This window comes from Condylostylus longicornis, unplaced genomic scaffold (genome assembly GCF_029603195.1).
Source record: "Condylostylus longicornis isolate FDR11 unplaced genomic scaffold, ASM2960319v2 ptg000074l, whole genome shotgun sequence".
In the NCBI taxonomy this organism is placed as follows: domain Eukaryota; kingdom Metazoa; phylum Arthropoda; class Insecta; order Diptera; family Dolichopodidae; genus Condylostylus; species Condylostylus longicornis.
In genome coordinates this window covers 446,984-735,341 of record NW_026578042.1, presented here as the reverse complement: position 1 = coordinate 735,341, position 288,358 = coordinate 446,984, and the positions used below count along the sequence as shown (strand labels likewise).

General features: G+C 26.4%; 3 protein-coding genes across 6 annotated transcripts; 2 read left to right on the top strand and 1 right to left on the bottom strand.

Annotated features, from left to right (window-relative positions):
- Window positions 1-55,421: 55,421 nt before the first annotated feature.
- Window positions 55,422-286,353, bottom strand: LOC129612544 (glycosyltransferase-like protein gnt13). 2 transcript variants are annotated; one of them, XM_055526204.1, is made up of 7 exons: window positions 285,811-286,353; window positions 216,171-216,206; window positions 160,163-160,923; window positions 149,696-150,383; window positions 149,068-149,250; window positions 148,339-148,969; window positions 55,422-55,547 (listed from the first exon to the last, which is right to left on the bottom strand). In XM_055526204.1, exons 4-7 carry the CDS (start codon window positions 149,771-149,773, stop codon window positions 55,477-55,479), a joined length of 963 nt encoding a protein of 320 aa, XP_055382179.1. In that variant the 5' UTR covers window positions 149,774-150,383; window positions 160,163-160,923; window positions 216,171-216,206; window positions 285,811-286,353; the 3' UTR covers window positions 55,422-55,476. The 2 variants fall into 2 exon arrangements, with proteins under 2 accessions (XP_055382179.1, XP_055382180.1); XM_055526205.1 differs by lacking the exon at window positions 55,422-55,547 and adding an exon at window positions 101,606-101,729.
- Window positions 139,733-147,387, top strand: LOC129612542 (transmembrane protein 165). 3 transcript variants are annotated; one of them, XM_055526201.1, is made up of 6 exons: window positions 139,741-139,966; window positions 142,445-142,700; window positions 142,764-143,231; window positions 144,734-145,168; window positions 146,312-146,497; window positions 146,569-147,386. In XM_055526201.1, the coding sequence occupies exons 2-6, from the start codon at window positions 142,548-142,550 to the stop codon at window positions 146,746-146,748; spliced, it is 1,422 nt and encodes a 473-aa protein (XP_055382176.1). In that variant the 5' UTR covers window positions 139,741-139,966; window positions 142,445-142,547; the 3' UTR covers window positions 146,749-147,386. The 3 variants fall into 3 exon arrangements, with proteins under 3 accessions (XP_055382178.1, XP_055382176.1, XP_055382177.1); XM_055526202.1 differs by lacking the exon at window positions 139,741-139,966 and adding an exon at window positions 140,013-140,240 and having other exon boundaries at window positions 146,569-147,387; XM_055526203.1 differs by lacking the exons at window positions 142,445-142,700; window positions 142,764-143,231; window positions 144,734-145,168; window positions 146,312-146,497; window positions 146,569-147,386 and adding an exon at window positions 140,670-142,356 and having other exon boundaries at window positions 139,733-139,966.
- On the top strand, window positions 151,118-184,994 carry LOC129612525 (uncharacterized). The gene is made up of 7 exons (XM_055526179.1): window positions 151,118-151,485; window positions 151,622-151,781; window positions 151,958-152,416; window positions 157,281-157,417; window positions 158,825-158,929; window positions 184,320-184,590; window positions 184,729-184,994. The coding sequence occupies exons 1-7, from the start codon at window positions 151,300-151,302 to the stop codon at window positions 184,992-184,994; spliced, it is 1,584 nt and encodes a 527-aa protein (XP_055382154.1). The 5' UTR covers window positions 151,118-151,299.
- Window positions 286,354-288,358: the final 2,005 nt, after the last annotated feature.

Sequence of the window (288,358 nt, the reverse complement as noted above, 5' to 3'; positions counted from 1 at the left end):
TTTGTTTTAAATTGATCTTATTGTATTTGGCCCCAATTTTTATAATTTCTTGTTAATTTTAAAAAATTTTGTAATTGGATTTTTAAGGTTGAATTAAAATTTGATGTTAATATTGAGTTCGAATTCGAATAAAGGAAAATTACACATTTATGTTAATTAAGAAATTGAAATTGAATTTTAATAAGCATTTTTTAACCAGAACCAGAATTAGTCAGTGTTTGCCAATTGTATTTGAAAACTAAATATTTCTTAATTCAACGAATTTTTTAATTTATAACACTCTCTTGTGCCTTTCCCTTACGTTTTAGTATAAAGAACAATGTACAATTTACGATTTCGCTATCTCACTAACAATCTTATGCAAAGCTGCTTTATTATACTTATAGCCGAACAAAATTACTTAAATGGTGACTTTCAAAATTTTAACATTTAATATGGAACCATTATTCAAAATTTATATTTAAATTACATCTGCGATTACATTAAAAATTCAACCTGCTTTTGTTTATTTTTCAAAAAAAAAGAAAAAATTTTTTAATCAATCTTTTTGCATTATGCGTTGAAAATCTTTTATTTACAAAAAGCTTTCATAAATGATTTTTTGTTTTTTAATAATAATTTATGACAAATCGTGAGTTGCACAAAATAACAAACTCATTTTAATTTTGCTTTAAAACTAGCCATATATAAAAAATAAAAAAAAAATTTTTGTCTTAAATATGCAAATTTCAATCTAATTCTTTTTCAAATTCTCTGTAAATTTTTTTAATATTTAAATTAGCAAAAATAACAATATTTGAGCTCCTTGAAATTAAACAAAAATATTAGTAACAATATTTTAATGGCTCGTAATATATGCTCGTAATTGTTTGTCACCAATTTAACAGTTTTGTTAAGATTGTTATCGTAATAATGCCAAATCACGAAAAAAAAAATCAACTGAAACAAAATGACGAATTTTTTCTTCAAATTACTTTAAATTGAAATCTTAAGTTAAAAATTAAAAAAAAAAAAAATGGAAAAAATAAAACAGAATTAAATTGAAAATTCATTACGCAAAATAATGGCCTAATAATGGTATATAACAACATGAAGTTTTACTTGAAGTTTATTATGAAAACAAAAAAAAAAACAAAAAATTCTTAAAAACAATAAACATGGTAATTAGACCCACATGAAATAAGGTACAAATTAATATTGTGCTCCATATATCACAGAAATGAATTCAATCCAACATGTAGTAAATTTTTTGTGTAAAACTGGAAAGTTATTCAATTAAAATTTCAGTATGGTTGTTGATCACTTACGCATAGCGAGGACAATAGTTTGTGGATCACTTACGTATTGCTAGGAAAATAGAATACACGCATTTACTGAAACAAAGTTTAATATTACCCATGACTAACTTTTATAATTATCTTATGCACGCTAAAATTGATTATTATTGAAATGTTCAAATTCCCCTAAAAGTATGCAATTTTTTAAAATATATAGGTATTAATAAAATTAAATAAAATTTAAATGTTTTTATATAATTATTAGTTTTTTTTAGTTTATGTTTTTTATGTTGTGAAATTCAATAAATAATACCTTTCGATGCCTTAGTGGTACATAGTGGAAGCCATTTACACCGGATCTTAGCAATTGTGATACAAAAAATGTATATGATGTTCTCAATTAGGATTATTCATCAATATCATATCGCAGTTTTCGGGACATAAACAGACAAAGGGTCTCACTTTTTCCGGAAATGACGTTGTACTAACAGAAAGTGGCAGAACTAGATGAAATACGAAAAACTGGTGTCAAAAAATTAGAATAGATTTCTTAGAAGAACTAAGTGGCTCAGATATGCGAACAACGATTGAACATACAACGATGACTTAATTTTTGTGAGATGAGAGTAACATAAAGCGGCCAAATATGCCCAACTGATCTTGGTTTAGTGGGATAATAGTAGCATAAGGCGTTCCAATAGTACTAATTTGACGTACTAATTAGGTTAACCAACGAATAACAGTAATAGTTTCTGCTATAACTTAAAGCTGGGAACTACTTCACATGATTTAATCTAAATCCACTATACGTGCATAATAAAACATTCTCAAAATAAATATTAGAAAAAAATATGTTAAAATTCGATTTGCATATACCAGTTAAGGTGAAATATATAAAATATTAAAAAAAAATAAAAACAAAAAGAAAAACAACATCATATCAAGATATAAATGAATTTTATAATAAAATGCGAAAATGAAATCAAACAAAATAACAAGAAAAAAACACAATAAAAATCACATACAACACAACCTATAACACAACAACCCAAAACAAATATAAAAAGACAAAATTTTTAACTTTGTGCCTAACTTTATACAAAAACAAAATAAAAACAAAAAATTTTTTATTTTTTTTTCTTGTAAATTTTGCCTAAGAAGTAGCAGACCTGGGAGGTAAGTGTTTAGTTATAATTGCCGTCTGAAAGTCTGCATAAATAAAATTAATCGTAATGGTAGGTAATGTCAACCCCATATACATACAATATATTATTAAAATATACATATGATATAGGTTGTGTTGGTGCTGCTGGAAGGTTTTTCAATCGGTTTTTATTTTCTTAATATACATATAGATATTTACAATATAGTGTGTGGGTCTGCCCATATATTACTGCATATACTATTTTTTTACACAGAAAAAAAAAGAAAACAAAATGTAATTCAATTCTTGTACTCGTCGTATTATAACCAATCTTTTTTTTTAAAGATTGAGATTTTAAAATAATTTTCGTGCGAATACCGAAATGTCACATTGAAATTGAATATAATTTCAGATATGCTATAAAACGTATCTGTAGAGATATGCAACACATATTAGTACTTACACATGGATACAAACATATGTTCACATATATGTAAATTGCTATACTTTAATATATTTGGAAACTTATCTATAAAAATGAATGCAAATTTGACATATTAACATTCAAGTAAATAAAAAAAAACAATAATAATGGCCTAATAGTACAGAATAAATGCAATACGAAAAAAAAAATTAAATAAAGTTATTTGGGTGTAAAATTATATGAAATTTACCTTTGTTCTGCTAACACTTCATTTTGAGTCACGATTTAATTGTCAAAATATATTTTTTGTGAACAGTAAATTTTTATGAATATTTACAGTAATTTTTGGTGCAAAGAATTACCATTTATTCAAAGAATTACGGCAGTTATAGAGACTTAATCAACTTAACCACAGCCACCTCACACAAGATCAAAGAAAACATCGAAAGAGTTTTGAGTTTTAGAAAGACTTTAGAGGCTATTACGTTGATTTAATCATGCCAGTCAAATTTACTATTGAAAACAACACTAAGACCCTTAGCCTTTGTAGAAAATTGTAGAAAATCGATGGCTAAGGATTGATCTTAGTATCGATATACGATCCATTCAGGTAAATGCGAGACATATCAGAGGTATCGATATGTCTGTTGAAAATTACTGTAACCTGAGTTTTGGAGGCATTATTGAGCTGATAGTCACAAACCGTACAAAGATCTTCGTTCATCAACCGAATTCTATTAGACAATTCACCAAAAGTGCTGCCGAGAAAAAGTTGCGTATCATGAACATACATTGAATGTCGAAGGATTGGTTGGTTTAAACATTTAAATGAAATAAAAAATTGACTGGTTTAATCGTTTAACTGAATATAGAGAAAAGAAGAGAGTCCAAATTGGAGCCCTGGGGAAAGGCCAGATATAACCGGATTAATCGAGGAAGGAACAGAGCCCAAGGAAATATATTCTGCAAACGGCTAGTGAAATAACTTAAAATCAGCTTGCGTGTAAAGGTCGAAAAACCAAATTAAATCCCAAGCTTATCACATAGAACTGTTTGGCTAATCGTATTAAAAGTTTTAGAAAAGTCCAGTAAGAAGAGTGACCTCTTTAAATAAATACCTCTTGTGAAGTCCGTTTAAGAATTTCGGTACCCGGCTTTTAAATTCCTCCGATGTAAAGAGACTTTTCTGGACAATAAACGAATAGAACAATTTCAGGCGGGATTCTACTTCCCTCCGCCATCTAAGTCTTATTTACAAAATTAATTTCCGCTATTTGTGATTTAAAATTTACGATCCGAGCTTAACAATATTCTACATTTTTAATATCGAGAATTGTAGAAAATTTTAACTGATCAAATAATTTTATATTACAATTGACAGCTAATTATAAATGATCGTTATTTATTAGTTCGCGTATAGGGTTGAGCAATTTGGATTTTTAATAAATTAAATATGTGAAAATTTTTATTTTTTAGAATTTTTTTTTTAAATATTTTTTTTGTTTCTTGTTTGTTACCACGACTTCTTAATTCTGAACGATTGTTATGATTTGTTAAATGATTTATTTAACAAATTTTTTATTTATTATTATAATCATTTTGAATTATACACAATTTGAAATATTTAATAGCAAGTTAAGATCAAAATATTTTTGTTAAAATATATTGGCTAAAGAAAAATGTATGTACAATTTATAAATCGAAATCGATTATTCTATAAGAATTTTATCTCATAATAATAATTCAATATTTTAAAGAGATTGAATCAAAATTATGGTGATATGTTAGAATATTTTTGAAATTTTGTTATACAGACTGTCTTTTTTTTATTATACTATATGTAGTTTCTCATGATTTAAGTGATTCTATGTAAATACAAGACTTTATAGGATTATTAGTTTTAGTACGTGATCAATGTAATCAAAGGGCACAAATACTTGTATAATATTTATGAATGTTATACGTAAGATTGCGCTGTTGTTGAAAAATTTATTTGGTGGAATATAAAAGTGATGATTAAGACTAATATTGATTATGTCGATTGATTGCAGGCGGTATTTATAAAAAAAACAAACGATATTTGTGAGTATTGAAGCAGTTTACGTGGAACATTTCATACAGTGACCATAAGTAAAATAAAAAATTTTCTCAATCCTGAAACTCCTAATAAATGGAATGTTAAATTTTAGATAAATTAAATTTCAAGAGCGTATTTTTCATTTCGTATTGTTGAATTAAATTGACGATTACAGCTTATATACGTACAATTAAATCTATTTCGGGTAAATTCGTTAAAGGGCGACAGAAATAGGAATTGAAATGATGTTATACAAAGAATTTCGGAATAATAAACAAAATATATGGCTAGCCCTTAATTTATGGTTTAAATTAAAAAAAAAAGAACGAAAGCAAGATGATGTATGGAAGAATATTTACCTTAATCATGCAGTTATGTAAAATCCTTGAAATTCACAAGATTTAAAATGTTCAGGAAATGATTTTGAGATTTCTTTCTTAGAACTTGAGCTTATATTGAATTAAAACTAAAATTTTCTTTTAGAATTTTTATGAATTTTGTATGTACACACTTGAAAATTTAAATTTGTATTAATTTTTACTTAAAAAGAATTTTCATGAAGATTTTATGAAAATTCAATATTATTGCTTACTTTGTTTAGAAAAAAAATTCTATTAAAAAATTGATTTTGAGAATTTTCGTCTAAAGTTTGAGTTTTTTTTAAATGTTTCTTAAGTCCCAAATACTTAACGTTTTACTTTTTCTATTGTTCAAATTCGTAACCTTACAAGAATATTTTAATATTTAAATTCATTTTAGATATTCAAAAAATTATTAATATTTCATAAAGTTGTCACGATTATTACAAAAAAAAAAAAACAAAAACAAAAGTTCACGAGCTTCTAAACTTTTGTTTTTTTCTCAATTTTTTTTCGTTTCCTTTGACAAAAACAAATTTCCTAACACGTGATAAGGGAAATTTAACTCAAAAAAAAAAAAAATATTGAAATGACAAAGCCAAATTATATTAAACATATTAAAATTAAGAAATAAAAGAATTGAAATATCTTAGATGCAGTCAATACAAAAAAAAAATTGTATTTCTAATGTCGAATTTGTCGAAGGCAGTCAATTTATATGAATGTATGTTTAATTTAAATATGACGTATTTGAACTAAGGAATAAGCATAGAAATATGGTTTTGGTACATTTAAATAAGAAAGAATGGAAAAGAGTAATGAAATTTGGAACAACATTTATAATTTAAAAAAAATATTTTTTGTATATACCATGAACTTTGGAAATTTATGAAATCAAAATTAAAAAATCAAGAAACTTTTTGACTTTTATGTATTAAGTTTAGTGGCAAATTGAATGCAAAAATAATTGATTGTTAACAAATTCAAATTTTATTTATGAATTTATTTTATATTATTTTTAGATCATATCAGAAGGAAAATGTCAGGAACGGAATTGCATTTTTAATTCACAAATAAACTTTGTACATATTATAAAATTAGTAGAGGATTGCTCAATACAAGGATTTTGGGTATTGATGAAAATAACGTCAGACAGCCACAAGAAAACATGGCTATCAGTTAATGTAACTAAAATTGTCATCATTTATAAAAGGGTATGTAGTTCCTCGACAATTTGCAGTACTGAATCTACTGTAGCGAGGCTTCAACCGGGGTTACATAGCCTGTTAGGCAGAAACTCAAAATAAGTTTTCTACCGCTTCGTCCTCTTCGAAGAAAGATGGCAAACCTGGCTTCTCGTTCTGCCCGCCCTCTTTAAAATAACCTCCGAAAGGCAGTGCCCTGTGAGTACATTCAGCTACTGCCGGAAATATTGATGAACTAATAACTTTGTTACTAATATCTTGTAAAATACTAGTTATTAACCCATAGTTTAATTTAACTAATATCTAGTAACTAGTTATTAACACTAGTTTAATTTGTTGTGTAGGTTCTTTGTGTAAGAATGCCATGCGGGGGGCGCAATCCAGAAAACTCATATTACAGCAAGTGGAAAAATAAATACTACGTTAACAACAAAACTTTAAGAACGCAGCGATCCCAAGTACAACTTTACAAATTGTTAAAGTTCATAATGGTGATGGATCGCAAAATATTGTAGGCCATGCCTAGCATTTAAAGTCTTTTATACAAATTTTTTTTCAACTTACCATATTATCGTCAATAATCATGAGAAATTTATAATGTGGTCGTGACAATATACATACAATATCATTATTATTGACACATAAACTACTATTATACACGCATTGATAAAAATGTAATAAACCAAGTAAATAAAAGAACCTCAAAACTTGTTGCAATATCGTAAACAATAATTGCTGTAAAAAAAAAAACAGATAATAACAAACTCATTACAGCTAAACCCTACAAATTATGAACTAATTTCCTTCAATTAAAAAAAACTTCAAGACAAACAAAAATCGTTTTACCTTTTTTTTTTCAACTTCGTTGCAATTTGTGATTTCAAAACTTCATTTTTCAGTTATTTATTCCTCTAACATTGTAAGTTTTCATTTTTTTTTGTGTTAATTCCGAAAATGCTTTCGTAAAAAATGTTCCGACATTCTCTATACTTTTTGCAATACTTATAATGTATGTGCTATGTGTTATATTTGAATGTGTGTAAATTTGTCTAAACCATTTTATGATGTGACACACTATAGTTGCTAGACTATAATACTCAAAAGAACAATTAAACATTTCAGCTCCAAAAATTTGAATACGATATTATAAAACTTCTTAAAGCAAAAATATTGAAATTGAAGTTAAACGTAGCCATATTATAGGATACGTACGTGGTGAATCTAGGAAATTTAATTTGTAAAAAAACTCTGACCAATGTAATTCGCGTTTGACTTTCTTACTGCAAGAAATCAACTAGACAGTATATTAAAGCGACAGCAAACAGCATGACAGTATAAGAAAGCAGGAAACTTCAAAACCCAGCTTACACTAAAAATACTTGTTCAGCAGAGCTTAACGATAGCTGCATAACGGATCTGTTAATCCTTACAACTATTCGTAATACAAATAACATGCAATCAAATATTTTGTACTCAATCTATAAACTCGTTTTTGAGGCTAAAGTTTGAGCATATTCTCGCGTTTTAGAAAATCAAATCTTTACTCACAGTAATCGGATACATTAGGTACATGTCAACTATAATTGTACATCACATTAAACGCCGTCTATCTGTAATCAATTTTATCCAGGAAATAAGTAAAGCTGACGTTCGATTCGCATTTTAGTAGGTACCCATTTTCTTCTTCATCTCAGCGTTACAAACGTATACTACAAATATAGTATACCTTCCATAAAATAAATTTTCATTGGTTTTTATACCAAAGAGGAAAATGTTTATAAAAGAAAATAAAAGCAAAAATCATGTCTTCCACAGCATAACGGTTATAAACTTTTAAACATATGCAAATCTTATAAATACTTTTTTACTCCGCCGAAATATTCGCATATTCACATAGATCACAATCATACATATATATACGATTGTAGTAATAGCATAATAATTTAGATACTTTATGTTTATATTCCATGTTTCCATTTGTAAATGTACAAAAAATGTAAGTGTTTTGCAAAATTATTCTTTGTTATTTCGCATGTATTAATAATAATTATTTCGTTTGGTAAAATAAAGTAGCAAAAATGAATTTTAAAAAAATTTTAAAAGGCACATGAGTCTACATAAATAGCTATTTGATGAAATAATTTCAACACCCACTTTACTTCCTGTCTGCGTTAAAAAAATTAAAAAAATGTATCTACATGTATTTTATGTACATTTGTTATTGAGTTTTTATAAGATAAATAAGGTAACTGCAAATATTGAGGCTCAACGACGAAAACATTTTGGCTAGATGACACCAATGAAAAGTGTGTATGCAAGTGGTATCCGCTGTTGGTTCGTAAATATGAAATTTTCTGAATTTTGATGTTTTTGCAATTCAGACTTGAGAGAAAGTATTAAGGACAATATGTAGTGATCATACTAGTAAACAAAAATCAATTTGGTTCCTATTCTTTCTGGACATCCTTTCTGCGACCTCTCTGTAGAATTACAAACCGAAACTTCTGGAGAATATTGAAAAAGAGATTGGGAAGGTGGGTGGGAATATTCTAAAAATTGTTACTTGAGCATAACCAGGTGAAAATTTTCACTAGTCCCTTGAATTGACCTGAAAACTTGACAGACACTGGAAATGGTTGAACTTATCGCGAAAATACTTATCAAATTGTTTTCGAACAAGTTTTAGGCAAGATACCTAGTAACATGGAGTAGATGCTCTAAAATAGTTGCCTGTCTATAATTCTAATCTTATGCCGTGTAAAATTTACACACATATAATGTGGAGACACATTATTCATGCTCTGCTCCAATAGCAATAAAGAAGAATAAAAATAATTTTCAGTTTAAAAATAAATTCAGTTTTCATTTTCCAATTTAGGAAAATCTTGAAATATGTAAATTAAGGTTGTATTCATGGTTTCTGTTATTACTGAAATGGCATTTATAGGAATATTCTTTGAAATGCAGCGAGATTATTAGAAATTTGAACTCTTTTATCTTAATACGAGATAATACAGCAATCACTGATAAGTCATCAAAACTGATCTTTTCAAGTTCCCGGCAATATTCAAATCAATAATTCTCCGTATTTTTCGACAGAATAAATATGAGAAGAACATATTCACACAAAATATTAAAATCAAATTGCTTTAAGTTAATTTTTAAGATTCCCACTGAAATTGAATTAATAGTTGATCTGCAGATGAACCAGATATAGCAGATATTTATATTAAATTCAATTATTGGCACTTACCATGACTATAGCGGTATAATATTACAAAACTAAAATAAAGTTTAAAAGTGCCAATCATAAAAATTATTTCAAAATAATAATACTCTACCAAATTAATTATAAAAAAAAAAATTTAACATAAATGATTACAGCAGTTTTGTTTTTCAAAAAGAAGATATGAAAAACGAAATAATCACCTCCTAAAAAGGTGAATCTCATGTAAAATGTTAACTGCCTTAATAAAATATTTGATACCCACGATTTGTATTAGAAAATAAGCTACTCGAAAATACTACAATTTTATTTAGTTTAAACCTTTTGAAAAAATTTTTGTAATAACCGCAAAAAAAAAACGCAAGAAAATTAAAAAAAAAATTATTTTTTCTCAAAATTTTTCCATTTCCCTTTTATGATCTATTTACATACTAGATTTCGGTTTATAAAAATAAATTCAAAACTCTTAAGAATATGTCAGGCATCTTTTATAGTTTTGAAAAAATTTCTTATAAATGAATCAAGTACAAAATAATTATTTTTCGGCTTAAAGAGCAGGGACCATCTTTGAATATAAGGTTAAGGTAGACTTTTACGACGATCTGTTTCATTGCGTCCACGAATATTAATTAATTACTTCGGTTTTTTCTTCACTTAATTATTATTTTGATGTTGTTGGGAACTACAATAAAAAATTTACCGGGTTTCGATAAACAGAAGCAGTTGGCTTATCGATTACCATCTGAATTGTGGTTACTCTCCTTGTCTATTAACGAAAAATGGTTACTCTCCTTGTCTACCCCTCACTTTTTTGGGTGACAAATTCGGGTGAGCAGCTACCAATAAAATAATTTTCTGAAAAATTTTTTTCTTTGCTTCATAAAAACAACTTCTGCAAAACCTGTTTACAGCATAGTTCGTCCTCCTACCATGTTTAAAGACTAGACATGGAATGTCGCTTGTAAACTCTAATACATTGTAAGTTATTTCTAATATCCATTGTAAGTTCAAGAGGCTTATGAGCTATACTGTTGAATAAGATTATGGCTTCGTTTCGTTTCGGCGTTGCCAAGAAAAACGATGAATATTAAAAAAAAGCAGTCAACATTCTTGAAGTGAGTGCAACTTTATTATTGAGATATTCCATTTACTTCTAGATTATTCTACATTATTTTGGATTTTATCAAAAATTAAATTAATATTGTAATTTAAGTGAGGAATGCTAAGTAGATCCGCGATTACCAATTATCATTATTACTATATAATTATAAATAAATATTATTAAATTTCATAATTTTTCAAATTTTATTCAAAAACTCTCATATAGTGACCATTTTAAGTAATAAGTGTAAATATTTATTAATAAATAAAATAATATTGCCAGAATTGCTTTTATTTTTAAAAAATCCTAATAAAATATAAAAATAACAATAAAAAATTATTTTGGAAAAGGTATACTTTGTTTATTATTAAGAAATAATTAATACGACATTGATTGAGTTGCTTCACCTTTTCTATAATTTGAACAAAAAAAAAAACAACAAATTGTGTTCAAAACGAATTTGAGATAAAAATGAAATGAGTGAAAAATATAAAAAAAAACAAAAAAATTAAAAACAAAATATCATTATCACTGAATATTGTAAAAATAGAAAAACAACAAAAACAACAACAAAAATTATACGTACGGTGGCGCAACAAACTAACATTTTATTAATTTGCCACACCATCACCACCATATTTTTAGGTTCGTTACTTCTGTAATCGCTTCACTTTAATCTGTTATGCTGCCATGATCTTATGATATTGGCGGTAAAAAATTGGTTTGATCATTTATAAAAAGTGAAAAATAAAAAAAACAAAAACAAATAAAATGATGGAAAAAAAAATAAGGTATAAAAAAGAGCGGTACAATATAGAAAGACCTTGAACATTTCAAGCGAGATAACGAAATACATAGACACATACTACAATTTGTGTATAGGGTACAAGCATTTTTTATAGCTTGCACTCGCACAATATGCAATACACACAAGAATGTTACAATAAAATAAATTTTTGAACCTCTTCCGTTTACAAGTAGTTTTGCAATGCAGCGTTTATTTTAAGCGTATTTTTTTTTTTGTTTTTATTATTATTTAGATTTTTAACATAATTATTCAAAGAAGGCGGTTAATTAAGTTTTGCGGTTTTCCATAGATATTTTCTTATTATATGAAAACATCATTAATAAAGGTACTATTCAAGATTTTAAGAAGAAAAAATAAAACACATTTTTTTTAAAAGAATGCAGCTTAGCTATACATATAAAATGTTTGGCCTAAATTATTTTGATTTATGTACATAAAAGGTGGATTGCTTTTTAAAAGTGTATATTATATGGTTTGTGATTCTAAAACGTTTTTTTTGTTTTATCCGAAAAAAACTTAATGAATTTTTATGTAAAAATTTTATAGTATATGCAAATTTTTTTTGTTGTAATATTGATAAAGTTGATTCTAAAAACTATGCTAAACCTATTCAAATTCCTTAGATTTCATTAACATTTTTTTTTAATTTTGTCTTATTCATACACTCGTAAAGTGTCATTGAATTAAATTGGTATTTTGCGTGTATTAAGAGTTCAAATGAATGATTTTATTGGATTTGTTATAATAAAATTTAAACTGCATTTTGTAGCCTGTTAGATGAAGATTATGCTAAATGTTAGCATAATCTACATAATCTATATACATAGTTTGGCAATTTGCTTCTAAGCCTCTAGAATAATAATATATAAAAAATTTGTAAGTTTCTGAAAAACTTCAGTGTTTATAGTAAAGTTATTCAATTTTATTACGGACTGGACGAAATTAGAGTGAAATTTTAAATCTACACACTCTGTCAAGAAATATTTGGAATTTGGTAAGATATTGCAAGTTAATTTAAAGTATGTACGTCTCGATGTTTGCCGGTATTCGTAATTGGGAGAATAAAAGAGAAAATATGTGACCATAGTCTTATATTTTTGCAAAAAAACAAGTTCAAACTGTTGGTTGATTTCCACGGCCATTTTGTCACAGTGATATTTTGGAGTATGAAGTAGACTAAATACCGTTTAGTTTTCGGGATTTTGCAAAAGAATATGCGGTTTGAAAGCTTGTTAAGTACTGAAATTGGTATGCTTAGAACTTTGACGTGCTGTAACTTGTAATTTATTGACGAAGAGAGGTAAGTAAAACTACTTTTAGTAGAGAGGTAAATTTCTCATATTATAAAGATCTCATTTCCGTTCAAAATTACAGTTTTTTATGTTTACATTTTGCAGTCTAATATTCTAGAGGTTTTCAAAACAAGCTCACGTACATTTTAACCGATGAATAAATAAAAGTTTATAAATATTTAAATTTTTTCCAATTTAGCCGGAGATGAACATAACAGCGGGTAGGCGCACGCAATGTTACTGAAGGGCTTATATGTATTCAACCTATTTGTTAACTATATATACCAAAACATAGTATTCAAAACAATACCTTAGATATTAGTCAATAATAATAATAATAATTAACAACGATATTTTGATTAATAATATTATTAATCTTTATTTCTTAAAAAGACAAAACACAAATTTTGTAAAAGGAATTAAGAAACACAATAAAAAAAAACTTGTAATATAAGTCTATAAATGTTACACATTATTGTGTGTATTTAACCACAAAAACAAAAATAATATCTACATAGGTATGGATGAGCTTATGTCTGTAGATACTTGTATATTATATTTTGAGAATGTTATCACTTTATTTTGTAAATTTTAAACAAAAGCGGACGTTGCCAATTGCAGACAAATTAAATTTGTTAATGAGATTCATTTGAAAGAAAAAACCATTTAAAAAATAAAACTATAAAGGAAAATCATAATAAAAATATGAAAAATGAATATGAAAAATTTTATTTTACATATTACACGCATGTACGGAGGTCGTTTACAAGTTTTGAAAGAAATAAGCAGCTACACATATTTGAAATTTTCTCATGTACATTGACGATCTATCAGTAATATATTTAATAGATATAAGCTTGCCAGTAGACTTTCCAAAATTTTTGCTTGATCACGTTAAAATAATTTGATAATAAATAAATAATGAATTGCTATGAATCTATACCTATGATTCTGAAATTATGTAAGGATTACAATTGCAAGCATAATATTATAAAATTATTCTAGCCAATTAATTTGGATAATAATGCATACAGGGCATGCGAACAGCTCTCATTTAATAATGTTATTCTCTTGCCAATAGTGATTTATTGATTTCCAATTTTTGCCACAGCTCCAGTGATGTTAGTTTCAATTTGTTTTTTAGTAGCATTTTGTCCTAAAGAAAGTAGTATTGAGGGCTGCAGAGTAGTAATTTCAGGTGATCACAATAATGGCATTTTCACAAACAAATACAAGTAATGAAATTATTTAGTATAAAGACAAGAAAGTAGTAAAAATGACTTTGCAGTATAGTATAGTAGTATAGAATGCCAAAATGTAGTAAAATACTACAATTTTAGTAAAATTAAAATCACTGCACAGCTCACTTAATAAGAGAATTTTAATAAGAAAAAATAAAATTTCTGTAGAGTTACGAGCTAATGACAGATATTCATCGCACTTTCATAAGTATTATCTCAACAGTAAAACCTACATATAAACTTTTCAGAGAACCTCTGTAAAACCACAGAAAACAAAACAAAAATTAACAAAAATTAGTAAATGAACAATAATAATGGCTCTCATAATAACCGTACTTTAATTTTAATATGATTTAAAAGAAAAAATTTAGATTTTTAAGAGATTTTTGAAATAAGAAGATTTTTTTTTTTTTTTTTTTTGGGCAACGGGTTAAGAAATTAATAAGAAATATGCGTACAGGTATGCTCATAAATAATAATAATAAGAAAAGCACTCAAATATTTTTTTTGTTATTTTGGAGAAATAGAAAAAGAGTGAGAGAGAATAAGAGCAACAAAGTTTTGTTACAAAGCATGAGAAACTCAAAGTTTGATTTTTTATTTCTTGTTTTCTTTTTTATTATTATTTTTCTTTTGTAAATAACAAAGTTACGAAATTGTCTTTGACGTTTTGTGTTTTGTTTTTTATTGTGTTTTTGTGTTTTTTTAAGTTTAACTTGAAAGTTTTCAAGATTTTTGGTTTTTTTTTCGGTTTTTTTTTTGGCAATTTTACCTTGACTCTTTCGATGAACTTTAAATGGAACACAGTTTGTTATGTTTATATTAGAGTCTAAAATAACACCACCAAAAATAACAACAAAATATTGTTAATAACATAAGAAGAAAATGAGCAATTCATTATAGCCAAAAAAAAAAAAAAAATTTGACTTGTTGCGTTATTTTTTTTTTTGTTTTGTTTTTATTTTCTTTTATAAATTTTGATTGCAAATGCAGAAATAATTTTTTTTTTGTGTTTTGTTTTTCTCATTTTTCTATTATTAAATGGGATGGTTGGATGGTTGGTTGACTTATTTGGTAATTGGAAAATTTAATTAATCAAGATATTTTAAATAAAAAGACAAGATTACAGAAGAAAATTTTGAGAAAAGATAAAGAGGTTCAAAAAAAACAATGATAATTTTTAAAGGGCAAAAAAAAAATGGTCGCTTTTTTTTATTTTTTTTTTTTACGTATTAAGTATTTTTGAGGCTCATTGATTTCTAAGACTATAGTAATTATAAATGGAAATTGAACTAAAGCTGAAAATTTTGTTTTTTTACGTTTTTGGTTTTTTCCTAATTTTTTTTTTTGTACAAATTGTTTGAAATATAGTTTCCCTTTTCATAAAATAGAAAAATTGAAAAAAAAAATTTAATAAACCATAAAATTGAAGGTTAAAAATATTACAAGAACTAAACCGGAGAATTAATGATTTGTGAGTACTTTGATAAAATGGTACTCATTTATACCTATGATTTGAATGTATAATGTTATTTCGTTCTTAAAATTTTGGTAATTAAAATCCGGTTTAATTTTTTATGAAAATTTCTGAATTTTCAATAATTTGCCATCATTCGAATAAAAATGTAACAATATTACAAATAAATCCTGGTGAATATTGGACAGTGCAGTAAACCTCTTTTTCTATATTAGGCTCGTCACCTATATAGTAAAATTGTATGGCGCAAGAAACTGGTTCGTAGTTATTTACGATATCATACGCCAGGGCTATGATCCTTCCAGGAGGGAAGTAGTATTAAGAAAAAGCTCTTTTTCATTAAAAATTTGTACATATGGCATTAATTTTTGCATAAATCTTTTAAAAGGTGGAATGAACTTTATATTGTTCGTAATGTCATTTTATGGATGGACATTGTCTCTCCAGTGTTCATCTGAAAAGAATCGGCATTTCGTTGAGAATGATGAGAAACAGCAAAGCATCTACTGTGTGAATATAAGACGGTGACCTGCTTAAGGCTTTGGTGTTTCAGCATTAATTTTTTGGCATAATTCTTTTGGAATAAAAGCTGGAATGGACTTTTAAGTAAATGTAAATTTAATATGAAATTTGTGTCGAAATTTCAACAATTTATATTAATCTGACAACTTCTTTACACTCTTGATACGGAACTCGATGTAATTGTGAAAGTAGAGGATTACTAAACCTTTATCTAAAAAAATTAAAAGTTATTAGGATTTCGAAATTTACTTTCATTACTTTTCGAATATTTCGACTTGAATTGCGTTCATTTTAAATGAGTAAATAAGAAAATTTGATTTTAGGAGAGAATACTTTTTTAGTTCAGAGCCTAATAAGTTAGAATCACTAGTGGTAAATGAAGAGAAGTGCAATCAATAGCGCTATTGAACGAATTTTTTCTGCTATACCTTATTCTGGTATAGAGAACTGGTGAAAAAAAGCATCAAATATAGCCACCCTGCATTTCGTCTGTTCGACGCGAGAATAGATTTGATATTCTCTTTGGATCAGTTCAATCTACTCTATAAAGCTCGTATTCTTCAGCTTTTCAATTTGATTTTATCCTTTGTTGAAGAACCTATTTTAAAATTTTTACAAAAAAAAAATAAAAAGTTCTTATTAATAATGTATAACACTTGTTTTTGAGCATAACTTAATTTTGGATTGCTAACATATTTATAGCACATATAATGAGCTAAAAGCACTTCAGACGGGAGCACTTTTTTTTTGAGATCCTTACTGCGTTCAAATGTGTGGTGTTATTTGGTTTAAAAACAATAGTTTCGGGGGGAAATTTGCAGTGTGTTCCTCTAGTTGCAAGGATTGGACTCAATTTTTCACAACTCACTTTCAGTGATAAAAGAGTGAGCTAATTGTGTACACTTAAGTGTTTTACTTTTAATATGCGTGTCATTCATTTTAACTGCAAAGGCAATAACATACAATCTATTGAAATTTAAGTAACTTATTAATGCTATTTGAAAAAGAAGTTAGTCAAATAATAATTATCGTGCCATTAAAATTACATACGTATTTTTTTACTACTTGGTATCAACTCACAAGTTTTAAGTGCTTATTTAAAAGAAAAATTATTTGCATAAATATTATGTAGGTAATCTTTTTATTTAAATTATTTTATTTCAATTACATTTTGAACAATAAACGTCAAGGCCATTTTTACTTGTGTAAATTGAAAAACTCCCGCAACAAATTTCTTTCTTATCTTATTTAACGGCCACATTAACCAAATCAAACTTCAAAATAAAAATTATGATTTTATTTTTTTTTCTCTCTCTCTTTTTGCAACAATCAAACTCTCAAGTCATTTCAATAAAGAAAAAAAGGAAAAAACTTCGAAATACAAAAAAATTTTAGAGTTGCAACATTTTTACATTTTGAATTTCAAAAAAAAAAAAATTCCTAAAATTGAGAAAAAAAAAGAGTAAGCAATAAAAATGATAAAAAATATTTCCGTTACGTTTAATATTAAAATTGAGAATGAGATGATTAAATAAATTGAAAAATAAAGGTGCAAACAGAATGAAAAATTTAAAATTAGTTGTTTGAATTCCGTAAGCGTTACGTAAAGTAATGACAATATGTAGATATTGTTGATTTTAAACTATTATGGTGTATCTATATGGCGACGAAGACGGCCATTCTAAAATTAGAGAGGAATGGGATGGGAGTGCTCGGAGGCGGAGATCGGAGAACGTCTCACCGGCCAGGCTCCGCTCCTTGCAATTCCGAGGGATGATATGGTTAGAAGATATAGCTTCGAGAAAAACTTCACCTCGTTGCTGAGCGACAAAAGGGTCAGGTCGCATGCCATTGTGTGGCACACGATGGATCAAACTAAACAAGCTCAACTCATTGAGTAGGTGCAATCGGGTCACACTGTGCTGGGTGCCTGGACATGTGGGCGCAGAAAGAAATGAGGCGACGGACGCGTTGGCGAAAATGAGAGCAAGCACACCTCTTCTTGGGCCAGAGCCCTTCTGCGGAATCTTACCACATACAATTCGAGGAGAATCAAGGAAGGAAAAGGAGAGTCGGCGTCCGGAGCGCTGGGGGTGTCTTCCAGAATTTTGACAGGCTAAGGAGCTTTTGGGAAATTATGTCCAGGGGTCTTTAAAAAAAAAAAAAAGGCTCGGCCGGAATCAAGTGAAAATTCTCATCGCGATCTTAACAGGGCATTGTCGCCTTAGGGCTCACATTAGAATGTTTGCAGGTTTTGCGGGCAGGATGAGGAGTTCTCGGCGCTATCACAGTGTAAAATTCAAAACGTCTCATTTAATCACATAAAATACCTCACTTTCACAGATTTGGAAGGATTTCAGGAAAGAAAATAGAGAGTTGGAATGAATATAGAGAGTTCGGAACTATGGAGAAACAGTTCAGTCGGAACTGTTCTGACTAGTTGGAATCGACTATAGAGAAATCTAAGAATGTCGAGCCTGCAGAGTGGAGACATTTGTGGACCCTATGGATAGAAGTGGAAGAGGCCATGGTATACCTTCTGTTGGAATATTTTATATTGATTCATAAACGAGGAGAATTTCGTCTCTTGCAGCATGCAGATTTTCTGTTTCTGATATGTATTTTAAGTGTCACGTATGATACAAAGTCATGCGGGTAAAACAGAGTAAACTAACTTGTCCCCCAAGTGATTAATTACCAAAAATCGTCAATCTCAAACTTCGCTCAGTGGCATATTGAAATATAATTAAGATGGCGCCTGTTAGTTAAATTGGTGAAATGTATTGTCTGATTTTGACTAGTTTGTTTATCATTTTAAAGCTTTTGCGTTTTCGTTTCATTACTAAATTTATTTATTAAATCTGTTTTCTACCTTACGTCTTATGATCTTCAAATATTCACAAAATTTTATTGTTTGCTCTTAAATTGTTATTGTTGTTGTTTTGATATTGTAAAGGTGAACAACATTTTTAAGGACAAACAAAATTTGTTATTCTAATTTTTTTTTTATCTTTTTTTTCTATTAATTGTATTTCTATTTAATTATGTTTAAAAATTATGAAATTTAGCAGAAAAAGCAAACAAAAAAAAATAAACACAAAATTTAAATTTTATGCTATTTAATATTTTGTTTTTTGAAGAATATTCAATAAATTATAAATGAAACAAAAGGTGGAAATTAAGAAAAAAACAAAATATTACAAATATGATAAAAATTTGTTGATGATGCACAAAAATGTTAAATTATGTTATCGTATAACTTGACAATTCGTTTGTCTTGTCTATGTCATTAATATAATCGTAAGATAATAATGATAATAAATTAAATGATAAGTACCATTGATTTAATCATCGATAAAAGTTGATTAAGCGCATTCAAGCAGATCAAGATTTCAATAAAATTTGTAATTTTTTAACTAAATCTTTATGGAAACTAGAAAACTTTAAATTCTGAGATATAAGAACTCATAGTATAAAATTTATAATTACCAAATGTTGCAAGTGCATACCGGTTGCAGTTGACCATGAAAATATAATTACTTGCTACGACTACGTTATAACGAGTTAAAATTTCAAATAAAGAGAGTAGCCACTTGATACCACTTCATAAGGTGATAAAATTAAAGATGTGGTGTCTAAATGTTTTAAATAAAAAATTTGCAATAAAGTGCGGATTTGTTATAGAAGATTCTCGAAAATTTATATGCTTTTTTTGTACAAATAACAAGGTATGTATTCCATATATAAAAAATTATAGTTTTTGTGAAGGTTCGGTTCGTGAAATTTAGTCTCAATTATTTTGAAATATATATTTGCGGTTAATAACACCTTAAATTTTAGAAAGAAAAATTTTAGTTTGTTATTTCATAGTATACTAATTGATAAGAATTTAAAATCAATTGACATTGCACACAAATTGGGAGCACAAAAACAAATGCCATTTTATGGTTTTAGTATTTACTGCACATTGTGCCTCTATGGTTCATCTGAAAAGGATCGACATACAGTAGAAAATGAAAAACTGTATCGTCTCTGTTTTGAAGATGATAAAACAGCAACGCATCTGCTGTATGAGTATGAGACTGTGACCTGCTTTAGACTAAGGTGTTTCAGGAAAGGCTTTTTGACCCCTTTGGAGGTCTTACGGCTCCCAGTAGATAGTATCGCTGAGATTCATCTGGACTGCTCATACAAGAGAATCGCAAATCCAAAAGATCCTATGGATCGAAATGAGAGAAGCCATAGGGCCCGGTCCCCCGCAAAAAAAAAAATCAATGAATTTGGTGTTACATCTGCATTTTAAAAGAGACTTTGTTGATACAGAAATTTATAAATATTTAAATGACAATTAATCGGAGAGAGTGGCAGAATAATTTCTATGACATTACAATTACATAATACTCTCTTTACGGTTATTTCATTTTGCAAATTTTAATTATACTGTTATTTAGCTAAAAAGTCTCAGGCTACTATGATATTCAAAATATGATCTTACTCAATTGATTTCCGCCAATCAAGAGTTCAAATAACCAACTCCCTTACATAAATGAAATGGGAAATTGCCGTTTGACTCATTATGATTTTCTTGAGAAATTTAAAAAAAAAAGAGCGGAGTTATGTAATACGCACACGATAATATTTCAAACTTTATTGACGTATTTTTTTAAGTTTCTTTTTTTTTTTTTGCTTAAACGTCTGAGGTGCCATAAAAAAAAAAAAAAGAAAAACAAAAAAAATATTTGAAGTTTAATAATTATGAGTTTAGGTCAGTAATACAAAAATTTTGTGTGCTGTTGCGTTATGCGGTAAAAAAAATTCAAAAAAAAAAAAAAATGTTATCTTTTTTTTTTTTTGGCGAAAATTACCTGTTTGGTATATGGTTGTTGTGATTTTTTTTTTTTTTTTTTGAATTTTTATTATTATTAGATGCTTTTGAAATATTTTTATGTGTAAAGTTTATCTTAAAAGTTCAACGATCTGTTAAAATGAAAAAGGTTAAATTTTTCAAGATTATAATTTTTCTTTTCTGTTTTTTTTTTTTTTTATAATAGTAGCATTTATTGCCAAATTTATTACATTGATGTTGGTTTTGATTTTCAAAGATTTTGAAGAGTTAGAAATTGAGAAGACATACTTAAAATTTTGAAGAAACAGAAAAAAAATAGAAAAAATGTAGGCAAATTTTGTAATGCATGCGCGCGCATACATACTTCAGCTGAGATGCGGTTGATGGCTATAAGATGATACTGTATGTATAACAATAACAGAGATGAGCATAAATCGGGAGAAAAAAAAAAATTTGTAATAAACCTTGAATGGGTCGTTGAGCTTATAATGTGCGTATAAATAATAATAATAAAAAAAAAATTTTACCTATAACTTATAACAGTTTAAATGTCTGCGCATGGCATGCCTACATGTACATGCACATATATAAAATTTTGTTACATAATATTATTCATAAAAAATTTATTATTGTAGTTTGATGATCATTAATCAAAGATTAATTTTGTTTTTTTTTTTTCTGAAATTTTTATTTTAATAGTTAATTTATTATATAATATATATAAAAATTATGAGATTCACTTAAACTATATAGAAGATAGTTAGCTAGTGATGATCTTTTGGCAGCATAAAATTTGGCAATTTTAAAATTTCATTCATCATCGAAAAAAATTATTAATTTTTTTTTTGTTATACAAAAGTAATTTAAACGCTTCTGTTTATTTTTCAATTTTTAAACACATTTGATTTCGAACACGATGCAATTCATAGGGGTGATTGAACCTTTCCAACGAGAAAACCTTAATGAAGTTATTATAAATTTTTTGGTAACTATTTTTGAATAACTATTTTGCATTTTTTTTTTATAAATAATTAATAAACACCAAAAAATTTTATTGTTTTACTTATTGTGTTTTTTTTTTTTTTTGGAAATTATGTAATGCCATCATCATCTTGAATTCAAAGGTTAATTTTAATGTTTTGTCTTCAAATTAAATTTATATAAAATTTCAGAAGAGAAAAAAAATGCAATCTTTTCAAATTTGTAGTTTGTAAGATCAATTTGTAAGTCAATGCACTTTATTGAAAAAGGTTAATAATCTATTAAATAGATTCAAAAAAAAAAAAAAAACAAAATCTTTTATACACTTTTATAACAAAATTTTTGTTGATTTAAATTATGTTAACAGTTACTTTAAATTTTTATTGTAAATTATAAAAAGTAACGTTTACATGTGCTAGTGCAATATTTTGAATCAAACGTATTAATGATAAAATTTCAAATTGATCTTTGAATTTAAAAATGTAATGAGTTAAAATTTAGGTGCGGACTTAAAACATGTACCTGTGTCAAAAATGGTTTTAATTTAACAAAAAATTGAGATTTTTTAAAAAATAAAGTGTTCAAATAGTGCTGAGAAAATTTTGAAGTTTTAAAATAGAATTGAAACCTATTAAAAATCAGACCCCTCCGCCCGTCTATCAGTATGTTTGTTTGCAAAAGTTCTAATCCGTTTCAGATAGAAAGCCAAAATAGTCGTAATAGAAAGTAAAATGAGTCTTTACTGTGGAAACTTATTTCTGTTTCCATAGTAATAAAGGGGAAGGAAGAGAGTGAGAAGGTAGATAATAAATTTAGCTGCCTCCCCTCTCTTTTAAAGGTAATGAGCAATCAAAATTTTAAAAAACCCATTTTTAACTATTATTACAGCACATATTTTTTTTTAATTCCACGAATGTAGAATGGTAGCGGGAAGTTTCTTCAACAGTGATACCAGGTAGATGACCAAAACATTAAAAAAAAAATAAAATGTCTGTTATTATTAACCGTTAACTCATTTTGCTCAATTCTAAAATCGGTTTTTCCAAATTCTTGATATCGTTTCTGTTCTAGATGGTATGTTGTAGGAGCCTGAAATTTTTCTAGATTTTAAACAATAATAAATATATTATTCTGTTAGATTTTTTTTGCACCTCTATTCCCTTTCAAGTTGTCGCTTTTCGAAATTAGTAAAATTTGCGTTTTCGTTGCCTGATATTTCAGAAATTACGAGGTTTTTCGATTTTGTATAAATTCAGAAAGCTAACGGTTAAAACGCTCATTTAACCCTTAAATTTAAGTCTCATCCTAAATGTATGCAATTTTTTATAATATTTTGGTATATGCGTAAAACAAATTTAAGTACGTTAATGTAATAGCTACCCCAGATTGTTTTTAAAAACAGTATTTTCATTTGTTCAAACGAAAAGCGTTTTAAATCAATATGGTTTGAAATATCTTTGTTATAAGACAAATTTTAATAAATGAACGTAAATTTTAAAGCTACGTATCCGCGTGTACACACAGTAGCCTCTACATGGTATAATAATAACCCATTTATGGTAGGTCTGTAGGGTAAAGTAGCCCTATCATGTAGAAGTGCTTTCTCACCAAAAATTCGACATCCGAAATTTAGTGCCATTACATAACCTCCCTCGTTGTGAAAGCAAAATTTCCTACTTTTATTCTAATAAATAGTAAAATCACATTCAAAACTAAATTAAATTTTTTTTTTAAATCAATGGAAATTTTACATACATACATTACACATACATGTATACGTATGTTATTTGTTTAAAATTATAGTAATTGATTTATTAGATTCTATAAGAACTGAAAATACACTAACAACACTCAGTCACGATAAGTTTCTCTATTTATAATCAACAATAATATGTCAAAAACTCTTATTTATTTTACATAATCTTTAAACTGATTCGAAATTTATAAAATATTGTGACTAACAGTTGTCCAAATTACATATTATTGTATATAATCCAATAAATTTGAATAAAGAATTGTAAAACAACAAGTATATTAAAAGTTGGCACATTATATTTATGTGAACTAGGTGCACAAAAGCAATTATTTAGTCACAACTCAATTAATTCCAATATTACCAATTGTTATAAAAAATTTTTGATGATAAAATTCAAAAACACTTCTAAATAATGCTCTTTATGTGCTATACTTATATACACATGTGTATCAACATGTGTATTGAAAATTGACTGCAAATTGACTTAAGAAATGGAAAATAACAATTCCATGTCTATCTCAATTAAATCACCGTCGTTGAATATGCTGTGTAAGTAGTTTTGTAAAAAAAAAACCATACCCAAAAAATCAAAAAGTCAAATAAATTGAAAAAAAACAAAAAGTGTGTACAGATTCAACGGCCAATGATTATTTTCTACTTTTTTGTTTGTTTTCTTTTTTACAACACGAGTAGTAACAAGAAAAAAACGTGACTACTGGTCCTAATAAAGAATTAATGGGGATATTGTTAACAAGTTATTTATTTAGAATATAAAATTTATAGTAAGTATAAAATTTAATTTAACGTCCTTTTTATATTGATCTGACTGGTGCGTATTTTTATTTGATGTTAAGAATACTACGAGTAGGTGCCTCGTGTGAGCAGATATTTTATATACAAAAATTACATGGCTATGCGTTTTATAATCTCTTACTGGCTTGTTTAATTTTAAATATAATTGTACAAAATGTAATAAATAAAGAACTAAAACTGTACTATAGAATATAATTTATTATATTTTAAGAATAAGTGATATTGAGCGTAATATTTTTATATCTCAACGAACGAATGTTCGAAGGTTATCGTAAATTTATCACGTTGGTAATGCTAAGAAATAAGAAATTGACGTTCGAAATATAGGCACATGTATACGTTTTTCATCAGCGTCGAACTCTGAGTCAATTTAACTGCTCATATTAATATCCGTTCGGTTGACTGCTTCTCTGATATGATATTTGGTTGTGACCAGACTGCTTTTAAAAATATTTTATATTTGTTTTTTCATTTTCCCCGAAGGGTGTGTAAAGCGGTTGCATTGCCTCGACATTCTGTCTCTCGCATCTTTATGTAGTTTCATAACCTTGTAGAGAAAATTTCTTCTGCACAAATTTGAACTATTCTGATGGTGAGTTTAGATCTTTGATGGTTTAAGGCAATTATTAATTAATATTTTTAACATTATGTATTAACTATATTTATTATGTATTAATTATATTTACAGTATTTACAATATTGGATACATTTTTTATGATGACCCAGTCAGGGTTTTGGCGAACAGAAAACTCTATGTACGCTACTAACTAGACAAGACCATTTATTTAACCTAAAAATTTTATACAAAAAATTGATTTTATATTAAAAAACTTACCTGGGAAAAAACAAACATTTTTATACAAACTTGAAGTTGTGGACGCTACCTAAGTTAGTATTTCTGTACAAGTTATTCTTAAAAACCATATACCGTTTATAAGAAATATTAAATAATAAAAAATCATCTTTAAGAGTTGCAAATATTTCTGCGACAATGAGAAGAAAATGACTAAGTGAGACTCAATTATTGTTTCAAGTAAATCAAGCTTGGAAATTAAGAGTTTCTTTTGGAACAGTTCGAGGGGGTTTATAACTAAAATCGCCTGTTTTAAATGTGATCAAATTTGTTGACGAACATTTTTCAAATTTTCATTTACCTATCTTAGAACAGCTTATGAATTGAATTGAATTTTACTGGATTATAAATTTGAATAAGAAAAATTTACGTATTTAAAAAATCTCGACTTTCTACACGGCTTAGGCAGTTTTACTTGACTATTTCAATAATTATTTTAGAAAAAATTGAATGGTAGTTAAAAATTTTTAATTAATTTTTAATAAAATCACAGGATTAATTCTTTTAATAATATCAAATAATTTATATGCTATATTCATATAGCCTACATTTGTGAACTTGTAATACATACACACATACACATTGCTCTTAAAATAAAATTCCAATTATTAAAATATTCTAAATATAGATAATCAACCTTCTTTAATGATTTAACTAAGTGATTTCTTATATATTTTATTCTATATACTTAGTAAAAGTTGTTGTCGTCGGCTAATAAACCACAATTGCTTTGAAGTCAGTCATTTTTATTTTTTATACGTTATACGCAATGTAATTATAATAAACATTTTCATAAGAAATTGAGTGAGCGAACGAACGAAAGGAAATGTTCCATGGCTCTTGTAAAAAGAACAAAAATAATAAAAAAAAAAAAATTACATAAGAAAAAATTGAGAAAATAAATTATAGTGACAAGTTTTAAAAAGTCACTTTTTTGTTTTTTTTTTTCATCACGACATACATGGAGCGTATACCAATATGTTTTCGCGTATACAAAAGGTAAAATGTTGTTGTTATACTGTTATTAGTTTATTGTTAAATAATTTTTGTTGTTGTTGTGGTTTTCTTATCTCAGGTTAATAAGAAGTTGATTGTTATGCATATTAAATTAAATTTCAAAATCACAGCAACAACGTCTTGTCTTTTTTTTTTTCACTGGTATGTTAAAAGCTGAAATTCTTTTGATTATAAAAGAAAAGAATTAGTAAAGTGAGTTTATCCAATGAAATTATTTCTACTTAAAATTTATTAAGAGATTTGAAATTTTCGATTGATTAGAATTTTCAAATTGAAAAAATTTGCAATTAATGTGAAATTTTACTTTCCAAAGTGCAGGTGCTTAGTGTAGTTCTTGTATATTTCTATATTGGTTTAAAATATTTACACTTTCACTCTAGTTGACTCTTACGCTTGTGGCAGTTTTATAAGGTTACAATAGATTGAACCGATAGTGTGATAATTCGAGTTGTTCGATATTGTAGAAGCTAGGAGTTGATAAACTTCAAGCATTGTTATAGATTTTATATTGGATGGGGTTCTGCATTTCGTCAAACAAAACCCCAGATTTTAGTTAATGAAACCAAAAAAAAAGAAATGGCGTAATTCCCAACTAAAGATCATTGTGAATTTGGCATATTTTTTTCAATTTCCTTACAATAATTTCAAGGACCTGGTTTTTAATTTTCCTCTACAATTCACATTTATTTTTTCACAGCTTAATATACTATAATTGATGAAAATTTACCTGAAAAGAAAAAAATTGTAAAATATTAATTTTATATAAATAAAAAAAATATTTTAATTTAAAATATTTAAAAAATTATTAAATTTTAATAATTATATGAGCATGACATCTTTAGTGTGTTAATTGAAATTATATAGGAACTCTGTAATATAGGACAAATCAATAATTTTCGAATGCAATAACACCCTTGAGATCTAATTTTAGGCAATTAAAAATTTTTCTAATTTGCATTTTGTACAGTTTTGATATTATACGAATCGAGATGACATTGTTGCGGTTGCGAAAAAAAATCCCTAACGTTATCGTTGTTTTTAATATTGCTTTGATTTTCGAAGCACAAAATTTTGTTTTATAGAGAAAAACTGTGCAGTCTATTCGTTGATTTTCATCGCTGAAAATCTAGAAATTTTAAAAGCAAGTGTTCCGTAAATCTTATATTCAATAGCCAGATGAAGTCGGCCCTGCAGTATGGTAGTGAAACCTGGTTCGTGCGACAAAACAACATAAAAAAACTGCAAACATTGTTAAATAAGTGCCTGCACGTTTTCTACAACATACACTGATCCAGACGAATAAAAAAACGCAAAACTCTGGGAGATTACAAGTCTAAAACTAGAAGAGTCCACTATCGAGAGAATAAAATGAGCGAGTATTAGACATACAGTCGGAAGGACTCTGAATACAATAGTGCGCGGAATCCACAGGGCAAAATGGATGTGGGAAGACCACGACGAACATGGAGGCGAACAATCGCCAAAGAATTAGTAGCAACTCAAAAAACCTGGACAAAAATAAAAAAAAATACTCTATAAAATAGAGTTCGATGAAGAAGCTTTGTGGAAGCTCAATGCTTCTAAAGTGAAAGAAGTAAAAAAAAAACAAAATAAAAATTTGGTAATTTTTTATTTAACCAAACCTTTAAGTTTTGTTTTTTTTTTTTAAACTGCATATAAAATGTAATTCAGAACTTCTTGAACAATGAATTTTTTTTTTCATTTTGAATATAAAATTTTATTTTTTCTTTATTATCGAATTTTTTCATTTTATTTAATTTAGAGAAAGAGAAAAGGAAAAGAAAAAAAATTTTTTATTATTACCGTTTTACTCCCTTTTCGGTTCTTTGTTTGAAAGAAAAAACTAAATTTCCTTTTTCTTTTGAAATTATGCAAGCGATTGCAAAGTTGTCCCGATAAGTTCCATACATTAACGTACACAATAACTAAAATTTCCCTTTCCTTTCCTTCATTTATTTTTCATTTTCAACTTTTCCTTCTTTGTTTTTCTTGTTGTAGATCTTCCCCATGCGATACCAATTATTAAAGTTTTTATGCATGCATTGCCCTCTATTTTCTATGTAATAAAGTTGTGAAGCGCATAATGTTATTTTATATCCTTTTCTGTGTTCTTTTTCTTTTTTTTTAGTATATTTTTAGTAATATTGTAAGTGGATGAAAAAATAGTTAATTTTTTTTTTTTTGTTATCAGAAATTTAATATAATAATAAGTTTTTACATTCACTTCTATTTTATACATTGTGTTTTATATGTTTGGCTAAATATGTGTGGGAAGGAGGGGGGAGGGGAAGGGATTGCTATGTATAAAAATTTTATATAAAAAACCCCCGAATTTATTTAATATCCGTATAAATAGTTTGGTTATCTTGAAATTTTAAAATAATTTTTTTTTTAAATATGGAGTCGAATACTTTTTAAAATAAAGGACATTAAAAATGAATTGAAAAAAAAAAATTTCCCTTTTTTTTTACAATACTATTTGATTGTAAATTTTTCCTTTCTTTTATAAATTTAGCATGAAATTTCAAATATTTTTCCAATTTAAATTATTTCGGTATATTTTTGAATAAATTTATCGTAAAAATATTTGAGTATAAGAGAACATACGTGAATATAATTAAAGTAATTAATTATCCTTATCTTGTCCTTATTTATTGCCAAAACTATTCGATCTTCAGAATGAAATACCAAAAGAAAAAATTCCATACATTTGCTTTATCTCTTTTTAAAACAAAATTTATGCATGTTACACATTGTTATACAGATTGAAAAAACTTAAGATATAAAAACAGTCCTAGCCTTGTTATATAACAAGAAAAAAGAAGAAAACAAAAAAAAAAGCAGAATTAATGTTTAATATTACTAAAATCCTAGACTAATATTTTTTTTCTCGTAATTTTTTCCTTTTTTACTCTGTTCGTATGTAACGTACAAAAATAAATCCTTGAACTTGAAAATGAAAATTTTTTTAGGCTCAATATGGATTTTTTTTTTTCAACCTTTGTCATTTTTATTTTTTTATTTTTGTTTTTAAGTGTGAAATATATTTATTTTTTTTTGTATACGTACACCATATAAATGAAAGTGAAAATTTATGAAAAAAAACTTAAAAGAAGAAGCTTTAAGAAAAAGCTTTGATTTATAAAACTATTTTTATGATGGCATACTTTTTTATGTATAATTCAGCACGCGTTCAAAAACAAAAAAAAAATAACAAATTGGTGAATTTAATATAGGAGAAATAAAAAGAATATTAAGGAATAATAAAAAATAAAATTTAAAAAAATTTTGATGAAAACTTGTTGAAATGCAATTTAATTTAACAAAAACTGTTATATTAAAAAATATAACAAATATTGTCACTCAAAAGAAGAACGAAGTCCATATTTGAATCGAATTTCAGAAGGATATTTTGAATTGCTTAGATTATTGTTCATTCTTTTCTTAGTCATGTAAGTTAATTTTAGTCAATTAAGATGCTCATCTGTTCAATTAACCATAATAAAGTAATTTAATGAAATTTTTAAAATTTTTAATTTTTCTTGGGCTATATAAAATAATTGGGTATAGGAAATAAATTCAGAAAAGCTACTTTTAATCTAGTTTTTTAAAATACATAAAATGCTAATTTTTAAAAAAATTGCATACTTTCAGGAGTGATTATTTCCGTGGTAATAGCTGTCCATTAGCCTTATTAGAAAGGATGATTGAATTATTTTTAAAATCAAAAGTATATTTTAAACACAGTTCAGTTCACAACAAAGTAGACATGTGGGAAGTTTAGAACTCATTTACGACTTGGAATTTTAAAACCCTCTCCCTGTTCCTAAAAAAAAAATTACATAACTTTCAGTGTAGAACATCTTCAATATGAACAATAACTAACAGTTAACTAGCTATTTGATTTCAAAACTCTTTATACATTATTTTAAAAAAAAATGGCATACAATCAGGCGTATTATCATTACAATACGTATTATTGAACTATTTTTAATAAATAGCTAGGTTTAAATTTAATACTGTTATTTCTGTCTAATATTAATCCTTAATAATTTTAAATGATTACTATTTAGAAATTTGAGATATTTGTCATTAAATACAAAAATAGTATTCATTTACCATAACATTAATTTTATAAAAACAAAACAAAATAAAATTTATTTTTAATAAGTCTGACTATTACATATAATCTTAGAGTCCTTAACAAATAGCAACAATAACAAAATATTAAAATAGCAAAAATAAGAGAATAATAAAAAATTTCTCTACATTCAAAAAACAAACAGAAACGACAAAATATAAAAGAGAAAAAAAAATGAGCAAAAAATATGAGAAAAAAAAAGCTTTAAGTAAAAAAAAAAGCTTTTTCATCATCGTGCAACCTTGATTCAATGACGACGACGGACTTGAGGTTAAAAACCCTACTTTCACTAATGCGACACTAAAATAATAAAAATAAGTATATATACATATAAAAAAAACAATAACAAGAAGAGAAAAGGAAAAATAACAAATTTAATATAAACAAAACTACACACTGATAAACTCCCAGACGTTCTATAATCCTTTTTTGCTTATAAAAACTTTTTTTTTTTTTTTGTTTTCTTCTTTTTGTATTCTAAATATTTGATTATAAACTTACATACATATTGTATAAACAATAATACTCATATACATATACATTAACTATTTATATATGTACGTGTATGAATAAGAAAATTTTTTACATATTATTTTGTATAATTGTGGTAAGGTGGGCTATATGATAAAGCGTGGGAGAATAATATAAGCTTATAAAATGACTACATACACATACAGATATCATATCCAATATACATGTATTATAAGTGTATGTGGAAAAAAATATAAAAGAAAAACTGTTTTTATCGCAAGGATAATATCCTTTCCGACAAAAACAAGAAAATGAAAAAGCAAAAATAAGAAAAAGAAATAAAGTAAAAGTGGCAAATAAAATTTTCATTTCGTTACAAAATAGATTACATATAGTATAAGAGTCATAATAAGTAGCTAAAAAGAGACGAAATAAATTAAAATGGGGGGAGAAAGAGAAAAGAAAAGAAATGAAAATTGAAACTAAAAATCGACAGAATACAAAAAAAAATTGTGATTACATTTTGTAAGAAAAATTTTTGTATAAAAATTTACAAATGGTCTTAAAAAGCAAGGCTTTCCTATATAGCAATATGTGCAAATTCAAAAGAAAGGAAACTTTTAAAATATTGGACACAATTTGATCACTATTCAGTAATTGTGCGTCTTGCACGTCACTTAAATGCTACATGTTTAATTTGAAAATCTGATTGAATTCCCATTGAGTCGATACGGTATAATATCTCGTATGTTGGTCTGCCTCCATTCTAATATTGACTCATATGATTTTAATATTTCATAATATAATCGAAGTTGCATTTACAAATGCGTGAATCATTATTCCAAAATGTTTTAATATAATGTGAATTGTGACGAAACGGGAACAATAAAATGGGCAACAATTTTTGTATAGTGACAAAAACCCATTGTAAAAGGTACGTACAAAACTAAGTATTCAGCTCTTAGTCGAGACAGTATTTCTTCTTCTTCTTCTTGTGGCATTACAGCTCGGGGTGAGCCTTGGCCTTCTTCACTATATTCTTCCACATTTCTCTATCCTGGGCAGTCGATTTCCAGCTCATAATATTAAGTTTTCTACAATCACTTTCGATGTTGTCGGCCCACCTAGTTCTAGGTCTACCTCGTGCTCTGCTGATATAGGGCACAGTGTTGAAGATTTTATATTGTGCCCTGTTTTCACTCATCCTTACCACGTGGCCAGCCCATCGAAGCCTCTGAGCCTTTGAAAAACGTACAATATCCTCACCTCTTAAGTAATCGTTTATCTCAGCATTAGATCTAATAGCATATTCACCATTTTCAAGCCTTTTAGCACCAAGAATTTTGCGAATAACTTTTCTTTCAAAGACTCTTAAAGAATTTTCTTCCGCTGCCGTTAAGGTCCAAGCTTCACAACCATATGTAACTACTGGTCTCACAATTGTTTTGTATATAACTAGTTTCGTTTGTCTTGAAAGTAGTCTGGACCGAAATAGTTTATTGTTTGCGAAAAGGCAACGGTTACCAGCTTGAATTCGCTCTTGAATGCAGTGTTGCATGCTGTTATCATTTTTAATTATTGCACCGAGGTAAGAAAAACTGTCGACACCTTCAAAATTATAATTTCCTATAGTGATGTTCTGCGGGGCTCTCCTTCCTTCATCTCGAGATAGTTTCAGATATTTCGTTTTTTGCTCGTTTACATATAGGCTTACTTTCTTTGCTTCCTTTTCTAAATGAACGAACGCTTGCACCAACTCTCCAAAATTCCTTGCAACTATTGCGATATCGTCTGCATACGCAATTATTTGATATCTTTTGGTGAAAATATTCCCTCCTAGGTCTAGGTTTCCAATCGCTTTTTCCAAAAACAAATTAAATAACAGCGAAGATAGAGCGTCACCTTGCCTAACACCTGTTTTGATATCGAATATTTTTGAAGTTTGATTTTGGATTTGCACTTTTGCTTTTGTATTGTTCAACGTCATCATAGCTAAACGAGCCAATTTAGTTGGTATTCCTAGTTGTATCAATGAATAATGCAGTTGTTTCCTATCGACACTGTCAAATGCTTGTTTGAAGTCTATGAATAGTATGTGCAAGTCTGTGTTATATTCATACGATTTTTCCATGCATTGTTTTACTAAGAACACTTGATCTGTTGTTGACCTCTGCCTCCTAAAGCCGCACTGATATTCACCTACTATCTCTTCAGCTAATGGTTTAAGCCTCTCATATAATATATTGGCTAAAATCTTATAGGCACAATTTAGGAGCATGATTCCTCTGTAGTTGTTACATATCATCTTGTCTCCTTTTTTATGTATGGGACATATTATTCCGAGGTTCCACTTGTCAGGCATTTCTTCTTGCTCCCAGACTCTACATATTAGCTTATGTATTGTTTGGTGCAAATATTCTCCTCCTGCTTTAAACAGCTCAGCTGTTAATTTGTCATCTCCAGGGGCTTCAAAATAGGTTGCTCAGAGGTTTGTTTATTTAGCAGCTCATTGAAGTATTCTCTCCATCTTTCGATAACATCTGCGTCGTTATCTAAAATCTCTCCAGTTTTGCTTTTACAAATGTTCAATCTTGGTTGGAAAGCACTATTCTGAAATTTTATATTTTTGTAAAACTTTCTTATTTCATTTTGGTTATGTTGTTGTTGTATTTGCCTTATTTTATTTTCTAACATTTTCTTCTTCTTCTTTCGACAAAGTTTCGTGGCAGCTATTCTTTTAGATTTGTATGATTCCTGACTCGATCTCGTATTTCTTTGTATCATTTTCATTCTTGCTTCATTTTTTAATCGTATTGCGTATTCGCATTCTTCATCAAACCATTCCGCGTTTCTTGCTATAGGTTTGTTACCTAATACGTCGAGACAGTATTTAAAAATTAAAAAGATTAGGTAATGTACTGAATTATTTTCAAATGTTCGATTTTGATGATTCATACCATAAATTTTTGGGCTTTGCTTGATAAATATAGGCAATTACTTCAGTAATTCAGTAACAAATAGATGAATATTTAAAAATTAATCTTTTCAAATTTATATTATCTTGTTTCTGTTAGGCCGTCCCAAGATCTTTTAAGTAAGCGAATACAGTAGGTATTCATTATTAAGTGTAAATTTCTAATCCGGTAGTATTGGAATTGATACCGAAAGTATTGTTTCCAAGAGGAAATTTCAACAAGAATTTCATTTAAATTCATTCCAAAACTTGAATGTTAAATCGAATATAAAGGATAATGGCAAAATTTTTGTTTTAATGGAACTGGAAATTTTTTGTTTCTGGATTTGCCCATAGTGTAATATTCAATAAAGTAAGGATTATTTTCGTATTGAGTTTCGGAACTACTCTCCACAATATAGTCAAAGAAGAACTTTCTCAAATTTTGATCCTATTTTTAGAATTACATACATATTAGAAATTAATTAAAAAAATATTGCCTTTTCCTTGAAATCAACCTCTTAAAATGAGAACAACCAATTTTAAATTAAAAAGCAATCATATATGAAAGTTAGGTATGTGAACTGCAAATTTATCACCTTCGTTAATTTCGTTATTAACACCCAAAGAATTTTCTTAATGTCACGTAAAAAGGAAACTAATTATTTTATTCTGCGTTTTTTTTTTCTTTCTTTCTTTTCATATTTGTTTTCCATTCGTTTTTTTTTTTTTACTTTCCTACACAGACGGCGTCTAAAATTGAACATACAATTGAAAATATAAGTATAAACATATATGTATGTACATAATATTTGCGAGCGTATGTACACTTCTATATTTATATCAAATGAAAAATCACTAAAAACGAAAATTTCTGTATGTGTAGGTGCGTATACCATTCATATAATATAATAACATATATGTATGTGTTGTTAGGAACAAACAGAAAAAAAAAACTGAAATAATAAAGAAAACAAGAAAACATTTTTATTTTTGGGAAGTCCTTGAAGTGGTTCTTTAAGGTCAAGGATATAAAATGATATAAATTGATAAAAAGCGTTCAAATTTTACATTTTTTAAACTTTTTTTCGTATATTTACGTGTTTATTTTGTGTTATACGTTGTATGTTTTTGTATTACATATGTGCGTATGTGTGTATTTAAATATTTTTCATATACGCAGAATAAATATACAATAATACTCAAATATTATGGGTATATGTATGTACAAAAGAAATGAGTGAAAGCGGCTTAAGAATAAGTAAAAATAACAACGATGACAAAATGAATTAACGAAGGAGTACGAAAAAAAAGAAACAGTTAAGAAAATTTAAGGAGTCTATTATGACAAAAAAAGGATATAACATGATGTGATTTTTCATGACAGCATACTTAGACATGAAGTCAATATTCAAAACAAAAAATTCACGAAAATAAAAATTTTTCATTTAAATGTAAAAAAAATTAAAAAAAAAAATATTTTTTTTTTCTTGGAAAAACATGATTTTTTCTTTCACTACTTTTTTTTTTTTATTTATTTTAATATCCTGGAAATTTTTTTTTTGAATAAAATTTACTTACAAAATTTATACAAAGAAAATGAAAATATAATGTTATTAAAAGTAGAAAGAGAAAATCAAATATTTGAAACGTGAAACAACAACAAGAAGAGCAAAAAAATAAAGTTAGGTAAGCACTCAAATTGAAGGTATTTTTGCTCTCCAAATTTTTCTTTTCATCTTCTATACCCTATATTTTTTTCATTTTCCTTCGTTCTCTCCTCCTCTCTACTCTCCTTAAACTTTATATTTTACCATTTCTCTTTCTATACTCTTCGCTCTAAATAAAATATTTCAAATTTATAAATGCGGTTTGATGGAATGGTGTAGTTGGAAGTAAACGTCGAATTTACTTACTTGGTTCGTATGTGTGTGTACTTGCATGCATATTTAATAATATTCTAACTGAATTTTAAATATAATACCTTTAAGTTATAACATTATTATTATAGTTTTCTTTTTGTTTTTATGATATTTTTATTATTCGTTCTTGTTTAAAATTATTCAATTTACATTTAACCCTATACGACAGTAAATAATTTATTTTGACTAGAACCATATTCTATGTACATATGTATATATATGTATTTGATATAAAATGTTCGAATATCTGTTTACATTTTGATGTAAGAACTTAAGATAAGAAGGAAAAAAAATATAAGAATTTCAAAAACTTTAAATAATAAGAGGGTTAGTAAGCAGTCTTTGAGTGGTTTCAAATTTCCATGTACGTGTACAAATAAGTAATATATTTTCTTATATGCTACATACATATAAAATGGAAAAATAAAAGTAAAAAAAAAAAAACGAAAATAATAAATTTTAACATTAAAAGAAAATATGTACGATATTGAGTTCAAGGGAGTATAAAAAAAGGATTATACCTGTACTCATAAAGTATGCAAAAATTTTGTTAGTAAAATAGATGTTTGTAACTACATGAGAAGAGAAAATAAGATTAGGAAAAAAGAATCTTTGCTTTATAATATGAAAGATTAGAATTATTAGAGAAAATAAAATGGAAATTAGTTTTTTTTTCTTTTGGACATGGGAAAGGCAAAATTTCGGACGGAATTATCTTAAACAGAATTATAAGATGACATAGTTCGAATTTTGATGCTACTTCTGATTTCGAAACCGCAGTGGAAACGCAGAAATTCGAAAAGCTAGAAAACGATTTAATTTGATTAAGTTCTGAAGAATAATTATTCAATGTTCCTTAATTAGTTTGGGTAAGGTTTCACTAATTGTTTGTTAAAACGTTTTCGTAATATTCTTAAGATCTTACTTAATTTTTTTGTTTTGACGGGGACTCACGAATTTTTGTTATTCCTCCTAAATTTACTGTTAATAAATTGTATGTAACTTAGCCGTTCATCTGAAATTTTAAGCTGACTAACTAAATAAAGCTAAATAGGAGAGGAGATAATAGACAAAATTTTCATATTTCATGCGTTTTTACGTAATCTTATGGTTATGTGCAAGTTAGGCTCTACCTCATTAATATGTCATTAAATTACCTAATTTTCCACTTTAATATTATGTTAATTGTGTTAACTATTCATGAATTTCTAGTACATAATGAATTTCTATTAAAAATTTATGAGCTCTTCCAAAAATTCATTATCTCTAGACATTCTTATGCACTCACTTTTATGAAGTAAAAATAAAAATGTCGTCGTAAAAAATCAAACTTTGTCTATTATTTTGAGCAGATGCAGATAAAAACCAACAAATATTTAACTTCAGGTAATTATTTTGATATATTACCGTTATTAATTATGCTATAAATACATATATGTATCTGCCTATTTAAACTGTTATGTATACACACGCTAAGAAGTTTCTACAGAAAAATTCTATGTCAGGCTATTGAAATCAAGAATTAAAGCATGAAATTTATCGATTTGACCGACTAATTCGATGTTGAATAAAACTTAAAAACAAGGCACAACTTGTTCAATTGTTCCGTTACTACCATCACAATGTCACTTACTTGTAGAAGAAGGCATCTTGAATAGGATCACAGTGGTTAGGGTAGCATTTAAAAGGTTCACTGCACTACTGTTTCTATTTTTTACCACAATATCTTATATTATCACTTTTACATGTATTATTATTATGTTAGACATGTTATTAGAGAAGTGCTTATTTTTTGCTGCAAGTCCCTTATTTTATGAGATATAAGATAAACCTTTCCGGTATAATTGAGCTTCTGAAGAAGTGTCATATGCCAAAGAACGTCTCAGCCTTTTCATTCCGATTAATTTTAGATTGTTAAAATCAGCACGATTGCGAGGAGGGCCTTTAAAAATAAGCAAAACATCTTGGTTGGCGCCTGATGTGGGCAATATTGGATAACGTCTATTTTCTTCATTTAATGCTCTGATTTGCGCTGTTTTTGGAATGCTTGATTTGGACTAATTGTTTTTTGGCGCCTGATATCGGGAAGATGTGTGATTTGCGCCATTTTTGGAATGGTTGATTTGCACCAATTTTCTTTTTTTTTCAGGTATTTCTAAAGCAAAGCCTATAGATCAATGAAACGATCAATGAGACGGAAACTATAACGTTTGCCTAAAATTTAAATATATTAAGACAACTTTTTATGTAATAAAGAGTGCATTCTTCTTGTATTAAAATCCTTGATAAAAAACTTTTTATTTACACAGTCTATTATACATAAAACAAGCATACTACAAATATATATAGTTAATAAAAACTGAAAAAAAAAAAACAATTTTTTTTTGAAAAACAATTGTTGCACACATAAATTCTACATATAAAACTTTTGCCATTAATAACACTGTAGGAGCAAACAATAAAGATTGTTTTTAGTTACCATAAACATTAAATAAATTGTTTACTCTATTCATTCGTTTTTATTGTACAATATAAAAACAAAAATTTCCATACACACACCATCATTTTTCCAAAAATGGACAATGGAAATGGACTAAGGAAACGTTTTCTCTAAGCTAATGGGAATTCAAATATTGAAATTATATTTTAAAGGGCCCCTTTCTCTTCTCGAAAAATTTAATGAATTTATGATTAATGTTAAATTTCACTCTCTAGCCAAATGTATGTATGTATATACAAAGAACTTAGAGCATGTTTGGATAGTTTTTATATTTTTATTATTATTTTATTTCTCTTTTTTTTATGAGGATGTGAACGATGGGAAAACTTTTACTTTCATTAAGTCTAGTCGCAAAAAAAAAAATTATTTTTTTTATTGTTCAAAAATTTATAAAAAAAAAAGAAATGAAAATGGAAAGCATTTTTTTTTCTATAAATGGTTCTCTTTTTTCGAATACACCATTATCTTTTATTTTGTGATAGACAATATTCATGTGTATGCAGCAGTCCAATAAGGATAATGAATCCTTTTAGAAAATTATACATTGTTATAAAAGTTATATTTGAAATTCAAATAAAGACAGATATTTTAAGGATATTTTTTTTTGTGGGACGTTGTTCAAATATAATGAAGTGCAAACTATATGAATAATATGGTTTTGGTTTATCATTTTGTTATAGAATTTTATTGTATCGCATTGTTTCCTATCATACACGTGTATAATATTAAAGACTCTGTTATATTAATGTGTATATAGATAAAATATATTTTATTATATTTGAAATATGTTTTAATATTTTTAGTATATACAATATAATATATAGGGTGTGTTATTTTATTACTGTAGTAAATTAGAAAGGAAGAGACAAAAGAAAAATTTCATGAATAAAGCGAATTACTGTCAAAAATTATAAATTTAAAATTATAATAATATAATTATTTGTTTTTTCCACTTTATGTAAAAATGAAAAACTTGGAAGGTGTCAGAAGAAATTTTACGTAAACAAATGATTTTGAATTTAAAAGAAGTGTTTTTGTAGAAAGAACAAAGACCAAAAGTTAAAAGAACTGTTAACATAAGCCACGGAGTAAAACAACGTTGTCCGCCCTCCCCGGTGCTCTTCAATTCAGTTCTAGATGAAATAATGAAAGCAGTTACGCACACACTCAAGTGCTTGGGATGGTAATTAGGAAGTCGGATGGAAGATATAGTTTTTACGCGGATAGCAGTGCCTTACTCTCCCATACATAATATGAAGATATGCAACAGTAATTCGGTATCTTATACAACAAAGAAATAAGAGATGGATTTTCAAAAGACACACATAAGTCAATCCAAGTTAAGGGATTTTACTATAGGGGTGTAACAAAATTCAATTACCTTGTTATACAATTACCGCAGAGGCAGGTACATAGGAAGCTGCAGAGGAAGACATCTTGAATAGAATAAGGATGGCTAGACTGTAGCATTTAGAAGAATGGAAGTGAGACGCAAATAAGCCAACATTAATAGCGTTCAAATATTCATAAAAGTCCCAGAAAAATATGCGGGATCTTTTGGCTAAGAACAATCTCCAATGTGGAACTGTGGGAGCTGGCACATAAAGCGATCACAGGTTGTAATATCAAACTGACCAATCATTTTCTAAATCATGTTTTTATGTCTGCGTTCCGTGAAGGAAGGCACGGAAGTGATAATTTCCGTACATTAAGCTTAACCGACATGTCTCGTTCATTTCAGTCTTTCTGCCCTAATGCTATTTTCAACAAGTCGAGAAATCTTTGTATTTATATTTCGTTCCTAAGTTCTCAGACTCTAGAGATATCTTTATAAAATTCTATGAATGTTACTACTACGTATAGACCAAAGTTCACCTAAGGCATTATAAGAAAACTTGTACCTTGTATTCTTGTTTGACTTATGAATCAATACCCGGCGAGGTTCTTATTTAGCCACTGTTGAGTAGTTTAGAGTAGAAAGGAAATGATTTTTTGTAAATATGGCGTTTTCAGTTTAATTCTAAAACAAAATTTCCTTTTCTCATATAAACAATTTTTTTATATCATGCAATAAATTTTGAAATCATAAAATTTGAAGCCCACAAAATATATTGTTGCATGAGCAAATGTTATGTATAATATTTTTGAAAATGAGTTCTTGACTGATTTCAAGGATAAATACTTTTTATATTTTAAGATCTTTGTTTTAAGAAATATAAAAATTCCCAAGTTTAGAACACAAAACAAAAAAAAACAATTATTGCTCTGGTGAATTATTTTTGAATAAATTGTTCCACTGATCAATTAAACCCGAAATCCCTCAGGTGTTTCATGAGAATTTTGGGGTTTAAAAGTGAAATTCCTTAGTCATTTTCGAAAAACAAATTTTTTTTTTCTTGTTTTCTGGCTTTTTTCATAAATCTGCGAAAAATTAGCATAATTTTTTTTTTTTATTTTTTCCTTCAAATTGTTTTGTTTGTTTGAATTCATTTGCTTGATACAACCACACATTTTTATTTTATTTAAAATAACACAATTATTTTCTTCCCGTTTAAAAGAAACAAAAAAAAAGACCCAAGCAAATAAAATAAAAATATTTTTTCTATTTTTTAAAATATTTCCTTAAAAATGGGAAGTTCAAAGTCGTTGTTGGAGGCGCAATATAAATGGGAAGAGGATTTACTTTTCAATCGAAGAAAACATAAATTAAAGAAAAACAAGAACAAGGATATTCATAATCGGCCCTTGGGATACTTATGTACACGAAAGCGGAATATATGTAAGGCGTCTAAAGGTAAATCACGAATCGATTAAAATATCAAAAAAATTTTACTTTATCTTTCCTTAATATTTAAAGGCAAATCCTTCATATTTAAAGGAATCGGAACTAAAAGTATTGAGGGGATTGTTTTTTAAATTGACCAAGAATGTGCAATTGAACAAAATTGAAGTATTTTGGACAGAAACCAATATCAATTGGACAGAAAGTTGTGACAGAAGGCTACGTTTATGTTTTTTTGATTTTTCTGCCCTGATGATATTATGGCCGTCTCACATGATACCTGTACGCCACCCTCAAGGTTTCATCCTTTTCTCTATCGTATTTTTTATATCTTTATGTGTGATATTTCCCAAGATCCGATTGGTGCAAATATTGAGCAATACATCCCATTGTTATTGTTTTCTTCATTATTTAGTCATCATGTCAGCATTACAACTAGCTCTAATATTTTGAGACCACGATACTAGACAGACTCACCCTATTTTATCTGCAATGTTATCCAGCATCGTCCCCCAAGACTTGGGTCGATGCAGAAACCGTAAATACGATGGTCCGAGACGATTAATAGTAAGAAATATTTCCAAATGGTAAATTTTCAAGACAATAAAATTCTGCTTCATTCAATTCCTTATTTTCTATTTTAACTTGAATGAAATAAACGGCCTCTTTAAATCATTCAAAATTTCCTTTAATATTTTTTTTTTGTACTTTTGTTTTACTTTTTTGCGTTACTGGAATTTTTTGGTTGAAAATTCACCTTAAGGCTGTTTCTTGTTTTATTTATAAACTTTTTTTTGTTTAAGTCTTTTTTATTGAAAAATCCATGAAAGATTTATTGAAGTTTTAAGATCCGCTCCTATATCCATACTGATATATAACAAATGTTTTCAAGGAAAAAACAGGATAAAGTTCGCATAAAAAAAAATTTAATGAAAATATTTTCAATAGAAAATTACCGAATTCCTTGTTAGAATAATTTTTTTGATAAAAGTTTTTGGGGAAAATTTTTTTTTTTTCTTGTAAGTTCTAGAAGATTATGTTGATTTGTTACTTTTGTTTTTTGTTTTAGATTTTCTCATTGTAAACCATTTTCCAACAATATCAAATTAAAAGGTTAAAAGTGTTAAAAAATTAAGTAATAAAAGTCAATCACATTTAAAATGGTGTCTTTTACACAAAAAATTGCAGTTGCTTTGGGTGAATTCGGCCTTCTGACCGAAAATATGAGTAACTTGTTCTACGATACCTGAAATAAAATTATTCTAAAGATCGTGCTAATGTCAATTTTAATTTAAGAAATTTTGTTATTTGGCAGTCATATTGGGTAATCTGACATTATGGAACAAAACTAGCCTGTGATGCATGATATCGATAGGCGATATTAGAATGGAGTACTCCACTTTTTCCGAGTAGCAAATTTTGTTAAATTTCATTTATTAATTAACGCAATGACATAGGTGATACAAATTGCAATAATTACATAGCTTCCTTTCTCTCACCAAAATGACAAACAATGATTGAAATCTCATTTAAATTAAAACTAAAATATTTTTTAATAAACTTGAATAAATTTTAGTTTTCATTTGTAAATTCATTGTCCTTCATAAAAAGTTAAAGGAATCGTAAAAAATAAATTCAAAATATAAGAGTCAAATATGATGGTTCATTGTAATTGAAAATTCACCTACGGGAAACGAAAATTTTCAACAATTGTAATAATTTTTTTTTTATATTTGTTTTGACTGTTTCTTAAAATGACATTTTGATGACGATAGCGTGGGTCATTTTTATAAATTGTATAATTACTTTCCGTCTAGAAGTATGACAAAACAAAAAAAAAATCAAAAAAGCCATGACAAATAGCGTACAACGAACTTCATTTTTTTTTCACGAATTTTTTATAGTCATTTGTATATATACATATATATATATATGTATATATATATAAGAGTAGTTTACTTGTGTTTGTAAGCAGAAAGAACAATACCTGAACTAACAAATAAATTCAAATTAAAAATAGAACGGAAAAGCAATTTTATTAAAAATTTTGTTTTGTTAACATTGAAAACTCTAATAACGAATTGAAGCATAAACTATATGTATGTATATAAAGTTATGTGGAACTCTAACAAGGAGTGTATAGTATGTCAAAATAGTTACAAGGGATTATTCGGTTCTGGTCATGTTTTTCTATTCAAAATTATTCTAGAAGTGAAGAACAATTTATCGGCAGTTTAGCTCAGTTGGCATTATAGCTTAGTTGACATTGTAGCTCAGTTGGTAGAGCGTCTGCCTAGAAATCGATAGGTCACTGGTTCGAGTACAGTTTGAGGACTGGAAAAATTTTAAACTTTTCTGCCTTTAACTCGTTCCATTGCTTACGTTATCCATCTGTTCTGCAGTTGTATGAAGATATTAACATTATAGTTGTTATTCTTATTTCAAAAACTTCGAATATTTAGTTGAAGACTCCAGGATATTAGAACGCATCTAATATAATTTGAAAATATTTCAACAGACTGACCTTTTATCGATCGTAAAAATTTTTCGATCTAAAAATTTTTTTTTGTGTAAGCTTAAGGCACGATGACATTATTCAATTTTTTCACTTAAACCAGAAAATTTTTCTATCTAAAGAGTGTACCTTTCTATTTCCTCTCCGATATTTATTTAAATACCTTCCGAAATAAATTAATACAGTACTTTATTCATGAACTATCCTTTAACTAGTTATCCTTTAAGTAAACTCATTACATATTTTCAATTAAATTTATTCCAATTACAAAATAAATTGAATTCCCACGATAATTTTGTGTATTTTTTCTATACTTTTTAACTTTAATAAGAAAATTTTACTTTTATAGAAATGCAAACATACATAAAAAGTCACCTTCCTATGTCCTTACACATAGAAAATAAAAAAAAAAACCAGAAAAAACAAAATAGAAGAGAAGGAACAAAATCTCCAATTACTTTTTTACACAAAACAGACAAAATTCCTTCTATTTTCTATACAATATGTGTACATATATATACATGAACATATGTGTATGTGTTTGTATGTGCATATTTGTATTTATTTTCTCTTTTGTATATCTAAATATTTGCACTTCTAAATAACATTTTAAAGGACTCCTTGTTTTTTTTGTATTCTTTCTTTTCTAAAATTTTTTTAAAAAATTTATGCATATTATAAAATGACGTTCTGACTTTCTAGTTATCGCATAAATTCCAACAGGATCTACCGATTTTATATAATATTATAAAATAAAAGTTTATAATATAAGTAGTAAGAAGAACTTATACGAAATATTTTCGCTTTTTCTATTTAACTTAAAATAATAAAATAAAATAAGTAGCGTGCAAAAGCTGATGGTTAATGTTATTGTATTGTTTTTTTCTATAGCTAGTATTAGATTAAATATTCCATTCATGTATTCAAAAATATTACATAGAAATATACAGTGAAATCGAAATTAAAACGATGTTGATAACGAACGATTGAAAAAGTAACCGAGAGCAAGATCAAATGCAGTACTTAACTTAGTTAACTAGAAAAACAACACATATGCAGAAATACTAAAGAAACTCCAACAGTTTCAGAGATGGAATAGTAGGGAATATTGACAGAGATGGAAAACATAAAAGAATCCAGAGTTCTGAATAATGTAGACGATTTGGTACGCCTTTTTATGAACAGATCGAGTTGAAAAATCTAAACAAAATTAATAATGAAAAGTAGCTAGACACGGTAAGAATGAATTCAAACAGATTAATACTTAAAATGACTGATATCAGAATTTTTTGAAAACATTGTAGAATTGGAAAAAAAAAAAAAACAAAAATTGCAAGATGTTAGACATTTTCAAAGATGACATAATAATCCGTACAAAAAAAAAAAAACTTAATCCAGCAACAAAACCAGGCCGGCAAGATTTCTGTTATATATGTGGGTAGAACGGTTGATCATATAGTAAAATTTTAGTAAAAGTAAAAGCAAAAAGTGCTACCAAGGTTGGGCAAAGAGATAATATCTTTGTACTAGAAAGACTATAAGCTATTCCAGAAAGCTCTCGAGTAAATAGTAAGAAAAAAAGAGATTATTAGAATTAAAAAAATTAATAAAGAGTATGATTAGATATGCATGTGACAAATACGTATAACGAAAATAAGAATTGATCACAGGCAAGTAGTATTTGTGAGATAGCCGTTCGTGTGCATGTAAAAGAAATGTTAAATAAAGAGCCAAAATATGTTGAAGAAAATGCTTGGAGCATTGAAGATTAGAGGAAATTATCAGAAATAAGTTGAAGAGATAGATAGAGTTCAATACATCCAGCGAGTACATTTAACATCAGTAACTTTTTAAAAAATATGGAAATGAGATAAACTTAGTATTAATCTATAAGTACAAGGAAAGAGAGCTATAATCCTCGCCGCATAGATAGAACATCTATTTGCGGAACGCAAAGCAGTATTTAAGTTGCTCGAAAGGGTTGTGAGAATTATGGTTACAGGTGATTGTTTCAACTATTTGTAGATTTTACATAAGAACCATTAGAGTGGTTAAACAGAAATATCGGCTTGGTTCGTAACATTTGATTTATTAAATGACATATAAACTCAGTAAGATGAAGTTATACAACAAATGCATCGCAATATGACAAAAGTTTAAGATTTTTAGTACGACCTGATGTTCTATATTACGACATTCGGCTGCCATTTTTTCATAATTTTATTATTATTGCATATTATAGAATATAAACGTAGATGTATATAGAATTACATATAAATATTTCTATTTTTCACTATATACAAATCATTTGCTTATCCATTTTTTGTTTTTTTTTCTTTCTTTCATTTTGATCCTTTTAAAAAGTTTTCGTCAGAGCCATTGGCTGCTTTATAATGTTTTTACTTACTGAATAAATTTTTTTACTTTTTTTTTGTTTTGTATCGTGCAATATCCTTTAGGGAATGAAGTGCAATAAATTCATCTATGTTTTACCATCTTTCTTGGTATTTTATAGTTTAAATTATACAAAATACAAAATAAATAGGAAAAAAGAAGAAAAAGAAGAGTAAAAAAAAAAAATTTGTTCATATAGTAGAAAAACCACAGCGGAAAAGGAAAAAAATTATAAAATTTTTTTTTTTTTTTTGTTGAAATTTTTCTAGTCCTCAAAGGATAAGTTCCTTTTTTTTCGTGTTGCGTTTTTCCATGTTGCATACATAACTGTTATTTCTTTTTCTCTTCAAAATGTTTTTTATGATATTTGATATTAAAAATGCAAACACGAAATGACAAAAGAAAAACAATAAACAAAAATATGAAAGTTAAAAGTATGCAAAAATTAAATTGAAAATGTTATCGCATTGCATGACATTTTTATTATCGAAAACAGGGAGTTGAGCATTATAAAAGAATGGGAAACTGCATTTCTCTGTCGAGAGTTAAGAGTCAGAAAAACAAAATTTATAGTTTTCATATTTATGTTTGTATTTTGTCAACATTTTTTTTTATTTATATTTCGTAATATGGTTATAGTTTAATTAAAATGTTAGTGGACTCCCTCCTCCTCCCCCAACGTCCTTCCCTAAATTAACGAAAAAATTTTGTTGTCAAAGGAAATTTCATTCTACATTTAACTGCTAAAATTCTTAATTATTTTTGTTTTTAATTGTTTTTTTTTTTATGTTATAAAATTATGGCAAATGGCGTCTAATTCACTAAATTTTGCTGTTAAATGTCAAATTCTCCTAATTACAATATTAACTACCACAAAAACTGAATGTATCGTAAAATGAATTAAAGAAAATATTAACGGTATTATGCAATGGTAATTTGCAATCAAATATTAAGAGACCTGGCATTTAACAAATTTCGAGAACCTTGAATACTAGAAGCTACTTATATCCCTTTTTTGTAATATGTAAAACATATAACAAATTGCAGAAAATGAAGATCAAATATTTTGAAAAATTTTGTTATCATACAGGACTTTAACCAATTCTATTCAAAAATTTTGTGTGGGTTTGGCAAATAAATGTGGGAAGTTAAAAATTTTATATTGAAAATTTTAAAAAATTCTGTAATTAGATTTTTTTAAAATTTTCAATTACAAGTACCCCATTTGATTGAAAATTTATTTAACTCTCTTTCTCTTATACATCTACATACATATATATATATATATACATGTATGTAATTGATGCAATAATGCACTCTTTAGAAAGCAATTTATTCCAGTACATTAACGTGAGAAAATTCCATTTTAAATTGTTACAATATTATTATCTTCGTTACAAAAGGCGAATAACACATTGTAAGAGTATAAGTGTTTATATTATGTGTTAACTCAAAATCTATAGGAGTTTATTCGTTTGTGAATCATGTCATATAATATGAACTTTCTATAATATATTTTCTAGTTTTTTCCTTTAGAATTTTATGACTCAGAAGAAAAATATCTTCTATATGTTGGTTTGATGTCATTTCTGCTGGAGGGTAGGGTATTGCTTTTAAGTTGAAGTTTAAAAGAAAATATTAAAATAATAATTTAATAAAATTATGATTTTCTTAAAAAATTGATATATGAAAATTTGAAAAATCAATCCGATTGCCGAATAATTTTACAGAATTTTCAAGTGGTAATTAGAAATCTGTGGATATTTAAAATTGTTAAATATTCAACCTGCTTTTACTGCTATATACGGTAAATCTAATTTAAAAAGAAAGTTTTATAATTTAAGTTAAAATAATATGATTGAATGCCGTCCGCAGTGATTGCCTTTCTTTTGACTAAAATTTATTTCCTCTTTACTTCATTTGCGGTGGGAAAATTGAAAACTTTTATTTGTCTTCTAAAATCTCATTGGAGTTAACTATAGGCAGTGACTAGTCTGCCGAACTTTTTCTTCATACTAAATATAATGAAGTTTATTGATATTTCTTGGTGTACAATACCGAATACATTACAACATTGGTCAGATATATTATTGTATTTGATTGATATATTTATTAGTAATTAGGAGAATTAGAATGTTTACTAGTAAAAACAATCTTGCTTAAGCACGTCTTTAAAAATATTAAAGAATTTCGCCAAAATTTTTAGGGAAGATGAAACATATTTATTTAACTACATTATTAACACTGCTTGAAAAGAAAACAAATGTCGAAAATTTGACATTTTAGAGTCGAGCGGATAACTTTGAATACAATTCTTTGTCCAACTAATCGATTTTTTTTCCATGTTTTCATATACTGCCAACGGTTTCGAAAAATTTGAGCTATTTAATTTGAGAAATTAAGCTGTTTATTCCATTCAGCTCGAAGTGAAGTATTGCGAGCTATAAAAAGCAGTATGGGCTGCTAATCAGAAAACTCTATACTGAAGTTGATGTGGTAGCAATGAAAACTCAAATGCAAATAATACAAATTTAATGTGTGTATGAGTATACATAATAGATTTACAATTTTCTAAGAACAATTCATTCTTTATCCAGATGATTAACCAAAAAGGAAAAGATTTTAATATTATATATAGAAATATTCAAGTAAATGAGCGTGACTTGATTAAAAGGAATAAATGCAATAACATGTATACGTCAATAATTTTTATAAAAAAAAAAAATTTATATTATTGGCATACCATACTTGCTTACATATACTTGCTAATATACCACAAAATGCACATTACATAAAATATTCCAATAAAACAAGAAAAAAAACAAACAAACTGAAAAATTAAAGAAAATTTTCGTCCCGAAAGAAAGTTATCGTCATCATCTTCGTCATCATTATTATTGTTTTAACACAAACAATCATTATCAATATCATCATTTATTTGCACATTTCTTTTAGAAAGTAAGTAGTGAAGCTTTATAAATGTAAAATATTCTTATGTCGTACATATTATATAATTTGTATGTATATATTTAAGTATGCATACATTTAGATAGGGTGGAAGACCCCATTTAGCGGTAACAATATTTTACAGTTAGCCATTTTTTTTTTCTTTTTCTTTTATATGCATTGATCCTTTAATAATGCAAAGCTTTTAAGAAAGAAGAAAAAAAATACGGTAAGCGGAAAATTATAAAAGCTAAAAGCATACAAAAGAAATAGTTTTGTATATTTTATAAAAAAAATATAAAGGACATAAGTATATAGAAGAGAGTAGAAGAAGAAGAAGAAGCAAAACTATAAATAAATAAAAAGTATGCATAAAATAATGCCAAAAGAAATGGTAATAGTTTACATTTATTTACTGTTTTCATTTTGTTATTGTTGTTGTTGCTTTTGTGGTTTGAATTCTTATACTATATAATCATTATTATTATAACTATTATAAATATTATATTTCTGTAAGTATAAAATTAAAATGGAATACAAGAGTCTAAAAATATAATATATAGGTACATAAATTTTAATCATTAGAGTAAAAAAATTATTACGTCGCCCCAATAAAGTCTTATCCTCCCAAAAAAAAATAAAATTATATTCTTCGTATATGGAGTATAATTTGACCAAACTCTGGTATACTCGTATATTTTGCCGGAGAATCTAAATTTTCATTAATTTTCTATCAAATTCCCATAGGAGAAATAAGAATTTTTTAACGACTTCTGTGTCATAACTGTCATCAAAGTTATGTGGGAGTTTTATTTTAAATTTTGTAACCAGATCTATGACAGCTTGTCGGACGGAAATATGTATTTAGATTATGCCGGTTAAAAGTGTTTGATCAAAATTTAAACAGAGAAATGCCTTAGAAAATATTTTACTCTTATTAAAGAATATCTAAATATCGCTATACCTGGAGTAGTTAATTTCAAATTTTTGATATATTGACGAGAATAACATTTACCACTCCGGAATTCAAAATGGAAAAAAAATTAATGATTTGAAGATCAAGAATTTTTTATTATTTTTTAAGAAATTTAATTGACGCGGATGTGTTAAGTGAGTGAATTTCTATATATTATACATAAGTATATCGTACTGGATATTCTGATTGACAAAGTTAAAATATTAATGTTTTCGGTATTATTGGCTTGTTATCACTACCTAATCCTCAATATCTCGCCATAACCGCTCTGACCCGCAGGTGTAATAAAGCATAGTTTTCCTATCTCCCGGTAGCTTCGACACGTCGTATTGAAGTACAATCCTAACTTAGCCGCATGCTCTCTACGGGGCAGTGTCCTATCGAGACATCGTCACAAGCTCATTCGATTTCTATATACATATATTCATTTTCACTGCATTGATGGGAAAAACAGCCCGTTCCGCCCCCCCAGAAATATTCATGGCTGAGCCATATCTAACCAACCCATTCGCCCATTCAATTTCTGTTATATTATGGTGGCCCGTGACCTAAAGAAGTGTGATAACAAGCGCACACCCCTGGCAGCTTGGTACTATATCTTCGAACATTTTTCATTAATAATCATAGACATTAAAATATCTATTAGAATTCTTAAGCTTATATAAATATCTCACTTAATACACTAGTGTGATGTCATCAAAATTAATTCATTCAAATGTCAACCTAGAACACGATAACACACATAAGCCCTTTCACACGTTATTTAAAACTATAATTTTTATAACACTTTAAATTTACAGAAAATTACAATAATTTCTTCATTAGAAATTCTACTCTCGTTTTTGAGTGAAATTTTTCCTCGTTTTACACATGAAAAATTCATTTCAAGAATATTTTATGTTATATAGTGCGAAAAGAATTAAAATTATAATAAAAAAAATCTGATGTGGTCAGCACATAACCGACCGCATTGTGTATTGTCTAGTTAAATGAAAGTGTTACAGAATATTATAAAAATGTCTGTTAAATACTTCTTTCCAATTTTTAGGACATTTGTAAGCTTATAGTTAACATACTTAGAAAAATGTAAATTTGGCTCTTAGTAGAGTTTCGCTTTGTGCTACCCGAATTCCCTGAAATGCTCGCCAGTTAGTTTGGGTAACAACCAGAACTCAAATGTCAAATTTCAAGAAATTCCATCAATTTGTTCTGTGGATATGGTGAAAAATGTAAAATCGGCCCGCAAATCAGTTCTCGAGCCCTGATCTTTCCAAAAAATTTACATGTTCATTGTTTTAATACGGGGAATTTATATATTAAATTTCAATGAAATCGGTTGATTATTTCTCTTTATATACACAAAAATGTATATTTGGCCCGTAGTAAACGCCCAGTTGCTGATGCCTGATTTCTTCCAAAAGTTAGGAATTTTTGCGTATAATCGAGTAAAGCTTATATATAAAATTTCAAGTAAATCGGTTGAATACTTTCTTCAAAATGGTGAAAAATGTAAAATCGGCCCGCAAATCCGTTTTCGAGCCCTGATCTTTCCAAACAATTTATATGTTCATTGTTTTAATACGAGGAGCTCATATATTAAATTTCAATGAAATCGGTTGATTATTTCTCTTTATATACACAAAAATCTATATTTGGCCCGTAGTAAACGTCTAGTTGACGATGGCTGATTTCTTCCAAAACATACGAATTTTTGTGGACGGTCGAGCTGAGCTTATATATAAAATTTCAAGTAAATCGGTTGAATACTTTCTTCAAAATGTTCAAAAATGTAAAACAGGCCCGCTAAAAAGTGCAGTTCCCGAGGCCTGATATATATCAAAAGTTGATCGATCCGTGCCATGGTGGAAACAAACTTACATATAAAATTTCATCAAAATCGGTTCAGCCGAACTTGAGATACACGCGTGCACACACAGACCGACAGACGGACAGACCGACAGACCGACAGACCGACAGACCGACAGACCGACAGACCGACAGACCGACAGACCGACAGGTTGCTAAAAATAGTTTATTTACACTTCCCTACTATGGAGAAGTACGTTCCCACCGAAAACTCGATATGCAAAATTTGTTGCCATCACATAACCTACCTATTGTTTACACAATACGGTCGGTAAACTATTGTTTACACAATACGGTCGGTAAAAAATTATAGGAAAGAATTTAACAATAAATACGATTATCTTCGATAAAATTCTAGAAATTCGTATAATTGTTACGAATTTTCTTGTCGAGAATCAGATAATCTTTTATCACATATTGAATTCAAGAATTCAATATGTAAAGTGGTCGCAGCACTGAATTTAATAAAAATTTATTTGGGTTGGTATTTTTTCGTTATACTCTTATGTAATATAAGAAAGCGTTATAAAATAACCAAAAAAAAAAAACGATTTACAATTGCCGATTCGGTTTTTAGTTAAATATGTATGGGCTGCTTCGTAAATAATCTCTGTAAAAAATATTCTTATGTAAAAAAAGGAGGAAAACAGCTACCTGCCCCCTATTTTCATGTTCGGAGCTAGCGAATTCCAAGCAAATATTTTTTTGATCTAATTTATTTCAGTAGAATACGGACCTAGCAAATGTAAATGCTAAGAAACTTGACCGATTTTTGAGGAATTAATGGTAGTTCGGATGAGGGAGTGAGAAAAAAAAGAAATATCTGGCGGTATTACAGTGGGTCTGGATGCCCTAATTCTGCTTATTAGTCTGGGAGGTTGTATTAACCTAAACGAACATAATAGGATCGCACAAATATTTAAATAATCTTATGAACATCACAACATATTGTGAACATTATCACATAATTTTATTAAGTACAATACATTTAAAATTTTATCAGATGTAAAATATTAGTGTTCAAAATTTTACGCAATACTGCTCCTAAAGTTATGCACTAAAATGAGGTTTTAATATTTTGATCCTTAAGTGAATAAAACTTATATGTGTTGGCCAGGAAAATTCTATTTTTAAAATAAACAGCCTCACATATTTAAGAATCATTTTATTAATATATAAAACTTATGTACGCATCAATTTTTGAAGTTTATTTAATATTATTTAAGACCAAAATAATTTTTTGTCTTGGATTTCTTGAAAATAATTTTAAATTAACGCAAAAAATTCACGTATACATTTCAAATGATAATATCAATTTTTCCTTAATCACTCCAATATATTTGTACGTAAAAATATTTGTCTGACTAAAGAAAATAGAGACGAAAATATCTTAAACAATTCAAGGGCTCATAAACTTTTATACCCTCTTCACAGTATAATATGAAAAATAGAAAATGGAAAATTCATTTTATAGGAACATTTACTTTACTCGTATTTACTCGTACTTTTATACTTATTTTTATGTGTAATCGATAGGAATTCTCATTCCGCAGACAAATTTTTATAACGACTAATGTATGCACATACATGTATGCATAGAAATAGTATACAATATATGTATTATTTTATATAAGTGTTCATCAAAATGTAGTAATAGAGTCTAGAAAATAAAATTCCATTTTATATACAAAAGAATAATAAATGTACAATATTGTTGGTTAATATTATACATATACATACACAAATATGTATATATATGTATGTCTCTCTTCATTTGTTTCATGACATACTCATATACATATATACTCATATTATTTACAAGAAAAGTTCTTCTTTTCTATTTTTGTTTTTCTCATATATAAACAAAATAAATTTTTTAGTCCTGTGACCTTGGGACGTCCTCCAAATCATTGTACTATCCAAAAAATTTTACATTTCGTTGATTATATACATACATACTTATATTCATATGTAATGGTATATGTCTGTATATATATACATTGATATTAATTTAATATTTTGATAGGAGAAAAATTCGTGGAAAATTCATGATGAAACGGAAAATGTCTGTACAAACACAGCCGGAAACTAGTAAATAAACTTATTAAGAATAACAGTAGAATAAAAGTGGAAAAATTTCTTTCTAAAAATAAATAAAAATAATCACTAATTCAATGGGAAATAACATGAAAATATGAAAGATCGATAATAGAATATGTTTAAGAGTCTAATATTCTATTTCAGATTTGAAATATTTGTATAAAGAGTGAATGTAGACCTTAACCATGTATGGGAAGTAGGCACTCAAGTTTGAGTCTTTTTCTTTGAATTGTTTACAAAAATTGCCTTTATTTTTTCCTTTTTCCAAGCAATTGATTTTCATCTTAAAGTTATTTTAGGCTTTTTTGTTATTTTTTTTATTAAAGTTTTAAAAAAAGATTTACTGAAATGAATATAGAAGCAAAGCCAATAATAATAAGGAAATTAATATTTAATTTATTAGATATTAAAATTTCTCGTTTCTGTATACAATTTCATTAGCCCCTTAATGTATGTAACCACCTCACAACAGGCATAATTTATGTTCTTCAGACCATAAAAAATGTTTAAGTTGGCAATGAAAATATCGGGAATTTTATTTAAGAAATCTGATTATGCTATACATTTTTTAAACAAACTGCAAGGGGTTAAGTTGGAAAAGTTACCTTTCGCTTCTTAGTTATCATGTCTCGTAACAAACAATTAAGTTATTCAAAATCAAATCCAAACGTTTGTGTACGCTGCTCTCACTACAATGTACATATAAAACATGAGAAGGATCTAATAAAATTAGAAAAATGCCACAAGGTTTAGAAATTTTGTGTTATTGAAGGAAAATTAGAAATACTGACGTGTGTTATAATTTTGAAAACTATTGAATATGAGAAATGTTTAAGAAATTTATTATTTGAATTTAAAATTTCCAAGAAATTTTACATAAACACAACGTTAAATTATTTGTTCCCTTTCCTCTTTCTGCCAAGATTTTCAAACCAAATAATTAGGATATATTTTTTAGAAATCTCAATAATTTAGGACATAATAACTTTGGAACTAACCGAAATTAGAGGGTACATTTTCCTTTCAAATTTTCGGAGTTGTACTAAAACATAGAATTTCCCATTAAAAATATTCCATTATTTGATCACTTTATAGCTATTTATTCCATATACGTAGCAAAATTATCAAAACACGTTCTTACATACATACATACACAAAATAGATCTTTTAATATTATGTAAAAATAAATTGTTCTGGAATATTTTTCACCTTGAAATAAAACATTGTACTTCTTTTAATTTGATGGTCAATAATTATATAAGTGAATATCCGAATTTTTGTTTAAAGACCTTGAAAAATATTTTCCATAACAATTAACGAATATTCGATTCTATTGAAAATAATAAAAAAAAATTCAAGAGTTTTGTTCATAGCTGCCTAGAATCAAGGAAAAGTTTTTTTACTTTTCAAATTATCGGGAATATTTTTGATCTTTTGTGTAGGTGAGTTTATTTTTTTTATATAATCGTTCATTTAATTTTTTTCTTACCATTACTCCATGCATTATTTGTACTTGATATTATGAATTTAGAATTCTTACCTGGAATGAAATAAAATATATATTTAATTAGTATTTGTGAGAAATTTTTTAATATTAAAAAAAAATGGACTTCCAAATTAAAAATAATACGTGTAGGTTATTTAATTTTGTTTAAATTTTGGAGTCAAATCTCTACTACGGGATATGATTCTCAAAATGGCAAACTAGTCTTGAATTCTAAAAGTGATAATGTTTAAATTTGATAACTGTTTTATTTTAATTAACAAAATTTCTTTGTATGGATGGTAATTTTACCACCCCTTGAAATATGCAAAATTTTAATTTCGTTAAACTTTGATTATTCTCTTGCCTTTATAAAAGTTTAATTGAACTTTTATAAAGTCAAAAAACGTATAACAGTTACCAGTTTCAACCAGTTTTAAGTTCACAATTATACCTTTGTTCTAATTTAATTAATTAAATCTAACTTAATCAAAAAAAAATTTTTTTACTATTCCTCCTAAATGTATGCAATTTTATATATTTTGCTCAATCATATTTTTAATACCAAATATAAGGCAATACAAATGCAGTTTAAAAAAATCTTTATTTCAAAAATAATTTTCATAGAACTTTTAGTTGAAATCATGATTTCTAAAATCAAAAGTCTATTTTATGTGTACACTCGTTTTGCACTATTGTTTTATTATCTTCCTACGCTTTACCCTTTCATAATGAATAATAATAAACGCCAACACCTTAACTTTTAACTAATGTACACATACATATACAGCTATACATAAATATTTTATACTAGACCATTTCTCAATTGAAGAAATTTCTCCCTTTTCGTGGAAAAATTAATGTTATCGCATTTTTTCACAATATTGCGTGTCGTAGAAATAAACATGTTAACTTTAAAAGTGTCGTTTTGTTTTCTCTTTCTTATTTTTTGTTTTTTTCTCTATTTTTTTTTTTATAATTTTTATTGTTTCCTGAAAAAAATGTAATGAAAACTTAATACGTCGCCTGCTCAATTTTTATTCGATTTTTTTTTTCTGTATGAAGCCAACGAACTACTAAGCCACTTTTATTCTTATGTACGCAGTTAAAATGAAAATATAAAAATTTTTTTTTCGTACTTCAGACGCTTTCAGTAAAATGATTTGTCAGTTGTAGTTTTTCCAAAAGTATAAATAAAGAAAAACAAATCCTACGGCAAAAAAAAAATCGAAAGAAAAAAGCATATAAAAGTGAAAGGAAAACTTTACTTTTAAAAAAATTTTTCTTTTCCTTTTCTTTTGACAGGAAAATATTATTTGGTTTTCTTTGTTCAAAAATTTCTCGAAAAGAAAAAATATCCTTTTTACGAAAATATTGTTAAGATTAATGATTGTCCGTAATAGGGTATAGTCAAATTCGGATAGCACGCTCTTTATTAGTCACAATAGATTCTCATGAAGTGGGATTTCTTAAATAATACTGTCGTACTTGAATAGCTCCGCCGCCTAATCAACCGAAAGCTTGAATGAACGTACTAATTGTAATTACTTTTATAATCTCTTTGAATAAACTACTTATTTCAACTTGCGTTGCCAGAATTTCGGAATTCCTAAAGTTAATCTCAAAAATATGAGAATAATAAATCGTACTAAAGATTTATAGCAACTTATTTCAAAATAAACCTATAAATATAGTATATTGGCTGGCATTGCATAATTTTAGGGGAATTATTTTTTTTTCTTTGTAACCCCCTATAGTACAAACCTAATTATGTAGGCCCTATTTTTAGTAAGCAATTTCATATTGTATAACCTAAAAAAAATTTATGTTGGTATTACAAAATTTATTAAAATTCATAACGTCAAAGAAAAATTTTATAAATATAAATACATGTGTAGTTGTTAAGAGTAACGATTATGACATTATTCGAAGAAAAAATCTATTGACATAAAATGAAATATGAGAAAGTTGTTCCTGTCCAGACTTTAATAATAATTTTGACAATATTTTTCAAGAACTTTCAAATATTTTTGTTTTATTATGCGTTGTTATGTTTTACTAGAAAAAAAAAAAGTTAACAGTAAAAGCAAAATGACTCAAAATGAACTATCCAATTAAATCTAATTGAAGGATATATGAGGAAAAGAAAAATATTTATAGATAAAACTATTTGTTTTACTCAATTGCGCAAAATTGTATGTTGTGGCTTCATTGTTTTGGTATCCTACTGAGATATAAATGAATAAAGTGAAGATTATATCATTGAATAATTTAGAATTTTGTGAATAGTGTTTTTTGAAAGAATACACAAATATCTTTTAAGAGTGCAAAGCAAATGTGTATAGTACTAGTAGCAGAACGCCGTCTTACAAAAACGCCTTGAAAACTGGAAAGCCTGCTCTTCCGCATCAGACAGAGTTATTTATAAGGCTGTAAATGCCCGATTGTGGTATTCTCTTATCTAAACTGTGCTCCCTCCTGTTAAGAACCAACAGAGCCGGCGTTTTTGCTTTGTGTCTCAACGGTAATAACAATTTCGCTGCTTCCGTGTCTTTTATTGCCTTCGTCCTAACCAACTTTCACTACCACGCACTATGCCTTGTTCAAGAGCCTATAGGATACTATTAGAGTCTTAATTCGGAAACAGTACAGCACCTTAATAGATGATTCTCGGCCAAAAAAATTAAGACAATATCTGTTTGAGCTCAGAACTATTTATACGATATGAATAGAAATATGTTTATTCCAACAGAAGCCACATCACAATTAATCTCTCGAGTGAAAATTCTAAGATATTAAAGGCAATGAAATTACTACCTCGTTACCGTCATTATCGACTTAATAATTTCGGAGACTGTTTTTAATTGACTTCACCCATTCCATTCATTTTTAAATAGTATACAGAATTTTCTACTTCTTTAAGAGAGCACTGCCATAATGTCGTAATTAGTTGTCGTAGTTAAAGAGAGGCAGGTAGTAGCAACGTAGTAGACCGTCAGCATTCGCAAGTTTTTCTGTGTTTTATTTTTAATAATATTACTACACTTATCAAAATATATATAAGGTTTTCATCAAATTAATAATTTCTACTTCAAATTTCTACTTCAAAACTCTTCCTACAAAATTTTCATCTTCTGTCTGCATCTGTTTTTTTTTTGTTTTTTATATAACTTTCATTTTATTTTTATACTTTCACTTCTGTTTTTACGAAAACGGAATTAACAATTTCCAGGACATGCTTATATTTTTTTTCATTAAAAACATATATGTTAATGTATATGTATATATCCTTATAAAATCCACATTACACATACATTCATATTGGTTATGGTAAGCATTTTATATTACATATAAATTAATAAATAAAGATACAAAATAAAATTCGAAATATTTTTGTTGTTTCAGGGTCTTTATATTTTTTTTTTACCAGGGCACACAAAATATTTTGAAGTACACATCCTATGGATATGAGAAGAAGAAAACCTATAAAGACGACAATAAAACAAAAAAAAAAATTTTCCAATGAAAATAAAAATAAAGTTTTTTTTGTCTTTCTCTTTTCTTCACTCTAATTTGAGTGAAAGAACAATTTCCATAGTGATGGGTGAAGGCATTTTAGAGAGATGACTGTAAAAAATAAAAAAATAAAAAAAAAAAATAACGTTGTTTTTCAATTTTTTTTTTTTGTTCTTTGTTTTGTTTTCTTGTTTTCAATAGAATTGTGAAAGAGAGAAACGAACTTTTTTTTGAATAACCTTGAAAATAAAATACATAACGTAAGCTCTCCTGAGACACCGACACCGTGTGGCAGCACGCATTGACGAGTTAAATGAACTCAACACAAGAATGGAAAAATGCTTTGTAATTGATTAAGGATTATTTGGAGTTTTTGTTTTTGTTATTTTTTATTTTTTATTACTTTGTGGACAAGTTAGAAAAGAGCACACACACGCTATCAACAGTCTTGAAAATTTTATTTACGTTTTAAGTGAAAGTGGTTGAATATTCAACAAAAAATAGCGCAAAAATAAGAAAATTTGATGTTCTTTGGAAGACGGATCACAAAATTAAAAAAAGAAAAACAAAAAATACAAAAAATTTGAAGATGAAAAATACTTTTAAGAAGTTCTTCCAATAATTCAATCGTCTTCAAAATGCAAAAATACAATAACCGGTGTAATTCTTTGATAGGAAAGGTACAAAAAAAAAGAACGAAATTCCGTCGATTTAAATTGTCATGTTAAGGTAAAAATGTGATTACAATATTGTATGTAAGTATTGCATATGCAAGTTTTAAATTGAAAAGGTGTAAAATAGATTAAAAAATAAAGAGTTTTTGAATATTGTATTTTTTTTTCTTAAATAACCAATTATTGTTAATACACTTTTCGACTAGAGAAATTTTTCGTTCACTCACTGTGGTTAGAAAAGTATTTTATCACATCAAATTTATAAAAGGTAAAATACGTAAAATGTCTGAAATCACGTTTTTTATCTAAGAATTTCGATAATAAATAATTATCGATAAATGAATACCGATTATTTGCATGTTTGACACAGGTTTGGTTCAGCCAATTTTGTACGTACTCTACATAAAATATTTTATACTGAAACCGGATCAATTAAAATTGACATCAATTGAATTGATTTGTGAAATAAACTATGTTGAACATAAAATTTTGACCGAAAACCGAAAAATCCGAATCAAATTTTAGTTGAGCTCATACGTAAAAATTAGCCTTTGTATTTCGATTTATTTTATATACTTATTCTTAGTTGTAGAACTTTATTTTTATTATTTATTTAAAACATTTACTATAAATTACGATCACTCTACCTCAGAGGAGCGATTAATAAAAGTATGGCACTAATTTTATTTGACAGGTGTTGACACTAACCAATAAATGAATAAAACACAATATTATTGCTAAAATAGTGTATTAAGCCCATCTATCGGTAAAAATATTTACAAGTCATCATTATTACCAAAACAATTACTAATAATTTTAAGAATTTAAAAGTTTAATCAGGTTTAACTGTACAAGTATTGTGAACAAGATCAATACAAACTATCATTCTAATCGGCTGTTAGTTTTAATGTCAATAATCCAGATATTGACAATATTAATTACCCCATTGTTTGTCCGCTTTCTTATTATATTATAATACCAAAAATGTTTTAATTACAGCATGTACTAATACATATGTATGTGTATACAAGTTGTATGGTTATCATATTGTTCTTGCTACATTAACGTGCCGGCAACGTGTTATTAAAAACTTATCATGTATTTTACTTAATTTTACGTGACAGTCATTATAATGGGTGATGGGTTGTCATTTATTATAATTATGTCAAATTTTCTGTCATTCATTACTCTCTCTTTTCTTCTCTTCTCTCTTCAAATACATTATTTTTCAATCAGTGCATATGATAAACAATTAACCACTTAATTTGTATACATAAAAAAACAAAATACTACGAAAAACTTTTTACTTTCTTCATTAAATAAAATAAAAATTAAAAATAAAAACCAAAAATAATTTTTAATCCCCATTTTTTTGTCTATTAGTCATTATGGAGATTAGAGAATGCAAAAATATATTCTGTTGTGCTGTCAGATAATTTAGGATAAAGTTTTGCATACAAAATTTTCTAGACACGATTAAAAAGATAAAAATTTGCTTTTTTTTTGGGTGCCGAATAAGAAAAACAAAAAGTTTTATAATAAATAAGTGAAACATTCATTTAAATAGTTATGTTGCATATATATATGTGTATTCGTATGTATTTCATACTAACATTATAACATCCATTAAAACTAACCAATAAAAAATGTTATATAGCGATACAAGCAAAACGCTGTTGTCAGAAAAAGGCTCAACTTATGTTTTTTATTTAATAAAAAAAATAAACAAAACTTTCTCGTCTGAATTTCATATTTTTTCTTATTTTGTTCTTGTTTTTAGTTTTCTTTTACAATCAAGGATGAAATTTTAACTAATACAATGTGGCAGAGTTCGTTTTTCGATCGTAATGTTAACGGTTTTAATATTTTATTTCAGAAAAGGTGAAATTGTTATAACTTTTTCTGAAATCGAATCAATTTTGGGCGTATCGAAATTTAATTATCTAATAATTATTACTAAATGACCATAGTTTCTAATAACATGTAAGTTCTAACAAACAAAATATCATAATTTTTGTTAAATTAGCAAATAACTACAATTACCATAATTCGATACGTCGAAAATTCCAATTTTTTAATGTGACGAATTTAAAATTTTAAAAAGAGTGTTGATTTTATCTCTTCTTCCACCCCAGACTTGTCAATATAAGAATTTTTCAACTGTAATCTCACCAGAAAGATATGGCACAATAGAGATTTGGTGACTTAAGCTCTATTTCCATATTATTGACTAAAATAGCCTGATAAAAATATCGAATTATCGGGCTATCGGATTTTGGCGAATTTGGGACAGAATTTAAAATTTTTAATTTTTAGAATTTGTCAAGAAATTGTTAATGCTATTTTTAAGAATTTCAAAAGTTTCCCCCTAACCAAATTAGAAAGCATTTTCAATTCAAAATTAGTATTGCGTGTTTTGCTTATAACAATCCTCAATGATGTCAAGATCAATTGTATTTTTCCGTATTTTGATAAATTGCAAATTATGTAAATTTGCATATGTTTACGTATACCTTTACATATTATATAACTACATTCATAGACACATGTGTAAGTATAAGGACATAAATAATAAAAAATTATGTATTTTGTCTCTTTTTTTTCTGTTTTTGATTTTATAAGGCATGTCTCTTGAGAATCCTTCAGTTTTTTTTTTCACAAAGAAAACATAAAACGCCTGTAGGATAAAAGTCTAAATATGAAACTTTTGTTTTTTTATTTTAGTTTTTTTATTTACTTTGTTTTTCGCTTTTTTTGAAAAATTAAAAAATCAAAAGCTTTTACAGTTATATATGCATAAAATATTTACTTTAATATATAAGATGAAAGTTCATTAATAATTTTCGATTAAAAATTAATTTTAATGACAAGGAAATCTCATCATTTCAAAAAAATGACTGAAATTGAAAATTTTTTAAAAGCGAAAAAAATTTCCTTTGCGATTCCAAAAAACAAAAAATTTTTTTAGTTTAAATTCTTTTTTTTTTTTTTTTGAAAAATAATTTAAAAGGTTTTTCAAAAATATACCCTAATGGCACTGATTATTTGATAATGAATCTTTTGATAAATAAAATATGTTGTGTAATTTTTTTTTTGCAATATTGTTATTCGCCCTTTTTCATATATTTTAATATGAGCCTAGGACATGTTATATAAAGAGTCATAAAAGGATGATGAAAATACCGTAAATGAAGAGCCCGTTTAACAGAAAACTTTAATAACTAAACAGAAAAAAGTTGAGAGCACGTGTCATTGAAATGGGTAGATAATTCAAAAATTTGTAGAAATTCTTCAAAATTTTCTATAAGCAAAATAATAGGCTTGATGTAAAAATAGAATGCACCTTTCTTAAAAAAAAATAATATTATTACAAAATGGGGCCATTTGCTTGCTAAAAAAAAAATATGTAAATTTTCACAGAAAAAGCAATCATTTATTGAGAGAATTTAAATATTATTTAAAGAGAAATTGTATATATAAAAAGAAATGAGTCACTCAAAGACGGCTCCCCTCTTATTAAATTTTTAATTTGTAAAGGTACTCGTAAAAATTTATTATAACAATTTATCGATTATATAAAATAAATATAAATTAAAAATATACGATTTTTTGATTGCATTATAAAATTGAAAACAAAAGAAGAGCAATTTTCTGCTGCGTGATGCCAAAGTTCATATGGAACAAACATATTCGAATGAGACTGCCCAGAATAAAGAAAAATTACCGCCAGAAATTTCACCCTTGGCCCCCTTGTTGGACATTATCTGTCTTCATGTGGTGTGATCTTATATGCAAAATACTGCTAAAATTATTTAGCTGTTTCGCTCTTGTTATGGTTTAACAAACGAAATCGTACGCCGTTATCGTTCACCGTTTTGATTCTGTTATCGCAGTAACATCGTTCTAATGCAAATGGTAATACTTTTGTAAGAAAGTGTTGCCGTATTTGTTTCTGTGAATGAGAAAAAGAGATACGAGTACAAAAAAGGTACGAGATGTTTGAATTTTAGATTTTAGAGATATGGCGGACCCTTAAAATTTTTTTAAACTTAATAATAAACAAAGAATCAGGCCAAATTGTAATTTTTTTTTTTTTTGGAATTATATTGGAAACTAGATGACTTATCATCATCTCCCAGCCTAACTGAATTTATATTCAATAAAAAATTTCATTTTCTAAATAAAAACCAGTATCAAACTTGTTATTTTATCAAAACTTTTCATTTAATTTAACTACAAGCACAATTACATGGTCCCAACAATAAAATAATTCGAAAAATTTTAATTAAAATAAAAATTGAATAAAATGGCATAAATCACTGATTCACCTGTTATTTATTATTATTATACTTTTATTTATTTCTACCTTAAATTTGCGTTTTTCTCTATATAAAATATTTATTTACCAATGGCCATTAATAATATCAATCAAAAAATATAAAATAAAAGTGCATTATAATAGCAATCATGTATAATTTTTAATATTATTTGATTAACCTTCGTCACCTTTCAAACAATTGTTATCAATTAAATCAAAAACCAGTAATAATTTTAGTAAAGAACTAAGCAAACTAACTCTTAAAATATTTGAAAAAAAAACCAGTATTTAAAGTATTAGATATAAAGATTTTCAATCGTTTGTGTAGTACAAGTTGAGTGCATAATTCTAAAAAAAAAAAAATGAGTATTGGAAAATAGTTTGTTTTTTTTTTTCCATTTTCGTGATAAACGATTTTCATTAAATATTCAAGGTATATAAGTGAGTATACGAGTATATATAAAATTTTAAATTTCATTCTTTTTTGATTTAAGTGTTTTGGTTAATTTTGTAAATTGATCTTTATAGAAGACAACAAGAGTAAAAAAAAAAATTTTTTTTTTTTTAAATTAAAAATTACAAGAACAAAGTAAATGAAACGCACGCAAAACTCTCATTGATTAACACTTGTTTTTTTTTTTTGTTTTCAAATTAAAAAGCAAGAAACTGCTGACACAAGGTGTGTTTACAAAACATTCAAAATTACATTTAACCTTTATTCCGTAAGCCAATAATGAATGAACTTGACCACCCTCGACTGGGTTCGATAAGGGTTTGTGTTAGAGTACAAGTGCCAGGTGATTATCCGATATCAGAAAGTTCAAATATTACAGTTCTTTGAAGCGGTTCGCACAAAACGCTATTAAATGTACTTTATTCCAAGTTTCTACTTTATCTAGAAGTATCTGAATTTTCTATACGGCTCTTCAATTGAATCAGACAATAGGCTTATATTTCGATAATGAAATATTTTAGAAATGAAATCATTTTACTGCAACAATTGAATTATCAATACGAATACTGACTTATGTGAGTATAAGGAATGCTCTCATACTAATCATTAAAACTGTAATTGGTTTGTGTCTAGAATAACTTAAAATTAAAAACTTAGGGCTCTTGACTCTAACATTATTGCCAAACTCACTATAAAACTAAGTTGAAAATGATATTTTTCTGCAGTGATTTTTGTTTAATAAATTGAAAATATCAAGTATGGTTCATTTTAAATGGCAGTATACCTGGGAAGTTCCATTAGATCACCCCTTGTTCATAATTTTAAACAAATTTTATTACTATTATTTTTTTTTTCTTTTAAATATTAATCTTTATATTTTAAAAATATGCCTAACCTAAATGCATAATTTATAATAAAAATGAAAATTTAAAGATTATTGTAACTATATTTAAAAAAAAATATTTAATATAGTTAGAATAGAAAAAAAAATTATAATTTTCTAACCACTATTAGTCGTTTTTTTGTTCACAAACTATGATACTTTTTGAAGTTGAATACTTGCAAGACACGATAGAAATATCTTTACCTTTTGGAAGTATTAGAGGCAAAAATGCAACATATATGTGTGTATGTTAGCATTTGACTATTTTAACACTTGTGGTTAGTTAACAAAACTGTGCTTTTCATTGAGATTGATTTTTTTTTTAATAAAATGCGTTTTAGTTGTCTGTCAATCTAGTTATTAATGCTGCCTTTAAATTCATATGAATGACTAGAATATATGAATGACTCCTTATGAAAATGAACCTTCTAACCGGCCTCAGTGTCGTTTTATAATAATTGCAATAAATTGCATTTTCATATCAAATTCTAATGACAGAGCTAATTTTTATCCAAGCTTTGTAATGAGATACTCTAAGTAGTGTATAGATCTATCCGTATTTTCACAGTCCTAGTAGCGGGAAATCAGGCAGGTTAGAGAACTTTGCCGGTTCACTGATATTTGAATATTAAATTGAAGTTGTTTACAGGGGGGCTTTCGCTTTTACTTTTTGAGTCTAGGTTGGTTTGATTGTTAGTTTGAGGTATAATAATAAGTTACTATCGATTGCGTGCAGAGATCTGTTATTGATGTTCAGAGATTGTATCGACTAACGTTGCTATCAATGCCCTGTTTTTGCATTATAAAATTCTATTTAGGAAAAATATTAAAAATTTTCTCATCCGTAAAGTGCTCAAATATATATGATTTTGAGTATCCATAAAATATGGTAGGAATTTATCAGCTTATGACAGCATATGATCTTACGCCGATCGAAATTCCTCGTATTTTCGTATACTAACACTTAAGGTTCAAGTATTAGTAAGGCTTATCTTAAGGCTAGGTACTCCGCCCAGAAATTTAAAACTTATTTTTGTCTCTGAACCCTTCGGTTTTGATGCTTTTTTGCTTAATAGCTATATTACATGTTCAAGAAGTTCTGAAGGCGATTTTATATTATATTAGAGGGCCCTCAATCAAAATGATAAGGCATTATCCGATTCCGAATTTTGAAATTGATTTTTTTTAAATTAATAAAATTTATAGAATATTTATCTATTATTTATCTATTATTAAATTAATCATATCTAATATAAATTTAAAATACTTTTATTTGTCACACATTTTTCGATCTTAAATTACTTATTTAACATTCATTTACAACGTAATTGCTTTTATTTTCCATTCCATAACTAAAACTAGTACAAATCCGGTTGTTTCTATTTCAAACATTTAATTAACATGAAAGAACTACAACATTAAACTTCAAAAAAAAAAAACAAGCTGCAAAACTAATATTTTATATAAAAAAATACCCTACAATAATCAATAAATAATTAAACATCAATGAACATACAAATTAAATATTTCAAGTTAACACTTATGGGGTTAATAACGCATATAAAATCTTATATTTGCAGGTTAACTACAGATTCTTCAACTCATATATTATTTAAAATTGTATGTAGGTACTATACAAAGTTGATTTTTGACGAAAAAAATTATATACAATTTTTTGTAATATAAAATTATATAACTTAGTTCTGAAACTAACAAGAGATTACCATATGATATAATTTGTTATACGCATTCGTATATTAGATTGGCAATTTGAAATTAATAATATTTCATTTTGGCTAGTTTATACTATTTAATTAAATTTAAGCATTAATTAATAGAACATTTTAAAATATAAGAAAAAACCATTATTTAAATAGTTATTATGTAGCTATATAATATAGGTTCATTGAAATATCAGCAAGAATCTTCGATAATCCGCAATGTCAAATAATTTTACTGAATTTATTTAAGAATTGCAATGTATATTATTGGTATTACTATTGATAATTTCCGGTAGCCAGGCTGCTTTGGCGGTACCGAAATCGTCAACTTTTAACTCGAAGCTTGTCTGGAGTTGCTTCAGCAATCTGGAAAAACTAAGTATGAATAACAAAGTCACTCTTATGTGGGCTTCTGTCCATACAGGAATACGTGGAAATCAGGTGGGCCTGGTCCGAGGGTGGGTCATTTTATAAGGTGTTTTGACCAGCTCGTGGCTGCCTGGCTGGAAAGGCGCGCTTCGAATCTATGGCGTTCCTGTGCGGGGCTGTTGCGGTCCAAAGATTTCTTTGGTCTGCGAATCGCCACCATTCCTGACATTGTAAGGCGGAGCCACTCTTCACTAACGGTTCAATCGTAGTTTGTTACTGGGCATGGGCCCTTTAACTCATATTTACAAAAAAATTGGCAGATCAAATACGCAGCGACGTAGATTCTGCCACCGGGCAACGGAGGAGTCCACTCATGTCCTATTTGGGTGTTATGGCTTGGCCCGCTCTAGATACAGATTTCTTGGGGCCTCGGACTTGGATTCTCATGAATCGTTGTGCATGGCATGTGTTGAAATTTATCGGGAGCCTGAATCTTGAGTTCTAATGATCTGGCAGACCTGTATGGCCGAGGTGGTGATTAAATTCGCCCCATACATAAAATAACATATTATTGATAGGTCACTCTCTCTATGGGTTGCATCATCCTCTTTCGTAGGAAACGAAATTGCTCTTCAATTTTATATGAAGAAGTTGTCTTTCTTCACTTTTGTTAAAAGTATAGGAGAGAAAACTACATTTTTACTCTTCTGAAATTTATAGAGAAGTAGAATTTATCTCCGTAGTTTTACATTCAGTAATGTTGTTCTATATAGTATTTTATATAAGTTGGTCCAATATTTATACAGTAGAAAGAGATAACAACATTATTAATTAATAGGATGAGAAATTTACTATACATACCATGAATTATAATTTTTGATGACATTGCCAGACTAACAATTTTCACTAAGTAATATATTAATAAAATTTATACTTTCTATTGTTAAATTATTATTAATAATAGCAATAATAATAACAATTGTACAAATTTATTACAATAAATTAGAAAATTTAGGTAATTTATGTTACGATGCCTATTTTCCCTTTCAACTTTTTCAAAATAAGTAGAAAACTATTAATAATTGAACATTAAGTAAGAACATATTTTATACAATATGTTTATAAGGTATTTATATATTTTATACATACGTACACGTACATACCATCACAATAATGTTTTGGAAGTAAAATTGTACTGCCAAACTCTATTAAAATTGATGCAAAGCTTTAAATCAATTTCTGTCAGCACAACATTTTTAATTTTTTTTTCTTTGTTTTTCTTCTTGTCTTTCTTCATTGATTTTTCTAGTACAAAATATACAATACAACATAATATACATATTTAGAATTTTAATTTATTATATAGAAAAAAAAATTGGTTTTTTTTTTTGCCTCTCTGTGCAGTATTTATATAATATGATAAATGTGTGGAAAAATCAAAGGCCAAAATATTATACATATTAAAAAGAGGAGAAAAAAACACAAAAATTGTATCGAAATTGAATTAAAATAAAATGGTTTAAAAATTAAAAAAAAAAAAACTTGGAGTTCAACATTCATTCCTCAGAATAGCCTTGAAATTTCTATTGAAAACCAAAAAAAAGGAGGAAAATAAACGCTACGCACCCATAGACTGCGTTTTGTTAGATCATTCGTGTGTATATGGGTAATATCAACATTACACATATAATAAATATTTTGCTACTATTAAGAAAATTAAATCAAAATATTAGAACAAAATATTTTATATGTGCTTTCTTGTTATACCATCATAAAAAATATATAGAGCTACGCAGAGTGCAGAGCCGGATGTTTCGGGGGTGCAAGGTTAACCACTTAAATTGTATTGTACTACTTGAATAATATCTGTGGCTTATATGTATTTCATATAAAAAAATTTTTACTCTAGTTTAATGAAAAATCTAAAGGGACTGAAACCAATGGAGGGAGAACTGAAATAGCGCAGTGAGTAGGGAGAGTAAAAAGTTGTTCGATATGATCAAAACTATATTATTGTTTCGTGACCATGTTCCTTGTGTGGCAAATCCCTTGCTTTGTTAATTTCAGCCTGATACCAATACTTACGTCAGTCGCCTCGTCATAAAAGACTGCTTGGTTAAGTATAAGCTTAGTTGTTAATATGTTGTCTTGATACCAGGAGCCCTCCTATTTGAAAAAGCTTTTCCATGGTATACTGAGCTCATGTATGGATGACTGTCGTTTACTACGCTTTTCGTGGGAACAACAATGCCAAAACAAATAATGCTTCAAGAAACTCTTCTTTTATGTGGTAGAAAAAGCTTGAGAATATTCAATGGAGATGGTTAACTTGACTCCTCTGGAATCACTTCTTGAACAAACCCAAAGGGAAATGAAAAAGATAAAAATCAAAGAGAAGAAACATTAATCCTTTGGAACATTCAAGAACTATGTTACAGTATCCACCAGGGGCGTTATGTCCCCAGAAGAAATTCGCGAAAACGAGAAGAGTCTGGAAAAGTTTAAAGCCATGTTACGGCTAAATACCTCCACAACAGGAAGAGATTCCAAATATAGCGTCTTCAAAGAAGAGAACGATAGAGAGTAATAAGGACATAAAGTGACTAGGAACATTTATCAACAATAACCCTGTACACAGCTGTATCTCAAGATGGCAAAGTCCGTCTGTATCACTTACGCGTCAACAAATTAAAAAAAACCGGCAGTTCTACAACAAACAGGTTCCTTAGCAAAATAGAAAAAAAACCCCTATAACCGGAGTAAGTAAATTTCGATTTCTCCGCCTAATAAAGAAACGACCCTGGGTGTAGTATATTTAGTTTATAGAAAATTCGACACTAGATCTATGTCATTATGTCCGTATTTATGGAACATATATTTGTCTACATCTGTGTACGAACAATTCACAACATTTACTAGTAATGTATAAAATATTTTAAAAATACATGCACTATTAATTAATTTTAAAATATTTGACCAATAAATATGACTATATGGCAACAACAACAACATTAATAACATAACAGAAGCAGATTTGTTACAAAATTGACATGATCTAATAAAGTATAAACGTACAAATATTATAATATTTTTATATTTATAAATGAATGCACAAGAATACCCCGCTGAAATCTGCATGTGTTATTATATAACATAAAACATTCTTGGAAAAATAGAACAAATATTCTGTTTTTGTCTTAATTTGGTAATGAATTGAAAAATTATATTCAGAATTTGAAGTCAAAAGCCGTCATATAATTTATAATAAATAAATCTAGATTGTATTTTTTTTTTAATAAGAATAAAAATACTGCTCCTTATTTTCTATAATAAATTATATAAATTGCTTTATTTTAACTTATATTAAATACAATTTTTTTTTTTAATTTAATCTTGACCGAATTTTATAAACTTTAAGGAAAAATTGGTTTTTTTTAATAATAATACAATTTGCTAGTTTATTAAAAATGTGAAATTATATTCAGCTAATTGCACATAATTGTGTTGTATTTTATGAAATGCTAGATGATTTAACATTTTTATAAATGTCTGTGTTAAGTAAAATCGGAAATTTGAAAACTAGATTACATAATTTTTAATTAACTTTGAGTAGAAAGTGGCCTAATTTCCAACTGAGGCTCTTTTGCCTTTCAAACTGCCAAGGAATAGATTAAATACACCTAAACGATCTCCAGTAGATAGTTTTATAACAGATGTTACAGCTTTTGTCCCCTAACAACGTGAAACAGTGTTTTAATTATTATTTAAAAAATAATAAAAATACTCAAATGCTAAAATTTTACTGAACCAAATTTATATTGAATTCGTCTAGCTCTTAATTAGAATTTAAAAATTTTTAATTAATTTGGAATTATCTAATTGTAAAATTGTTATACACTGAACATTGTTATACACTATTATAATTTACATAATTACGTATAGTAAATACATGGAATAATTTAAATATTTTTTCTCTCAGCTAATTTATAAATTTCATTATGGAAGAGTCTTTTGCTTCAGCACTTCTTAATTAGAAATGCCAACACCAGAACTAAAAATATACTAAATTATTCATCGACACATATCATAGGTACAGTATAAATTAATATAAAACAAATTTTTTTCATAAAATGCTTGGAAAAATCAAATACCAATGGGCAGTTCTTTAAATAATTCTTGCATAAGCATTTATTTAAAAATATCAATTGCAAATAAATAAAAATTTATATTTGATATCCTGTGATTAAAATTTTTAATTGAAATTTCAATTTTATTTATATTTTTTTTTCGATTATAAATGCAGATAAAATTACTTAATTTCTGATAACCTTCAAAATAGTTGCGGTTTTTTTTTCTGTTTTTATTTATTTTGTGATATTTGACGTAAAATATTTTGTAAATTTGCAAAACGCATTCAATTAACCTGATTGAAGGAATGTCAACATGCGGATATTTTGTACATTTACGGTGTATGTGAATTTTATTTTGGAAAATGAAAGAAAATAAAGTTTGATCAAAGTAAAGTAGCGCTTTTTCCTTCAGCAAGTGAAAACAGTGGTTTTAAAAACAATCATTCATATACCAAAATATTTCAAAATTGCATACATTTAGGATGAGGCTAAAAATAAAATAAATTTAATGACACGTTAACATAATGCTCGAATTTAAGAATTAATTGTGGCATTAGTCTGTGGCTATCATTCTAGTTGTATACATGTGTTGCGAAACTAATTCTCTCGAATGGGGTATTGGTGCAGAGGTTGGGTTACGTTGCAGTGACAGAGGCAATTAGGACGACGCAATTTGGTAAAGAATGTGGCTGCAAAGAGTGCTTTGAGACTTAATGAGGCTGGCTTTCTGGGCTACACTCACGGTAGATCCTGGTCCCTAGAAATATGGCATTGATGTCGGGAATTTGTGGACTGATTATTAGGTTGCCGATGTTCCTGTGGAGTACGACATATTGATGCCGGAATGAAAGAATTTTAGGAGGATCTCTATCTACACTGATGGTTCTAAGACACCAACTGGAACTAGGGGAGGAGTATTCTGTGATAAGAAGGGACTGGAGTTATCTGTTAGGCTGCCGGACCACAGTTGTGCATTTTAGGCCGAGATGCTTGCGGTGTCCAGGGCTGCTGAGATGCCGGTGGTGCGCAGTTTATCGGCTGGAGGTTTCACAATTTACGTGAATGGCAGGCGGCTGGGTTCCTGTACTGTCAAATCTGGATTGATGAGGCGGTGCAAAACGGCCTTGATGACATTATACGGGCTATGTATTATGTTGTTGAGGGATGCCGATGGGTCAGCCACTGGCTTAGTGTTGGGTGGCAGGGTTCAGGACGCCACTTCAGGATCTCCACTTAAAAATCTTCTACGGAAATTATTTTGAAGTAAAAATATATGTAGATACATAACCTCAATTTTTTATCTTAAATGGTAGACACTCTGACTTAAGCACATTATTACAAAACTGTTTTTTAGCGGAAAAGTGCTAAAAAAAACTTGTGTTTATCTAAAATTTTCTAATTGAACTTTAAAAAATTATTGAAATCGCAAAAAGCAAAACAAATTCGCTATTATTTTAAAATTCAAAATGTAAAAGAACGAAAGAAGTAGAAAATTTTGTTTTTTGTTTTGTTTTAAGCTGCACATCCGCTTAAGATGGTTGTTTGTTGATTTGCGTTTTTCTATAATTTTTACCTTTTTTATTCTATTTTTTTGTGTTTAGTTTATTTTACTTTTTTGATTTTTTATCTTTTAAAATTCAGAGAAAAAATTATTTGCAATTTGAATATTAAATTTTTTTTTTATTTGAATTGACCATTCACTGCAGCAAATTGTTGCACACGATAAATTCATTAACAAAGAAAAGAAGAAAAACCAAAACGACAACATAAGAAAAAAGCATTCAAATATTCGGTTTAGCATGCCCACATTTAACATTATAATGTTAAGCATTCACAATATGTATATATATATATAATTTAATATCATCTAAAGGTTAAAAAGAGATAGAAACTGTTTATTATTATAAAAAGTGCCATTATGCAGTACATTAAATTGATTTAATATATGGTAATGATGATTGCTATATTGTACGCGCATATATTTTAATAAATTACAACAGAAAAATATAATATGTGAGTGAGTGTGAAATTCAAGGATGAGAAATTCATAACTTATTAAATTGCAGTTGTTATAAAAAATGGTATACATTTTTATTTAATTTTATAATATTTTATAATAACGTAGTAAATTACATTGATATTGTGTTAGATTGTATAAATAAACTCCAAAATCATCAAAAATTATTAGACATAAAATGATGTAGACAATGAAGGCATTAAATCTAATTTACAATATATAAAATATTTATTCATATGCGTTTTTATATTCCATATTGTACGTAAAGTATCCTTTGTTAAACTTGAATTTAAAAGTGTTGAAAATAGAATAGTTATGAAAAATTTTATTGCGATCATTGGGCAATCTGCTTAACACTCATATTGCTATATGTATAAAAAATTATTTTATTTCGTTTTATACACCACGTTTGTCGGTAATTATATTCCTATACCTGTCAGGATACTTAGATTACAATAAGAATTTCTACAGCGGTAGCGGCACAAAGTATTTGTTTTTCGAACGATTCGAATCAATTTGGGAAACCGATTTCTAATTTCAAAAATTAAAAACTTAAGGTTAATTAAGAAGTTAATTGCTATCTATTGTAGTAAAGGTAAGGGTATATAAGGGTATAGGTATTTAAGGGTAGGGGTATTGTGTATTTATAACTACATATATATACCCAAATCCAAATAAACGACCTTCCTCCTAAATTGATAAGTAAAATCCCTCCATTAATGTAGAAAGGTCCGGAATTTAAAAATATTTTCTTATAATCTCATCATTAAAATTTCAATTACAAGACGTGTTTCTGACTGTGATACATGTTATTCTGATTGTCACTGTTATACATGTTACTATTTAATTTTTATTATACAGTTCATTATAGTTCATCTTTTTTAAATACAATATTTTCAAAACATATTATTTAAATAAATAATCTATACGCGTATAATTTAATAAAATAAAATACAAACAAACCGTGAATTTAATAATACAAAGCTATTCATGTAAAACACGCTTCTTATGATATATGTACAAAACAAAAAAAAAATTTAATAGTATTCTATGGAATTTTAATATAAAAGAAGATGTCCTTTAAAATAGCATTGATCCTAAAATTTATAATAAAATAAAATCCTTAAAAATTATAATTATATAATATTTATATATACATATATAAATTGAAATTATTATGGCAAAATAGGCGCTTCATATTGTTATATAGTATATAAGAGAAAAAATTGCACTAAAACAGACACTCTAAAGAGAAAAAAAAACAAACCACTAAAATAATAATTCATCCTGCGATAGAATAATAAACGAAAAGAAAGAAATAAATTATGTCTGGGCACCCATCCTGTCAGTTAATGTCTGGTTTACCAGATTGCTGTTTATTTTCAAACCCATGCCCCCCTCCCGCCACTTCAGCTAAAATTTTCTTAATTCAAGACTTACTGTTTATACGATGCAAAAAAGAAATCGCAATAAAAAGAGAAAGAGATGAAAACATAAAGAAAATTAATAACAACAAAAAACACTAATATTTTTTTTTTCGTTTATAACCATAATAATTTCAACTTACGAAATTTTCCTTTCCAAATTATTTAGGGGGATGGGAACCATTACCAAATCATTAAAATAACACCTAACAACGATGAAATCGTTTTTTTCTTCTTTGTTTGTTTTTTAGTCAATATATTCTATCATATTATGTTATAGACATTATATACACATTCCTGCCTATACATGTACATAATATAGGTATATAAATATATATATATATATATGTATTTGACAATATACCGAACAAATGATTTCCTGTCAGGTTTTCCAAATTATATACTTGTGTAGGCAGACTTTTAACATACATCCGCAGAATCGGGTCAATATCTTTTGGCTGTATTTTCAAGGTCAATATAAATATTACGGGAAATTTTCCATTTCCATTTTTTTTTTGTTATAAAATATACCTACAATGTATCTACATAAGTATATTCATAAATACATATGTATATTAATTTTCCACCACCTTTTTTTTCAAATTTTTGTTTTTGTGTATGAAAAAAGATTGGCATAGTTGAGAGTTAAGGATATATTTTGATCCTTTACTAACACATTTAAATATCGTAAAAATAAATTTTTCTTTGTTTTTCTCTTAAAATATTGTTGTCTGTGTGATTCTTTTTTTTTTGTATAGACTTAAGATATAGAACGTTATGTAAAACGAAATATTTTTTTTTAGAAAATGAGAATAAAAAATAATGTAAATTGAGAATAAAATGTAGTATAGGTGGGGGGGGGGGGGGGGGGGGGAATAGGAGGAATGTTGCTTCTTACAAGAGTTATGGAAAGTTTGTACTATGTGCATTCATAAAACTTATATAATTTTAAAATTTTGAATTATGGGAAGGAATTGGCGTACAAATAGTTTCTGGTTGCCCAATATTTCTGTTTTTAGACTTATTTAATTTAAGTGAGTCAACGGCATCACCCTGTTTATCAAATAAATAGAGTTTTTAATTAAATTTTGGGGAAAGTTTTCAATATTTCATACAAAATTTTAAGGCACTCCAGGTACCATAGTTTTTTCGTATATGAAAGTAAGCATCGTTTTGTTGAGTAACCGTAGGAACAATGTGAAAATTCAAATGAAAGTTGTAATAATTTTTCCGAATAAATTTATCAAAAATATTGTCGGAAAAGTTTCGTGGAACACTGAAATGTTAATAAATTTAATATTGTTTGGAAGAATTTACATTGACATAGTAAATTCTTAGTCAAGCAGATATTTTTATCTTACAAGAACGGGTTCCCCTAGCCATAATGAATCTTTTTAATTGAATAAAGATTTGGAATTTTAAATTTCCAATCTCTGATAAATGTTCAACTGCGTTTTCATTTGTCTTAAAAAACACTGTGCCCAGTGAAAGTTTTCAAATGCATGTAAAATTTATTTTCGAAAAATTAAAAATAAACCAATCTGCTAGCTTTATAAATTAGAATATAAAGTTCTTTAATAAATCTTTTTTACGATTATTTCCTTATTACGTCGAGATGTCGTTCAAAATGATGCGCACATTTAAAAGTTATTCTGGATTTTTAATTTATTTTTTTTAATTTTAATATTCCTTTTAGATACTTGTATTAAATTCGATGTCCAAAAAGTTTTTTTACTATTACCTGTTTTTTTTTTTTTTTAATAATGTAGTCTGACAAGCTTTTGATTTTGAATACTCAATAAATTTAATGCGCTATATTTAAATTTGATACAACTTTTTTAAAAAAAAAGAAATAAAGAACTTGTTCGAAAGTCTTTCAGTCTTAACAATAATCAATTAATAAAGTCATTTAATTATTTTTTTTCAAATAAGTATTCACACCATATAATATGCAATATAATAATTAATTTAATATAGCATTCTAAAAAAGAAAAGTTATTTTTAAATTAATAGCCCAATAAAACCATCTTTCCTGACTAAAAGATAAAATATATGTACAGATTTATGGCACAGCTTCTTATATCTCATCCTGTATGGATTTTTATTAAAATATAACCGGTATTATAAATGACAAAAATTTTTACAATTTTTGTTGATACTAGTGATCGAATTCCTTTTTCACTAACTTTTATGATAAGCCGAAATACACTCGCACAAACTGGGAAAATCTGGGAATCATTATTTGTAAATTTTGCCATGATAAAGATGGGATGGATTGAGAATATTCTTTGTTTTTATTTTGGCCAGAAAGCAATTGGTTCACTTGAAGAATATATGGTGGCATTCTCGGATTTACAGACAGGTCACGCTTGAACGAATCTGTAATTATATGAGGATAATAGGCTTAGTAGGGGCTTTATAAACGGTGAGATGTTACAATAAATTTTTATGGCAGCATTGACCTGGTCTAAGAATAACCTCTGCTAATCTAAAAATCGATTAAATCTATAGATCAAGCTTCAGATTGAACTCAAAATTAGATATACTGCCGGAAAATTATCCTGCGTAAGTGGACACTTTTCAAAAATTTTTATTGTTGAAAAACCTGTGAACTGGTGTTAGTGACGATGATCAACAGAAAGTATTCTGCACTCAGTTGGTACAGAAATACGCTGATTTTGGATTAAATCAAAAATGCGGTTTTTTTCTGTGCATATTTTGTTATATTTTGTTTTTTTTTTTTTCTATTATTCATATGAAGAATCCAATAAATTTTCAAATCCGATTTCAACCCTTCTTTCATACTACTATAGAGAATCCTTGTAGTTTCATCCACAGTATAAGTTTCATCCATAGTTTTTGTTCTTTTATTCAAAATAGCTTCTTTAAGACTGTTTTATTTTCTTCTATACATGCTTTCTGCATAATTTCAAAACAACTTTGCCTATTCTGCTTTCACTTTTAATTCAAGTGTTTGGTAACAAAAATTTTTATCGATTTTTAACGAAGTTCTTATCTTTTAATCTTTTACATTCTTTTTCTCATTTCATATTACTACTTCATTTGACTGCATATTACAATTACATTAAGATTTTGGATAATTATTCTTATTATGTCAGTATAATTCAACTAAATCATGTGAAAGATTTCTGCTACAATACTTGCAACAATAAATCATTTTTCATTAGTGAGCTCAGAGTAACATTTCAGCTTCCACATATAAAAGCTTGTTTTAGCTCATAAGCAATGTTTTAACAATGAAAATAAGAAATACCAAATAAATTAGTCTTAATTTTATTAACGTATTTTCTTGAAGACAGAACCAAAAAAAAAAATTTAAAATAATGTCCGAATAATTTAAAATGTAGATTGTACCGACATTAGTCATTAATAATACGAAAAAAAAATATAAGTATATTATAAGATTTATATGTATATACATATATAATCTTATGCATACGTAACAGAATAATATTCAAAAGTTTTGGAAATCTAGTCTCGCCAATCAGTTTTATAATATATGACAGGCACCTTTTGTTTAGTAATGTACATATGTATATATATAGTGTTTTATTATAAATATTTTACAAACTAAAATATTCTAAACATGAAACGAAACCAGACATAAAAAAAAATTTTTTTTTTGTGTTTTCTACTCACTAACTCTTACCTATTTTAGTAAATCAAAATATTTTCATCACTACTACATATTACTAAAATTATTGTATATATATAGTCTTATATAATCTTTATATTTTACAATATTTAGTTAAGAATTTTCATACAAAACAAAAAAATATCCTCCAATTTCCCAATATTGTTCATCTCTCTTCAATTCCCATCTTCCATAATTATTTTATCTATCTCTCTTCAATTCAATAAAATATTTTTAAATATTCTCTTATTTTTTTTTTAATTTCAAACACATTCAAAATAATCCAATATCAATATTATTATGAAATAAGAGAAATTTTTAAAATAAAAATGCCAAAATAATAAACAAAATTTCATAAAATATTATTTTCTCGATCTCTCTCTCTCTCTCTCTCTCTCTCTGGTAATACAATACATAGGCCTATATTGAATTGAGAAGAGAAATGAAAATTTTTTGGGGAATATTAAATGAAATTTGAAAATCCTTTTTGTTCATTGTTGGTTGTTTTTCCTTTTATTATTATAATATAAATTATATACGTACATTCAATACACACACACGTATTTACGATTTTCCGTATATTAACTCACTAATACAAATATAAATATCAAAAATAGAATATTTTGAGAAGCCTATATGGTTATTCTTTTTATGAATGTGTGGGTAAAGAAATGCTGAATATTTTTTCTTTTTTATTTCGTTTATAAAGGAAAATCCTTGAACTTGTACATTGACTTATTTTCATTGTCAAGGGTAAAAAAACCGTAATTTATTTCAAAGAATAAAATAAAAATAACAGAAAAAAAAAAGAAATGGAAAAATAACAAAGTAATAATGAAATAAAAGTTAATTTTGGAGTATGAAAGTGTTGGATTTCTCCTTATATTTTTTTCTTTTTATTATATAGGCATAGATACCAACCAGTTCCTACGTTTCTTTTTTCTTTCATTTTAAATGTTGATACCACTAGAAACAAAAAAAAACAACAAAATAACCAAAAACAGAACAATATAGAAGAAATAAAGAAAAACACAAAAATTACTTTACAATTCTTTCTTCTTTTTGTACATACATATAAACTGACTGTGGAAGGATGTACATCGACCAACTTGATGAAAAAAGGATCTAAATATACACACGTACATTTCTCTATAACATGCTTCGTTTATTTTTTTTTTTTTGTTATTTTTGATTTTCTTTAGGAGTAATTAAGTGTGAGGTAGACATAAATACTTTGTTGTCGATTCTTTTAAGAACAACAACAACAAACCTAAAACGAAAAGCACAGGAAAAAGAGTATAGAGGATGAAATTGAAATAAGATGAAAATAATAGGCAGTTTTGTAATGAGATGATGAAAAAAAAAAATAAAAATATAAGCAGACTTTAAGAATCTATCATTAGTATAACATTGCTGTGTAAGCCTATACCCTATAAATGTAGATATGCACATGTACGAAGGTATGTATGTATGGTATTATACGAGTATAAAGTATATATGTATATAGTTACGTAAAATGAAACGAATGAAAATGTTTTCTCCCGAAAAATCTCGAAAAATAATCGAATGTTGTGTTGTATGTGCCAACTTTGAAAAATGAAAACTAAAAAATTATAAAAATGTTTGGAGATTTTGGTGGAAAATAAGGAAAATTTTAGTTTTTTTTTATGTTTTTATTTTTTTAATTGAAAATTGAAAATAAAAACTTTTTAAAATTGTTTTTTTTGTTTTCTTTTATTTTATCTTTTGTTATTTTGTTCTTTTTGCCGAAATGTTAGGTATACCCATGTGCATATCAATAAAATAAATTTTCCAGACGGTGAATGATTTGCTGTTTATATACTTTATAGGATTTACGTGTATTTACGTGTGTGTGTAGATATTACTAAGGAGTTTTTTTGGACTTTTATCTTATATATAGCAAAAAAATTTAAGAGGCATTAAAAATTGTCCCTTATTTTTAATTATAGATGACAGAAGCAAAATTTGTATACAACTATTGTTAAATGAAAATTAAAGAGTGTGTTAGTGGTATGAGAAGGATAAAGGTAAAAGCCATAAATTAAAAGCTGTAATATAAAATAGTGTAATTTACGGACAATTTTTAAAAAGTAAATTATATAATCAATATTTGTGGATGAAAGCTTAAAATGATAAGAGCATAGTATTACGTAAAGATCGTCTAGATTAATTTTGAGGATTATTTTGGTAGCTAATGTTGTAAACGGAATAAAATTTTTCAAATAATAATTAATTCTATGAGACAATAGAATTCAGTAAAATTTTATGAAAAGTTATTGATATGTATTGTATAACAGCACATTTAACGGTAAAAGTGAGTATGCAGCCAGCGTTTCATCATGCTTGGGGAGGTTCACCGCAAAGCTGTTGGGGATAATGAACACCCGGGCACTGTCCGGTGAGGTATCAACTTGATTCTTTTATACGAATTTTGAAGAAAATCTTCAATCTATTTGAAGTGGATTTAATAGCAGTAGTAGTGGTAGTAAAATGGTTGGCGAATGCTCATTATTAGATCACTAAGAAGCCCCGTCGGAAATCATTTACATTATGTAATGATTTATTATTATTATTATTATGTTTTGAATTATTTATGTATTATTATTATGTTTTGAATCCCAGTAGATTCCCCACAAACATCTCGCACAGCTCCTACAAAACCTCAAATTAGTACCGCCCCAGATGTTTTCACCTTTTTCGTATCAGGTGTAGGTACTCACATATCTGCATGATATATACGCCCTCAACCGCACCACCCTCTTGGAAATTCCGATAAACACCCGATAACCTAACACACAGTCTCTTGGCCAGTGGATGAGTGATTGAGTATTGTATTGCTGCAGTCAATAATCCAAAGAGACTGGTCAGTCTTAGGATGAATTTAGTATTAAAAAATTTAATTTAACGTAAAATTTTCATATAACTGCATTGGGAAAACAACAATTTGTACTTAATTTGTTGTCGTTCTCTTACTAAATAACACCTGTGTTCACCGTAACTACACCCAATTAATTGGCTATATTTATTCCAATCAATTAAAGTTGATGTCACTTCAATTAATATCGGCAATCAAAATTTTTATGTTTTTACCATGTGCAATAATCGTAAAATGTGCCTAAATTAAATTTATTTCTAATTGTACCTACATATTTTTCGGTTTGTTAATCGAAATCAAAAATCAATTTTATTATTTTATATGTAAAACATTTAAATGTAAAATTCAACTACATCAATAAATAATATTTTTTTTCACCTTGTTTTCTGTTTCTAATATTTTCTGTAAAACATAGTAATTATTATAAAATACAATTAAATTACAAATGATATTATTAATTATTTATTTATATATTTTACATTTTTTTTATATTCTTTTTTAAATTTCGAACAAGTTCTACAATATTTTTAACATCCTGTTCTCCTTTTTTCAATGCCAATTTTAATACGAAACCTAAACTGTAACATAAGGTGAATGTATGATTGCTATAGTGCATACATAAAAAAAAAACTAATAATCATAAATTGCGTGATCACACATGGATCTGTAACATGAAGAAAAATATGTACGTAATTATATTTGCCTTGCAGACATTCTCTGAAAAGCTTTTCTTAAAAAACTGTTAAATTTGCAAAATAATTCTAAATTGGTGTTAAATGTATAAGCGTTTTAATAATTTTATTACCAAAAATTTTTGAAATTATTGCAATACAATTATTTGAAAATATTAGATTTTTCCCACCTCCTTTCCACTTCCCTCCATCCTCTTAATTTTACTTCGATACAATTTTTTTGCACACACTTACATAATATGTTTATAATTTTTTTTTTTGTATTTTGCATTAAAACGTTCCGCTTTAATATATTCGCATAGAATATGCGTTCATAACAATAAAATGTCGCCTAAACGCTATTTAGTATCTATAAAAATGAACTAATTGATGTCAAGGTGCACTGCTTGATTTACACACTCGACACTTTGGCATATGTGAACGCACTCCATAATTTGTTTTTATTTTTTATTTTCTTGTTCGGTATATTTTTCTTTTCGATTCAAACAGTTTTAGTTTTTTTTTTTGTCTTTACTTATTATTTAATTCTTAGAATTAATAATGAAATAAAAAAAAAATACTTTAAATTAAAAGTAAACAAGGAAAATTAAAAATTCCGAGGATTAAAGAAAAAAACTATTATAGGATACTAGTGGAAAGAGACCGGTATTAAACGAGGCTTTTAACGGTATTAAACGACGAATAAAAAATTTTATTCTCCTTACAGAGCGAATCGCAAATAAATTACCATGGAAATCGCTTAAAATAAATTTTTGCTCCGCTTGACAACTATGTTTTGTGTCTAAGGCAATATTGGCAAAGGAAATTGTGTTCAAATTTTCTTCAACTATCGGCGGAGATAGGTGGTGTATATCGAGTCAGGGGAGTTCTTTCACTTTATGTATAAATTTCTTTGGCGGAATTTTGGAGATTCTTATGAGCAGTTTACAAATTCCAATTAGTGGGCGAATCCTCTTCATTCATTACATTCTGGTGAGAGTTATCGAATTGGAAATTGCCGTTTAACATTCCTCAGGGCTAATGCTTAAGGATTAAAAAATTATCTAGCATAATAATAGAAAATCAATAAATTAATGTTAGCGCTGTCTAAGAAATCTTTTAAGTTCTTATTGCATTTTCAAACTATCTTCAAGGTATTATAAATAAAATTACAAAATTACTAATGCCAATATAAATCAAAGTTAAACTATTGGCATGCACACATAGAAAATTAAAAGTGCATAATAATTGTGTTTATGAGCTTTAAACTTCAATCAATGAACCTTACCAATAAGAAATAAAATGTGTGCTTTGAAATTTAAAACGTTTCTGTTTTTTTCTATTTATTTCTTGCATTTTATTTTTACTTGGAATCATGACGTTAGATTCGTCAGTGTCAAGCTTTTCTAATGCATAAAATGATATTAAAAATTTTTTTTTTGGTATTTTGTAATATTGCCAGGTTTTTGGTAATTAGGTTTTGTTGGTTATTTAAGATTATGTAGTTTAATTTCCCATTTTAAATATTTTTATTATATTAGAAAGATTTGAGGTATCTATATTTTTGGAGCAAAAACCGAGATTTATTGGACCTCGAGACACATTGTGGTTTTGATGCAATTTTGTTCAATGGTTCAATTTATTACTCACCGGAATGTAATCATAAAGTAAGGAGTTATTATCAAACTTTCAACCGATTTCGGAACAACAGTGAAAATTTATGAAAAAAAATAGCGCAACCAAATTTTTCGAAAACTTCCATTAAAAATGCAGACAGTGTTGATAAATTTATTTTCCTCCTTCCTGTAATTTAAACATGAAATTAGCTCCATGGTGTCGGGGTATTTCGCTGTATCTCCGTCTGTTATAATGTCCTTGCATTTCTTTAACCTCATCTAGAGTTCAAATAAAAAATTTTCGATGTACTATGGCAACACTATAAAATATACACATACATATTGCCTATATAAGTTTTAATATTATAAAAATATTAAGTTTAATTTATCATTTGCGTGAGCGAATAATTCGCAAAAAAAAAATATATATACATATATGTATATACATAAGCATAATTTAATTTTTCTTATTAATTTTATTACTTTGTACTTTTAACTATAATAAATTTGCCTATATAGATAATATCAATTTTATCTTAAATGAATTAAAACTGTGGGAACATAAAAGTAAAAATTTGTTCAAATATTCGAAGTATACATAAAATACAATAATAACGTAATTTTGGTATACATATATAAATTGCATACAAAATACATCTGGTCACAAAATTCATACGTATTTGCATAGAATGTGTACGTACATGATTCCGGCGAAATTAAATGTTCAGCTAAATAAAGTGAACTACTGCTGTTTTAAGTGTTTTGCAATAAATCCGTTATTTGGAAAATATGTGCGAAAATTTCTTATTTTACACAAGTAGTCTGTCTATTTTTCAAATCTATAAATTAAAAGAGTGAAAATGCTTCCGTCGGTCTAAGCTGCACCTTAACAATCCGACTATTTAAAAATTTTGCAAGTATTAGGTTTTATAGTTGCATGGCGGCCATTTCACAAAATTTTCACAGAAAAGTCTGGACAACAATAGAACACATGACTGCCGAATTTTAAAGCAGGTATATTTATTATTTTTTCGGTTATTTAATATCCTTTTTGAATTGTATGATAGCTACCCGAAACTGTTAAGCCTTTGCACAAAAACTTCACGAATCTGTCTGTGTTATAATTGGATACATGCCCGTCAAGTTACATGAGTCTAACATTGTTATTTTTCCGAATATTTAAAATTAGCTTTTGGAGTCGTATGGCAGGTAACCGAACTCGCTGTCCGAACCGGTCTAATTGCAACAGAAACAGTTTGAAATTTTTATATTTAAATTTTTTTTTAAACTTGAAATTTTTTATTTGAAATTTTTGGATCTAGTTTCCTATGGATATTTTATTATTAGTCCATTTATTTCGTGTCGGGACTGTCAAATATTGACAACACACACTAAATTAGACAGTTCAAATTGTTACACTTTTGTTTTTTTTTAATATATTTTTTTAAAATTAAAATCGCTACCAAATTATCACCCACAATTTAACTACGTTTAGCTCACTGACCAAAAAACAAAAAAATAAAAATATTGTATGCAAATAAAATTTTAAAAAAATTTTAAGAATTTTTTTTTTTTTAATTTTTAAATCTCCTTTCTAAACTCTCAATTGAAACTCGTGATTTCAACAAAAATATTTATAATGCATGTACGAAAATATTTTTATTTAATTTGTTCATGAGAAAATTTTTAATTATAAAAAATAATTTATAGTGTTGTGAAACTCGAAATTTGGGAGGCGCAGTAGGTATATTGGAAAACATTATTTTAATAAAATAATAAAACAAAAATTATATCACAAATATTAGTACGAAAACAAAGCATAATATTCGTAGCATATGTTTCTTTTGACCCCATTTTATATTTGGGCCCAAAAACCATAAATTATTAACATAATTTTTTTTAATAATAAGTAAATAAGTTCAAATGTTTGTATATTTGATTAAATATTCTTAACTTTATGCAGAAAATTTTAAAGATTTGCAAATATTTTAAATGAAAAACTAGAATCTCTGTATTTGAAATTGCTATATGCGTTGACGCTTTTTCTCCATTTTCTTAAATTACTTAATATTCTTCTTTGTTAATCACATACCATGAATGTAAAATTAATATTATACAATCGTAACAGACATTCAACATTCTTAACACACTTTCATTTTTTTTTATTGTTCTTTCGATACAAAGTATACATATTACGTATATGTATTGTAATTATCCTTTCAGAAAACAAAAATTAAAACAACAAATTCAAAAATATGCCAACATCACACTTCTCTCAAAATTGTGTAATCAGATGCAAATAGAAAAAATATAATAATGAAATCAAGTAACAATTTTTTTTTTATGCCTTCTGACTTTTATGGCTATAGGATAAAATTAAAAAATAGAATAGAAAATAATTCACTACATAATATAGTTTCCCATTCCTGTTATTCGTCATCGTATAGTCGTCGTAGTCGTAATCGTAGTTGTCGTCGTCGTCGTCGTAAGCGTAACATTGATTTATATTTATATATAAAAGGTTTATGCCCTCAAAGTTTTTCCAATTTTTCTTATAATTTTTTTTCCCTCTTTTTTCTATTATATTGTTCTGATTTTTGCTACAATTATTGTCTAGACGCGTTTGTCCTTTTTTAGTATTTGAGTTTTAGACAAATATACCAAAATCGCAGCACTGAAAGAATATACAAAAAAAAAAGCATATTTTTGATTTTAGAGAATGAGAGGCCTACATTTTTATTCTGTACGCATTGCTTTAAAACCAAAAAAGATTTTCCAAAAAAAAAAAAAAAGAAAACGTTCACCTCAAAAGAAGAAGAAGCATAAAAAAAAAAAATGTAGCAAATGAGAAAAAATGAAAATTAAGGGAATGTTTTATTATATTGTATTCATTTTGAAGAGGTGCGTCTAATACTCACTTATAAAGAAAATGAAAAAAAAAGAGAAAATTAATGCAAGATAAATAATGATAAAAATTTTCCCAATTCCAGTAATGCCAGATTTCTCAAAATTTTCAAGTTGAAATATCTTTTTAAACTGTTATATTAAATTAATGTTATAATAGCATTAGTATTTTACGTTTTACTTTTAGTAGCTACTAAAACCCCATTCAAAGGTTTGTCATTTTGAAATAAAGATCATTTAGCTGCTTCATTGAATTTTCTTATTCTGTTGAGTTATAAGTTTAGCTCTGTAGAAAATCATATCCCCATCACTATCATATTTAATTATCTCTGCCTCTCCCTCGACTGAGTACTGGTATACAAAAGCTTTACTTTTTCTCTATCCACCGGCAATTGTGACAAAAAAGAATAAAGGACAACACTTACCCAGACCAATAAGGTTCTTCACAAGACCAATAGTTATCTCATGTATACTGGGGCCAAACCGGATATGTCCTTCTGATGTCTCCTTTCTAAGAAGTTTCTGCAATAGCTCGCCAACGCGCTAATTTCCCTAAATTATACCATTATTCTGAACCGAGGCAAATGTGAAATTTTAACAAGTATATAATCTAATTATAGACATAATTATAAGTCTTGTATTTTCGTTATTAGAAGTATATCAGAACTTATAAATAAATTTGATAATATAATTTCATAACTAAAAATAATAATATAAAAAATGAGACGAAAAGAAAAAGAATATAATGTGTATTATAAAATTTAGCCTGAAGAGAAATAAATTTTCAGAATACTACCAGAAGTGTCCTTCATATTGCCAATAACCTCCTTTTGTATAAAACAATACATACGTGTGTAAATGTAGCCATCTACGTAATATAGGAATAATATAAAAGTTATAGTTATTTTATTTTAATGTACACAAACACAAAACACAAAAAAATCATAACAGAAAATAACAATTTTTTGATAACGCACTTTTCTCTTTTTATTTTTGATTAAAAAATGACAAAAAATGAGAAAAAAAAATAATAAAAATGGAGACGGACCCTAATAATTTCAAATGCAGAACGAAGAAAATATTTTTCATTTTCTTTTTCTTTTTTTTCACCACATCCCTTTTTTTCGGTTTTTGTGAGTTTTGTTTAAAAATATTTTCATTGGGAATTTTCTTTAACATTCATTTTCGTTCCAGATTTTTAGCTTTTATTCTCAAAACTATATATGAAAGGATCTTTATGTATGTACAAGTACGTCTTCCTTACCCATATTCAAAATGGAAGTAAAAGAAAAAAACAAAATTTGTGATATTCAAGAAGCAAAACAGCATCACAACCCGAAACGAACAAAAAAAAAAAAGAGAAAATTCGAGTGTCTGAGCTTAATGATTTGTACTAAAAATAATAGGCTTTGAAAGATGAAAAGGAGCAAGAAAACAAAAATAAATGAAAATTGTTTTTAACCTTTTTCAAGGACTTTTCATTAGGTTAAAAATACATAAAATGAATAATTACTGTTTGTTTATATTTTAACAGTTACTATTTTTTGTTTTATTTTTTTTTTTTTTTGAAAATATTTTACGTATACATACATAAGATTATTACAACAGAGAGATAACCACAAAGTGATTAGTGTGTGTTCATGACATTTTAGAAAATTATTAAACTAGTGTGTTCGATAAATTTTTGGACAATAACTATGCAACTCTGAAATCAAAGGGACCTTTAGTGTATTATGAAGAGTGAGCTGCAGGATCACCAAATTGCTCAAACCCCTACAAAATAGTGGTTATAAGAAAAAATTCTCTGTCGTACGAAAATTTGGTCAATAATAATATAAATTCGTCCGAAATTCTGCAAAAAATTACGTGGCCTCTCAATTGAAACAGCTGAATATTTTTTTTAAAAACGATAAAAAATTTAAAACCGGCCTGTAGTAAAATTTCAATTCCTGAGATCTGACATATCTCAAATGATGATCAAATACTCCTAACGTCGAAATAAGTCAGTTCAGCCGAACTTGAGATACTGATCTGTAGACACAGGCAGGCAGACATCTTAAAAATAGTTTTTTTTGCGCTGCTGTATCACAGGGAATTGTATTTTACCAACTAAAACTCAACATGCTCAATTTTGCGCCATCTCATAACACCCCTTATTGTATGCAATGCGTTCGGTAAAAAGTGTTGAGAATTTATTGAAATCACTCTATACCAATGAACTTTCTTAATTTATGTGAGAACAGTGTTTTCTATTTAAACTCATCATGGGTGATAAATTAGAAATTTTTCATTATATAAAAAAATTCCCTACATATATTCACTTTATATTAAAAAATTTTAATTATATCATAATATGGTTATAAACATTTAAATTATATCTAGTTCTCTTCTTTGATAGCAGTATCTAGCCGAATATATTAGAAGCTTAATTTGATTATTACAAAATTTTAATTACCACGTCATAACTATTAAAATTATGCAGGAGACATTTTAATGTTCAGTTAAATTGAAATGTTCTTGAATGATAAGACAAAAATAAATTTGGATTAGGTATAAAAATTGAGGGTATTATATATTATATGACTTCTATAAAATTACACTCAAAATAACTGAACAATAAATTAAATTTAACATTTTCAATATCATTTAATTTATTCAAAGTTTATAGAAATCTTAATATTTCAGCTTGCATAGGCGAATTCCCTCAGAGCAATTATTTATTGAACTTGAGGAAGTGATCTACACTCATTATAAAAAGAATGCAGAACGGGCTTCTGTAGCATTATACATATGTACGAAGATGTTGATGTTGCCTACTCTATCAGTAGAGCTTTAAGCAAAATTCGGTGCTGTGAGATTTCGAGAATGCAGATGGTACAGTTACGGTAAAATTTTGAACTTACTGCCATCGCACTTAAAAAATTATAGGAAAGACGATGGTGTTCCAACACTTGAAAGAGTTTTCCATTTCCGGCAAAGGCAAATTGATAAATAAATATGGCCTTAGTTTTATCTGATATATATAATGATGTTTTCTCGGGTGATTTTGGCATACGTTCAGGCTTGTCGTTCAAAATAGTATCTGACAAGCAAACATTCAGACTTTCATATTTCATATCCAAAGTGGAGATAATGTGCAGTACTCCAACGTATTAATATTTTAGAGAAAAAGTGGCTCTTTTTCTTAAATAATATTATTAGAAATTGCCACGAGAAGCCATTTTACAAATTTTCCAGTGATGACGCTTCAAATTAGATAGGGAGTCAAATATTGAACTAAAAACAATCAAATGATTGAAAAAAGCAAAACCAATTTTACGGTTCAACGAAAAGATTTAAAACATTAACAAAGCATAAGAATGACTCAATATGTGAGTCACAAGTGAGTTATTCATGAAATATGAAATTTTTAATTACTAAAGATTAAATTTCCATTGTTATAGTGTTGCTTAGATGTTATTTATTAGTATTTTCACATACATTTTCATAAATTAAAACACATGTGATTCACTCTACAACCTAGCCACAAAAGCTAGGTTAGGCAATCTAACATTAACTTTAAAGAAAAATTTAAATAATTTGAAAGTTTTTAGAGTAATTTTGAAAAGCAGCTACTTCAATTACTATAGTTTTTATATAAATTAAACTTGTACAGGGCTAGAAACTAAGTAAAATATCCGGATATGTTTTAAATGGAAAAAACAGCCAGTGATAAAGGATCCTCAAACGCAATATTTTGCTAATGTTAGTTCCACTTCTACAGAGATTGACTTCCACCAACTCTGCTCCACAAACAGTTGTTTTTGGATTCAAATTTGTAAATTGTTTCATTTGTTATTTATTTTTAAAATATACCTACAATCAAGGATACGCAGATCAATTTTCAAAAATAAAAAATTTCCCTTTCTAATTGTACTAAAGATTTATTGGAAATTTAAGGCAATTATTTGTAATGATTATTTAAATCGTTAAGGTAGTATCAAATTTATTATAAAGCAAAATAAATAATCAGAAAATTTTAATCTCGGTCAATCAAAAATGTAGTACCGTCCTACCTTACGAATACTCTATGCCATAACAATTGCCTATTGTGTCAATAAATTTTTTTAAAATCTTATTAATTTCTTTAACGAGTAATCAGATCTTCGAAATAATTTTAGATTTTCCAAGCACAATTTAATTTAATTGTAATTAATTGTAATATTTTTAGATTTTTTAAATATTTAAGAGTTTATCATCAATTGTAGTCCATTTTATTATTTTCGTGAATGTTTAAGTTCGTGAGGAATCTAAACCTAAATGCAAATCTAAAACATGAGAAAATTTTGAAGTTACTGAAGGCCTAATTAAAGCTGAAAAGTTTTTTATAAAAAGACAATAGCAGCTATTGTTGATTTTTCGAAAGTTGATTTTTCGAAAATACTATTTTGGATCAAAGTATTTAACTGTTCTTGTAAATATAATTGCTTACTTTTACTAAATCAATTCATTAACCCCACATTTTTCTTGTAGCATCATAAACGATTTCTCCTCTCAATAATCACGCAAATTGAAATTCAATTTGTTAAATTTGCATATTAATCTTATTAATTCTTGAATAAATATTTTATTTCCGTAAATACGAGTTTTCAAGATTAAAGAATTTCGGATTAATAAATTATATAAAATAAAAAAAATGGCCCTCCTTGTTCCAATTATTTTACAACATTTTGTTACCTTTTCCCTGCAAAAAAAAATGTATTTTTACTTTTTATAAAAACCAGATTCTTCCTCTCTTTCTCTCTCAGCACTGCTCCCATCTATAACACGTACACATGTATGTATATGAGACAAAGCATACAAAAAAAGGAATACCTGTTCGACAATACTTTTATAACAGAATTTCAACTGCAAACTAAATTTTTTATATACGGCGGTGATTGCAAGTGCAATTTTGACCTTTTTGGCATAATTTTTGAGTCAAAAGTTAATCTTGATCACCTCTTCATCGAATTTTTCTTTTGTTTTTATTCTTCATGTTTTTTTTTTATAAAAATAAAAATTATAAATGCTTTCAATTCAACAACTCGAAATTTAGGGCTCGTTAGCATGTCATCATCCCATAAACAACATTAAATTTTCAAAAATAAAAAAGGAGAAAAGCAAAACGTTGTTTGTGCGGTTCTTTTTTCATACTTCAAAAAAACGATTTTCCGTTAGCAACATATGGTTGACCATTGCAACCGCGTGCATATTTACTTAGTCTTTTACGGAATATAAAAGCGAATTTTCATGTAAAATTTTTTGATTATATTTTTTTTGTGTTGTTGTTTGTTTACTCCAGTATTTTATGCCTTAATAAATATACACAATGTATATAGTTCACATACATATACATGTACATGAACAAAATCTTTAGCTTGTATGTATCAGAAAAAGATTTACTTATTTTTTGACTTTAGAGTTCACATTTAAAAGGAATATCTTCAAAATCTTGAAATGTTATGATTTTACTTTAACGGTGTTGAACGATACAATATACTTGTATATCATGCATATATGTGAATACATTATACTCATACACATAAAAAGAGTCGTCCGTTTTCAAAATTTTTATTTTTAGATTTTTATTTCGTTTTTAAAGACGAGTTAACGTTATAGGAATAAAAAAATATCTGTGTCAAATCTGTATGCAAAAAAGGACGCACCCGGAACATATACATATTTTATAGTTTAATATACATATAGGTACACAATATATTTGTATTACGTTCAAACGGTACTTTGTATTATGCAAATTGCACATTTCTTCTTCTTTGCACTTTCTAGAGCATGTGTTATAACGGATACTCATCCTAGTTGCATCAATTCCTACTCACCAAAGGCCGAAATCAAAAAAAAAAAGAAAAGTCGCACCTTGAATGGGAGGTCTTGAACGCTGGTTGACTGCCAACAAAGATGGCTTTATGGGTACAACCTCAAACTCCGTAACTGAATTTTACATGTATCCATGATCGGCGTTATCCCCGCGTGAGATGCTAGCCGTGTCTAGAAGAAACAAAGAGCCATTAACCAGTCGCATCTTAATTCCGCCCATGTCGGAAATTCGACAAAAAAAACCTTTCCCGAAATGTTTGTTGCAAATACCATAACCCTACAAAACCTACCCGTCAAAAACCCAGATTCTCTGAATATTACATGCAACTCTATTGGAGGTATGTGCAACACAACGTTAAACAAATCAGTCGGATAAGTCCGCATGGAATCCGGTGTCTCAAATTGCAGCCGATCTTTGAAATCTCCAGCGCTAGCTACTATACCGTCACGCCTGAACGAGACGTGGGATGCAACTGCCAGTACTACGGACTTATCAATTAGTCTCTTTGTTTGAAGAAGGGAGTTACAAATTGTCATTTGAAACTTTCACATTTTGTTTATACAAAGTGGTGTCCGAAAAAATTAGACACCCGAAATGTTTTCGCGTCTTCAAACAAAATTTCATATTAGTGCAACTCTACTGTGAAAATTTCTTCAATTACCTAACTAATGTGCAACAAAATCAGCATACATAAATCAAAGTAAAACCGAGAAAATAATAGTTTAGCAACAATGTTTCTCACATTTTCATCATTTAATATTGTTACTTACAAGTTTAAGTCAAAAAAGGTGTGGCACAAAGGTATAAATGACAGAAAAACTTTAAAATTAAAAAAAAAGAAATAAAAGTTTATTAAAAATCAGGAAATTTGTTTTTGTGTTTTCATGTTGGCCCATAAAATTACGGTACAATTACATAACCGAGTCATATGGAATTATATGTTCGGTTTAAATCTGACAATATTAAGACAAGGTGAATTTTATTACAGTAAATACTATATAGGTACTACTAGAGAATAACTATAGCTATAGTAATCTATTTATAGTGTTATACAAGTACATGGTATAACGACAAGTTGAATCACTTTTTCTTTCAAATTCATCATTCACTACATTCGTACAAACACTTGTAACTTATCATGAATTTTATAAAAATAATGGGAACAGAATATTTATTGCTGACACTAAAAAAGTAAATATGAAAGCATGTGTATGAGTCGATTGATGAAATTCCTGGAAAAATCTTCCTTAACAAAATTAAAGATGGAAAAAGAAACAAATCGAAAGTAGTTGCACAAGTTGGTGCATACTCTTTTGGAATGCAAAGTATTGGAATTAATTTTTTGTTTTTCTCCTAATTTATTGTGAACATGCGTGCATTAAAATTAAAATATTTTTTTTTTTTGGTTTTCGGTTTTTGGGTTGTCCTTGATTTTTGTTTTATATTGTGATAAAAATATGTTGGTGATTAATTTGAGGAAAAAACAATTAATAAATGTCACAAAATATTTGAGTGTCAAATATTTGGAATAACAAACAGTTTTCATAGACATTTTTTGAGTTTCTGAATTTTACAAATATTCCAACTGTTAATTAACACTTCATCTGTTATATGGGATAATTACAATTGTGAGTATTTTTTTTAAGAACCTAAAAAAATAGTGAAAATTATTTTTAAAATTTTAAAACTAACAATTTTTATCAGGAAACTAATTAATAAAAGTCAATTATAAAAATATTTATCAGTGAACAAATGAAAGTGCATCTAAATTTATTTTTAATTAGGAAGTGTTTTATGAAGGAAATTATAATTTAAAATACATAATAATATGTACTTTGTTTTTGAGAAAGGATCTAAACTACTGGATATATTACACATCTGCAAGACAATCATACAGACTTTTATTGAATTTCATCTGTATATGCACTTGTGTAGTGTTATAAATAAATAGTTGTTGCTCTTCTAAAATTTGGATAATATTAATAGTACAAGTACAGGGTATTTATTTGCACTATCATTGGAAATGCTTCATTTCACAGCTACATTGCAGAAGTTTTACGATCCGATATTTAGAGAATATGGTCAAATATCGGTGGCGGATGCGCTGGCGAGCTGTGACTCAGCCATGGACTTTTCTGGGGCGGAACGGGTTTTTGTTCCTATCAAAACCGTGAAAAATGAATGTACATAGACAATATTTTATTGTGCACCGATCGCTGGTGATCGGAAAAGAAAAATGTGGTCGAAATAAGACCTTAGGAAATTCAATGGACATTGGTCCTTAGGAGAGCAAGTGAATGGGCTAGAATTGCCCATCAACACAACGTGTCGCAGCTTTCTTTAATTGGACAAGAAGGACACAACTTCTCACTATCTCTGCGAGTATTCACCTCTGGGCGGGGCCAGACTGGTCCCGTGGAGCAGCGCAAATTTGACAAGACTGGACTGGACTGGAATATCGAAGATTGACTTTGGGGATTTAGATAGATTCCTCAAGATGGCTTAGATAGGCCACCTGTAATCAATAATGGCGTGTGATCACGAGGCTATCATAATGTGATAGCCAAACAGCACATGTATGCAAACTAGAGTGCGGTGGACCCGTTGTTTGGTCAACCAACCAAAGCAACCAAACTGTTTATAAAATCACAATTACTATGTTATAGTAGCTATTTTGTAAACAGAATAAATTTTTTACAAGATTTCAAACAATTTAAAAATAAAAAATTCAAATTTCATCCATAGTACTACAAGTGGCGTTACTGTTAAATAATATGTAAAATATCTACCTTTTAACATTACTCGAATAATTATTACATTGGTTTTTTAAAGAACGGGGATTATTTAAGGTTGTAATTAATAAATAACAACCGAAATTGTTTAAACGAAAATGCCTTCCTGCAAGTAAAATATTCTTGACTTAGGGTATTAATTGGGTAAACAACGCAAGGGTTTATTTTATACAAACAAATTAAGACGAAAATCGTGTTTAAGTAAATTTGTACAAAATATTTAAAATGAAATGAATAAAATTCATTGTTCAATTTCGGGTGGAAGTGCATCAAATTCATTTTTATCACTTAATTATCGATACGAGTACATTGTAATTGTTTTTTATTATATAAAAACCAATATAAAATAAATGCAAAGTATAAACTCGTGTTTCGTTCCGTCATTTATAAAGAGAATATTAATGATCATGTCACGAGCCTTAACCATACTATACAGTGATTTCATTAAACATTTTTTCCGTTTCATGGTTTCATTATTATGTAAGAAGTGACGTAAAAAATGTGCTTAACATTGAAAACTAAAATGTCAGGATATTTATGTTAATTTCATTAAAGGCGACTATTATTCTACACGTTTCATTTTTGACAAACAGAATAATTTTTTTTTCTTTGTTTAAACGTTTTAATCTTGTCAAATTTTTTTGTCACGTCTGTCACTCAAATTTGTATGTTTTGTTTATTTTTATTTTTTATGTTCTTTTCTTACATATCTTGTTTTATTAGTTTCAAATAATAAAATAAATTTAAACAAAAATATTTAAATATCAAAGTGATACACGGGAAAATATTTTGTAATAATTTTAATGATAGTCATGCGGGACATATCTGCAAAATGGAATTGTTAAAATCATTAATAATAATAAGTCGAATAAACATTTTTCCCGCTTAATTAAGATTTGAGACGCTTTCATTGCATGGTAAAGAAAACTGTGAGTAAAGTACCGTAAACTTATTTGTAAGCTCATTATTAATACACACGTATTCGATATTAATATTGTACTAAATGTACTTCTTTTATAACTAAGAACTAAATTTTAATAGTTTAATTTTATTTTAAATTTTTTTTAATTACCTAAAAATAGTTTACATTTTTCTCTTATTAATTACAGAATATTAACAATAATATTTAAATTTTATAAGTCCCGATTGCAAGAATATTCTTTTATTTTTCCTTAACTTGTGATTTTAAGTAAGACAATGAAAATTAAAACTCATAATGTTATAATTAAACCTTAAATACAGCAAATAAACAGATCTTAAGAAACTGTAAAATCTTTAAAAACTAATTGTAATTAAAATTTCTTTTATGAGAACATTTAATTTTTAAATTTTTATAATGTTTTGTTAATTTAAGAATAATTTTTATAACTCGTGTTAAAAATAAAACAATTCGGTATTTCCCTAGTGCATTCATCTTTGAGGAAAGTTTCTTTTTAACCAACGAAATTATATTTTGTTATAATTTTAATGGGGTCTATAATAGTAGGTCTATTTTGAAATATTTTCTCTTAAAATGTGCAGTAACAATGTCTGCAACAATTTGGATCCGGAAGTTTATTGAAATAGTTGACTTTTAAAAGAAAAAATACACGGAAAGTTTTCATTGTCGTAAAGTACGCAGACATGACTTGCTGCCTTTAATACTGCAGAAAAGTACTCATATGATATAATAGATTAACCTGATTACGGTATTTGCTAAACAAAATTTACTAGATTTTATCTGAATATGAATTCAGAGATGAATGTGAACGCCCAGGACGGTTGATCAATATTTTTGACAAAATCTAATATCTGTAAACTTATATGAGTATTGCCTTTTATTATTACATTGCAATATTTTGAATTAGTGGTGAATCAAAATTAACTTACATTTAGCGTTTTCACTGCACATTCGGACTACCTGAACGGTTTATACAGAGTGTATAAAATGTGATACTTAAAAATACAGGAGAAATATTTAGAAAATTCAAATTAAACTATTAAAATTGAATAAAACTCCGACATATACCTCGATCTATAGTTAAATCAAGACGTTTTTTTTCCTGGCAAACCCTTTTTTTTATGAAAATTTTCCGTTTGTATTCTTCCTATCCCTTTTTATTTTGGTACATAATACTTTTTACGCAAACAACAAGAAAACAAAAATAAAATCAATATGAAATTCCTTAAGTAACATCAAAACTCAATTAGAAAAATCGTGTCCCATAAAAATAAGGATGCAATCTTATTTTTTTTTTTTGAAAAAGGTTAACAATAAAAGAATATAAAACATAATTTTTTAATACCTTTTAGTTCCTTTATTCCTTAAATTACTGTTATTTTAAATTTTGTCCTTATATAATGTAAACATCTTTTTAATTATTCTTTTAATGTTTTTTTTACTTAAAGACTCATTCACTAAGGATTTGATAATAACAACTAAACGCGGATGTAAAAGTAAAAGTTAATTTTTATAATAGGATGCTTAAAATATAATTTAAGAGAAGATTCGAATTGATGTATTTAAATTTTGTCACAAAACTTTTGAAATTTAATTAAAATAGTGGGACTGATGTAAGGAGAGATAAAGTTCAAATAGAGTTAAAAACATTAAGGCAGGCAGTTAAAAGGAAGCGGTACAAAAATATTTGGAAGAAAGTCATGGATGATCCCTATGAATTTAAACAGCTAAACAACTTACAAAATAAACCTGCATAATATAACTTTACTATTTACGTAAAAAAATCAGAAAATGCACAAAACATAAATAGGGAACTAGGACCTGAGGCGGCCGGCTGATGTTATGACGTAATTGGAAGACAAATGCTGTAACGTCACATGAAAATATGATTCAGGAAACAAAGACTAACTACAGACGCAGTTAGTGTAGTTAGTTTTTTGTTAACTGACGTTGAAGCTTTGCGGCATACAAAGAAAGCATAAATTAGCTTGAGCCAAGTAATGGAAAGAAAAAGAGGTATCGATAAAAACTCACGGATTAAAACTGGTGGTAGATCAAGTCATCTAGCCGAAGTCGAAAAGTGTGAGGTACAGAAAGTCGTAAATTTTATTTCCACTTGGAAGTGGAAAGGAAACAAAATTCTAACTTCAAAATTCTAATAGGAACTTCCTCCTAATTTTAAAGTCAAGCATCAATTTCGCAGGTCATTAAGTTAACTAGGCGCCGATCAACCTGCTGTGGTTTTTTTCTTTATTATAAATATTGAAGGTTATTGACATATTTATTGTTTATTTTTATAGCTATTCAATATCGAATAACAAGTTTGCATCAATATATGAACTGTGATTTTGCCACGAGGGTTCAAACCCGAGGTCCTTCAGTTAGAAGTGCATATAGGAAGCAAATTTAAAGCAATAGTAACAAAGAAAAGTTTTAATACAGGAACGAGGTGGCTAGACTGGGGGGCGGTGGATGACACTGCGGCAATAGACTTGTTGGTGCTTCCGTCCTTAGGGGTTTGAAAACATTATAGATGAAAAAACTAGAAGGGGAAACTAGGTTTGGTATGGCAAGCGAACTTGTGCAATGATAAGGGCCTTATGGCCAGAAAGGAAGGTGCAAGAACGAGAATACTGCTGCAATTAAGCAAAGGGAAAGGATATCGATTCGACGGATTGGAAGAGCTCCCGGAGGTGCCTGTGGGTGATCTGCTGAACTTTTTCAAGGGACTTCAATGGATTTAAGGGGATGGATGTGCTGTGGGGGGACGCCGAGGAGCCTTCTGCTGGCTTAGTGCTGGGCGGCTGCTTAGAGGCGGCTGTTCCCTTCTCTAACTAACTAACAAACTATTGAAGGCACTGTCATGCAGCCGAGTTTAAAGGAAATCCCACAGTATTGAAGTTCGCGGTTCTACTTAAATTTTCATGAAAATTGTAGGTAAAGCCATGAAAGTTGTAGGTAAGTGAACGTGAACAAAAGGAATAAAAAAATATAAAGACATTGAACATATAAAACTTACTTAGAAGTTTGGATTAGAATAATTTCAAAGTACAAAATTCATATTAATTACTTCACATACACTTAAATGGTTTTAGTGAGAACCATCACATAAACTTATTTGACAACGCACGATATTTCTTTATTAAAAACTATTTTCCTCTCAGTTTTAATGTTTGTTTTCTTCTACTATTGAACGGAAAGTAAAATTCGCGATTCCCAAGAAGTTGATAACACGAATATTTAATTATATATTTGTTAGCACAATATTGAATCGCGTCATTTATATAAATACAATCATAATATTTATTTAATGTTAGAAAACAAACATACTTTTTAATAAATTTACTTAATTTACATTTTCTTATTATGCTCAATTTTTCTTATTTAGTATTAAATTAGTTTTTTTTCTAAGACTCTACATTCATAAATGTAAAAATACACTTATAGTACAAAATAGAGATTAAAGGAAACAAGTTCATGTAACTTGTTTTTGTATCCTGTGTGCTTATTATGCATCATTGGTATTGTACACTTTCTAGAAGCGAAAACAATATAAAAGAAAAACAAAAAAATCTTTGAATTTTTTTTTTTTATAACGCCAATAGAATTTTAATTATAAATGTCATTAAGTTCAAGGTGGTGCTCTTCAAGTAAGTTTCATTGCCACGATAACTACGAGGAATATGAAGTACGGTAAAGATTTTATTAGAATTTTTTAAAATAGAAAAAAATTGTCAGGATATAAAATTCTTTTTTGTTATTTTTATTTGCATGAATTCTATTTTGTTTCCTTTAAAAACAAAAAAGCAAAAAGCGGCTTCTATTTAATAGATCTACTGTCACGTTTACATCATTTCTATTTTTATATTTGAATAACAAAATAAATATGGTAATATTGCATAATTATTTAAAAGTGTACTTACATAGAAAATATTTCAATTTATTAAAAGAATTGATATTTCGCGATATTATTAAATTAGCGAGGATACAAAAAAAATCAAAATGACAACAAATTAGTCATAGATTTAATATTCTGCTTTAGTAAAATCCCACATTAAAATTCCAGTAATAGAACTAATTCTTAATAGCCTCTATCAAAGATCTGCTAAATGATTTACTAAATGATTCTGAGGAATTGATTGAAAATCCAATAGCACAAGTTTGTCTTAGGATATTACCCGCTTAAAGAATCCAAAGTCTATAAAATTAAATAAATTTACAAAAGTATGTATGCATTATTTTCGTTTGCTCCGAATGCGGGTAATTTTAAAGCCACATTTCAACAAATTAAAATATTTCTGACTTTCACTAAAAATGATAGAATGAGATTTAATGGGCGTTCGAAATTGGCCATTTTTTTTAACCAATTTGTTATAAAATTCGAAAACATTGTAGAAGTAATATAATTTAAGTAAATGCATGCTATAACTGAGTCAAACATAAAGAGAGTGAAGGGCATTTACATTGTGACAACTACTATTATAATATTTAAATAATATTTTTAAAATAAAATTATAATGAAAAATTTTATAATAAATTTTATTGTATGCATAAATGTATGTACATCTTACCTGTTCAATTAAGTTTCTATTCCAAAAAATAAAACACAATTTTAGTAAATTTCACATTTATTTAATTACAACACATTTCACTTGAATAATAGTACGAATTATTGGATCAAAGTTGGACACACATCAACAAGGACCATCTGTGGAATGTTAGTACTTAAAAATAAACACTTATGATATGAGTGTTTCAGAACAAAATTCGATTCCTTATGGTTATTTAAACTGCAAGCATCCATAATACATACTCGATAACCAGTGAGTAGTTATGAAAAACTAATAAATCTCTGACACTCCCATCGCAGTGAAATTAATATACAACAAAATTGCGGCTAGACATTTGGTAGCTTAATTTGGTATTAAAACAGAGTATTGCTGCAATTTCAATGTTTTTTTTGGACTCAGCACGCTGTTTTTGAACTCGGTTTTTGCGACTAGACATTTGGTAGCTTAATTTGGTATTAAAACAGAGTATTGCTGCAATTTCAATGTTTTTTTTGGACTCAGCACGCTGTTTTTGAACTCGGTTTAAGCAAACGCTTATTAAAAATTTTAATCGAAACTTAATGCAACATGTAACCCTTTTCCTTAAAAACTCTTTCTAATAGCCCTTCCGTTCATGTTTTTTAAATTTCATTATATTACAACATAGAACAAGATCAACACTCAAGATCTCACATACCTTTTCTTCAAAAAATTGTCTTAAAAATTTTTATCGCACTAAAACTCCCAACACTTTCTCTTAACACACTTTTATAACTCAAAAATAATATTTACAAAATCACCACCTTCTCTTTCGATGATCACTAAATCTTTTGAACTTAAACTTTATCTTACCTGTAAAGAAAATAAAAATATTAATTATTAAAGTATTTTTTTTTTAATTTAAATTTAAAAAATATAAAAAATTAAATTTAATTGCATGGTAAATATTTAATTAAATGAAATTTAAAATTTAAGAAAATAACAAAACGATCCAGTGCATAAGTTTTATCACAACTAAAATCGGGAAATTACCCGAGCAGTCATCTCGGGTTTCTATTAACGTTAAAAAAAAATTTAAATTACACGTTTTACTCTCATTAACAAGCTACATTTAAGATTTTCTTTAAGAACTATCTCAGCAAGGTCTAACGCTTAGATCGGAACAAATGCATAATGCTATACAGAGTTGGAAGATACCTTTACATAGGAGGAAACGAGAAGACAGATATGTAGGTGAAGTTGCGGAACAATTCCTGCTTTGTTATGCCTGAGTCCTTTTGAGATACTTTGCAAGATTGGACCAAGTAAAACCCGTCAGTTGCTAAGAATCAAACTGGAGAAGAGGCCGGGGCTATGAAGAGCGTGTTTGAGGCTTCAGCAGGGAAAGAGGCTTTTTTGGAATTACAAACAGAGTTGTTGGTGACGCGACGCTGTAGGCATAAAACACACCTAAGCAAACTGGAATTTTTTACTGCAGTCTCTGTACAGAAGCGAAGGAGACCCCGAGTATTATTGGGAGATCCCCCGCTAGTGGACATGTCATTGTGGGATATTTCCCTCGAATTCATCAGAGATCTGGCCCTGGAGGGTGCTTTAGGCAGTACTAGGGCGCACGTGAGTGTGACGGGGCATATTTATCTTTTAGGTCGCGGTTAACCGTCGCTCTAATGTGATGAAATAAGAAGCTATATACGAGTTCTACGAGCACGTTAGTTGGGAACATATTGAATGTATAAAGAGTTGACCTTAAGTCTTTTCAATTTCTCTTATTATCTCTTCCAAATCTTTAACAAACATAAAACTTTTAAATTTTTTAATATTTTTACTAAATTTAATATTCTTCTTAATTCCTATATTTCTTTCTTAGATTTTTTTATGACACTTTCATATTATGCATGCAACATTTTTTATTTTAATACAAAACAAATTTACGTGAATTTAGTTTTCCAAATACAACATAGATAACTTTTTTAAACAAATGGGCCCCACACCTATATTTAAATTTAATGCATTCATAGGGGAATTTAAATTTCCTGAAAAAAAAGGATAATATCTTCAATAAGACATAATATTCCAATTGAAAATTATTTTAACGTTATTATAACAAATATTATACTAACGTGACTTCATCTAAAGAGCAACTTAAGTTAATTAAAAATTTTTATACGAGGATTATTCGGAAAAATCAAAAGAGATTTTTGTATTTTCTCATAATTTTGCATTTAATAAAATTAAAATGTATACAATTTAATATTTTCTGTTTGTTAAAATGCAGTCTGCAACTTTAAGTCTAGCGTAAAAGATCTACATTCCAATTGTAACAAGCTGCAGTCACGAAATCAAGACTCTGCGTTGAATTATTTAAATTTTCTCAACTGAGAACTGAGATTTGGGATACACTTTTCTGAAATTTTTGAAGGCGTTGCAATTTCTACTCTTAGTAATTATACAACCTTCTCTTTACTTAATGGCGATCAAATATCACAAGTCGTTTGTACCGAATATGTGTTGCTGTATCTTATTATAGCATTATTTCCCTGGAATTTTTATTCCTGCTTCGCTCCTGGGAGAAGCATAGGGCTGGTGCACGATATTGTAGACAACCATGAACACCAGTTTGTTACGTTATTAAGTTTACTAGGTACGTGACAAACCTTCCGTAGTTTTATACGAAATATTTAAGGTTATTGATATTTACTCTTTTTTATTTTGTGGTATTTTTAATATTGGATATTATTGAAATATGGCAATTAGTTAATATGAATAATACTCGTATGTATAATGTAATGTGTATAGAGCTATATAATATTGAATATAATTTTTAAAGTGATCTGACTGGGCTTTGAACCCGCGACCCTTCCCCTTCTGTTAAAGACCAGTGCAATAACCACTGCACTATTGGTCAGGTAATTTCTCTGGAATAATGTTATCAAAAAACGACGCACTATTTCGAGAAAAGGTGGGAGTGCTCTTGTACTTCCCTTGCCTTGGTGTCAGATGATGAACGCTAATACTTTTCAAAAAAATTTATACATTAGCTTGTAAAAAATGCCATAATTTCATGAAATTTTTGTTTGTTCCCTCGTATATTATATATAAAATACATTTATGCAGATCTAAACAAAATAGGAATTCATAACGTATATAATATATTTTTGTTTTCCAGAAAACACATATAAGAATCATAACATTTAATTTAAATCCATCTGCTTAATAATTACCACTCATTAAAAGTTGTAAGACACTTGATATATTCGCCTTCCATCTTCAAAAAAACTCAATCTTACAAAATATTTAGTCCAATTTTCAATTCTATAGTACTCAAAAAAAAAAAATCTTAACATAAAGTGTCTCAAATAACATCAAAAGTCAATTAGAAAATATTGTTGTCTTTTGAAGAAGGACAAAGTTACAAATTTATTTTATTGCATATATAGGACGTACCTAACAAAATAAAATTGAAAACAAGAAACAATTTTCCCTTTTATATAATATTTTTGTAAATATATTTATTTTATTTTATAATATTATGTAAATACTTATAAACACATCTTTAATAATTCTTTTGATGTTTTCACTTAAGGATTCACTGAGGATTTGTTAATGAGTTGAGTATACATGAATACGCGTATACTTGAGTAGTCGTATCATAAAATTCAAACCCATGTATATTCAAAAAAAAATCTTAACCATAATGTAAAATATTATAAAATTGTAAGATTAGATCTTAATGAACTTCGTTTTAATAATAATAATAATAAATAATATGAATATAATGGGTGTGAAACTGTAAAATAATAAAAGAAAATCAATCAGAAAAAATAATTACATAATTTTGACAAAATGGAATGTGAACATTAGAAATTTAACAAAAAAAAAAAAACAAAGAAGGAATGCGGTGGGAAATAGAAAATTTTTTTATTTAACTCAATTAAGATTTGATTTACCTTTTTGAAGTTATTTAGAAGTAGTTGAGAGGTGCAATTTGATTTTTGAGGAAAGTTGTGATAATTGCACCGATTAAAATTGAAAAAGAGTAATGAATCTGTGTCAGAAATTCGATTAAGATGAGAAATCGAGGACTTTTCAAAAAAGCTGAAATTAATGTGTAGGTTAGGTATGCAGTGGCTTTTCGTCACTACATGGCTATGAAATAACTAACAGAAGAGAAGGTACATGTACAATCGAAGAAGTCCGAGCCGACAGAATTTAAAAAATTGCTGAGAAATGCAGAAAACAATACCGACTCTCTCATTGTATGTTGTGATATATAATAATTACAAATTAATCTTCCACGGCAATACAAATCGCAGTCGTGCCGAATATGAAAAAAAATTATGAATTTAATTCAATTATTTACAAGAGGCTCAAGTATGCACTCAAGAATGTGTGATTGAAATGAAAATACCACAAATATCATCGAAAATAATGAGTTTTTAATTAATAGATTTTTTTCAATTCTTTTAGAAGAAGCTAATTCAAAAACAACTTCCTTAAATTAGCGACACTATAATTTGCAAAAATTTCTTTTGTTTTTAAAATTTGCATTTTTATATGACAGAACCGTCCGCTCACTTGTAACATCAATATAATTTTTTTTACTTACATATAAAATTTCTTCAAAGGCACAAAATACACACAAACATACATGAATAAAGAAAATTCTAATTTTATTTTAATTATCAAGTGGTGTGTATGTAGACCAAACATGTGCACATATAAAAGGAAGGAATATATTTCTACTAAGAGTATATAAGTATAATTGTTGTGGTTTAAAAACAAACCACCTTGAAATCTTAACAATTGAAGCATTATAAAATTTACAAGAGCCCTTCCCCTTATGATTTTTTTTTTTTAATATTCTTTAAAGTATCTAAGTATTTATTGTATTATGTACATTTACATTTTTATGACATGTTCTTGTGTAACTAACTATATATGCAGCATATCTTAGGAAAAGGAAATATCGAAAATAAAAAAAAAAACTCGTAATGCTTCAAATGTGAATAGAAATTGGATATTCTTCTTCATCTTGTTGATTCTTTAAGCCTTTTCCTCATATTTGGACCAGAAACACTTTATGATTTACGCATGGTTCCACTTGCAATATGCTTTTTTTTTATACAAATCTTAAGTATTCTTTTTACTTTTTTTTTTTAAAATGATTATTGTGTCCTTATAAGTCCTATGGGATATATACATAAAAAGAAGCATATTAATTCGTTAAGAGTGATAATGTCTGTATGTTTATTCTCTATGAATCTATTCTTAGATTATTAGGCTTATATTCTTCCTTTATACTTTTGAGTTTCTAATTGAACTACGAGCGTAAAAGGAAAGAAATAGTTTTTTTTTTATGTAAACCTTAGAATTTCTATTTCATAAAATATCTTTGACAACTGAGGTGATTTTATACATAAAAATTATATAGTCAACTAAATTTTCAAAGAAATCAACATGTCCTTTCCTAATGGTTTTGGAAAATTACATAGATTAGTTTTAATTTAGTAAATTTAAATAGCTTTGATGTTATTGAAATCATGTTAATTAGGTCAAATGAAAATTTTTTTCTTGAAAGGCAGAGTATAGAAGAAGAGCTTAAACGTGAATTTGTTTGCCTATTGATGTATATATGTAGGTATGGACGCACTACTATTATTACTAAAATTTAATTTTAAATTTTCAATATGTTAAACTAGTAACAAAGGTAGTCATATATGCAATTAATAATAACAAAAGTATTTTTTTCCTTTATTCATTCTTTTAAAAAAAATATAACTTCACACATCGCCTCTCCATCGTAAACAGCGTTATGCCTATTACTCCTGCCAAGAAAATCGCTGTCGGCTTTTGGCTTCTTGGGTTTGTTGTTTTGATTCACTTTTACGACTCTCGCCATATTACTCTTTTCTAAGATGTGCTGTTATATAGTGTTTCAATAATATTAACAATTTTTATTGGGACTTCGTTTCCTCCGAGTGCAACCCATTATGTATTACATCAAATGTTTTTTGGAAGTCTATATATGATATATGATTTGATCTATGTCTATAGTGAGCTAGCTATTCCATTAAAATAATTTTCAGAGTTTTATTCTTAATTTTATATAACTAATACTTTTAACTATAAATATTGCAGCAACGTACATGCAGTTATTGTAATATGACGAAAATATGTCGAACTGTATTAACAAAAATAATTTTACTATCCTATATTCATCCTATGTGTAACACATATATAGATGCACAATCATATGTTATATTATATGTACATATGAGGAAAATGAAAAAATAAAATTCTCAGAACTATTACACAACCGCAAATTTTACAATAAAAACATGTTTTTGAGCATAACTGTAAAAATTGTATTTGACGATTTTCACTAACATTATAAATTAACGAACGTAGCATGAAATACAAACTGCATAAACCCGTACATAAACTTATATTTAAAGATATTAAAAGCGTATTCCGGTTAAGATTTTTTTTTTGTTTTTAGTATAAATAGCAATGTGAACCCGAACGCAATTGCAAAGAGCGAACCGAAACTATAACTGAGTGAGGTCTGAGGGTACACTCCCGTTTCTTTAAAGTAAAAATGATTACTGAATCAGTTTGTGCAAAATTACGTAAGCGTCTTGTAGATCTTCGTTTTTGTAAAAATATAGACGAATTTGAACGCACAAAAAACTACTAGAGCATGTATCTTTGGGATAACAAGGGAAGCAATAACACTGGCATGTACAAATACCATTGACTACCGGCTAGGTTAAATCACTTTACAATATCATAATGCTATAGGGAACGTACTACAATTGCAATGTAAAACACGGATAATTTAATTGCAATCTAAGACTACAACTCTACGGATATTTGCACACTACAACTCTACTTCGTGTTCATGCTACTTCTTTACAAAAAACTTTATTTAAAAATAATTAATCGGGAAAGTTACACAATTCGGTTACTTTTTATTTTATTTTCGTTTTCTTTATTAGTTAATTTATTTCGTTTATTTAATTTACACACCCTTTTTAAGTGTCTCTTACTATAAATATCATCAAATACAACTGCAACAGGCAACAAGTTAAAATAAAAAAAAAAAAAAAAAAACAAGGAAAAAAATTTTTTTTGAAAACAGAAATTAATTTTGCAAATTGCGTTATTAAACGCAACAGGCAAGCAGGAGGCAAGCCCACATACACATTAGTGTACGAATTTGTAATTTCCTTCTTTTGAAAAAAAAAATACAAGTTTGAATTTTACGTCGCTTATTGTGGCTTTTTTTTCACAATATTTTCGTATGCATTTTTTTTTTAAGCTTCCAAATTAACCGAAAAATTCACTTTTAATTTTATTTTTATTTTTGTATTTCGTTGTTAAATTTTCCTTCCTTCAAGGCAATCACTTATCCCACTTACGCACTATTCAATTTTTAGTGCAAGTTTTTCTTTTACGTTTTTGTTTTTTTTGGGTTTATTGATTATAATTGAATGTCGCGCCAAAATGAAAATTGCAACAAAAAATAAAAATGTTATGCAAGCGGTACAATTTTTACGTTTTTTTTTTCTGATTTGTTACATTACATTTTACGTACAATATTCACAATGAAGTACACATGCAAAAATTGAAATATTTGAAGTATTCGCGTCACCGAAAATTTCTGCATGCACACGTACATATACATATTAGCATATAATGGTTTTTATGTACGTATATATAAAGTTATACAAAGTGATGGTGTTATTTTTGTTGCAATTATTATTTTACTCACATATTCTTTCTTCTAGTTTTCTTAAATTATTATGGTTTATATAGACTTTCTTGCTTTTATATGTTATTAAATGAAAAATCATATTATAATATGCAAATACATAAGCTCTATAATGCAATCGTGTATTTATATTAATTATATAAGCATGGCAAATACGCAGTGGAATTCAATTAAGATACTTAATTAAAAACGGCAACACTTGTGAATCGTTTACTAATAAAGGCTATCGTGACGTTTGCGTACAAAATTAACATTTTGTAAAACACAATTTGACAACTGCACAAACTGGTGGAAAAATCGTATTTTTTGTCGGAATGAAATTCGGCATTGTTTCGGCAAATTGTAATAACATGCAGCTAGCTTTGAGGTATAAAAATAATTTTATTTATACAAACAGAATACTCGAGTTGACGTGCGTTTTCAATAATATCGATTCTTTAAATATGTACATAAGTATGTATGCTACACTGTATATATCTACTCTTATTCATACATTCAGTATTATCTATTGATCAATGCTAATATTTTACACTTCAACATTGAACTGTTTTAATATATAAACTGATTATGTAAGTATGTATCAATTTGAATATAAATTTAATTTTTAGTTTTTTTTGGAAAAATCAGTTAAATTGACTGACGCATGCATATGAATAATTTTAATAAATGAACAACGATATTTAAATTTCCATTCGTGATTCATTTGAATCGTATATTATCTAAATCGTATTGGATTTTTCTGTTTTGTATTTATTTAAATAATTTTTCGGTTTGTGCCAGAGCCTTTCTTTTGAATAATTTTCCAGTTCGAAAATTTTAAAATCAATAATATGGAAAATTTAGAAGTTTTAAAATAATGGCCTTAGAGTTGACAAGACATACCGTTTTTGACTAATGAAATAAAGAATTTAATCATTTAACAGGTATTTGTAACCATCTCAGCGGGTTCCCGAAATTATTTCAGTTCTTTTGTGGCATTTTGTAGAGTTTTTATCGTTCAGAGCAATTAATGAGCCAATTTGCTGATAGATAATAATACAATCTCAGATTCGGAGATGCTTACGTTTTGGTCTGCAAGGGGCTTAAATAAAAAGAAATACTATTAGAACGATGCTTATGATGAGCCTTCACTATTTTTGCAGACCAAAAATATGCAGTTCTAACTTTTTTCTGTTACAAGCATTCACTAATCGACGGAAGGCGAACCATTGGAGGGGAGATATACGTACCTTACAAATTACAAAAAAAATTATAAATAATTGGTTGTTTGCTAGTTTCTACCTTTTCATCATAAGACCATGGGCGGAATGAAAAATTTTAACAACGAACAAAAGATTTTCCAATAGATTAAGAACATTTCAATTAAAATTCATTAGAACCGATCAAAACATTTAATTCATGTATTAAAATTTTCAAAAATATTTATTCAAATTTTGAGAACTATTAACTATTTTTTAAATGCTATCACATACAATACCTATATTGCCAAACATTTGAACATAAATGCATGCAAAAGACACACACTGACATAAATGTAAATTTTGATATATTGGAATGTACTTTTCAAAATTATATACACATGTACACATATGGCAGAAACATTCATTTCTTTTTTTCTATTTAGTTCAGATTAATCGATAAGTTTTTTTTTTCTTGCATAATTTATTGCAGAACATTAAACCGAAATATGAGATTTTTGATGAAGGTGTTTTTGATTGTTAATTTTTCTATTTATTTTTATTATTAAATACTTGCATAGAATTTTAATTTCTATAAAGACTTTTTTGTTTTTTAAATTAAATTGATTTGATTTGTTGTTTAAAAAAAAATTTAAATAAAAAATTAAACACACTTTTGTGCGATATACTCTTAGATAATAATTGAATTTTATTAAAATATTAAAGATTATTTGATTTTGTACATATTTATTTTTCAGAGTGTGCAACAAGTTGCCAAATTGAAGAAATTTAGAAAATTCATCAGAATAATGGTGTACAGAACAATACAATGCCAAAGTATGAAGACGATGCACAAGTTTTTTACAAGCAACCTTAAGAAAGAACTGGATTACAGGAAAAATAATTGACTTCCACATAAGAGAGAACTAAGTGAGCAATTCAACATTAACACGGACGTTGAAAAAAGTAGCGAACTCCCGTCAATACTTTTTGAAACCGTTTTAGACGAAATAATGAAAGAAATTACGAATATGCCAATTAATTACTCTTCTTGAAGATCACAAAAATAGCTTTGCTCCGTTTTCCACGCTGAATTTTTGACAAGGTAGGGGATCGTGCAAAATTTTAAAAAATTTTCGATTTTTTGCCAGGTAGGGGGTCGTGCAAAATTTTAAAAAATTTTCAATTTTTTGACAAGGTAGGGGGTCGTGCAATATTTTAAAAAATTTTCGATTTTTTAACAAAGGGGGTCGTGCAAAATTTTAAAAAATTTTCAATTTTTTGACACGGTAGGGGGTCGTGCAACACCTCAGAAAATTTTCGACTTTTTGACAAGGTAGCGGTTTAAGCAAAACTTCAAAAAATTTTCGATTTTTTGACAAGGTAGGTGGTCGTGCAAAATTTTAAAAAATTTTCAATTTTTTTGCCAAGGTAGGGGGTCGTGCAAAATTTTAAATTTTTTGCCAAGGTAGGGGGTCGTGCAAAATTTTAAATTTTTTGCCAAGGTAGGGGGTCGTGCAAAATTTTTTGACAAGGTAGGGGGTCATGCAAAATTTTAAAAATTTTCAATTTTTTGACAAGGTAGGGGGTCGTGCAAAATTTTAAAAAATTTTCAAGTTTTTGCAAAGGTAGGGGGTCGTGCAAAATTTTAAATTTTTTGCCAAGGTAGGGGGTCGTGCAAAATTTTAAAAAATTTTCAATTTTTTGCCAGGGTCATGCAAAATTTTAAAAATTTTCAATTTTTTTGCCAAGGTAGGGGGTCGTGCAAAATTTTAAAAAATTTTCAATTTTTTGCCAAGGTAGGGGGTCGTGCAAAATTTTAAAAAATTTTCAATTTTTTGCCAAGGTAGGGGGTCATGCACAATTTTAAAAATTTTCAAGTTTTTGCAAAGGTAGGGAGGGGGTCGTGCAAAATTTTAAATTTTTTGCCAAGGTAGGGGGTCGTGCAAAATGTTAAAAATTTTCAATTTTTTGCCAAGGTAGGGGGTCGTGCAAAATTTTAAAAATTTTCAATTTTTGGCCAACGTAGGGGGTCGTGCAAAATTTTAAAAAATTTTCAATTTTTTGCCAAGGTAGGGGGTCATGCATAATTTTAAAAATTTTCAATTTTTTGACAAGGTAGGGGGTCGTGCAAAATTTTAAAAAATTTTCAATTTTTTGCCCAGGTAGGGGGTCGTGCAAAATTTTAAAAAATTTTCAATTTTTTGCCAAGGTAGGGGGTCGTGCAAAATTTTTAAAATTTTCAATTTTTTGACAAGGTAGGGGGTCGTGCAAAATTTTAAAAAATTTTCAATTTTTTGCCAAGGTAGGGGGTCGTGCAAAATTTTAAAAAATTTTCAAGTTTTTGCAAAGGTAGGGGGTCGTGCAAAATTTTAAAAAATTTTCAAGTTTTTGCAAAGGTAGGGGGTCGTGCAAAATTTTAAATTTTTTGCCAAGGTAGGGGGTCGTGCAAAATTTTAAATTTTTTGCCAAGGTAGGGGGTCGTGCAAAATTTTTTGACAAGGTAGGGGGTCATGCAAAATTTTAAAAATTTTCAATTTTTTGACAAGGTAGGGGGTCGTGCAAAATTTTAAAAAATTTTCAAGTTTTTGCAAAGGTAGGGGGTCGTGCAAAATTTTAAATTTTTTGCCAAGGTAGGGGGTCGTGCAAAATTTTAAAAAATTTTCAATTTTTTGCCAAGGTAGGGGGTCGTGCAAAATTTTAAAAAATTTTCAATTTTTTGCCAAGGTAGGGGGTCATGCACAATTTTAAAAATTTTCAAGTTTTTGCAAAGGTAGGGGGTCGTGCAAAATTTTAAATTTTTTGCCAAGGTAGGGGGTCGTGCAAAATTTTAAAAATTTTCAATTTTTTGCCAAGGTAGGGGGTCATGCAAAATTTTAAAAAATTTTCAAGTTTTTGCAAAGGTAGGGGGTCGTGCAAAATTTTAAATTTTTTGCCAAGGTAGGGGGTCGTGCAAAATGTTAAAAATTTTCAATTTTTTGCCAAGGTAGGGGGTCGTGCAAAATTTTAAAAATTTTCAATTTTTGGCCAACGTAGGGGGTCGTGCAAAATTTTAAAAAATTTTCAATTTTTTGCCAAGGTAGGGGGTCGTGCAAAATTTTAAAAAATTTTCAATTTTTTGACAAGGTAGGGGGTCGTGCAAAATTTTAAAAAATTTTCAATTTTTTGACAAGGTAGGGGCTCATGCAAAATTTTAAAAATTTTTAATTTTTTGCCAAGGTAGGGGGTCGTGCAAAATTTTAAAAAATTTTCAATTTTTTGACAAGGTAGGGGGTCGTGCAAAATTTTAAAAAATTTTCAATTTTTTGACAAGGTAGGGGGTCGTGCAAAATTTTTAAAATTTTCAATTTTTTGACAAGGTAGGGGGTCGTGCAAAATTTTAAAAAATTTTCAATTTTTTGCCCAGGTAGGGGGTCGTGCAAAATTTTAAAAAATTTTCAATTTTTTGCCAAGGTAGGGGGTCATGCAAAACTTTAAAAAATTTTAGATTTTTTGACAAGGTAGGGGGTCATGCAAAATTTTAAAAATTTTCAATTTTTTGCCAAGGTAGGGGGTCATGCAAAATTTTAAAAATTTTCAATTTTTTGACAAGGTAGGGGGTCGTGCAAAATTTTAAAAAATTTTCAAGTTTTTGCAAAGGTAGGGGGTCGTGCAAAATTTTAAATTTTTTGCCAAGGTAGGGGGTCGTGCAAAATTTTAAATTTTTTGCCAAGGTAGGGGGTCGTGCAAAATTTTAAAAATTTTCAATTTTTTGACAAGGTAGGGGGTCGTGCAAAATTTTAAAAAATTTTCAAGTTTTTGCAAAGGTAGGGGGTCGTGCAAAATTTTAAATTTTTTGCCAAGGTAGGGGGTCGTGCAAAATTTTTTGACAAGGTAGGGGGTCATGCAAAATTTTAAAAATTTTCAATTTTTTGACAAGGTAGGGGGTCGTGCAAAATTTTAAAAAATTTTCAAGTTTTTGCAAAGGTAGGGGGTCGTGCAAAATTTTAAATTTTTTGCCAATGTAGGGGGTCGTGCAAAATTTTAAAAAATTTTCAATTTTTTGCCAGGGTCATGCAAAATTTTAAAAATTTTCAATTTTTTTGCCAAGGTAGGGGGTCGTGCAAAATTTTAAAAAATTTTCAATTTTTTGCCAAGGAAGGGGGTCGTGCAAAATTTTAAAAAATTTTCAATTTTTTGCCAAGGTAGGGGGTCATGCACAATTTTAAAAATTTTCAAGTTTTTGCAAAGGTAGGGGGTCGTGCAAAATTTTAAATTTTTTGCCAAGGTAGGGGGTCGTGCAAAATTTTAAAAATTTTCAATTTTTTGCCAAGGTAGGGGGTCATGCAATATTTTAAAAAATTTTCAAGTTTTTGCAAAGGTAGGGGGTCGTGCAAAATTTTAAATTTTTTGCCAAGGTAGGGGGTCGTGCAAAATGTTAAAAATTTTCAATTTTTTGCCAAGGTAGGGGGTCGTGCAAAATTTTAAAAATTTTCAATTTTTGGCCAACGTAGGGGGTCGTGCAAAATTTTAAAAAATTTTCAATTTTTTGCCAAGGTAGGGGGTCGTGCAAAATTTTAAAAAATTTTCAATTTTTTGACAAGGTAGGGGGTCGTGCAAAATTTTAAAAAATTTTCAATTTTTTGACAAGGTAGGGGCTCATGCAAAATTTTAAAAATTTTTAATTTTTTGCCAAGGTAGGGGGTCGTGCAAAATTTTAAAAAATTTTCAATTTTTTGACAAGGTAGGGGGTCGTGCAAAATTTTAAAAAATTTTCAATTTTTTGACAAGGTAGGGGGTCGTGCAAAATTTTTAAAATTTTCAATTTTTTGACAAGGTAGGGGGTCGTGCAAAATTTTAAAAAATTTTCAATTTTTTGCCCAGGTAGGGGGTCGTGCAAAATTTTAAAAAATTTTCAATTTTTTGCCAAGGTAGGGGGTCATGCAAAATTTTAATAATTTTCAATTTTTTGACAAGGTAGGGGGTCGTGCAAAATTTTAAAAAATTTTCAAGTTTTTGCAAAGGTAGGGGGTCGTGCAAAATTTTAAATTTTTTGCCAAGGTAGGGGGTCGTGCAAAATTTTTTGACAAGGTAGGGGGTCATGCAAAATTTTAAAAATTTTCAATTTTTTGACAAGGTAGGGCGTCGTGCAAAATTTTAAAAAATTTTCAAGTTTTTGCAAAGGTAGGGGGTCGTGCAAAATTTTAAATTTTTTGCCAAGGTAGGGGGTCGTGCAAAATTTTAAAAAATTTTCAATTTTTTGCCAAGGTCATGCAAAATTTTAAAAATTTTCAATTTTTTTGCCAAGGTAGGGGGTCGTGCAAAATTTTAAAAATTTTTAATTTTTTGCCAAGGTAGGAGGTCATGCAAAACTTTAAAAAATTTTAGATTTTTTGACAAGGTAGGGGGTCATGCAAAATTTTAAAAATTTTCAATTTTTTGCCTAGGTAGGGGGTCATGCAAAATTTTAAAAAATTTTAGATTTTTTGACAAGGCAGGGGGTCATGCATAATTTTAAAAATTTTCAATTTTTTGACAAGGTAGGGGGTCGTGCAAAATTTTAAAAAATTTTTAATTTTTTGCCAAGGTAGGGGGTCGTGCAAAATTTTAAAAATTTTCAATTTTTTGACAAGGTAGGGGGTCATGCAAAATTTTAAAAAATTTTCAATTTTTTTGCCAAGGTAGGGGGTCGTGCAAAATTTTAAAAATTTTAAATTTTTTGACAAGGTAGGGGGTCATGCAAAATTTTAAAAATTTTCAATTTTTTGCCAAGGTAGGGGGTCATGCAAAGTTTTAAAAAATTTTCAATTTTTTGACAAGGTAGGGGGTCATGCAAAATTTTAAAAATTTTCAATTTTTTTCCCATGGTGGGGGTCATGCAAAATTTTAAAAAATTTTAGATTTTTTGACAAGGTAGGGGGTCATGCATAATTTTAAAAATTTTCAATTTTTTGACAAGGTAGGGGGTCGTGCAAAATTTTAAAAAATTTTCAATTTTTTGCCCAGGTAGGGGGTCGTGCAAAATTTTAAAAAATTTTCAATTTTTTGCCAAGGTAGGGGGTCGTGCAAAATTTTTAAAATTTTCAATTTTTTGACAAGGTAGGGGGTCGTGCAAAATTTTAAAAAATTTTCAATTTTTTGCCCAGGTAGGGGGTCGTGCAAAATTTTAAAAAATTTTCAATTTTTTGCCAAGGTAGGGGGTCATGCAAAACTTTAAAAAATTTTAGATTTTTTGACAAGGTAGGGGGTCATGCAAAATTTTAAAAATTTTCAATTTTTTGACAAGGTAGGGGGTCGTGCAAAATTTTAAAAAATTTTCAAGTTTTTGCAAAGGTAGGGGGTCGTGCAAAATTTTAAATTTTTTGCCAAGGTAGGGGGTCGTGCAAAATTTTAAAAAATTTTCAATTTTTTGCCAGGGTCATGCAAAATTTTAAAAATTTTCAATTTTTTTGCCAAGGTAGGGGGTCGTGCAAAATTTTAAAAAATTTTCAATTTTTTGCCAAGGTAGGGGGTCGTGCACAATTTTAAAAATTTTCAAGTTTTTGCAAAGGTAGGGGGTCGTGCAAAATTTTAAATTTTTTGCCAAGGTAGGGGGTCGTGCAAAATTTTAAAAATTTTCAATTTTTTGCCAAGGTAGGGGGTCGTGCAAAATTTTAAAAATTTTCAATTTTTGGCCAACGTAGGGGGTCGTGCAAAATTTTAAAAAATTTTCAAGTTTTTGCAAAGGTAGGGGGTCGTGCAAAATTTTAAATTTTTTGCCAAGGTAGGGGGTCGTGCAAAATGTTAAAAATTTTCAATTTTTTGCCAAGGTAGGGGGTCGTGCAAAATTTTAAAAATTTTCAATTTTTGGCCAACGTAGGGTGTCGTGCAAAATTTTAAAAAATTTTCAATTTTTTGCCAAGGTAGGGGGTCGTGCAAAATTTTAAAAAATTTTCAATTTTTTGACAAGGTAGGGGGTCGTGCAAAATTTTAAAAAATTTTCAATTTTTTGACAAGGTAGGGGCTCATGCAAAATTTTAAAAATTTTTAATTTTTTGCCAAGGTAGGGGGTCGTGCAAAATTTTAAAAAATTTTCAATTTTTTGACAAGGTAGGGGGTCGTGCAAAATTTTAAAAAATTTTCAATTTTTTGACAAGGTAGGGGCTCATGCAAAATTTTAAAAATTTTTAATTTTTTGCCAAGGTAGGGGGTCGTGCAAAATTTTAAAAAATTTTCAATTTTTTGACAAGGTAGGGGGTCGTGCAAAATTTTAAAAAATTTTCAATTTTTTGACAAGGTAGGGGCTCATGCATAATTTTAAAAATTTTCAATTTTTTGACAAGGTAGGGGGTCGTGCAAAATTTTAAAAAATTTTCAATTTTTTGCCCAGGTAGGGGGTCGTGCAAAATTTTAAAAAATTTTCAATTTTTTGCCAAGGTAGGGGGTCGTGCAAAATTTTTAAAATTTTCAATTTTTTGACAAGGTAGGGGGTCGTGCAAAATTTTAAAAAATTTTCAATTTTTTGCCCAGGTAGGGGGTCGTGCAAAATTTTAAAAAATTTTCAATTTTTTGCCAAGGTAGGGGGTCATGCAAAACTTTAAAAAATTTTAGATTTTTTGACAAGGTAGGGGGTCATGCAAAATTTTAAAAATTTTCAATTTTTTGCCAAGGTAATGGGTCATGCAAAATTTTAAAAATTTTCAATTTTTTGACAAGGTAGGGGGTCGTGCAAAATTTTAAAAAATTTTCAAGTTTTTGCAAAGGTAGGGGGTCGTGCAAAATTTTAAATTTTTTGCCAAGGTAGGGGGTCGTGCAAAATTTTAAAAAATTTTCAATTTTTTGCCAGGGTCATGCAAAATTTTAAAAATTTTCAATTTTTTTGCCAAGGTAGGGGGTCGTGCAAAATTTTAAAAAATTTTCAATTTTTTGCCAAGGTAGGGGGTCGTGCACAATTTTAAAAATTTTCAAGTTTTTGCAAAGGTAGGGGGTCGTGCAAAATTTTAAATTTTTTGCCAAGGTAGGGGGTCGTGCAAAATTTTAAAAATTTTAAATTTTTTGCCAAGGTAGGGGGTCGTGCAAAATTTTAAAAATTTTCAATTTTTGGCCAACGTAGGGGGTCGTGCAAAATTTTAAAAAATTTTCAAGTTTTTGCAAAGGTAGGGGGTCGTGCAAAATTTTAAATTTTTTGCCAAGGTAGGGGGTCGTGCAAAATGTTAAAAATTTTCAATTTTTTGCCAAGGTAGGGGGTCGTGCAAAATTTTAAAAATTTTCAATTTTTGGCCAACGTAGGGGGTCGTGCAAAATTTTAAAAAATTTTCAATTTTTTGCCAAGGTAGGGGGTCGTGCAAAATTTTAAAAAATTTTCAATTTTTTGACAAGGTAGGGGGTCGTGCAAAATTTTAAAAAATTTTCAATTTTTTGACAAGGTAGGGGCTCATGCAAAATTTTAAAAATTTTTAATTTTTTGCCAAGGTAGGGGGTCGTGCAAAATTTTAAAAAATTTTCAATTTTTTGACAAGGTCGTGCAAAATTTTAAAAAATTTTCAATTTTTTGACAAGGTAGGGGCTCATGCAAAATTTTAAAAATTTTTAATTTTTTGCCAAGGTAGGGGCTCATGCAAAATTTTAAAAATTTTTAATTTTTTGCCAAGGTAGGGGGTCGTGCAAAATTTTAAAAATTTTCAATTTTTTGACAAGGTAGGGGCTCATGCAAAATTTTAAAAATTTTTAATTTTTTGACAAGGTAGGGGGTCGTGCAAAATTTTAAAAAATTTTCAATTTTTTGACAAGGTAGGGGCTCATGCAAAATTTTAAAAATTTTTAATTTTTTGCCAAGGTAGGGGGTCGTGCAAAATTTTAAAAAATTTTCAATTTTTTGACAAGGTAGGGGGTCGTGCAAAATTTTAAAAAATTTTCAATTTTTTGACAAGGTAGGGGCTCATGCAAAATTTTAAAAATTTTTAATTTTTTGCCAAGGTAGGGGGTCGTGCAAAATTTTAAAAAATTTTCAATTTTTTGACAAGGTAGGGGGTCGTGCAAAATTTTAAAAAATTTTCAATTTTTTTGACAAGGTAGGGGCTCATGCAAAATTTTAAAAATTTTTAATTTTTTGCCAAGGTAGGGGGTCGTGCAAAATTTTAAAAAATTTTCAATTTTTTGACAAGGTAGGGGCTCATGCAAAATTTTAAAAATTTTTAATTTTTTGCCAAGGTAGGGGGTCGTGCAAAATTTTAAAAAATTTTCAATTTTTTGACAAGGTAGGGGGTCGTGCAAAATTTTAAAAAATTTTCAATTTTTTGACAAGGTAGGGGCTCATGCAAAATTTTAAAAATTTTTAATTTTTTGCCAAGGTAGGGGGTCGTGCAAAATTTTAAAAATTTTCAATTTTTTGCCAGGGTCATGCAAAATTTTAAAAAATTTTCAATTTTTTTGCCAAGGTAGGGGGTCGTGCAAAATTTTAAAAAATTTTCAATTTTTTGCCAAGGTAGGGGGTCGTGCAAAATTTTAAAAAATTTTCAATTTTTTGACAAGGTAGGGAGTCGTGCAAAATTTTAAAAAATTTTCAATTTTTTGACAAGGTAGGGGCTCATGCAAAATTTTAAAAATTTTTAATTTTTTGCCAAGGTAGGGGGTCGTGCAAAATTTTAAAAAATTTTCAATTTTTTGACAAGGTAGGGGGTCGTGCAAAATTTTAAAAAATTTTCAATTTTTTGACAAGGTAGGGGCTCATGCAAAATTTTAAAAATTTTTAATTTTTTGCCAAGGTAGGGGGTCGTGCAAAATTTTAAAAATTTTCAATTTTTTGCCAGGGTCGTGCAAAATTTTAAAAAATTTTCAAATTTTTGCCAAGGTAGGGGCTCATGCAAAATTTTAAAAAATTTTCAATTTTTTGACAAGGTAGGGGGTCGTGCAAAATTTTAAAAAATTTTCAATTTTTTGACAAGGTAGGGGCTCATGCAAAATTTTAAAAATTTTTAATTTTTTGCCAAGGTAGGGGGTCGTGCAAAATTTTAAAAAATTTTCAATTTTTTGACAAGGTAGGGGGTCGTGCAAAATTTTAAAAAATTTTCAATTTTTTGACAAGGTAGGGGCTCATGCAAAATTTTAAAAATTTTTAATTTTTTGCCAAGGTAGGGGGTCGTGCAAAATTTTAAAAAATTTTCAATTTTATGACAAGGTAGGGGCTCATGCAAAATTTTAAAAATTTTTAATTTTTTGCCAAGGTAGGGGGTCGTGCAAAATTTTAAAAAATTTTCAATTTTTTGACAAGGTAGGGGGTCGTGCAAAATTTTAAAAAATTTTCAATTTTATGACAAGGTAGGGGCTCATGCAAAATTTTAAAAATTTTTAATTTTTTGCCAAGGTAGGGGGTCGTGCAAAATTTTAAAAAATTTTCAATTTTTTGACAAGGTAGGGGCTCATGCAAAATTTTAAAAATTTTTAATTTTTTGCCAAGGTAGGGGGTCGTGCAAAATTTTAAAAAATTTTCAATTTTATGACAAGGTAGGGGCTCATGCAAAATTTTAAAAATTTTTAATTTTTTGACAAGGTAGGGGCTCATGCAAAATTTTAAAAATTTTTAATTTTTTGCCAAGGTAGGGGGTCGTGCAAAATTTTAAAAATTTTCAATTTTTTGACAAGGTAGGGGCTCATGCAAAATTTTAAAAATTTTTAATTTTTTGACAAGGTAGGGGGTCGTGCAAAATTTTAAAAAATTTTCAATTTTTTGACAAGGTAGGGGCTCATGCAAAATTTTAAAAATTTTTAATTTTTTGCCAAGGTAGGGGGTCGTGCAAAATTTTAAAAAATTTTCAATTTTATGACAAGGTAGGGGCTCATGCAAAATTTTAAAAATTTTTAATTTTTTGCCAAGGTAGGGGGTCGTGCAAAATTTTAAAAAATTTTCAATTTTTTGACAAGGTAGGGGGTCGTGCAAAATTTTAAAAAATTTTCAATTTTTTGACAAGGTAGGGGCTCATGCAAAATTTTAAAAATTTTTAATTTTTTGCCAAGGTAGGGGGTCGTGCAAAATTTTAAAAATTTTCAATTTTTTGACAAGGTAGGGGCTCATGCAAAATTTTAAAAATTTTTAATTTTTTGCCAAGGTAGGGGGTCGTGCAAAATTTTAAAAAATTTTCAATTTTTTGACAAGGTAGGGGGTCGTGCAAAATTTTAAAAATTTTCAATTTTTTGACAAGGTAGGGGCTCATGCAAAATTTTAAAAATTTTTAATTTTTTGCCAAGGTAGGGGGTCGTGCAAAATTTTAAAAAATTTTCAATTTTTTGACAAGGTAGGGGGTCGTGCAAAATTTTAAAAAATTTTCAATTTTTTGACAAGGTAGGGGCTCATGCAAAATTTTAAAAATTTTTAATTTTTTGCCAAGGTAGGGGGTCGTGCAAAATTTTAAAAATTTTCAATTTTTTGCCAGGGTCGTGCAAAATTTTAAAAAATTTTCAAATTTTTGCCAAGGTAGGGGGTCGTGCAAAATGTTAAAAATTTTCAATTTTTTGCCAAGGTAGGGGGTCGTGCAAAATTTTAAAAATTTTCAATTTTTGGCCAACGTAGGGGGTCGTGCAAAATTTTAAAAAATTTTCAATTTTTTGCCAAGGTAGGGGGTCGTGCAAAATTTTAAAAAATTTTCAATTTTTTGACAAGGTAGGGGCTCATGCAAAATTTTAAAAATTTTTAATTTTTTGCCAAGGTAGGGGGTCGTGCAAAATTTTAAAAATTTTCAATTTTTTGCCAGGGTCATGCAAAATTTTAAAAAATTTTCAATTTTTTTGCCAAGGTAGGGGGTCGTGCAAAATTTTAAAAAATTTTCAATTTTTTGCCAAGGTAGGGGGTCGTGCACAATTTTAAAAAATTTTCAATTTTTTGCCAAGGTAGGGGTTCGTGCAAAATTTTAAAAAATTTTCAATTTTTTGACAAGGTAGGGGGTCGTGCAAAATTTTAAAAAATTTTCAAATTTTTGCCAACGTAGGGGGTCGTGCAAAATTTTAAAAAATTTTCAATTTTTTGCCAAGGTAGGGGGTCGTGCAAAATTTTAAAAAATTTTCAATTTTTTGCCAAGGTAGGGGGTCGTGCACAATTTTAAAAAATTTTCAATTTTTTGACAAGGTAGGGGGTCGTGCAAAATTTTAAAAAATTTTCAATTTTTTGACAAGGTAGGGGGTCGTGCAAAATTTTAAAAAATTTTCAATTTTTTGCCAAGGTAGGGGGTCGTGCACAATTTTAAAAAATTTTCAATTTTTTGCCAAGGTAGGGGGTCGTGCAAAATTTTAAAAATTTTCAATTTTTTGCCAGGGTCATGCAAAATTTTAAAAAATTTTCAATTTTTTTGCCAAGGTAGGGGGTAGTGCAAAATTTTAAAAAATTTTCAATTTTTTGCCAAGGTAGGGGGTCGTGCACAATTTTAAAAAATTTTCAATTTTTTGCCAAGGTAGGGGTTCGTGCAAAATTTTAAAAAATTTTCAATTTTTTGACAAGGTAGGGGGTCGTGCAAAATTTTAAAAAATTTTTGGTTTTTTGACAAGGTAGGGGGTCGTGCAAAATTTTAAAAATTTTCGACTTTTTGACAAGGTAGGGGTTTGTGCAAAACTTCAAAAAATTTTAGATTTTTTGGCAAGGTAGGGGGTCGTGCAAAATTTTAAAAAATTTTCGATTTTTTGGCAAGGTAAGGGTTTGTGCAAAACTTCAAAAAATTTTAGATTTTTTAACAAGGTAGGGGGTCGTGCAAAATTTTAAAAAATTTTCGATTTTTTGACAAAGTAGGGGGTCGTGCAAAATTTTTGTATCCTGATCAAGTCGGATAAAAACTATAAACAAAATGGTGTCAATACAGGTAGAGAAAGTTATGGAAATGGTCATACATTAGTAGTAATGCGAATTGCTATTGCATACCTAGTATTAGCGAGGAGTCTATAAAAAAAACGTAAAATAGAGAGCCGATAACGACTTAGAGATTGAAGCCTGCCATGATTGTGTGATTGTACATAGCGGTTGTACCTCCGGCCACCACACATCTTCACATATGTGAGGATTGTGTGGTGGCCGGTAATGCAGAAGGCATTTAACCGTATCAAAATAAATAGAATTTTTAACTCAGTGGAAAGGGTTTTAGCTTTATTCACCGACGGCTGCAAGGATGTGAATTTGTTCGGTAGTGTAGTTTTCTTCTTAACACATGAGTTGTCTGAATCGTATCGGATTCCTGATAGGTCCAGCGTCTTTCATGCGACAGTTTTCACTATATTGAAAGCAAGCGATATCTTTTGGGGGCCCGTTTCCCTAAAACAATTTCATTTCTAGTTAATTTTTCAATAATATGTTAACATTCCAAAAAAGCTGAGATTTTTCAACGCTTGCCAAAAACCGATAGTAATTAAACTAATAATTAAATATATGATGCCGTTTTTTTTTTCATAATTGCAACCCGTTTAAACAATTGTAGATCACGAAAATTATTTGTTCACATTTTGTACACCTTTCAATTTTAATAATTGTTACACTTTTAATCACCAATAAATAAAATTGTTAGAATTGCAATCTTTCAAAATTTCATAAGAAGAAACAGTCCTTCGTCAACTATATGTACATATTATGTATGTGCTTCTATAATTAATTTATAATTTCAGAATGAATAAAAATTAAACAATTATTTAATTCATATGCTAAGTAATAATTTTGTATTTGTACAAAAATTTTATATTTTAATGCCTAAGTATAAATAAATGTAATATTTATGGAACATGCGATTTATAGGTACAAATTACGCATACATATGATAATGCCCTAAAGGTTTTGATAACTAAATAAATAAAAATTTCCATACATAGAAAAATTAAATTACAAATTTAAAATTTTTAAAATATAATTAAAAATTTTATAAGAAGTACCAATTAAATCAACAATTTTAATTCGAAGTCAAAATATAAAATCAATCCTATATACTTGTAATATATGGAATACAAATATTTATAAAAATGCTTTAGGGCTAAATGCTCATATTTATACATATGTATCCATCTAAGTGACTATTAAATAATCTCAATTAAAATTTCAATTTAAAAATTATTAATTGATTGATTACGCAACACTGCGAATAAATTTTCACTCTTAAATGTTATCTAATTTTCGCTTTTGGGATGAAAAATTTTTTTTATTTTCTAAAATCGCAGTAACTCAGCAGATATACTGCATATACGAGTAAGAATTGCATAGTAACATTTCAATTTTTCCAATATACTTAAGCATTTAAATGCGTTTAGAAGCAATTAAATATAAAAGAGAAACAAGAAGTAAAATTTTTTTGTTTTCATTTTAAACGCCTTAAAACTTTTTTGTTTTGAAAATTTCAAATTTTTTTAATCATAAATTTTTTCTATTATTGTTTTTCTTTAATTTTTAACTTAAGGTATGAATATGTACGCAAAAATATCACACATCAAACAGATTTTTATCCCAATTTAAATAGCCAAATATAATACACTCGTTTATTGCATTGCATATATATACAGACAGACCTATACATATGCTATATTCTAAAATGAGGTCTCTATTCTATATAATGACAGCGTTATTTGAAAATGAAAGTGTCAGGTATGCATATTGTGTCATGTGCGTATGTAATTGTGTATGCGCATATATTGTAATGTGCATATAACAAAATTACCACAAAACTGTTGTACCTCAAAAAATTTCTTTTTCTAGTTAAATATAAAATTTTTTAACGGATTTTTTTTTCTCTAAATCTTAACCAAAAATTTGCAACGAAAGAGCGGATATCTAATAGTCCCATTTCTTATCTATTGAACTCTTTAGTCACTTTAAGGGGTCCGACAGACATGCAATTTTTATTTTTGCAATTGTTTGATTACCTTCTTGTATTCCATAATATTATATTTAAGCGTACCAATTTGCAAATGTAATTGCATACAACTAAGCAATTAAACAGTTAGTTTTAATTTTTCACACACTGATTGAAATTTTCAGTCAACCCAATCGATTTGAATTGACGAAATAGTTTAGTTGCTTTAGATGTGCGCGCAACGATTTTACAATCAAACAGTATTATCAAAAATAAAAATAGCATGTCTGCCAGAGACTTTTCAAAGGCAGCAAATTCAGCAGGTATTTTAAGGCAGTAAGTTTTGTTAACACTTGGATGTTACATAATAAGAACGTAACTATCATATTCACTGAATTTCTTTTCACGTACTAAGCAAAAACGTAAGATACAAAATGGCGTTATACGTAAGATAACGTTGGAAAAATTAAAGAATTTTGAGTTGTTACAATTTCGTTATAATCAGACGACATAAAACAAGTTTTTTAAACGAAAAAATTTGGTGCATTCATTTCAAATGTACGGAAGTTTTCGAAAAAAAAAAATTTTTTTTGTCTAAAATTTTGTGCTCTTCTTTTTTGTTATACTCGTATTCTAAATTTTTTTTTTGGCTAACATTTTATATAAAAAAAAAATTATTCTTAGATATTTTTATTTTAGTAATTAGTACAAGGTGAACGGAATTTTATTTTAATTTAATAAAGATAATAAAGAAAAAATTAAAGAATTTTTTTTTTGTAGATTAATTGAATATTAAAATATTTTTGAAATGTTTCCTTTATAAAATGGGAAGTTTTTCCCATTTTGTTTGTGTTTGTTATTTAAATTTGCGAAAATAATTTGCTCTCATATCATGTATTCATTAAAAATATTTTATTCGTATAAATATTTATTCTAATATAACAGAAAAATGTATATAGAAAATTGGTAAATATCAGAGGGTGTTCGAATTCTTACAATAATCTATTTTCGTGTCTTGTTTTTAAAAAAAATATTGTACAGGTTTCGAAAATATTATTTTTTGGATTTTGTTAAAAATATTTAACTTTTTAAAATACCTGCTACTAATAACTGAAAATCTTATATTTCTGGACAAATTTAAGTGACATTGCTTTCAGAATGATATTTTGAGCAGTGATATAATTGATACAATTAAACTGCATAAATATTATCACAACTTTTTCCTCACCGAAATAATGAAGAGTTACAATTAAATCATTGTGAATTTTATTAGGTAATTTAATATTTCCTTCTATACTGCCTTTCTATTTGTACAGCATTACTGTAAAAGTGCTGAGAGAGCAGAAAGGCAGCAAAACAAATTGTAAAAAGACTGAATACAGACGTGAAAAAATTATTGGAAGATGATCAAATTTATCTAAATTTTTATCAATAGACGGCTTATTACCCCTTTAAATTACCGCTTTTACCTCTCAATATTGATGTTTACTTAATTTTAGATTTATTTTTAATAGAGACGCTGACGAGTCACAATAAAAAAAATTATCTGTTTCTTTTTCATATTTGTACATAAAAAATTTAAGTAATAAAGATATTCCTAATTGAACCATTTGTCATACTCCAACTTTTTTTTTATAAATAAAATTATGCAAGTAAAAAATGTAACACTTTGAACCCAAGACTTCTATTGATTTTTTAAGAACAATACTATCAAAACTCGTTCATCTATCTCTTATGAAAAAAAAAAACGGGAATTAAGGCAAGTAAAGACTTTCTTTAAGTACACATTCTTACATACCATCAAGAGACATAAAAAAAAATAAATTCCAATTCATAAATTCCAAAATATTAAAATTTTAACAAAATTTTTATTGACTTTCATAACATTTTCGTGTTTTACTGTTTTTTTCTTTATTCTATGAATGTAACTATTAAAAATAACCAACAAGCGATTAAACAATGGTAAGTTTTTTGAATATTTCCACACTTTTCATCTTCTTCTTTCTTCTTTTTATTTCTCTCCACATTATTTTTCAAAAAACAGATTTTTTTTTATATATATGTACATATCTATAAGAGTATCTAAAGAATCTTCCACAACAGAGGCTCTATATAGTATATATACATGGAGCTCCTGTTGCGACTGGTAATGCAGTACTGACAAACAGACTGATAGTGATTTTAACGCTAAAGTCACCAAAAATATTCTCGAACTTGAAGCTGACGAGAGTATTATAGCTCGCTATAGTATCATAAGACCGATGAATCAGGTGGTGCTTACCGCAGGTGGAAAGTCCTGTCTACATGCGTGAAAGCAAGAGAAATGTGGCCAAAAAAAGACTTTAAGAATTCTGGAAAACTGCTAGCGATGCCTCGATAAAACATTACCAGCGTGAAGCCAGTTTCCACAAGACATTAACCGTTGAAGGAGTATATGACTGCCTTTAATATGGCTATCAATATGTGTCACAGCTACCGGTACAAAAAACGGACCCCTTTTCATTATCATTGTCGATCTCCGGCTCTGAGCAAGATATCGTGGTTGGGCAAGGTATCGAAAATCCACGTCAGAGATTTAGAAAGATTTCTTCAAAGGATTGGGTTGCTTAAATAGATCACCTGTAATCGATCGCCCGATGACAACGTGGTGGTCACTGGATGGCGGTAGCACATTTGCGGTATAAGGGGTGCGTTTGAATTGTCACTACGGCCGAGTCATCCCACCAACGAATCACTACTTACAATAATAATAGTAACTTAATAAAATGAAGAACACGATTAGTGTGGAAAAACGTATACAGTAAATAAAATTGCAAGTTTATGTTTTATGTCTATTGTTTAGTTTTTTTTTTTATTAAAAAACAATCTTAACGCTTTATTTATACCTTAAAGTTTACAAAATATAACTAATAAGTCGTCTTGCAATATTTCATAATTTTGAAAACAAAAAAAAAAACAAAAAACACCTTGCCAAATTTTTTTTCTTTACAAAACGAATGTTGTAAAGCATTTTGTTTGCTCCAGATTAAAAGATTAAAAAAATATTTTATTGTTCTTTAAAAACACAAAAACAAATAAATAAAAAAAAACGTGACCTTTGCATTTTCGCATTACATTTCGCCCTCTCTCTATCTTTCTTTCTCTCCATCTATGTATTACCTAACAGCATAAATAAACAGAGCATCAAATATAGCATAATTCTCTGTAAAATTGCGGAATTTTATATTTTACCTATTTTTTTTTATAAACTATTCGTTTTTTATGTGGTAATAACTACAATGCTTGTTGAAGCACCAAAATGTCTAGAAAAAATTACAAAAAACAAAACAGAAAAACCCGAATACATGAAAAGTTTTTAAAATATAGGTTAACGCGGAAAACCTCTTTTATTTTGTTTTTTGTTCTGTTTTTGTTTTTTGTTTTTAGTATATCGATTCATATCATCTCTATGTTTACATAGCATAAAATTATTCCCACACATTTCAACTTTAACTAATTATGAATTAAAAAATAAAATAAAAATATTTTACTATTGCAGCTTTTAACAATAATTTTGTGATATTTCGAGTCGTTTTAGTAATAAGCAACTGACATTACAAGATTTTGATAATTTTAATAGGTTTTAATGAACAAATCCTAATCGTTATTGCATAAATTCATGTTTTATACATTGCAAATGCACAAATTTAATACACTAACATGCGTTAATTAAATTAGCTAAATTGTAGTCGAATATATAATTCAGAAATTTAAAAAATTGTAAGGTGAACAACACATTAGTTAAAACGGCCAGCCCAGATCTAGCATGTACACCGCACCTTAACTGACACAAATTGGCCGTTTCACCACCCCGGGATCACCAGACTATAATTGAGCTTACACTTACACTTCTCAGCTTATTCGCCCGTTCATTTCCCGCAATATCGTGCTGGCCCGAGACACCATGGAAATCAATTGAAGAAATGGAAATTCTAGTAATTTTTGAGAGAGTATAAATCGAAAAATTAAAGGGATGCTCAAGAACTATAGGTAAGAATTTTCACACTTATCTGGTCAGGGCAATGCAGAGTTAGAAGATGCATAAAAGGCTGGTCTTAGGAATTGAAATCACTAGTAAATGAAGGATGGGTTTGTAGTAAGTTTTCATTTAGAAAAACTTCTAAGATGATGTAAGACCCTTACTTAATTTTAAGAGGAAGAAAACAATCGAAAAGTATATACTATCAGTGGAAAGTAACGCCTTTTGAAGTTCACAAATCACTTGAATCAACTCGAATCAATAAAAAAAGTAAACCTTTTACTTACTTTATGTTATTTTAGAAGTCCGCATTAATTATTTTTAATCATAACTTCCTTTGAAAATTGAGTTGAAAAATCTATCATGGTCTGCATACATACACACATTTTTATACCTAGTTTGTGCTTCAATGCCTACACAACATATCCGCTGCATGCCTATATGTACTCGCATATATTTTAAATTAAGAGAAAAAAAAATGATTTCACTAATATGTTCTATATACCTTGAAATATTTCATTGACTTTAAAATTTGTTTTTAATCCTACCTATTTTAATAATAATTATTACAATTAGATATTTTTAACATAAAAACAACAACAACCGCACAACCTTAATAGAAACATAATTTTCATTGAAATCTGTATAGGTAACCTTCATAATTTGATGTGTGTGCTTTTTGTTTTTCTTTAATATTTTCGCGAATAAAACATAATCTGTCAAACAGTTGGACTACCTTACACTCCAATATTACATATTTAAAGAGATCCAAAACTATTTTATATGCGAAATGCATTTTAATAAAAAAAAAACATTAGAGAGCAGTTGCACGCAGTGGTAAATGTTCAATTAAATGTATTAAAATTTTTTTTTGTCCAATATTCGAAAATCAACATTAATAAGATTAGATTAATGAAAAATATTTGCAAAATATTTTATTAAAAAATCTATTTCAGATAAATTCGCTCACGCAATTAAAATATTCAAATGATGTTTTCAGTACACACACGAACACAACATGAGATTGTGCGAATTTTGTTATTCCACAAGAAACTAGACTTTCAGTCTGCTCGTCCTACTATTGAAATTTTATTTTATTGGATGAACATTCTCTACAGATTCTTAAGTGATTACAGATTTCCGAAGCATAATTTATAAGTGCTTAGGTGTAGGTAATCTCACATACTTCATGTGACTTAACTGGAATAATAACCAATTATTATCTAGCCTGATTAAATTAAGTTAGATTTCTTTATTCAAAATTCTTAGTTCAACAATTTAAGATTTCACAGAGTTTATTTCAAAAATAGCAAGAGGTTAAATTAAGGTTTGCCTTTATGACTCGACTTGAATCTACTAACTATGGAACTAAACATTTGTAAAAAGCTTGATTTTATCTAAATTCGCTTAATATTTTAAAATTTAATATTAAAATCAAAATTTTATTATATAAGCTATTTTTATTCATAATTAGCAAAAATTTTCATTTTAATCAAATTTTATAAAACGATAAAATTTTAATTTTATTTTCAAGGTAAGAAATGCAAAAAATTTTTTTTTAATTTTTTATCTTTTAAAATATTTTATTTGAGCATAGGTTTATGTAATAGTTATGCGTTCACACATTCAATGCAAGTATATTGCAACATATTGGAATATAAATGAAAATTCAACATAGAGTAAGATTACCGTACTTATATAAAACAATTAGAAACAATAAAATTTTTAAACGAACGCACACAAGATGTCCCACTAATATTTCTGTAGAATTAAAGATAGGTCCTTTGCTCTTTTGTATATTTGCCTTAACCAAAATTATAGAATATACAGAATAAATACATGTATGTAGGGCATATTTCCTGCGTATTTACATATATGTACATGTGTACAGATTTACGTCATATTTAATTATATTACGAAAATTTGTGCAGTACGTTGGGCCATTTTACTTTAAAACTAATTAAAATTAAAGTAAATGAGTAGCTTATTTAGAGAATTTGCTTTTTCAGAAGAACAAGTAAACATTTTCTTATAAAAAACTATAAAATTTTTCATCAAAGTCACACAATTAAAATTTAAAGGAATTCGACAAAAAGAATCGACAAATTTGACAAAAACAACAATTTTTTACTTCCTTTCCTTCCTTTTGAGCTCAACTGACATAATTTGAGTTTTACTTCCTTTTTTAGTAAAACTCAAATTATGCCAATTAGTACATGAATGCGCACATTTTTTTTACCAAATTTATGTAACGTTTCTGTTACAAATAAAAGACAAAGCTCAATAATTTGCACTTATTGTAACGCATAAACAACACCAAAGGCATAAACAAATCATACAAATACAACACTATTTTGGTTTTCAATTCAAAAACACCCTTTCCATACAATTTTTCTTTTCTTATTTATTAAACATCCTGTACATTGTCGGTTTTGTTCTTACACACCTACATACATACATTATATGCACTTTACTTAAATAATATGAAAACGAAAATAAAATTAAACTTTCAAATGCAACGTTCCTGCATTGGCATTTACTTCTAATTTTTGACATACTTATATCGTATATACATGCGTATGTATATGTTTATGTTGATATGAATATATATACACACAAATTAAAGAAAAAAGCTCAAAACAATAAAAATATTTTTTCTATTTGTATAACAATTCAAAAAAACAAAAAAATATTTTATCAAATTCACCAGCTGTTTTAGAAGTAATAAAGCATTTTTAGGCCTAAAAAAAATAAAAATAAAAAAATTTTTCCTATTTTTTTTTTTTTCTAAATAGAACCTACATAATTTTTATGCACTCGTTATAGAAAACAAAATGCAATTATAAAATATGCCTTTGTGCGTATTTTGTTGTTGTTTTTTGAAAAAAATATTTGTGAACATAAAATGGAAGGCATAGCACACAGCACAGCACATTTATAAAATATTTAGAAAAAAAAATAACATTTAAACATTATTTTTGTTTTTTTTTTTGGGCGCAATGCACTTTAACAAGGGTGTACAACAATTACTGTACACAATAATAATAACAAAAAAAATTTTGTGTACATATAGGAGAGATATGTGATGTTTGCAGTGCGCAATGTGTATGCGTATGTATGTGTTAGGAGATTGTAACACTGAACAATATTTTTTTTTTAAAACTATATGCTCTTTTTGGCAAATGTTATGTACATAATAAATGAAAACAAACAGAATACGAAAAAAATAAGAAGAAAAAATTCGAAAATCAAGAAAAAAAACAAAAAATTCTTTAGAACGTTCTCAGAGTAAATAAGCAATTTTGTACACACTTTATTAAAAAAAACAAGCGCAGTGAACATTCTAAATGTAGAAAAAAAAAAGTGCGACATGCTAACCATGACCTAAACATTTTTTTTTTCTATAAATTCATTTAATTACTAGTTTTTTTTTAAATACTTAAAATGCATAAAAAATCAATAAAAAAAAAATTAAATAAGAAAATAAAAAATAGTAATCAGTTTTTTTTTTTCTCATTCTATTTTGAATTTCTTAATAAGTTTAAATTTAATTTTATAAAAAAAATACTTATGTAATATTAAATTGATTAAAATTTGAAGATTAATGTGGAAAAGAAGGCAAAATAGGAAAATTGTTTTTTTTTTTTGTTTTTGTAGGTAACTTGTTAAGGAAATAATGGTTATTTTTTTTTAAATTTCACGTGAAGAGCTATTAAATTTTTCACAATACACTAGTGGTGACTTGAAAATATTTGATCAAGTCATTTAAAATTTGTAATGCTTAACAAAATTTTATTGACAATTATTAACAACGTTTCTGTCGGACTATTATTCAACAAGGAATTACTGATAATGTACGAAAGGTACATATGTACGAAAAATGGTAATCAATTTCCAAAATATTTTGAACTGACACGCAAATAAGAATATATTTGAAAAATATTTACGGTAACACTAGGTATATATACCGTCGCCGTTGACAGATTGCGGCCCATTAAACTTCAAAATGCGGCCCATCATTTTCTGCTTGCAAGAAAAAAATATTTTTGATTATTCGATTGCGACTATTAAATTTCTTCAAAAAAACTTTAAGAACTCTATATACCTATGTAAAATTTCATACAATATTATTAGTTGTCAAAACAAAAAACAATTAATAAAATCAGTTGAAAATGTCATTTATTCTTGTAATTAGGTAATGTAAGAAATTCGAGTGGGCCATACTCCTACTCGCATAGTACATATTTGCCCATAACCGATAAAAGTTTCAGGACGATTGGTGTATATACATATTAGAGAACATAAAATCGATCCGGTTCATTAAATTTGGAAATATGTACGTATAAATAGTAATAAATTTTTGAAATTGCACAAAACTCCGTAAAATATGCAAAAATACTGAAATCGGTCTTTATTAAACTTTAGGTAAGGGCTTAAGTTTAAAATTAAATTTTTCTATTCATTTTGATTTTTCAAATATTAAGTGACTTATTAATTTTTTTATATTATGATTTTGCATATTCTTAATATGAACTATCTTTATACTAAAACAACTCCTTTTCAAGCAAGTATTCCATGTATATTGCTACGCAATTATCTTAATTGTGAATATGTGGTTTGTATGACTAACTAAATAGAAATATTATTTTAGAAATTGAATTTATTTCAGAATAAAGAAAAAATTTTCAAGGATTTCCAAGAACGTATATATTTTGTAATTAATTCAAGATTATTTGGAAATCGTATGTATTTTATTTGATAAAATCTAAATTTATGTATATATGAACATATTGTATTTTTTTTCTATACACGTAATTCTACAACAATTTCTCATTAAATCCTTGAAATTATATATATATTTCATATATGTAGTATATTGTTTGAAGAATATTTCGAATTATTTTGAGAAACAGTAGTGTTTTTGAGTTTCTTAAACAGGCCTCTTGTTCTTATTATTAGGACACACGCTTTATATATAGGTACGACATTAGGTTCCTTATGCTCTAAATAGTTGTCATGTTTTCCAAGTTCTCTCATTTTTTGTATGTAGCCTTTGTATGTAGCTACTACGTATTATAATATAAACTATGAGACCTGCAATTGTTTTGAGACGGAATTGCTCTTACAATTACGAACAAATTGGAATCGTTATTAATGATTTAATTTAGAATCAATTATATTTTTTTCATTTAAAACTTCAAAATTATCCTATATATTGCATTAGTATGTACATGTATATTAAAAATAAGTTCCGTTCTCATATACAAATGCACATTTTACATATACAAAATTACACGAAATCATTAATATTTAATTAGTTCAATGTTTTTTGATCACTTAATTTTTGCTTGCATTTAATTTTTACCTTATTTTTTTTCTATTTATTAAATAACATGTCACTTAAACATTTTATGCACATATCACACACATTCGTACATACATATATATTTTAAATTAATATTATACATATTTTAATTCCATTAATTAATTGAATGCGTGTATTTTCAACGACAACAACAACAATCGATCCAATCATTTAAAAAAAAAAAAATTGCAATATATTTTTATATGTGATTGACCGATTTGGAGGTTTTTAATTCTAACGCATAATTTCTTAGATATCAAGGCTATTATATTATAAAAAAAAAAAAAAACTAAATTAAATTAATAGAGAATTAATATGAGAGTGTAACAAGTAAGAGCAGTAGTTGAATGTGCGATAGTAGAAAGAAATAATGTTGACAGTAATAATAATTTTATGTATAAAACTATTTATAAACATGCATACATACATTTCATGTGCCTTATATTATGAATTTCTTTGTATATTATTAAGTAATTTAAATAATGAAATTTATTATTTAATATATACTATGTAATATATTCATTAGTATGAATGTACGAGCATATGTGTATGTATATTTGGGATTAATAAAGTTGATAATTTTGCGTTTTTCAAATGATACAATGTTGTAAAGAAAATCAGTGTTTCCAGAAGCACAATAACCGAATATAGGTTAGGTTTAGTCCAAAGGTGACGGCAAAGAAAGCTCAATTAAAACTGTTTTATAAAAACACTTTTTTTTATTGACTTCCTCTCCTCCCTTATGGAGGATCTACAAAACCCCCGCCATCTAACTCTATTGTATGCCAATATCTTTATTTCGAGCCATGTTCTGCAATTCTCTTCCATTTTGTTCTTTACTGATCTGCATCGAGTTTCTTTAAGTCTGCTCACTTTCAAATTAACTTGAGGAATCCTTTCTAAGGACTTCCTTTGAATGTTATTCTATGGATTTCTGAGCGAATTACCGATCCATTTCCATTTTCATGTGGAGTACCACAGGGTTCCGTTTTGGGGCCAATTTTGTTTCTTATATTTATAAACTCATTGCTTGATCAAAATTTTAAGGGGAAAGCTACTGCTTTTGCAGATGACTCTGCTTTCACTTATTGTGAAAAAAATTTGATGGAGGTTACTGCGGCTCTGAATTTTGATCTAAATTTGATAAGAAGTTGGTTTTTTTCTCATAAACTTGTAATGAGCAACAAAACTAAATATATTATATTTAATTTAACACAAGATTTTATTACTGATTGTAATTTGTATTTTCATTCACCTGGCTGTTGTAAATTTCCTATTCTTTCAAATTCTTATTATAATGATAATATTTGTGATAAATCATGTTTTAAAGTTGAAAGTGTTGTTTCATATAAATATTTGGGCATTTATATCGACAAAAGAATGAATTGGTCGGAACATTCACATTATTTGAATAATTATTTTAGGAACGTTATAAGAAATCTTTTTCAATTGAATTGGTATTGTTCTATAAATGTTTCAAAAATGGCCTATTTTGCACTTTTTAATTCGAAGCTTCAATATGGTATTGTTTGTTGGGGTGGATCTTATATTAATAAGATTTATCCTATTTGGATTGCCCAGAAGCATTGCATAAGAATTTTACTAAAAAAAAATAGATTTACACCTAGTTTTCCATTATTTAAGTATTTAAATATTCTTCCTCTTCGCCATTTATATATTTTTAAATCTTTAAAAGTTTTTTTCATGAGGTCTGGCTACTTGGTGCAGAGGTTTTATTCTAATTACAACCTTAGAGTTAATAATATGAATATGACAATTGTTCCAAGAGCTAGACTATCTCATTTTTCACATTTTTATATATTACTTGCGCCCAAATTATTTAATTTGTTGCCAGTAGATCTCAGGAGTGTTCGAATTTTATCCGTTTTTGTGAAGTCTCTTAAAAAATGGTTATTTGGTTTCGACCATAACGATATTGAATTTTTATTGAATAATAGATTAATTTGATGCATATTCCAAAATTTCTATATAGCTTTAAATTTATAAATTTTATATGTGATTTTTAATAAATTATACATGTTTGTTATATAACGTTAGTTTTGAATTGAATTAACATGAATTTTATAAATTGAATTTAGATTATATTAAATTTTAAGAATTTATTCACTATTATGTAATTTTTACTTTTATTTGTTTTTATAAATATTTGAATTTTTTGTTATTTCTTGACTTGAATTCTGCTTAGCTTTAATTGTGATCCCCACCACAAACGAATTTTTGTAATAATTTAAAATTTTTTCTGATATAATGGCCCTTCGTTACTTGCCCTTATAGTGGCAATAGTTGGGACCATCCTTATATTTTATTTTTAAGTAATTCTATATACATATTAAATTGTAACTATTTTTAGTTTTGAATTTTGTAACTTTAAAATAAGGAAAATAAATAAATAATAATAATAATAATAATAATAATAATAGTCCATAACGGCTCTTAATGATATACGCTTGAAATTTGTGATTATTTTTAATTTTTTATTAGGAAGAGTTAGGTCTTTTATTTTCATTCTATTGTGAATTGAAAATGTCAAATTTTTCTTACAAATTTTCACATTAGATCTATTGAGAGCCTTTAAATTAAATAATGAAATTCGATGAAGGTACAAATTTTAATAATTTTTGATTTAAGGATATGCAAAATAATTTAATTTATTTTTTACCAATTTAAATAACAATAAAATTTGTAAAAGCTCAGAATAACTAAAGATTTATTTAAGTATTTTTTAAATTTATTTCGCTTTTAAATTATTTTTACTCTGTTTATACTGAAATTTTACACTTTTATAAAAAAAAAGCAAAACAATTTAGAATTAAATTTAAAAATATTATTAAGAATTCGATATATTTTTTTTCCTTCAAGTACAATTCTAAATAATTTATTTGTACTATACGTAAAGCGTAACGATAAAAAAAAAAAAACAAAATTTCCTTATATAGCTGTCGTTTTATACGAGTATATATTGAATTAATTGAACAAATGAATGTCCTCGTGGGCGAATAATTTAACTAAAAAAATTAAACCAGACTGCAATATTTTACAAGAAATCATAATAAAAGACTGATTGTAAAAATTTGTGAAAATATTATAGCATATTAGGCACAATATTTAAGTGTAGACACACACATATGTACATATTCACATTTGTCAAAAGTTGACTAACCTTTTATAATTTTAATTGATTAATGACTTAAAAAATATTCATTTTTTTTTTTGTAGGTAACTATACGTAAAATAATAGAAAACATCAAACATTTTTTGTAGGTGGATTTTATACCTGATCTGCTACGCGATATTTTTACTTGACAATTGAATATTGTGCACTTGTGAATAATATTCTAAATAATTTTGTTATTGTTAATCGTATAAATAACAGAATTGAAATAAATCAAATGAATCATGTAAAACATTTAATCATTTGCAAAAAAAAAACGAGAACAGGTAAAGTTGTGTGTGTCAACTCTGTGAATGAATAATTTTAAGCGTTGCATGATTCAATAACTGCCGCATTGCCTCACACGACCATTTGCCGTGTGAAAATAATGGCCATATGATTATATTCCTTTATGCAAATTTTCAGACCTATAGTTTCAACAGTTTCTATAATATATCACGAAATTATTTGAAGTTGTATGGCAGCTACCCAAACCATCACCTAAAACACATCCAATTTAAAAAAGGTTCCGGTATAATAATAAATCTTTTGTCGAAATGTGGTACACTTAACTCAATTAGTTTTTGAGTTATGGCTGAATCGACTCAAATACGACGCTGGGACATGTACTTGCATCTATATCTCAGACCATTATTTATATACGTTACAAATGAAGTGGCAAATTTATAATAACAAATTCGGACATTTGTACTTTCGCACGGATTTAAGACGCATAAGGAATTAAATGTAATAGAAATCACACACATATTTTTTGTATCTAAAATCGAAAAAAAATAAAAGTCATAAATAACGCGCTCCCTTATATACTTTTGAAAATATTTAAGAAAAAAAAAATTAAGAGGCCTAAATTTTATCAACACAATGTATAAAAATCACGTAAAAATTAATATTATTGAATTTAATAAATTATTTTTAAGGATTAATTAATTATTAATAAATGCGTGGTTTTACCGTGGCGTACTCAATATGTGCACCTTAAATTATTTAGAAATTAATTTTTGAATATAGAAATAATAAAATTTTAACATTCATTATGATATTGCAAAATTTATACAGTAGCGTGGAATCTTTCCTAAATAAGTACTTCAACAAAACTATCCTTATAAATCTCTCGAGAGAGTCCTCTCCATATTATAAATTGGGGGAACAATTCCCCATGCGGGATCTGTTACCATACGGGAAAATAAGTTTTCTATAAATTTAAAGTTAAATAATATTAAAAGATGGACTGCAACACAAGTGTATCCCTGAGATTCAAATTGTAATAATATTGCATTAATGCAGAATTCAGCTTATAAATACCAATTGCTGAATTTTTATTGATACTATATTACAATTTCGATGTCATGGTAGATATAAGTGAAACGCATAGCACGCCTCTGAATAGTTCACAAATACATTATTTATATTTTGGTTGAAATACAGTATTTGTATTCTGGATATATTAAATTTTTTTATTGAAAATACATATAAAAAATAGAAAAATGCATTGCAATTTGAAAAACAAATATAAATAGTCTTGTTCTTTTAAAGCAAACTCTATGCAATACGCCAAATACCTGCTGAATTCTACAAATAATCTTACACAAATAACAGTAGTAATCCTACCTTACTAACACTTCCATTTTTAATGTACACTATGTACGTTATGTGTTGTATATGAAATCTTACTTTTTCAACCCGAGGGGTGTATACAGGGTTCTGTATCATTTTGTTTTTATATAGAATTTAAAATTGAATGTTAAATGGTATTCAAAATTTTTTTAGCATGATTACACATACAGAATACAATAACAAAATTAAAAAAATCAATAAATTATTCATCAACACAAAAGATAAACATCATTTTTTTTATCATAGTGGTCGAAATCGAAATCTGTCGTGGTATGTAAAGTTTTTTTATCAAATTTTTACAACTCATTTGAATTTATTTACGTTAAAAATTTTCTGCAACACCGGAACGTGACAAGATTATTTAGGTCAAATTCACTTTTTAATTGTTTTAATTTTTTTTTTTTTTTTTTTTGCATTTTTTTTTAAATTTGTAATTATTTTTAAGCTTTTTCAAATGTCTTTTTTAAATTTACGTATTAAAAACGAAAAAAAAAGAGCTTATTAAACTTAAAGAGTAAAGCAAGAACAATGCAGGCGCCATACAAACATTTTAATACTGCCAATTGCATTGCATTTCTTAAGAATATTAATTATTTCTAACCTAATGTTATGCAAAATATCTTAATATTACAAAACTACAACGAATAGCCTAATTTTATGCAATTACAAAGTACTGTGTTAGTAAAGATGAAATGAATTAAATAATTTTGAAAAAAAGTTTTGAAATCCGATCATGATTCTTGTCTTTGCTAGTATTATAATTTACAATCCACATAAAGCTTTTTTTGTTTGAGAACAATTTTTAAAGTCATCTCTTATTTTTATATATAGTAAGCTTTTTTTCTCATTCCATTTTGACATTTTAAAACAAACTAAATGTCAAAAACGTGTCAGCAGCTTTTTATAGCCATAAAATTCTGACGTAAAGCAAAAATTGTACATTTTTATTTAAAGAAAACTTTGTTAGCTATTACATACTTATATACTACACTTCATCTAGTGTCATTTTAATTTTTTTTAATAAAGAAATTTTTTTTCAAGTATTTTTATAGAATAATTGATCAGAAAACAATTTAAAAAAAATATATATATATATATTTCATAAATAGAATTTAAATACAAAAGAGAAAAGGGGAATACACACAGTAGAGAAAGAGGAACCTTTATAACTCAAAAGAAATGGTAATGGCAAAAAAAGGTCAATTTTCATTAACAAAATCTAGTTAATAATTAAAATTTGGAAAAAGCATAAAAAAATACCAATTTTAAGTTTTTAGAACTACTTCCTATGTAGTACGTATATGCAAAAATTAAGTTTCTCAATTTTATCTTTGATATCAAATATTTGGAAAATAATATATGTAATAAAAATCAAGATAAGATGATAATCATCTCGGGGAAAAATAAAAAAGAGTAGATACGAACTTAAGAACGAATATACTTTGCATGTATTCAGGTAAAATTTAATTAATTTATTCGATTAAATTAAAAATGGTATAAGCTTTATACTCTTTTTATTAGTAAGTCATATCCAATTGTTCGTTCAACTTGAAAAGTTTTCCATAAAAGAAAAAAAAATCTCGCGTTTTAAAGTTTCTTCAAGTTACCTTGGAATTTTTCAATAATATCTAGTTTTTTTTTTTATTTTTCAATTATATAACTAAGCAATCTACAAAAAAACAATAAGTAGATAATATTGATTTGTCGACCGTAAGAATTTTTAAGAATATTTAGAAACAAAAAAATTTAAAATATTTATATATCAACAATATTGGAAGTAAAAATATTGAGAACCATTTACCGTAATAGATGCTTATTACATACATATATACTAAATTATTTAAATATTTAAACTAGATAACTACTTATCTAAAAATGATTTTAGCTACAACGATACCATAATTATAGTGTATACACTTAATCCAATTGGTTAATTTGTTCTCATTTAACAAGACAACACAGAACATTTCAAAATGAACGCAATCCACCATACTACCTACTTAATAAAAAAGGAAATTCATTTGGAAAAGCAAACATTTTAAATTATCTATAACAGTAGAATATTTAAATAAAATGGATTTATTAAATACAGAAATAATCTATCGTGCAGAAGGAAATGCTAATTTGGTTGTTAATTTACCTGAACATCAAAAAATTTTAAGATTACAAAAAACATCTACAATAAAATCATCTGAAGAAAAAAATATTCATAAAAATGAATTAGATATTTATTCACGTTATGAATATATGAATTTAATTACAAAATTATTGGGATCAATATATTCATGTGAATTAGGAATAATAGTTTTAAATGAATCTGAATGTATCAGATTAAATAATTTATGTGAACCATTACGGCCTATAAATAGAATTGAAAAACAAATTGGAAATTTTGGTCTTTTAATGTCAGATGCAACATTAATTTCAGATTTAAATTTGATTCAGTATATTCAATTAAATAATATTATATTAAAAAATACATTAAGTATTGAAATAAAACCTAAACAAGGATTCATGATTCAAGATATCCAACAAGATAGAATTCCTCATTTATTTCAATTTAATGGATTAAATAAATGTCGATATTGTTGTATGCAATATTCAAAATTAAATCAATCAAAAATTAATGAAATTAGTAAATTTTGTCCAATGGCTTTATTTTCTGGTGATTTTAATAAAATGATCAAAACAATTGAAGCACTTTTACAAAATCCTCAAAATAATTTAAGAATTTTTAAAAATGGATTACAATGTTACGGAGATTATAAAGACTCGATGTCACTAAATGAATTATATAAAAATATTTTTGAATCAAATGAAGAATTTTTTAAAAAACTTATTGTTACCTGTCTTCTTCATCCATATAAAAATGAAACAAATGCAATAGAGAACAATATCGAAAGTAGTTTACCAAAAGGATGTGTTCTTCATACTCTATTAAGTTTACAATTTTTAGCGAAAGATAATATTGAGTATATGGGACAAAAACAATATGAAAAAGAAGTTTCATACAAATATTTACCAGATTTATTAAAGAAAACAACTAAAAATAATTTACTTAATAAACTGACATCAAAAGAAAAGTATATGATTGGTGCAACAGCTTTAGATTCCTCTATTATGATTACTTTCTGTGAAATAGCTAATAACCTTCCTGAAGATATTTTATTGGATTTACAAAATATCATTAAACTTGATAATCGAATATTTATAACACAAGTTAAAATTTTAGATATTGATCCCAAATCAGACAATCACTTTCAAAAATATGTTATACAAACAAATAAAGCTTATTCTGAAACTTTTTCACACTTGAGTAAAGAATCGAACAACAGTTAAAATATAATGTTAACTTAATATAAATTTTGCCTTTGAACTAAAATCAGTGAAGTGTTTCCATCGGGAATTAAAATATTAATTACATTACCAGCGAACGCAAAAATATTTTCACCTGATAAATTATGCATTGTTTTTACTGTTTGCTTATAAATAATATAATTTTTGTATTAATTAAATAAAGTACCATTGAAAAATATTAGAATTAATTTTGCTTGTTCAAATTAAATAAACAAATTAATTTGATAAATAAATTTTATAAACATATAGATATTTCTTTTCAAATTTATAATAATATATATATTATCATATTATTATTTTCAGCTCTTAATTTAAAAGTTAATGTTAGAAAATTTATAAAAAAGTAAAACTTAATAGGACAAAATTTTTAATATTTGGGAATTTTATAAAAACAAATTGCATCAAAATGAGTATTGGAAAACTATTATTAAAAATACGTCATCATGTTCAAAGCCCATTCAATTCAGCTATTTTAATAATATTAATAACATTTGGAATGATATGCAGCTCATCAGGTGACATAGCGCCGAATGAAGATTCAACAGCAGAAGGGAATCTGGTATTGAATTTTATCTTTATTTTTTTATTTTAATTATATTAAAAATAAATTCTTATCTTTTAGCATACAAAGGCAGATCTAGACATTAACAGTATTTTAAACAATAATAATAACATTAACAATAATAATTTAGAAATGCCTCATCCTGGCGACAATGAGAGTACAAAAGGTCCAGCAACAATAATAAATGATTTAGGATTTATACATGCGTTTGTTGCCTCGATATCTGTTATATTAGTAAGTGAATTAGGTGATAAAACATTTTTTATTGCTGCAATAATGGCAATGCGTCATCCAAGATTGACTGTATTTACCGGTGCAATGTCAGCATTAGCTTTAATGACAATATTATCAGCCGTTTTTGGTATGGCTGCAACAATTATACCAAGAGCATATACATATTATATATCAACAGCTTTATTTGCAATTTTCGGTTTGAAAATGTTAAAAGAAGGATATTATATGTCACCTACAGATGCTCAAGATGAATTAGAGGAAGTCCAATCTGATTTACGTAAAAGGGAAGATGAGGTAAGTGCATTTCAAATTTTTTTTTTGGAATTTATGAATTATCTTTATTAAATAAGAAAATGATTTTTATTATTTAATTTTTTTTTCTGTAATTTATTGTACCTTTTGTATATAACCGAAAAGAATTTTTTTTAAATAATTTTTGTTATTAATTGTCGTTTTTGAATTTAATGAAAAAGTATGTTTTTTTTCTTTTTTTTTTTTTGCTGCATAAATATTTCCACTTTGTTCAAATTTTTTAATTTAATTATGAATAAAGAAAATTTATAATATTTAAGCTTTGTGACAAAATATATTTTTTATCTTTTTTTCTTTAATAGCAGCTTCACTGAAGTTGGTTGCATGTTTCATTTCAAGCTTTTTGATTTTAGTTATTTTACGCATAAAATGGTTGGTTTTTTTTTAGAAAAAAATAAGAAACGAAAAAATTTAAAGAGTTTATCTTATAAATAAATCACTGATAAGGCTTTTATTTCACATATTCACATAAAAACTTAAGTAAACATAAATATATATAAATAGTTATTAAGTAAATTTTATAGAAGTCACGTAAACTTTTTTAATTTCATATAATATTGTATTATTATTTGAATTTAAATTTTTTCAGATGACATTTATTATTACATTGTATTTTTGATATTTTAATGTAGAACATACATTTTTTTTGTATTGTTATGTTTGGGTCTAGGAAGCTTATAGCTTTCTCAGTAAAATTTTTTTGATTATAGGGAAAAATGTTGAAAATACTAACATTTTTGGGTTCATTTGAAGTATTAATGAAATATTTAATATTAAATATACAAATTCAGTTTTTATATTTTAAAAAAAGGTTTGGAGTTTTGATTTTGTATTAATATGTTAATTACTTTCCTTTACCTTGTCAAACTATTGAAAATTTAAAGAAAATGAGTTTTGATTTTATACTGTAAATGCTTTTAATTTAATTTAAGAAAAACGAAAAGAAATGTTAATTAAAATAATTTTATCTAATTATTTTTAAGTTTTTAAGTCTCTTTCTCTTTTTCTTTACATATTTTTAATTCTCATAAAATGTTACAAACAATAATATACTGCTGGCCCTCTTCGAATTAATGAACGAGTTATTATCATGATCCGGAAAGTGCAAAATCCGGCTTTTGAAATACATACATATGTATAATTACATTATTTTTTAATAATAGAGCTACATACCTACTGGAATTTATTTATTCTTAAAAAATTGAAACTTAATATTCCTACATATTTGAATTTTTATGTACTCATCAGATTGAAATTTAATATTTTAATGTTTCCGGATTTTGTGTTTACCTGTCATATAATATGCTCCTGATCAAGATTAAAATTAAATAAAACACAAAACAAAAATAATAAATTTACAAAAAAAAAAAAAATGCTCCTACACACAACAAAGAACATTGAAAATTAATTCAACTTAATACAACAAAAACTATTCGAGAGATTTTTTTTTTCGTTTTGTTCAAAAGTATCTCATCTTTTCACAGTTAATGCGAGCTACAGCCAAAAAAAATAAAGATAAAGATGAAGATGAAGTTCCAACTTCAAGTGATGAAGAAGAACAAAATACTAAAAATAATAATATCAATAATAACAATAAAGAAAACTCAGTTGCTTCCACAAATATATCACCAATATCATCGATTGGTGAAAGAAAAACAAAATCAACATCAAATTTATTATTAAAATCAAATAATAATAATAATAATGTTAATAATAATATGAACTCATCTACATCAACTGATGAGGGTATTGATGTAATGGGCCCTTCTACTACAACATCTGTTTTAGGATTAAATAATGGTGATGTTAATGGTGGAGTTACATTAACTGATGGAGTAACTTCCACAATTAATTCTTCTAAGGTAACCACTGCTGGCGGTGAAATGGAATTAATTCAAGTTGGAGGAGCTAAGAAGAGGGTTAGACCTAATTAAAATATGTATTTTTGATGTTATATTGTTACATCATTAATTTTACACAAAAAAAAAAAAATTTTTTTTTTACTTTTATTTGTTCAAAATTAAAGAAATTTTTCTAATTTCCTATTTTTTTTTTTTCTGTATTCTTGTCTTATTCTTGTTTGTTACTTCATAAATACTTTTTTTATGTAATTTGATTTAAACTATTCTGTTTTTGTTCTTTTAATCAATTTTGATTTAATTTAACAAATTATAAATATACTAAAAATGTGGTTTGCTGCATAAAGGAACTGAAGCTTAAGTAAGGGGAATTGAATTAAGTATTCATTCATTTGTTTATTTCAACAACGTTTAAAATTTTAATAGTAAATTATATAAAATGATTTTGTAACATGTAATTGTGTAACATAATAATATGTAGATGAAGAGAAAATTGTCATTCGTTTTAATCTAAACTCAATACTTGTGCCTAAAGATGAACATTTGAGTTTTCATAAATTTTAATTCATTTATTTTTTGTTTTTTTGTAAGGTTTTGTTATATGTTTTGATGTAGTTATTAATTGAGTGGTGGATTGCATTAAAATGTAGTTAAATTCATTTAAACTGAATTAAATAAATTTAAGTTTTGCGTTCAAATGTCATTGACAAACACTATTACTTTTAAGACCCTTTAAGCTGTTAATCAAAATTATAATCGAAAATTCATTTGGAACTTATTTAAAAGGCGAAATTGTTTGACATGGAAATTTGAACGTATAAAAGAATATTTTTTTTTGTTTGGATCTTTAAACAAAGATTTTTTGTGTAGTAATTTGAAAAAAAAATGAATGAAAATCTAAAAAGCATACGTGGAAATTGATAATTTAAATTGCAAGTTTATTGAGAATGTTGATTTTGTCTAAAAATAAAAATAATATGATTTGCTAATGTACATATATACTATAGAAAATTAATTAATTTTAATTTTTAAATTCTCTATTTGTTTCTTTTATAAGTTTTGGATATGTTTTTGTTTAATTATTTCAGTTCTTAACTTAGTTTTTTACCTATTTATATTTAAGTTATTTTCTTAATACTGAAACTATTTTTTATTAAAAAAAAATTTTACAAAAACATATAATACAAATTTCTTTTATTTTAGTTGGAACGTGAATCAGCTACCACGGCTATGGTAACAGATCCAGAAAGTGGCGTAACAAGAAAAGTACCAAAACGAAGTGCTTATTATTTAGCAACACGAATATTTATGCAAGCTTTTACAATGACCTTTTTAGCTGAATGGGGTGATCGATCACAATTAACAACTATAATTTTAGGAGCTCGAGAGGTATAAATTTTTGATTTTTACTCATTTTCATTTACACATTTATTAATATTTGTTTGTTATTTTTATTTTAGGATGTCTATGGTGTTATTGTGGGCGGTGTTTTAGGACATTCACTTTGTACAGGCTTAGCAGTTATTGGAGGACGAATGATTGCCCAAAAAATTTCTGTACGAACAGTTACATTAGTTGGCGGTGTTGTTTTCCTATTATTTGCTATTAGCGCTTTATTCTTTGATCCAAACGACACGTAAAGTATTTTGATGGAATTTAAAACTTTCTTGATTTCAAATTTCGTCAAACTTTTTTGATAAATCGGGACTTAATTAAAATTAAATTGATATTGTTTTTTTTTTTACGTTACATCTCATAAAATATTATATAATTCTTTTTATTATATCTGTATAAATATTTTTTTTTTATTTTAACTATCATAAAAATTATTGATATTCTTAAAGTATAATGTTTGAAAATGAATTTTATAATTGAAATGAAAACATTCAAAAAAGATTTAAAAAAAAACAAAATGTATAATAATTTTTAGGATATTATTATTAATAAGTGCAGAAAAATTGTAATAATCAATGTAGTATTTTGTAATCAGCAAATAAAATATAACAATATAATTCCTTCACTATTGAAAATAATTATTAAAAATTCTATTATAGATCTTTTCGTAATCTGCATTTAAACATTCTAATAGAAATAAAATCCTAGAATGCCTGTGGCTTACCAGTTATTTTTTATTAAATGATGTATTATGTAAATAAAGATTTTTAAATATATATTATATATAAATATATATATATACATTTATATAAATATGTGTGTATAAATGTAAAAGAATTTATTAGAAATAATTATTGTCGTTAAGAAAAGAATTTTAAAAATGAAAATAAAGTGATAACCAGAGCATTAAAAAAATATTTTTATTTGATTATTTTATTAATTTGTTATTTAAACATTTTATTTAATTATTAAAAATAGTAAATCATAGTTATTTTTAGAAAACAGAAAGTTAACATTTGCAATGTGCTTTTTAGTCATTTTGGAGGCCTAAAATATAATGTCTATATTATACTTTTAAAGCTTATGTATCTATAGTTTTAACCGTATATTATTTTAAAAGTGGAGCAAGTTTATACTCGTATGTATAAGGACAAATTTGTATTTAGAGATACGTAAACGTTAATTATCTCACGAATCTGTATTAAAAAAAATCGTCTGAATCGTCATATGATTTCAGAGCTTGTGACATCATTTTGTTTTCTTTTCTAATCACACACGCTTTACAAAGCATATAATGCTATAATGTTTTTGTTAAAACCAAAATTCGCTATTGTGCCAGTTAAAGAATTATTATAAGCGCTTTTAAATGACTAGGGTTATTAATTTCAGCTTGCTAAAAAAAATTTATTATCTGTTTGTAATTTCATAAACAGAATTACCAATTGTTTGAGCCTATTATTTACATTTCAATTCTGTTTAAGATTAAAATGAGGGGAAAAAACTGACTAAAATTGTACTTTAATCTGTTTTAATCTTAATAATCTAATAATATTCTTTTTATCTTTATAGATTAATTAAAGCATCACGAAAATTGAAAATAAAAGGAAGTGCTTTTTATTTTGAATAAAACCAATAAAAAAATTTTTTTAAATATTGGGTACTATGCGAAATTTACTGGATCATTTGAGATAGAATAAATTTAATATATGTATGAGTATATAATTATTAGAAAATTCACAATAATTTGCAAATAAAAATGAAAATTATTTTATAAAAAAACTTAATTTTCAAATATTATTGTGTAAAATATTTATAAAATTAAAAATTGAACCTACCTTTGATATCAGGCGGTGGTCTTCCATTTATTCTTGCTATCGTTGTTCCTAGTGAAAGGCTTTCCAAATCATTTAAGCTTGTTGGAGATAATAATTTTTCAGCTAATAGTGGATTTGCAGCTATTGAATATCGATTATTTGTATTGGTACTATTATTATTATTATTTGCACTATTACTATTATTGTTATTACTACTACTACTACTATTATTGCTATTACTATTATTACTTGTATTATTATTGTTATTATTATTATTACTATTATTATTGTTATTGGAAAAATTATTATTACTTTGTCTTTGATTTTGGTGATGATGCTGCTGCTGCTGTTGTTGTTGTTGTTGAGATAAATTACTTGAATTATTACTAGCCGTTACAGATGCCGCTAATGCTAATAATGCTGCTGTATCGATTGAATTATTAATATTTAAATTATTATTAATAATTCCATTATTTGGTATTACAGCGTTATTACTATTATTATTACCATTATTATTTTCATTATCATTATCGTTATTTGTTGTTAAAAAATTTGTTGAATTTTGATTGTTACTATTATTTGTACATGAGGCAAGAAAATTATTTTGGTTTAAAGCTTGTTGTAAATTTAAATTGTTATTATTGTCCTCTTGCTAAAAAAAAAATTAAAGAATAAGAAATGATTAATTAACAAAATTAATAAATATGAAAATAATATTAAAAGAATGTTAAAAGATAAAAATATAATTACCTTTACTTCAACAGTAAAGTCTGATAAAAAACTGTCCAATTCAAATGAACTTTCTGCTAATTGCCTAAAAAGTTCATCTGAATCTGATGTATTTATTGGTTCTAAAGAATTTATATCACAAGAGTTATTTCCTATTTCATTATTATTTTGATTTGCATTATTTGTATTATTATTAGCGGCTTCCTGAAATTTAAGAATAAAAAAATTATATTGTTGTCGATATTGATTGCAGTCTCTAAAATTTTACCGCAAATTTATTCTAACACATTCAATTTTAAAAAAATTTTTAATTATAATGCATGATATTAAATATTTCTAAAAATGAAAAAGCGTTTTCTTGGTTTTTTACTCAAATATAACTTTTAAATTGGTATATTAAAGAGCGTTACTTCAAAACTGTAATAACATTGTATTGAAACACAGTTGAGCGATTAAAATTTACAAGCTGAATTGCGTATTAATATTGTATTACTACAATTTTGAAGTAAGGCAGATTTGAATAATAAATCTGTCAAAAATGTGAATTATTTTACATGTTTATAATGAATTTTAACAAAATATAATGAAAAACGAATAAATAAATAAAAATAAACAAATTTAAAATATAAATTTCTGAAAATTAATTTACCTGCAAGCACGTAGAGATATCAACCATTCGTCCATCATTATCAGGGCACCATAGCAATGCATCATCAATAAATGGCATTGCCGATATGGCAGAGCCACTCCTTATACCCGTCGCCAATGCCAGTTTATCTTTTATTTCACCGAATAAAAAAATTTTGGATTCTCTTTTTTTAGTCCTTTATAAAATTTATTTTAATAGAAGTACTTAAAAAAGTACTTCTTTTAAACAAGAAGTCAAAATTACTTAGTTTAATTATTTTTATAATTACAAGTATTTATATTTTTTTTTTCTAGTTTCAAATTAAAAAAATTTCCAGTCTTTTATGTTAAATTTTGGAATTATTTTCAAGTTTATTATTTTTCAATTAATTTTAAATATAATTTATTAATTATGTTGTATATTAAAGGCACTGCTTACATTTTTTTCTTTTCATTAAATATATTTTTTATTTATTATATTCCAAAAACTGAATAAAACGCCTATATTCTTTTGGCTAAAAAGTTCTTGTAAATATTAAAATTGTATAAATGTTTAAAGGACGTATACGTTTAATATGATAGGTACAAAATTTAAACATTTTTTGTTTTTTTAAATATTAATAATAAATTAAAAATTATTATTAAAATATTTTAATTTGGCAGCTTGATAATGAACACATTATTGATAATAATTTTTGTATTTAAACAGTCTGAAAGAAAACAAAAAAGAATAATTAAAATAAGATTCAAAAAATTTTTAAATTGGATTTTTTTAAAAATGTCAATAATATAACAGTAATAATATTGAAACCATGTATGAAAGAGCTAAACGGTTATGTATCGCATACAAGCACCTAAAGTTGAAAACAGAACAGAAGCGATTTTTCTCGTCGAAATGTCAAACTTCATTTAGAATATACATACATAAATAGAATTGCCCAAAATAAAACGGAATTTATAGCCGAAATAAAATAGCCGAAAATCCCATTTTACCGTTGGCGGTTGTTTAACATCAACTGTTATGTATGTGTGACATTATATGCAAAATACTATATAAGTTAATTTGCCGCTCAACTGTTCCCCAAATCGTGACGTTTACTGCTTTTACGTTATATGAATGTCTAGCGTCATCTCGACACACAGCTATTAAAAGTATACCGCTAAATATACCATGATGATGTTATGTTAGATCTAATTTTTGTTGACGCTCGGCTTTGATATTTTGCGTAAAAATACCTACTTATATGAATTTTTGAGTCGTCACAACACAGGCGAATTGTGATTTTAATCAACTCATAAAAAATAATATGACATGAATTCAATTAGAATTAGTTATTATGTATATTTGGCAATGCTAAATTCAACAATTTTCAACAGCCGCATTGTCATTTAAATATCAACAATTGTTTACAATTTTTCATATACAAAATAGAAGTCAGCCAAAGTCAATTTAATTTATTATTTTTGCTATTTAAATCTATTATATTTTTTGCATGCGTATTCATTTTATAAATTATTAAATAATATGTAGAAATTAGTGAAGTGATGAAGTTTATATTAATATACATATTATGTACATTCATGACAGTTAATTGAATTATTCAATATTTTAACATTCTGTTAAAAATGAGTGAAAATCATCCATCAACTTCTAAGAACATACAAAGCGAAGATGAAAACTCAGATATTGAAATTCCACCGACATTGGACATAACAAGTGAAGATTTTAATCCTGAGGAGGCTTTATATTCTAATATTTTGAAACCTAAAAAAATTTCTTTCAAACAATATAGTAATGTTGCACAATTTGAGGTATGTATGTAATAAATATTAAATAGCATGTCAAAATAATATTTAAATTCGAGTAAAAATTCTCCAATGTCAAAAAACATATTGCAAATAAGCTTTTATTTTATTAAAGCTTTTTTCATTTATCGTTTTATTACAGTCAGCTTTGACAAGAGTAGGAATTTTGGAAGTAGGAAAAAAACAAAAACCAACGAAACAAAATGAAACGAAACAAGGTGAATCTAGTGTATCAGAGACACAAACCAAATCTAAAAATAGTGGTGCAGAGACATCTATGCGGCGTTTTGAAGAACATCAAAGTAAGTAAAATGAAATTAGAATGATTTTAAAAAATAGCAGTATTGATGCACGCTGTTGAGACATTCGAAACTTTTAATTCTAAAAGCGAAGCTTGAATAAATTTTTGTTTTATTTTAGAATTTACTCTTAATTTCAAATATTTAGTTATAATATTTTAAAAAAATTTTAATTTTAGTGCCCATCACTGGTAGAAAACTGCAAACGAGACATCAAAGAAATTTAATAAAAAAAATGGAAGATTATAAGAGTGGTCCTTTCAGCATTTTATATGATTCATGGAAATCTCAGAAGAAAATTATAGTTTATGTTAGGAAACAGCATGGTGTACGTGGTTATATATTGGGTTATTTACTCGGTTTTGATAAACACATAAATTTATTATTACAAAATTGTTATGAAATATGGAAACGTAGAAAATTTGATTTTAGTTCAAATAATGCAACATTAGGTACACCAACGAATTGTTCAAAAAGATTAAAAAAATTAGGTATTAAAATACCAGAGAATGAAATAAAAAGTTTAAATAGAAAGTATGTTGTGGTAAAAAGAAAAATTGATCAAATTCTTGTACGTGGTGAACAAATTTGTCTTATTAGATTTGCTAATGCTAACGATGAGGAAAAATTAAATAAATGTATTTTATGAAATTTGCTCTGCTTTTTTTAATTATTACGAAAAAATACAATACATTGAAAAGTTATGATGTGCGGAATTTGTTTTCAATTTGAATTGGTTGTCATTAAAATGACGTGGAATGGTTCGTTTAAAATTTGTGACTTTTCAGTACTGTAGACGAAAATTTCTAATTTTTTATAAGAAATAGCAAGAAATATTTTATTTGTTTCAGAAAAAACCTGTTTAATGATATTGCAAGACATTAATGGCCAAGTAAATATCAATAAGAAGATGAAAACTTCTAAAAAAAAGTAATTTTCTAAAATTATTTCTAATTTCAAAAGAAAGGAAGTAATATAAACTTAGGAGAGTTCTAATATTCAAACGCCACTAGTATTGATCAAAAATTTAGTTCAACTTAATTCAGGAATTTAACAAAATCACACCGGATCCAACTCTGGGTTCAATAATTTTGTACGGAAACTGAACGTTATATGAAGGTATGTACAAATTTAAGTTCAACTTAGCACAGAATTTTAGCAATATCGCATTGGACCCTGCTCTAGACCCTGGGTCCAATAGTTTTGTATGGGAGTTGACATAATGTCTAGGTACGTGCATAATTATGTTTCTATTACACTGCCCCAATAAATATGCAATTTTTTCGAACTTGAGTTGTTTTCCGAAAATTAAAAGCCGTTTAGAGTTTAAAGTGTTGTGAATTAAATATTCTTCTTTGTACATTTACGGTACAAATTTAAATAATTAAAATTGAAAATATTGACAGAACAGTAGAATTAAATTTTCGCTTATTTTATAGTAAAAATACCAAAAAAATACGACAAGTTATTTAAACTGTTTTGAAAAATCAAATTTTCCTTTTGAATTACCAAATTTTTTGCTTTCAAAATCCTTATATTATAATCCTACCTGCTTGAACAATAATTTTTAAAAATTTAAAAATTTCACTAAAAATTAGATAAAATTTTTTTTACAAGCCCATATTTTTTTTTTGTTTTTAAAGTTCACAACAACTTAGGTTAAAAGCAAAAGCATTGTTAAAACAAAAACCGCCTGATATAAAATGAAATTTTTTCTATTTTGCCATTTTCTAACGTTCAAAATACAAAAGAAAAGAAAAAATATGAGTAACTCCTTTTATTTTTCTTATTCCTCTCTTTTTTCCTTTTCTAATACAAAACAACGAAAATCTTCATTGGATCGAAAATTTTTTTTTTAGTATCTTTATAAAAACCAATGTTAGAAAATTGTTCTTTGAGTTTTTCATTTTGAATTTTTTTTTTTTTTTTTTGGTTTCGGTTGTGTGGTTTGATAATGAAAACAAAAATAAATTGCATTGCAAAATTTTCGAGTTCAATGACATTTCAATAAGATAAAACGTTAGATGGTCCGGATTTTCTTGTTATTATTTCTATTATATACACACATACACACGTACATTATTTATGTACGTACGTACCATTATAGTGTAAAGAAGATATTATTATAAAACAAAAAGTGATCGAACTTGTAATAAGTGTAAATATATTTGTATGTATAAATATGTAGGTATATTACTCCACATGTATAACAACTCGAATGCATGAGATTTGCTATTGTTAAAATTTTTTCTTACTTTCTGAAGTTTTATTTAACATAGCGTGCATAGAAAGTGTAAGTATAATCAAAATCTTTAATTGGAAATAAAAAAAATTAGAAGAAAAACAAGAAAAAATTATTAAAGTTGGAATTTTTTTATTAAAAAAAAAGATCAACATAATCTTGAAATTTATTTAAAGTTGGTAGAAATGTTGTCAGGCCAAAATATACACAAATGATGAATGATTCTGGGAATTTAATTTGAACATTTTTTTTTTTTTTTCAAATTAAATTGAATGCTGTTGAGTTGCTGGAATTTAATCTATTTGTTTTGAAATTTTCAGGTCATCTAAGTATTTATATGTATTAGATTTAATTAATTGGGCAGTTTTAGAATTTGTTACATAAAAAATTATAGTTAAACATGAAATATATAGCTATATATAATAATACATAGCTATATACAATAAACAGCATTAATTATTTTGTTATTGTAAGTTACTTCTACTTGAGAGCATTTTGTAATTGTAAGATGTTTACATATTAATTAATTAAGAGTTTTATTTTCTATTCTATGATTTTGACAAAAAAAAAGTTTTTTATTCTATTAAAAGCACACGCTGAATTTTGAACAGTGGTACAAAGCACTATGGCGTATACACTAAGATTCTTTTAGTATTAGAAACCTAAGCATTTGGTATTTATGTGAATATCGTAACATACTATAAACTAGATTTAATTTGTATTTAAATTTTCTAATTTTACTCTGAAAATCATATTTCTCTTATATCTTGTTGATTTTTAGCCATAATGAGAAAAACAAACCTGAATACGAAGCATTTGTATGTAGATTATTTTCAAAATTATTTGGAAAATTACAATAAAGATCAAGATGAAAAATTAAAAACTTAACTTTCTCCAAAATATGTACGTTAGGTACCTACTTCTTATTATCAGTTTTTTTTGCTTTTGAAGTTGTTCATAGAAGATGCAACCAAATCAAAATCTGGCCTTTCACATTAAAATAGAGAAAATTAAATTTACACATTTTCTTTTTTTAAAAAAATTTTAAAAACAATGAAAACTTAAAACAATTTGAATGAATAAGAAACTTAAAAAAAATTAGAAAATATATTAGTCTGGATTTAATTGTAGCTGAAAATTTTCTAAAATTATTGAGACGAATTCAGTGTTATTTGAAACAGAATTGATAATTCTAGAATTTGTACTACTACAACTACTATTTAAATTATGTGAAAATTTAGACTACGATTTATGATTTGAATTTTCCTATTTGGAATGAAGATTTCACAATATATATAGCTAGTCTTAATAGATTGATTTCCAAATTTTGAACTCTATTTAATAATAATTAATATCACTTGTACTACTTATGAATAAATTACACTGTATAGTTGATTATTGCTGATCAATATGATAATAGTTTTGATTTTGAAATTAAGTTGACACAACATTCATTCGGATTGTAAGTTGCATGCATATATTTTTGAATAACAGAGATTATACTTTCATATCAAAGCCATTCAACTCAATCATAATGCTCTCAGAAGACTAAAAAGGAATTTGCCTTTTGATTTAGCGCGAAATGCGTTTCACCAAATCGGGGAGCGTTGAATCTCTTTCAATTTATATTAAAGAAAATTTGATGGTTAGTCTAAGGAGACTAGTATCTGAATATAAGGAGGAAGTTTTGGTGGTGAAACACATAACTAACTATGGGCTGCCAGAGAATGGCATATTAGTAGCATTCATGTTTTCCTATTTTCTTCGATGAAAAAAAAATAAAATCATAATGCTCAAAATCCTTAAAGTACAATTTTCTCTTGCGTTTCCGAATAGAAATGTTTATATACATGAAAAAATCAAAGATTACAATGATTACATTACTTACGCAGTAATTACTTAATCTTAGATGTATACAAAGAGATGAACACGTTGTTATTCAATAAATCTTTATATTCGCTATATTCCTATTTTATATTTCAAAGATAATAACGCACTTAAACCGTTATACGTTTAACTTTTAATATTATTGCATTCTCAATTCCATTTTCAATATGAGCGGTGCTCAGAAATAAAAAAAAAATAATATTATTACAGCATAATAAATTTTATTTGCAATTAAATTTTGAAAAAAAAAAAAATGCCATAATAATAATTACGATATCGGTAAGAAATTCAAAAAAAAAAAAAACAAAAAACAACAAAAATTTCTATTGTAATTCAATTAAAATGATAGTGAAAGTATTAAAAAAAAAGAAACGTAAAAAAAAATGAAACTTCCGACTTTGCTGGCAAAATATTTTAAACTGCAAATGTGCATTTACCATTTTTTTTTTTTAATTTTCTTATGGTTTTTTTCTTTTGTTTTTTGTTTCTGTTATTAGTTTTAAATAACATTGAACTTCGCTGTTTTATTATTCATCTAGACTTTTTTTTCTGTATATCTAATTTTATTTCCCTCTCTTCTCCCTCAGCCCCCCCCCCCCCACCCTTTTTTTCTTCTCTTGGTGTTTTTCCATTTCTTATATATGTACCTATACAATCTTGATCGAATCTAACAATCTTTTCGCTATCTTTACAATTATATTTTTAAATTTATCAAATTTTAGTAATCGTGTAACGTAGAAATTTTTCCTCTATTTTTTTTTTTTATTTTTTGTTAAATAAAATTACAAAATCATGCATTGAACATTAGCTTTATGCTTATAGCTTTATATTTAGATAGCTTACTATATAAGTATATGCAGAATTACGATATAACAGTGATTTTAAAATGTTACAATTATTTAATAATTTAAAATTCATGGTCAATATTATGTAAATTCTTTGCTTTATTTTAAAGAAAGATGAAGGAGCTACTAGCAATATTAAGTCAAATATGTATAGGATCTTACACATCTAAGTGCAGGTGATATAATGGTATATATAAGAATACCATTATATAGATCCCCATATATCGTAATCCCCATATATCGTATCGTAAAGAAAATGTTCGAATGAAAAATTCGGATGATTTACAGTTCAACATGTTCTGCAGAGTAACAGGAGCTTAAAGTTAATTTCGGTTGGTTTTTTACAACTACATTCCTGTATCAGATAGGCACATTACTAAATATGATTTGGAAGTTTTAGAAAAACTTTTTAGGGTTTTCTTATATAAACAACTTCATTAGTTATAATTCGAAAAATATGAAATTTTAACTTTTCATTTCTAAAAAACATTTTTTATTTGTTCATTTTTAGTTGACCTTAAATTACAGCTTTCTCTAATTTCGCTACAACTGGTAGCCTTATTAATTTAGGTTTAATTTGCCATCTTCCTAGCTCTTATGGCTTAGGAGTTATAAAAAAAAATGAAGTAGCGCAATTGTTTTTTATAACTTCTTTCAATTTTCAGGTCTTTCAGAGTTTATTTTGAATCGAATTTTGTGAAAATGCAAGCGTCTTTCAGGCGAAGGTGAATTCTATTGATATAAAAGAAGCTCTTATAAGAGCATTGAATTAATTTTTAGTATCCTTTGGGGGGCAGTGTGGGACTGTCTTGAAAGGCTTAACGAATTGGGTAAATTCAACCGGGATACATTGAGCTAAGTGCTTGGACAAACGCCCGACGCATTGGCGAGGAAAGCGGTAGGTGGAGTAAGGAGCGCTGGAGTTATTTTCCGGGGCTTCCCAAGGCCAGAAAATTTTTGGGAGACTATGACTAGAGACGAAATTTAGGAAGATCATAGGGTTGGGCAGGAACTCGAATTCATCATGGAAGTACGTCCCGAGAGGATGTTGTATGGGCCTGTCGCAGTATAAACTGTCTCTTTCATTCAATTTAAAAGATCCTTATCATATTGTCTCTTTCATTTATAATATTAATTTAATTTCAGTATAACAAGTTTGAATTTATAATCTACTCGTAGCTAGTTAAAAAGAAATTTTTTAGAAAAAATATTTAAAATTTTTAAATAATAAATTTTATTTTTTAATCACTTATCGATTTTTTTCATTAAGTGTTTTCATATTATTGGAGAAAACTGCTTTAATTATTTTAATACTATTTTTGATAAAAGGAAATTGAATGAATGTTATAAAAATAATTTAAATGCAACTGGTATGCAATGTAATGCAATTTTTTTTTTTGTACTTTTATGCAACATAAGAAAAATGATATACGAGAAACAAGTTTTCAATAATGCGCTAACATTAATGTTTTTGCGATAGTAAACTACTGGTGAGCGTAATACAATACAATCTATCTAATTTTCCTTTCTTGTACAATTTTAATTTTTTCTCATTTTTTTTTAAATAATAAACTAGTGAAAATTAAAATTATTTTATATTGTATAGTTGAATGTTATCATGATAGCTCACCAAAATAGAAATTTAAATTTAAATATATGTGTACTAATATGTGTGCATGTTATTAATGAATGAATCTGTGTGTTTGTACAAACGTGGAAGTACTCTAAGTACTATTATATTGTGTATGCAAGTATTTTGTTACATAAAGTGTAATTCATACACAGGTGCTAAGAAAGTAATTGTAAGTTTTTTTTATTATTACTATTATTATTAACATTTTAACTCTCAACAATTTATTTATTTTTTTTTCCTCTTTCTTTCATTTTCTAGTTTGAATTCAATTTTTTTAATTATTATTAGATAGTTCGTATATCGATGGCAATGACTTTTATAGATAAATTTTTTTTTTTATTATTTTTCAAATTTTCTATAAAAAATAATTTTTTTTTAAAAATTACGTAAGTATATTGCAATTTTTTAAATAAATTTTCTTTTTTTTTTTCAATATTAGTGTACAAGTACTCAAAATTTAAAATTATTAACAAAATTATGGTATTTGCACGACAGTTATTTGAGTTATATTGAAGAAATGCCACAGGAAAGTTTGCATTACAAAGTAAGTTTCATATTAACTTCGGGTAAAGAATTTTTAGTTGATGGAAAAAATTCGAAGGAAAGAAATAACAGAAGGGGCAGCGTAGGACTCTATATTGAGGCCAGATATTTGCAAAATAATGTGTGGGTGATATAGTAGCTCTAACGTTACCTATAACGGAAATAAAGTAAGAAGAAATCAGGTTGAAAGAGGTAATATGAAGAGTATACATGTAAATGAATGATCACTGATTGGAGCTGATGGTATAGTCTGAATATGTTGAAATATGAATGCATAAAGAGATAGCAGTCGAAAATCAACTAGGCAGAATAACGCAAATACGCTTGACTAATTAAAACCGATGGCTTGCTGAGTTTGTTGCCTCATGAGTGTATAAAGACACATCAACTAAACAGAACATTGCGAAAACGTTTTGTCAACATGCGTGGTTCTTCAGGAATGAGCCGCGAAGAACACGACCTGCGTATTACTGAGGAAAATGATCAAGAAGCAGCCATGAGGGAAATGATCAAGAAGAGAAGACCGTATTACTGTTCGAAAACCATTCGAACAAAGAAAGCAGTAAAATTTAGAATCAAGCTAAATTTCAATTTGAGATTTGCTTTTGGTAGCAATCAATAATGCTGTATATGAAACATAGATATGGGCTGATGCTCTTCTTGATTATTCTGCAAGAAATTATTAAAATTTGTACAAGGCAGAAAAGTTTTACAGAAGCAGCAGCCGAGTTAAGAATATAGACCGCGCGGATATGGAAACGCTTTAATCAAATATAAAACAATAGTCACAGAAAAAGAACCCAAATACGACATTTGTATTGAGAATTTGATGAGTTTAACTATACCATGTTTATTGTAACATGGGTATTTTCGAACTCATCTAAATAAAATGGGAAAATTGAGGATACCTCAATTATAGGCTTTGTCGTGAATTAGTATTCGAGTGGAGTATATGAGAAGCGAAAGAGTAAGATTTGGAAGGAGAACGATGGTCCATAGTCACACTCATTATATAGATTATTGTGAACGTAATATCACTGAACGAGGATATATAGAATTTCATAACGAAATATATAAAGGCAAAGTTATACAGCGGCTGGAAATTAAAATATTAAGACGATCCAAAGACAAAATTTGCAAATGATAAATAAGTCAGCACGGTATACAACCTGATGTAATGTGAACTTCAATATTTAATTGATTAATAAATTTTAACATTTAAATCAACACTTACCTCAAAGAATATTTAAAATTTGAATGCGTTGTATTTGAATTGAATAAGTTGTTCCTTTCCAAATTCGTATATTAGCTTTGTTTCACTTTAAGGAAATAAAATTTTTAAATTTGATGTCCTTTTGTGCAAAATATTTCAAGAATATATTTATATGCCTGTTGTCCTTTTCGGAATTAAATTTTCCTTTTATTTTTCGGAATTAATTTTGACCTTTTTATATTATGAGTGTAATATTAAATTCGGTTTTTCTTTTATTGTATGTGTATTGGTAAAGAAAGCAAGATACTAAAACTTAAATCGAATTTTTTTTTATAAAAAGTTGAGGAATTTTTAAAAATTGAAAAAATTTCTATACAAAGTTTGTATTGCAGTCTTACTTATTCAAATGAGATCTGTTTTTAATTTGGTGATTTTTTTTTTATCTAAATGTACATATATAATTGTGTATATATGTATAAATTGGAGTTGTATATAAATACGTTGAAGCTGATTTTACTCTTTTGGCACAATAAGGCACTATCAAAAATAAAAATTTTAATTATTTTTTTTTTTTATTTTTATGTTGAGTGATGAGAATGATTGTCAACAAAGTTATTGTTATTTAATTGATTTTTATAATATTATTAATTATTTTTATTATTCTTATATGTTTTAATTATCGACAGTTTTGATTTTCCAATACGAAATGTGATGTCACTTATTGTCACTCTTGATTTTAAGTGAATAGATTTCTGTACAAATGTGTGGATTATTGAATACGCCTGAAAAGAATAAGAAATGAATAAGATATTAGAGAGTTTTTAACGGTAATTATATAAAAAAAAATAAAAAATTAGATTTTTAAAAATTAAAAAAAAGAAAAACGAAACAAATTGAAAAATGTTTTTGATTTATTGGCAGATGCCAATAATAATATCAAACTAATCATTGTTAAGCGCAGTCGAGGTATTGTTCTTTCAACAACCGAGTTACAATGCAAAACGACGCACAAGCGGTCACTAGACAAAGACGGCTATGCGTATGCTGAAACACTTTAGAGATTGGCCTGCCTTGGAGTAACCGGGGCAATACTTTCGACTACTGTCGTATAGTGAGGGAAGCTCGACTAACTCTTCTCTCTCTCTTGTGAATTTCTCTCTGGTAAAAGACTTTCAGCGACTTTCGGAATAACCATGTCGGATTACTTTCTACTGCGGTACAGTTTCAACCATGTCTATTTCCATTTCAACGGAAGTTGGATCGGGGCAGCTCAGTACTTTCGTCTAGATAGGGGCATATTTGCGAGCGTTGACTCATATTGTACCGAATTTCAAGCCGAAATACATGCAATACAGATCTGCCTAAGAGTCAACTTAGGAAGGGGTTATAAAAATCATAAAATTTATGCGTTCTGGTAGAGCAGGGTGGCGCGGTTGACAGACCAAGTTGGTCTGGAGCTGCCTCACTGCATTTGTGAAATTGGCATCGGTAAACATCGAAATCGAGTTACGCTTATTTGGGTGCCCGGTCACAGTCGACATGCGAGCAACAGGGTTGCCAATGAGCTGGCACTTAAGAAATTAGGAGCTAACTACGTGCAGAGATCGTCTTTCTTTTGGCTGCCTTCTTCTGCCATTTGTACTAGGCTTGCCTGCCCGCTTAGGACTGGTACTGACAAAGCAACTAACTAGCAATTGTAATATTATTGCAGTAGTAATGTCTCTATATTACAATAATATTAATATAAAATTTTTCCTTGTTAACAAACATATTAAAAATTAGGCTGAAATAATATTAATTTTATGCATATAAAATTTACCTCATAAATTGTTTTTTCTTTTTTTACAAAAATTATTTTTCTCGCTTTTATTATATATGGTGACATGTTCAACATGTTAAAATTAAAATTAATTTATTAAGATCGAATAATGATATAAAATGAATCAATTTTATGATAAATATATAGAATAACACAAATAATCAATAAATTCAGTGGAAAAGCTTATAGACATGTCTGAATATTATTAACTACCGTAAATTTAAATTAATTTTTAAAAAAATATTGAAATTATGCGAAGCAACAAAAAAAAAAATTATACATTTACTTACAATTAATTATTTTTTTTTTTTGCTTTTGCATAAAATAACGCACTATTTTTCTTTCAAATTACACTCATAAATCGTGTTTTATAATGAAGTCAAACGGGCAAAAGGCGTGAAAAAAAGCAATGTCAAAATAATAGGGTAAGTATAATGCAAATATTAGTATACGTACACTTACATTTATTTACTATTAAATTAAGTATTAATATTGTATAACAATATTTTAGAATTTAATATAATAACAAAATTTCTTGAAAAAAAATGTAGGAAAAAATTTTATTTAAAATTTTCTGTTATTATATTGAAATGTCAATAATTTATAACATATTTAATTCAAAGTCAGTGATATTATCATACTTATATCTTGACAAGTGGTAACATAAGCATGTTATTTAATAACTTTATTTTACACTATGTACAATTAAAGTATAATATTTTATACCTAAAGCATACATAAATTGTATTCAATTTATTTAATCAAAAAAATTTGGTACACTTTTTCTACCCCAACTAGAGTTGTCCTAAGCAATTGAAGTTGTACGTACTTCGTAATACTTCGTAATTAACGCTTAATAAATTTTGTGTTAGCAATTATTGACTTTCAATGTAGTTGCAACATAAGCTTTTGTATATGGAATAGGATATTGTGATTACTTCAAAATTCTCAATAGCATACCTCCATATGTTGGAGAAAATCAAATAAATATTTTTTAGTGAGGAGTTGGTCAATCAACATGTCAGTCTGTCTATCAGGTGATTTTTATGTATGATCCAACTAGCTTTTCTGCTGTATTGTTTTCTGAGCAAATGATGAATTCATCAATTTTATAGACTAGATAAGGCCCCAGAAGCTGGACCTCTATCAGTAATATGTTTTAAATTTTCGATTATATTTTACCGACTAAAGAACAAATTTCATTAAATATTTTTAATTTCAGTTATGGTGTCAAGTTTTTTTGTCGAAATCAGATTAGAAAGCCAAAAATATCACAATGGGGCCGTTTTCTCAATTTTCTATCGGTGAGTTTACTTGAATTTATTTTAATTTTTTTTATTCACTAATATTTTAAAAACAGAAAAGTAGTGAAAAATAAAACTTATTGAAATGTCTGCAGAGGGTCATTTCAAAAGCCCACCCTGTTTTAAAGCAATTTATTAAACTTTCTAATTTAAAATTTAAGGCTAGTAAGCTTTTGCTTTTATTTTGTATAAAAAAATATGTGTATAATATTTAAAGGATTTATGATTAATAAGGGATTAACGTAAGTATTCATGATATTGGTTGCTTTCTATAATTAAGGCGTGTTTTTAAATTGTTATCTTATACATTAATTATGATTAATTTTTATCTCATTTAATTTTTAATTTCATAAGGTGATTTTCGTAAATACATTTTACTGTAATAAAAATGTTTATTTTAATTTTTAATTCATTAATAAATTTTTTTAATGTTTTTATATTTCATGAATTATGGATCTCCCAAAATGGAGATCTAACGTCAATTTGATTTATTCAGTAACACAGTTTAAATTATTGAATAATTCAATGTAATGTTTGATTTATATTTTGGCAGACGTTCAAAATTACAAAAATAGTATTCGCTAGTGCTATAAAATTGTCGGAGTAAAATTTCACCGGATTCACACGACAAACTTCAAGCTGTGGCATCACAGAAATTTTGGCTTCTTATTTCTCCGAAACTGAAAGCTTTTTAAAATTTATATAAAAAACAATCGCTGAACAATTTTTTTATTAGCCATCGTAGTTCGTTATTTAAATTTTTTTGTTTCCCTCCTAGAAGTATGCAATAGTCATTTATTGCAAAATTATCATAATTTTGTTATTATGTTGTGAATAATTTAAGCACAAGAAGGCCATTGTTTTAAAGAAAATTATTTTCATTATGGTTTAAAGGAAATGTGCTTCTTTACAAAGAGTATTGTTATCATTCCTTGCGTTTAGATCAATTATGACTTAACGTAGATCTATTATTTCAATTTGATCACTAATTATTTCTTTATGAAAAGAATGTGTAGACAAATTTTTTAAATATTTTTAATGGAAAAAGTTCAGCATATAATAATTAAGAAAAATTTTTTAATCCGTATTGTATAACAGATTTATTTACTATATAAAACCAAACCTTTAATTTTATATTAATTATGAATATAATTACATAAATATTAAAATCAATTGAATTATCTGTTATACATATATATCAAAGTAATGAATATGGTGATTATTTCTTTAAATTAAATTTAATAATAATATTCAATTCCTGAACTAAATATATTGTCTATATCGTTTTTGAAACGTATAAATTTTTGCATATATTTTTAATTAATTTTTTATAACAATTTCATATTATTTAATTTTCTGTTTTTAATATTAAATAGTATGTATATATAAAAATATTATGTATTAATATTCCTGGCACGATTTTTACGATATACATACATACTTATAATATACGAGAAAATTTTAATTAGCTGCGATAATTTTTTTTTGTTTTTGTTTTTAATAATTAATTAATTTATAAGCCATGAACTTTGATTTTACAATTTTAAATGAATGACGGGTAAGGTTAAAATTTATGTCCATCAAGAATCGCGCGTCTATATACTCTTTGTCTACTGTTTAACGTAATATGCATATAGTATTTAAATTAAATTTGTTTTTTCTTAATTATAGCGTTTTAAGAATGTACACATATATACAAGTATACTTAATTTTAATTTTCATGTTTTTAATTATGAGACATTTGGATTTTTATGATGTATCATCAATTTCATCAATATACATACACAAAAAAACATAAATAATATTGTATTTTATGAAAGATATTGTATTTGAAAATGAGGCAACTAAAAAAATAACAGTTACCAAAAATGTTTTCCTGAAATATTGGAAAATAAATGCAAAAGTAAGGTAGTGGCTGATTAATATTTAATTCGGATTCGATAAAAGGAGCAGCAGTTTTAACAACTGTTTTGATATAAATTCGAAATTTAATCTTGATATTCTAGAATTCCTAGAGTTACTGAAGTACAATTTCCAAAGTCGTTTAATAGCTCAAATTTCACCCGAAAATTAAGTAATTTGTCTACTTAAAAACAGACATAGTAGTATGAGTTTTAGCTGCAACGTAATTCATTTAAAACATTCATTGGATATCATGATCAAAATATTGACATGCTCAACTACATATAACGAAATCTTTTATATTGAATGAAAAGAACTACCAAATTTATTGTAACCACCCTATACTATATCTAAATCTTTGTTTTCTTAGTTATATAATTTAAATATGTATGTGACAATCTATAAACATCAATATATGTAATTCAATATTATATGTACCTTATAAAGTATGCATGACAAAATTGTTAATATTAAGGTTGTTAATTCATTGACCCATCAAGGGTTTTCGATTTTTGTGAATCTATATTAAACACTTCCAAATTATTATACTGTTTTAGGTATAAAACCCATAATTTGAAAATAACAATTATATACCTGCAAGTGTATAACAAAATTGGCTACTTATTTATTATTGATTGTATTATATTTTAACACTTCAATCCTACACAACTACAACCTTATTATTGACATTGAATTGATTCTTAATACAATATATACTTCCGTGTTATCATATTTAATGCGATAATCACACAAAATGAAACAAAACAAACATAATAAATTTTTATATACCTGCCATACAAATTTCAAATAAATAAATATTAAAACAAAATACAAAAAGAAAAAATAAAACCCCTCAACTTAAAACTCGTTATGTGTAAAGGGTTCTAAGGCCAAAGACAAATTTTTATTAATTTAACATTGAAATTTTGAAGTTTATTTTAAGTGCAAATTTAAATTTTGTGTGTAGTAAAAATCTTACACAGCATTTTTGTTATTTCATTTTTACTATATGTACTTCTAACGGCAATGATAATGACAATGGCAACAGTTATACATATATATACATAAGTGCTTGTATTTCACTATGTACACATATTTATGTATTCTGTATGCATGTATAAATATTTTATAGTTACATTATAATATTTGAGTTTGTATGTTTGTCTTTTGTAAATTTTGTTTTTGATATTTTCAACAAACAAAACGCTTTAAGACGTTCAAAACACGTTCAAATCAGCGAAATCGTGGCATTTTTAATCTTGTTATATATATATATATATTTATAAATATACACTAACAATATGTAATAATTTTTGGAATACACACATATATTATGTTATAATTCAATTATAGAATTGTTATTGAATTTCGATTGGAGTGTTTTTACTACATTATTGAAATTTTTTGTTACATACGTATACCCCTGCATTATGAATTTTCACTCAAACCTCTTACATTATAATATGAAGATTAGTGTTGAAGCATTCGTTTCAAAATCCTTAATGTGTCAAAATTTTCCTAATCAGTAGTCGGTCTACTTTTTTTAAAGATGTCTATTTTTGTAACGATCGTTATCTAATGATATTTAAATAATTTTAAATTAATAATTATAATGAACTCATTGTGAAATGAAAAGAGATCAACGTTTCATTTTTGATTAAACAAAAATTCGAAATTAAAAAAATAAAACTTAACGGCAACACTAATTTTTATATTTAAACAAAATATGTGTAAATGGTATGTATGTGTGATTATTAAGTAAATTTAAATTTATTTTAGCTTTTTTTTACAGCTTTTACGAATATAATATTCTAGTATTGTATTTTATTGTATGTTTCATGTATGCATGTATGTAGATTTGTATATAGAACATAATGAATTGTGTAAATTTGTTATCAGACGCAACACTACATTTTTATTTGTTAATGAAGGTCGCGCGTTTTTTGCTTTTGTTTTGCTTTCGTTTTTTTTTTTTTTTGTTGTTATATTACAATGGCAATTGATTACACAAATATTACAAAAAGTACTTAAAAGGTTAGGGTTACAACTAATTCAAACTACAGGAATAAAATAAATTTATAAGTTATTCTAAATAAAAACAAAAATAAAAAATAAAATAAATAATAGAATATTAGCGCTGTTTAATAAATCGCGCTAAGATTCTTTTCTATATTATATTTGAAATCTCAATAATTTTTTATTTTGTAATAGAAAATAGTTTAAAAAATTTCCAAATTTTGAACTCTTTATGTTTAGGAAACAAAGACTAATATTTAAATAATTTTGCTCAATAGCTAGTTATACAAAATTTTCTTCAATTCCTCTGATTAATGCCTACGAATATTTAATTTCTTTATATAAGTGTGCAGGTGGACCTGTAAAAAATCTTTATTTATCAAATCTGCACAGGGCTGCATTAATGAAAAATGCCATATAATATTCTCCGGACACCATTTTGAATGGTTTTTGTACATTCTTTTTTTAGTCATTGAACAAAAATATTTGGTATAAAATAACTGTTGCAGTATTTTATTTTTCTCAATATCTGCTAGACTAAGTGCTATAAATTATTAAAGAAAGCTGCAATTTTACATTACCTATAAGAAATGAACGTTTTTTAAAAATCAAAAAGTAAAATTCAAAATATTTTCAACTTTAAAGTCATATATAATTCTGAAATTTGAATGTAGATATTCATGAAATCAAACTTTTGGTTTTAGGTTTCCAAATTATATTTAAGAACGCCGCTAATTGGCACAGACACGGAGTTATACTTAAAATTTCAAAAAGTAGAAAAATTAGTCAAGATTAACGTAAATACTTAAAGTCTCTGTAATTCGTAACATATTGAGCTGTGAACAGTGTCTTCATACAAAAATTTTATCTATTCTATATACAATGGGTCTATATGTTGGTATAAAATAGTGCACTTACGAGATACGATACATATTATATTCAATATTAATAAATTCAATTTTATATTTGTGATATTTTTCCAGTGAATTTCTTAATTATCTAACAACAAAATAATGTAAAGATAATTTCATGAAATTGCATTAAACAAAATATACCCCCACAATACCTACAATAATAAACCATTGCTCACTGCAGAATTAAAAAAAAAAATCACATATAATATATTTAATACATAATTATTCATATTTAAGTATGAACATAAATTTTCATATATTAAATTTTTCTTTTAATTTGAAATTTAAAATACGAATTAAATATTCTTATAAATGTGATTTATTTCATCACAATAATTGTATATATTTAATTTTAATTGCATTTTTATAATAATTATTAATATCTATATATATATACGTACATATAGTTTAGAATCAAAATGCATTATTGTATAAAGACATGTTCGATCAAACAAAATATAACAGCATGTTTACACAGCTACTATTGTAAATGACTCTTAAGTCATTTATTTATATTATAATATTTGACATTTAGCTAAAATCTAATCATTTTATATTAAACATTTTAATTTAATTTTTAATAATATATTATTAAAATTGTAAAAATGTGATTTAAATAGTAAATGAAAGAATTAAAATCGTGTAAGTTCAACATAAATTATCATACAAATGGTGATAATACATCAAACGCAATTATTGCAATAATTAATATTTTTCTTTTCCATATTTAAATAATATTATTAAATTGAAATTATTTTAAGTAAAATCATGAATGTAATCGTAAAAATATTATTGTAGTATTATTTAAGTAAGAATGTTTAAGCTTTATTGCATTATTCGATAAGTAGAAGTAATTACAATTGTAATGAATGTGATTAACTATTTACAATAATTAAGTTATTAAAATTATAACTGTATTATTAAATTTATGAAACAAAGATAACATATTTTGAAATTATCAACAACTCCGATAATATTTTAACCGCATATACTTCATGAATTACGTACAAAACTCTTGCGGTTCTAGATCAAAATTGTAAGATAAGGTTTAGTTGAATAATGAACAAACGGTAATTTTTTCAAACTAAACATTTTGTACCAATGATTTACTAATAATAATACAGAATGCAAAAATTTCTAACTAATAGTCTCTTAAAACATGTTAAAAAGAAAAAAATAAGCAGTATGTCCATATAATGCGGTCAGCAATGTTGCCCTATGCTGAGTTGAACATGCAAATACACTGGGTTTATCAGCAAGATAATGACTCAAAAAATACGAGTAAATTAGCGAAAAAGTGGTTTTCTGAAAACCGGGTTACAGTAATGAGCTGGCTCAGTCTCCTGATCTGAACATTATAGAAAATTTTTGAGTAAACGTGAAGGAGTTAGTAGCTGAAGAAAAACCAAAAAATGTCAACGAATTGTGGTGCGTAGTTCAATCAGCATGGAATTTCAGCATAGATGCAGAGGTGGTGTTGATCTGTAATTGCCAACAAGGTTTACTGGACCATGTATTGATATTTCATCATCATTTAGAGTTACAGCTCAGTGTGTACTTTAGCCTTTTTCACAATATTTCTCCAGACGATCCTTTGCACAATGTTGCCAGTTTTCTGTACCAATTTTTCTGTTGTCATCCTCAATATTGTCTTTCCACCTTACTCTCGGTTTGACTCTAGCTCGGCTATATAATGGTTTCACGTTAAATATTTTAATTTGCGCTCGATTTTCATTTATACGTATTAGATGATCTGCTCATCTTAATCTTTGTGCTTTTACAAATCTTACGATATGTTCGTTTTTCATTATATTATTTAATTCTTCATTTGTTCTTCTTTAGTATTCGGCCATCATTTAGTTTTTTTGCATCAAATATATATAAGTTATTTTTGTCTTTTACAGTAAGTGTCCAACCATCCATAGGTTACAATTTGTCGTACAATGGTCCTATGTATTGTAAGTTTCGTTTGTCTTGTAAGTAATTTCGATTGTAATAATTAATTATTTGTAAAGTAACTTCTATGTATTGATATTTATTGTTTAAAAAATAATTATAATTTTTGGTTTAGTAAAGGTAAAATGTTAAATAAAATATTAAAGGAATTAGAATTAGGTACGTCAAAATTTCAGCAAATTTTATTAAAATTTCTGTAGCACGGGATTTTACTTATTTTTGACCATCTACCCGATGGCCATTCACTTGTTGCTGAATCACCCTGTAAATGTCATATGAGACATTTCTATTATTTCAAAGGAGTAATAATTTATAATTTATCCCATTATTTCATCAAACACAATGTGATATATAAAACTTATAATGTGAACGCATATGAGCCTTTAATAAGTTTTTTTTACTAAAATTCATGTATAATTTAAAATAATTTTTATTAGATTAAATCGAAAAATATTCAATTTAATACGCGCACCTTAAAAATTTCAATAATATAAATTTTGTTTGTTTTACAATTTTTTTTATACACAATATTTTAATTATTCGAAAATAACGCTACATTTAATAACAAAAATTAGTAATCCTTAATAGGAAATAAATGATAATGACAAAATTATAATGATATTTATATTTCTATATGATTTTTAGACTTAACATATTGTTCCAGTCTTATTCAAAATTAAAAAGACAAAAAGAATGCACTACCACGCAAAGCAATACTCCTGCCATCTCCCAAAATGATTTTACATCTTAACTCAATAATACCTTAAATAAGTAGCTTAATAATTATTTTATATTTCTTATAACATTTCCAATTAATTTATATAATCATAATAATGCATTATTGCTTATGTTAATCATTATAAGCATTGTCATACCATACACATGAAATGTTAAAATAAAATCATGCATGACATTAGTATATATATATTTAATAACACATTTAATTTGACATAATTTCTATACGTTAAACTCTTTATTATGAAAATTGTTGCTACTGTAATTATTTAAATTTGGCATTAAATGTCATATTATTTTAAAATAAAGCCGTGGGAGCTTAAATTACTATTCTAAATTATAATTTTATTACAAATAATTATTAATATAATTTTAGTTTTACTTACTTATTTAATTTTATTAACAGTTAATGCAATCAGAATGTAAATTGAAAATATTTTGTTGCAGAAAAATAAAATCAATAATCAATATTATGCCAGTACAAAACACACTAAGTGGCGCAAGGGTAAGGAGCCTATTTAATAAAATCAAATAAAATACTTTAAGACTATTTATATTTAACAGGTAAATATTGTGTATTGGATCAAGACGACAAGCCATAGATCTGTGGAATTACTAGTTTGGAGGGTAATAATGAACAGTATATTCTGCCTAAAAAACAACTTCTGTCTTCCTTTTTTCTATCATCTTTTTCACAGTTATGGGGACTTGCACAGTCATAGCAAAAATTTAATTTTATACAGCTATATTTTGCCAAATTTCTGAGACTGCAAGAAATTGATGGTAACAGTTTTCCTATCAATCACCCTATGAATTTGCACATAATGCCAACACTTCTTTTAAATTTGATTCTAATTCTATTGATATGCCATAGTAGGACATTATTAAGATATCAAGAGAGATCAATGCTTTTTTATTCTAAAATTTCAAAAATTCACCAAACACTTCTAATATTTATGAAAATTTTATATGGAATTGTAAATTTCTCTAACTGGAAATGCATCAGTGCATTCACCACTTTCGCTTTAAAAACTTTTATTTTTTGATTATTAACCCTTTTTTTCCCCCTTATTTTACTTTTCACTCTAATGCTTCTTGAAAAAGTTCTGGAATTTTTTTTCGAACGATAAATTTTAACTTACATTTACGCAACATATACAATTTCTGTTATACACATAAATTCTACATTTATATATACAACTTTTATATTTTGATTTACATTTGCTTTTATTAACCTACATATATATCTATATATTTTTTAATTATAAAAATATATCCTAGAATTATGCAACTGAGTAAGAAATATTTAAATCTTTATTCAAATATTTTATTTTCTTCATACCGTATACACCATTACGTGTAAAGAAAATTGTTTATATACGCCTATAAAATATAATACGTTATCCTTTTTCTTATCGCTTGTTTTTGTACACTTAACTATAACAAATGTGTATAACATTATGTGTATATAAATATTCACATCTACGAGTACAGCTTTATTATTATGTTATACATAGCATCTACATGATGCGTCTGACTGTATCCTTCTCTAGAAGTTTTATGGTGTACAACATAATGTGTGTATGCATACTTGTTTTTCAAGTACTTTAAAGTTCTTTAGTGATTTAAGTATTATATAACAAGAATTGTTACAATGTACTATTAAGAAGTTCTATAATATTCCATTAATATTATATGATTTTATGTTTATAATTAATGAAATTTTCAAATAAAAGCTATAAAATATTAAAATGAAAAATTTTATATTATCCTTTTAAGAAACATAGTGTTCGGATTATAACAATTAAAAATATACAATTAAAAATTATTTTAATTTTTAATAAATTACCGATAATTTCTTTATAGGATTTTAAGCAATTTTAAATAAATTTTAAATTATATTGAAATATCGGCATTGAACTCAGCTACAAGTGGTATAATTAATAACTAGCGCCACAATTTTCGTAACAAATAACCGTTTAAAAGGAATAATCATTTGTATTCATAACCATTTATGGAAAATATTAATCGAATTATATTCTTTTCAATATCTACAATAATTAATTTCCTTATTTAATGACCACTGTCCAAATAGAATTTCAATATTAAATCACGAAACTATGAAATATGTGGAACAAAATCATGGCAAATATCACAAGCTTAAATTCTTTTAACATAATAGGAAAATAATCGATTTTTATAAATAAGTGTTATACAAAATATATCCATTATATATGTATAAATAGAATAATAATTTTTATCTGCATTAATTATTTTAAATTAGAAAATTAAATAAACAATTATTTATGACATTAGTTACACCTTTAAATTATTATTTTGTATATTGACAATTAAGATTTTATTAATTTGTTCACTTAAATATTAATATTTGTGATGAAAATTAAATATTATTTATTATAAACACATATACACATTTAATATATAATTTTGAAAAAAAATTAATAACATTAATCATTAATTATCACAGTATAATGTAATAATTATCAATTTGTATATTAATGGGTTATGATTTTATGCACATATTTCTTTATTGCGTGTGAAAATTCTCTTAAGAAAATTAATTGAAAAGAATTTAAAGAAAAATGTTATAATATGATAATTGAATATTAGATAATATAATATTTTAAATACAAAGTGCATGTTTATTAAATTATTATACGAGATAAGCTAATAAAATATGTACTAATGTATGTAAGATTATTGTTATATTTTAATTCATAATTTAAACGGTTATCATCACAGTAATTGATTATAAATTTATATCTTGTATATACTCGTACCGATATCAAAATAAAAGACCAAAGGAAATAATGTCTATTAAATTGATTAAACTATTATTCTCGTAAAAGGTTCAGGAATATTATTATAGCCATACTGGCAAAAGCTATAGTATCGGCTTTTAATAAGTATATAAGATTTATAATAGCAATTCTAATAAAATACAAAATTAAGTCGCGGTTGCACACTTCCACTTTTAAAAACAAAAACATAACGAAGTGTTCATAAATGAAATTGTTTCGATATTATTTCCTTTGAATTTATTACACCCTGCAATTTCACTTGTTTTATAAATTATTTGCCTATAAATTTTAAACACATATTTTCCATTTAAATTTTCTTATATTATTATTTTTTTTCGTAATATTTATTATTAATTTAATAAAGCTGTTTATATTTTATTTTATTTTTTTTTAATTTTTTTGTTTATTGTGGTTAATTAATAATTGAAATAATTTATTTATTAAATATTCATTTTTATATACATGTAACGAATATATAACATTCTTTTAACATTTTAACATTTTAAGTGTTAAATATTTAAACTAACCATATAATTTTTCTATTATTTATGTTAATGTATACATAGGTACATATGATATTTTAATAAAATATATAAAAGTACAAGTTATTGTATTCGGAAAGAGAATTTCCGTAAATAATCGTGTCTAGGAAAAATTTTGTGAATTTAGTATTGAAATTGTGAATTTTTTGTATATAAATCTATTCAAATTTTTAAGGACTATTTTTTTTTTCTCCTTTGTTCACTCCTTTGGGGAGCATAGGGCTTCCACATAGCCTCTCCATCTCACTCGGTTGCGGGCCAGATGTTTTAGTTTTGCCCAGGTCTTGCCGCTTTCGATGATTTCTTTGTCTATTGTTCGACGCCAAGTCATTTTCGGCCTTCCAACTTTACGTTTCCCTTGTGGATTCCACTCTAATGCTTGGTGCGATATCGCAGCCTGTGGTCTTCTTAGCGTGTGCCCCAACCAGCGCCATTTCCTTCTTCTTATCTGTAGCAATGCGGACTCTTCACCTGCGAGCTTCCACAGCTCAGCATTTGATATTCTTCTTGGCCAGAAGATTCCGCATATTTTTCTGATGAACTTATTAATGAATACCTGAACACTATTAATGCTGAACTGATTTGCGTGCCAGGTTTCACTCCCATACAACAGTATCGGCTTTATACAAGTTGCGAACAGCCTTAATTTGGTTTTTCTGCTCAGCCCACACGATCTCCACGCAGTCCACATTCTTCTCTCAAGATGTCATTTTCTGTACCCCCTTGAGTAGTAATTATACTACCGAGGTAATTGAATTTATTTACATCTTCTATTGGTGAGTTATCTTGAATTGGCCCGAGTTCCGGCTATTTATTTTTTAAGGACTATTTACTATTTTAAAAATTTCAAAAACATTGCTGGTTTATTCTTAAAAATTCAGATTAGCTATACATATAATTACCATTTTTGGAATTTTTTAAATAATTGCCTAAAAATATGTAAAATTATTTAATTTAGGTATGGTACATTATAAGCCGGATTTCGAATAATTTATTAATAAATCAATTATGTGGCGTTATTTTTCAATTAATAATAATATTAAAATTATAAAATTAGTAAATAATAAAAAAAATATTTCAATTTATAGTCCTATATTATAAGAAAATGTTAAGTGTAATGAGTCTGTACTGTTAAGTGTCTTATAAATGCAAAAATAACACAATACTAAAAGTGAGAAATTTCTAGAATTTGTGAATATCATTTAGCTAGGTTCTGTTCACATCAAATTTTTTAAAACGTAAAATATAAGCCGATAATTGATTGTCAACAAAAAATTAATATCTACTATTATTATTCATTTTCATCAAAAATATAACAAAAAATATTTTCGAAATTTATTAATTTTAATTTTTTATATTTCTTGAATTTTAATAAATCAAATTAAAACTAATTAGAATCCAGACTAATTCTTGGCTGTTTTGTTCCAAAATTGAGAGACAAAAATAAATTAAAATTTAATTAACATTTTCGAAAAAACTGTATAAAAATGATTTCAATTATTTTTCGAAATTGAGTTGCTAATAAAATTAATTTAATAATGAAAACAAAACAATTTTCAATTCCAGATTTTTTAAGAGAATTTATAGAATATTTTTGGGAAATAACAATTGATTATTGACTGGATTGTTCTAGTAAAAAAAAAAAAAAATTACAGCTTTGAAAACAATACACTAGAGTGCTTAATGTAAGTGTATGCAATTTGTACGTTTAAAATTTTCCATTTGATTGCATTCGATTGCAAATTTAAAAATTTTAAATGAATTTCCATATTAATGCGAGTATCATTTCAAGTTGTATGGTATATGAACTACATTACTTTAATATTTCTGATTAATTTCGAAAATAATTTATTAAAAGTTATTTAATATATTTTAAATATGTAACATATTTTTAATTCATAATGATTTTATTCAAAATAAATTAATTGATAACCATCACGTTCTAATTGAATATTTTTTTCATATTCTTTTCCTTCAATTTTATTCTAATTATGCGTTTCAACAATACCATTAACAGTTTTTTTTTTATTTTTTTTTCTAGAGAAAAAAAAATTCTAAAAATTTAATTTATTTTCATTTTATCTTGTTAATTAATTTAATATTCTTATGACAAATATTTTAATTAATTTATTATTACACATATTATATGAGTAAATTCAGATGAACATTATAAATATCATGTAATTTAATACACAATTTTTTATTAAAACAAAAAAAAAAAATACTCCATAAATAAATAAAAAAAAAAAATAAACATAAAATAAATATTTAAATTTACCTTAAGCATGCAATATTAGAACACAAAGTTAGAAAAAACAAAATAAAAAAATTTTAATATTCATGTATCGGGGGTGTTGTCACAAATTCAAAAGTGTTGTCAATGTCAGACTCTTGCAGTAAAATATTTTTTTGTTTTGTTTTTATTTTACATTTTTCTTATCTTTTGCTCTTTTTGTAATAAATAAAACAAAATATTAATCTTGTTATAATAAAATGAAAAAAAAAATGTAGTAATGTAGTTGGTCTTGTGAATTCTTAGACATATTTTGCACAACATACAATTTAATAATAATTATTGTCTGGTCAGAAACAATTTTATATGCAAATAATTTGTAAAATTGAACTTCTGACAAGACTACCATATTGTTTTTTTTTATTAAGGTTTGATTGAAAACCGTTTTGCATAGAAATGTCATAATGACATATTTGACATATTTGACGTTTTTACAATTCAAGCTGTCATTTAGATTTTTTTAAAATAATTGTCTGGGTATTATGACTACAAAATATACATTGTGATTGATGTAACAATAAACAATGTTTCCAAAAATCCAAATTTTTCAGATTGATTTTCATGTTGATTAGATCTTATCACTCTATTTTTACAATAATCAAGTTAATTTTGCTTGCTAGACGGTTGTTATAAACGATATAGAATTTCTTACATAGATTTTCTATCGAAAAAAATTGCAAATAGAAAATAATAATATAAAATATAGAGTATAATTAATTTATTTAAACCGTTAAATACGAGTTTTACCGTTTGACATTCTGATGTCACTTAGATAAAAAAAGATATAGAAAATATAAAAAACTATACAATCATTATCTATTTGCACATATTATGTTTGTACTTTAATAGGAATTTATTAGAAATGTTTCATTATAATATGGTTTTGATTGAATTTATACATATTTTATGTAAAAAAAAGTGAAAATTTTAATTTTGCATATTTTTTTCATTTTGCTCTTGTTCAAGGATTAACCTGATTGTACTTATGTAAACACTCATAGATCATTTTATGCTAATATAATTACGAAAGGTTGTGACATGTTTTATTGTTGATTAATGTAAAAAAAATATTTCGATATTTTACAGAAGATAAAATTCTTAGCTGAAAAATAATTAATTTTAATTTTAAATATAAATTTACAGTAATATTATCTGTAATTTAATATTGTTGTAGAGTGAAAGTATATACGCAGACGCACACTTTAGTAATTTCATTTATGTTAAAATAAAAAATTGAGAAATTTATGCTGTTTACTACAGTAATGATTTACTTTCTTTTTACCAAAAGAGCCTTAAGGTAAACAGCTTCCAATCTTTAATTTTGTATGTTAAAAGGTAAGTGGAAATTAACATTGAAGAGCTTAAGATATATTCTTTGTTTTTTTCAGGAAATGTACGACAGATACCGATAGACAATGTAATCTAATTTTGACACACCATCCAGTCAATGACAAGTGAAGAAACCTTGGTTCTAACACTTTTATGGAATGCTTATTATTATAGATCACAAGAACTATAAAAGCTCAATCGGAAAACGAAATATTAATTTATGAAATTAGAACTGAGGCGTCATCCATCATTGTGCGGTTTTTGACATGATGCTGCTTTTGGAAACTTTTGGTATTTAATTTGTGAAATAAGAGTGTTTATTTCCGCTTTTCAACTGTTGCTCTTAATATCTCTAATGGAAGTGAGTCTGAAAATGTTGAAAAAAATTGTTTCTTTCAATGTACTCCAAATATGCGAAATTCACAATAGCATTAAAATTTTTTAATCCAAAACGAAGAAGAATGAAAATTGTAATTTGCAATTTTTCTAAAATTTTTTAAGAAGGCGAAAATTTTGAATTATTTTAGAAATAATTTTTATTATAGCTTTATTTTTAATTTTAAATTCTAATTTTAAAAATATTCTTCATAAATATTTTTATTACACTTTTAGAATCTAGAATATCATAGGATGATTCAGAAATATTATATACGTATAAGTCTGTAACACACACAGTTATTAGAAAAGCTAAAAAACAAAAGTAGAAAAATGTAAAAACAAAAGAAGAACAAACATCTTATCTAAATGAAAAAACATTGAAATTTTATGATCAATTGTTACAATAGTATGCGGGTATTGTAAGTCTATTGTAAATATAGAATTGAAAATAGAGCTGTGAATTACGCTTTAAGTGATTGTAAATAATGATAAAAATGTTAAATAATTATTTATGTCGCATGATTTATAATTTCAAATTACGTATGTAAGTATATTGTCTTTACATTGTGTTGATTTCACATGCAATTTTTATTGTCAATCTAATATATTGGGATTATATAGAAAATATAAGGCATATAAAGGTATGATTCCTAGTGATCACAAAAAAACGCTTAAAATCGCTCTATCTCTTCTAGTTTAGCCAGAAAACGCGTTTAAAGTTTTGCAAAAGATTTTTTTAAATATCTCCAAAAATATTTTTGCTACAGCCTATTATCTTATATTGGCAGCATCTGTGGATTCCCAGTGATCACAAAAAACGCTTAAAATCGCTCTATCTCTTCTAGTTTATCTAGAAAACGCGTTTAAAGTGTTGCAAAAGATTTTTTTATATATCTCCAAAAATATTTTTGCTACAGCCTATTATCTTATATTGGCAGCATCTGTGGATTCCCAGTGATCACAAAAAACGCTTAAAATCGCTCTATCTCTTCTAGTTTATCTAGAAAACGCGTTTAAAGTGTTGCAAAAGATTTTTTTAAATATCTCCAAAAATATTTTTGCTACAGCCTATTATGATATATTGGCAGAATTTGTGGATTCCCAGTGAATATTTTGATTCAAATTCCAAATTTAAGTTCACTATAATTTTCAACTAAATGAAGAGAGTTGAAACAATTTAAACTATATTTGACAGTCATCAAAATAACGCGTGAACAAAATTGAAAAATGAATAAAATTTAAGAATGTCAAACCATGTTTTGAAACAATTGTTAACTCTTGTACGGAGCAACAGTAAAAGTGTAATGATAAATTCCAACATTTTTTCACTGCATAATATAAAAAATTGTGTTTTACTTCTACTGCAATAACATTGGAACATTCAAAAATTAACTTGTCAAACGCGATTTCTCTGCGTATACTAAATTCCGCCAAGAGCTTAGTATGATTTTAAGCAAAATATCGTCGATATTGTTGACGAATAACTAAAATAATTTCCTGCACTTTCTTTTCGAGTAAATAAAAACATTTATTTAATTTGATGATGAAATCAAACGTCTAAATTTTCTAAAAACTTTATTTATGCATTAAAAGCACAATAAACACTTGCTGTTTTTTTTTCAATTTTGCGTTAAACAACAAAATGCAAAATCTAACAAAAAAAAATTCAACTTTGAATAACATTTTATAATAAAAAAAAAAATTTATTTTTCAGCCTTGAGAATTGACTTCCTTATTTCGGTGACAAAAGACTCACTCACTTTATCTTATAAAGCTTGAAAAGCAACATTATGCGCACACATTTTATATGTAGTTAGTATAAAGACTAAAATACAAAGAATTATAAAATGTAATGAGAAAAATAATTACAAAAAAGAAACAAAAAAAATTAAGCAGTCGGCTAAAAATTATTGAATAGTGTGTGTTGAGTCATTCTCTTACAATCAGTCAGCTATCATAGTAAGAATTCACAATAAACAAAATATTCTAATAATTTGCTCATATTGTCTACCGTTAACAATTTGTTTGTTTCTTTTTTTTTTTTATAAATGACAGATGAATAGTAAATTTATGTCAGAATATTTTCATCGGGAAATATTTAAAGAAATTTTTGTTTTTCTTTTAATTATTTTGTGCCATATATAAGTAAATAATAGCGATTAAATTATTGGCTAAAAAAGAAAATCATTTTTAACATTATATTTTCATCTCTTTTGTATAAAAGTCAATTCTTAAAAATTGAAATGAAAAAAAAAACCCAGAATAAAATTTTGCAAAATAAAATTTTCAAGGATTTTTATTTAATTAGCAGCATAAACGAATTAAAAATAAATTATACATATATAAAATTGTTTTTATTGTGAAGGAGAAAGAAATTAATTTGATCAAATTAGAAAAACAAAAAAACCAAATGACAAATAATCTAAAAAGCGAATTGATTCGCAATTCACAAAGAAAATTACAATAAAAATTTAAAAGACGCACTCTATATTTCGCTTCAAATTTTATTTAATTTATAATGCAATTAAAATTAATTAAATTTACATAAAATTATAGGCTGACTTTCGACGGGCTCGTTTTAAATTTTCGAATAAATATTTTAAAATTTGAGTACTTTACTTCCAAATTCCCGATAACGATTCATATACTGTGTACGTATATAGCACATTGAACAGACTATTTTTAATTTTACAAATTATACAAATAGAGATTACAATATGGAAATTTTTTAAATATTTTATCAGTTTACATTCGGCTTTATTCTACATATTCTATAGACTTTATATAATATCAACTAAAAACATTTAAAAATTTATTGTAGCATAATCGCAATATGAGCTAGTAATACCAAAATGTCAAATTGTTAATAAAAAATCATCACTTTAATACAAACATATTTACATAATATGCAGATTAAAATAATCCCATCAAGGTATTTTGATATGTCTAGTTAATGACATAATATCACATAAAAATGTCAGATTAAAATTTTTTTTTTCAAATAAATTCTATAGAATGTAAATGATTTGGAAAATTAAAACCTTAATGTGTATTATTTTACTTCTTAAAACATTTAATATAGTTAAAAATAGGTAGAAAATTATATTATATAAATAAAAATTTAAATATAGGTTAGAAATACGTTGGTGGACGGTTTGACAAAAGCTAGACAGGTAAATGTTTAAATTAACATTAAATTTATACAAATAAAAATTATTATTTTAATAGTAATATGGTAATTTTATTTTTTTTTTATAAATTAGTCAGCGTTATATATAAAATTTTTACCGCTATCTAATTGTGTCTGCATATGTACATGTGTATATAGTTCTTGAGTAAATTAAAATATTAAAACTAGGAAAGGTATACTAACTTAACGTTTCCGTTTGCTACACAATTAATATGTTATTCAAATCTTATTTGCAAGTATAGTAATGGGAGTTATCTTGAGTATCAAGTAAATATACTAATTGGGGCTTATTCATCGAATAATATAAAATAAAGTTCGATGAATAAGCCCCAACTGTGACGTCTTATTCGCGATGTCAAAATTGACAACTCTAATATGTTACGTAAGCGCGTAGTTCATTTAGGACATTTGATTTAAAATGAGAACACTTTGACACACAACCAGTACGCGTTACGCATCAATTGAGATGCCTAACAAAATTTAAAGGAAATCGAATCGATTTTCAGAACGTCATATTTTAATAGATATAAAATTCTGGCCCTAGAGTTTTAAAACTAAGTAAAATAAATTATATTAATATATTTGCAAATTGCAGTACTAACACTTTTTGAATACAATTGGAATTGTTAGATAATATTGTTAAAATTACGAAATTTACATGAATGACAAATATACGTCATTTATTTAAGTATAATTATTAATCTTATAATTGCTAATATAAATAAGAATCTGTCTATTGTGTTGTGTCATTTTTTCTTTTTTGTTTACTTAAATAATTATTCTTTTACATTTGTTGTCTGATATTATTTATGATAGATTAAAGCTCAAATTAGACTTATAGACTACCTAATTTACAATTTGTAAATAAAAAATCTGATGTGGTCAGCACATAACCGACCGCATTGTGTATTGTCTAGTTAAATGAAAGTGTTACAGAATATTATAAAAATGTCTGTTAAATACTTCTTTCCAATTTTTAGGACATTAGTAAGCTTATAGTTAACATACTTAGGAAAATGTAAATTTGGCTCTTAGTAGAGTTTCGCTTTGTGCTACCCGAATTCCCTGAAATGCTCGCCAGTTAGTTTCGGTAACAACCAGAACTCAAATATCAAATTTCAAGAAATTCCATCAATTTGTTCTGTGGATATGGTGAAAAATGTAAAATCGGCCCGCAAATCAGTTCTCGAGCCCTGATCTTTCCAAAAAAGTTATATGTTCATTGCTTTCATATGAGGAATTCATATATTAAATTTCAATGAAATCGGTTGATTATTTCTCTTTATATACACAAAAGTGTATGTTTGGCCCGTAGTAAACGTCTAGTTGCCGATGCCTGATCTTTCCAAAAAATCTACATGTTCATTGTTTTAATACGGGGAATTCATATATTAAATTTCAATGAAATCGGTTGATTATTTCTCTTTATATACACAAAAATGTATATTTGGCCCGTAGTAAACACCCAGTTGCTGATGCCTGATTTCTTCCAAAAGTTAGGAATTTTTGCGTACGGTCGAGCAAAGCTTATATATGAAATTTCAAGTAAATCGGTTGAATACTTTCTTCAAAATGATGACAAATGTAAAATCGGCCCGCAAATCCGTTTTCGAGCCCTGATCTTTCCAAAAAATTTATATGTTCATTGTTTTAACACGAGGAGTTCATATATTAAATTTCAATGAAATCGGTTGATTATTTCTCTTTATATACACAAAAATGTATATTTGGCCCGTAGTAAACGTCTAGTTGCCGATGCCTGATTTTTTCCAAAACATACGAATTTTTGCGGACGGTCGAGCTGAGCTTATATATAAAATTTCAAGTAAATCGGTTGAATATTTTCTTCAAAATGTTCAAAAATGTAAAACAGGCCCGCTAAAAAGTGCAGTTCCCGAGGCCTGATATATACCAAAAGTTGATCGATCCGTGCCATGGTGGAAACAAACTTACATATAAAATTTCATCAAAATCGGTTCAGCCGAACTTGAGATACACGCGTGCACACACAGACCGACAGACGGACAGACCGACAGACCGACAGACCGACAGACCGACAGACCGACAGACCGACAGACCGACAGACCGACAGACCGACAGACCGACAGACCGACAGGTTGCTAAAAATAGTTTATTTACACTTCCCTACTATGGAGAAGTACGTTCCCACCGAAAACTCGATATGCAAAATTTGTTGCCATCACATAACCTACCTATTGTTTACACAATACGGTCGGTAAAAATATTATCTGGTCTGCATTTCGAGTTTACAATCAAATTTGTATAACAGTTGTACAACAGGTAATTTTTTGTTTTTTGATTTGAACAGATTTTTTATTTTTTTCTTTTGATTTATTTTCAATTTTCAAAATATTATAAAATATTTGATAATATTTTTAAAATATTTACAGCTGAATGAAGAAAATATTTTTGTATGTATGATTGTTTTTTTTTAAATTTTGTCAAAATATGCATATAAGGAAGTTATAAGTCATAAAAGAAGAAAGAAAACAGCTGTACGAGAAAAAAAAACTAAATGATTTGATTAAAACAGTTTTTGATGATGAAATAACGGAAGAATTAACTTCTTTTTTTGTGTGGAATTCCAAAAATATTACAGTAAAAGTAGAATTTTATTAATAAACAAAAAAAAAAATTTGCATATTTAAAATTCATTTCCCAGATTTTAATTAACACTATTGGTATAGATTTGTTTAACAGATTGTTCACCATTATTAAAAAAGCACATATATTTTTACTCAATCTTAAATTTCTCATTATCTAATATTTTGTAATTTTAATGTGTTTTGGAAATTTTCAAATCTTTTATAAATTGAAAACCGGTTATAACACCTGAAATGATAAACACAAATAAATGAAGCTTAAATATTGTATATTATATGCGTTCCTTTTGAATGTGTTTAACATTTTAAACATTAAATATTCTAATAGTACAATATTAGTAATTGTAATAGTAGTTAAGAGCTACTGCAATAGCTGCGAGAAGATGTTGCGATATGAAAGAAGCCTTTTTAATGCTAAACATGGAAGTAAAAAGAGTAGGTCTTAAGATTAATGAAAATAAAACTAAATTTTTGAAAATGTCCAGAAATGCAAGACGAAGACAACCACAAGATATACTAATACAGGACTATTTATTCCAAGGAGTGGAAAGTTTTAAATATCTCGGTGTTGTTTTATCCAATGATAATAGCATAAAAACATGTATACAGGACCGAATTAAAGCAGGTACCAGGTGTTATTTTGCGAAAAGAAAACTTATAAAATCAAGACTTTTAAAAAGAAATGTTAAGATACAAATATGTATATAAAACTCTAATTCGTCCTGTTGTAACATGCGATACGAAATATGGACATTGAATGCAGCGGAGGAAAACCATCTAAGAATCTTCGAACGAAAAATACTGAGGAAAATATTTGGTGCAATAAGATTAGAAAACGGAGAATATAGACGTAGAAATAAAAACGAAATTAATGATCTTATTAAAAATGAAGACATAATACGTTTTAGTAAATCGCAACGTTTAAGGTGGACAGGACATGTTGCGCGAATGAATGAAAATTTGCCACAATATAGAATTTTACAAAGCAGACCTACATTTAATCGCAACAGAGGAAGGCCAAGAACGTGATGGGAAGACAATGTTAAAAATGACACCATTAAACTTCAAGTCAGAAACTGGAAAACAGAGGCTAAAGATCGAGAAATATGGAGGCAAATAGTAAAGAAGGCCAAAGCTTACCAGGAGCTGTAGAGCCAAAGAAGAAGAAGAAGTTAAGAGCTAGGCATATTCATTCTAGTAAATGATTTTCAATTTTTAAGTGTAAAATGAATGTCAAATCCCTACTACTGCTACTGTGATATTTAGCGTTCAATTATTAAAATATACTCCCAATAATCTGAGAATTGTTTTGAGTGAAACATATTTGTGTTGCTTTCGTGAGGCCTATTTTAGAGTACGCATATCAGATCTGATCTCTTTTTCGTAATATTCATATGAATCGACCTTAACATTACATTGATATGCACAGTCTAAATAATGCGAAGGCGTTTCCTTCGTTTAGCTCTTCGTGATATGGATTGGTCGGATGCCTTCAGATTGCCCCCTTCGCTTCGGGTCCCTTCGTTATCGTGGGGTGGTTTCTGTTAAAGTTTTCATTCATCAACTTATTACAGGTAACTTAGTTACCCCTGTCTTATTGGGTCGAATTTATAACAGAGAGAGTCCCAGTTACATTAGGTCGGTCGAGCTTTTCAATGTTCCGTTTTATAGTACGGACTATGTGATGCATGAGCCAATAACGCATATGCTACTCGAAATTAACTTATATTCGATGGTTCTTTTTACGATGCTTAGGGTCAAATTTACGCATTGACCTTGCTTAATTTATGTGACAATTTATTTCTTTATACTATCAGTTCGGTTTTTGGTTGTTTGGTTTTAATTTATAACATTTTGCATATTATAATTTTAAATTATTACTACTAAAATTATTATTTTTTCCTTCCTCTTTTACTTTCTCTTCCCTTTCCATCTATAAATTATGGCGCCTTAAGTTCTATTTACTGATAGCTACTCTTGTAGGCCAAATGACATTTATTTTGCTATACTAAATGCTTATACTAAGCAATCGTCTGATATACAAAAAAAATATTCCCAATAATTTCTTAACTTTCTGCCCTTTATTTAGATCATAGTGTGTTCGTTAATAGATATACATAAGTGTTATACACAGCAATTAATAATAGTTTTTCATTAAGTATTTTGAAAATAATTATAATAAATAACAAAAACAAATTTTCATTCATTTCAAATGTATACATACATATATACATATTACATTTTCACTTTCCTGTGAAATTTATTTAGAATATTGCACACAATATTTTTTATTTGCATCAGACGCATTACCAGACATTTTAATTTTTCTTCTTATAAATAATTTACTACATACACACAAATACATCTATATATATATATTTAATTAAATGTATTTGAAATATTTATGTGTTTTTCAATTCATGCCAAAACAGATGCATTTTAAGCATATTAAATTCGTTTAATTCAAAAATGTGAAATATATGTATTCTAAATGTTAAATACGTAAATAACGCGCGTATATAATAAAGATTTTCGATATAATAATTGTTGAATATAGTATATAGCGCTCGTAATAGGTCTCAGGAATTTTGACCGAATGAGATATAGTTTAGAATTCTATTAAAGAAAAAAAATTGCAAAATTTTTCATATATATGATTTCATATTATGTGCTTTGAATTACTGGCTAGAGGCCGCTCTAATAACTCGTTATTATTCATATAACCAATGAAACTGGATCTTAATTTATTCCTGTACTTAATAGAATTCTGCAAAACACATAAAATTGCTATGCTCATTTGTTTATTAATTTTGTGAGAATTTTAAAAGGAGATGAAATTTTAAATTTAAGAGACCTCTAATTCTTAGAAAAAACGTCGGACAACGCTTTTTTTTCTTAAAAGTTATAAAAATTGAAATTTGGTTTGAAATTTGAAGCAAAAATATCGCAACGCTATCTATAGCTCATAAAAACCTATTGTCCAGTTTTGCTGTTAAAATAAAACTACGAACCATTAAGAGAACATTTCTTCTTTGCCAGAGCCTCTTATATACACAAAATTATATACATAAAAGTCATCAAATATTATGGTCTCCGTTACATAAAATTTTTGGCATCAATTATAGAAAACAAAAAACTTGTTAAAACTAAAAAATAAAAATGGCTAATAATTAAAATTGAAAAATAGAAAAAATTTCTTTTTTGTTTTTTATAGAATTTTAGAGGAAGTTTGCTTGTAAAATAGGTTAAACATATAATTTACATTAACTATGACTAAATGTCTAAATGTCATAAACATTATAGGAAAATTATCAGTCTAAATTTAGAAGATTACAAATGTGATACTTACGAATTATGAAATGAATCATTTTTAAAAATTTTTAAAACATACCTGAAATGAAAGAAAAAGAAAATTAAATTTTTTTAATAAAATTAATTGATTAAAAAAAATTGGTTTTATGTAAGAAATATTTTAATACTCTATCCAATTAATTATAGATATGAATAATTAGAATTTATATAGTAAGTTTTGAGAGGTATCAGCCAATATCAGTCTTGTGAAAAAACTATCGGTAAACGACAATCTTATTCTGAGACATATTCGTTTTAATATTAATTATGGTTTAACAGAGATGCAAGTCAACGAACATATCGAATCCCAAAATATTGAGCAAAATTCCTGAAGATTTATTGTAATATACGTGACGAAATTACGAGACATCTGCTATATATCAAAATCATTGATTCAGACAAAGATTAATCGTACATATTCGAATCTTAAAGCGTCAGTTATTAATACGGAGTCACTTCCTAGACAATTGCAGAAGTACCCAAAGAATTTTTTTCTATTGTATATATAAATCGGCAGAAGCCGGTGATAAAATACTACCACGCAGGCATGCTTTCTATTAAATTTTTAAAGGACAATTAGTCTACCATATAGAGATATTATCAATGAAAAGTCTAGTTTGCCCTATTCCAAGGACTTCATTAGCAGTAAGAATGGTGCAAAACAGCGACACGGTTTCTTATGCACAGAAAGACCCAGTCCCAAAGATATAATTATTTTTGTACCCCGTTTTTCTTCTTAGTTATTTAATTCAAGCAGACTCAAAACAGAGTGACTTTATTTGCACAAAAATTCTCAACTGAGCTCACTATGATTTTCTGAAAATTTTAGTTTAATATTAAACAAAGTTCTTATTTAAGCTTACGTTTTCTCCAGAATTCTCATATAAATTATAACTGAGTTCATTTTAATTGATCCTATAACGATTTTATGCAACGATTTTAGTATAATTATTTAAAATTGAAATCTAATAATAATTTAATAGCTCAACTTAAATCTAAATCCTTATATAGATAGCAACGCTCACACATTTCAATCAAACAGAAATCCTCTAAAGAAGAGAAAGTCAGGTTTTTTTTTATCATATATGTTAAATGTCATCATCACAAAATATTGAGCATCAGTAAACTATTATGTATGCAGAAAAAACGCATGCAAAATTTTAAAAAATATCTTCTTTAACATTGTAGCAGATGTTACTACTATGGTTATCATGCAATATTCGTGAATAATTAGTTGTTTCCTTAAATTGTTAATTTTTTTTTTTTGCTAGACTATAATAACTATTAATTATTCCTTTTTTTTTGCTATTTTATTTTTAGTATACATGTAATTGTCTAACATTTGTAACCTTTTGCCAACTAAGTGGAAAAATAGATAATACATAAATATTTTAATCAAGTTAAGTAGAAAAGTTCAAGAGAACTACAAGAAATTGCTGTATGAAAATGGTAAAAATTTGAAAAGTATGTAAAAGTTATGAGCTTTGAACTGTCATTGTCATTCTCATGGCATGAAATTTAAAGAAAACTTATTCTGAGAATGGTGCGCACAACAAAAAATAAACGAAAATTTTATGTGTAGTGATTTGATGAAAGTGCAATCTAAGTGTAGTGTGGTTTTCATATTAGAAATGGCATAAAACGGCAACTCTGTGTAAATTATTGTACAATTTTCATACCAGCCTGTATCTAATTATTTACAGTTACTTAAAATAATTTTGATATTAAAATTTTTTAAAAGGTATTGCACACGAGAAATCGATATTACGATCGTATTTCATATTCATAATCGATTTTATGTTATCGGAAAAGCTTGTTTTAAAATAGTTTCGTGTATACATTGCATTTTTTTATGTGTTAGAATGTATGTTTGTACTACCTGCAAAAATATTATTTTAGTGATTATTTAATTTAATTTTTTTTTTCTCTCTCTCACTCTGTTATTTTTTTTATGTTTAAAAACATAGTAATTACAGAAGGTCATCATGCTCGCTAAATTGTTTACAGTTTTTTTTTTATTTTTGGTTTTTCTTTAATTTTTTTGTTTTGTATAAATTTTGTTTGTGTTGTTGTGTTTGTTGTTTACTTATATATTAAGTTCGATTTTAACGCTTGTTGACTATGTATTTATAGTGTTCGTGCTTTGGTTTTCTCATAACTATTAATATCCATATTGTTATAATATACAACAAAAGCTTTAAAATTTAATACTCAACTAAGTGGAAAATCTACTAAAAAAAAAAAAAAACTCATCGACAGCTTATTCAATTAAATGAGCATTTCATTTTGATTTTTTTTTTTGTTTATAAGCTCTGGTAATTTATTTCTATTTACATATTGTTGAAGAGAAAAACAAAACAACATTTTTATAAGTAGAAATTTATATCGTAAATAACGTGTTTATTAAGTTAATGAAGTATGCGGAAATTAAAATAATTATAATGTATAAATCTTTTTAATCATCGGATATGGAAATCACAAAAAAAAAATTTATAATATGATTAAAATTTTAGAAAGAAAAAAAAAAGAAGATATTATGGAAAATTAAATAAAAAATTAGCTAGATGCAATTTCTTTATTGTATTTCGATAAGAATGTATTAAACACGAAAATTTTGCATTATTAAAATTATCCTATGCGGAAATTTTATGCTAGAAATGATTCACTAAATTAAATATGTGGTAATTTAACAATAACTGAACATAATAATATTTTCGAAATCCAACTCAAGTATTGCCACTAAATTGTTATTCAATCATATTCCACCTAATCAATAACTACATATTATTCATATTTCGCTTGCAATACATCTATGATAAATTTTTGAATTTTGCATATAATCAGGCGCACGTATAAATTCTCGAATACTTAAATCTCTTAAATAAATATGGAAATTCCATAGTGGAATATACTGATTTTTTACTATTACCGAATTTTTTTTCATGTTATAGAATTAAAATAGACTATATGAATTGGCTCATAAAAGTTCTGGATAGCCGATTAACCAATCCTATTTGACTCATTTTTAAGGTATCGCCTTGACAAAAAAACTAGAGTTTCTTCAGTTCCAGCGGCAAGTATCTTTTAGTTTCAAGAGTTCACATAAAAAATAACACAAACTTTGTGATCCTCGGTGCCATTTGAAACTTTATTTTGCTGTCGTAATTACCTAAAATTATTAGGCTTTTCCTGTCTTGAGTTTGTTCAGCTTTTACCACAGTTTTCCAAATTGCTCATACATGAATCGACTATTAGTTTACTTTCTCGATGTAACCGGTTTTTTATATTACCTTCGCAGGTTTTGTTGTTCTCCTCAAATTTACAGTTTCCGTTTGAGTTAATCAACTTTTGAGCTCTTGCTAAACGGGTTCATTAATTTTGCTAAGTGTTCTCTTATCCCCACCAGCGACTTTTCTGAACGTCTTGAACATTTAGTCAAAATTTCGCCGACAGAAATGATCTCTCCCGACATTTTGGTAGATATTCGTATCACACTTTGTATTCGTATTATTGGATATTTCATATTATTTTATTATATATGCTTGTTAGTCCAAGCCAGGTTTCGCTACTGCTGTTCCTCCGGGGTCACATACAGATCAGCAAGCCCTCCATTCTGGATCAAGCGCATCTGCATTTTGTTTGGATTTTAATCGTTTCATACAATTAGTATGGCTTCTATGGATATTGCTACTACCCTACCAACAAGGGAATAAGGCATTATTATAGCAATGTTTTTGGTGTTACTCATGAACACTTTGAAATCAATAATGGGCACATACTTATTGCAGTTCTAATGCAAAGAAAAAAAATTAAAATGAAAGATAGAGAAATATTTTAAAATATCACGTATTAGAAAATTCATTCGATTTTACAAATCAATTATTATTCATGTAGACGTATAGCTGGTCACGGTTAGTAGTACTCCAATTCGGTAAATAACTCAAAATTTCAAAGAATTTAAAAATTACAAAATTTTTTAAAATAGGGTCAAACTATATAAAAATTAAATAATAGTTTATGCAACTTTTATGGATTTTTAAATTTTGCGAATATAATAACGTTTTAGCAATAAAGAGTGTGGTTACATAATGTGAATGCTAAATCTGTTGCATCATATAATTACACAATTTGAATTTCGGTGCCCTAGATTCCATGCTGCATACAAGCACGGTGCATGTATTCTTTCGTATTCGGCTGGAATAATAGAAATTATATATGAAAACTTTTGATGATTAGCAAAAATATTAAAAATAAAATTTGGAACTTTGTAAATTTTACGATATTGCGTTTTGATTGTTCGAAATTCACATACATGCACACCTACTGATCGCATTGTTTTACAAGATAGTTTTTTCTTTTGTTAAGAAATATACGCATTAATTGGTGTAATAATAATATTTATTGAATATTGACGTTACCTCAAAACTAATAATATTTTTATATCGTATGGAAGCGTTATAATAACAATATTTTTACACTCATACGATAATTGCAACAAATTTATTGTTCGTCATATAAAATTTTTATTTAAAATATGTAATTAAAAGTTAAAACAAAAGCTATAAAATAAAATATGGTCGTATATAAATAATGTTTCAAGACATTTTAAGGACGATCTTCTTCTAATCTAATAATATTGATTGGGAACTAAATTTTAAACCTATTCACCAAACTCTTTCATTATGTGCAATCGAATCTTAATATTGTTACAAATTGGTTGACGTTGCAAGTGCAGTAGGTGCACAGCAAACCAATTAGCACAAATTTCCATTTTCCTATTATTACCCCGTGATCACCAGCCTATCATTAAGAATACGATCATAGGTGGCCTGTCTAAACCACCCGATTTCCTTGAGGAATCTATATAAATCACTGATGCTAATTTTCGATATCTCGTCTAGGCACGCTACACAAGCTCTGCCGCACGTAACCAGTCCGCTCTACCAACGGCCAGTGTCCCGTGTAGATATTCGTTTTCATTGTGTTGACGGGAACAAAAGCCCATATTTTTTAATTAAAATTGTTTTATTAACTTTAGTATTCTATAGTTACAAAACACTCCAGCTTTTTTTAATTTTCGACCAAATTACTAAGAGTTCCAGTTAGATTCAGCTATTGTTTTTGTTCGATTTTTGCAGTTTTTCGATTTTTTTTTTGCAGTTTCGCTAATAAGTCGCTGGTGTAGCTTATTTCTAGGCTTAATTTGTCTCATGAATCCGATTTGACCTATTAATTTGAACTTTATATTAAATTCAAAAAAGCATAACAGACAAATCCTTAAATCATTCCAATGTTATAATCGTAGCACATGTTAAATAAGATTGCCCAAAATAATAAAAATTGTTTACAACTTTATTTTAGCCTTGAAAAAATGAAATTGTTATGCAAAAATAAAAAAAATATTACGATATGACATTTTTATTTTATGAAATTCGTGAGTATTTTAAAATATTTATAAATATAGTTTTGTTTTCTATATTATAAAACTAAATTACGCATTTCGTTCTACTAACCTGCAATGTAAAACTATGTACACATACAATGTATTAAAAAATTTTGCTCATAAATTAAATTTAGTCATACAAGTTTAATTTTACAGATTTTTAACAAAAGTAAATTTTATAAATGTCTTGTAAATTTTATAATTAGAAAAACCAACCCATTAATGCAAATACAAAAATATTAAAATAGTAAATTTTAACAAAATAAAGAACAAACAAAAAGGTTTTGAGTCATTTGCTGGCATAAAATATTTTTGAATTGAGTTAGAAACGACTGTTTTCTTCTTTAGTCTTAATTAGGGGGATTTTACGGGGCAGGATTGTTATACAAGAGTATAAGTAACAAAGTATAAACAATTGCATGTTGAAGCTAAAGCTGAATTTTGATTCCACTTCTACTTTGAAACAGCTGGAACAAAAATAATTTGTTTTTCAGTTACGTAGGTGATCGATGATTAATCTAAAATGTTGCAATAAAAGTAAATTGAGTGTTCTCAATATAGATTACGGAACCAATTAACAGAGAAAGGTGGGGACATAGAAAAAATTCCTGTAAATGAAATATATGAGTTGGAAGACCAAGCCAGCCTCCCAAGACTGAAAACTTTTACGAAATCCTAGAGATAAATTATTCAATAATGACGCTTAATTACCATGACGTAGATGAAAAATCTTAGGGTATCGAAAGTTAAGAACAAATCAATATGTCAAATAATAACAACTAAATATTGACATAATATTGGACTTTCACATTGACATTACGCCCATTTGTCATTGTTATGGCTGATAACACACTGCTGGTTAAGCTTAATCTGAGAGATTTGTAAGAGGCAATATTTATCTGTAAGAAACAATAAGAAATTTTCGAAAAATAAGGCGTTTCATATACAAAATAATGGGTTAAATTTTAAAAATTTAAAACCTTTCGCCGAATTACGAGTATCTTAACCACTCTATAAGAAAAATGTATCGAACAACAAAATTTTAGTTTAATCAAACAAGCTCTGTATTGGCTCCGTAATGGCGTTTCTTACTTATCACACTTATTTTTTTCGATAATTCAATAAGAAACAAAATTGTAATTTATTTATTTATTTTCTTTCTAATTCATCTAGCTATTTAATTAGAAATGATTTTTTTTTGCGAACCCAAAACTATTCAATTAAAATTAAAAGCTTAATGATTGCAAAATTTTCTTTTTTAAAATATAAAAATGCATTCAATTATTTTTTTTTTCCGCATACAATTGAAGGTGAAATAATTCTACTATAAAAAAAAATAATAATAACAAAACAAAATAATAATAAAAATTTTTAAATTAAGTGCTGCCTGACCTAGAACAAAGGCTAGACAATTGCGATTATTCTAGATAAAAATGACTAACAAAACTGAATGTTCATCGACATTTTTTATCGTCTATATTTGTGTAAATGTGTATATGAAAATATAAAAATTATTATAAATCTGTGAATTATTACACATCTTCATACAAAAAAAAAAAAAAAATTTGAATTTGTTAGCATGTGCTTTTATTTTTCTAATAATAAAACGATATTAAAATTTAAAGCGATAGAAGAAAAATTTTTATTAGTTAAATTCATAATATGGTGCTTTAAATTTGCATAATAAAAGTTGTAATAAATGCAATTTTATTCGCATTTTTATAAATTTTGTAATTATATGCTATTCAAATGTTCATCTTCAACAATCTTCATGCAATCACAATTATAACATGCCATCAGATGTTGAAATTTCTTGCATATAGGCATATGATTTATATTCGACACGTGATTATGGTTCGCATTCAATTTTCGAAATGCTACTCGTACAACTATACTTAGACATGGTATCTATTAGGTAAAAAATAGTTTTGTATATCAACCCATTTGTAAGCTAAGTTGCTTAATAAAAGCATTTAATTAAGATGTTATGAGCGAATCTGAGAATTGACATACTAAACAGGAACGTCCCCCAAAGCCAACCGCATTTTAAATTATGAAGAACGAAACGAAAGAAATATGCTTTTGAAAATACGGTTTAAATCTACATTTCTAAAAGGCGGTCAGCCTCCCATGAATATTATAAGGACCCATACGTAATGATGAGAATATTAAATCGGAGAGATACCTAATTTTGTGTCAGAGTTTACACATAAAGCAGTACAATAATTTTTTGTTGAAAAACCAACGCTTCTACAGCAAATATTTAGAATATTTATTAGAAGAACGTAACTTACAAAGACTGATCAAAGACGGCATATTGAATATTGAACATGAAAATTATTAATTTTGATTTGGAATTTCTATTGTTTAAAATCAATGAAGGCATTCAAATAATTTATAAAAATTTAAACTTTTCGAAAGTGTAAATTACAATGTTTTTTATATTTAATTGATTGTTTGTTATATATAAAGTGTTTTTTAACCTTTAAGGCATTTTCTTAAAATCTAGAGTACTTTTACATTCATTATTCATTCTTAGGTTTAAACAATTGTTAAATTGTTCCATTAAATGTTTGATATTATAAAATTATTAATTTCAAAATCTTAACCTTTTTTCAATAAAGCAAAATAATAATAATAATTACTTGTAATTACGAAACTATTTGATATGCTATAAAATTAGTAAAGATTTTAAGAATTCAATGAAAGCATAAATAACTTATTGTAAAAAATATTTAAAATGAGTAAAATTGAAAAAAAGCATTGTTATAATTGTAATAATGTAAAATAAATAAAATTGCATACTTTCAGGCACATTCATGACATCATTAATAAATATGATTTTTATTTGAAATATCAATAAGGCCCATAATAATATTAATTATCAAACATGAAAAATTAAAAATTTGAAATTAAAAGGTGCCAAAATCATCTGTGGCAGGAGTTGATGGCAATCATTTCTTTATATACAACATAACATAATAATGCACCAGAACCATTCTAGTTTAAAAAAAAAATCCAAAAAAATATTTAAGACTCTTCAAGTATTAAACAGTTTTACAATTTTCTCTCATAAAACTAGATTACATTGCACATTAACACATCAATTGTAATGTTAGCTCTGGCGCTCGCATTAAAATCTAGTATTGTTCTAGAATGTTTATGTTCAATTTTATGTATTCGTAAATTTTAATAGTCTTCTGTACATACAAAATTTGCACTCTGAACGTTTGAAATTGCAAATATTTTCAAATGTAAATTTCAAATGAATTCAGCGCCCGGAAAATAACAACAAAATTTATTGCTTACGTTACAACAAATAAGAAAATATGAAAAGAAAACTATATGTCAGGTTAGTGCACCATAAAAATTTCATTTAAATTATTAATTATTGTAAAAATATGAATATTGATTATGATTTAATATTTTAATTAATATTTTCTTTTTATATATTTTTAGGCGCCTACATAAATAACTTATAAATTTACATAGAAAAGAAAATTAAAAAAAATAATTATACTTTTACGGTTTACGCTTATTAATTATAAAAGCTGCGTATTATTACGCACATTAATCATTAACTAATCCGTCTATAAGTTCAACAGATTAAAATTAATGTTTATACATAATTTATAACAGCATATTATTAAAAATATTTTTGCATTTTATTTAAATTAAATGTATATGATAAAATATTTTAAACTTTAAATATTGATACTTAACACCGCGTTATTCAAAATGATAGTATTTAAAAAAGTAATTTATTCTACATATACTTAATTCACAATACAAACTAGATTGTAAATTTCTGAAGAGAGATAATGGCAAAGGAATCCTTCCACTCCGATAACAGCAAACAGGCTTTCCACTTGTATACTACCTCGGTTCCAAGTAAATATCTGGAGATATCCTTTAAGAAGTTGGACGGGAGCACCCGTATGCTGGAAAACCCCCGCCTAAATCATCTACATTTACTGCCAGCCAGAACAGTATAGCCGTACTGTTGTTTGAGAGCACATAGGTGGTAAGATTTCTATATCCCCTTTCTAAGTTTACTCTCAGACATACTTCTATTACATGTATTTCAGCTGGAAACACCGATTGTTTCAGTTTAAAACGACAGTATCAAGCCGGTAAGTTGTTAGCCGAGTTTTCCCGACAATGCAGAGGTGCAACGATGGCAATCCAACGAATACCTCCAAAGCAGCCGTGGAAATCGTTCGAACTACCCTACAGTTACTCCCATACACGCCAACATCTGAAACCCTCCCAAAATGATCTGCACACCCATCTCTTCCACCTTAAGGCACCACACCACGAATGCTTTGGTGGCGATCGGCCTAGCACAGTAACAGTGTTACCCTATGTCTGATGCACCAAATCTTGCCGGCAAAACTCCTACATTTCCATAAGTTCGTCGTGGCTTTTTCGATAACCTAGTCTATATGAGTATTCCAGGTGAGCCGATCATCTAGGTTTACCGCAAATACTTAACCTCTGTGGTATTCACAAACTAATGGCAGAAACATAATTTTAATTGTTAAATATGACAGTAATGTCAAAGAACTAACTTAAATTGAAGGAAATTGTTATAAATTTTTGTAATAAAATTCGATGACTTTTAAGCTAATCCAATCGTGACATAAAAATCAAATGATGTCGTTTAATGTCACAATTGACATTAAAACTTTTGACATTAGTTTTTGTGAAGTTTCCAAGTATATTATTAAATATAACTAGTAAGACTTTCTTAGTGTTTTATTAACTGTGGAATTATATTTTGTAAAATTGTTTACCGATTTTTTTTTATAGTATTTAATAAGCAATCAAATTAAAAATATTAGAATTTTATCATTAAAATATCTACAAAAATTCAACAAATTTTTTATAATGTCAATTTAAATTAATTGAATTTCAACATTTTGCGTAATTTTTTATTTTCGAAAATATTCCAAACAAATTCTATAAATTATTGAATGGATGATTGAAAAGGGGCCAATCAATCAACATTTTCATAATAACGATAAAAATTATTTAATTATATTTTATATTATTTAATATTTTAATTATTCTTAATTATTATACACTATAATAACAAAATATTCTCTATTATATTTTGATCTTATAAAATTCTAAAATATCTCAAAATTTTCTTTGTGAGACTATTATACTATTAATAAAACCATATATACCATTCCCATAAATATATATATATATATGTATATATATTCAAATGGCGGAAGTATCATAGCATATTAAAATTTAAGAAAAAAAACGAAACAGTATGACAAATTTTATCAAAACAACATTTAAATTTTCATCTTTTAAATTGAAAAAATAAAATAATAATTTTTTTTTTTTAAATGTCTAAAAAAATTCAAGGTAAATTATTTGTAACCTTGCCATTCACATTACTGTCATTTTTTTTTTCTCTAATTTTGGTTGATTTTATTATTGTTTTTAACTTCTTTTCCCATATAATGGCAAATTTTATTTAACGCGAATACCCAAAAAAAAAAAACCAGAATACTTTAACAATAATTTTTTTTTTAAATGAAAAAAAATTCTGTGTACACATAGCAGACACCTCTGCGCGTATAACAAAAATATCTGAAAAATTATTATTCGTACACATTTACATATATAGCATATAACAATATTAGAATAGATGAGAAACGATAATAAGAACGATTTAAGATACTAAAAATGAAAATTTGGATTCTATGGACACCAAAATCTAAGTATGTCGGTTTGTGTGTATATTTCGCATTACCTATGGTGCACAAAGAATTTTTTTTCTTAATTTTGTGTTTATTCTTTACTATTTTTCTTCTTTTTTTCTTTCAGTCTAAACTTTTACAAAATAATAAAGTATTGGTTAGTATTGCAGTGCAAATATATTGGCCACCAAATATATACACGATAACGAAACCTTAGTGATTCAAATTCGAGGCCAAATTTTTGCTGCTACATACATTGGTCTCTATATACTTACATTTTATATTTAAAATATAAAAATATTAGAAAAAAATAAAATAACGTAAGTAAAATCATATTTAAAGTACACGCTAGAGGAAAAAAAAGATTTTTTTTTTTTAACTAACTTTGAAATCAAATCAAATTAATCTTTTATTTTTTTGTTCATTTGTTTTTCTTTAAGTTTCTATATGGCTATATAGTATTTTGGTTCGGGCTTATAAGTTATGAGTTTTAAAATTTTTGATTTCCGCATTTCGATATTACGACAAACAAAATGGCAAACAATAATAAAGTGAAAAACAAAAGTTCGTTTTTTTTTGTTTTTTTTTTTTAGAATGGTCAAAAACAAAATTTTACTCTACTCCTGCTTGTTTACTCGTAATTTTCTTTAAAAAATGTGTGTTTTTTTATTGTAAAATATTTACTAAGAATACCAAGAATAGAATTTGTTTTTCATCTTAAAGGTATTCTGGTAAATGTTTATCTTTCATAGATGATGTTAATATTGCTTTTTTGAATATAATCTCTAGGTATTACTTTCAATCTTACCAAGGTACTTTAAATCTGATAAATTTTACTTTAAAAAAATTCAAAGAAATCAGCTTACGTTTAATAAGATTAACCCTTTTTACGTGATCCCTTAATCAATTGTGTGAAGGTGATCATTCAGAATTTCTAGAACCAATATAAAATGTTTGAAATCAACAAAAAAAAGTAGTACTAAACAATACGTACATTATTCCCGATTGGAGGCAAATTTTGTATTTTTACATTGTGTGTAGGTTCTCTGAAGTGAATTTGATATGAAAGACTGTAGTCATTTTTTTTTATTCTATGCCGTCTCAGTAGAAAACAATATTTAAAACTAATACAAAAAGTGAGAGTAGAAAACGAAGAAATTTCAAAACCATGCTGCATACATTATTGTAATCAATTATATTATACAGAATAAAACGCTCAATCACCATGATACATAATTGACCATGGCTCTTTTTACTGCTCCTCACTGGTCATTGTCCAGTGAAATATCACTTGCACAAACTGGGTCAATCCCTGGGCAAATTCTGTCTGACTGTTCCGGCTATCAGGGGGTGCAAATGGTTTGTGCGAGACTTTCTCAATGTGGAAGAGGTCATATCCAACTCCCTGAAGGATATCTTCGGGTATTTGCTTGGAACCGGAGTAATTAAAATGGCACAAGGTAGGGCTACAATAAGCCAGGACTACCTTCGATGGCTGGATTATATTTCTAGCATTATATTGTTCTGCTTGTATCGCATATTGAGCCACAAAAATTAATTAACCATAGTGTATCAAGAGCACTTTATAATAAATAATCTATAAGTGTGTTTAGTTGTTACCGTATTTCTTTGACATAAAATTAAGTGCTGAGAATGTTAGAGTATTCTCTCTTTTTATAATATTTTAGAATAAAGTATGACAAGAATATTGAGAACTTACATTAGGATTAAACATTATTGCAGTTGATTCGCTTGCCTTATTTCGGATAAAATAGTTTAACGTACGACTGGGTTAAATAATGTTTAAAAAAATTTGTAACATTGCTTGTGAAATTTAATATTTATGTAAAAAGAGAGTGAAAGCAATTAAAAATTCAAAAATAATTTTTAATCCTAATTTATATGTAATTTCTAATTAACAAAATAATAGTCATAATTATTGAAATATTTTATATTAATTATTCAGGAAAAAAAAATTCACTATTTATTTAATAAAATTTTGATTTTTCATTAAAAAATATTTGTATACTCAAAACATTTCATTCTTAAATGAAAATCTCAAAAACATTAAGATCTTTAAAAGAGAGAATATAAAAAATGTTGAGATACACTGATTTTTTTTTTTTTTTTTATTTTTTCCTATTTTTATTATTATTAAATACGCCAATGACCGAGATCGGGTGAAAGACCTTCCTTGGAGCACATTTTCCATCTATTTATGTATTTCAAATTTTCGCAAATGCATAATACATACATAATTTATAAGTACATTATAAAAAACATATAAAAACAATAATACTATTAATAAAAAGAAAATGATACAACAATGTACATGGAAACATATTAAGGGGAGAGAGAGAGAGAGAGAGAGAGAGAGCAAAATTCTAATATATAAATATCATATGGATACACTCAAACATTAAACTCACCAAAAAAAAAAAAAACCAATTTTAAGTACCTACATAATATAGATAGAAGTTATATATGAGAAAATATAATAAACAACACAAGAAACTTGATATAGAAAAGGAAAAGTTGAAAAATTTTGAAATATATAGAAACAAAATAAAAAACAACAATAATAACAATAGAATTATAAAAAAAAATTTCTAACAACGTTTCACTCTCACTGTTACTTCATCATCACCACCAGCAGGCAGCACATCATAGTTAATTTTAATTCGAATTTCTCTACTTTTCTAACCATGACTAGTGACTACTACCATGGCACTATTAGGAGAAGAAATACAATACTCTCATAAGAAAGTTTTTATTATTTTCTTTTTACAAAATACAGAAGCAGATCTGCAGCTACTCAAATTTTATTTTTAATTCAACAAAATATTAAAGCCTTTATAAATTTTTTATATGTTTATCATAAAATAACTTATAGGGTTTCAATGGTATTGGAACTTTTATAATATATTCCTTGGTGTTGTTATAAATTTTTACACACATTCAAAATTTTTTAAAAACTGACCATCAACAATAATAAAATAAAATACAAAGAAAATTTTTTACACACAACAAAGCAACAAAATTTCTCTCACCTTGAGTGAAAAAAAAACAAATTTTCTCTTCTTTTTTTTTTAATAATTTGTAAACATTTGAAATAAAAAGAGCAACCTTGATATGTTGCTCAACATTTTTTAAGAAATGAGAAAGTTGCAAATTATTGTTTTTTTTTTCAATGATAATCTCTCAACATAATTTTACTACTACCCATTTATTTACTATGCTTAGAAAATTATTATATCATACACCATTCATATGTCAACAATTGAAAGTATATTGTAAATTTTTATTGTTGGCTGTGTTAGGTGATGCTGAAGAGTAAAAATTAATCTCCTTCTTTCGAATTGCATTTTCATAAATTTTGTATTTTATAACTCTGTACACAAGCAGTCAAATAATATTCGAAATATCTGCAAAAATCAACAATATTATTATTACAACATAATTCAATTGTAATTCAATATGTGTGTATGTACATAAAGAAAACATAGCCCATATGTTATATATTTTGTATATAAGGTATATGCATGCATTAGAAAGATATTATATAGCTTTTATTCAAACATGATGGTATAAGGTAATACGATATGCAACTTGTTTTACAGAAGAAGAGACCAGTGTGAGTGAGTGAAAGCCATTATTTTTTTTTCTTTCTTTTTGATTTAATTCAACAATTTGAATTACAATAATTATTATTTGCAATAAATAATAATATTATAAAAGAAATATTGCGCAATTAGAAAGATGAAAATAAAAGTTGAGGTCATATAAGAAAAATGGCTATAAACCGCATTTTTTTTTTATTTTGCTTTCTTAACTCTTAAAGATCGTATTTATTTACAACTCATTATGATTTTATTGTATATACAGTTGTATATTGTGTGTTAAACTAGTGTAATTATTTGATTTACCATACTTTATTAATTATTATACATTACATATGTATGTATGTATATAAATGAGTGAACTGAAATAGTTTTTTAGACTTCCTGTATAACATAAATTAAAATTTGTATTTGTGAAAACAAATAATTTCTTTATAATGTTCGTTCTCTTACAATATGAAACAAAAATCTTCAAAATCATTTCAAATTGGGAAAGTTCTTCCAAACGTGTACAGAAGAAAATGAATTGTTTAATCATAACTATAAGAAAACCAAACCAATTTAAACAACATAAATTTCAAATTTATAAGAATTAAAATATTTTTTAGTGTAGCATCCAAAATAAATTTTGCAAAATTAACAAATATAGAAATTTTAAATAAAAAAGCAACCATGCACAATAATTCTCAAGGTGCTTCTTATTAGAAAAATTGCAATGTCATTTCAAAGTGTTCAAAAAAACGAATATAAAATTTTACTCTAGTATAGGCAACCTTACTTTACTTACGTACTGTATTCGAACAATTCCAATATTATATTATGACCATTATTGATAATATGCAGAGGTGGATAAAACAACGAATTCAAAAGAAAAGAAGAAAAATGGAGAAAAAAATTTGAAAAGATTAAAAATGTTTTGTCGCACAGTTTTTTTTTTTTGCATTTTTTGTTGTTCATTTTTTGTTTTCTATAATTTTTCTCTAGTCGTGCGCGATAGTTACGTGGCGGATTGGAACTTGATCATGAACTTGAAAAAAAAACACAAAATTTTGTTAAATAATTTTTAAGAGAAAACGGAATAAAAGTTTTTTTTTTATAAAAAAATTTGAAAATCATTTGAAATTTTCTTTGGTGTTTTCTTTGGTAATTTCGTATATTCTTTGGTAAAATCGATAAAAATCGATAAAAATTGTAATACCCGGAATTTAACCAAAAACTTTTTTAAACTTTAATTCTTAGGTTTTAACTCACGACAAACATTAAAAATTATTAGAAGATCGTATCGAAATTAAAATGTCCCCCAAGTAGCCTTGTGGATTGTAGATTTTAAGGAAACTTAGGGACCCATGTCCAAGACAATTGCGGCGCCGAACAGCCAGTGCCGGACAGTCGCAGAGAATGTGCACGGCGGTCTCATTGCCACCCCTACAAAATCTGCAAAGGGGGGAGCCCGACTTCCCCAGCCTATACAGGTGGTACTTCACCCGGCAGTGCCCCGTGAAGAAATTCGCAATAGTGCGAACCCGGTTACTGCTCATCCCCAGCAACTCTGCCGTGTGTCCGCTGGAGCATGCTGAAAGAAACACCTTCGCATGACGGCACTCTTTCTTGTCCCGCCAGTGACGGACGCATTCCGCCGCCAGTACGCAGGCAAGGCTGACCCCCACGGCAGAAGAAGGCAGACCGCAGAAAGTCAGCCCCAGATCCCCTCCGCGCCAGCCCATCGGCAATTTCGTTGCCCGCATGGCCAGAATGGCGCGGCACCCAAATGAGTGTGACTCTGGTTTCCGATGCCAATTCCATAAGTGCAGCAAGGCAGCCCCAGACCAGCTTGGATGTAACCTGAGCTGAACGAAGCGCCAGCAGTGCAGCCCTGCTGTCCGAGAACACATAGACGGTGCGGTTTCTATACCGCCTTTCTAAATTGATTCTCAGACAGATCTCTATTGCTTGTATTCCAGCCTGGAACACCGTGCAATATGGGTCAAGGGTTGCATATACACGCGTGTCCGGGCGGACACCGTATACACCCGAACCCGACTCCGTTTTGGACCCTTCCGCATACCACACGCTCGAACTCGACTCAAGTACCGGGCCACCCGATCCCACGTCCATTGATCAGGAAACAGAACCCTGTACTTGTTGTACAGGAAGAAGTTGTACCGCGGCAGACAGGTATCCGACATGGTTATTCTTAGAATCGGATCGCTCACAATGAAGCCTCTGTGAGTTCCGTGAGTTCTGCCCTGTCCTCGTTAGACAGAAGTCGGTAAGTCATTAGCCGAGCTTCCTTCAATATATGGAGGTGCATTGGCGGCAACCCGATCATCACCTCCAATGCAGCGGTAGGAGCCGTCCGTATTGCCCCGGTCACTTCCAGGCAGGCCAGCCTCTGTAGCTTTTCCAGCTTGGCCCGCACACCCACCCACTGAGCCTTATGGCACCATACAATCGACGCATAGGTGACAATGGGCCTAGCAAGGGCCGTATATAGCCACAGTGCTATTTTATACTCCTTACGAAGCGAGGAATTGGATGATATGAAAATAAAAATTATGCCAAATCATCTCATTCTTCAATTTGGAAAATAGTCGGTTACGAGTCTCTGTTTCAAGCGAGTTTAGGCCACTGACAGCCATTGAGGTCTAAAAAATTATCTCTAACATTGTTTTTATGGAAAACGATCGGTCTCTGACTGATGATCTCCAGTTTGTTATTCCTATTGAGCGATCTTTTCCATCATTTTCTACGTTGTCTAACCATTTTGAGTTGGGACAGCCCCTTTTTGTTTCAGATAATTCATAACCATAAAGTATTTCTTTTGGTAGATTATTAATTGCACCTCTTTCTATATGTCCTGCCCATTGCAGCCTACTAATTTTAATTACTTTTATGATATCTGAATGGAAAAAAAACAGACTCCACTGTGTAACTATAATTCGTTCAATCCTGCATGCGTTCAATAACAGTTACCCATATACCGCCTTAATTAATAACATCGCGCTAATGAGGATATTGCCAAATTCTTCAACATATTAATTTAAAATTAAGCAAATGGAACTCTCATATTAAAAATAATAAATTTCTCGGGTCATTGTTCTTGTATAGTTGATGATTCACCTCTGCGGCATACATTTTTTTGTCGTATTATTTTTTTATACCTGGGTATGTTCATAAATATAAATAAAAAATTAGACCTCAATTAGCTGATGAGTACATATAGTGAAATTTACGCTTATGTGTGTCAAAAAATAAAATGCATGAAATAAATTTTTTTTGCACATGAATTGATTTTACTGTTCAATACTGTTTTAACCTGTGTCACAACAGAATTTATGGAATGTTAATCACATCAAAGATAAAGTAAAGTTACAGTTACCTAATAGTCAACACTGTTTTGAAACAAAGTACTAGTAGTTTTAAAAAAGTGAAGAAATGGAAATGTACATGCTTACCCAAGACCCTTTATACTACAATAATTAGAAATGAAGAAATTTAGAACCAAAAAGTCCATTTTATTTTATTTCGTAATTATAAATTTTATTTTTCACCTAAATTATTTTAACTTATTCACTTTAATAAAAAATTAATTCTTTTATGTGAATGCAAATTAAATACACATAATATAGCAACAACAAAAAAACACAAAATATAACAAAATAAAATTAATAACAAAAGCATTTCGCCGCCAGTAACACAATTAAAGCGTCAACATATTTTGTACGATTTCAAAGCACTTTCATAATTATTTTAAATATAAAAGAATTTGCAATAAAGAAATTTTTTGATTTTAGTTATTTTTTGTATTTTACACCGAATTTGCATATTTTTAAAAACAAACAAAAAAAAAATGTCACATGCAATTTAATGCCTATGTCGCACTAAATTTTGTGTTTTTACAAAAGAAAAAAAAAGAAAATTTCAAAATTTTATTGCTAATTTTACTAAACGAAAAAAAAATTAAAATAAATCATTCATGAATATTACAAATTATTGTTTTATTAATATGTTATTTTTATAAATTGTGGTTATTTTGTTACAAAACTGATGGGAATTAAGTTAATATGAGTAATACAAGGCATTTATATGAGCACTTTTTAAAATTATGGAAAAATTTACATATTTTACCCAAATTATTACTAGATATACCGTCAAAATTAAAAAAAAAATCGGATAATTATCGCACTTCCTTCTAGAATTTATTAAGTGCTTACAATCCGAGATTCGTGCAAGTCTTCAGCATTACAAGCGATATGATCCGAGATTTGAAAATATAAAAATCATATTGTAACTTTACACTTCTTTTAAATTGAACAACGATATTCTGAAAAGCGGATTAGAGTTCTTACTTTCAGGGCAAACCACGGAGGAATAGAATTGATATCTTTATTCCTAGTTGTGGGAACAGAAAAGTCGACGGCCTAAAAAATTTATAGTAGAACCTATTCGTCATTGACTCAATATCAGTAAATGCATATACTGAAGGAAAGTCATAGGTCCAAAATGAATCATTAAGAACGTTTAAAAACCTTAATTTTTTTTTTATTTTTGCAAAAAAAAAAAAACAAAAAAAGGAATTTTAAATTTTACTTTGTCAAATTCTATTTTAAAATATTAAAATGTTTTATTAAATATTTTGCTTATAGATATTCCACATGTCTAGTTCGATACACACACATGCCCACACATAAATATATAGAACACTAAAGTGTGAAGACCATTAGAACAAAAGAAATAAAAGGAATAAAAATTTAAAATAAATTTTAAGTGACATGCGTGTCATTCACCTACTTAAATTAATTAAACCACAGTTTTTACATTACAAATCAATTCCATAAAAAGTTTGTCGAGCACTTAAAAGAAATAGAAAAAATGGAAAAGAATTAAATTTAAAAATTAATTTCGAATTTTTTTTCTAAATTTTTCGCTACAAAATAACTAAAATTTATTTATTTTATTAATTTGAAAGAGATTTTAAAATGAAATTGTATCAAAATTTAATTAAAAATCAAATTAAATACAATATTTAAAGTGAAATTGAAAGTATGCTAAAAGTGTGTTGAATGTGTAATTATAAATGTCAATTATTGAATACATAATTATTAATTAGAACAATTTGTCAAATAGGCACGGAAATTATAATGATGAGAGAGTACGAGAGAGTAGGATGAGAGAGACCGAGAAGTACATGCATAAAATTATGTAAACATTCCGAAAAATGTTCATATCCTCCTAAATGTCAAAAAAATTGCGTTATAACTCACTTACCTCAAAAATTTTACGAAAGCTATGAAAAGTATAAGAATCGACTTAACAATTTTCAGAAATATATTATTACTTCTTGCAAAATTTTATATTACAACAATATTTTGTATAATCTTTAACTACAATTTTTGAAAATATCTAATTGAGGTTACAATTTCCTGAAAATAATTTACTAGTTAAATTTACTAGTTTCGGTTACAGCCGAAACAATTGGGTTATGGCACAAAATAGAAAAATTTGTTTTAAAAAAAATATTCATTGCAATTATTACACTACGCGATCAATATTTATGCTCACCAATATTCTTAATCGTTATATCCAAAAAATAGGTACATAGCTCTTCTTGTAAACGCACTGTTGTTTATTTCCAAAACATTGCTGTGTATTTTTTGACAATGTCAATATAAGAAACAAACTAACGTTATGCAAAAAGAATGATTTTAGCAAGTTTTACATTTCATATTCAACCAAAAACTCATGCGTGAGTGCACCATTTTCACCTTTTTTAAAATTTTTATACATATTTCTGACATTTAACAAAATATTATTGCTTATGTATTCAAATTTTAAACTAAATTCTAAAACTTTTCACAATTCACAATATTCAATTTCATTTCATTAAAAATTCAAAATAATTTTATACGTAACATACAAGGAGCAAGATACTAAAGTGAATTTCATTAATTAGTATGCACCTCTTAAAATTGGAACTATCTATAAAATGTAAATATGATGTAATATTTTTTACTAATTATACTATACTTAAAAAATATGTAAATAACTTGTACAATTAAAATTAAATTTTCACTTTTATCATTACGACTTTTAAACTTAAACAAATTAAAAATAAAAAAAGAAAAACATCTTTTCTATATTAGAAATTTTCGGAATTTCATTTATGTGCGCTTTTTTTTTCACTGCTATGACTAGAAGTTTATTCTCGTTTTTTTTTATTATTTACTTTATTTTTAGATTATTAGACAACAAAAAGTAATTGACCTCACAGATTAGTTCTTAAAGAATACATAAAAAAAAAAATTGTATTTTTTTTATTATTAAAAATATTAAAATAAAAAAAAAAAAAAAAACAGAACCAATTTAATTTCTAAAATTTTGGCTGAAAAATTTTGACAATTCATTCACCTTTTTCATTTCTTCTGTTTTTCGTCTATATTATCTTATTTTTATATATGTACATTAGTGAGTATAACAAACTGATCAGTCATAAGTATATGTTGAAAACTGAAAAGTATTTTTATCAAACAATTCCTTTAAAGTTCATAATACCTAATGACTAATCGTGTTGCAAAAATAAAATATTTTTGAAAAGAGTTTCTTAATATTCCAGAATACAGTAACACATTTACCCAAGTTCACAATCACTGAGCTCGTAAATTAAATTGTATATTAATAGAGTAATACTGTAATTTTGAAGATTAGACATCTAGCAATATAAAATGTCAAAAAATGACATTTCATTCACATCACTCTTAGACTTTATACGAAAACTTCATAATTTTGAGAAAGCTCAAAATAAATTATTCTGGAAAACTTTTTCAAAGTTATAGTACAAGCCTCCTTTTCAATTGGTCAATTTTGCAAAATAACCATATGACTTGCAAGAACTATTCCTATTATATAGTACAAATTAATAAAAAAAAAAGAAAAAAGCATATTTATATTAATTTACTTTGCGTGTGGCGTACTATGCAAATAAATATCAATAAAAAATCATATATAAATATGTATGTATGTATGTTTGCATGTTAAAATTTTAAGAACTAAATTCTAAATTAGTAATATACCTACTTACATATTATATATATTTTTAAAAATACTTTAAGGTTTATTTTCACTTTCATTTTAAAAAATCAAAAGTTTAATTGACAAAAATTCATTCACATATGAACTGTCACTTTTATATTATAAATATTGCTTCATATACACGTTCGTATGTAAATATATAAATATATTAGTTAGTACAATATAACTATAAACATATTATTGCGATAATTACTTAAATACGTACATAAATTATTTTTTGAGCTCACTCAGAGAAAAATCACAGTAGGTATAAAAATTCGTGTGTGGCATTTAGTCAAAATCTGTGATGTCATTTAAACATACGAAAAAACGCGGAATCGAATAAATTTAATATACAGAAGGGTTACTGAACTGCTAATATGCAAGGCATATAACATGAGTAACGGAAATGTCAGTTTGTAAGACCAGTTAGTTAAAAATGAGCAATAACTACTACATAAAGACTCATTCACCCTTTAAACACTTACTTGTTTGAGTTCTTTAATATTAGGCTTGGTAATACTTGTAAACACCTTGTAAAAAAAATTTTCGATTACGAGCGTTCACTGCACTTAACTAAACGTAACAATAACTGAATTTGAAAGGTGCTTGATGTCCACATTTATTTGGGATAGTCTTTTATTTTAAATTACATACTTATTTATGGTTATGAATCAGATTGAATTGAAGCTTAGATTTTGTAATCAGAACACAATATTTTTATTACTTCATATATGAATGTCAAATTTTTAAAGGTTTGTAAATGCACATTTTGACAACTTTTTATCTCATTTTAGAAAAAAAAATTGAAATTTTAATTTTGAAAACGGCCCTTAATAACCCCAACAAATTTTCAAATTTTTAACTATACTAGAAATATTCTAATTTTTTAATGCTTTTACGCAGACATTATAAACAAGAACAGCACACAAAAAAACAAAAAAACAAAAAATAAAAAAACTTTCAATTATTTTTTAGCTCTAAAATTTCTAAAAATATTTAAAGTAATTTATTTTGATTAGAATAGAGGGCGCTGACACCTGTATTACGCGTGAGCAAAATTTTTCGAATAATCAAAAAGAAAAAAACTTAATTTTTTGACAATAAAAAGAAAAGGAAGAAAACAAAAAAAAAATTTTTTGCCTCGCATTTCTATTTCATTCTACACTAAAAAAACAAAAAAAAAAAAGTAAAAAATAAAAAATTTTTTTTTTAACCGTTTTAACGTTTTTTGCTTTATAAATTTTTCTATTTTGGGATTTTTTTAGTGATCTCAAAACTTTCGATTTCATTTTCATTTTATTTTTTGTTTTTTTTTTTGGTTTTCTTTGGTTCACTCTTACTTTCTGTTTTGCTAAGATGTTTCGCAGTAAAAATACCTACATAATTATCAAAATAAAATTTTCCCCTCATATTTTATAGCAGAGTATATATTAACAGTAATATTATTTTATTTATTCAGGTTGAAATTATGCGAAAACGGTTGTATGTATGTACATATTAAATTTTGTGTAAAATTAATTTACATTTAGAAATGTTAATGAGGATTAACATAATTTATAATGACTCAGAGAAGAGTTATAATAATTCATCCAATGTAAAACTAGAAAATGTTGTTACGATTTTGTTGCTAGGTTAAATTAAAATTTGTATGATCAATTTGGAATTTTGCTATCAGAAACACATTCTGTATGAATAAAATATTTTATACGAATTTGAATTGCAACTTAAGACAAAAAGAGTTTATACACTACGTTATGTTTGTAAATTTCATATTATTTGAATATTACATACATACATACATGTTAATTATATCTTAGACGAGACTTAGATAATCAAACATTCTTTATGATGTTTGATTTGTTAAACACTTTATAGAAGTTTGATGATTTAATACCATAATACAAGGTGCATAGCGCAGAGAATCCAACAATAAACCATTGAATTGAAGTCAAACAAAATGTATGACCAACATCTGATGTCACTTACTATATGTTCATAATATCTCATTCTGAGAAAAATATACTTCAAATTTTTAAAAACTTTTATTTTTTATCATACTGGTGTGAAAATTACGTAAACCTGTGAAATCTTAGAAAATTTTTTACATGTACGTTCTTGTATGAAAGTGTTGTCGATTCAATTTCTCTTTAAATTCTCTTTCAACATAAATTTAATTTTATGAATTGTAATATTGTGTTAACTTGAAATTTATTTTATTTTAAGATTGACTGTTATAATTCAATGGAAATTTCAGATTTTCATTTCATTTAGTAACAATCTTTTTTTTTTATTGTTGCGCAACAAATAATATTATTATGTCATTCTATTCAAACACCTCAAAATATTTTAAATACATTTTTTTTGTATTGATATTGAACTAAATAAATTATGAGATTAAAACTTCCTTAATTATTACAAAAATTCTACTTAATATAAAATTTTCTACATACATATTTTGCGTACTTAATATTGTCGAATATAAATTTCGTCCGATTCCTCTTAATACGTAATCCAAAAATTATACTCGTACATATATTCGTACATTATGTATGATATTCATTTTTTAAATCATCTGTTTCAAAATTATTTTTGATTTGCCACAAAGAAAAAAAAAATAAATATTGCAAAAATTAAACATTTACGTACATTATGTATGTATATACTCATGTACGTGAAATATTATTTGTTATAATACGCATAATCATTTTGCAACACTATTAAATCCGGAAAAGATAACCTAAAATTTTTGTTATCAAACAAAATAAAATAATCAAATCAAACAAACATAATGAACCGAATAAGAAAAATGAATTCAAATATTAAACAGTCACCCAAGCCCAACAAAACGGAAAAAATTTTTTTTCTCAAAACAAAAAGAAAAATAACAAAAAAAAAATAATTTTGATGTCTCTGACTCTCCGCCTCTCCTCTCTCTCTCATACAAAGCAATACAACAGAAAATTTTTTGAATCGAATTATCAAAAAAAAAAAAAACAAAAAAATATTTAGATGATAAAAAAATTCAGAAAAAAAAAAAATAAAACAAAAAATTAACAAATTTAGGCCAAGGTGAGACGCTACCTTGAAGTTGAAGACCAAATTCAGATAGTTTTTTTCTGTTTTTATTCTTAATTTTTGTTATTTTTTTTTTTTTTTATTTTCCTTGCTAATTGTTTTTGTTGTTATTTCGCATTATAAAATTTTGTTACGCATCAAAACTTTATGTATTTTGTTGTGCGCGCGCACACACTTATTTAAAAGTCGCTCTTCGGATTTAAAGATAAGAAGACTTTGATTGTGATGACCTCGACAATCAGTTTTAATTCGGTTTTGTTTTTTTATTGGTTTTTATTTTTTTTTTTGTATTTATTATTATAAATCTTTTTAATATAAAAAATGTTAACCAAAAAAACAAAAAAATGAAGCTGTAAATGTTGCTAGGTTGGGTTTTTGTTATTTAAAACTTTGTTTTATGTTATTCATGTATAGATGTTGTGTATGTAGCATGTTTGTATGGAAGTATGTATGATGTGATGTCTGATGAAGCTGGACTTAATTTTGTTATTATTTTAATTTTCTTGTTTTTAGTGTTTTTTAGTGACTTACGAGAAATTAATTTTATTAATGTAGATTTCAAAAAAATTAATGGTTACGCGTTTTAAATGATCAATTTTTAGTAATTTTCTCCTTTTTAAATATTTTTTTTGTTTTTATTTAATTTTTATTAATTTTTTTTTGGTGTTGTTAGTTTTGGTTAATATTGTATTACTATAATATAACAGAATTGATGATAGATAAGATCGATTGGTATTGTTTGGTCATCATTACTATAATGTTCACATAAATAAATAAATATGATGTAAAATGTTCGTAGGTAGTGTCGGTTTTTATTGATAATAATAAATTGTTTCGTTGTTTTATTGATGATTGTTAAGATTAACAGTAGTGATTGAAGAATGAAACAAGTTATTAAAGAGATTCTAGACAATTTTTAAAACTGTAAAAGAAAACTAAAGGTAAGTACAATTTAAGTTAAAAAAACTTTTAATGATCAAAAAGTATTACATATTTTAGACGAGAACGAAAACAACAGACATGCTTTAACATTTTAGACAAATTTCATTCCAATAAGAGCTCCGAAGAACGGTTTTCGAAAATAAAATAAAATGAAACCAATTTTATGTAGAACACCAGAGAAAATTTCGAAAAATCAACTCAAATCGACAAGTCTTTGAAGAAATTCGTGAGTGATTTGCTTTTAGAAAGGTAACTAAAGGACTCAAATCACAGCCTCTAGATTACGCATATGATATCTGCCTTCTTTCATATCTGCCTTGTTTCATAAGAATAGCGACATGCAGAGCAAATTAAAACAACTTGAATTACTTGCCAGAAATGTGGCTCTATAAATAAACATAGACAAAACTAAGATAATGAAAATGAATTCCATCAGCACCGTCAGTTTGGAACTCAATAGCTAACTATCAGAGTTCGTTAGCAGCTTCTGCTACTTAGACAGCTTCATAACACCGGATGGCGCGGTCCAAGCAGTTGTAGATAACAGACTGAAGAAAACAAGAGCAACGTTTTGCAGGGTTTAATAGATAGGGAGAAGCAGCTAGATATCAAAAACGACTAACCTTAGAATAATCCGGTCTTGTGTAAAATCACTTGACTAAAATAAAAATATGTCAGCTAGAAGCTGCAAGTGTTCATCAATGCATCAGAATAACATGTCGAATATTCTTATATACAAGGATGATAATAGGCGAGGAACTTATCGGTAGACAAATAAGAAAAAGAAAGCGGAGATGGATTAGATATACTCTAAGAAAATCCGGCAATAGTAACGCTAGAATGAGCTTGGAATGGAACCTGCAAGGTTCAAAAAGATTGTGCAGCACCAAGCACATTTGAAAATTTGTAAAGTTAGAACTAGAAAAATCAGATCTAATATGGGATCATGTCAAGCAAATAGCAAAAAATAAATTGAGGTGGAGATGTCAAGTGGAAGGTCTACATGCTCCCTTTAATTTAGTCAGGTTTTGATTTTGCTTGTTTGAATAATCACAATGTCGTAAGCTCACACACTCACTCATTTTATATTAACACTAAATTAATTTTATATAATAACATTATTTATGTTGCAAGCTTATACTCAATTCATTTAACGTAAAAGAAAGAGACGAAATCAAAATCAATTAATTAATTTGTTGTTATTTATATTAGAGAAAAAAAATCTAAAAAATTCGTAAACTAAAAATAATTTTAACCACGTCATTTGAGTTGAACCATCAAACTTTGGTTTTTTTTAACTCTTCTACACGTACATACATATATGAATTTTGTATATAATTGAAAATTTGATGATCAGCAGCACGGTTTACAATTTAAATTGATGACTGAACACATTATGATTATAGATTATACCTTTTTTATACCATAATAATGTTGTGCGCTTTTTGATAAAATTGAAAATTTCTTAATCACCTTAAAACATTCATACACAAGCTAAGACATAGCAATTACAATATAAAAGTGGGTAAAGCATGAAAAAAGCTTTGACATGAAAAACAGAAAATGTTACATAATCGCTGATCAATACAAAAATTGTATGTGATGTTTTAAAGGGATATTTTTAAAGGGTTTGGACCAATGCAATTTCAATTCAGTCGAAAATAAAGGATAGGTTACTGACTTCTTTTCATATTTTCATTATTAATTTTTTCTCTTCATTTAATGTTGCGTACACAATAAGACTTATTTAGTGGAATAAAGAAATTGTGTGCCAATTAAAAAGTGAGCGGAAAAAGCAAAAAAAGAAAATATTTTTTCGCATAATGCATAATGTGTGAACTTGGGGAAAAAATTGAAAAATGGCCTATCCTTTAAATAAGGGTTTGGACTCTTTTTTTTTTTTATGATATCACAAATCTTCTTAGACATTGACTCGGCATTGTGCATTTTATAAATTACATATAGGTAATATGTAAATTAAAATCATTTAAAGATGACTTTGAGCTAAATTTTTAATTAAGATAAGAAAAATATGTCAAGTTTATAAATCGAAAAAGGATTTCTTTTTTCTCGGATTGTCATATTGTAATTTAAAGTATGCAATTAAATTAAAATTGGGACAAAGTCATATTTAAAAATTTCTTAGACATGAAGTGTTAAGTAATAATTAAAATAGTTAATATTCGTGTTTATGCTCAAATTAGTAATCTAATTATTTAATATACACCATTAAAACTTATATGAGCTTAAATGAGCTCATTCCCATAACCGAAAATGTGAATTATGGTCACGTCTAAGAGAGAAATTCAACAATAATCAAATTAGATTTTCCTAATATTAATAATTAATAACAACCGCAATCATAATAATTTTGAACAACAATCTAATTAGCAACACTAAATAATGCTCAAGTTATTGAACCAACATTATTTGCACCTAATCATGCAAATAGTATGAAACAAATGTTTTTTGAATAAAAAAGAAAACCGTACGAACGTATGTATGTTCGAAGGGGTATACTAAATTTGCCTTACCGTTTTTAATGCTAAGAACTAACCGCCTGAGATACGATCTCAATTTTTGGTCAGCATCGTATTCTTAGTTGATTTAGTTTTGTCTGTCCGTCCGTTCGTCCCAACTATAACTCAAAAACTAATTGAATTAAGTTCACCAAATTTTCACTTCAATAATTTATTATAGTAAATACCAGAATCCTATTTAAATTGGATATGATCGAGATACTGGTTCGGGTAGCTGCTATACAACTTCAAAATTTATTTAGCTATATCTCAGAAACTATTAAAGCTGTGGTATTGTAATTTCACAGGAGTGAATATATTAGTATGGCCAATATGTTTGTTAATAGTCGTTGAAAATGCTCGGCTTCTTCTGATAGCTGTCATACAACTTCAATAGAAGTTTGGCTATATCTTAGAAAATATTGGAAACACTTTTATAATTAAGCTCTTTATTAATTTCTTACCTTATTTAAATTAAAAAAGCTTCAGTTTGCTTGAACCTGAAATCAAAAGAAGAAAATAATAATTTTAGTTGATTCAAATAAAATTTAATTATTAAATATTTTTTCAAAAACAAAATAAGCGTAACGCTCTTATAATGCAAAAATAACAGAAATGAAAATGGCTAGGAATCAGCTTGAATTCTCTTGTGACTTGTTATGAAAAAGATTTGGCTTTATAACAATTTTCAAAATATAAATGCAATAAAATTCATTGACCAATAATTCTGGGTATGAAAGCAGTCAACTCTAGGGCTCGTCTAAATAAATGCCTAATATATAATAGAAAATTTTATTTATTCAGAAATTTAAATTGCATTTTTGTAGGAGACAAATTATGATTAAATCTGTACTATTTATATAAGGTATATAAACGGTTTCGTTTTTCAGGTAAGTATTTCCTCTTAACACAGAAGAAACACAGAATCTACTTCGCTAAATTCGCAATGTATGGGATAATTATCTTGCCATCATAGTGTAGGAGAAGGAGCGGTCTTGTGGGCGGAGGCTCACACGTGTAGGGTGACCAGGGCAATGTGGCATATCAGGGACGAAAGGAGGACGAGGAGGCTGTTGAGATATAATAGGGCTGATCTCAGCATACTGGTGAGGTCCTGACGGGGCATTGCCTTTTGGGGAAAATGGTATGGAGGCTTGGGGTTGCTATGATGGATGTATGTCGTAGATGTCGGGATGTGACGGAGGTGGAGGATATAGAGCATGTCCTCTGTGCCTGTCCGTTTCTGATGTTAGAGAAGGCGCGTCTTGGAAGCTTATTTTTACGTTGGCCTCGGTGACCTTTCCGGGGTGTCTCTTGTGCGGCTTTTGGAATTCGCCAGGGAGGTTGGCTGCTTTGGAAAGGGGGTCTTGTGTGTCGAACTGCATGGGGGTTGTTGGGTGTTTTTGGGGTTGCCGATGGGCCTTTTTCTGTTGGCCTAGTGCAAAACTTTGCGCGGGTGTACGGGTGGAGCCCCCCTCTCTTACTTACTTACATATGGGATAATGGGCAATTTCCTTTTTCTTATGATTATTATTCTTCGTAACGATTGTATGTCTTTGGCGTAAAAGGTCATATAAATTTATTTTCTTTGCTTTGAACATAATTTTGGACAAAAATCATAATTTAATGTTATTAATGCATATACGCTTAATATATTCGTTAATAATAAAATTTCAAAAATTATATTTTTGTTTAACAATTTAATAAATTATTGGGAATTTTAAAAATTTTCTATTAATAACCTCTTATTATTTTTAAAATTTATTTAAAGGTGATAAATTTTGAAGAAAACAAGCAATACTACTAATTTTGCAATTATTTTTTTTTTTTTTTATAAAAATAATTACAAATTATTTAACTAAAAGAAAAAATATTGCAAAACTTCAATAGCTTTAAAAATGTCAACTTTACATACATACATACACATACATTACAATATTCAATATAAATTTCCCACTATTGCAAAAATTTCTTAATTTTCATGTTCATTAATTATAGAGTTCGTTTTCATTTTTTAATTTTATAACCGAAAAAAAAACTATATATGCTTAAAAAGTCATTAAAAAGTCATTTTTGTTGCTAAAAACTTGATTTTTATTAAAAAAAAAAAAAACAATTTAATAAAAATACTATAATTTTTTAAAGTTATTGTTTTCAGCGAAAGTAATTTTTTTTCTTATTATTTTTTTTTTTTGTAAAGGCAATGCACTTTACGGTGAAATGCATTTTCTCATTTTACTTTCTTTCGCACTTTTACATTCGCCTATTCACCATTTTTTTTTTATTATTTTTCTGTTGTTGTTGTTATTCTTGTATCCATTTTATTGTTGCAATAAAATCAAAAAAAAAAATGCAAGTAAAAAATTTTTAATCAAAAATTAACAAAACATAAAACATAATTCTACAAATTGTTAAATAAATAAATATGGAAATATTTATGTATGTATGTGTAATTGAATTTGTCTTCCCACAACTTTATATAACAAGAGTATATAAAGCATAATAATATGAAGAAGTATTAAAAGTAAATAATCGTGAACAATAGAAAAAAAAAACAAGTAAAATAGAAAATAGCATAGAAAAATAAATCAAAATAGAAAAGAAACCACCAAAATGCAGTAAGGAAACTTTTAAAATAAAATTTGAAACGAAAATTATATTGTTGCACATAATAATATGTAATGTTACTTATATGAACAAACAGAATATACATACATACATCCAAATGAATAAGAAACAGATCATTTTTCAACATAATATTTGTTTTAGGCACTTATCAAATTAATATAAGAGAGAAATATTAAAAGCAGAGTCGAATTACAATAACAAAAACATAATAATAATATTTAAAAAATCACAGAGATCACAGCAGATCGACACATAATTCGCCACCGTGTACATTGTCTAGTTTAGTGAAAGTGGTACAGAAATTTATGAAAATGGGTTTTTAATTTTTCTTTACAATTTTAAGGATACTAGTAAGCCCTTACTTAATATTCTTCAAAAAATGTAAATTTTTCTCTTCGCGTTTTGTGGAATTCGAATTAACTGAAGAAATCACCAGTTAGTTTCGGTAATAAATTTGGTGCCATCACATATTGTACGCAATGCAGTCGGTAAAAAATATTACTTAATTATTTATTACTTATATTTTGTATGAAAAATGTATAAACGTGTCTGTCATCTGTCCCTTATCAACTGTCTTCTTTCAACTGTCAAATGTGGTCTGTCATCTGTCAAGTGTCATCTGGCACCTGTCATCTGTCAGCTGTCACCTGTCAAATGTCAACTATCACCTGTCACCTGTCAAACGTCAACGGTCACCTTTTATCTGCCAAATGTCAAATGAAAAATGATAAAGTTTTATTTTGTACAATTTAAATACAGTGAATCAAAACTCAAATAACATATTTCGAACAACTCGAGTTTCATAGATATGGTAAAAAAATGGGAAATCGGCCCCTAGTCCGGTTCATTGTTTTAGAACCCCGAATTAAAATGTTGAATTTGAAGGAAATTGGTTGATTCTGCCACGTTATATTATGGCAAAAATGTAAAATGGGATAGCAAAAAGATCAAGTTCCTGAGGTCCGATCAATCCATCACATATACAAAATAAGCTTGCATATAAAATTTACTGAAAATCGGTTAAGCTAGATTTTAGATACACGCTAGCACACACAGGTCGACAGACTGACAGATCGACAGGCTGACCGAACGACATCTCTCTAAAAATAGTTTATATTCCCTACTATGGGTTCCCATCAAAAACTTGTAATCCGAAATTTGGTGCAAAAACGTATGCAATGTTATATTACTCAAAAAAGCTTCGAAGTATAAAATTTTTTTAGAATAATTATAGGAACATTATTAAATATTTTCAGCAACATTGATATTTCTCAAGAGAGTAAACAACAAATCTTTAAAATATTCTCTCTGAGCACAAAATAATAATTTATTTACAAAACTATCAACATTATTTATAAACATAATTACGATTTATTGCTACATATACCAACTCATTGAATTTTAAAAGCTATAAATTTAAAAATACAATAATTGTTGTATGCAAGTCATCACAATATAAAATTATTATTAATAAAATATTGTTTAAATGGAGAATGGAGATATTAAAAATAATTTTAATAGCACAAGACAAGAGTATAAAAAACTCGGTATTTGTTGAGAGAATTTGAGATAAAAATGAAATTGAACAAAAAATTCATGAATATTGTACTAAAATGTTGAGAAAAGAGAAAAAATGTAGATAAGGAAGAGCGTGTATTAAAAGCAAAAGGAAAAAGGAAAAGAAAATAAAAACAAATTTATTGTATTTTACATAGAGAAAAATGTAGTTATTAACTTATATGTAGATTTTAGATATTGTAAATCGAAAATATATATAAAAATAATAGATAGATACAAAATATGTACAAGTTTGTCTAAATAATTTGAATTTTTCTCAAAACCAAATGAAAGAAATTCTTTGATTTGTTATGAAAAGTTTAAAATAATTATAAAATATTTCATGTTTCATTTAACCTAGGCATGGGTGACATTTGAAGCTGTTAATTTCATAAGAAATCTATTCTTATTCAAATTATCGAAACGTTGCAAAGTACGCAATTCACTAATTTCAGTTCGATCGTTATGACAGAAATATTTTTAATTTTTTTCTTCTCCTCCTTGTAATATGCAATGATTGAAGAGTAATTTCAATAACAGAATGTCTTTTAATAACTAAAACTGTTTACAGGAAATGTGCTACTTCCGAAACTATGCGATTTGAATTTACTTTCTCATTGTTTTTATTTTATATTTTGTCATAATAAGTTTCTTATGTAAACGCAATTATATTTTCATAATATGTAATATAATGTAATAATAACGATTGCTACGATGATAGCCATAAAATAAAGATATAAACATCATAATATACACATATACCTACACACATTACATTCATTCTCAATGAGTTTAATGTTGAATTTTTCTAAAATCTCTTTTTCTCTCTAATATAAAAAAAAATATTTGTAAAAATGTAATATTATGTTCGTCAATACCCAAGTATGCCATAAACATTGTAAACATGTTTTATTCAATACCATATTTGATAATAAATTGAGTATTGAGTTGTTGCATGCTGTATGAAGATGAAATTATTATTTATATTAAGTTTCAATGAACTTGAGGGCATATATGTATATACAATGTACAGCTATAAGTATAGTATAAGCTAAGATGCATTTTTTTAAAAGAGAACAAAAATATAAAAAATTTTCTTAACATTGTTGTTTTTGTTATGTTTTTTTTTTGTATTTATTTGAAAATAAAAGAGAGAGAGAGAATGAATAAAAGGAGAAGAAGAGAGAGAGAGAAAATATGAACCGGTAAAAGAAGCTTTATAATCGTAAATATTACCTGCAAAGAAATGCAATAAAAGAAAATGAAAATTTACGATTCAACTTTGTGTATAAATGGTTTTTATGTCTTTATGCTATTTAGTGTTTAACCACGTGAATTTTTTCATTTTCAATTGTTCAATATTGCTATTTATGTACGAACCTGTACATTACTACATATAATGTGTATGTCGATCTGTATGTATATGTTAATATATACCCAAGAAATTTGAAATTAAAAAAAAATTTTTACTGTAATTGTTCCTTCCTCTTTAATTTTTTTTTTGTTTTCTGTAAAATCATACCATTTATGTATTTAGTCCGAAAATTAGATTTTGTTAGAAAATTCAATTTAAAGTATAGAGGCCAATTACAAGCTTTACAAAGTCAATTTTTTAATAATTCGATTACGAGACTCATAATAAGTAAACGCTCCAAAAGAGGGGAAAACTCATATTTAATAAGTTATTTTTCGAGTAGCCTATTTTTTTGTTTTTCAAGCTATCCATGCCTTCAGTTTTTTCGTCTGCATAAAACATAAATAAATATTTAGCGTGCAGTATTGCTAATTGAAAATGAAGAACGAAATTGTGGAGGTGGATTTTGAGTTCCCTTGCAGTCCAGACTAGTTCACACCAATTAAATGATCACCTTTAAAAGAATAAATAAATAACCACCTAGTTATAGTCAAAGACAATTTATTATAATCAAAAACTGGATTCAATTGATTTATTTATTGACAATTCCAAATTCAATGAAATTTTTTTGAGAAATTTTCCTCTTTCTCTATTCCATTGATATTCAAGTATTTGGAGTTTTTTTTTGTGTGTACTAAGTGTTGTGTTAGCATTCCCTAGGCATTGTTTTGTATATTGCAATTCTGAATAATTCCCTTAATTAATACTCCCTAATGCATACAACATTGTATTTACATTTCGGACTTTAAACAATATTATTAACTTATTTAAATAGATAGAGCTAAAAATCATTAATCAACTTTACAATACTAATAATAATTATTTTTATTCATACATATAAAACTAAAAGAGAGAACCAAGAACAAACTCGTTCATTCTACTTAAAGAACATGATTATAATTCTCTTCTTCGTTTTACCAATCAGCAACAACAAAAAACGAGAAGATCTGCAAAATTTATCATTCTGTTCAAATATTATAAATAAAATAATAAATTTTATATTATTTAGGTACACGAATTTATCTATGTACATATGTACATTCGCATATACATAATATAGTTCTAGATAGAATTCGAAATATGGGAGACTATAATATATACGATAGTATTGAGTCAGGTCCGGCCATTGGAGGTCGTTGGCTCCCAAAATAATAAAAATAAAATTAAATGAAAAATTATTTATTTATTTTTTTTTGTACATTTTTATTACTTATGGGCTTCTTTTATTATTAATTTAAAATGTTGCTGAAATTTTATTTAAAAAAAAAAAATGTTTGTAAACATTAAAAAGATCACTAGCCGATGGTACTTGGTTTAGTAGTTTTATTTATGATTTATGGACACATGCTTTCAAAATAGATTTTTTTTTTAAATTAATAATGATTTCATTTACTTAAATTTATTTATAAGTATTATTGTGTGTGTTCTATGTATATACATTGATAAATATGTAGATTTTACACGTAAAACTTTCTCATATTAAATTTTTATTATTTTAGATGCCCACACATTTTAAAAGTTTAAAGGCTTTGAAAAAACATTATTATTAAAATAGAACATTGATTCAAATTTAAAAAAAAAAAATTTGATGATGATTTCAATAAGTTTGACTTATGCACATGTCAAAGGGGGGAAACTGTGGGCAATAATGAGAATGACAACTTTTTAAATATTATTTCAATATTTACTCTACATTTTCTACAATTTAAGGGTTTTATTCGGGAAAAAGTTGAACAAACTGAATTCCTAGGAAAAAACGAAAAGAAAACATGAAAGTGAACACACACGAAAAATTTAAGCTTAAACTTTATAAATTAAAAGTAAATAAATTTGATAATAATTTGCACTAATTTATACAATAATTTTCTACAATTTGTAAATCAACATATTTTAGAATAGTTATTTGAAAAAATAATTGCATTAAACTGAAAAAAGAAGGTGTTATATAAAATATGTGTATAACATCATTATATTCGTGCCAATAAAGTTGAATTTGAAAAATGAACAAACATCAAGACACTATTTATAACAAAAATTTCACTGCAAAGAATGTTGGGTTGATAAGCAATGGTCAGTGTAGGGTGCCTCATCAAAATGTAATATAGGCAAAAAAGTAATCTGGATATCTGCAAAAAATGTTCTTTGCAGACCAACATTACTATTTTCGATAATGAATCTGCAAATCTACCCGAATTGCATTTGATTAATAGTACATTGCAAAGCCTGGCTATCCTTGAGATATACATGAATCCCAAAACTATATATTTCATCTCAAATGGATATTTTTGTTGAAGATGTTAAAATTTTTAAAGAGGAAAATAAAGACCTAAAATATCAAATACAAAGTGATAACTACTGCAAAGTGTAAAAATTTAGAAAAAATTTCGAATCACAATTTAATTGAATCGGACATCAGCAGGGTAAAAATAAGAATAACATTGTTGTAGTTGGGTTATCACCAAATTAACCGAACTCACTAGATACATTTTTAAAATAAGCAAAAAAATCGAATTCTCAAGCAAATAATTAATTTTTTAACAATAATGGATTCATGTCTTTAAAAAAAAAAGATTTTTTAAAATTGCATACTTTTAGGAGTAGCATAACGTACCCTTAATAAACATTATATATTAAAAAAATCATACCAAATTATTTTTTCCTTTATTAAACTTCGTTGAATTTGATTCAAATAGAAATCTAGTTCTTTGTAGACCAATCTTTTTCTTTTTCCTAATAAACTTGACTTTTTCCCTGCTATACATCAAATAGACGTTATATTTACATATTTACTTCATCTTAGAACGGTAGTAGAAGTTTCATACATATATCTACGTATATAATGCAAAAAATGTCTGGAACACCATTATTTCCCATTTCAAGTTTTCTTTCAATAATAAAATCTCAAATTCACACACAATTTTTAGTTAGACTCCAAGTTTCAAAAGTAAACTTTTAGTTTTTTTCACTTTTACAGCAAAGAATAATCGAATTCCAGCTTGTATTTGGTACAACCCAATAGAAAAACCAATGAAAATTCTAAGCTTGTAATCAATTGAGGTATACAATTTGGTTTTATTGCGATAATGTAAACACTTTTATTTCATTCGTTCTCAAAATATTTGTGCAATTCCTTTTCATAATTTCAGTTTCAATTAAAATTCATTTTTCAATGGTTGTCTTCAATTATTACACAATAATTTTAATACTTAATTAATATTTTCATATATCATGTTAAAAAACAAATTATTTTTTTCATTATTACCATAGAATTAATTTATTAAACATGCCTACTGCAATGAATTTTTTATTTAGAAATTTAAAATATTAAAAGTAGAGAAACAAAGCGAAACTATTGAACAAATTTCGTGTTTAAATTCAAATTTAATTTGAAATAAGGAACAACACAATTAAATTAACATTAATTAAAAATAAAATTAATTAATTTTTATATTAAATATTTTATTTTAATTTTAATAATTTTTATGTGTATTTTACGATATTGTTAATAGGTTACTCAACTCTTAAATGCGAAGAGGCACAGAAATGTGTAAATAGCAATTGAAAAAGTTGATTTGGAAGAAGAAAATTGCAAGATAACAAGGAACAACTTATTACTTAAAACCTTTTTAATATTCAATTAAAAAATTCATTTTTTTTAAAATCGAATTGAATTAGAAATAATAATGTTATTTTTTATGCACCTATGCATAGCAAAGGTAAAAAATTGAAAAAATAAAGAAGATTTTTTTTTTTTTGTTTTCTTCAATTGATTTTCATGATTTTACGAAATTTGTACAAATTTATGCAAAACTAATGATTTATTGTTAGGTATACATGCATGTGTGTATGTGTATATGAATATTATACTATCATGCCATAAAAATTTCATATTGAATATTAAAAAGAAAATGAATGTGCGAATCATTAATAATTATTAAAAGAAAATGCAATTATTGCGTTCATTGGCGTTTTACCTTTGAGCATTTCCACTAATTTTTCTTGTATTTTCCATTGTTATTTTTTTTTTCTTATATTCTTGTTATTTGATATTGTGACTCTTGCGAGACTCAATCGAGCAAAAACAACAAAAAAAAGAAAGGTGAAAATTTCCTTGTAGAAAGAAGAAAAGACCATTAAAAAAATTTTTATTACATTTTCCTCTTTTTTTTTTTGTTTTTCTTATGTAATTATTTTCAATTTTCATTCAAATTTTTTTTTTTCATTTTTTTTTTTCATTTCAAGTCAATTTTCTATTCAATTTTCAATTTTTTTTTCCTTATCACAATTTTTTTTTTCTCTGTGTATGTTTTTGAATGCAGCCAGCACAGCACAGCAGCACGTAAAATGAAAATGAAAATTCGAAAAACAAAAACCAAAAAAATTAAAAGTGATTTTTTGTGTTTTGTTTTTTTTTTGCTTGATCTTCTCAATTGAATTAGATTTTTTTTTAACAATAAAGTGCAGTAGCCATACTAAAATTTTTTTTTTCTATTATCATTTTCAAAAAAAAAGAAAAACTGCAAATAACGAATACCAGGCAACGATGAGACCAAAAAAAAACAAAAAAAAAGAAAATTATAGAAAATTATCATGAAAATTCCAAGTTTGAATTGAAAGTACACTGAAAAACAAAAAACTAGCACAAACAAACGAAAAAGAGGAAAACATTACAAAAAAAACAACAACAACAACAACAACAAAATGTAAAGCATAAATAATAAAGTTGGGTCAAATCAATGGTTTGTATTGTAGCACTTTTCCTTTCAACAAGTGAAAATACTGCTTTTAAAACAAATCTATGTATACCTACTGCACTATTAAAATTATTTTCATTCATATACGAAATTATTTCTAGAATTGCATACATTTAGGATGAACGATTTATGCAGTCTTTGAAATAAAGCAAAAATTAATATAAAGAGGGGTTAATATAATGCTCAATTTTAAGGGTTACTTGTTAAATAATTATATTTTTTAATGTCATGGAATTTATTGTTAGCTTTTTGCGTTTATAGAAATTTGAAAAAGCTTCCGGTTTCGAAAGCATGAGGCGTTATAAATTCAAATTTTTCAAATTTCAAGAGGCGATAACTTGAGAGGAGATGGAGATGGAAAAAAATTTTCTTCCAACGAAATGAACTATTTATTAATGTCTAAAAGCTGCTAAAAAATCAGGTTAAAAAGTGGCATTTTTGGGATTTTTGGGAGGAATAACTTTTAATAAGAATAAGTTTTCTTCTACGGAAATAAATTTCTAGTAAGGATCTATTTACATACGTATAAAATTTCAGCTTTCTATCTTCAAGGGTGTAGAAGTTTTGTAAACATGTTCACCGACGGATGGACGGACAGAGTTAAATTAATAATCACTTTTTTTCAAAATTTTTTTCGGAAAAGTGCTAAAAAGAAAAAGATAATCATTAACAACAAAAACAACAATATAGGAAGAAAAATAACAATAAAAAAAAATCGCGAAATTTCAATGAAAATTCTTCATAAATGAATCAGGAAAAATCATAAAAATGAAGTAACTTGGAAGAAAACAAAAAAAAAACAAAAATAACAACAAAAAAAAAACAAATTTTATTCGTTTACTTCCATCATAATTTTTTGCTGTTGTTGTTGTTTTCTTATTGTTTGTTATTGTCGTTTTTATATTTTTATAATAGTTCAACTCTTAAGTAACTGACACTGAAAATTTTCTCTTCTGTTTTTGCTTATGCTTTTTTTTTTGTTATTGTAAAATAGAAATTATATAATTTACACAAACTGAAAAAGAAAAATAGAAACAACAAAAAATGTAAATGCAGTAAAGGTTACGAGTAGTTACATAAGGTTTTTGTTAGAAAAATAAAAAAAAAGGAAAAAAAGAATAGTGTTGCAACATACTCAGTATTTATGCGACAGCAATATTGTAGTAGAGAAATGTTTTGATTTGAAATTTAATAACAACTTTTTTCCGGATCATAGAGATAATAGAGAAATTCAGTAAGGGTAATGGAAGTAATTTGAAAACTTGAATTCGATAATTTTAGAAAAATTCTGAAATGACGTATTTCAGTTTCAATGAGATTCTGAAAATTAACATCAAATGTACTTCAAAATTTTTCACTGAAAAGCTTGTATATTTTAAACATATATGCAGATGTGATAAATATTTCTAGAATTTTTTCTTTTAGAAAGAAGTTCGTGCCATATTGATTAAATTGATAAGATTTTTAATAGGTTTTCGCAGAAATTTTTAATAATAATAGTGTGTGTCGTTCTTGCAAATCAAAAAGCAGCGAATACAAATTGAAACTAAGGAATATTTTGTAATCTTATCTTTATCATGGTTTTCAGTTCACCATGGATACTGTAAAGACAAATGTATTGTAATTCGAAAATTTTTTCAAAGAAATTTTAGAATTTCGAGGAAAATTGATTTGTACACAGGTCTAGATTGGCAAGGAATTGATTAGCATACTTCAGTTTCGTATTAAAAATTTGAAATTTCTGTTAACCTGATTATGGTCCAATAATAATTTAATTTTTAAACCTCTATAATTATTCGAAATTATTCGAAATTATTTGCACGTTGAAGTATCACATTCAAAACAGAATCTAAAAATATTAGAAAGACTACTACTAGTACATTCACTAGCTCTTTCATTTATAAAAATTTTCGAAAATTTGTCTTAAAATAGCACACCTAAAATCTGATTATTATGTTTCAATTATTTTGACAGACAAATCACAAATTTAATGCAATGTGGAAACAATACCCTACCATTTTATGAATTGCTTTTCGGATATCTTGGAAATATTATGCAACTTTTAATACTCTACACACATTTACTCGTGCTTATTAGAGGAACAATTTTGAATAACAAAGTTTATATGTTTTACAAAATATTGCAAGTTTTTTTTTATGCAATTTTTCTTACAATTCATTTTATCTTTATTTCTTTTACATTGCATTGCAATTTGAAGAAGCTACCCGTGATTTGTAATTATAGGTTTATTAAAACATGTAATCAAAATTTTCTTTTTTTTCTCTGGAATTTTCATTGTTCACTCTTGGCTATATACTAGTATACAATTATTGTAGGATAGTAAAAATGAAATGAAAAAAAAAAAAAATATGTGGAAAAACTTCCTTCCTTCCGCATTTCGCTTTTCAATTTTTAATTTGAAAATGAAAAGAGAAAATTTATTTTTATAAAAGTCTTTTATTATAGAAGATTTTGTAATTGTTAAAAAAATGAAGCTTATGGTTTGTCATTTTAAAAGTTGAAAGGTGAAATAATTGTAAATATTTAAAACAGAAAAAATTGCAAAGAGAACTGTTAAAGTTCGGAAGTTTCATGCCATTTAATTGAATTTTTCAGAGCAGAATTCAAGGAGCAAACCGAATCATTGGATCGACATTGAATAATTTATTCTAAATGGTACTTAGAAACTGTTTTATTTCCGTTTTAATTGTAAAGACACTCGCTGTCATGAATAACCTCCAGACTTATTAAAAATTATGAAATCTTATAATCATTCTAAAACAAAATTTCATTAAAATAATTACATACTAGGCATTTCAATAACAGTAATTTAATAAAGTTTCTTTGAAGATGGTTTCCAAATTCAACTGATTGCGATAAATTATACATTAAATTTTGTTCTCACTTTCTTATTCTTCTTCTACTTTTTTTTTTTTTTGCATATTTTTGGAGTTAATTATATCAAATTTCCAAAAAAAAAATTTTATAATATTTAAAATTTTATTAATCTTTTCTTCTTCAATTGTCCAAATAAGGTTTATTAACAAAGGTTTTACCTTTAAAATATGATACTTGAAACAGCTGACATTTAACTTAAAACAAGGTTATATAAATAGCCGCCTCATTAAAATATTATTCACCATATGATAGCAAATAAAGTATAGTATTTTTCTTTTTTTTGCCATTACAACCTTCGAAACGTTTTTTTTTTTTTTTTTTAATTTTTTCTTGAATAGTTTAGAAAATTTTTATGATTTTTCATTTTAATTACAATACTTAAAATTTTAACTCATTGAATGCTACAGTTTGTAAATGTGGCTGACAACTATAAATTGGCAGTATAAGATTAAAGTATAGGTTCAGAATTAATATGCCACTTCAACTAAGCCGGACCCCGACAAAAGTAATATTTCACCATGTAAGTTTAGTTGTTGCCTCAGTTTTCTAATTTAGCAGAAAATTTTCTTGACTCAGTGAAAGTACGTACTTATTAGCACCTCTTATCAAAGCCAGTAATAGCGCAATTGGATTTTTGCGGCATTGTTCAGTAGAACAACATCTGGGAATATCATAGGAATATCGGATTCCTTTTGTGTAAAATCAGTTTGGATGGTGAAAAGACTGCCATACATATTCTTTGTGATTGTTCTGCGTTAGCAGTCAGATGTTGCAGATGTTTTGGACGGGACTTTCTCAGTGTCGTACACAACTGCCTGAGGTATATATCTCAACTACTAACTTGGGGTCGGGATAGTATAAATGGGATATGGGGAACTTCATTAAGATAGCTTAATGAAGTTTCCCATATCCCATTTCTCTCTTCAGTAAAAGAGCAAAGAAAATTATACATCATTCGGGGTGAGAAAAAATGGAATCGGCCAGTTGTAGCTTGCAGCTAGCTACGGATTTTTATAAAGCGAATTCAGAATCTCTTATGTTACAGTCAGTAGATAATCACCCGAATTCATTTATAACGTACAACTGAAGTATTATGGTTGTATGTGCATTAAAACGACGGAAGCGTACACATACATTGTTTTCTTGAATTTACAACTATATGGAGCGAATATGCGTGCGCTATGTTCATAATTAAAATTTATGATAGCAACACCGATGTCAAATTTATGAGCAACGGTACCTAAAGGGTTTATAAAAAAAAATACGTAAAATCTGAAAGAACAATTTTTGATTTTAAAGTTTGATATTTTTGTTTTTTTTTTTTCGCTAGTTGTACAATAAAAGATTACGCACTTTTTGGTAACAGAAAGAAAAAAAAAATTTGTTTTTTGTATTTAATTTTTGCCAAGGTAACTAAACCATAAATTATATTTTAAAAAAAAAAAATGTTTTCTTGCTGTTTTTGTTTTAACCTTTACAGAGTTGCAAAGAGATTTACATAAAAAAAAAAATACCCACAAAATATAAACGCATTTTTAAACGCCTTCGCATTTTTTTGTTATTATGTTTATTCTTTGCAGTTCTCTACAAAATTATACAAAAAAAAAAACTAAAAGTTTTAACAACTACCGTCTTTTCTGTCCAATTGTGTATTGTACAGTCAGTTATTGATACGCACTATGACCTTAACAAAATGTAAATAATATAAAAATTGTATAAGTGATTTTATAAGTGATTAAGACAGGGTGATTTAGTAAGTATATAATGATTTTTAGTGATTAAATTGAAATGCAACTGCCTTCCAAATATATTGCCATATATTTTGTAAGGGCTTAAAAAATACGATATGTTTGAAAATACGGAAAAATTGTTTTGGAAAACTTTAGTTCGTAGAATCTAAGTTCAGTTTAAATTAAACCACTGACGATAACAATTTCTAACGGGAGAATTTCATGAGAAAGATGCCTTTTTTTAACGAAATAAAGTATGTACGACGAATCCGTCAGATAGACGGACTCTCTCCGTCAGAGAGTCAGATAGGAATTTTAGCTAGATGTATGATTTATTTCAAAAGGAAACATTTTGACTAAAAGAAACTATAAACCTTACTGAATTGATGATTGATGACAAATTGATATTTCTTTATCGTAAAGCGATATCAATGAATTATAATCGCCGAATTTCATTTTAGAGCTACCCCTTTTTGTTCCACTTGCCTTTACCGATCTTTTGAAATTTATACCCTTATTAAGTACATTTTACAAGAGACACCCGCTATTTGAAAATTATCAGTATTTACAAAAAGATTCACTTGGTATGAATTGGCGTGAATTGAAATGTAACGATATCTGAGTAAAGAGAACAAGAGAGAGAGAGAGAAAAATAGATTTGCTCATTTTTTTTTTTATTTTTTCCGTTTGTCTCTTTTTTGTATTTTTTTTTGTGTTTTCATTATGTCATTTTACAATATTAACAATGTCAAAAATTCTCAAAAACGGTAACATTATACAAATATCGTAATCGATACGCAATGAAATTTTTTTTTTTGCATTGTCATAATTTTAAAATCACTGTAAAATAATTCTGCTTTATTTTAATAAAATATTAAACAAATACATGAGTAAATTGTAATAAAAATAGAAGCATTCACAAAGCTACACACTAAGTTTTTCAATTTTATTACAATATTTTTTTTTATGTAGTAGTATAGTTGTAGTTTTTCTATTTAGTTGACAATGAATGAAAAAAATCCTTGAGCTTGAGCTCAATTCGTGCCTTACTTACCTACATTCAAAAAGCAAAAAAATAATAATAAAAAAAAAAAAATGGCAAACAAAATGTACCTAGCTATTTATAGTTGATAATATTGTATTGCATGAATTTACGTAGATATTATGTGTGTGTGAATATGTATATGAAATTTATATTGAATATACATACATAATATAATGCATATAGTATAATTGTTATCATTTGACACTGTCTCATATTTAGAATATTTCACATAGAAACATAAAAATATTTGTAAATTAAGTATGTACGCTTGTGCATAATATAGAATTTTTAAATGTCATTATTAACATTTAAATTAAACACTGTATATATATATATATATATATATGTAATGTATATGATTAAAACGACATAACCTTAAAATATTGTATAAATATAATGAAAACATGAGAAAGAAAAATAATAATAATAGAAAAGAATAAAAACAAAATGGTGTGACATTATTGAAATTTTCATTTTCATTTTTTTTTGCTATTTTATTGCAAATTCTGTTCTATTTAATTTTAGAACAGAAATTAGAATTCTCATATACTGATATATACTTACATACATATTATCAGACATTTATTGTTATAACAATTATCCTATTTAATTATTTTAAGTGAAATATTTCCGAAAATATTTTCGGAAAATTATTGTGGAAAATCCAGAACAATGTATGAGAAAATTGCATATAAAACTATATATATACATAATGCACACATGCAAATACCATGCAATATACAAATATATATATATGTTTGTACCCTAAAGAATATATAATACAAGCTGTATGTTAATTTTTTTAATACAATGAATGCATTCAATTTGTGAAATAAGTGCATGTTGTATATAAAATTAAATAACAGTTAATAATTTTAATTTATATACGTGTGTACAATAAGATACATTATGTATATATATCAATAATTATAACCATTTAAATAAATTTGTAATACTTGGTTTTGTACTCGAATTATCAACAATATGGGAATGTGAATATTGTAACTAGTTATTGATTATGCCTACAGTTACATTATATTGCAGTTACCTGTTTACTTTTATCTATATATATAACACTCTAAGTAGATATACCAGCATAATATTTTATAATTTTTTATATCATATACATGCATATACTTATGTAAACAGATATTGGAATATAGGACCATATTTGTTTTAAAGTTACGGTATATATTTGTATATATCCATATGCTATATACATTATATCTGTACATGAATGTATGTATGTATATATGGTATATACTAAAATTGGTAAATATATACGAATTGGTACCAGTACGAATGAATGTATGCATATATACTATATATGTAAGTATAATTCGGTAATAAAAATACGACATTGTAAATGCATTTTTCTAGGTCATTTATAACAATAGTATATAAGAATAATACATGTATTATATATGTATATACTAGTATAAAACTATTTATAATTGTATGTTATATTTATATTATGTCTCATATATATTATTGTAATCAATTTTAAACTTGAGTTCCTTACTGCACAGAATATGCGTTATATAGATCATACTTGTATATATTATATATATACAGTTATATATCATGTATACGAGAACATCTGTTAATATAATATAAATATATTTATATATACAGTATATTTTTATATTAATTTATATTAAATGATAATGATTCATAAACATTCAATAATTTCAAGTTAATTTTAATTTTTTTTACTATAGGTGATATGCAGGCACATATTGTATATTAATAGTATATATAATGTGCATAATAATATGCAATTTCTTATGGAAAAATTTAGAATGACATTATTTTACATATACAAATACTTTTTGATATATATAAATGTAGTATAGTGACGTATTTATACTTGAAATAAGGACAACATTATTGTAGTTTATTAATAATAAGTAGTGCTTCTCTTGTTGTTATCCGAAAAAAAGTAGTACACATACATAAAATACAGAGATACTAATTTGAATATAGCAGACTGGAACATAACATGTAGGTAATTCGTGTAAAATATAAACTGTCATTGATTTACTGTCAAAAATTTATTAATAGAATCAATTTGGTAATGTCATAGGGAGCAAATTATGTTAAAATCTAAATTGGAAACGTATTTAAGCGTACCTAATCCGAAGCATTAGAATTATTTTTTAAGAAAATTATGTCATTAAAATTTTTATTCTTAACATTTTTCCAAAATCATTTTTTACATTGTCTTATAAGAAAATTAACTAAGAGAATCCAAACATTTTAGAAGTTTTAAAGAAATATTCAAAATGACTTTTCTAATACAAGAAATGCAACAAATCACCAATATTACTTGACTGTTACGTAATATATATGAAGACTGCTCTCTTCTAAATGTTAATTGAATTCATATAAATTGTTCTCTTAGAAATTTCAGGTTACGAAATTCTGTGTAAGTGCGTGCTATTGTGACAATATTATGTTAATTTTAAAAGTAGATCAAATTTCCGTTCCTTTGAACCTAATAACAATAAAACCCTTAACTCTAATATGCTATATCTTGGATTAACAAGTCTAAGAATGGGGGCCAGCAGATACTCTTAAGCTTCCTATTAAAATATTTTTAATTCTTTCAATGTGCCGCCCTCTTTTATAAGAAAATAGTAAGATAAGTGTCAAAATTGAATGAATTTTATTTTAACTTTATTGTAACCTCAAATTCCAATTGACTGATAATTTCATATATAAACAAATCAAATGTCATCAAAATAAATAAAGTGCTATTATTAAAAAAATTTCAAAATTTTTAGTAGTACTAATTTAGTAATTAGATTTTAATAAGACATGATTAAATACTCTTACACTAAAAGGCATTAAATTATTCTCAATGACTCAAAAAACAAGTCTGTTACGTCTTATGTCAAAAATTCACCAAAAAAAAAAAAATTTCAAGTTAAAAGTTAATTGCAAAACGTTTTCTTCTTATTTTTTTAATAACAATTTTTTTTAAAGGGGATCTGACAATCGTGAGAAGTTGATCCTATAAGATAAAGATTTTAAAGTAGCAGTTGAACTTGAAATTTGGATTTTTTTTTTGTCATTTCTGTTTTCTTTTTTTTTTCACGTTTTTTAAGTCTCGGTTCAGTAGCAGCGGCAAAAAAAAAATTGTTTTGTTTTCATTGCTATTTCTTTTTTTTTCCAAAAATCTTTAATTTGTACACAAAATAACTAGTTGAACAAGAAATCTGAATATTCACGCATTTATGAAATGAAAACGATTCATTTTTTGAATTTTTCAACATATGATTTTGAATGTGTAGGTTGACAGCGATTAAAACAAATTTTTAGGTATGTAATTAAAAATATATATTTTTGTTTTCTTAAATCAGAAACTTCCGATAGGAGGAAGATGATAGCTTTTTATAAATTTTTGTTATTCGTTCTAGTGCAAAATGACAATCATCTGAATTAAGGAAAATTCATGAGGTCATATACAAACATTCTGTACAAAATCTAGAATAATTTGAGTAAAGGTGCTGCGAATAGTTTGGCTTTTGCAAAATCAAACTTTTGTTAATAGCTTTGAGTTACTACTGATATGACAACGGAACTAGCGGATATGACAAATAGCCAACAAGCTTAGCTAGCAAGGCGAATGAAATGTGCTAAACGTCTAGCATTAAAGTAAGAGTCGTCACAATTGAAAACAATAATTAGTGAGAACTACAGCTGTCATTTTACATTTTGAGAGTTAAAACTTGTAACCTGCTACAAAGCTGTAAAAAATTAAATGGAAAATTTTTTTAAATGTAGTAGTTTTACTCAAAATTTGTCGTCAACGATATTTTATAATTTCTGCATTGAAATGCAACAAAATATTATTTCATTTATTAATACTTTGTTTACAGTATGGCAACAAAATTATAATACATACTAAGTAAAACTACTATACACAATACACAGAAAGTGTAAGTATGGTGTGATTTGTATATGGTTTCCGCCGGGACTATAAAATGTCTGCCGAAACATCTTAACTTTATATGAGCAACAAACATGTAATCACGCAATATAGATACTTCTACATTTCTCTTATTCTATTACTTTTCGTCTTTAAGATTTTGTGTCAGCGACTAAAACACAGATATGGCGCCCAAATTACCTTCCCGAGAGTTATCTTTCTAATAAATCTGAGCATTTTGTTATAGTTAATTCCCCGAACCTCTTCCACTGTCAAAATTCAGCCACCAAGAAGCTCCCTTCTTTCGTGGACCAGTGGCTCAATACTTAAGAATAAGGTGCAATGAGGTCTCTTTCCTTTTCCCCACGGAATATACAGGTGCATACGACCTCCAGATCTAACTTTCCAAGGTGTCTTTTGAGCCGACACTGACCACTCCAGGAGATTCATAAGGGTTTTCATCTGCTTGCTCAACATTCCCATAGCCCGCCTATAAAATTTCTAGTCATAGTCACCTAGAAGCTCCTTAGACTGCCGCAATCTCGGACATCTTATTTATTTATTTGATTGCTCTCCGTCTTATTGATTTATTTGATTTAAAGCAACCTATATATTAAATGGGGTGAGAATAGTTTAAGCAATTCTAAAATTTATACATGAACTCTATCTCCATTTATTCTATATATCAACGTTACCATGTCGAACTTTTACAACTGACTGTAATTGTATATACAAATTAAAATTTTCCTTTAAAAAAAAATTTGCCAATGAAGGACTATTTAAAAGTGTAAAGCAAAATAAAAAAAAAACATTGAAGGGAAATTTGACTTGTTTTTTTTTTTTCGTTTTTTTTGTTTTTATTGTTGATTTTGTTGGTGTTCTCTTATTTTGTGCATTTTTTTTTTTTCTTTTTGCATGGTTCTTATTATAAAATTTTTTAATTTTCGCGGTCATAAATTTTACGCTTGTTTTCTTTACTACATACATACCTACATACATATGTACATAAACATTTTAATTTATACAATGTTCAAGTTGTGTGTTTGTATAAGTTGCACAAAAATGTATGTATATAAAAATCAAAATTAAAAAAGGAAAAAAAATTAAAAGAAGAATAAAATCAGCAAAAAAAAAAACAAGAACAGAAAGTAAAAGAATAAAACAAAAATAAAAAAATAAAAGAGAAAGATAAGAGAGAAAGAGAGAGATGATAACCTTGACATAAATTCAATTTAATTTTTTTGTGCATTTTTTTTTTTTTTTGTATATGTATTTTAAATCTTTCAAGTTGAATGCTACGAAAAATAGCAATAATAATAATAATAATATAAGAACAATAATAACAGCAACACTGTGATGACAGCAAGAACGAATAATAATAATATTTTGTGTACAGATTTACGATAAATTGATTGTAATGTGTTTGTTGGTATATGCACTGGCAAAACTGCAATTATTTATTATTGTTTTGATATTTAATTGTTACTTGTCTCCGATTATATTCTTCTGCTTTTTTTTATGTAAATGTCAGGTAAAATTACGCATAATTTTTGTAGTCTTATAATTTTGCTGTTATAAAGCTGTACAAATCTATAATATTTGCTAAGTTAAATTCAAATATAAAATGTAAATATACCAAATATGTACTCATATTCTCTACTATATTCATACACGTATGTACATATACGTGAATATATTATATGCAATTTTAAACTCACGTTTATGGTTCTGCCTGAATTTGGTTATAAAGCGGTGTGTTTGTATGTGATATAATAATAAAATTATTTTCGTGTGTCACTTTACTTTATTTGTTGTTGCTGTTGTTGTTATTTTGAATTGTTCTCTTTGTTTTCTGTTTTTCTTTTTATCTTTTAACGCTTTTTTTTTCATGTAATCTGAAATTATATACGCACCTGTCAATATACACAATTAAATGACGTATACGAGTATATTTTTTTTTAACAATATGTGAATTTTTTAACTTTATTGTAAGTAAAGTAAGTAATTTTAACTCGTATATGGTGGGCACGGTATTTTTAAATCTTTATTTGTATATATACAAAATATTTATTTTCTTTCTGCTTTGTACACTACCGGTTTTATTTTATTTTTTATATAATTTTTATCTCACGTATTATATAATTAAGTTATTCTTGACAATATATCCTTGATTAATATATGTGTATTATATACGGTCTCTCATTTATGATATATATATACATGTATATAGATTAAGATAAATTTGTGATTTTGTTGGGTTTGCCATTTTTGTCGATTAAAAGAAAATTTTTAAGAGAAATTTTTAGAGTAAGTAAGGAGGAATATTTTTTATTAAAATGAAATTGTGAATTTTCAAATTGTGAATTGCACTGTTAAGAATGAAATACTCATAGCTTAAATAATTGGTATCGATTCCAATGAATTTTGGAATTGATGAAAATTTTGTTATGAAATCTCCATGTATATAGAGATCTCTCAGAAAATACCATGTATTCCCAGATTTTACAATTTTATTAAATGAATTTTTAGTTTTAGCATATTGAAATTCATTTTCCAGTTGATCTTTAAAATATTTTTAATTATTCGAATTGTTTTTTAATATTGAATAAATTTTTTTGAGAATTTTATATAAAAAAAACTAAAAATTTTTAAAAGATTGATGTTTCATTTGACATTGAAAATTTTTTTTCTCTTTTGTGTTGTTTTTGCCACAAGTAGTTTATCAAGTTATTTTCCACTTCATAATTCACAATAAATTTTCACTGCATTGTTATCTCTGGCGATTCTTTTGAAATTATTTTTGGAAATCGCTTTACTTTTGCTTAAAATTAAATTTTAACTATTACAGAAGAAAAAATCTAATTAACTAATATTTCCGCTTATTTTACAAGTTTTCCACCCTTTTATTTTTTTTTCTTTTGCATCATACATTTTTACGAATTTTTGGAAATAGTGAAAATTGCATATACATAGGCGTTGATATAAAATTTTCTGTATTAACATATCGAAATTCGAATTTAAATTTTTATACGTATTTATTTTAATTAAATAACGTTCTTGACTATAATTGCAGATTACATTTTAAGTAATTAAAGCAATATAGCTTTATAATCAGATTATAGTGAGATTATACTATCGTAACACTCGGTAATAAAGAATCATTACTACTTAATAAGCATAACAAATTAAGAATAATAATAATAATGAACAAGAAATAGAACCGCAAATTATTAAAGCCATATATTAAGTGAAACCCAAACAAAAATATATAAAATTAATAAATTAAGAAATGAAGTGAGTGCTACTATAAGTAAAAACCAAAAAGAGATTATCTCGATTTTTTATTCTTATACAATAACTACATATCGAATAATTAAACATTTAACCACATTTTTATGTATATATACACACAATATTCTAATAAATAAAATTTCCTTACTTATTTTACCCTTGAATTAAACCAAAATCCTGTATAAAATAATCATTAATATTAAAAAAAATCATTGTATTGAGAATTGCGTAAAATTTCCTCTGAATAAATCAATCAAATGAAAAAAAAAAATCTAATAAAAATTCTCAAAATAAAATTATAACATAAAGCTAATCTATATATATATATATATGCGTAAAAAATTAATTAAATAAATAAATTATTAAAAAAATATCAAAATATTTTTTATATAAATTCAACGGATTGTAAACATAATTGAACCGCATAACAACACCAGAAGATAATTTTTAAATCCCATAACATAAAACCACCATATTGTATATGATCATTCTATATGAGTCTATAACTATGCTATATTTATAATTAATTATTTAATAATAATGATTATAATAAATTCTAAAATGTCATTACAGTAAAAAAAATTTTTTTTTCAAATGCATAAACTTGAAGTGGCTACATGAAAACATGAACGTTTTTGATTGAAATTCTTAATAATTTTTTATTTATATAAAAGTTTTTAAATATTTATTTTTTATATATACCTACATACATACATACTATTCATTTATATCATTCAAAATTTTCAATTCTATATATATATATATATATATACATAAATATATTCGTAAAAAAAACTTTAAAAATTTTTTTTTTCTTCTCATTTTCTGCTATAGTTGTTTTGATTATTATTATGCGACCGCGACCGTCCGTACACGTAAGCTGAGATCTTCAATAGCAGGCCAGGGTTACTTGACATTGACTATGAAATGAGAACACAATGTGACTTTATACAATAATAAAAAAAACAACACAACAATCAAATGAAAAGCATAAAATACAAAAAAAAAAAAAAAATTGACTATGACTACTAATTTTATAAGCTTTATAAAATTTAAACAAGTCTGTTACATATTTTATACATACATACATCTACATATATTTAAAAATAATATTTACAACAATTTTTTTTTTTTCATTTTCAGTCATTTTCCTATGCAAAAACGAGGAAAAACTTTTTAAAAAAAAAAAATTTTTTTTTTTTACTTCTCTTTTTTCTTGTTTTTATTTTAACCTAGCACAACCCACCATACAACTTTAAACAAAATATATATATATATGTATATATAAGTAAATATAAGCTTATTTATCTGTAAAAACTATTAAAAGTGAGAAGCTTTTCGAAATTTTATGTGTACAAATTCATTTTTATGCTATTATTGTAATTTTATTATGCAAGTTTGTAGATGAGTGTGTATAGTTTTTATATATAAGTGCATATACGCATTTAAAATTATATGTATATATATTTATTTTGTGTTATACACAGAAAAATATTTTGTTATTTAATTTTTAAACTAAATTTTGACAAAAATTTTATTACTTTTCGTGGAATATGTGCCTTCAATTGAGCTGTTAAGGTGTTAGAAATAAAAGAATATAATTTTTTCATAAACAACTCTTAGATAACTGAACATCAGAGGGAATCCCATATAAATTAAATTAAAAAAAAAAATTTCTCATCGAATCGGCAATTTAGAGTTTTCTAAGCGAACCACTGAGCTACAGCTGGCGAATAAATGCAAAGTAGAGTATTAGCAAGAAACAAATGTCAGTACGCTTACAAGAAATGGTTTAAATTTAATCTACTTATCAGAACCTGGAAACTTCAAATGTACAAAATATTGATTAGGCCGGTGATAACTTATGGTGGCAAGGTATGGACAATCATCGTGGCAAATTTGAAATTTGAATTCTAAGAATAATTTATGAACCCAAGCAGGATGTTACTGGAAACTACTGCATGAAATCAAACGCAGAACTACTTAATCTAATTAGGGATGAAGAGATTGTATGCTTTGTCAAAAATCAAAGAATCAGAAGTGTGTATCCGTACGCTACCGGAAGAAAGACTGCCAAAATCAATAATGAGGACTAAACCAATGAACACACGCACCAGAGGCAGACCTAAGCTCAGATGGAAAGATAATATAGAACAAGACTTGAATAAAGTTGGCATTACCGAATAGAGAAGCTGTGCAGGCGACAGAAATCTTTGGAGGATGATTTTACAACAGGCCAAGGCCCACCCCGAGCTGTAGCACCATATAATAATGATGATGATAATTTCTCTTACTCTCCTACTACTTAATCAGTAAAATTACTATACTAAATTTGGGTAAAATTTCTCTCCGTGTATATGAATATCACAAAATTTAATATAGTCATACAATAAAAACCAAATAATTGTAAAATTTTTAAATATAATCATGTATGCACACATTAATATGTTTAAAGCTGTAGGTATATATATATATATATATATACAAGTTTTGAATTGAAAATGTACATAAAGAATTTATACATACGAGTATATATATAAATTGAAAGCTTTTGAAAATAATGTTGATTATGATTATTATCACTGCGGTGATGATTTTTTTTTTTGTGCTTATAAGTGTCTCCGTCTGTAAATATACCGCAAAATACGGTTTTAAGGACAAATTTTTATTATTATATTTATTTATAGCTATATATACTTATATTTTTCCATTTTAGAATATCTATATATGTATAAATGCATTTGTATAACAAAATATATTTGTTAGAATAAATTTTAATAATAGAAGCGGAAAAATAATCGATATTACACTGAACTGATCTTTAATTAATATTCTATAATGATATTGATCATAATTAATGATGATCATGATCATATTGATTATGATGATGATGACGTACATATATATCTGTTATACATATATTTAATATTGCAATGTAATAGTCTATATAATCGGATAGTATATGCGGAATATGTATAGATTTTAAGAGTGTGGGAAATTGTTCTATGTATAGAAGAATGCTATTAAATTTTTTTACATTTATAATTTTTATTTTTATATATTTTCATTCTTAATTATTTTTTTTCTATATAATTGGAAAATAAAATAAATAATTTATTTTTATTTCAAAGAAATTTAATTTTTATAATAGCTAGAAACAATGTCAAATAATAATTATGTAAATTTTGTTTTTTTTTCTACATACACTGGAAAATTTTAATTTGAATTTAAAATGGAGAAAAGAAAATAGGAAACAGAAAATATAGAGTGAAATTTTTGTTTTAAAAATGAAGCAGAATTATAAATGAATGAGGTCAGTTTTATTATTTAAAAAATTTTTTTAAAAAATCCATTTCCCTAAAAGTATGCAATCAACAATTTTATTTGATAAATGAATATTTCAAGTTATCCAATCATATTAAACAATTTTGTAACACTTAGCTGTGTGTATATGCTTATATATGTATATGTGTGTATATGATAATAAAAAATTTGTTAATATTAATGCAATTACATCAATAGTGTTCTCAAAAGCGTCTTATAATTTCAATTTTTCAACATTATCTGAATTGACACTTTTCAAAAAATTTGACATTGCTAAAATAAATAAAAGGTTGGCATTATTTATTAAAATCAACACTAAATATACGGGTCAAAGATAATTAAAAATTTTCATTGCATAATTATCATTTAATTAAATTTTATAAATTAATAGCTGCTAAATACATACTCGTATATGCTGCAAAAAATGAACATGCAAGTGCTCTTAATTGAATTAACATGCATTTTTCGTACAGCGTCTGATTTTGTATGCCTAATATGGTCCCTTATAAAGACTAAAGTAATATTCAAATATTTTTACCCATTTCATTATTTATTATTAACTTATTGTATAAAATCTATTGTACATAGTAATATAAAGTATAGGGTCCAGCTACAATTTTTCGAAAGGGTCAATTTCCCGCAATCCTTGTGCTTTATATTTGTTCTATACTTGAGTATGAAAACCAATTCTATACTTATGTATTTAATTATTCTCTTTACAGTTTAAACGATCTTAAACGTTAATAACTTGCGTTTGTGAAGAGCTTAAGTGTTTTCTTGAATTTTTTTTTCCTATATAGATTAAATTTATTTTAAAGAAAATTTGGACACACTTAATTTTAATTATATATACTGCAATTTTCGGATTGCCCGTAAATTTTCAGGAAGTAGAAACAAATTCTTTATAGTCTCACATTTCAGAAGCTAACTGACATTTAAGGCTGTAGAATTGATAAATTTTATTCTTTCGAATCGAGGACGGGAACATTGAAATCTTTCAAACAATTAAAAACTCTCTAATCTTAAATAGGCTGCAATGCACACATATATTCCATTTGATACCTTTGAGAGTTATTTTGGTAATATATAGTATTAATATATGGATTACCCACTGGATTTCATATTTTGCATAATAATTTAAGTGCTACGACTTTAAGGGATTTTTTCTCTTTATTTTTCCCTTTCAAAATGCTTCATTTTCAAAGGTTAAGGTGAACATTTCCAAAAAAATAAACCGGTTCGTTAAAGTTGTCAACATAAAAATTTCCAAATATTAATCTAGTTATATGTATGTATGTACATAGGTTTGTAAGTATCAAGGTATTGAAAGAATTTATTATTTTAACAAAAAATCACATAACCTAGGATAACAAAATATTTTTATATTTTTTTAGTTTTTATTAATTTTTCTGATTTTGTTAAATTTTTCTTTCTATTAATTTTCAATTTCTATGCCCGCTACCATACATACATACAACAATATTGTATTTTAATGCTTCGTAGGTCAGTTATTTAACTTTGTTTGATGTTTCAATATATTGGCGATAAGCCATAACACCCGATGCTAAAGATAGGGTAACAAAAACAAAAAAAATAATACATAATTTTTTCTTTTTTTTTGTTATTTATGTTTTTCTTTCACAACTACAATCAAATAATAGCGATTTTACCGTTTTCCGCATGATTTTATTATTATTGTTATTCGCAAATAATTTTTTTTTTTATTTTCATGTAAATAAAAATTTAAATATGCTTGTCTACAATATAAATATAAAAAAAGAAACAAAACAAAGAAAAATTACATTGTGACGGCCCCCACTTTTAATCTAATAATAAATTTCTTTCATTTTATGTGTCGTAAATGCGCATATGAATTTTATTTTTTTTATATATATAGATTATGCACACTATATAGAAATATATTGTACAATGTACTTGTAAAATATTATGAGGTGATGGTAATCAGAGGTGTATTTACATTCCAGGATTAGAATAAGGTACCTCCTCCTTAAATTTGAAAAGTTCGTCTTCCGCAATAATTTTTTGCAAATTAAAATTTTCAAGCCTATTGAATTTTTATCTGGATATTAAAGCTTAAAAAATTTAAGAGCCATTCTGGCAATCTCGAAAATTCCGAGAATTTCGGGAAAACAGGTTTGCCAAATTTTGTGTTTAACATGGGTAAAATAACTTACCATGTTAAATTTTTGTTTGAAAATCACTTTCTTTCAGAAGAAAATTTCAACATTTAATAAAAGCTTCCTTATATTACTGGCATTTTTCTCAATTTTAATCAAATTTTTTGAAAGCTCAAAGATTTTTAATTCGAATTGACAAATTTGTAAATTCTGCTACAAATTCGTTTGTAAATTTTTCATTTTGAACGAAATTGATAATGTATAAACGTCAAAGAATCAATGGTGTTTAAATTTATCCTTCCTCATATAATTCCTTTTTGAGGCTCAATGGCTCAATTTATGGAAAAACTGGCTCATTATGGACAAACCCAAAAATATTTAAATTAAGTTGACTTGGAATATAATAATTTATTCACCTTGTTACACCCCTGAAAATCACACTCTCATAAAACCATGTAACAAAAACAACATAAAAACAAAGAAACACAAATGAAAATTCGAAAAAGCAAAATAAAAAATTAAAGCATAAAAAAGTCAATAACAAGCTTTTATCGCTTTTTGATTCAAATTCAAGGATGGACTAAACCTATTGAGAGCTAATGAGACGAAAAATCAGACATAAAAAAAAAATTAAAGTGCAATTTTTTGTCATTTTTTGTTGTAATGTTTTTTTTCGCTTTTTGCGTTTTGCATGTTCATTATAGGCATACAGAAAGCAATTAAATGAGTGGCACTACATACGCAAAATATAATGGCAATATTTAACTGGCACTTTATAATTAAAAATGATCATTTCAATTAAATTTTGAAAAAAAATTATAAAAACAAAAATAATTTATTATTTTCTTAAATCTTCAAAGAAAAACAAAAATTATAATGAAATAAGCACAAGTATCTAATGCATATTATGCAATATTGTTAAGCACTTTAAAATTAAAATTCAAGGGATTGATGAAATTTAAGGTTTCATAATGTTATACAGTCGTATAACACTTATAATCATGTAAATTTGTAAAATATACATAAGAGAAATTTAATTAATTCAGAAAAAAAATTAAATTTTTGTCATTTGTTTGCTCAAAAAATCACAAAGAAATTATTTTTAAAGTATTTTTAAATTTTGAAATTTTAAATTTAAATTAAATGGCTCAAGATTATTTTATCGATAGAGGATAGTCTGTTCATACCCTATCTATAAGACGACAAGGATAAGGACGCAATCAGACTACGCCATCAGCTGTATATTGTTTCTTTTCATAACACTGAAAAAAACTTTCAATACAGAAATAATTCAAATTGCACGTACATTGGCGCCATTTCAAAATCACTCCATTCCCATATTATTACAAACATTGTTATACAACAACTCACTCGCACAAAATATTCTTTATCTTACACAAATGCATTCACTATAAATTATGAGTTAAATTTTATATTATCTGAACATTTTGAATGACAACAATTATAAAAGATAATGCATTTAATGTGCTAATGTTAATAGAAATGATTAAAATTACACTTAAAATAATCTATGAGAGGACAAGGATAAGGGCATGATCAGGGGCACAATTTGTTTCCCTATTCTATTTTATATAATTTATTGCAAAAATAAGTATAGGTATTTTAAAGGAATGCATTTTAATATTTATCATAATTATTTTATTTGATTTACTAAACTAATATAGAAAATTTTATTATACTTGTGATAGTGTTATCAAAATTTGAAATGTTTATCAAATATTTTTATTATATACGCTTTGTTTATGCATGTATGTAAACATATTTATTTAATAGGAAATATTATAAATTATTGTATTAGTTGAAATAAGTGCTTGTAGATTTCAAGGGAACCGAGTGTGGCAGGAGTAACCCTCCAAGCCACCGCAGCCATCCTTGACTTATTGCAACCTCCTCACGCTCCCACCTATAATATCCCCGCTCCAACCACAAAGCCGGCGATATCCCCAAGGGAGTTGGACAACAGTTCACGAACACTTATGTATATTAGGAATAAGTGCTTGCTAAGGTAGTTAATTTGTATACTATAGTTTATTTCGACAAAACCAGAACCTCAGCAACCGTCTATTAGAGTCTCTTTTGTTTTGATGTGAGTTCAAACGCGGAAGTATGCTCAAACAAGAACTGTTTTTATAAAAAAATTTACGAAAACAATGAGAAACAAGAAATAGCTAAAGAGAAAAGAGGAAAATAATTTTTAAGGGAAGTGTGCCTTAATAAAAATGTGACCCTTCCTATACAGGCTTGAGCATAATTCACATGAATAAGTATTTACAGTATTCGTTTATTAGCATACTACCGAAAAATGTACGAATAGTCTTCGTTTGTTAATGTGCGGAATGCGTTTAGCTTTAAAAATTGAATACTTTTGTCATAAATCAAACATTTTCATTAAAAATAATATTTTACCAGGTACAGGTATGTTTCATTTCTGAATGCTACATAAATCTATGAAAATTAATATGAAAAATAATGGGATCGTTTTGGAAGCATTGTAAACAAAACCATCTCAAATACACGAGGGACGAATATTTGAACAAAACTAAAGAATAGATTTACAATCTTCTTTAAGTAGGAGAATATCCTCTTTTTTAAACGAATAGAAGAATATGTCCAAAATTTTATAAGAAAAAAGGTAGAAGAAGAAATTATATATGGAAAAAGTTAAGAACTTGCTTGAGGAATCATTATTTTAATATAAGACTGATAAATAGCGAAAAATTTAAAACATGAATCGAAATATGATTAGAGAATTTGTTGGATTCCTCCTGTAAATAGTATTTGGAACAAATGTCATTGAGTGATCGCTTGTACCAATGATTTTTCAACGATAAATTCCAGGATTGGAAAATTTTTCAAAAGTGACAATTTTCAGAGAAATTCAACAAGTCCCATATAAGAAATATGCTCCCCTGTAAATGCCTGGAATTTGGGACTGTCCAATCACAAATCCAAATGAAATTCCAAAAATTTTTCCATTCAGGCGTATTTTAATTGTTACTTTTTGATTTACACGTTAATGATGGTGAAAAAATTTTCAAATATCCAAAATGAATTCAACAACACACATATAAATCTTTGAACTTATAGCTTTATTATTAATTCCAGACACACAACTCTATAAGCGTATGGAAAAGTTTTAAATATCCAAAAAATTTTTAATAAGTTTTTGTTTTTTTTTATTTTTAACTATATAAACTATTTATGCTAATCACATTTATCTAATGTCTATATTATGCTGCCAACTTATATAATTATTAATATACTTTATAGCTGCATATAGATCTACATTATATCTGTATGTATATAGAAATTGTGCAATATGAAAAAAAGCTTTTCCTTTAAATCACATCACGTCCACATTATATTCGAATTCGAATATATTGCAATTTACTTATTTTCTTCACTTATTCTCGCGTATTTTTATTATTTAAAAAAAAAAATACAATTTATATGTGTATATTACCTAGACATTGGCCGTGGGCACTGTTTTCAATACATACACGTAACGTAAATATGCTTGTAATAAACGACGAATATCAAACAATTAGAAAACAAAAAATAACTTTGTTATAAAAACTTAGTCACAATTAAAAATTAAAAAAGTAAAAATGAAAAAAAAAAAAAAACATAAAAACGCTTTTATTTTCGCTTAATTTTTTTCATTGGATTTTTTTTATTTCATTTTTTTTTTTGCTTTTTTTTTTGTTATCGCCTTGCAATAGAATGCGTTTAAATCATAAAATTTTGCGCTTATTACTTTATTGCACACAAACATTTATTTATGTATACATAGTGTTCACATTAGTTACTACACATTTAAAATTTTGTCGTATATATTTGTTATTGTGTACCTACTCGTACGACAGTATATGCCTTACATAAAAGCTTGAATGTGTACGTGTATTTATGAAATTACAAAGCATACTTTTGTATTCGTAATTTTCAATTAAAAAATGGCTCCGTATTTAATTAAGTATAGGAAAATAAGAAATAAATATTTTGAAGAAAATTAAAAAAAAAGAAAAATTTAATGAAAATAAGAAGGAAAAAGTGAAAATTTTTTTGTAGAAGCGTCAATTCTAAAGCGTCAATTTGTAAAAGCGTCAATTCTAAATTTACTGGCAAATTTTTTGTAAAAAAATTTTCCTTTTGGTTCTTTTTAATTACGATGTTGTTTTGTCGCCTTACGAATTTTTTTTTATTGTGGGCGGAAAATTTTTACAAAAAAAATTATTGATATTGAATTTTATTCAATTATAACTCGGAAAATGTGCGCATTACAAATAATTATGATATAATTGAGGGAAAAACATGAGTTGTATAACAGCATAAATTTATGAGTTTAATTTTGATTGAGGTACAGTTTCCGTCAGTGCAAAGGTTTTACGAAAGTTCCGTAAAATTTTTATTTCTTAACAAATTTTGTAAGTAAAACTCCAGTTCCAAGATAAATTTGCAGAGAAAATTTCGGAAAAATTCAATATCTCTTATTGTTTTCAATCCTTTTCTCTTAACAATCCTAGGACAAAAGCTTGAATTGAAATTTCGTTTTCATAAAATTTTAATTGAAATAGTTAGACTTCTAGTTCGCCTCTATTTATATTGACAAGATAATCATTATTTTATTTAATAAATATTTGCATACTCTCCTAAAACTCTCTCCGGTATCTTTCAATTATCTCTATCTCTCTCTCTTGTCAAACTTATAAATTCTCATCTATTATTGCATAATCTATTCCACATTGCTAATCTATTCTCAATTGCTGATTTAAAATTATTTTAAATTCGTAGTCTCCTTATCCGTTTTCTGTTATACCAAAATTTAAATTATATACAAATAATATTAATATTAAAAATTTCAATTTGTTGCCTTGACTAAAATCTATAAATATAATGTAATTCCCTTTTAAAACACATGGAATGCATAAGAAATTTGAAACGGAAATCCTTATAAAAACCTCATCATAATAAATAAATTCAAAAATTAAGTAACATTTCATTCGAAACCAACTGTATAATCAAATTTATAACCAACTTAATATGGAAAAAATTTGTTGTATAATGGTAGGCCCAAAAAAAACCCAATTTCTTTTCAAATCTTTAACTTTTATTATTAATTTAAAATAAAAATTTGCATAAAAATTATCCAATCACAACCAGAAAATTTTAAATGGGGTTAGTCATAAATTTTTTAGTATAACAATTTTCATATATTATCATTCATTCATTTATTTATTAATAATTAATAAATTTTCTACACCATATTTTGTGAGCACTCCTTGAAATATAAGAGCAAAGCGATCTAATGCTTTTAAAAGTTCTTAAAATATTTTTTGTTTAGTTAAGTACGTGAAGAAATCAAGTAAGGTGAATAAATTAAAAAATAATTTATCGGATAAAAAAAAGACATCTGCGTATCTACGAAACTAAATGAGATAGCGAAAACCTGATTACATACACTGAAGGATCATCGTCGAAAACCTGTGAAAGTGGTCTTAATTCAGAAATTTCGAAAGTGGCGTATGGATCAAAATAGCACTCAGCCGACGAATTATTAAATAGTTTAGCTTTGATCATGCATTTAGGAATCACTACATAACCCACATTGTTCAGATACGTAATTTTAGCTATGTTGAGATTTTTTAATTTTCCCTTTATAGAATAATATTTATAACAGCAATTGCTCTACTCAACAAATTTTGATTATTTAAACATAGTACCGGAGCGATGGTTATATAGGAGCCCGCCAGTTGATATTGTTGGACAAATTCTAAATTAGTATTAATATCAACACAAAATATTCTCTATAACTCTAAATTAATAGTTAAAGATTTAGTATCGAATACCAGCTTCGATCTAATGATTATTTTAATTATTATAAAGTTTAGGCTGGATGTAAACTCAAATATATTTAATAAATTTTGTACAAGGTTAGGCAAATTCGTTGTCAAAACAATTTTAAGTAAGTATATAAAATAAATAGATTTTATAAACCGAATAAAATTTAAAAAATAATTTATTTAGTATTAACGTCATTAACTAAATAAACATATTCAGAAAAGAATGTGTGAAGATCAAAAATTAAAGATTTTAAAAAAGTTTACGCTATCTTCTTAATTTTACTGCTGTCCGTTAAATTGTATTATATAACTGTTATACTTATTAAGTATTTGTAAATTAATTGAATTATTTTTGGAATACTCAATTCGAATTTTTTAAATAACAAAAAATTGTTAATGAACTTTATTCTGGCATTTTAAAGTAACCGGAATTACTTTAAAAAAAACTTAATACACACGTTATGAAAATTATAAGGCAAGACCTAGTTTTTAAATTTTTAATTGTTTTATTTATTTAAACAAGTGAAATATTTAATAGTATAGAACTGTTTCTAAAATAATATGCCTACTAAATGAAATTCCAAGTATTAAAATTAATATTTATTTAAATTACGTATTATAAAAACGTCGAAATAATTGTGACAATAAAATTTTGACCTACATTTCTAGTTTAAGAATTTACTACATTTTTTTCAAAAGAGTTCATATGTACTCGTTTTTTGTAGAATTCAATTTCAAAACAAGGGAACAAATCATTTCACAACTCCATTAAAAATGTCTTTTCTTTGATACCAGGTAAATGCACTAAAATTGTTTCTACATAAGACAATATACGTGCTTACATAAGTATGTGTATTGTATATAAATACATAAAATACTTAGAGAATTAAATTTGAACATGCAACAAAATTGACTATTCCCAAAAAATTCACCACAATTAAAACATCGCAATTCAAGAAAATTGTAGAAATCTAGAATCTAGAAATTATTAATGTTTACGAAGAATCAGAATTTAGCGTTATTGGGGATTGTGTGTCAGGAGATGTTATTGGATTTTCGAATGGCTGCAAATATTTTATGTATGGGGGTTTTTTCTTTATATAATTATTGCCTTTAACATGTTTACAATGTTAATGTTACACACAGCTTGCAATACATATAGAGTATGTGTTGCGAATGCAAACATAAGAAATTCGCAATTTTTTTTTTTTCGTCGCAATGTGAAATTTTTTACGTCGCAAAGTGAAAGTATGCAAAATCGCTTCAATTAGAGTATGCTCAAAATCAAAAAGACATATAATTACGTATTTTTAATAAATATGCTGTAATTACTAATTGTATTCCTATTGCCATGGGCCATAAGAGCACCCAAACTATATCATAAAATTTCCGATAACTAGTGATACGAAATTCAAGAATACTAAACAAGAAATTTGTTATTCGTCCGAAGACTATAATCCGTGAATATCCCCCTAGCTACTCAAATACCCTCGCCTTATAAAAAATAATTTTAACACCTTATAGTAGCCTAATCGGGATAATTTTTATATTTCTAAACAAATTATTACAAATTTAAAATCGTTATTGGCAGACAATATTCTGAATTACGCCTAAATATATGCAAATTTTATTAAATCTATAATCAGTTGAGTATTTTGATTTGTTTCTAATTTTTTTTTTAAATAAACAAAAACAAAGACTAGTTTTAATTAGGAAGTGAGGAATTTTCTAGCATCATCTGCATAAGAAAATAGATAATTAAATTTCATAAACAAATTATTTATAATACCTTTCTCAGCCTATAATTAAAATTACAAAAACAAAATTTTCATTATAGCTAAATTTTAAAGAAATTAAAAATCCTTTGTATTACTTTAATCACACAAAACAATGTAACAGTATTTGGACTGTCATAGTACCAAAAACAGCAAATATTTTAAAACAGGATAAAAGAGCTGAAATAAAAATTTATTTTAATGCCATAAAAAGATCAAAACGTTTAATAAATTATTGTAATTTTGAATAAAAAAAAAAACAAATAACGTTGACTATTTTGAATTTAACTTTACTTAACTAGAAATTAGACAATTATTAAGAAATCCCAAAAATGAACAAATTACAGCGAAAAAACGACAATAAGAGCAACAAAAGGCAACTACAACAAATAAAACTAAAACTTAAAACAAAATTCATCAGATAACTTTCAAAACTATTTAATAAATCGGTTTTTTAATGCACACGATCAACAATTCCTCCGATCGGTTACTTTTTTACATTTTTATAAAAAAACTTTTTTTTTAATGCCGTGCACATGCATGCAATTCGCTTTTTTTTGCTTATTACTTACACTCGGATTAAACGAAAAATGAAAGAGAAATTTTTTTTTATTTTTATTTCATTTTTTTTTATTTTTTGATTTTTTAAACACTTCACTCTTCAATTTGTTCGTATGAAGGTTCAACTTCAAAACCGATTTTAATGGTACCATTGAACTTAGTAAATTTTTTTATAAAAGTGATAAATTTCCAAAAAGATCAAAAATATATTAAAATGTAAGTATTTATAAAACAAAAAAAAATTAAAATTATTTAAAATAAATAGTAAAACGTGAAAAACTTTAAAAATTTGATTAACATTTTTAAAAATAAAGAGAGAGAAGTGCAAGCCAAAATATTCACCAAATGTAAAAAAAATGACAAAAAAAAAAAACAAACTTAAGAAACAAAATCATAAACGATGGATGAAAATTCGTGACAATCATTAAAAATGAAGTGTGCACACTAGCTCAGAGACACTAAACAAAATCGAATTACAAATGAAGTGTAATATTTAAAAAAAAAAAAAAGTGTGATGAAATGCTGAGTATTTGCTATCAAAGGCTTAAACTAATTTAATTGGAAATTTTCTCCTAAAATTTTTTTTTGACATTTGTTGCATTATGTGTCTTTTTTATATCCTTCATCCTTATGACAATTTCTACGAATTTTTAGTATTATGAACATAAATTGAAGATCATCGGGTGATGGTTGTTTATTTTCATTTTATATTGAATGTAAAAATTTCCTTATTGTCGCAAATCACTCCGACAGTATGATAAGCTACTACATTAGGTAGTATACCTCAGGTTTACGAATCGCTTTAGGGTCTTAATAATTAGCGCTTGCAAAAACATTTTACTTCAGAACCTCATAATGTGTTCTCTTATTAGTAGTCTCGGACATCAAAGAGTTGTTAGCCCTAACATGAAACAACAGTTTTATCTAGTTTAATTTATTTTCTTAACGGCAACTATATAAAATTGATTCATTTTAGATAATCACCTTGTATAATTAAACATTTGCATAGTAAGAGTAAGGGAGTTGAGATGAGATTGAAAAACGACCGAAAAGCAGATTTGAAGCAAATATTGAAATGAATAATGAATTGAAAACAGATTTTGAACACACTTCTATACTCTGAAAATGTAGATTGTAAACCCGTAGGAAGAGCGCACCACGACCCCGTAAAGTCCCCCTTGGATGTAAGGCTCACTCACCCACACGAAATCCACCGCCCTGATGTACTAGAGCAACTTGTGGGGCGCAGAAATCTGCAACTTTTAAGTAAAGCCTTTAACGTAAAGTCCCGTTTAAAGTTTCCTTTCTCGTGCGAGCGAGAGCAACATACTCACCGTGTTAAGGTGGAATCTCCAAGAGATAAACTCTGAAAATTTAATAAAATAATATTTTAAATACTTGAACAGCCGTTCTGCCAAATAATAGTGATAAACTAGAAGATACCCATCTAATATTGTAATGACTTAAATTAATAAACTAATAAATAATTCTATAATAATGACTATTCCGTATTTAATTATTGTAAAACATTAATTGTAAATGTAATTCTTTTTTATATCTCGTAATATAAATAAATACTATAAATAAGCTATTGACGATTACAGTTTTTGTATGAAATATTTTAATTATTTTGATCACAACTCTTTCATTTTTACGCTGACTTAATTTAAACACTAAATTTTAATGTCAATTATACACACACATAATATGTAAATGAATACTTTAAATATATTAGCGATTTAAGTTTAATAGTAAATAAGAGAGAGGGAAAGAAATTAACAAGACCTACAAGCACGTTTAACATGATTTTTAATGTAAAATTACAAGAAAAATGAGAAAAAAAAACTAAATTTTTTTATTATACCCCATTAGAAATGGTTTGCTTTTGTAATGTTATTTGTAAATTCCTTTAAAAGGACACAAATTTCAAATGAGAAAAACAAATGGAGAGACAAAATTTTAATAAATGAAAATTATTTTTAGGAGCAACAGTTAAGAGTGGGCTGGCCTGTAAACTGTAAGCATTAAAATTATTTACTTTTTGCTATCAACTTTTGAAATAAATTGAAAAAATGAAAAAATTAGAAAGAATTATGAACGGTTCTATCGGCCGATCTTTTTGACTTCAATAGAAAACTTATTATAGGAAATTAGATCAATTGGTAATTTTTAATATGCTTTAGAAATATTTTGTAGCTAGCTGTTCATACAAGTGGCATAGTCTGAACGGAGTCGTATAAATACGAATATATACTTAAAAATTGTAACACAATTTTGTATATGACATTGTGGTTTTTAGAAATTTCAGATCTTAAAATTGAAACCACAAATCTTTGAAAGTTCTATGCTCTTTATTTAGGAATATTGTAACTGAGAAACTGAAATAATTCCAGTTGATTGAAGGTATAAACGTAATCAAAATTAAACGGCCGAAATTTTTATTTCTATCAACTGTAAGAGTATAAAAGGTTTTCCTATTCCCTAGTCACAGGACATTCTGCAAATAAATTAAACATTTTTTTGTATACCTTCATGTAATAACCGGTAAAATAATTACATTATAAGTGGAAGGAGTTTTAAAAATATTTTTCTATTTTTATTCATATTTTTTATTTAATTTTAGCCGGAATTTCCCGACATAGCAAACAACAAAAAACAACAAAAATAACACAAGTAAAATTTAACAACATTTTTTTTTCCTTAGATTTTCTTTCTTTCTTTTTTTGTGCTTATTAATAACAACACGAACATGACTTTTCAATATGTTAAGGAGACATTTTATTATTATACCTACTGGTGTATAGATGGCATCAAAAATTTAACATTAGAGGAGAAAGTGCAATCGAAATGTCAATGAATTCTTTAATTTTTTTTTCTTTTTTTCTTCCTTTTTATTTCGGGATTTTTACAATAACAAACACACATACTTTAACACAGTGCTTTTTTTTTTTTTGTAAATCAGTTGGAATTGTGATTTTTTTTTTTGTGTTTTGTGATCGCGAACGACAACTAAAACTCGTACTATAACTAATCAAGTTACTCTTAAATATTTCTTAAGAGTATATTATAAAAAACAAAAAAGGTATCTAATGAAAATTTTTGCGATTTTCTAGTCAAAAATTTTATCGTGTTAAAAAATGCAAAAAAAAAAAAAAATTGCATCAATAAGTCACTGAATTGCATTAAGTTGGTTTTTTTTTCAAGTTTCTTGTCAATATTTTATGAGAAAATAAAATTTTATTGAAAGGAATAAAAAAAAATAAACAAGATATAAAGAGAGAAAAATTATAGAAAAAAAAAATTTATTAAAAGGTCAAAAATGTCATTTGAGTTGAGTTGAAAAGTAAATTTTTCTCTGTTTATTTTTTTTGTTTTTCTTTTTTCTTTCCTTAAAATATCTATGATTAAAATCTCTTTAACAAAACGTTTTTCCAATTTTTTTTTCCGAAAGAAAGTAAGAGTGAAATTATTGTAGCGTTAAACAAGATACTTGTTAAATTTCAATAGATTAAAATGAAGAAAAAAAAATCAAAATGAAAAATTTATTTTATTATAATTACATCCTTTCAAAAATAAAATGAAAAATTTCGTTTTAAGTAAGAGGAATGAAGGAGTGTTTTGCAATAAAGATTGTGTAAATTTATTCAGTTATTCTTGTTATAAAAAATTATTCCCTGCATTCACTTGTAACTCTATAAATTGTGGAATATTTTGCAATTGTAAAATTATCGACAAACTTTCTGGGTGCCGTACAAAATGTGGAATATGTTAATTTCAACAATTATCATATGTGCTTTGAAAAAAGGAACAAGGGCATTATATGTAATGCAATCGATTAAAAATCTAACTCAATACATTTTTTTTGCTGGTGCCGCGATTCCTTGGTTTTTCTCATTTCCACCGATAAGATTTTGTATGATTCTTATTCGCACAGTTCCGTACCTAAACTAGATAAATTGCAGTACTACAACGACCTCAAAGTGCGATAAAAATACAAAAGGAAGATTTCGCTCTTTGCTTTGATCATTCTTCTGAAATGGATCATCCAGAGACAGTGTTCAATAAGTACATTTACCATTACCAATAAACCCAAATGGAACACAGCTTAACTTGTTTCCACCTTTTCAGTTTCTTTTGAGAGAGGAGACATAAATTTTTTTGGAGTACGAAAGACCTGGACAACTGTTATAGTAGTCTACCCTAGTCTATCCTTCCCAATCGTTCATATATACATAAGTCAAAAAGCATGAATCTGCCAAAATAACACATTTTCATCTTATTTTCTCAATAATACAATTGACATTTCTTCTAATTTAAATTTAGCATTTTGACAATTAGATTATTCATTTGCTAAACCAAATTTCTCAATTTTTTTTCTATCTGAGAAAATGTTATCAAAATATCCTCTCTTCTATCATACTTGTCATTTTTTAAGACATACTATGGTCATATTTTTTGGGAAAAATTGTGTTAATAATTCGGAAAACTTTCTTCTCATTTCAAAAATTTTTAAATAATTAAACCCGTATATTTAGATTTAGTCAACATAATAATTGTATAACGCTTTCACACAAAGTGATTACTCTCTCACAATATGATTTGTTTTTCCTACTTCACTCCCTTTGGGAGCATAGGGCTTCCACAAAGCTTCTCCATCGAACTCTATTTTGCGCCAATATTTTTATTTCTGACCAAGTTTTTCCAGCTGTCGCTAGTTCTTTTGCAATTGTTCGCCTCCACGTTAGTCGCAGTCTTCTTTTGTCCTGTGGGTTCCACTCCATCGCCTGCCGCGCTATTGTACTCGACGCCCTTCGGAGTGTATGTCCAATCCATTTCCATTTTCTTCTTTTGACTCGTAATCTCCCAGAGTTCTGTATTTGTTATTCGTCCGGGCCAGTGTATGTTGCAGATGATTCGCAGACATTTGTTTAGCATTGTTTGTAGTTTCTCCATGTTGTTTTTTCGTACTAGCCAGGTTTCACTCTCATATAACAGGACCGATTTGACGCAGCTATTGAATATTCTCAACTATGTTGATCTGGCCAAGTGGGATGACTTCCAGATCCTCCAGAGTCGCCCAAATGCCATTCTTGCCATTTTAATCCTATTCTTGATGTCTTCATCAGCCCCACCGTTAATGACACTACCCAGGTAGTTGAAGTTAGTGACATCTTCTATTGGGCTTGTGTTGACTCACAATATGATACTCTCTTTAAATACAATTGAGCATCCCAAACCAAAAATCTCAAGTATCAAATTAATACAGAATTTTCTCCTATATTGAAGTAGAATTAAAAAATTACCGTACATAATATTATAGAACAGTGTCTGTCATAACGTCATAACCACTCCTATATTCTACACCATTAATATTGGTTCATAATTTTAAAAATCAGTACCATTTTTATTCATAATTTTTTGCGATAAAAAAGAATTCAATAATTGGTTTTATTTTTTAAAAAATTCTTATACTTATTTTGCATACTGAATAAAATTTACGATTATGACTACATCCATATGTACAAATAAATATTACTCGTTATGAATATCACATGCATATACCAAAAATTTTATTATTTGCGAAGGTTACATGTCATAAAAAAATCGGTTTTTTTTTTAGCACTGCAAGGTCTAATTTTTAGAAAGACCTACGCATTTAACACACAGAACGTGTTTAAAGACAAAAACAAAAAAAAAAAAAATTATAAAATTTTTGAGTAACACTATACAAAAATTTACATAAACACACAATATATAACTTAAGTATATAAAATATAATAAATAATAAATGTTAGCAAAATACTCTTATATAGCAGTTAATTCTTCATAAAAGCAATATAAAACAATAAACGAATCAAAGCAGCAAAAAGCAAAAAAGCAAAATTGAAAGGCCAAGGTGAATTCTTGTCGAAAAACAAAAAAAATGAATAGTGAGTTTTTGTTTTTTTTTTCAAATTTCCTGGTTTTTTTAGTATTAGAATTTTATTATGTAGAGTCATGTGAACGCCATTCATTGTATGTTTGAATTATCTTGATCATAAAATATGTAAACGTGTGTGGGAGCAAAAGTGAATTAATTAAAAACAAAAAATTGTATACTCAACTTCGATTTATATTAGAAAAAAAACTTTTAAAGAATAAAGAATGGCAAGAATATTTTTTAAAACAATTGCATTAAATTAAAATATATATTGCTTTTGACATTTTATAACCCCATATGACTTGCATCGTATTTTGAACTAACAGCATTTGATGTCAATATAACAGTTAATACTGCAAAATAATTAATAAAGACAACGTTGGACTAAAATGTTAATTTATTTTTTCGGGATCGAAAGTTATTTGTGAATTAGCTTTAAGTTATAATTGACCATTTTAACACCACAATCACTAAACACATAAACTCATTAACACCTACCTAAATCCTATATATAATTGTCCGAAAATTATCAAGTCATTTCTGAAAAATATGATTGTAACCGCTAATTAACATTTTTTAGATTAGACTTTGATTAAACATAAGCAGCCGTCGTTTAAAACTCTCTCATTCTTTTATTAACGCAGATTTCAAATGGGGAACCTTACTGCATAAATTCTATAACATTATAACTTAATTTAAATTTAATTCATAATTTCGAAATATTTGTAAAAATCGTGCTAAAAATAAATTATTAATTTAAAATATGAATAATAAAAAATTTAAATTCATCATTAAATTTACAAATTATTCAAAAAAATCAGTTGCTTTTTCCCCTTCAAAAGTTTATTAAACTTAAATTCTATTAAATATCGGCACCAAAATTTTGAAGTTCGTCTACATGAAAAAATTATTACAACAAAAAAAAAAATTTATTTCAAAATTATTATTATTCTCAATTAAATCATATTTCGACAGTTCAAAATTCATTAAGGTTTTCAATTTATAAAACCGTGTTTTCCACATGCGTTACATCATGTCACGAAATTATAAAACTAGGTTTAAAATAAAATTAAATTATTAATAAAATACAATAGCAAAAACCTTGATTAGCAATATATTCCAAAATATAATATATGAATTTTTCTGTAACAGAGAAGATTTTTTTTTGGCTACATTAATTAAACTGTAATTTTCAACAGGTCCATATGGTAGAAGGACGAACCCTCAAAGAAGAGCAAACTATTTAAAAGAACGAAGGCGTGGTGGTACTTCACAGGGCGATATCTAAAAAATATGCCAACGAGCTGGCCCGAATAGAGCGGTATGATGACTGCATGACTAAAATGAGACATTGGATATGAATGATATGGATAACGTTGAATATGTAAAACTACTCGAGCGAGATAAATGATCAAAGAGCGTTTTGGCCTAGAAGAGACGACTGGAGGCACTCTCAATCCATTTTCCCAATAAGCAGAATTAGATGAGTAATCTTTTCTTTCAAGCCTTTCACTAGGTAAAGACGGCGTATTTGCCGCGCTACTTCAGAAGGATTTTTAACATATCGCCAAGGCATTGTTACAGATTTGCCGTACCAGTTATGGGTAGGGTTGACTCCATTCTCGTGGAAAAACTGACAATATATAAGTAAGTATAAATAAGCAAGTATAATAAGCAAGTATAAATACTACAATATTTTGATTACTTTTTTCCGATCAAAAATTTTACACTATCAACAAAATTTTAAATCAGCCTGTAACCATGCACTAACATTAAATTTTAATAAAAAATACAAAAAATGAACATTAATATTTAAATGAGTCAAAAAAATTCGTCACACATTCAAAACACGAAATCATCAATAAAAATTTCTTTTTTTCTTTTTTTGTTTTTTATTATCTTTTTCGACTATTTTCATATTATTACAATTTTTTTTTTTGTATTTTAATAAAATTTTTAAATTGACCTGTTTCAAGTGCAACTTTTGTAAAGGTTTTGTTTTTTCATTTTGTTCATTTCTCGCTATACACAATAAACTTATTTTTTTTTTAAAAAAATGCTTACTATAAACATGCTAATAAAATAAAAAGGGGTGAATTGCAATTAAATTAGTGTTAAAAATTCAAATCAATCATAATAAAATCAAAAACCAAATAAAAATAATATTGATTTAGACCAATAACCGAGACAATGATGACCATTATTCAATGAAATTTTTCATAAACAATGTTGCAGAAAATATGAATTTTTTGAAGTGAAAAAAAAACCAAAGCTAGCAACTTATAATAATATGCTGCCAGCTCAATTGCTATACAACACACAATAATAATTAAGTGTATATAGTTTCCCCATATACACCTTATCGCAAAAAAAAACATTCTGTATATGTGTGTGAGATCATGTGAAAGAATTAATTAGAAGAGGTGCTGAAAAAAGGAGAGTCGAGTAAAAGTACACAAACTAAGTAAAATTTAAGTTGAAAATGAAAAAAAAAAATAATGAGAAAAACTCACCACAGTCACAAAATCAGTCAAATTCGCATTTTAATTTTTTTTTTCTGTAATATAAATTTTTTTTTGTGTTTCTGTTACTCTATATTGAGTAAACAATAAAAAAAAAAGAGAACAATAATAACAATAAAATTAATAAAACGTGTACAACTACAATAAAACAGGACTTATGACGCGAAATAAAAAAAAAAAAAACAGCAAACCAATAATTAGGTGACCCACTTTTTGAGGTTATGTCATAACACATATATTATTTTTGTATTTTTAATAGTTATTGTTGTGTTAAGTGATTTTTATTTGTTTTTCTGTGTTTTTTTTTTTGATTTTTTTGTGACTGATTAATTTTAATCTTTTTTTTTTGTTTGTTCATTTTGGAATAAATAATTGGGATGATGAGGGACTTTGCAAAAATTTCATGAATTTTTTTTTTTTGGGGATTATTTTAATGTTTTGGATACAAGTTTATTGTAGATGAGGGAAAATTTCATAGTGGTAGATATAAAAATTACCAATAAATTTATTGAATTTTGAAGGGTTGAACAAGATTTCTGCACCGTCAGAAGTTATTGAATGAAGAAGAAGAAATACAAAAACTGTCATGAAAATATTTGGGTATGGTTGCTTTGAGCTTATCAACATAACCAAATTTACTTTTATAGCCAGATTAAAATTTTACTTTTATAGCCAGATTGCTTTCCTTATAGAGCTGTCCGTAATAAATTCTTTCGGATTTTTATAAATCGGACACATATTTGCTCAAATTTTTCTTCTAAACAAAATTGTAACCAAGCATTTTTAAGTGTCAAATTTTCAAAAGTAGACATCTACTGTCATGTGTCATATTATGTATGCAAACTATAATTAATATCATATCTTCGAAACTTAAATACTTAAAATTGCAAGTTATACAAAAATATTAAGCAAAATTATTTTGAAAATAAATTAATTTGAAAAATGCAATTCGCCATAATGTATACTTAAGTAATTTTAATGAATACCCCCCCCCCCCCCCATAGCGATTATTATTTTTGTGACAAATAATCAAAATTTATTCTGCAATTTATATATAAGCCACACTGAAAAGATTCCATCTTGTCGTAGTGAGATGTCTAATTGGTATTTATTGCAATGTTATTTAAAATTATTCACTGTTCATCAACAACGTTTAAAAAAATGATCATTAATAGTGCAAAAGATGCATAAAAATTTTCACATCTTAGATAACAACTAATTTTAGACTTTAAATATTTTGTACTTTTAATTTATTATAATTTTATTTTTAAGTATTTCATAAATATTAATTTAACATAAATTTCAGCAATATTTTAAAAATATTGAAAAAATTTACGAAAAAATTTGGATTTAAAAACACTAAAACACCTCGTAAATTATTTTCAATAATTTTTTTTTTGCTATTTTAGCAAAAAAAAAAAACACAAAAACAAAAACAATAAATATTACAGTTTCTCATTTTTCTGTTATTTATTTATTTTCTGCTCAAATATCATCACTGTTTTTACTAGTTTTCACTACCTTTCATTAAAATCTTCATATACGAAAAAAAGAGTTTAACTCTATTGAGAATAAATTTTTTTGTAGTATTCAAAAGTTTTGTATTATTACTCAGTTATAACAAGTGAGATTGTATTTGTACGAATAAAACCTATATTATATACTCTACATAATCTATTTTAAACGTACTTACGGCTTTTAGTAATAAAATTTAGTTTTTTTAGCACTTTTCCAAAAAATTTTTTGAAAAAAGTGCTTATTAGTTTCACTCTGTCCGTCCGTCCGTCCGTCCGTCCGTCCGTCCGTCCGTCCGTCCGTCCGTCCGTCCGTCCGTCCGTCCGTGGACACTTTTTTTGTTTACAAAACTTCTACACCCTTGAAGATAGAAAGCTGAAATTTCATACATACATAGACCTTTACTAGAAACTTATTTCCGTAGAACAAAATTTTTACCTATCTCCCCTCCTCTAAAAGTTATACCCCCCCAAAACCCTAAAAATGGTCTTTTTTAAATATTTGTTGCAATGAAACCATAAGCATTTTTGAAATTTTGCAAACGCAGAAAGGCAGTGGCTTGCTTCCCCTAGCGCGATATACTATAGTTAAACTTTAGAAAAACAAAATGGCCGTTCAAATTTACCGTTATCTAAAGTCCTTTTTTTCCAAATTTTTGATGTCATTTTTCTTCTAGACCTCACCCTGTAGAAGCTTGAAATTTAAGGAGCTTTTAGACATTAATAAATAGTTTATTTCGTTAGAAGAAAATTTTTTTCCATCTCCACCCCCTCTCAAGTTATCACCTCTTGAAATTTGTAAAATTTGAATTTTTGACACCTTATATTTCCGAAACCGCAAGCTTTTCCAAATTTTTATAAACGCAAAAAGCTAACGGTAAATTCCATGAAATTAAAAAATATAATTATTTCTCTTAACTCACACAATTAACCTTTAAAATCGAGCAATATGTTAACCCTTTTTTATATTAATTTTTGCTTTATTTCAAAGACTGCATATAAGCGTCATCCTAAATATAGGCAATTTTAGAAATAGTTTTATATATGAATGAAAATAATTTTAATAGTGTGGTAGGTACAAATAGACTGTATTTAAAAGCAGAATTTTCACTTGTTGAAGGGAAAAGGGCTACAATACAAACCATTGGTTTGACCCAACTTTATTCATTTCACATTTTATTCAATTTCAAATGAAAATTTCCCTTTTTAGCACTTTTCCAAAAATTTTTTTGAAAAAAGTGCTTATTAGTTTCACTCTGTCCGTCCGTCCGTCCGTCCGTCCGTCCGTCCGTCCGTCCGTCCGTCCGTCCGTCCGTCCGTCCGTCCGTCCGTCCGTCCGTGGACACTTTTTTTGTTTACAAAACTTCTACATGCTTGAAGATAAAAAGCTGAAATTTTATATGTACATAGATCTTTACTAGAAACTTATTTCCGTAGAACAAAATTTTTGCCTATCTCCCCCCCTCTAGAAGTTATACCCCACCAAAACCTTAAAAATGGCCTTCTTTAACTATTTGTTGCAATGAAACCATAAGCATTTTTGAAATTTTGCAAACGCAGAAAGGCAGCGGCTTGCTTTCCCTAGCGTGATATACTATAGTTGAATTTTAGAAAAACAAAATGGCCATTCAAATTTACCGTTATCTAAAGTCCGTTTTTTCCAAATTTTTGATATTGTTTTACTTCTAGACCCCAGCTTGTAGAAGTTTGAAATTTTAAGGGCTTTTAGACATTAACAAATAGTTCATTTCGTTAGAAGAAAATTTTTTTCCATCTCCACCCCCGCTCAAGTTATCGCCCTTTGAAATTTGTGAAATTCGAATTTTTGACACCCTATATTTTCGAAACCGTAAGCTTTTTCAAATTTCTATAAACGCAAGAAGTTAACGGTAAATTCCATGATAATAAAAAATATAATTATTTTTCTTAACTCACACAATTAAACCTTAAAATCGAGCATTATGTTAACCCCTCTTTATATTAATTTTTGCTTTATTTCAAAGACTGCATGTATGCATCATCCTAAATATATGCAATTCTAGAAATAGTTTTGTATATGAATGAAAATAATTTTAATAGTGTGATAGGTACACATAGACTGTATTTAAAAGCAGAATTTTCACTTGTTGAAGGGAAAAGTGCTACAATACAAACCATTGGTTTGACCCAACTTTATTTTTCCGAAGATCTAATTTACATAAATAAAATTGTCAGAAATGGATATGGCTTTTGTATGAAAAGATTTATATTTACTAATAAAAATTAATCCGAAATATAAATAAAATTTTTTCTTCTTTTTTTTCAATAGATCTGTTCTTGTATCGTTAATTGTCAAAATCGATATTTGCCATTGAATATTTTTCGAATGGTTGCATAAAAATAATGAAATAAATAAAGAAGAAAGTCCAGTTGAATTCAAGTAATTAATGTGATTAAATTAAATGCAACAATATAACTGTGAAAACAGAACCTAAGCAATGACAACGAACGATTTCCTTAACAACGGAACCAGGCTGGAATGGTAAAATCAATCGAACAGTATTCTGTTTAATATAATGTCACACAAACATAGAAACAGATAATGTCAAAAAAAAACTACTAGCGATTAATTAAGCATTTAGGCAGTCCTATTAAAATAAATGTATTTTATATGAATACTGACATTTCGCCGCAGAAATGTCAGTTCTATTTTCAACTTAAATTAACCAACTGTGACAAATCCGGCCATATATTATAATAGCTAAATACTAAACTATCAAAAATTGGGTTATCACGGCAATACGGAAAGTATGACATTCTTTTGATTAAGTCGTCAAGGTAAACGAACGCAGTATGCTGCGGTATATGGTAATCAAAACTATGCGTTGCCGTTTTAGGGTACTGAAATTGTACTGTAAAATGCTATATAAAATATGATTGACAGTTTTATAAAATGTCAAAAATAATTAAAATAATATTTTTGGAGTAGGAATTTCGAATTCAAACCGATTACTATGCGGCTAATTCGGTAGTGTATATTTAATTACATAACACCAATGTTTTTTTCTACAACCGCATTTATTTACTTTCATTACTTACTTTAATAAACACTAAACTGAATGCGATTGGAGTAAATTTTTTTGGCCTGAAAGCCATAGGGGATACTGATATGCTAAGTTTCCTAAAAAACAAATTGTTTAGTACAGTATCGTCAAGCGTAAATAGCCTAACAAGCTGCCTGCCTCCTATTGGCATCTAAATTCGAAAATGACGAAAAAACGCGGATTTACTAATATCAAACAGAAAATATTGACAACCTCATTTTTTCATATATATACAAATGTCTTTATATAATTTTAGGCTATACTAATAATATAACAGTTATATACGATATTAAATTTATTATTAAATCCAATGTGTGTTAGTAGGTATTAAAATCTTATCTAAATACAATAAATACTTTATACTTTTAATTTCAAGGAAAAAAAAAAGAGAAAAAAAAAATGTAAAATCAATAAAAATTAAATTGAAGATAGTCAAAAAAAAAAAAAGAAACAATAACAAAAAATTATAATAAAAATCATAGAGAAATCCAAATAAACAAACAAACAAACTAAGTAAATTCAAAAATATATGAAGGAAAAGAAGAACAGCAAAAGTGTTAAACGCGAATTACGAATTGACTAAATCGCGTTATCATTTTATATAAACTCAAATATACATACACATATTTCCATAAATTTGCTACACGAACACGCTTATGTATTAATAAAATAAAAAAAATAAATTTTTTTTCTTTCAATAAGATTGATGCAAAATTAATATGTAAAGATGAGGAAAGGCTAAATCTCAAGGTTGAATATTTTGAATACCGATCAAAATTTATAGACACATATACATAAATTATTAAAAAGAGTATATAAACTATTATTAAAAATAAACCCATAAAAAAAGCAATAATTTCTTAATGTGTTATACTATAAGAAAACACAAAAAAAAAATCCAAAATTTGATTCACTTTGAACACATGGAATACACATAACGTAGTCAAAGAATAATGACCAATCGCGATGAGAAGTGATTTTAAATTTTGATTATGTGATAATCAATAAAAAAAAATTTTTTTTTTTTTTTTGCATTAATGCGAATCATCAATTTGACTTGTTGCATCTGAATTTTTTTATAAAAAATAAAATTTGAATTTTTCAATAAATTACTAATATTACACACTATTTCGAAAATATTTTGTTTTTTTTTGTGTAATACAATATCCTCTTATATTATTCGCAAACAAAATATTTAAGCAAAATGTGTCACACGAATTGTATTTGATGATTTCATTGTTTTACTAAACGCATATTTTGTGAAAAAAAATTTTGCATTGCCACAGCAGACACTAATTCAGTTCAATAGGCATAGCAGTCAGTTTTCCAGTGCAGAGCAAAAACAAAATATTATTTGGTAATTTAATTTTAAATTCAGATATAATTCTACTGGAATGTTATATTAGATTACGGAATTCAAATAGAAAGGTTCAAATAGAAAGGTCCTTGTTTTCTTAAAATTGCAGCAAAATCTCTGTGTAGCAGAGATATCAATTCAAAAATTCTTTTTTATTTAAAAATTCAATTATTGTATAACAGAATATTAAATATAGTATAAAAGAATATAAATAATTTTCAGTCGAGATATGGAGATCTTGTATAACAATTCTATAATTATGTGATATAAATCAGCTTAAATATAATTACATTAAACAATATTTGTTATATATGTACATATAAACACCATTAATTTCATTTAAAAATTACTTGAGTTGTTTAAAATTATTAAAATTTTCAAAGTTCAAATTACAACCCACCCTTATATATAAGAACTGAGAAACTGCTCTATCTGCTGTTTTAATTCCATCCAAACTAAAATAGTTAATAAAGTCAACAATAAAATACTCGCTGAACTATGGTTAGGACTGTTATACAGAGAAGAGATATACTAGGAATTGCGTCGCGAGTAATTTTACGTAACTGTGTATCCATCAAAAAAAACATTCAAAATCAATTTTGTTCCTAAAAGTATGCAATATTTTTATTATTCGCATTATTAACTAGTTTGGTATCGGAAATGACAAATTAATATTTTCGTAATTATTTTTTTATATATACTGGAATTGCAAGATTGTTTAATACAGTTTTTCAAACTAAATTGGAAAAAGTGTTGCCGTCCATCATTAAAATTTCAATTTTATCTTAAAAAAATTAAGGAGAGCAAAAATATTGATCAAATCTTGCCAGTTGCGTCAATATAAGTGTTTAGAGCAATATTGCGAAATCGTGTCAAATTTCCTATTTTGTGGGAATTTTGAAAAGTTGGCAACATTGGTTTAGAGTCAACTAATGTCTTTACATTTCTAATTTTATTTTAGAGTCAAAATTAATAATTATATTTAGTAATTTATTTTATAATTATTAAGCAGAATATAACGATTTAATTATGATGATGTAAGAAATTTTTAAAACAAATATATATATATAAAAACACAATGCATATAATATGCGTATATATGTACGTACAAATATATTTAAAGATTATTATTAATTTATAACAATACCTATTAATAAAAATTTATTAATAAAATAAAAAAAAATAATATAAATAAATTAAATATTATGAGTATAAAAAATAAAAGGCAAAAATATATATATATATATATATGTATGTATATAAAATAATCATACAATTTTTTCAAAGTCATTTCCGCATTTAAAAAAACACCTAACACGAAAAATTTTCGCTATTAAAAATTCAACTCTTATACTTACTTACATATTATTTTTATACTTATGAAACACAGAGAAAAACAAAAACACAATATTCTTAATAATTATTATTATTGTTGTTCTTGTTTTCTTCTATCTATATGTATATATTATTATAATTATTAGTTTTATATTTCTATTTCGCATAGAAAAAATTCAATAATTTTTACAATATTTAATTTAGCTTGAAAAACAAAAAACAAAAAAAAAAAACTTGAATTTAATTTTAATTTTTATAATATTTTTGCATTCAAACACAATGAATTTATACATATATATATACATACATATATATTTATACATATTTATTTGCTAATACAGAATTTGACCTTAAGTTTTTAGTTTATTTTAAAATAATATGCGTTTAAAACTATACACAATATAACAAAATAACAAATAGATTATATTATTTTAATTATTGTTATATATTATATATAGCTATATATGTGTATAATAGTTTTTAAAATTTAAAACTTAAAATACACATTTATTGTAAATATATATATATAAAATTTATTTAAGTATAACAACACTCTATGGAAATTAATTAAAAGTTTTTTTTTTGTTTTTCAAATAGTAATGATATTTATAGCTGTTATACGTACATACCTATATGCACAATAAACGCAAATACTAACACTCAATTTAGTATTGGATGGTATGATATTATTTAAAAAATTACGCGCTTATGTTTTTAAAATGCGTATACAAGTTTAAAATATAAAATTAAAAAAGAAATTGAAAAGAAATACTTATATAATGTTGTACTATGAGGAAATACTTATTTAAATTTTAAAATATTTTAAGTAGTAGTACGTAGTAAATAGTATAGTATATTAAGTAGTAGATCAATGTGCATATAAGTACACTTAATACAATAATATTCTTCAGAAAACCGAAAAAAAATTATTTTTAAAATAAAAACTTAAAATTAAAAGAGAATATGCAAAAATGGAAATGCGTGGGAAATTTTAAAATTAGAAGTGGTCAAAATAGTAAGAAGAGTCAATTATGTTCGATGTAGAATGACTTAATTTATGAAGCATTTTCAGACTCTAACTTAAGTTAATAATTAAATTTTAGTGAAATCTTTTATATTTAATATTGGAATTCATTTATGTTTTTTATATTTCAGAAAACTGAAAGAAGACTCTAACTTGACTTCATATTAAGTGAAAATGTTGTCCCATACAGTATGATATAGAAATGTAAAACCAAATATATTCACTCTTTTTAACCACGCTAATCAAAGAGCCATTCCTCCGCTTACTGAAAAGATTTTTCACAAATATTCGCAATTAAAATAGCTTCATTTGAGTTAATTATAGTTTTTCTGATTTTTATAATAAAATTTTTAAGTTTTGTAAAGTTGCCTAAAAATATGCAATTTTCTTAAATATTAATTTCAAAAATAATCTAATAATAAGAAAAGTCAATGAAATACAAAAACGAAGACCAAAATTCGATTTTCTAGTGAAGTTATTCGAAAAATCAAAAGAATACCAAAAATCCCAAATTTTGTATTTTCCTAGATTGTTATTAAATAGAAACTCGAATACAATTAAAACATGCATCGAAATACTGCGTGAAGCATAACTAATAATAATTGAAGTGAATGACACGCATACAACAATGTTTATGTGTAAATATTATGCTATGGTATTAAGTAAGTAAGCATATTATACGTACATAGAGCTTTTATATCAATTATGCAGGCTAATTTGCAATTTATTAAAAATATTTTAATTATTAATAACTTAGTACGTGTTTAATAACACATTTTTTTTCTTTTTATAGAAAATTTAATGATTATTTTGCACATAAAGTATCTACTCAATCTTTAATTTTGTTTCTTGGTATTTTTATTTCTTCGATTAAATTTATGTATCAAATTTTCAAAAAAAAATCGAAAAAAATCCTTGATATTTTATTATTAATGTCTAGCCAACATACAATAGACTTTTAAATTGCTATACGCATAAATTTCAAAATTTAAATAAAAATTATTAATTAATTTTATATATGATTAAGTAAATGAGAAAAAATTCGGATATGAAAATTTTCAAAAAATTTTTAAAGTATTTTTAAGGTATTAAATAGAAAAAAAACTGAAGGCATATAACAATTTGGGCTCAAAATTCATATAGTAGTCAACTATATGAAAAATATAGTCACATTGCTTTTACAAAACAACCACAGTTCCTGATATAATTGAAATCACAAAGCCATTCGAATTATATTAAACTTATAGACAAAAACAAAAATTATATTGGACAGATAACCACTTTCAAAATTTCAAATTGCAATTTATAATTAAGCGATCATTCTCAAGCAAAGTAATAATATATTTTACTGCTTCCCTTATTTCTTCTTAATTCTAAAAAATTTGTTGTCCGATAAATCACATGAATAGAATTACAATTATTATCTTTCCATTGTAAATTTAATACAGAATACGATGTTGGAAAATTTCGCAAATTGTATTTTAGAATTCGCACAGATCTCGTAAGCAGTCTGTATGATTTCCGTACACACTGATAAGTATGATTTTCTAATACTAATTTTTGAATGTTAATACCCGTTTTGAACAAGTGATAATATTAAAAATTTAGAAAACATGAAATTAACTTCTGAATTTCAAAAAATCCTTAGAAAATCATAATCAATAAAGTTCAAAATCTCAAAAATTTTCTGCTATATTTTCGACATAAGTATGCAATAACTTTTATATTGAAAATTCAAGATTCAAATTTTAAAGTCTTATATTAAAAAAAAAATTATCGAAAAATTAGAAAATTAAAACTGCAAAAATGCACAATTTTATTCTTAATTTATGCAATTTTTTTTTCTGTTTATGCTTAAAGTTCTTTTGTATATTCTTTAGAACGTGCTATTTTAGCATAAGTATTAAAAAATTTCGTAATGTAAGTACATATACGTTTTACAAGTCAAACATATTTTGATAATTTTTATGATTTTTCAATGAATTGAAGGTTAAAATAAAAAATTTTTTTTTTTTCAAACATTAAGTAAAAATTTATGCTGTGAATTTCAATTTTTTTTTTTTTTTAATTAAATAGAACTTTAAAGAAAATTCTAGTACGTACGTGTTTTTAGGTGAAAAATTCAGAATTTTCATATAAAATATCATAAAAAATTTTCATTATTTTTCATTGCTACTATTAAATGGGTAAAATTACAGAAAATTTATGCTATTCTATGCTATTTTTTGCTAAGTAGGTTAATGTTTTTTTAAAAAAAGGCTTGCAAATATTTTATAATAATATTTTTCTAATTTGAGAAAATTTTGTTTTAAAAAGAATTTAAGAAAATCTGGAAATTATAGTTTAATCCATTATAATTTTACATTCCTTTCGATCCGGCTTGTATAGTCTAAATAGGCTGGTATATGTACCAGTATATACTTTAAACGTATAGGCTAAAAATTAAAAATGGCATTGTATTTGGTTCTCAGCGCTGTACCATTTCGTTTTTACATGATTCGGTACACCAAATTTTAAAAGCAATTTTTTTCATCACAAGCAGTTTTTTTTATGTAAAGATCCCATATAGATCCATATGTAGATCCTATATGTGAAACATGTGCTTATTACAGTATTCGAAAGCTGAGTCGAAAGGTTTAATTGAAATTCTTACTTACTTTTATGTAAAATTTATTAAGTTTCTTAATTTAATTCATTGATTAAGAAAATTGGATGATTTCTATGTGAAATAAGATATTTTCGCAATTATGACATGCTGGATTTTTTAAATTATGATCTTAAGATGCAATCCTTATATATTCTAAATCAAAATGGTATATTATAAAATTTAATCAAGCAATATTTTCAAATTTACTATAAATTTATAATATCCTGCAAGTAGCTATTCTATATGCCGCAAATATCCGAAATAATGACTAAACTTCTATAATAAATGGCTACTTACAATAATAATTATCATAAAATACAAGAGAGCGCTAATAACTGTCCAATAGTAATAATTACAATATAAAAGAAAATTTTAATTTTCTTAAATTTATTTATAATTTTTCATCTCATATTAATTATTACAAATTAAATGAATTGTGACTACACTTAATTTTTTTTTAAAAAAGTTCACCTACGCATAAAATTGTTCATGTATATTCGTACATAAAATAAATCGCCTACATTAAAATGCACTTGACAATGGTGTTTACATACATATACATGTATAAAAATCTTGTATATTTTACTACATTCACAATTTTAAGTGTATATTTAGTATTTAAATAAAGTTTCTTCTTCTTTTTAAAATTTATATAGATTTTACCTGAATTTGGTTTTATGCAAAAATTCCTAAAATGACTCAATAATATAAATTTAAGAAATTAAAAAAGAAATTCAAAGGTAAGCATTAATTTTAATACTCAAAATAGTTAACAGATTTAAATATAAATTTAATTAAAAAATTTTAGAATAGCTAGTATGCCCTTTTAGTATTATTAGTAATCTTGTATCAAATTTTTCGTATAAAATTAATATAAACACTATATAACCTCACTTTAACATATATTAGAAAGGCAAACTATATTCAACGCGTATAAGAATTAAAGTAAGAATATTCACATAAACAAAACATGATTGGTTGTCCAGAGCTAACAGCAAAAAAATACATAAGTAAACAAAAATACTCTGACCGTGAAGAATTATAAACCAGCAGCTATATGGGTAATTCCGAAACAAGATTCAATAGAAATTCATATAAGAAAATGAAAATGGACTGATCACATATTAAGGTGCCCAATAATATCAATAGCACTTCGAATAAAACTCATTAAGGGCATAAAAATGCAGGAAGAACAGAAGAGACATGAAGAAGAAATGTGCAGAAAAAATCAAGGGTAACCAATAAAATATAGGCAGAAATAAAGAGACTGGCTTAAAACGGAGAAATTCCGAGATAATATGCTGAAACTTTATGTTTCCTAGGTGTACAATGAGGAATGAAAAAAAGAAAAGGCAAAATATGTTCTTTGTAAGCCTAGTAAGCTCGTCGTATATACATTTTAATAACCCACTTCTATTTTGGAGACCACAATGCACATTTTAATAGTTAAATATTAAATTTGTTGGAACACAAAGTAACATTTACGTTCATAGAATTGGTCTCCCCAATTCTAAACCTCTAAAAGTGTTAAAATTGTAAAAATGATAACTCTTTTTTCAAACCAACTTGCTATAATTTATTTTGTTAAATAAATTAGTTGCAATTTTTTGGCAATACTTTAAAGTTACTGATTTAATACTTTACATTGATATCATTGCCTAAATATATACGTATATAAATATTATTACTACATAATTTAATTGTCATAGTTATCAAAACTATTTAATTATGCTCGATTAAATTTCAAACAAGTGTGATAATAATTTGAGGTTAAGTGTTAATTGCTATATACAATGTAATTTTAAAATTTTCAAAATGGCTATATTGAAATTGTCATATTTTAAAGTACTAAGAACAAGTCGGAATAATAATGTAGACTTGCATCATTTATGAAAATCAAGTAGCACTGTTAATTTTTGACGCTGGAATATTTTGAGCAAGCGTTGCATTATAGTATTGTTCTAAAATTTCGTATGATTGGAAATCAGATGGGGTTGTACTTTTTTTACAAAATAAAATATACCAGACATTCCAACACTATAATATGTCACACTTTTAGAATTAATCATTAATGAACGTTTTTTAAATCTTCGTATTTACAGTTACAATATTTACAGTATACAGTATATAGATAAGAATTATTAAGATTAAAAAATTTACAATTTCGAGTAAATCTGGGCAAACTGAATTAGTGCTTTATTAAATTGTTCTTGAAATTAAATTTATTATAAATTGAACACCAAAAAATCATTTGTTTCATTTTCGAATTCAAGTACTTATATGACACTGACAGTGACAGATATTAACACTAAATATGTACATACTAAGTATATACAGTGCATACTATAAATCACAAAATCATTAATTTCATTCATTCAAAATTTTTTGTAAATTTTTTTTTTTCTATTTGTAAAACAATTGAACACAAATTATATAATACATGCTTTATATACTACAAAAATGTAGTTTATTTATTTAAAAAATTATAAAAGCAGAATAAAAAAAAATTCAAACGAAAAAAAAAATTTAATATTTATTTCTCACCATGACAATGACCTTGTCTAATTAAATTACATTTTTTTGTTGTTTAGTTATAAGTTACGAGACAACATTAATAACTATCATACACTCAAACACACACATACACACATATACTAAAATTAGCATAAATCTGTTTAAATAAAACAAAAAATAACCTTTAAATTGAAAATTTTCTTAATAATGAAAAAATATGTATGTGAAAATTTTATGTGTGTGTATTTAAATTTGCTATTAAGAAAATGTACTATTAATCTTAGCACGTTTTCATACAAAAAAAAAAAAATTGAACTGCGAGTACTTTAATATTCAAAAATAAATAAATTGTACTAAAAAAAAATCTTTTTTATTTTAAATAAGGAAAATTACAATATTTTGTAGTCGTGGTTCAAAATTCGTATACAATTTTTATTTTATAAATATTTTTGATAAAAAAAAAAAAAACTTTCAGAACCTTGAAATTTTATTTATTTATTTATTGTTTTTTTTTTTTTTTTGTCGTATTGAGATATTTTTAAAATGATATGAAATTTAGCTTAAATTTTAGTATTTTATTTAGTCTTTACAAATTATACTGTGTGATGACGTAATTTTTTTTTGTAGTATTTTATAGTTTAAATAGCTCAGTACATTAATTATTTATTTATTTTACAATATACATATACCTATGTATATATGTATATGTGTGTATGGCAGACATTTTATTGTAGTATATTGATAATTATTTTTTTTTTTGTAACAATGTAAAACAACAGATTTTTGTTTTTCTGTAATTTTTACATGAAAATATTTTCAAAATTTATTAAATAATTTATAGTTTGTAATTTTAGTATATATTAGACATTGATAATGACTGATAAAATATATAATGACCATGAGCATTTGTGGTATTACAATACATATGATAAACATAAATAAAACATTGATAATAAACACATTCAATTGATATAAAGGATCGATTATTTTCAATTAGAACAAGAAATAAAAATCAAATTTATTTAAAAATATTTGTAATTAGTTGAAAAATTCATACAATATGTACATTTTTAATAATCGATTAAGTATACACCTTAAAATATTAAAATTCAATCTCAATAAAGTAATGGAAATCCCGACCTAGTAATTGAATTAGTTATTTAAATTCAAGCCCTTTCATTAGTTATATTTATTTCGAGGACCAAAAAGAATAAATTACTCTCATATTTTATCATTGTTCATTAAAATAATTTTATAATTTATTATTTATCATTAGAATTCTATAAATTGAACTTCTCACAATAATTAACAAAAAAATGAACAATTCGTCTACCTTAAGTAAACAGAATTAAGAGCTTGATCGTTTGTCTCACTATTTTACCCACCAAATGAGAAGAGCGTGTGTAACTATCATATATTTTTGTAATGTAATTTTCTAGTGAGATTTTGAGTTAAATTCCGTATCTCGTATTTCTTTTCATATCAATACAAAATTTATTCATTTTGTTTTAGAAGGTGAGACTTTCAATCGATAATTCGAGGAAACACGAAGAACTCTAATTTGAAAGTTAATAAAAAGTGAGACACAAAAGCAAGATACACCATAAAGCAGTAAGTCACCGGATTAAAGCAACATATGTATTAGTAAACTAAAAATTTATATTATAACTGTTATACGTAATTTTTTTATGCCATTTAAATGAATTCACGCTGTTATGAAAATTTGCTCATAAATTTTTAAAATTTAATTAAAACATTTCATATTTGAATAAGTTTTATGACAAACCATTCTTCAGTTGTCATGATAATGCTCTTTAAATTTTTTTAAACTCGATAAAGCAGAAACTTTACAATTCTTTTCAGTTGCTGTGAATAATTCAAACCCAATATAAGAGATGATAAGAGATGAATTTTGTTAGTAATTCAACAAATTTCAAACAACTTGCATATAAAAATTCCTTTTCAAGATAAAAATAAAAAAAATGAAGTTAATGAACTATATTACTGCTCAGATCATTATAGTATAACAGTTTCGCTAGTCAGAATCGTGATATTCTAACCGAATCTAGAAAGTTTTTTTCCGGCAAGCAATGTAACATTATCAAATAGGATACAGCATTAACTGTTATAATCACGAATAATATTGTAAACAATATTCTTACTACTGGTGGAAAATGATTACCGATTAAACGCTAGAACTAATTTTTTCAAGATTATGTTTATCTTTGCAAAACCACATTCGATTTTAGCACAACATTTTCGAAGTTTTACTTCATTTTTACATCGAATATTTAGTCTAAAAATTTATTTGTGCGACAGAATGAATCATAGATCAAATAATTTTTAAAATTATTATACGCATTACAATTATTATATATACGTATTATAACAAAAATATTATTTTAAAATTGAAGGTCAAATTCTATTCAAATAATATTAAAAAAATAATAATTAAAGTAAAGGTATAAAACAGTTAGACTAAAAATAATTTATAGAATAGAACAAAAATTAAAAAAAATTTATAACAATAATTTTAAAATAGATTCAAGGAAATTTTAATTGAATTAAATACATTTTTATAGGTGTTGAAAATCATAATCCTTTCATATACAAAAATTATAGGAAATCAATTCTCCTTTAATATGCATAAATTCATTTAAATTCTTTAATTCTAAAAAAAATTCATTAATTATTTTTGTATAACAAAAAATTATTTTTTTTTTATTCAATTCTCTATCTACTTAGTGTAGGGAATAACAATAAAAATTGTTAATCATTTATCAATAATTTCGATAAAATGCGTGTGTATATGAGAATCGAAAAACATCAATCAATATTTTTCATTATTTTTTATTGTCATACTCGTAATACCCACCACATGAATATTGTTATACTTATTTATTGTTATATAGCTTTTGTAATTTTAGTATTATTAATTTGAAAACAATAAAAATTCTAGACCTGCGAATCGATTGTTTTGAATATAATAATGCACACGCACACACATACATAATTAAGTTCGAAATAATTTTTTATTTTAGATAATTTTTTTTTTTGTAATTTTTTGTTCTTTCCAAAAATTAATGTAATTAAAATAAATTCATTCAATAGCATTACAAATTAAGAATTTCTAGGTATCTAGTGTTTTTTTTGTGTGTATAAAAATTATTTAATTTTTTGTGTTTTTTTTTCTTTTTCTAACACATATGAATTAAAAAATCGAATTTATATCTTGATTTTATTTTAAATTCTTTCTTAAAACTCAAGTAATTTAAACGATACCAATTTTATTAAGCAATGAAAAATAAAATATCAAATATCAATAATAAATTAAATCATAACATTAAAGAATATTATTGAGGTATAGGGTTGTTCAGTAAAGAAGAATTCCAAGTTTACGAAAAATTGAATTTAACAAATTCTTTAAAACTAATAATTATACAATGTTTATCTGATTTTGCAACACTTATAATTTAAGATCACATAAATCAGCTTATAAGGGCTTGAAAACAGAACTTTTTCTAGGGGTCGATTTTATATACCTGAGATATCATATCTAGGGGATTAATATAAACAAAATTTCTTGAAATTTTATATCTGAGTTGTGTTCGCTACGAGAACTAACTATGACGAACCTTTCAGGAACTTGATTTGAAGAGCAAAAGTTACTTTTCTTCCGAAGTAAGGCAAGCAACCTTTAAATTTTAAGTATAATTTGCGTTTTGAATGTCAAATTTTAGAACTCTTCTGAAACTTTAATAAAAATAGTTTATTTCGCTAGAACAAATCTTTTTCCAATTTATGCTATGTTCGTATGCTTTCGGCTTTCGAAAAACGCTCATGTATATTTTATTATAATAAACTTAACCAATTTGTATAAACAAAAGCAAACAAATAACGGTATTTAAAGGAGATACTTTATAATTTCTTTAAGAACTGTTTAATTTTAATTTCAATGCTTTCTTTAATTTTCGTTCTTATATCAAAAATAATTAAATTATGAGGCCATATTGTTTATATAATTTTTTAAATTTTTAATTGTGCTTCTCTGTAACCTACTAATTTGTGTAGAGGTTGACTTTTTCTCTCGTAATTCATTTAGAATTTCGTTAAGTTGAATACCTATTGGAAAACTCTTTTAACTACTCATATTTTTTAATGATATATATACATACTCGTATATAGTGTCTAACTCCAATTAACCAAATAACTATATTGTAAATTAACCTTGATGAAATTTAACTAAATATATAATTATGTTTATATACTTATATACAAGTATATAATTATTACTTTATATAATTATAATTTTTGTCTGTATATTTATATATATATATTCTGTTGTTGTTTTTTGAATATTGTATGTGTGAATATATACATACATACAAAAATATAATAATTCAATAAAAATACCTTCAAAATTTTAGCGTTTCTTATTTAAAAAATACAAAAAAAAAAAAAACGCCAAAAATAAAATAATTTCATAAATTTTACTTTTATTTAATTACTGATTTACTTGGAGGTCACACAATATTTTTAAATGATTAAAATAAAAAAAAAAAACATTTTTGTTTTTATTTTACATTTTTTTTTGTTATTGTTATTTTTATTTTATTCACTCTTCTTCATCTAATAAGATTTTTCTTAAATTCTTTTATATTTTTCATTCTTTATTTTAATTTTATAAAATTTTTCAACTTTAAATAATAATAAAATAAAATAAGTCTACCCTATTGTTTCATGACTCTTTATACCCAAATAATGCAAAGTCATTATTTTTTAGCTGCTATATTTTAATTTTTTTTTTATGTTTTCTTAAATAGTGTAATTATTTTTCATTTTTGAAAAAGAAAAACAGCGAATTTTAATCAATTCAATCATCTTTTGCGACTTTAATATAAAAGGAAGTAAAAAAGAGTTGTTTGTACGTTAATAAACAAAAAGTATAAAAAAAAATGAATAAACGCGTCTATAATTTTCTTAAGATTATAAAAAAAAAAAACAAAAAACATTTTACTTCCGTTATTGAAAATGCATTTAAAATTAATATTAAATAAACAAAAGGTAAGAAAACAAAAAAAAAATTAAATTTTAAAATTTTAGTTGATCAGAACAACTTAAGGATAATTTCATATTTCCAAGTGATACAATCGAAAATATTGTTCTAATTTCAAATGTTTTGCTCTAAAATTTTATTAAATCAATAACTCAAAACTAGAAAAAAAGGTCACTGGTTGCATTGTGTTATCAATTCATTTTACACATCTTAATCAGGCAGAACTCTTTAGATATGCATTAAGATTTTTACCATATACATACATCCGATATATTCATAAGTTATAAAGCGAATTACAATTCCATAAACCATTCTTCCTTTCAAAAGGAATGAATAGAAACATAAAGGGAATTGTCGCATTTTCTTGCTTCCGTTCATTGTAGTTCGACTTTTAAAATACAATAGTTTTAGAATCGAAATAATTTCTGGTCATTTAACGTGTTAATAACCTATAATCAACAGCTAATATTTCATTGTGTATTTTTATAGCACAATTACGTTAACGATTATATATGAAAGTCACTGAAACAGAAAACGTTTTCAACTAGTCTCAAACACTGTTCTCAAATACAAGACAGTAAACTCTGCTAATATTAGAAGACACATTACAGAATTGCTGTTGTATATTTTAAGAAATCTTTACAATTCTTATAATAATTCGCTTAACAATTCTTTTACTAAAAAAACGAAATTGTTATAATTGAGCATGTGATCTTTTCTAAGGTCAGAAAAATGAATCATAATCTACGTAACTACTTCGTATTTTTAATATGCCGTTTAAGAATCTTATCGTAATGAAAACATAATATGATCGTGAAATCAAATTGTTAATACAATTTCAATGTCTAATATTTGTACATACTCTTACAATTTATATTTATACATGTATGTGTAAAATATTGTGTACATTTCTAACAGTGCCATATTAAAGTATAATTATTATTGAAAAAAAAAACAAAACATCTGATCATATTTGGTTCTCCTTGAACATGAAATATTGAATAGGTTGGAATGTTTCCGTATATACGGCACACAAAAAAAAATACTTAAATATACAAACAGACATATATATTCACGTACCAACCTATATTTATTCTTTTTTCCCAAAAATTCTCATTATAAATTTTTTTTTTTTTTCACGTTTGAAATTTTTAATTTAGGTTTTTTTCTCCAAAAATATAAAAATAGCAAAAAATTAAATCGGAAAAGTTTATATTCTTATACAAAAAATTGCCATAATTATTTACATTAAGACCCGTTTTAAAAAAAATTCAATACTAACATGCAACCCAAAAAAAAAACAAAAAAAAATTATAGAAAATTTGCATAATTATAGCAAATTTTAAATAAAAACCGTTATATTTTATAAAATCTTTAATTATATAATTTATTAAGTAAAAGAAATCTATTAAAATAATTTACCGTTAATATTATCAGAAATGGGAAATGAAATTGTTTAAAATAACGGTAAATTTTTTATTTATGTAGTAACCGTATTTAGACAAAAAATAAAATAAATTTAGAAATGAAACTGGCGAAAAAATCAAAGTTCATGGTTATATAATTTTTTTAATTTGAAATTTATTTTTTCAATAAAATTAAAAAATATTGCATAGATTTAGGTGTGTGATTGTTGTATGCTTTTTCCCCCCCTTTTTTTGGAAATTTCTTCTCTTTTATAATATGTGTTAGAGTTTTATAAATTTTAAAAACTGGTACCTCTAGCTCAATAAATTTAAAATTGTAAATTTTATATAATAAGCACATATGTATGTATGTAATTTAAAACTACCAGGTACACGCACTTGTAACAATGTGTATAAGTTCGAAATTTCATAAAAATCACATAATCATCAGATTTTACAGATAAGTATTAAAGATTCCTTGTGATTATGATAAGAAATTACAGTAAATTACAATTTTAAAGTTCATACAAAAACTTTATTTTTATATTAACAAGACTTATTGTTATAGATAAACTCATATTTAGCCACCAGATGTCATAACGTATACACACAATACTTATTTCAAATTACTCTAATTGTTAATATTGAATATATTTAAAATTTTATAGTTAGGTAGCTATATTAAAATTCGAAAACAATTTTGTTTCAGTCAAACACATTTAATCTTTCATAGTAAAATTTTATTATTTGTAATACACTTCCGTCCCAACGATAATTCAAAAACTAATTGAGCTAAGCTTTCCAAATTTTCACTCAATCATATCCATTTGAATTGAATGTGATTCAGACAGTGGTTCGGGTAGCTGCCTTACAACTTTAAAAGTTATTTGGCATTATTTTCAGTTAAAAAATTTGAGATGGTATAAGGCAATGTCGTAACTACCATATATGTATAAAATAGTGTTATGCATCTAAAACATTAAGGTCGTGCGAAATAGTGTGGCAATTACAACAAATTTGTTCATTCGCACAATCAAATAAAATTCATTCGTACAGGTTTCACAAAATTGACACGATCAACTCTATACACCTATTCTTGTTCTACTTAAAGTTACATATTGTGTGCAATTAACAAATTTCATTTTAGCCATTAAGTTTTATTCGAGATTCCATTTGAGTTGGACTTCTTCCGCACTCTTTGTACCTACACCTTTCAGTTTATTCGTACTCTATCCGTTACTCTATATATAATCAAATGCAAGCAGGTACTTACTCATCGAATACACATAATTTTAAATCCGTGAGAATATTATGACATAAGTGAGAGCCTATACATACATAGATATTATTAAAATTATTTAATATGGTCGAAAAGAATTCATATTTTGATATTCAACTGATTATGTAATAATTTTTTTTTTTTTTAAATTATTGAAATATTGCAAATATTTTATGAATAAAAATCAATAATAAATTGGTATATAATAAATGTCAAAATTGCAAACCATTGCCTAATTAATATAATTTTCAAATTTATAAAAAAAAAAATTAAAACTGTACAGAAAAGAAAAAGAAAAATAGCAAAAAAAAAATGTATGACAACCTAAAGCCAGACATTTTGTATTTTTTTTTTTTGCACACATTTTCGAAATTCAAAAAATACAACAGACATAGTCACAATAAACGATAATTTATTACATTGTATTTAGTCAGATCACCTTGTATTTTGTGTTTTTTTAAGCAATATGAAAAAAAAAATGAAAAATTTTTTTTTTTTTTAGTTCAGCCTTTGATTGAAGAAAAGCTTTAAGTTAAACAGCTGTTATTACTAATATCTATATATTTACATATATGAATACATACATAGCAATGTTAAATGTATATTAACGTGTGTATATGTAAGCATTTGTTAACATAATGTGTAGCAAATTGAATTAATTAATTTTTAGGCTTTGCAAGTATGATAAAAAATTTACGAGTATGTTTGTATGTAAGTATATATGTAATTGTAATATGTAAAAGCATTTGTTTTTTGTCAAATTTGTTACAAATAATTTTTAATAAATATTTATTAATTCAAAAAACCATTTCGCTTTTCTTCTTTAAATTTTAAATTAAAATTTTTTATTATATTTTTTTTTTTCTAATTGGAATAAAATTCGCGTCGCGTCGCATATTGCGTTTTGTACACGTAAACAAATTTTACCATAATATGCAAGTATAATTTTATAAATAAAATAATTTTAAATTTAATATTGCTGTAAATGATTAATTAATTAAATATTTCACAAAGAACACCCAGAAATTTCTTGAAAACTAGAAATTTCTAGAAATTAAATTATTTATTGAACATATTATTTAGCTGGTTCTTACAGAGTCCATATAGAAATTTTTAGTTGCAATATTTAAATGAAATAAGTATTAGAGAAAATTAAATCACACTAGCCTATTCCTCAAATAATTGGGGGAGAATCGAAAAAATTCAATATCAATTTATTTCAATAAGTAATTTATCGCTACATCATATTACTTAAATCATCTCGGTCGGTAAAATTTCAAATTTTAAAGACATATTGCTGATGTCTCAAATTTAAGAAAATAATGCAGTACATATTCAAAATTTTCTTGGAAAATATTTGCATAATGTCATATTTTCGAGACACATTTCATGCGAAACAACCGAAATTTACAGACTTAATTGACTTGAATTTTATATTTGAAAAATAAAAAGAAAAGTAATTTTTCAACCTAACCAAATATCTGACAACAATGTCTTCCCTTCTACAGATTGTACACTTTCTTAAATAATTTCCAACAAAAAAAAAATTTAAAACATTTTACCCATAGGCCATAAGAGAATGTGATTATAAAAATGTCATTGACAGAGACTACAAACTCAAAATCAACTTAGAGCTATCGACATAGGTATATATGTACATCATATATCACTATATACTGCAATCTAATCTAATTAAATTAAATGTATAGCATATGATTTATGTGTGTATATAAATATTAATTATGCATTTGAATAAATCACCGAGCAGTTAACATTTTTTAAGTGGGTTCAATTATATGTGCGTAAAAATTAATATTATTTTTTTTTTTTTTTTTGCTAGAACTCTTAACCGGAATTATAAAATAATTTATTATAAGTAAAAGTAAAAGCTTAATTATGTTTGATATTAATGTATGGTTGTCAATAATTAATAATTGTTCATTTCACAATTTAATTGTCGAATGCATTAATTATACATTATGGCGATTACTAACCATATTTAACAAGTGAATGGTTAACATATATTTTATTTTTTAATATAGACATTTTGTTTTCGTCTATAATATACTATTATTTATTTTTAAATGCTTTTTGTAACACCTTTCTTTACGTTATGTAATCGACCTTGCAAAATATTTTTTGCCTACATTTAATTATATGCTTTTCTACAATATTTAATGAAAATATGTGCGTTTATGTGAAAATTACAAAAATGTGCGGCAAACCTTTGCGGTTACAAAATTTTAGAATGGTAAGATTGTTATAAAGCGTAAATAGTCATATGTGACATATTCTTAATAATAATTTGATTATGAATTGGCCAAATTAATAAGATAATAAATTAAATTCTACCCAATAATTTCTATGTACCATGGTACATTTATGGTACTCACACATTAATAAAAAATATTAGACTATTTAGATTTTTTTTAAATTAAAGTACATAGTTACTTGTATTTGCCCAAAATATCGAATAAAATTTGCTTAGTATTTTTAAAATAAAGTAAATTTGTCAAAAAAAAAATCCAATGAAAATTTCTGAGGAAAATTGCTTGGTACACCAGTGGATAATTGTATGGTACAACTTAAACTGGTGGATGAAATTCCAAATTTAGTCAAAAGAGAAATCATACTAATAATTTTAACAATAGTTATTAAAAAGATAGATATTTACAAGAGTTTAGGTCAAGTAATTAGGAGATTTAAATTAAGTAATTTGTAAAATACTTAAAGGTATGTAGATATAATTAATTAACATTGTAATTTATTCATGTGACTTAAGTATGTCCATGATTTATGGCTAAGAACTTTGATTTAATTTTTTTTTTATTATTGTAATTAAATTAAATCAATTATTTTCATGACCTACCATAACAATATTTAAATTTATTTTGCATATAACTTGTAATAAATTTTTTTTGTTTATTGAGTGCAAGAAAACCGGTACTTCATATAAGTATTAAAATCTCACCATTCTGTTTATAATGCCGAGAAATAATTATGTATATTTTGAAATTGCGTTTAAAACCACCCAGGTTTTCTTTTGGCCAATCGTAACGGCTAGAAGTCAGAACAGCTAGAATCAAAAGTCAATTAAAGGACTTACAAACTGGTAATTTTTCTACTGTTACAAGCAGACAACATCCAAAATTGATTTTAATAATTATTCCTTAGTAAGTCTATAATGTAAGTAAAAAGAATTGTTTCGAATGTATGATAACTTCAATTTGGCAGTATTCTAACTTCTCTATTGAAAAAGACTTTTTCTTAAAAATTATTAAGATTTTCTAAACCCACCACCATGGAATACTCACTTTTACTCTCGTTTTTTAAACTTTTACTCTCGCTTTGTTTTTATTTATTTCATTTATACGTTATAGTTATACAGGTATTTCGACTATAATTCTGACTCTAGGGTCTTAATATTAAAAAGTAAAAATTTAAGAAATAATTTTAGTAACAATCAAATATAATAAATATAAAATTAAAAATTAATTAAAATTTTTATATAATAAAATTAAATAAAAATAATCTTACCTTTTTTTTATATATTAAAAATAATAATTAATTTATTAAATAATCCACAATTTGTTTAAAAAAGAGAGAAAAAAAACCGAAAAAATCTCATTCATATAAAGTTGTTGATTGTTGAAATTTAAGTTGATGTTGTTGTTATTTTTATAATTTTAATCCTTTGAGTTTTGTTTTTTTTTTCCTTTTAAGATCACTTTTAATTTATTTTGGGGTTGATGTCTGTGCTAATTATTCGATAATTAATTTAGACAATGTAGATGCGTCTTAGTTAAAATTTAATTGAATCATTTGTTTATATGTGTGTACAATTGTATATATTATGTATTTTATAATAATTTTGTTTTATTTTAAATAAAAATTTGATTTCTTTTCCTTTTCTTTGATTCTTTGTTTTTTTTTTTTGTATTTTCTTTGACACTCTTAATTTTCAATCAAAGTAAAATTAATTTTTTTTTGTAATTTTATAATATAAAATTTATGTTAATCTTTTACATATACAAAATATTATATTGTGATTTTTTTTAAGATAAAAACCCAAATTAAATTAAAATTAAAAAACAACAAAATGATAATTAAAACAAGAGCGGCATAAAAAAAAAAAACACGGCAAAAAAAACACCTTATGTATGTATTTATGTATATGTATATAATATTATAAGTATACGAAATTCACATAAAATTCACTTTTATCGTATATATATATTATATATGTATATATTTGTATATATAGATATTTATTTTATGTATATATAATTATATATTTTTCATATATATCATCATAAAAGAATTCAAGGGCAATACCACATTTGATAATAATTAAAAAAAAATAAAAATTTCTTATATTTTTTTTTTATATATAAAATGTATTTTTTATATATATTAACTATGTAAGTAAGTAAGTAAGTATGTATATGTAATTTTGATGACGTGTAATTTTTATAACACTATTATATTTTATATATTTAATATTTTTTTTTTTATTTTTTGTTTTCATTAAACATTAAAAAATAAAATCTTAATAAGGTTGACAGTAAAATCAAATTTTCGAATTTTTTTTGTAAAGTTTCTTTATGATGAAACAAAAATGGCATATGTAAAACATAAAAAATAATTTTGTTATATTTTTTAAGAATCTATATATATATATATATTTGTATAAGAATGTATGTTTAGAAAAAATAGAAAACAAAATATTGTACAAAAAAAAAAAAATAAAAAATTACAAACACAAATTCAAAATATGTAAAACGAAAAAAAAAAAAAATTTTACAATACAAAACGTTTTTTTTTTTTCCAAAATAGCTATTTGACATACACATTAATATATTTGTATTATACTGTAATATTATGCACAAATATATATAAGTAAATATTTAAAATTAAACAAAAAAAAAATAAATAAAATAAAATAATATTCAAGGTAAATTATTATAACTGTATAATAAGTAATTTTTAAGGTAACAACGAATAATAAAGAAAAAGTAAAAAAAAAAATGAAGAAAAAAAATTAAAAATAAAATAAATAAAAATTTATTCAAATTTCGTTTATAATTTATTTAGGTTTTTAATTTTGAGTATATTTTTTTTAATTTGAAAATTTAAATAATTTTTTTTTAATTCAAAAATAAATAAATTAAAATTATAATTTTTATATTTATTTTACTCTGATTTTCTATGGATTTTCTTTGTTTTTTTTTATGTTTTTTATTTTTCTTAATTTATTAAAAACACAAATAGCGATTATGCATGTATTTTTGAATTTATTCGAATGTGTTTGTGTATGTAAATGCAAAATAATGTTTTTTTTTATTATTCAAATAAAATTAAGAAATTGTCAATTATTTCATTTAGGTGAACCAACATTATTTTTTCTTCTATTTTTTTGTAATAATTCACAAAAATTTCAAATTTATTGTTAATTTTTTTTTTTTGATTTATTTAAAAATGCAATTTTTTTCATTACCAATTTTTATTTTATTGATTTTTGTCAAAATTCCGGTATTTTGATAATGTATATACGTATATACATTTATATAAAAAATAATTTGAATTTCAATTTAATTTAATATATATGTACGAGTATTAATTTGTCAAATAATTTTTCTTTTTACGTTTTCCTTAAAAATTTTAATTTTTAATTTAATAATAGCAGTTTAAGTCTTTACAAAAAATTTTTTACATTTTCATAAACAATAAAATTTTTTAAATATTTATATTGTATATTTGTAAAATATTTTCCGAAAATTAAATTTATTTTTGGAAAAAAAAAAAAACAAAATAGCATCAACTATATATTGTATATTGTTATTGTTATTAATTTTATTAATTATTTAATATTAATATAGAATTTTGAAAACGAATAATAAAACAAAACATTTCAGTCAATAATTTGTTATTTAATATAATTTTGTAAAGACATTAAATGTACACAATAAATCAAAAATTTAGTTTTTTTTAAATAAATTGTTTTAAAATTACATTTAAATATTAATTGAATTTAATTGTAAATAATTTTGAAGAGAGTTAGATTATTAAGAGCACAAGTTTAAAT

Excerpts from the sequence above, each read along its gene's own strand:
- LOC129612525 (XM_055526179.1), top strand. The coding sequence starts at position 151,300 with ATGAGTGAAAATCATCCATCAACTTCTAAGAACATACAAAGCGAAGAT. Across the intron at positions 151,782-151,957 it reads GCGTTTTGAAGAACATCAAA|TGCCCATCACTGGTAGAAAA; the intron begins GTAAGTAAAATG and ends TTTTAATTTTAG. Across the intron at positions 158,930-184,319 it reads AGGAAAGTTTGCATTACAAA|TTAAGAGCTACTGCAATAGC; the intron begins GTAAGTTTCATA and ends TTGTAATAGTAG.
- LOC129612544 (XM_055526204.1), bottom strand. The coding sequence starts at position 149,773 with ATGCCATTTATTGATGATGCATTGCTATGGTGCCCTGATAATGATGGA. Across the intron at positions 149,251-149,695 it reads ATATCTCTACGTGCTTGCAG|GAAGCCGCTAATAATAATAC; the intron begins GTAAATTAATTT and ends CTTAAATTTCAG. Across the intron at positions 148,970-149,067 it reads ACTTTACTGTTGAAGTAAAG|CAAGAGGACAATAATAACAA; the intron begins GTAATTATATTT and ends TTTTTTTTTTAG.
- LOC129612542 (XM_055526202.1), top strand. The coding sequence starts at position 142,548 with ATGAGTATTGGAAAACTATTATTAAAAATACGTCATCATGTTCAAAGC. Across the intron at positions 143,232-144,733 it reads TACGTAAAAGGGAAGATGAG|TTAATGCGAGCTACAGCCAA; the intron begins GTAAGTGCATTT and ends ATCTTTTCACAG. Across the intron at positions 146,498-146,568 it reads TAATTTTAGGAGCTCGAGAG|GATGTCTATGGTGTTATTGT; the intron begins GTATAAATTTTT and ends TTTTTATTTTAG.